The following is a 212,834-nucleotide window of genomic DNA, read 5'->3' as shown; positions in this document are numbered from 1 at the left end:
AACAGAGGCTGTAATATTTCGGCTCGGGGAAAAATAACATTTAATTATGATTGTGAGCAAACAATTTACCTGTGCAGGTACAGGCACAAGCACACCGCGCACGAGCACACTACTCCCGGCTGTAATTGGCTGAAAGGCGAGAAGGCGGGCGACTCGATCACAGCTCTGAAAGACGATCCTGAGAAAAGAGTGAATGTCTAGGGATGGACTTAGTTTGCTGCAGGCGTCTGAACAAGTCTGGGCTGCAGTACTTTCACCTCTGCTAACAGCACAGTCACAGAGATGTGAATTTATTCCTTTGCTCGCAGTCCATGAGAGGAGTTTTGCAGGGTTTTAAGGAGGGAAAGTCCACTGACAGGCTGGCGGATGTTGCCGCATCACGCAGGAGCAGTTTGACTACACTAAAAAACTAAACTTCAGTCTTTCTTCAAATTCAGGCTCGTTGGAGGGGATTTGTTAGATCATGAGAGACTAGTAAAACGTCGCTGACTGATTTACCTCAGTATTAAATGGTAAGTAAACCTCCATTTGTATTTAATTGATGATAAGCGATAGAGAACGCTCTGGGATCAGTGATGGAACGCGCAGTAATACTATGATGCTGGAGCCTCACTGATTGAGGAGCTGATTTAGGGTCAGCTAGAGGCTGGATGCTTAAAGGTAAGTTATTTATGAGATCGGTAATAGACGCTTTAGGGCAGATTCTCAACCTTTTGACCTCAATTGTCCCCTGTTGTCCAACGCCATATTTCATCATATAGAGTAAAACAGGGTTCCTAGCCTACTGTATGGCGAATATGCTTGTACTTTTCATTAATAGGAATCAATGGACTAGGTAGTAGAAAACATGAATAAATTCAATTGGGTTGATGAAGTCTGAAGAAATGCATTCTCTTTCATCAGTAGTTGCTGAGGGAGTGATAAATGTGTATAGGCTAATGATGATATTATACACAGTGCTCAGCATAATTGAGTACACCCCATTTTGAAAATTTGTATCCATTTCTCAGTGAATAAAGGCAATGTATTTTGGTGCATTTAAACAAAACAGATTTATTAAACAGAAATATTTATTAAAATAATATTTTAGTCACCAAACATATTTAGAAATTGAAAGATAATGCAGTTAAATTCAAGCAAAATATTACAAAAAATAAATAAATAAAATACAACCTACAAAATTTCAGCTACATTTTTCAATTTTTTTAACTTTTCTTGATTTTTCCTCTTTTTAAATTTTTATTTAATATTTTTCTAGAACATATACATTTGGGTGTACTAGTTTAGGACCATTATTTTAAGTTATTTTGTTAGATTAGCTCAAGATTTGACTTCAGTACTGACTAATGTATATGCACAAATATAATATTGTATAGCTACCTATTAAAATTATTAATTTAAAAGATTTGTGAGGGGTGTACTCATATATGTAGAGCACTGTAAATGTATTGTCTGTTTACATCTTGATTGTTAGCATTTTGAACAATTAGCTACATTTTATATTAAATTAAAAAGGGGCATCAAGATAAATGATAGAATGATAAATAGAATGACTTTCGGATAGCTTAAATTATCTTTGCAGTTTTTCTTACTCTCAGGCCATCCAAAATGTTGGTAATTAAAAAACAAAACAAAACACTAAATGATTTTTAGCTGAGCTTTTAGACCCTAGATTTTTGTGAAGGGTTTGGATAAAGGTCATAATGTTGAATTTCTTGCACAGACTGATCATTTGGCCTAACAAGGCTAGTCTAGTTTTGACCTATTCTTAGACGGATATTAGACTTTCACTGACAGCCCAAATTTAGCCTTGTTTTAGCCAAGACAACTATGTTTAGACATCTATTAGACATCTATTAGATTTTCACTGACAGCCCAAATTTAGCCGTGTTTTAGCAAAGACAACTATGTTTAGACATCTATTAGAGATCTATTAGATTTTCACTGACAGCCCAAATTTAGCCTTGTTTTAGCCAAGACGACTATGTTTAGACATCTATTAGACATATATTAGATTTTCACTGACAGCCCAAATTTAGCCTTGTTTTAGCCAAGACGACTATGTTTAGACGTCTATTAGAAATCCATTAGACATCTTTTAAAAACAAAAAAGGCTTGCTGTGTAATCTTGCATCTCCTTAAGCATATAACAAAAACACATCTTTCTGTTTTTGCCAAGCTTTCAAATATTTTTGGAGCAAAAAAATCTAGAACCATTGATGATGTGCTCCAGTCATTGATAAAATGCTGTAGGGTCAGTAATTCAGTAAGGTCAGTAAAAGTCCCTGAAGTCAGTCACTACTGTTCTCTAGGTCAGCAATAATGTGCTCTAGGCTTGGGTAGAGAGATCGAGATAGAGTGGTGACTCTTTTGAGTTGAAGCAATAATGATTTATGGAAGTAATTCTGAGAGTTGTGGAATGTCAATCTGCCTTATATCACAGTTCAGAGTTATTACAGCTTAAAGGTGCAAAATTACAACCATGCGGGTCCAATGAACATAACAGATCGCTGCCTGAATCAAAACTGTTGTAAAAGTTGTATCCAAATAGCAATTTTTAATACTAAAATGTAATTATTTGATAGAACGGATGTGCTTCAAATACCTCTGATTTATTCATGTAGCTCACGTTAGATGTGTTAAAACACATCATTACTGCATAATTAGACTTTATTTGTATAATACTGCTTGAAGTGTCCTTGGCTTTGACTTCATTATCATTTAGGCTGATTCACATTATACTTTATGTTAGCCTATAATGCAGGTCACACTGACCTTAAGTTCAGCCGGAGCTCAGATCAGAAATGAGATGAAAGAAATCACAGCACAAATATGCTTTATGGTTATGTGCACATGTTTGCATTTATACAGAGAGCTGCTGCAAGAAATAAGGAACTGATAGACTGATGTTCTGATGAAAGTGTAAAAGAGAGCTTTCCACATCAGCATAAAAAACATTTCCAAATTGCCTGTTCAGACAGAGGGGGCGGGGCATGACCTCAGTTGAACTTACATGATTCGTCACTTTTGATATGTCACACTCAGTGGGCAGGGCTGCTGGAGTGTCCAGGTTACCCTGGACACCTGCTGAGCATGCACACTTGGCCAGTTGGCTGCTCCTGTTGAGTGACTACTGACAGTTTGTGAATATTAGTGTGTGGCCTTTTTTCCTGTATAAAAGAGTAAGCATGACATTATTGAGAACAGCTGGAATGCTCAGTAGTCTTTCTCACTCAAAATTTTCTTAAGTCAGAGCCAAGAGTTAAATAATCACTTCAAGAACAATTCCAAATCGGCTTGTGTTTGCTGATTATTTGCTCAGCTCTTTTGATGTCAGCTCACCAATTTAGGATACAGTAGAAAACTTTTGTTGCAAAGGTTTTTTTCACGTGTGTGAAAAACATTTGGGGCTTGTAACCAGTAACATCTGTGTATCAGTCTCCATGTGTGTCAGCTTCCCGATCAGACTGTTGCACAGACATAGCAAAGCATGTGTATAGAAATGCCTTGTATGTCTGGATACTTATAGAGTATTTTATAAAGAGACATTTTATTAAGTGGATGTTGTTTAGGCTTTTTAATATCGTAGAATTGCTTTCACGTTACTGATTTTAGGATGAAATTGGATCGATTATATTAGGGCTGGGCGATATTGCAAAAAAACTATCACAATGTTTCATATCATTTGGTATTAATAATTATTGAATATTTTGTAACAATCCATTTAGGAATATTCAGATTTTTTACATTTATTTAAATTTACCAGCATCACTCAGGCACATAAGTTTAATAGTCAAAAACAAAAATATTTAAACAAAATATCTGATCTCTTCATAATAAAATAAACACAGGTGTTAAGGAGACTCTTTTACTTGATAAATAAAATGTTACAAAAAGTGTGTAATGTTAAAGCGTAAATACTGAACAATCAAAGTAAACTTTAAATTGTGAATAATAATGATACAGTAAACCTCAAACTCTGTCAACAACACACATTATGATAATCAAATCTGAACTTTCAAGCAAAGGAACCAACCATCATTATTCTAATACATATTGCAACATTACAAATTGTGAAGTTGAATTGCTACATTACTCACTATGCTAAAAACTCTTTCAGATGGAGTGCTTGTGGCTGGGATGCACAAGAAAAGAAACCAAAAAGGCACTCTGGCGACATCCTTACATCCTTTTTAATTTACAATCGCCTCACTGCTGCTATACGACACTCATTTTTGCTTGTGTTGTTATTCTGATCTGAGGTGACAAGCACATGCTGAATCATGTATCCGTCTGCGCTGCTTTAGCGGTGTTGTTCGCTGCAGAAGTTGGGAATTTTGTAACTTTTCAAGCACCAACGGAAGCGTCAGCCAATCAGATCGTCAATATCGATAAAAAAAAGATATGGTATTTAGTTTCGCTATGAAGCGATACACCCCAAGCTTATTGTCACTGCTTCCAAGGCCCGCGCTCAGCAGCCACATTATAATGAAACTATAGCGCTTTATACCCAAACTACATATCAAATCTTTTTTTTATTGATTTTGACAATGGTGTTCGGTCAATATATATCGATACCTATTTTATTGCCCAGCCCTAGATTATATACATTTATACATCTAATGATTGCTAAAAAGTAATTCACACAAACGCACTTCCCCAATAATTGTCATTTTATAAATTATCTCTGTTAATTTGTAATTATGTGTTTGTGTGTACATAATGTGAGTTGAATAAAGCATTAAGTACGTTTACATGGACACCAATAATCAGATTTTAATACGATTAAGACAATACTCTGATTAAGAGTCGACCATGTAAACCGCGATTTTTTTTTTCGGATTAAGACATGTGGAGTATGCCGAATTTAGTCGCATTATTGAAGTGCAGTACAGACATGTAAACACGGCAATCAAACTATTACAGTCATGAAAGGAACATTCAAAAAGCAACTCATGTAAACACCTTAATCATATTACTGTCTTATTCAGATTAATGCCAATAATTTGATTACTAATGTCCATGTAAACATAGCCATTGACAGACTCAACTACTCACTCTCTCAAATACCCCAATAAATATTTAGTCTGTATTTTGGTCAGTCAGCTTGTTTTCTTTTACTTTTTTTAGGATTAGTTTGTTTTTATTTCCATGTGATATCTATCATTTCCTTGTACTTTGCCCTCTCTTTGTTTTTTTTCTAGTGTGTGGTAGACTGTCTGTAATGAAATAGTTGGCAGAATGACCAGAAGCAGCCTAGACACACACACACACACACACACACACACACACGCTTTGAAAGAATGACCTCTCATACTTTAATATTTTGATAATAAACTCTAATGACATTGTGAGGAGGAGGGATGTTTCTAATTTCATTCCTGTCCCTTTTGGAACATCGTCTCCTGGCTGTCAGCTTTTTCTTATTTTAAAACTCTGTTTGAAGCTTGAACACTTTGGCTCAAAAACACTTGATCACATCATTTTGGAGGGAGAAATTAATATCACACAATCAATAAATCAATTGTTAAAATATAAACAAATTATCTGCAGTGTTGGCCAACATGAATGTCTATGTCAAAATGGCTGCCATTTATACACACAACTTTTTTGTGTGTGATATTTTGTTCCGAATCTGTATTTTAAAAAGATTGAGCTTTAAGTAAATGTGTGTGTGATGTAGGGCTGCACAATATATCGTTTCAGCATTGATATTGCAATGTGCCAATGTGCAATTGTCACATTGCAGGTTCTCAAGTGACTTTAAACCATTTGGATAGGAGAAATGATAAAGTGTGTGACTTTTAACAAATATTAATTGTGTTTGATTATTTGAAGACTACAATAAAGACTATACCGTGTTATTTTACATTTGATCATATACATTAGACACCACTGAAAACCATAAAGTGCTGTTTATTTCATTTTTTTGTTCTATTTGCAACGTTAGGGTCTGAAACAACAGAGTTGAGGATCCACATGCAGTTTATTAATAAGAGTAGTCAAGCAGGCAGTGGTTAAACAGGAGCATAAAGGTAATCCAAGATCGTAGTCAAAATACAGGTGAACGGTAGGGATGACTGACGTGAATCTGACGTTTCAACACAGTATTGAGATCCTGAAACGCAAGTGTTTCGAAACACTGCACCGAAGCATGATCCGAAACAGCCAGGTCATGTGACTAAAATGTTTCGAACCACCAGGTCATGTGACTGAAGTGATTAAAGGCAGCCTTCATTTCATAAGCGTTTTGAGACCTGGCGAATCTGCGTTTGACTGACAGGGTTGGAAAAAACGGTCTCATGTGGCCTAGTGGACCTTGCATGTGCCCAGAGTAACTGTGCTGCAAATGGCCCCAGTTTGAATCCTGCCTTGTGTAAATATTCTGTAATTATGACTTGATGTATTTTATTACTGCTACTTTTTTATGACCAAAACATGACAAATTTATTCACAAAGTGTTCATTTGGATGTCAGACCAGTGTTAAAACAAAACACGTTTCAAGACGTTACAATTAAAATCTAATATCTATAACTGCATTACCCTGGATTCGAACCCATTATCTCTGCATGCTAGTCAGGAACTCTCATCTCTTCACTAAATCACTTGAAGTCTAAACTCTTCAGCATGGGGTTTAATACCTCAGTTTGCTGAAAGGTGCAGTTGGTGATTGTCTTCAGAAACGTTTTGTTGTGCTGGTTGAAAGTCTCTTCACAATCCAATAAAGATTAAAGTAAATGATCTAAATGTATTTATATGAATTTTTAGATTCTGGGTAAGGCATAAAACTAAAAAAATTTTCATCCAATTAAATATTGTCGGGCTGACATTTCCCATAATTCTGATAAGAAGCCCAAACTGTCTGTCAGCAAATGCAGATTTGTACAATGGCGCATCTCTGTTCACGCATATCTGCCATTAGCACGTGCACGCCTGCATGCGCGCCGTGTGTTCACGTGCACACGAGACAATCACAGCCGCGGTAAAATCAAATGCTGAATTTTTTTTTTTTTTACTTTTTAAAAATCCTAAAACAGTATTGGAGTTAGTTTTGCACGCTGGAGGAAGGATGACACCATGGCTAAAGTATTTCTTTTAGACAGGTAATGTTCTGTTTTAAAACTATTGTAGTCCCCCAAAGCTGATGTAGATTGTGTTGTTATGAATGGGTTATATGCACTGAAGTGTTGTTCAGCCACTGAAATCTCCTGGTGAAAGATTGTGACTATTTTCAATTTCATAAGGGACCTTTTACAGCATCTATAATGTAAATTTATATTTAGTTTAACAATAAAACATCAGTAAATAGCGCACATTGGTCACATTTTTGAACAATGACAGCCTCCCTGTACTGTTTACCATGCTACTCTGAATATTCGCATTTAAGTGTGGCTTAGTAATGAGTGTAATTCCTGTACGCCGCCGGCCAACCACTAACTACATTACTAACTGGTGAATGACATGAACTAGTGGGTTGTCTGCTGTCATGTCATGGTGCGCGCATTTTTGGGATTTCAGGGGGCGTGGCTATTAAACACAGTCCCTCCCCTGCCGTTCGAAGATAATATGCTAACTGGTTAGCATTTTGGCAGATCACCTACTGCACCTTTAACTGTTTCTTTGCTGAAGCTGTTCCAGAGCAATACATAAAAAAATGACCACTAGGTGTCACTGTAGAGATGGGTTTCAAAACGTTTTGACGCTTCACTGAATTTGCCTCAACTGTTTCAGTGTTTCATGAAGCCTCGCTTTGCCCACCACTAGGGAATGGTCAGTACAGGCGATGAAGAATCAGTAATGGGAAAACAAGGCAAGATCAAAACACCAAAAACTAGACAGGATTAACGCTTTGTGATACTACAGGATAACAGTGAACAAGCCTCAGCAAAGTATGAGAATGTGAGGTGTATAAATAGTGTGGTGTGTGTGTGTGTCAGTGTCTGAATGATTGTCAGCTGTGGCGGGAGTGATGAGTGCAAAGTCTTCTGGGAGTTGTAGTTCAAATCAGTGGCACATGTGTAGTTCTCCAGCGATTTGCACAGGCTAGATTTTCTGCGCATGTTGTATATATACAATTTTAATTGTTTTTTAACATTTTATGCACTCTCCTAAAAACTAATCGGGATCAATGTGAAAATTATGATCTTGTGAAATTATGTTCACACATCACATTGCGATGTCATGATTTTTCCAATATTGTGAAGCGCTAGTGTGATCATAATCAAAATAGCATATGCTAGTCATTTATAAAAGACAATGTTGCATTAGTTATGAAAAAGGGTATTGACTTTACTATATATCATAAATATGTTGTTCAGTGATCTGTGTTCCAAGCAGCTAATACAGTACACTGGTAATGCTGACAGCTTTTTACAGTACTGGATGGACTTCTGTAACCCTTTAAGTTTGTTTTTTTGCTAAAACTGTGTTTAATATTGAGAAAATAGTTATTCGTGATAAATAAACAATATGAGACTAAACCCACCAGTGTTTGCCATCAAGTCCCTGTCATAAAACTGTGGTCAATCAGTTATATTCTGAGTATTTATTGTGTTTATGAGGTGAACTATAATATGCATTTATGCTTTTCTTTTAAAAGTTACTTTCAATGTTACTTCTCATTTAAAATAGTTAATGACATTCATGAGTATTCATCCAAAACATTTCAGTCTAGTTTGACTGTGTTTCACAACAATGAACACTGACATTTTAGTTGGTGTATTTGGTATTTGTTGTGTACTGTAGTGGCCTCTTGTTGTTTCTTCTCCCAGCATCCATTTTATAGGGCTCAAGAATGCATTTGTAATTCCCCAGTCTTTTATGTTAAGCCACACACTAAATAGCCATTTTTATTTGTTTGAAAAAGTCAGGGCTGACTTTTAACTACTGGGCTCACTTTCAAAAAAATGTCCTATTTTGCAAGTAGCGCACTGAACAATAGGGGTCTCCATAGCCATGCTCTCTTGACCTCAGATGTGCAATGATAGCGGCACAATAAATTCTGTGAAACCACAGGTGTTAAGCGAGAGCGATGGATGAAGGAAGGGAGAGGCTGCTGGAGACAATCTGGCAGATCAAACTTAAATGCGGTTCAGTCAGGATACTTATAAATGCTATAATTACCTTTCCATGAGCCACATGATGACGGGATCCTTATAATTAATGCAAACAGTGTTGAGAGGAACAGACATATTGATAGAAAGGGAGAGAGTTTAATAGGAAATGGGTAGAACAACTAAAACAGGATTTCCACATAAAAATCCACATAAAAAGTGTTAAGGGATAAAGTGTATTGACAATAATCACAATAGTCTGCATTCTACTCCTCATGTTTTATTGCCAATGAGTTAATCAAACTAGTAGGACCTGACATCATGTGGTTTAATTAATGGCCCAATAAAAGGATGATTTGGACAAGTGCACTCAACAAAAAATAAAGGACAAAAAGTGTCTCGCATGTGTGTATGTGGGAGGTTTGATTGTTTAGAGGAGTGTTTAGTCTGCATTTCTGTCTATTTGCGTGGGTTTCCGATAGAACTGTTTGGGATTTATGTATTTTGGGTGTCTGGTTATTTTTAAAAGTAGTGGCTAAAAACTTTTGGAGAGTTATAAAAATGGATAATATCCAACTAAGATTTAAAAAAAATAAAATATAGGTAAAATATAGGTAAATAAAAAACTTCCTGTTTCCCAGTAAGAGACACCACAAAAATAATCCAATACATACTCAATTATGCTTTCCCGACTCTGTTCTTTGAAGGTTTAACAATGTCCATATGTGTGTTTTATGTGTGTGTCTGTTTGTCAGTGAGTTTTTCAACCTCGTTTTTAGGCGGGCCATTTTTCCAGTGCAGACATTGTTGAGTGCAAACCAGTGTGACTTCAAATGCGGACCACAGTTTCCTCCGTTTATAAATCAAAACAGACGCATCTTCTGGAAATGTATTTTTTAAAAATGGCATCTTTGCAAATAGTGACACTCAGCACAAGCAAAACGCAACAATTGATGTTTAGACCACTTCAGTTAAAAAGGAACGGCACAAGCCTGCATATTTTTACTCATAAATAGTAACAAAAAAGTAATAAGTGTGTGTGTAATGTGCAGTATAAGGAAGAGATCTGCTTAATGAAAGTGTGCTCTTAGTTTCAGCAACGGTGCAAGCAGAAGCATGCTAATAAATAGGCACATGCCTTCAACTCTGTTATGGATATTAAACCACACAATAGCGTATTATTTTGAGCACTTCTGTTATCAGGATAACAATAATAGGAATGTTTTTTTCAAGCAAATCTTCTCTCCTCATTGTGTTGCATCAAACACAAACACATCTTGAAAGAATTTAATAGATTTTTTATATTTTGCAAAAACATCCCGTCCTCTTCATTTGTGTTGTGGTTATGGTGCAAACCTTTTTTTCTGCTTTTGTCAGATTCATTTCACCTGAAGGAGGATCATTATGTTACTTCTGCTGAAACTGGAAACAGTGCACTTTGCTAATGGCATAATCGGTGGTTTTAGATGACCTCTTTCATTTGTGTGTGTCATTATGTGTAGGAATTAAATATGGGGTGTTTGCTGCAATGGACTCTGCGGCTTGCTGTGTTGCTGGTTCTCCCATCGCTGTCTAAAGCTCAAGGTAAAGATTCATGTACTCTTTTAGGAAGTGAAATGTGCATAGCAAAGCATGATGTTCTGATATTGCATACAGCATGCAATATCAGTTTGCTTAATTTAGTCCTATGTGATGAAAATGAGACATATGTATCTATAAATGTTGAAATTACATACATTTCATACAAGAAATACTGTTAAATTAGCAGTTTGCCATTTCAGATTCATTCATTCATTCATTCATTTTCCTTCAGCTTAGTCCCTTTATTCATCCAGGGTCGCCACAGCGGAATGAACCGCCAACTTATCCAGCATATGTTTTACACAGTGGATGACCTTCCAGCTGGGAAATACACTCTCACATTCACACACATACACTACTTATTCTATTCACCTGTACAGCGTGTTTTTGGACTGTGGGGGAAACTGGAGCACCCGGTGGAAAACCACTCCAACATGGAGAGAACATGCAAACTCCACACAGAAATGCCAACTGACCCAGCCGGGACTCAAACCAGCGACATTCTTGCTGTGGGGCAACAGCAACATTTTATTTATGTATTTTTCTATGTATTTATAGATCCACACATTATTATCATTCATTATACTAGTGTTGCTGTTTATTAACATAAAATATTGTTAAATTATAGCTGAGAAGAAAAATAGCAGATATTAAAAATTTGTAAAATTGAAAAAAAAGTGTGATTTATCAGGGATCACCACGGTGGAATGAACTCCCTATTTATGAATAAATATTTGTAATATTTACATTTTGTAAATTTATTAGTGGGCTGCACAGTGATGCACTGTCGCCTTACAGCAAAAAGGTTGCTGGTTTGAGTCCCTGCTGGGCCAGTTGGCATTTCTGTGTGGAGTTTGCATGTTCTCTCTGTGTTGGTGTGGGTTTCCTCTGGGTGCTCCGGTTTCCCCACAGTCAAAAGACATGCGCTATAGGTGAATAGAAAAACTACAGTACTGGGTTTCAGCTTGAAAAGCATCCGTTGTGTAAAACATATACTGGAATAGTTGGTGGTTTTTTTATGCTGTGGTGACCCCTTAAATCTACGGAAAATAGAATGAGACTAAGGAAAATGATTAAGGTAAATGAATGAATGAAATATATTAGTTATATTTACATTTCATGTATTATTTAATGCATTTTTAAACACACAATACAACATACAGCAACCACCTACACACCGCAAGACTGTAAAATATGCCTGATATATATCTAATATCAATCAATACAGAATACTTTGTAAAATCACTATTATCCCTAGGTAACTAAGATGGTCCCAGCATATTGTGCATCCTTAATTTTAAATGCTGCATGTACATTGAACACAGATCCCATCATGCCCTAAATCAAGATAGCAGTGACTCATTGATCAAATAATACACAACAGGTTAATTAGTTTCCTACCTTGAGGGCATTTATTCACCCGAACAGACGGTGAGTCACACAAACCCATATATATAATGACTGGTGACATACTGAGCTGCACATCACTTGCTGAATAAATGGGCCCAGATGCTTTGTTTGATTCAAATGGCTTAGCAGACTGGGTGGTGGTGGTCATTTCCTGTGTGTCTTCTCACCCTGATCCTTCCATAATCCTTCACTCAATACATGATCTGAATAGGCCACAGATGTGGATCTTTACGGAAATACTGAAGTTCAAGTTGTGTCACATACACAATGGCATACAGCAAAATGTTTGTCTACCTCTTGTAGCTGTGCATTTTAGATATAGTTAGAATTATTAGCCCTCCTGAATTATTAGCCCTCCTGAATTATTAGCCTTACTGTATATATTTTTTCTCAATTTCTGTTTAACAGAAAGATTTTTTAAAGACATTTTTAAACATAATAGTTTTAATAACTAATAACACAATATATAGTTTCAGCATTGATATGGTAATGTGTATATCTGCAATAGTCACATCACAGGATATGCAATATTGAGTTGGGATTATAGTTGATTACAATCAGTGCAGAGTTTAATCATAATGGAGAAAAAGTTTATCATCTACATTCATTTTTAAAATAATAGTTTACCCCAAAATAAAGTTACTCAGTGATTTCATTTCACCCTTCACTTGTTTTAACGTTTATGAGTTTCTTTTTTATGTTGAACACAAAATGAAGCTATTTTAATAACTCATAAATGTTTGAAACAAGTGAAGGGTGAGTAAATATTTATTTTTGAGTGAACTATCCCTTTAAGGTCTGTGACTGTAAACATTTCAGAGTGTAAAACATCCGGCCACCAGATATTATAATGCTTGTAACTTTAATCAGGATTACATTATACACAATAAAGACTATGCAGTGTTGATTATTCAATATCTGAACCTGAGTACTGTTAGACTCTCCAAGAAAAGTATAATTCACATTTACCTTTGATGTAGTGCAATTATCCATGCTTGTAAGGTATTTTTTAAATAATATTCGAGATTCGCTCACCTACAAAATCAGCCTAAATCAGTCCAAAATGAAGTATTCTTTCCAAATAAAGCTGTATTCCCATCGCAATGTATATAACAGAAAAGCTAAACATTGCAATGTCAGATTTTTCCAATACTGTGTGTGCAGCCATACTAATAACTGATTTCTTTTATCTTTGCCATGATGACAATACATCATATTTTCCTAGATGTTTTTCAAGTCAATAGTAGCTTATTTATATTTAAAGGCTTAACTAGTATAATTAGGTAAGTTAAGGTAATTAGGCAAATCATTGTATAACAATGGTTTGTTCTGTAGAAAATTGTAAATAAAATATTGATTAAGGGGCTAATAATTTTGACCTTCAAATGGTTTTTAAAATATTAAAAACTGCTTTTATTCTAGCCGAAATAAAATAAATAAAGCTTTCTCCAGAAAAAAAAATATTTTAGGAAATACTGTGAGAAAACTTTTGCTCTGTTAAACATAATTTGGGAAATATTTGAAAAAGAAAAAAGTATTCACAGGAGGGCTAATCATTCATACTTCAACTGTAAAAATTAGCTGTATATTGAGTGGATCAGGAATTAGCACTGTATTTCTGTCCCTTAATGTATATGTGACAGTGGTTGACCCATTTTGGTCACACTAATCTAATGTTGGCTGCGCTAATGAAAACATTCTGTATTTGTGTTAATGATGTCCCACATATCCAGAGTTCAAAGCCATTTGCTATAAATATTTATCTTTTTTTTTTTTTTTTTCAGTGGAACGGCAACAGTTGTGTTCATTGTGTTGGTATTAATTGTTTTTTCCCCTTCTCTGTTTACAGGCCAGTGCAATGATGTTGTTGCAGCAGACATTGTTTTCCTAGTGGATGGGTCATCCAGTATTGGCCGGGCCAATTTTATGTTGGTCAAGAGTTTCATGGCAGGCATTGTCAAACCCTTTGCCAGAGCAGTAGGACCCAATGGCATCCGCTTTGGAGCCGTACAGTACAGCGATACCGCCAGGTCTGTGTGTCCTTGTGTACTGTGTACTTAAAGGCATATTATTATGTTCTTTTTATAAAAATTTCAATTAGTCTCATGTGCCCCCATAATGTTTCTGTGAAGATTCAGCTCATAATATGAAATTTGTGTTTTTCCTTATTAAAGGGATTGTCAATCAAACAATAAAAAATGTCATCATTTACTCTCCCTTCGTTCGTTCAGAAAATTATTTGTGTATCTTTCGTCTGTTGAGCACAAATTAAGATATTTTGATGAATGTTGGTTGCTGATACCACTGACGTCTATAGTATTTACTATGGAGGTCAATGGGTGCCAGCAACCAGCTTTCTTTAAAATTTTTCTTTGTGTTTAACATAAAAAAAGAAACCCATAAAGGCTTAAAACCACATGAGGGAGAATAAATGAAGATGTCAATTAGATTTTTTGGGTAAACTATCACTTTAAATGTAAATGAGCTGCTGCTTCCCACCCCCATTTTAGAAGTGGGTTGTGTATTACTAGCTTTATGCTTTGGATGCTTCCTCAACAACGAATAAAGCATCTGCAATTATTTTAAAGCCTTTTTAGTTTAAACTAGTATCATTTTCTAAGAGTGCTTACACAGAAAGCTGACTGTCTGAGCAAATCATTTCTCTTTTGCGTTTTCTATTAAATATTTCAACTGTTTAGCTTATGCCCAAAGCACACACAAACACAAGTTCACATTATGCTGGTTTTGTCTGTGAATGTAAACACTTGGGGAGGAAATTGCATGTGCATCAGTACACTAGCTGTTGTCGATCCCAGTTGTAAAAGTAACAAATATTAACTTGATTTCTAGTTGATCATTTGGAAATATGGCTGAAGGTAGATTTTTCAAAGAATCATCTGTTGAACTGCATCCCAATCCTCACAAATACTACAGAAGACCTATTGGAACCTGCATGGACCCAAGATCCTCATAGAAATCAGTCAAGTTTGGTGAGGGAAAAATCATGGTTTGGGGTTACAAATTCCTGAAAGCAGCCCAGAAGATGAATCCAAATAATCTTGATGAACTCTGGGAGTCCTGTGAGAATGCTTTCTTTGCCATTTCAGATGACTTTATTAATAAATTATCTGAGTCATTGCAGAGATGTATGGATGAAATCCTCCAAGCTCATTGGAATCATACACGATATTAATTATTTTTCCACTGCACCATGACTTTATATTCTATACTGTACATTATTTCTGTTAAGTGAAAAGACTTTTGTCTAAGCAAAGTCAGACCTTACTGTCCTAATTAAATAATCAAAAATCAAGACATAATCACATTACATTTTGGTAAAATAAGCGTAGTCTAGAAGTCTTTGCCTTTTTTATATAAGCCACTTCTGATACCAAAGGATCAACTAGAAGTCAAGTTATTATTGTTGTTTCTAAAACTTGGATATGTGACAACTTTTGTCAGGTAGAGTGTATTAGATCCATGAGTGTATTAGATCCATGAACCTCGGACAACACACTACTACTAACATAACTCAGACAGGCCTTGAGTCTTTGTGGAGAAGTTATTTTATTTAAAGTTAAAAGTTGAAAATGTAAAATATCATATTTATTAGAGATGTTTTATTTGACAGTATGTACAATTTTTTAATATATTCGATTTGTATTTAGTTTTATCTTAAGAAACAGTTCAGATGGGGGTTGTTTAATGGACTACATTTGTTACAGTATGAACAGTAAAGGTGGATGTGTGTGTGTGATAGATTGTTGGGATGTTTGTTGATTATAGTTGTGAATTTTCTGACAATCAGGGTGGAGTTTACATTCACTGCATACCTGAATGGCACTGAGCTCATTACTGCTGTAGAGAATATCAATTATAAAGGGGGAAACACGCGCACTGGAGCTGGTCTCAAATACATCGCAGACAACTTCTTCAGCCCGGCCTCTATCCGAGATGTACCAAAGGTGAACTGGGAATTATGACATGTTGATTGGTTTGACATTTTGACATGGACTGTAAGTGTGTAAATAACTGTCTGGGTTTGAAGGACGTATTTGTACATAACGTACACTATTGATCAAAGCTGTAAGATCATAATCAGTGAGAGGTTTTATAAAATCAGGGTTTCCAAGTGAGCTTCTCACAGAAATCACAGCTGGGTCTTAATAAGTCTTAATATATCTTAAATCCCAAAATCCAAATTTTAGCCTTAACTTTACTGAAATATTGTGTTGTAGGTCTTAAATCTTTTTTAAACAAGTCTTAATTTTTCTTTATTTATGTATAGCTACCCAATCTGAACAAAACTCATACAATCACCAACATTCCATCTCAATAAAACGTTAAACTTTCTATTTAAAAAGGTAAATTTTAACTCTATTTGTAATAGGGGTTTAATTATTTTCCTTACAAAAACATTTGTTTAAAAGTGCTCCATGTATTTACTGCTGAGGACACTGGCCTGGACAGATTGTTGTTCATAGATTTAGTTTCTTATTGTTTTTAAAAAATGTAAAACATTTATTTTTTATTTTATTTTAAAGAAAGTTTATGTTGGAAAAAAAGTGCATGGATACAAGTAGAGTTTGCTTGTTTTTATACAATATTTAAAATATTTGGCTAAGAAATATCTCAAATATTTACATTTTTTAATATTAATTTATTATTGTATTATTATTATTTTGATATGTCAAATAAAAATTTCTTCCATCTGGGCTGTTTGAAAAATTCCTTAGAGTTCAGCCCTTTATGAGTCTAAAATTTCATTCATAATGGTCTTAAAATTTCTTTAAAAGTCTTAAATTTAACTTGAACTTGGTGAAATCTGCAGAAACCCTGAAAATTATTAAATACTTTTATTCAGCATAGATTAAGATTAAACTGATGAAGTGACAGTGTTAAAATAGATTATTTCAATTTTGTTTTAAAAGTTTTTTTTTCAAAAATCATAATTGTAAAATATTTCTTGTGCACCAAAATCAGCGTATATTAAAAGATTTATTATGAACAATGAGATTTGCCATCACAGGAAAAATATTAAATATACTTATTAAGTAATATAAATTAAAATATATATAATAATAATAAATAAAAAAAATAATCTAAATAATTTTTAATATATATAATTTATATATTTTTATACCAAAAATATCTAAAAAAAAAACCTGTAGTGTACTGTAGGTTAATTTTGAAGTCTTTTAAGGAGTTGTTTTTAAGGATGTCTATGCTTTTAGAATAATCATCAGTAAAAAATTTAAATAAATATATATATATATATATATATATATATATATATATATATATATATATATATATATATATATATATATATATATATATATGTATGTACACATAATGTAGACTGATCATATTGTCTTTTTCTTTCAGATCTCTATTCTCATTACTGATGGTAAATCTCAGGACAATGTGCTGGAACCTTCTCAAAAGCTGCGTGGTCTTGGAGTCAAAATATTTGCAGTGGGTAAGAGCTGTGTGGTTTTCCCTGTAAACGTAAGTGCATGTGCAGATTCACTGTGGGCAGATTAAAAATACATTACGCTTGTTTCTCTCTCTGCATTTCTCAGGTATAAAGAGTGCAGATCCAGCTGAGCTGAAGCTCATCGCCTCTCCTCCTCAAAGTGAGTTCACCTCTCAGATTGGGAACTTCAGGGCTCTCAGCTCTTTACTGCCCCTAGTGTCTCGACGCGTGTGTACGGCAAGTGGAGGCTCTTACTCTAGTGATGGTAAGCTTGAGTTAGACATACACAGTGCAAATAAATTATGCTTTTATAAATTGATTTGTGCAATTGGAATTTTGTGAGATACTTTATTTGATTCTCCTAAAAGAAAGTCATCAATTTGTATGATTCGACCATGTTTCTTCATCAGAAGCCTACACTGGTCCATCAGACTTGCAGGTATTGGGTGAGACCCCTGATTCACTGAGATTTCGATGGACATCTGCAGGAGGGCCTGTAAGTGGCTATGTGGTTCAGTACAGACCGTTATCTGCCCTGGGTCAGCCAGTCACTGCAGAGCTCCGCCAGGTGAGAGGAATGCTTGTCCTAAATAAGTGTTGGATTTTGGGGTATTAAAATACCTGAGAGTTTTATTGTTTTATAAGCAATGCTTTGGCTTGTCTCCTAACCTTGTTTCCATTTTGAGCCAACCTGAGATTGTATACTATTGATACTGTTGGATGTGTGAAAAATTACATATTAGTGTCTGCTTTTGATTAGCAAGTTGATTTGGATAAAACTGTATACAATATATAAATGCATGTGCATTCATTCAGTAAATCCAAATATTGGCAGAAGCTGACACATTTCTCCATTAATTTAATTTGCTTTAATGCAAAAAAATATTGCACCTCACAATTTGTCTCTCTGTGTGTTTATATATTATGAATATAAATTTCCCTTTATAATACTATTTATATACTTTTAATATGTATATGCTATTGTAGTATTTGTCTATATTTCAAATTAATTTTATTTTTATTACTTGTAATTTTTTATTAATTTAGTTATGTATTTTAGTATTTTTTAATATACAGTTGATTTATTAGCTGCTAAATTTGAATGCTTTTCCCCCCCAAATTTCTGATTAACAGAGAAAGGTGTTTTTTCAACACATTTCTAAGGATAATAGTTTGTTCTGTCACCAATTGAATAAAATATTGCTTAAGGGGGCTAATAATATTGACTTTAAAATGGTTTAAAAAAATTAAAAACTGCTTTTGTTATAGTCAAACATAAATAAGACTTTCCAGAAGAAAAAATATTATAGGAAATACTGTAAAAAGTCTTGCTCCGTTAAACATCATTTGGGTAATATTTAAAATAGAAAATAAATCACTAACAATTAGTGAATAATTATACATTTTATTTTTATTTTACCATTATTTAACTAGGAAGCCTGAGATTTAAAATTTTTTACAAGAGAGACCTGGCCAAGGTAACAGGCATACAGTAAAGCTATTTTAAAATACATAAACACCACATAACATCAGTCCTCTCAACAAAAACAATCACATGCTTCCAATACTGCTCTCTTTATAATGCCTTTAAATTCATAGAAAGACACAATTTTATTTAGTTTTAAGTCTTACAATAAGAAATAAGAAACAATAAGAAAATGCAGTTTTGTGAAAATGTACCAGTGCTGTTTTCTGCGTACAACCAGTGATGTCCAGCCCACCATCTCATATAAAATGCAATGATGAGTATGGGATTTTGCATTTGTAATAAAATGTAATCAAGCTTGATATACAAACTCTTGTTAGAATAAAAGATGCCGCATACATGTGTAATATATCACCACAACCAAGCTCAAATAAAAAAGGAGCTTCCACAAGTTTTTTTTGCATTAAAAGTAAAATTTGGGAGCCAAGCTTCAGTTTCAGCTCCCTAGTTAGATTAGCAATGTGTACATTAAATAAAAGCTTCTCATATAGCGTGCAGATTAGAACTGTATATACAGTATATATCACTTGTTTTTTAATTAGTTGCCAAGGCAAAGTTATTAATTATTTTTTTTTGATGGCATCTGTTTTTTTCTGTTATATGTGTCAAATTACTTTCAGCCATTATATTACTTAAAACAAGTCATTTTAGTTTTAGTTTATACCCAGCAAAGAATTTTGTGTTTCATAGACGTCTTAGGGGGCGATCACACCAAACGCGCTTTATGCGTTGAGAGGCGCCTTTTTGAATGTTTTTTTAATTTCATTCAGTTTTCATTCTCCAACCAAAGGAAAGCAGAGGTGGGGTTTCCGTTGAAGTGCCGGCAGGGTGTGTATTGTCAAGACAACAACGGAGACTTTTGGAGATGAAGGAGAGACTTGTGGTTGCTATTTTGAGTTATCCAATGCAGTATGACTTCTCAAATCTTGAATATCACAATATTATAATTTATTAAAGGTATATTAATATCAACAGCAACACTCTCACACAATACCCATCTGATCCAGTCATTGCCTAGCAACATAAAAAAGTGTTTTTTCTTGTCAGCAAAAAAGGCAGTGTGGTGCGCCTCATATTTTTGAAACGTAAATGCGCGTTCGGTGTGATCAGCCCCTTAAGTCACATTCACACTATGAGTGACTTGCAGTGGCAAAGCGTAAATCCACCGTTCATTTCAACAGAGAGTGAGCGACTGAGGTGGGCATGTCGAGCAACTTGACAATGTTGAGAATCCTTCAGCTTTATGCAAATGAAGAGCAACTTTCTTGAGCGACAGCCAATAGGAGCACTAGTAGAGCTCATGTGATCCTCTCTCAGCTTGCTCAGAGGCCAGTTGTATTCTCCGTGCTGTAGACCTACACCCAGAACGACAGGCAGCTGCAAAGTCGCTGCTAGTGTGAATGAGGCATAATAGACATCTAAACATAGACAGCTTGGTTAAAACAAGGCTAAACTTGGGCTGTCAGTGAAAATCCAATAGATGTCTAAGAATAGCCCAAATCTAGACAAGTCATCAAAAAGACAGATTAGACAGAGTTTATATGTATAGTTATTCATTTCTGTTTATTTGATGACTAGTCTAGTTTTGGCCTATTCTTAGACATCTATTAGATTTTGACTGACAGCCCAAATTTAGCCTTGTTTTAGCCAAGACGACTATGTTTAGACATCTATTAGACATCTATTAGACATCTTTTTAAAACAAAAAATGCGTGCTGGGTAATGGCAGTGCTGTTATAGAAATGTACAGTATAGTGTTCTCCGGTGAGCCTTTATGTTTTGCCCTGCAGGAAACAATACCAAACAATCAGCAGAGCTACAATGCACGCGAGCTGCGTTCAGGCACAGATTACCTGATCACCGTTATTGCTCAGTATCCAAACAGCTTAGGAGAGTCAGTGTCTGCCAAGGCTCGAACAAGTGAGAACTGCACACAACACAAATATTGGCTCGTCTAATTCAACATCCAGTATCTCCTAAAACAACTCGTTCTCTCTCAACCCCAATCCACCCTCTAGAGCCTCTTCTGGGCGTGACAACACTGCGACTGGTGCAGGCTGGGTTTTTTTCTCTGGCATTGGCCTGGGATGCTCCAGCTGAGCAAGTGCAGGGATACAGAATCACCTATGGACCTACAGGTGAGATAAGATCCATATGAATGCTATTCAGGGTTCCCTAGCTTCTTGAAAATGCTTGTTTTTTAGACATGAATTTAAAACCTGGAAAGTCCTTAAAAACAAACATAGGTCCTTGAAAGGGCTTGAATTTAACATTTCTGGTGTTATATCAACAATTGTTCTCTGCTACTTTCAAAAAGTTCTTGAACATGACTTTAAAACGGTTGTTTAAAAAGGTCAACATTTTTAAAAATGACATTAAAAACATCATTATTATGACATTTTAATGTAAATATTAAGTATAAGTTAAATGTTAAGTACAGGAGAGGCTTTCATGGTCCTATACAGTATATGCTGGTGATATGAGTTACAAAGCTGCTCGATTTAAAATACTAGTGATTTAAAAAGTCTTTGAATTTGGTGTCAATGAAAGAGTGGGGACCCTGACTATTTCTTGGTTCCATATCATTTCACAGTAATATTTTAACTCTTTTAATAGCAAACCCACATATAAATCTGATATACAGTATGGCAATATATGCAAATTACATACTGTATATGACATACAAGTTAATTTGTATTTCACATTTTCTAAAATATGTCATATATGCAACATTTACTTTAAAATATTGGAAAAATTGCCGCTTTTATGTTTATTTTTTCTAATATTGGAATTACATACATATATATATATATATATACACACATATATATATATATATATACATATACACACACACATATATATATATATATATATATATATATATATATATATATATATATATATATATATATATATATATATATATATATATATATATATATATATATATAGGTACCCTTGTTAGTGGAAACGCAAGCCTGATAAAGGTGACCCGTACCAAACCGAACCGTACCGTACCAGTCAGTGGAAACGAGCCATTTGACGCCAGTGAAAATCGCTTGGGTTTGAATGTGGAAAAACGTCGCCGACAATAAACACAAACGAAAAGCATCCCGGTGTGTACGAGCCAGCCTTTAGGTTAGTTTGAAATTAATTTTGTTTAATTAGCCTATTTTACCTCGAGATTTTGTACCACCATAATCCCTATATACAGGTAAATGCAGTTAATGTAATTTAAATCACAAAACCCCTATTTTTCAAATTAAAGTTACACGTTTTTTTCACATTTAATTGCAAACTTGCCATACATTTCCTGTGTACAGTGTGTTGTCCAGTATCTGTTTGCTAAAACAAAAATATTACATTTAAAAACAACACAAGCTCATCTCCTCAAAAATGCACATTACTTTATATTCATGTGTGCTGCAGAAACGAGTTACACACCAAATGCAATGCTTAGGGAGAGGATTTTAAATAAATCCCTTATTCTTTGCTTGAGCAGCAGTAACAGTGATTATCCCCTTAGCAAGTGCTGCTAACTAATGATTTTAGCAGTCTGATGAAAAGGAGATGGCAGGGTTGAGAATGTGATTTTTGTTTCCCAAAGGCATTTTTTTTATTATTGCTATTGCTTAAAGGTGTGCCAGCTTTCTTTTACCTGGTTGGCATCCAGGTATGAGCTGGCATTCAGGGAACAGATCTGTCAGGTTAGGTGTGGCCTTGTCTTTAATAAGGTTAGTTTTTGAAAGCAGAGGAATATGTTTCAACATGTCTGTCTAAGCTCAGCGTTTAATGCAAATGAACAGATGCTGAAACACTGATTTCATTTAAAATGATACTGTCCACTTTACTGCCTCATATACACTCTTTTACCATTATTGGGGTTTTTAGAATAGAAAGTCATCATTTGTGCATTTTTATTGGCTTTAACAGGAACAGTACAAAAGTCAATGGCAGCATTACTATGACTAGAACAGTGGAATAAAATATTGCAAGATTGCTTATACTGAAAAAAAATGCTGGGTTCCACACAATACATTTATGTTGTCCCAACACAAATCGATTAAGTTAACTTAACACTTTTATGTGGATTGAACATAAAACAGTTAAATTGTCCCCCCAAAAATCTGAAGAATTGTGTTGTTTCAACTCATTTCAAATAAGTAGTTTGAACAAGCAGCAAATAATTTTCAGTCTACAATAGAACAAAGAAGATTTTTTTGCTGTCAATTTTGTGTATTGGGAATAGGGATGGGTATCGTTAAGGTTTTAAGGGTATTACTACTTTTATCGATACCACTTATCAGTTCGATACTTTACCGGTTCTCTTATCTGTACTTTTTGTAGTGTTTTTTTAATGAAAAAACAAATTGAACAGAATTAACAACGCTTCATTTTATTATTATGTTTTTAATGTAAAATAAAACAAAACCAATAATTGTAAAACAAATAAATACAAATTTTCCTGTAAAAGAATGTACAATGGTTTAAAGGAAAATCACAATCAGTTTTAACCATTCTTCTGTAGAAAAATCTGCATGTTTGTCTATTCTGGCAGAAGTTTCTGGCAGTTAATGCACTTTTGAAAAATGCTTAGCCAGATTGCTTGCGTTTCCGCTTATACATGAAAACAACTTGTTGCGTTTGTTGCAACAGGCATTGTCGGTGTCCACTCGGGAAATACAGCCCGTTTGATTCTCTCCGCCACTCCACAAGCTTGCAAGCTGTGTGTGCGCGCGAGTCTATGTCACGAGCTATGTATGTGCGCTTAGCACGAGCCTCTGCTCTGCGTTGTACTATTGGGCGAAAACACAAGCATTTCTCATGTGAGATTGCCAACTGTGCAGACGAATATCAAATATTGCAAATTAGAAAAGGTTGGTCAGTTAAATTATGCTACTGTAAGTAATGTTTAGTCAGCAATAATTCTCCAGTACCCTTCCCTAATTGGCTAAACTCCAAGCTTATTTTCATTTAAAGCCACAGGCTACAAAACAGCTACAGTATAATCAGACACCAATTCTGGAGGCTATAATAAATAACCTGATGGGTGTTTTGAGCTGAAACTTTACAGACACATTCTGGAGACACCAAAGGCTTATCTTACATCTTGTAAAGGGGGTAAAATAGGTGCCAAGGGAGTTGAACACTAAATGTATGGTTATAAATAAACATAATATAAAACTCATGGCATTTTTACTATGACTAGAATAGTGGGTTAAAATATTGAGAGATCGATTATTAGAAATTGTTATTAGAAACACAGCATTAACTGGATTTGTATGATTTGATCCCAAGCTAATCAAGCACAACATCCCTTATTATAAATGTACATAATATTTTCTAAAATAAAAAGGATTTTTTTAGTCTTAAGAATAAGTCATTCAAAAATGTTTTATGTAAGAAAAATGCTTTTGTTTTGCTTAAAAAAAATTAAAAAGAGTGGATGACTATGAAAAGACATCTAATGTTCTCATACAGATTAAAAGATAATGCATCTTTGCTTCTTTGGCAGCAAGTTTATTGACATTGAAGTGTGTGTGTTGATTCAATAGCTACGGATGAGTTCAGTGAGTTCATTCAGTGGAAGATTTCCCAGACAGATTCAAACAAGTAACTCCTGAGTATTCATTTGACTCTATATTATATCATTCAGTTTTTCACACTCTTCTTTGCTAATTTAATTCTGCGCTGCAAACCATAGTTGGAACCACTGTTTGCCGTTTTCTTGTGCATGGCATAATTCATGATTTGTGTTGTCTGATTGGTTTACAGGTGAGCCTGCGGCACGACTGGAGGAGCAGTCTGTGGGGGCGGAGTCTACTTCGCTGAATCTGCTTGGCCTCAAGTCAAACACAGAATATGCAATCAACTTGTTACCTCTATTTCCTCGTAACAGTGGCTCACCAGCTTCCCTGACTGCCCGTACATGTGAGTCTTCATAGGCTGCTGTTCAAAAGATTAAAATTGATGTGATTATTTTATTTTTAAAGTTATTAATAGTTCTGTTTTACAGTAAAGTTATTAAAATCGCTACAAGATTGAGATTTCATATAAATGCTGTTCATCAAAAATAAAAATGCTAAAAATGTATTACAGTTTAAAAAAAATAAACTGCAAATAATAGTAACAAATAAGAGTGTTACAATTTAGATAATTTATTTGCAGAACATAACAATAATTAATAAAAAAATATTGCTTGTTTTCAGCCCTTAAATATAAGCATAAATATCTGAGGGTCTGAAAAGTCATCAATAAACTATATATTTGGACTATTGTAAAAACAACTATTCAGATAAATGATAAATATGATAAAATGCTTAAAAATATAAATTTTTAATTGACATTTCTGTCATATGTTACCAATAATTAAAGAGCCCCTATTATGGGTTTTTAAAAATGACCTTCCAGGCAGTGTGTAACACAGCACTAAGTGAAGTTGAATATCCAGCTTAAATCTGAAAGTGCGCTGTGTTTAAAACTATTGATTCAGCTATAAAAGAGTTGACTCATAGTGGTTCGAATGAATCGCTACTGTAATGAGTCTTTAGCCGTGTCGGTGTGAAGTCGATATGAACCTCAAGCCCCGCCCATTTGTTGCGTGCACAGACCTGGGAAAATTTAAACCTCGGCCCTGCCCACAAACACTGTAGAAAGAAAAAAGGAAGACAAACACTGTAGCAGACCCTGGTTGAGTCCCGCGTAGACACTGTGCTTTGAAGTGTGAGGGAAAGTTAGTGTTATTTTCTCTACCTGAAGATGAGCCTAGTGGTTAAGTGCATCGACACATAGCATTAAGGGTAAAAACCCCCCAAAAAATTTTATAAAAAAAAATAATAATGGGAAATCCAGAAGAACGATATTAAAAAGATATTTACTTGTGTCTGTGCCTTTTCTTTTTAAAAGTTTTGAGAGATACAAATGTATATTTACTTGTTTAAACTAGAGCACTGAAAAAAATTTAACTACTGAGTCTTTCATTCAAAGTAGATTTTTGGATTGGATTAAGTGGAAATGTATAGATTCTGATTTTAATAAGTTTTATAAAATTTTCCTTAAAGTAAAAAAAATACTAGGAAAAATTAAGAGCATTAGTTTTTATCAAAGTACTATTTTTACTTTAAACCATCAGTTTTCATGTCATGTGACTACATGACATCACTTCCTGACCAGATAGTAGGCTTGTTTGAGATGGCCAAAATCTGCACAGAATCGATCACCGATGATCACCGCAAGATGCATGCCGGTTGGAAATGTGTCTGAGGTGCCCTCTCTTCGCTCTGATGTCACGCTGACGTGCGCCAAAAAACTCTCGCGATGGCTAGGCGGGTACCTCGGATTGAGCAGTCGGCAGCAGTTGCTCTCCAAAGACTACACTCATCAAAAGCATGATGGGAAACGACTGGCTGACGACACAGCTTAATGCTCATTGGATGAGACTGACAAATTACACCTTATTCTCTATCTTCTGTTTTTTTACTAAGGTTTATACCTGACTTTGTTAAATACCATTTTTGTATTTTCGTTGATAATTAAAAAAAAGTCATAAAGAGCATTACATATGGTTATTTATTTAGATTTACACGCAAACAAAAACAAAACACATCTTTGTAAAAACATAACGTGATCTAATATAACTAAATGTTACTAATAAGTCATTAGGATGTGCATGTGCAGTATTATATTTCTCTCTTAGTTTAAAGTCCCGTTTGTTGTCATTTTCACTTTTTTGTATGTTTGTGTGAATTTTGTATTGTAATTTTTTATGCAACGTTACTTCATGAAAGTAAATCCAATACATGGATATAGTAAGTTATAGGAATACTATATTGTTTTTGAACCATATTATAAAAATAGCCTATTTAAATTCTATAGTTGCTCTGGTATCACAACAACTATAAACATAAACCAATACTGAAAAACATGTTCAGAAACGCTATAATATTTACTATAAATCACCACAGTATTTTTTTATGAGGTTATTCGTTCGCGATAAAAAATGCGAACGTGATCTCCGCCACTGATGATGTTTCCAGTGAGATTCGGGAAGTGAACAAACGATTCGGGAAGAAACAGCGAGATTCGGGAAGTGTCTGACTTCTGATGTATTTTTGAGCCCTTCTCTAACTGCAGACACCTGCTCTCGTCTACAATGCAGTCAAGGCGAGGCGCACCTCAAATGAGCCTACTGTTTTGCCATCTGCCATTACTTGATTCAAATGTGAAGATGGACTGTGGTCAAAGTAAATATTGATTAGACAAGGTAAACATTCTAAATGTTTTTCATGTAATGTAATCTGGGTTTTTGTCCTAATCATCTGCAACATTTTAGAAACATGTTTCCATTTACGTCACATTGCGGCAACAACAAAAGTACTCTATGAAGTTATTTTAACAAAGATACCCTCAGGTACTGCTTATGTGCTCTTCAGTTTTTGTGTATTTCAAATGTGAGTTTAATTACCATCCGAAAGCATCTCAGATCTTGAAAATAAAATAGCTAGCAATAGCAAAGCCTAACATTACATAAATCTGTTATAGTTTAGTCCAAAGTAAATCTTTACTTTTATTTAAATAGTGTTTACCAAAATCAATATTTAAATTGAACCGAAGGAAATTAAATGAATTAATGGTTTTTATAAACAAATGTTTTACCTTGGAGTAAATGTCTTTTCCCCATTGGGCAGAATAAATATTTTATTAATATTAAATGGTATTTTTCAGTTTCAACCGAGTCAAAACTATAGTTTAATGAATATTTCAAAAGCAAAATTAGACTTTAAGGTAAGGAAAAAGTAGGTTTTCCTAAATTTGTTTTAAAATTGAAAATTTGATCCAAAGCTAAATTAAAGTTTGAGGAAAAACTAAAAATAATCGCTGTAACAAATTACAGTCATTTTTTTAAGTAGGTTCAAAGAATCATTTTTATCATGTGAGGATTTATGCTGAACTGTAGTGTACTTTGGGCTTACATTGTCTCCTCCTCCATCATTAAGGTTTACATGCTTATTTGTCAACTCTTCAATGTTTACAGTGCGATTAGAGGGAGTGCAGCAGCTCTCAGTTGAAACCATCTCAAGCAGCAGCGTTCGAGTTCGCTGGACAGGAGTGACAGGAGCCAGAGCGTATAGAGTCGTGTGGGGCCCTTTCACAGGTCAGCATCCCAATCTAAGCTCATTTTTTTCATAAATTCTTTTTTTACATTCCTAAACAATATATCACTCAATGATAAGGATTTATAGTTCTCTTGTTTTTTTTAGTAGATTTCTACTTCTTTAATAGAGTCTTTTTGCCTGTGTCTCTTTCAGGAAATGATGTGGAGACTGTAGAGCTAAGAGGGGACAGTGAATCTCATACTCTGGGGAATGTGAGACCAGACACAGAGTACATTGTTACGGTCATCGCTCTTTACAATGGAGAAGCTGAAGGACCTGCAGCCACTACACGTTTTAAGATAGGTATACAACACACAAATTGATACACTGATGTGGAAATTATCACTGAAGTATTTCTAAAATAAAGATCTAAATAAAATGAATTGATATAATGTTATTAGAGCTGAGCGATATATATTGTTGAAGCATCGATATCGCAATGTGTGTATCCGCAATAGTCACGTCGCAGGATTATATGACTTATTAAAGAGTAAACGATAAAGATATTGCTATTTTTTTATTATTTATACAACGATGACCATGGTATTTTATACTTGATTGTTCAATTTCTGTACTTGAATACTGTTAGACTCCCCAGAAAACCATAAAGCAGTGTTTATTTATGTATTTATTTATTATAATGTATGCAAATGCACCACATAGAAAAAGACTTGTTCATCCCAATAAATCTAAATGAATTAAATCTTTCGAAATAGAGCAATATATTCATATTGCAAAAATATACAGTTAGGTCCATAAATATTTGGACATCGACACAATTATAACATTTTTGGCTCTGTACACCAACACAATGGGTTTGAAATGAAACAAACAATATTAACTGCAGACTCTCAGCTTTAATTTGATGATATTCACATCCAAATCAGGTAAACACTGTAGGAATTATAACAGTTTGCGTATGTGCCTCCCACTTGTTAAGGGTCCAAAAGTAATTGGACAATTGGCTTCTAAGCTGTTCAATGGCAAGGTGTGTGTTATTCCATCAATCCATCAACAATGAGCAGATTGCATTTGGAATCTGTTACTGTCAACTCTCAAGATTAGATCCAAAGAGCTGTCACTACCAGTGAAGCAAGCCATCATTAGGCTGAAAAAACAAAAGAAACACATCAGAGAGATAGCAAAAATATCAGGCGTGACCAAAACAACTGTTTAGAACATTCTTAAAAAGAAATAACGCACTAGTGAGCTCAGCAACACCAAAAGACCAAGAAGACCACGGAAACAATTGTGGTGGATGACCAAAGAATTCTTTTACAACAGTTGGCTTGATCAAGAACACTCTGCGGGAGGTAGGTGTATGTGTGTCAGAGTCAACAATCAAGAGAAGACAACACCAGAGTGAATACAGAGGGTTCACCACAAGATGTAAACCATTGGTGTGCCTTAAACACAGGAAGGAACAACAACATGTGGACAGATGAGATCAAGATCAGCTTGTACCAGAGTGATGGGAAGAGAAGAGTAAGGAGAAGGAAAGGAACCGCTGATGATCCTAAGCAGTGAAACATGGAAGTAGTAGTGACATGGCGTGGGCATGTATGGCTGTCAATGGAACTGGTTCTCTTGTATTTATTGATGATGTGACTGCTGACAAAAGCAGCAGGATGAATTCTGAAGTGTATTGAGCAATATTATCTGCTCATATTAAGCCAAATGCTTCAGAACTCATTGGACAGCGCTTCACAGTGCAGATGGAGAATAACCCAAAGCATACTGCAAAAGCAACCAAAGAGCTTTTGAAGGGAAAGAAGTGGAATGTTTTGCAATGCCAAGTCAATCACCTAATCTGAATCCGATTGAGCATGCATTTCACTTGCTGAAGACAAAACTGACGGGAAAATGCCCCAAGATCAAGCAGGAACTGAAGACAGTTGCAGTAAAGGCCGGGCAGAGCACTACCAGGAATTAAACCCAGCGTCTGGTAATGTCTGTGCATTTTAGACTTCAGACTGTAAAAGACTGCAAATGATTTGTAACCAAGTATTATAAAGTGAAAGTTTGATTTATGATTATTGTTCTGTCCAATTACTTTTGGACCCTTAACAAGTGGGAGGCACATATGCAAACTGTCGTAATTCCTACAGCGTTCACCTGATTTGGATGTAAATACCCTCAAATTAAAGCTGACAGTCAGCAGTTAAAGCACATCTTGTTCATTTAATTTCAAATCCACTGTTTTGTTGTATAGAGCCAAAATGTTAGAATTGTGTCTATGTCCAAATATTTCTGGACCTGACTACATATCACGGCAAAACAAAATAGCGCAATGTTATGCATAGTTAAGCTAGTGTGTGTTCTTGCATTCAGTAGAAGATATACAGATGGTTTTGTGCAGAGAGAAATTCAAGAGAGCATAACAGGAAACAAGATGCGTGCGAGACGTAAAAAGAACCACACATTTATCATACACAGACAGTGAGATGTTTGCTTTTAATCTTGCCATTGACTCACTGTCTGCTAAATCAGAACAGTTTTTTCCTCCTTATGACTCACGGACTGCACAGCTGAATGTTTTATTTGTATATGTGTGTACATGTTAGAGCGAGAGACTAAAATTAAAGAGGGAGCAACTGTCTATAAATATAACAGGACATCAACTTCAGAACGATGGAAGCCATTGTTTTAATATTTGATAGGACTGGAGGGGAGATAAAGCTGAGTTATGTTTAATGCATTTGGCTTTCAGAGCGCTCAGAGCAACAGGTCCTGAGAGCTACGACTACTGGACCCACCAGCATCACATTGAGCTGGAACCTCATACAGGCTGCCAGAGGCTACCGACTGGAATGGAAAGTGGGAGAGAGTAAGAAATGTTTTTGTAATACATGCAAACACTATGTCAAATTTGCAGTGATTTTACAACATTTAGCGGTGTTTATTTTGTGCCACACTGCATTTAGGTTGTGTTTGTCATAACATTACTGTGGAAAATAACCATATCCATTTTGGTATGATTATGGTAATTTATGCAATTCTATTTTTCAGCAGCTGGTGTAATTTTGATGTGCAACACAAATTACTGCTGTGTAACATGAAAAAAAATCCTGACCAGTCTGACCTGATTTAGTCCAATGCAGATGTCTGATACATGGAAATAGATGCATATACATATATGACAGACAATTTTGTACTTGGATTTTATGTGTATGAAACATGTCATATATGAAACAAAAGTTTTTAATAAAATTGCAACAATGTGTTTACATGAATATATATGTTTTTAGGATTAGAAATACAAATAAACACATTCATATTAAATAACTTCAGTTGAAATAAAAATTATTCGCCCTCCTGCAAATTTTAAAATTCTTTTTAATATATATATTTCCCAAATTGGCGGTTCATTCCACTGTGGCGACCCACAGGAGAAAATAAGCTGAAAAGAAAATGAATGAATGAACAAATGTTTATGTTAGGAATGAATAAATATTTCCCAAATGATGTTTAACAGAGAGAAGATTTGGTTTGTTCTGTAGATAATCAAAAAAATACAATATCTTAAGGGGGCTAAAAATATTGACCTTAAAAATTGAACATCACTTGTGAAATATTTGAAAAAGAATCAAATCTGTCTTTCGAATGAGACGTTAAAGTGAGTTTCTGACTCTCTGTGGTCATTAAAAATCCCATAGCACTTCTCGTAAACACTGAATTGGCTCTATTACATTCTCTCCACTAACCCTATAGTTGTGGTGAGCGCACTGGCCCCGTTGTCCTGTGACTGCCATCGCATCATCCAAGTGGATTCTGCACACTGGTGATGGTGTGGAGAGACCCCCTTCATGATTGTAATGCACTTTGGGTGTATGGCCATACACGATTAATGCGCTACATAAATACACATTACATTACATTACAAATAAAATTAAAAAGAGGGCTAATAATTTTGACATCATATACCTCGAATGTGTATGGCCATATATGAACACATATATAAAATTATAGCTAATATATTTTTGAACGTATATGTACATATTTGTAATTTTAATGGTTGACAAATAAGTTGCAAATATTTTATATATGTGAAATCGAAATATGAACTTGTATTTCATGTAATTTTCATATATTTCCATATATCTGATTTCAATGTGGGGTATTAGGAGATTATAGAAAAATAATGTTTTATGTTTGCAGTGCAGTTGTACCATGGATAAACTAAGCTTTACGCATTACAAAATAAGTTGCTAAAGGTAGTGTAATATAGTGTCATATTTTTTGTGATCTTTCTTATGACAGGAGGCAGAGTTCAGAAGCAAGAATTCCCACAAAGCACCACCAAATACGAGCTCAGAAATCTACAGCCGAACACCGAGTACATTATAACTCTGTTCACACTCTACGATGGGCGAGAGGAAGCAACTTTCTTTTCAACCAAATCAACAGGTAGTGAAAAGTGTTCATTTATAAAACCTAATGAATTTTCTTTCAGTAATTACTATATAAACACAATGTTTTATTTTAATATTCCCAAAGCAGCTACATGAAAATCATCCTGGTGTGTGTTTCCTATGTGATACCTTGCTTTTTAACTACCATCACATGATACATCGTAGGAGAAGTGAACAAGAAACTGTTTACCAAATTGAAAAGAGTATTGAAAGAGTTAGAGCAGTACTATCAAGCAAGTGGTAGAGCGGTAACCATCTAATGATAGTTTGGTTTCAGAATAATGTCAGATTATTGTAAATAACAAGCATGACATCAAAGGACTGCCATGCTGTTGCATCATACTGTAAATGTGCATGCACACTCTTCAGAAATGGTGCTTTAATTCTTGTAACAAATGGATGCATCCACATCATGGATGTATTTTCCATGCATTATTCAACCCTATTTATCATTTTAAGATAAAAACTGTGCCTCTAAACAACATCCAAGAGCTGTTGTATAAATCACACAAGGTTGAGATGCTGTTTGCGATATGTTTAACGATAGAAGCATTTGGAAAGCACAGAATCAACACTGGTAACTATGGAACTTGCTATTATAGTTACATTTGCATTTAGTTATTTAGCACAGGGATTCTCAACCGGTGGTCCGCAGCCCACATGTGGGCCTCAGCAAACCTGCATGTGGGCCGCGTGATAGGTTAAAAGTAACTTAATTATTGTACTATAATTATTTAATTTCATTAATAAATATGTTTTATATAAAAATGATTGGTGTAATGGCATTTCCCATTTTCTGTTATTGATTTCTGTTATTGACTCAATGCAAAAAAAGCCTCACTGTAAAATACAGACTTAACTGTGGCTGCACTTCCAATTGCTGCACATCAACTGGGACCACATGCTCAGCTGTATAAAGCAAACTGTCATGCAAATGTAAAGTTAACGATGATTAGAGTTCTAAGCAGTTTGTGCGTGCTTCACGTCACATCTCTGTTGATTCACAAACTATGAGTGCTCTCTTTGTGTGAACTCTTTAAAATATCAGCATAGTTGTCCAAATTAGTGTTTTATAACGCGAGTGTGAGTGTTTTATAACAAACACGCGCCCATACAGGAGGATCTAGCGAGGCTCGGTGGTGTTTTAGTGAACAGCTGTTCACTACTATCAGTGAACTCCAATAATATGCTAAAAACCCAATCGCCTTCAGTACGATGTGTTTCAACAGACTTAGATTGTTTTTACCGGGTTTCCTTTTTTGTTTATTATGGTGGCTTGAAAAGCCAGCATACTGTTATCTATCTTAAACTTATTCTTCTTCTTCTTCTTCTTCTTCTTCTTCTTCTTCTTCTTCTTCTTCTTCTTCTTCTTATTCTTCTGAGACTAATTTCTAAGTGTATCTCCTCCTAGGCCTTTCAAGCTACATACTTCAAACTTTCGTCAAAGCTTCGAACTGGTCTGACTCGGGTTGCTATATCTTTTCTAACTGATCCGACCTTGGGTTTTCCGAAAAACGACCCAGAAAAATCCCAAAAGTCCCATTGATTTAACATTGGGTCAAACTTTGTGAGCTCATAACTCTGCATCAGACTGTCCTACAGACTTCTAACTGGACTCATTTAACTCAGTCTAGCCAGCAGCCAATAACTGATGACTTTTTAACTTACTAGCCACTCCCTAGCAACCACTTACAGCACCCTAGCAACTGTCCCATAGACTTCCATTGTAAAAGACTCCCATTTACTTAACATTAGATCAACCTTTGTAAGCTCATAACTCTGCATCAGACTGTCCTACAGACTAGAGTCTGGCCTCATTCAACTCAGTCTAGCCAGCAGCCAATCACTGATTACCTTTAAACTTACTAGCCACTCCCTAGCAACCAATTTCAGCACCCTAGCAACTGTCCCAGAGACTGTGACTAGCTATTCTAACACACGCTAACAGTTTTAACATCCTACTGACATGCTAATCTTGCTAGAAAGGTGCTAGCAACACGATAGTGACATGCTAGTCATGCTAGTAACATGCTAATTCATGCTAGAATCATGCTAACAACATGCTAATTCATGCTAGAAACGAGCTGATTCATGCTAGAATCATGCTAGTAACATGCTAGTTACATGCTAATTAATGCTAGAATCATGCTAGTTACATGCTAATTCATGCTAGAAACATGCTAATCCATGCTAGAATCATGCTAGTAACATGCTAATTCATGCTAGAAGCATGCTAGTAACATGCTAGAATCATGCTAGAATCATGCTAGTAACATGCTAATTCATGCTAGAATCATGCTAGTAACATGCTAATTCATGCTAGAAACATGCTAGTAACATGCTAATTCATGCTATAATCATGCTAATAACATGCTAATTCATGCTAGAAACATGCTAATTCATGCTAGAATCATGCTAATAACATGCTAATTCATGCTAGAAACATGCTAGTAACATGCTAATTCATGCTAGAATCATGCTAGTAACATGCTAATTCATGCTAGAAACATGCTAGTAACATGCTAATTCATGCTAGAATCATGCTAGTAACATGCTAATTCATGCTAGAAACATGCTAGTAACATGCTAATTCATGCTAGAATCATGCTAGTTACATGCTTATCCATGCTAGAATCATGCTAGTAACATGCTAATTCATGCTAGAATCATGCTAGTAACATGCTAATTCATGCTAGAATCATGCTAGTAACATGCTAATTCATGCTAGAAACATGCTAGTAACATGCTATTTCATGCTAGAAACATGCTAGTAACATGCTAATTCATGCTAGAATCGTGCTAGTAACATGCTAATTCATGCTAGAATCATGCTAATAACATGCTAATTCATGCTAGAAACATGCTAATTTATGCTAGAATCATGCTAATAACATGCTAAATCATGCTAGAATCATGCTAATAACATGCTAATTCATGCTAGAAACATGCTAATTCATGCTAGAATCATGCTAATAACATGCTAAATCATGCTAGAAACATGCTAGTAACATGCTAATTCATGCTAGAAACATGCTAGTAACATGCTAATTCATGCTAGAATCATGCTAATAACATGCTAATTCATGCTAGAAACATGCTAGTAACATGCTAACTCATGCTAGAAACATGCTAGTAACATGCTAATTCATGCTAGAATTATGCTAATTCATGGTAGAAACATGCTAGTAACATGCTAATTCATGCTAGAATCATGCTAGTTACATGCTAATTTATGTTAGAATCATGCTAGTTACTTGCTAATTCATGCTAGTAACATGCTAATTCAGACTCGGCTTTTCAAGCCACCATAAAGTTTGTCCTCAAACTTTAATATCTAGTTTTAATGGTTATGATCAATAGATGAATAGTAGTCAGTCCAATTAAAAGCAGCAGTTTTTTTCCATCTCCTGTTGTCCTGTACAGGATCATTTATTAAAAAAAGGCCCAAATACTCTGCAGTTGTAAAAAATACCTGAAGAATTCAGGAGCTTTGAATCTGTGTGTGTTTTAAAAAGTAAATAAAATATATATTATTATATATTCTGTATTTAATCTTCTATATATATAATGTTTCGGGTTTTTTTTTATAAAATGCTGTGAAAAAACAAGATAATAATAGTATAAGCAAAAGTAATGTTTTGCTAATAAATAAAGGTTTAAAATGAGCATTTTCTCTAGACAATCAGTTTAAGAAAAAATGTCAGACGTGGCCTTCAAACATTTTTTGGAGAAGGAGGTGGGATCCGAAGTGAAAAAGGTTGAGAATCCTTGATTTAGCAGACACGTTTGTACAAAGCAACTTACAATTGAGTAGGTGTTTAGCAAGAAGTGCTAATTATACAAAGGAACTGTTTGTGCTCAGAGAATTGAGTGCTAGTGTAAGGAGGGGAAGGAATTTTTTATTTATGGAGAGAAGAGTTTTTCTACAGGTGGTTTGTCTGGCCCACTCACATGTATAGTGCATAAAAGCAAGTTGGCTTATGAGGATTTTGAGAAACGCACCCCTGAAAATCATGTTACGCAGTATAAATTGAAAATGATACAGAGAGCATAATAATAATAATAATAATAATAATAATAATAATAATAATAATAATAATAATAATAATATATGATAATAATAATAATTAATAATAATAATAATAAATGCATTGTATTATACTCCTTATGCACAGCTAATATTTTTTTACCCACCGATAAACTTCCTTTGAAGTGTGATTATTTAGAATTTCAGACTTTTTTTTTACAGCATGGATAATGTAATGTAATTAAAATGTAATCAGTTTAATAGACTTAAGGATTTATGGAGTTTACCAAAACCATTTAAAAGCAAGCGTCACCAGGAGCAGCAGGCGAGCACTGAATCTTCAATGAAAATACTGTTGTAAAATAAATGTCTGTATTGCATACACTCACTGGCCACTTTTTTAGGTACACCTTACTAGTACCAGATTAAACCCCCTTTTGCCTTCAGAACTGCCTCAATACTTTGTAGCATAGATTCAACAAGGTACTGGAAATATTTTGTATTTAGGTCCATATTGACATGATAGCATCACGCAGTTGCTGCAGATTTGTTGGCTGCACATCCATGATGCGAATCTCCCATTCCACCACATCCCAAAGGTGCTCTATTGGATTGAGCTTTGTTGACTGTGAAGGCCATTTGAGTACAGTGAACTTATTGTCATGTTCAAGTAACCAGTCTGAGATGATTCACGCTTTATGACATGGTTCGTTACCCTGTTGTAAGTAGCCATCAAATGGGTACACTGTGGTCATAAAGGGATGACCATGGTCAGCAACAATACTCAGGTAGGCTGTGGAGTTGACACAATGCTCAATTGGTACTAATGGGCCCAAAGTATGCCAAGAAAATATCCCCCACACCATTACACCCCCAACTCCACCAGCCTGAACCGTTGACTCAAGGCAGGATCTTCTATTGTCCAATTTTGGTGAGCCCGTGCTCTTCTGCATACCTCAGTTGTAATGAGTGGTTATTTGAGTTACTGTTACCTTTTGTATCAGCTCGAACCAGTCTGGCTATTCTCCTCTGACCTCTGGCATCAACAAGGCATTTGTACCCATAGAACTGCCGCTCACTGGATATTTTCAGACCAGCCTGTGTCTTACCAACAACCACACCACAATTAAAGTCACCTAAATCACCTTTCTTCCCCTTTCTGATGCTCGGTTTGAACTGCATCAAATCGTTGTGACCATGTCTGCATGCCTAAATACATTGAGCTGCTGCCATGTGATTGGCTGATTAGAAATTTACTTTAACAAGCAGTTGGACAGGTATACCTAATAAAGTGGCCGGTGAGTGTATATATGGCATGGAACAATGAAATTTAATGCAGTGCTTCGTGTACAGTCAGAGAGCCAATTTATATTGTTTATCAACCAGACAGTGATGATCAATGATTTTAAAAGAAAACAGACCATAAACACAGCAATTTTGTAATGGCATGACAGTTCACTGGAAGCGATTGAACTGGATTAATAAAAATGAAAAGTCATTGTGAATATACTCCATTAGACACATACAAAATACAAAATGCTTATATAAAGGTGCCTTAGTCAAATTTTTGAAGTAATCCAAAGTTTTGTATATTAAAAGGAAGTGCATTTCATAAATTGGGAGGAATTATTGAATAAAAAAAGCATCTGCTTCTTCAGTGGAAGCAGGACGATGTGTTCAAAATAGTTTACATTATCAGTCTCCTGTATATATAATGTAGATGCAAAAAAAAAACCCAAAACAAAACAGTTTGGGCTTATTTTTCCAGGATGTGACTAAACGATTTGTTTTTGTTTCTGTCTCCCCTGCTTTTCATGTAATATGTTGACATGTGGATTGTGTTGAGTAGAGCAGTCAGTCGGTCCTGTCACGAACCTGAGGGTGGTGGATTCACTCGGAAACATTATACGAATAGGATGGACAGGAGTCACTGGGGCAACGCAGTACGACATCATCATACTTAATACAGAATGTGAGAATATTATGTGTATTTTTGTGCTCATATGCTAATACAATATAAAATTAAAGCGTTACGTTATAATATTTTGATATTCATGAATGTGCCACTCTAATGAAGATTCAATCAGCTGACCCATGTTTTTACAGCGAATACAGAGGTGAACAGAAGAGTTCCTGCCAATCAGACCACCTTTGACCTTCGGGACCTGGAGGATGATGTGCGCTATGCTGTCAGCGTAACACCACTAGTTGGGTCTAAAGAAGGAGAGCAAGCAACAGTGTACATCAAAACAGGTGAAAGCATCACGGTTATTATTTTGGTAAACTAGAAGTAAAAACTAACACTATTGGCCAAAAATATTTTTTTATAACTAAAATAAAATAAACAATTCACAATAAATGAAAAGGTAAAACTAAACAAAACTAGCAACAGTAACTGAAAAAAATAATTATACTAAAATTATACTAAAACTCTAACTATGGTAAAAGAATAATAAGCAAAAGTAAATAATCCTTTTCATAATTTATAAGCACTCGTACTTTGGTTGAAAATCTGGCCTTGTCAGTTCAAAGAAATACCTGTAGGTGCGCTTTTACAGCCAAACACATTAGTGAAGCTCAAGATTATATAAAAAATCTTTTGTATAAACAAAACATGAATTCTATCTTTTTAAACATTTTTCATCTTTTAACTACATAAAATGAAAAAATATCGAGGACCACAATGGAAATAAGCCAATGGCTTTTTTGTGTATTTTATCCTCGACAGTTTTTGAAATGTATGAATCTGTCTTATTGGACTTGTTTGTATATTGTTTTACATTTTGTCAAATAAAACAAAGAAACCAACATATACAGTATAATCTTTAATATAATATATATTCTTTAATTTTGTCTCAATTATTCATCATTTTTAATATTCATTGCTTTTATTGTATGGTTTTGGATTCAGGACAGTTTGCACAAGATTGCACAAGAGTTAGGGCTCTATTTTAATGTTCTAGGCGTAAAGTCTTCAGCACATGGAGCAAAAGCATTAAGGGCATGTCTGAATCCACTTCTGCTATTTTAAGGACAGAAAAAAACGCTCTGCGCATGGTCTAACAGGGTTGTGCTTATTCTCTTATTGAGTTATGGGTGTGTTTTGAGCATAACGTGCATTAAACCAATCAGAGTCTCATCACCCATTCCCTTTAAGAGTCAGTTGTGTCGCGTCATTGTGTAGTTGCTATTTACATGGCGGACTTTGTAAGTGGAAAAATTGAGCGCTTCACTAGCGAGAAAACAGTTAAACAGACAATCTGCAGTGTGAAGAATGAGCCTCCTACATTTAGCCTCTTTACCAAATCTTTAGTTTACTTTAACTTTTTAAATTACTCCTATATTTTCATGGATAAGGAAACGGTGTTGTAAGCACTCCACTAAAGGCATCCATTAGCCTATATATTTAATTTCATTTGTTAAGCGCAAAGATTTGTTTCAAAACTATTTCTATATTCAGTTCTAATTTCCAGCAAACGAATAAATGAACATTAATAATGAAGTGTGGTCAAAAAACCGAGTTACTATATGTTCAAACACACGTCCTATTCCTATGCTCCATATGGTGATGAGTACATCTCCAAAACCCGACAGGTGGACAAATCTAAACTTGTTTTTAATAAAACAAATATAAATATGCATATAATAAATAATACTGCTAATAATAACATTATACAAATGCAAATTAACATGAATAAACTGGAAAAAAAAAACGACATGAGGAAGGCTTGGACGTGGTGTTTTTTATTTATGTAGAAAATGACAAATTTTGTAACATTTTAATCCTTTAATTTTTTTCATATGTACAGATATTTGTGTATTGCTGTACATCCTGTTCGTATTAAGCAATGTGTAAGCGTTTTGGACCTGCATAGGCGCATAACTAACGCGCTCTGCGCTGGACTTTAGACCAGCTTTTAGTTGGTCAGTGGCGCAGTCTATATCAGTTCCTCAATATAGCAACGCGCCAACAATATGCCTTAAGACATCTGCTTTTAGGAGTCTACAAAGTGCACTGAATGTGTTTTTTTAACTCGTATTCCCAAAACTGAAACAGAATATAAAAAACAAAATAGAAATGTGTTAAAAACTAAACTAAAACTAAGAAAATCATTAATTGAGCAAACCAAAATAAACCTAAAATGTACATAACGTTTGGAAATAGTATTGAATTAAAAGCTAATTGAAAACTATAACAACCTAGGAAAGCATGCATAATTTATTTTTAACTATCTACAGATTTTTAAAAAACTGATACTGTGCTACATTATTAATGTCTGACAACATCTGCTTGTAACTGAATGTTAAACAGAAGCGCCATTGCGGGTGACCAACTTGCGGGTAGTTGGGAGCAACAGTCGGAGAGTCAGGATTGCATGGACTGGTGTTTCTGGAGCCACAGGCTACCGGATTACATGGAGGCAAAGCAATAGTAGGTGGACCGACAGTTTTTCAAAATGAGATCTCATCATTTGTATATTGGTTTTAATCCATGAGCTGTTTTCTCCTTGTGTTTTAGCTGCAGATCAGTTTCGTGTTGTAGGTGCCGATATCACAACCTATACTATAGATGGCCTGCAGCCAGATGATACTGTTACTGTGGGTGTTGCCCCAGTGGTTGGCGGGCGGACTGGAGAAGCAGTCTCTGTATCTGCTAGAACTACTGGTACCACTGGATTAGTCACAGGGCTAAGAGTCGCTGAAGTAACATCTGGAAGGATACTAATAACATGGACTCCTGTGAATAGAGCTACAGGCTATAAAATCGTCTGGCGTCGTAGTGACGGTATGAACAGTGTTAATTTTACAGTCCTAAATTTATGCTGATGGAAGTTCAATTTTTATTTTGTTGTTTTATTTGATATATTATAGGAGTGGAAGACTCTGAGAATGTATCCTCTGATGTGGTTTCCTATACCATTGAAAGACTCCAGGAAGGAGCCTCCTACCAAGTGTTAGTCTCAGCTCTTTTTAACTCACGGGAAGGACCTGCTGCCACTGTGACTGCAAGGACAGGTTGGAGTTTACTCATTTGGAAACAACCATACACAAACATTTTATATATGTTCACATGATTTTGTTTAGAATTTCTTTTTACAATATATTAAATTTGAATATTTCTACAGGTTACATAGTATATAACAATCATGTACTATAAACACAGCAAACATTTTACATTTTACAATTTCCCTACCATCACTCCATCCACCACAAAAAAGGGAAAAAGCTGCATTAAAATAAAATAAATAAACTTAAATCAAAAGAATAATACAGTAAATCAAGTACTTAAATAGCACCTATTTTACCTTTTTAAGATTTAATATACGTCTTTTGTGTCTCCAGAATGTGTGTGTAAAATTTCAGCTCAAAATACCCATCAGAATATTTTTATTATTCATTTTAAATCTGGGAAATTTGAGCTGTTATGGCATTGTAGCTGTTTTTGTTGCCTGTGCCTTTAATGCGAATGAGCTGGCTCTCCCTGCCCTTCGTTCCCACGTGTGTCTGAACTGTAGCCTTCACATAGATAAACAGCACAGTGACAGACAAGAATGAATCAGATCTCCCTTACTACAGTAACTTTCCCATGGTTATTTGATATATTTGTTGTGGAGTTAATTCAAGCCTTTTTGCAATGATGAGTCACACACAATATCTTTATAAAGTTTGCTCGCGTGCATGCACACACACACACATGTATAGCTTTGCACTGTTAAAGCTACACATTAATATCCACTGCTGTATGGACATCCGTTTTGTTAATGTACAATATAAACCTGATTTAAGTCCACAAACTGGGATTGAAGCATGTACTGACACTATGCAGCTGTGGTGATGAATTACAGCGATTTTACTGTCCTTATCACAAACGTGCACTGATTTAATAACGTTTTAAACTTGTAAAACTTATTCTTAATCACATTTAATGATGGTTAATGATCACCACAAGCTGAACAGATCTTGTAATCCCAGTTGCTTTGCGCACGTTTTGTGAATATGATTGTACACGTTACTACGGAGACATGTTAATCGCACTCCTACATCACGTTGCGGTGGGCCTTAAAATGGGAGGGTTTTGGATCCTATTTTAACGTCAGGAAGTTTAAAAAAAGATACTTATTGTGTTTCTATCACTGACTGTGGACACACCATAGTTACACACAGTTCTGTCCAAAGAGCTACAAACGTTGATTTTCATCATAGGTGCCCTTTAAATCAATTAAACTGCATTTTCCAGATCTGATCAGGATATTACCCTACTCAGACCTTGTTGTAGCAGGTTACCAACACTGACATTGTACTTTAAAAAATGAATAAAAGGTCTCCAGACATATTCAAAAACATTTAGTTTATTTGACAATATATGTTATATTTTGACAGGTTTGCTGCCATTTATGTAAAATGTTAAAAATTTTACATTTAAAACACCTCAGGCAATATGAAATTATACATATACACATGTATTGTACATTATTTGTTTATATTTTGTAATTTAATTCAAGTGTTCTTGTAATCTTTAAAAATAGCCAAAACAGTGACAGTGTATTATCATCCGCTATCTTACTTTGGTACAAATTGTCAGTACCAACTGTCCCTATAAACGCAGCATGCACGATTGCTAGCAAAAAGTAAAAAAATGTTTAATTTAAAAGTAATTTCAACACGTTTAGCGTCTCCAATTCACTTTTTTCCCTTAAACTGAAAGTGAAGCAGTCAGTCAATTTACATTATTTTGGAAATTGATTTGTAACAAATATATAGGGCTAGGGCACCGCCATCTTGCAAAATCACTGTGTCTGACGTCACGGGGTTGGTTCCGTTCACTGAGGTGAACAGATACAGTGGAATTAATGGACTGACCATTGAGGCTGGAAAACCTAATTTAACCCAATGTGTGACGTTGTAAAAACCTTTAAGAACTTACTGTGTTTGAGATTATGGGAGGCACATTTAGTTTGGGGATATTCTGCTCAAAAAGACAGAAACAAAAAACTCACCAAGCTGTTTTACTAGGATATATATATATATATATATCCCGATAAATAAAAGAAGAGACCATCACAGTTTCTGTTTCATCTCGACTTTAAAGTTTAGTCAATCTCTGAGCTTCCAGCATTAAAAAAAGTCTTTTTTCTCTTCTTCAGATCAGGCTACAGTAGGTCAAGTCACCAATTTACAAGTGCTGGAGGCCCAAGGGGAGGTTGTTCGAGTTAGCTGGGTTGGAGTTCAAAATGCAACATCATACAGAATATTCTGGAGAAGGACAGAAGGTGAGATTTTAGTCATTTTCAGGTCAATTCTCACATTGTTGCGTATTATATGGCATTTCGTAAAATAAAATAAAAAATCAGATCTTTAAGCTTACATTTTCTCATTGACAGCAGTGATACTAAATTATATTTGCTAATACTAACACATTTCTGCTTAATGTCTTAATGAAAATGGTTTCCTTAGGGTTTGTGACCCTCGCAACTCATAATCTATTGATGCTGAAAGTTCAAAATTAAATCTGGACGATGATAGAAGAAACATTAAGAGTGTGTTTGTAGGTGGAGAGGAGAGGAATCAACTGGTTGGTGGAAACGTGACATCAGTGGATCTGAGGCAGCTGGATCAAGGGGCACAGTATGAGGTGAAGGTTCTAGCTCTTGTCCAAAACAGAGAGGGTCCACCGGTTTCTGTCAGAGTCACTACAGGTGAGTGCTGTTTCTCTGAGATGTTTGCTCAATATGGTTATATTTATCTGAAGAGTTCAGATGCAAAAGCTATCTGATTTTTTTTCTGCTAAAATTAGCATTTTTCTCATTGTGATCTCTTTTGTGTAGGTTCAGTGATTCATAGGTTCATTGTTTTATCAGCACTTAGGGAATATTGTTTTTTTTTTTTACTTTTTAAAAATTTTATATAGAAAAAAGGACAGAAGGGTATGAAAAAAAAAAAAACAAGGAACAAAGCGGTTGTCATATGGATTGCAAAATCAAGCCATAATACATTTAAAGCACATTATCACAAATTGTTTTTGATGTTTTTCAATTGTTTTCATTTTTGCCAATACTTGTTGCACTTTTTTGAATCAAGCCTTAGATTAAATGTAAGCCTCTCCATACAGTGTATTTCCTTTTTCAATTTCTATCCATTGAGCCCTTATTGGAGGATCAGCCTGAAACCATTTTCGAGTTGCGGCTTTGGCTTTTCTGCTACTCACCAAAAGTATTTGAATTAAATATTTGTCAATAGTTGGAACAATTTGTGGTATTTTTCCAAGATATAATGTAATAAATGAGTAGTAAAATGTTTCTCCCGTTAACTTTTTTACTTCAGTCGCTATAGGGAATATTTTATTAATGAAAAACTTTAAATTTTACAGGAGAGCTAATGATTTTGACTTCAACTATATTTCCTTATTTCTTTTATTCGTTTAGAATAATAGCATTTTTAATTTTTTTTTAAAATAATTTTTTAAAATAATTTTTTAAATCATTGTCTGCAGAACAAACCACTCATATACAATGATTTGCCTAATTAACCCAATGAAGCCTTTAACTTACACTTTAAGCTAAATACTAGTATCTTGAACAATGTCTAGTATATTGTACTGTCATCATGGCAAAGAAAAAAGAAACCAGTTATTACAAATAAATTATTAAAACTATTATGTTTAAAAATCTGTTAAAAAAATAATTTCTCCGAAAAAATATAGACACTATTAAGATCAGTAAAAATGTAAGAGAGGCCGTTATCTTTTTGAAAATGTCCTTTTTGCTTTCTAGGGGGACAGAGAGTCACAAGAGTAGAGGATTTGCGTGTTTTGGACTCGACTCCTGGAAGGCTGCGTATAACCTGGAGAGCAGTGAGTGGAGCCAGCTCTTATCGAGTGTACTGGAGGTCTTCACAAGGTAGCTATAAAGACACACATGTAACCAGACACAAAAGACAGAGAGCTACATTTATGTTGTTATTTTGCTTTGACTAGGTGAGCCTGAAACAAGTCGTCTGATTAGCAGCGATGCAACTTCATATACTCTCGATGGACTGCGTCCTGGTTTGAGCTACACTGTAAGGTTCTCTGCTCTGCTGAACGGTGTGGAGACTGAAGCTACCAGCATTAGAGTATCTACTGGTATATAGAATACTTTTTATTACTTATTTTGTCTTTCTGTCCATCTCCAGTGTCTTTAAATAATTATTTATGTCTCCATTCCAGATGCTCTGCCACCTGTGACTGGTTTAAGTGTGACAGACAGCACTGAGAACTCAGTCCTTTTAGGCTGGTCACCAGTACCCGGGGCTACAGGTTATATTTTACGCTGGACAGAGGTAGAAGGTGAAACTTCTCAAGATACACAACCTACAGTGATTTATTAAGAATCAAATGCACAAGTATGGTTGTTTTATTTGTTTTGTTGTGTATTAAAAAATGTGCTCTCTCTTTAGACAGAGGTACGACTCAGTCTGAAACACTGCCCGGTTCAGCTACCTCTTACCGTGTGATGGGTCTACGACTGGGCCGTCGGTACCGCTTCACAGTGCAGTCCACCTTCCAAAACCAAGTTGGAGCAGAGACCAGCGTGGAGGAACGGACAGGTTATATATAAGTTCAATATAGATAGATATAAGTTAGATATTAGTTTAAATTGTGTAAAATAATTTGTTTCAGCTTATTTAATGAAAATAAACCTTTGATATTGACATACTGTTTTCATTTTATTTACTGTAACTGAATTAAAATATTCCAACAATGCATTGAGAATTCAATATATTGTACCATTAAAATTAAAGTAGAATTAGCAATTACATATGTTTCTGAAGTTAATAAAATAGTAATGTAAATAATTTTATGGCCAGTGATTTATTTTTTGGTCAATATTTTCTCAAGTCATCAGCCATTGGTACTGTAGGTTTGGCAAAATATTAGTTTAAGGCCCTGCCTGTAACAAAGTAAAGTTTTTACTCTAAAAGGTTATGTTTATAGAAAATACAGATCTGATTCTTACAGTAAAACCTTTGTGTGAATTGATTTTTTCACACGGTACTTTTGACTTTGAAGTGAATGGAAATTATAGCTTGCAGCATGAGTACGGTGAATAACGTACTATTATGCTGGTCAGTCAAGCAGATTTTTCTCTCACTTCATGTTCTCCCTGCTAGTTTTTTCTTCTTGAAATGAAAGAAAGAGATGATCATAGTGTTTTATGTCTTGTTGTACTTTAACACATTATCATTAAATAATTATTTATATAGAAACACTCTGATGTGAGTCAGATTTTTTATAGTCGTCTATGTAGGATGAACAAATGTGTGTAGTGTTTCTGCAAACAGCAGTGGTGATTTTATTGACTGTATGTGAATTACAGCTTTGTTGGCCTTATTATGTTCAATACATCAATGTTTTAGTGTGTGTGGGAGGGCGTCTGGATGTGGTCTTCCTTGTCCCTGCATCTCGTGATCGATCTGGCCTGGTGGGACCTGTCTTGTCTCTGCTGGCCAGTTCTGCTGGCTCTTTCACCTCCATTGGACCTAGAGACTCCCAGGTGCCTTTCATTCTCCTTTTTTTTTGGAAAATACTTTTTTATGGCTCAAAAACTGAACAGACAGAGCGAATGAGGCATTGAGCAGGTCAGTTTAAATGAAGTGCTTGTAATACTTGTTTCCTCCAGATGGGGGTGGTGATGTACAGTGAAGATCCAAAAGTGCGCTTCCTCCTCAATCGTCATAGCAACAGTGAGACCCTTCTGCAGGATATTTTGTCCACCCCGTTCAACAACAGGCCGGGAAATAATATAGGTCTGTTTTGGTGTTTTAATTCAATCTTTGCAACTTTGGGGTTAAACTTCTTGCATGTATTTGTCCCATGATTAAGTAGTAGTATCTGTATGAGTAATCACATCACATTTAACCCAAAATCAACAGTATAAAATATTATAACATTATTTATATATAAAGTCAAGCCTGAAATAATTCATACCCCTGGCAAATTCTGACTTAAAGTTGTTAATTTTTCTACAATGATGCCTCTTGTACGTCGTCTTATCTTTTAGGAGAAGCCTGTGTCATTTCCTGTCTAAAAAAACTTGCTGGTTGAATAAAAGAAACTTTAAGTCAGAATTTGGCAGGTGTATGAATAATTTTGAGCTTGACTGTATATATAAAGTTGAAGTCAGAATTATTAGCCCCCCTTTTAATTTTTTTTCTTTTTTAAATATTTCCCAAATTATGTTTAACAGAGCAAGTAAATTTTCACAGTATGTCTGATAATATTTTTTCTTCTGGAGGAAGTCTTATTTGTTTTATTTCGGCTAGAATAAAAGCAGTTTTTAATTTAGTCTACAAAACAAACCATCATTATACAATAACTTGCCTTATTACCCTAATCTGCCTACTTAACCTAATTAACCTAGTTAAGCCTTTAAATGTCACTTTAAGCTGTATAGAAGTGTCTTGAAAAATATCTAGTCAAATATTATTTACTGTCATCATGACAAAGATAAAATAAATCAGTTATTAGAAACGAGTTATTAAAACTATTATGTTTAGAAATGTGTTGAAAAAATCTTCTCTCCGTTAAACAGAAATTGGGGAAAAAAATAAACAGGGGGGTTAATAATTCTGACTTCAACTGTATATCAAGTCATGTCATGTTAAGTCGAGCTTTATTGTCATTCCATAACTAACATATACTATAAGATACTTAACTATACACATACCACTCAATTATACACATAAGATACTTAACTATACACATAAGACAGGCTATACAAGTACTTTTACATGAGAATGAACAATGTTGTGCAGGATATTGTGCAAGAGAGGTATTTAAGCTGGGTGTCTGCGGGGTCTTAAAAAGTATTAAAAGTTGAGAGATCAATTATGATAAAATCAAGGCCCTTAAAACATATAAAAATTTCTTAATCACGTTTTTACGAGGTCTTAAATTTTGTTCAAGCATTGTCCAAAGTGTTTGACTCCAAAAAAGCACAAATATATTTATTTTTCTGTTAATATTAACAACGGCGTGCTCGATCCGCGTGATTGGTTTAGGCTGGGGTGCGTCTGGCCAAGCTCCTCCATCCGGGTGACTTCACATAATTTGCGACAAACGCAGGAAGGTGATTTGACGCTGTCCACATGTAGCGAAACCATAGAGCAAAATGGCAAAATGTTAGTTTGCGTACTCCTGGTTGGAGAAAGACGAGTTTAAACTGGCTGAAGCCCGTCGCTAAAAACAACTGTGTAATTTATTCTTTCAAGCTTTGTTTCTTCTGAACTTATCTGAGTTCTGCTGCATGGTTGTGCTCCATTGATTTATTTAACTACAACTGTTTATTAACAGCTGTTTATTAAGTTAAAGGTTTGATACTGATTAGAATTTAAAGTGGCGATGAGGTCTTAAAATATTCTGAGAAGGTCTTTAAAAAGTCTTAAAAAGGTATTGAAATTATCTTTAGGATTCCTGCATATACCCTGTTAAGATTGAGACAAGCAGTGCAACATGTTTGTGGTACATTTATAGTAAACATTGTTTTCCTTATTGAGTTCTTGTAAGATGGAATTTACATAAAGTGTCAGATGCATAAGAGGGAAGAGTGTTTCTACAGGTGGTTTGTCAAGCCCACTCACCTGTATGAAGCACAATTTAAAATGCACAATATTTTCAAGAGACATGGAGTGACTAAGAAAGTGTCTATAGTGCAAATTTGAATCCTGGTGCAAGACATATATATACACAAGCATATTTTTCCATACTTTAACATCTTTGCAAAGTTAATTAACTATTTAATAGTAATGTAAGCAATGTAAAGTGTTATGTTTTTATTTTTATTTTATTTTCTCTCAATATATTTAAGATATATTTTTATATTTAATATTCAATATTTAATATATGCAATACTAATCACTGTTCAATAATACCTTTATGTAAATGTTACACGAATGTACACTTTTTAAGATTGTTAATGCTAAAAATAGCCTTGAGTTACTTCATAAAATGTGTGTTTTTCGAATATGTTTAGGCTTGCATAGAACATTTAGTTAATTACGAACATGGGGAGATTTGACATTCACTTGGCATTTTAACATGAAGGCGAGTGCATTGATATTTTCCGCTTTTATGTTTAGGCCAGGCAATGACATACGCACGTCAGTTTTTGTTGAGCGCGCCGGCAGGTCGGAGGTCCGGCGTTCCCGGTGTGGTCGTCATTATCGCCGATGAGAAGTCAACCGATAATCTTAGCCAGCCTGCTGCCGCTGTTCGAGCTGATGGTAAGCCACACACACCCAAAAAAAGCAGCATCCCGACTGCTCTGTCCCAAGTCCATGACAGTAAGTTAGCTTTATAATAACTGTCCCTCAGGTGTGACGGTGTTGGCGGTAGGAGTTGGACGTGCAGACCCCAGTGAACTGCGTTTGGCAGTGACGGATGGCAGCACTCAGAATCTGCTCTATGCTCAAGACGCAAATCAGCTCTACGGTCTCCACCCCGACCTGGCAGACCTCCTCTGTGGCCTCGCACGAGGGACCGGTGTCACGGTCAGATCAAATCCATCCGTCTAGCTGTCATAAATGTCGTATGGTCTTTTTTCTTTATTATGATGCTTGCTTGGACTGTCACATCAGCGAGAGTCATGAAACAACAGAAGCTTTTTTATATTATGTTGGCTTAGATAGTCTCTGTTGATGTAAAAAAAAATTATCTGGTACAGTAAAGACTGATTTTGATCTGCTGTCTCTTTTAGACAGGGCCTTGTACTGTGGAGTGTCCAAAGGTAAACAAATACACAAATATACATATACATAATATGCTGAATAAACACACTAGCAAGTAGGGCTGGGCGATATAACAAAAATCTAATATCCCAATATAAGTTATCTCACTTTCTGATTACAATAAATACCACAATATAGTACTATGTCTTTCAATTCTTTTTTTTTTCCATCGTCATCAAAACAGATGACCTGTTTTCCGGACGTCTTTCGGGGATGTAATTGCAGACCTACCTAGGCTACTGTATATATAACATAATGATATTGTGTGGTTCTATAATGTGACGAAGCCGCTGACAATATGCAAGATTATAAAATTGCTTTAAATGCTTGCATGGCTGTGAAATTTTCACACTCACATTTGCATGTCACGACCACGTGGGCTTTTGTACATTATTAATAAAGCTGCAGGATGAACATTTTTTATTATTCTCTGCAAGTCATCTGTCCTTATGTCTTCGTTAATTCAGTGCTACAGCCTAGCACATCAAATATAATACCTGAAAGTGTCATAAGTTTAGGTGATATTACAAATTTATAAAAATGTATTTTGTAATTAATTAAAACGATTAAAAACAGAAATAAAGCCAAAGGAAAGGGAAAGTGATAAACTTATTAGAGATGTATGAATTTTTTTCAGGGTATAAAGTATATTTGGCAACTCAATTCAACTGGACTTAATATATTTACAGTTCGAATTGTTGACTGACTAGTAGTTTATTTATCCAGTTGGAATAAGAAGCCAAGTAAATTACAGGGAAAGTTGTATTCTGTGGACACAAGAGCACTAACCGAGCTAGTGGCGCCTTCTAGCGGCAGTGTGTGGATCTGTCACAACATTGAGGTACACACAACACAGTATAAACCCATTAAATATTACTTAGGTGACTATTAAACTGCTAAACATTTAAACTGATAAAACAAAAAATGAAACTTAAATTGTGTGACCAATAACCAATATTTGTATGAACAATATTATTTATAATTTTTTCAATTATTGTTTCAATTATTATTTCATAACACACACAAATAAGACTTTGTCTAGAAGAAAAAATATTATCTGACATACGGTGAAAACTTCCTTGCTCTGTTAAACATAATTTGGGAAATATTTAAAAAGAAAAAACAAAAACAAAGTGGGGCTAATAATTCTGACTTAACATAGACTACATTTCTTTTTTACATTTAAAAAAATATACTCATTCAAATATGATCATATTTCTCACATTATTTAAAACTTCAGGGCAAATCTTTAATTAAAATTGTAGAAATATAAAATAAATATTAATAAAATATAAAACACCGTTTAAAACCTAATGATAACAAGTCCAAAATAGTAACAATTAAAATGCAAATATATTTTCAACACTGTAAACAATGCTCGGTTCCACACCATCGATTTGTGTTGGGGAAACATGAAGGAATTAAGTTAACTTCTTCATTTTTAAGTGGATTAAACATTAAAAAAATAAGTTTTCCCCAAAAAAACCTAAATAATTGTGTTGTTTCAGCTCATTTGAAATAAGTAGTTTAACCAATCAGCAAATATAATTTTTTTAAATGAAGATTGCAAATCTCATAATGCTGTTATTCATGTTTTGTCTGCAATATCCCTGTAATAGCGTGTAATACTATGCTTATGAAAAAGTATTACCATAAACAATATATTTTGTGACACCAGAGCATAATATGAAGTTTTTATTTTGTCCATGCAATACATATCATCAAATTGCACAGCCCTACGAGCTAGCTCATTTGTGTTTACATTTGCACATTTACATGCAACTTTATTCATTAAGGAAGTTTGACCTTTGTCTTTGCTGCAGGGTGCTAAAGGGGAACGCGGTGAGAAGGTAATAATTATCGTGATGTCTTTCTTGTTGTTGATGCACATAATATTCACAGTGACTTTTACTCTAGTTTTCTGGTAAAATGTGTATATAGGGTGAGAGAGGCAGAGATGGAGTGGATGGAAGGAAAGGCGAGCCTGTAAGTTAATCTACATACACATTAAGCTGAGTTTGTTCATCATGCATTATGAAGTACATTTCTAATGCCAAGAAACAATGTTTTTCTATATGCTTAAGTAAATGTCTCTTTGAATGTATGTGTATTTTTTAATAGGGTCGTGATGGTTTACCAGGTCGAGAAGGTCCCAGAGGAGCAGAGGGGACACCAGGTCAACCAGGCAGCAGTCTGGGAGTGAAAGGAGAAAAAGGCGAGAGAGTAAGTGGCACTTAAATATGCATAGACATCTACTGACACAGGGTAATATAATCATTTCCTCTATATTTGTTTGCAATTATCCTTTTCAGGGATTCCCCGGATTGGATGGCAGTTCTGGTGTCCCAGGTCGATCTGGTGCAGTTGGATTGCCAGTAAGAATGAAAACATGAATAATTCAGTTAAATAGTTTAGTAGAAGCAACATTTGTAGATATACTGTAGCATGAGCGGTAATAAGTAGTGCCAGACAGAATCTGCTGACATTTTTTGCTATTTCTGCACAAAATTTTGTTAAAAAATGTGTGGATTTATGCGGATGATTTTAAGAGTATCATAACTAATATCTCAATATATGAATTAAACAGTAATACATTTTTAACTTGTATTTAATGTTTACAATGCAAATCCATCTAGGTCCACTTTATTTGGTAAACAAATCAAGTCTTTTATATAATATAATATATATGTTATGAAGCGGACAGGAGACAGAGGTAAGGAAACGTTAGGGTGTTTATTAAATGACAACAAGGAGCACATGAAGGATAGCCAGGAGGATCAGGAATGATGTTGGGGTCTTTTCCTCCGTGGCTGGGTAACAGGAATACACGAGGATGGACAGCACACACCAGATACAGCTGACAGAGGATGACACAGACTTGGAAGGACTGGAAGACAGGACGATTCGGGAGGACCAGGAAGACTAGGAGGAATACAAAGAGAACAGGTAAGTAAATCGTTTGTTTTAGCTGAGGATGACTACGCTGAGTGGTCGCTCAGTTGTCCGCTTTCGTCGAGACGAGCCCGGACAATGAGCGACTGGAGTGCTGTGCTTTTATCTGGTGCTCGTGAATGTGATGCAGCTGTGTGCTCATTAGAAGTCAGGTGATGGTGATCTTCGTGCGTGGGGGTCGTGAGAGCCTGACCAATCCATGACAGTACCCCCCTCCCCAGGGCCCCGCTCCTGAGGGCCGACACCTCCGACGCCGTGGTGGTCTCCCTCTGCCTCTAGGCGCTGGGAACTCAGGGTGGCTCTCATGAAACTCCACCATGAGACTAGGATCGAGAATATCAGCTCTGGGAACCCATGTCCTTTCTTCGGGGCCGTACCCTTCCCAGTCCACCAGGTACTCCAACTGGCCACCACGACGTCGGGAACGCAAGATCTCCTTCACTGCGTAGACGGCTCCTTCTTCTAGGAGCAGTGGAGGAGGGGGTTCCTCTTCGTGGTCAGGCTCTGTGGAGGGAAGAACAGGATCGTGATAGGGTTTCAGGAGTGATACGTGGAATGTAGGGTGAATACGGTAGTGAGAGGGTAATTGTAGTTTGTAGGTGACGGGGTTAACCTGTTCCACGATGGTGAAGGGACCAACAAATCGGGGACTTAACTTGCGAGAGGGCAGTCGCATGCGTATGTCCCGGGTGGATAGCCACACCTTTTGTCCGGGTGTGTATCTGGGTTCTTCAGACCTTCTCCTATCGGCGGTTACCTTGCTTCGACGGACTGCCCTCTGCAGATGTTGATGAGCCTCGTCCCAGACTCTCTCGCTCTCCCGGAACCAGTGATCCACTGCGGGGACATCAGATGGTTCGCCATCCCAGGGAAAGAGCGGTGGTTGGAAGCCCAGGACGCACTGGAATGGCGTGAGTCCGGTGGAGGGTTGCCGCAGTGAATTTTGGGCATATTCTGCCCAGCCCAAATACTGGCTCCAGGAGTTCTGGTGACCACTGCAGAAGGTCCTCAGGAACCGTCCCACCTCCTGAATCTTCCTCTCTGTCTGCCCGTTGGTTTGGGGATGATATCCAGAAGAGAGGCTGACGGCCACACCTAGGAGCTTGAAGAAGGCTTTCCATAGACGTGAGATGAACTGTGGACCTCTGTCCGACACAATATCTTCTGGAATACCAAATGACCTGAAGACTTGATTAAAGATATTGTCGGCAGTTTCAAAGGCTGTGGGAAGACCTTTCAGAGGGATTAGTTTGACAAACTTTGAGAATCTATCTACTATGACTAGAATACAGGTATTACCTTCTGACGAAGGGAGGTCAGTGATAAAGTCCACTCCTAGGTGTGACCAGGGACGGTTCGGAATCGGCAAGGGATGGAGCTTTCCAGCGGGTAGATGACGTGGGCTCTTGGATTGGGCACAGTCCTTACAGCCCTGAACATATTGCCTCACATCCCTTGCCATGTTTGGCCACCAGAATCGTTGGGATACTAGCGAGAGAGTATTGTTGATCCCTGGATGTCCAGTGCCTAGCGAGGTATGTAAGGAGTGGATCAGATCTACCCGGTGTTCAGGTGGTATGAACTGCCGATGAGGAGGGCATCCCGGCGGAGCAGGGGCTTCCGGAGTGGCAACGACTGGAGGAGCGTTCCAGGTGATCGGACAAATGGAGATGTGTTCGGGAAGAATCTTCGTTGGGAGTTCTTCATGATCGTGATGCTCGTGTAAACGAGAGAGAGCGTCTGCTCTTAGATTCTTGGGTCCTGGACGATAGGAAATGGAGAAATCAAAACGTGAGAAGAAAAGTGACCATCTGGCTTGACGTGGACATAGTCTCTTGGCCTCTTTGATGTATTGGAGGTTTTTGTGATCTGTGATCACCTGGAACGGATGTTTGGCTCCCTCCAACCAGTGACGCCACTCCTCCAAGGCTAGCTTGATTGCTAGAAGCTCCCTGTCTCCTATGCTGTAATTCTGCTCCGCCGGGCTCAACTTCCGAGAGAAATAGGCACAGGGATGCAGTCGGGGCGGTGTATCATGATGTTGAGATAATACTGCCCCGACGCCGGTGGTGGATGCGTCCACTTCCACCACGAAAGGAAGATTTGGGTCAGGATGAGTCAGGAGTGGGGCCCTTGTGAACTCCTTCTTAAGGCGGAAGGCTGCGGCTGCTTCTTTGGTCCACTCCAGTCCTTTGGGTTTACCCTTGAGGAGATTAGTGAGAGGTGATGTAATCCTGCTGTAGTCCTTGATAAACCGTCTATAAAAGTTAGCAAACCCAAGAAACCTCTGGAGCTCCTTAATGGAAGTGGGTTCTGACCAGGATAGAACAGCCTCAATTTTCTTCCCATCCATACGTATACCGGTTTGGTCAATGATGTATCCCAAGAAATGAATCGACTTCTGGTGGAATGAGCATTTCTCCGCTTTGAGGTAGAGGTGATGTTCTCTCAATGTGTGTAGGACCTCCGCAACGTGTTGGCGATGTTCGGCCTCACTCCGGGAGTAAATGAGGATGTCATCTATGTACACTATTACACAGTGGTGAAGAAACTCCCGGAGGACTTCATGAATGAAGTTTTGGAATACGGAGGGGGCGTTGACCAGACCGTAAGGCATGACCTCATATTCATAGTGGCCAGTAGGGGTCACGAATGCTGTCTTCCATTGGTCCCCCTCACGTATTCTTATCAGATTATACGCGCTGCGGAGGTCCAATTTAGTGAAGACTTTAGCTTCTCGGAGCTGTTCCAAAGCGGCTGGTACCAGAGGAAGGGGATATCGGTATTTTACTGTACCGTTATTTAGGACCCTGTAGTCGATGCATGGACGCAGCCCTCCGTCCTTCTTGGCCACAAAGAAGAAGCTTGAGGCGGCTGGTGATTTTGAGTGACGTATGTACCCCTGACTCAGAGCTTCCCTTATGTAATCTTCCATTGCCTGATTCTCTGGAAGCGAGAGCGGGTAGATCCTACCTCTTGGCAACTGGGCATCTGGAACTAGGTCGATCGCGCAGTCCCATGGCCGATGCGGCGGTAGCTGGGAAGCTCTCTTGGGGCAGAAGACATCATGAAAGGAGCTGTACTCCTTAGGAATGTGGATAGACTGCTTCTCAGGAGGGCTCTCGACCGATGTTGCAAACAAAGAAATGGGGTTCCGACCTTGAAGAGGGAGATTTGGAAAACAGGCAGGTGTACATCCAGATCCCCATTTCTTTATCTCTCCTGTGCCCCAAGAGATGATGGGATCGTGCTTCACCAGCCACGGGCGCCCTAGAATGATGTCCATATTTGCACCCTCCAGAACCAGAAATTGAATCCTCTCTTGATGTAACAACCCCACTTGAAGAAGGATGTCTTCGCATTGTCGATGGATACGGGTCGAAGATCGAGTGCACTGGGTTATCGGTTGTATCTGGTATATATGCGAGGACGCCTCAGTACGGAGGTGGAGTTGACGACAGAGGGATTGGGAGATGAAGTTCCCTGCTGACCCGGAGTCGATGAGGGCTGTGACAAGGAGAGAAATAGAGGCAGTAGTTATTTGTACGGTGGTAGTAAGTGGTTTACATTGTTCAATATTCGTACTGAATACACTCACTGAAGTCCGAATGGGACGAAGGGGACACTCCATACGGGTGTGTCCACTGACACCGCAGTATAGACACAGACCCCGGGTCAGCCTCCTCTGTCGTTCCGCTGATGTCAGTCTTCCAGACTCTATTATCATGGGTTCTGGTTCTGGAGAGGCTGTTGACTCAGGCGATTGGAGGAGTGCAGACGAGGGGGTGATGGTGTCCTGTTGATAGGAACGGAGACGATCGGAACATCGGAGAGAATGTTGGATGAATCTCTCCAGACCCATTGTATCATCTAATGTGGCCAGTTGGATTCGGAGAGTGGGTTCCAAGCCGAGCCGGTACGTGGTCAACAACGATCTCTCATTCCATCCACTTGCAGCTGCTAGAGTGCGAAACCGGAGAGCATATTCCTGTGTAGATAGAGTACCTTGCTTTAGATGATACAGCTGCTCTCCAGCGGCTACTTCCCCATCAGAACGTCCAAACACCTCTTTGAAATACTCCGTGAAGGTAGTGATGGAATTCATGACCGGCCCGGCTTGGTTCCAGATCGTCTCAGCCCATTTAAGTGCAGGTCCAGAGAGTAGAGATACGATGTAGGCGATCTTCGACTTATCTGTGGGATATAGAGAAGGTTGCATTTCGAATATGAGGGAACATTGTAACAGAAAACCATTGCACTCCCCCGCTCCGCCTGAGTAGGGCGCTGGTCGGGCCATGGGACTGGAAGGAAGGGCCGAAGAAGAAACTGTGGAGGCGGAAGTGCTCGGTGCTGGTGGTGCGTTGGAAAGTGGAGCTGGTGGCTGTAGAATCCGCTTCAACTGGTCCACCAGCTCTTGAAGGTGATCGGGGGTGCTCATGTTGTCGTCGTTATGGGTCCGGGCTTCTGTTATGAAGCGGACAGGAGACAGAGGTAAGGAAACGTTAGGGTGTTTATTAAATGACAACAAGGAGCACATGAAGGATAGCCAGGAGGATCAGGAATGATGTTGGGGTCTTTTCCTCCGTGGCTGGGTAACAGGAATACACGAGGATGGACAGCACACACCAGATACAGCTGACAGAGGATGACACAGACTTGGAAGGACTGGAAGACAGGACGATTCGGGAGGACCAGGAAGACTAGGAGGAATACAAAGAGAACAGGTAAGTAAATCGTTTGTTTTAGCTGAGGATGACTACGCTGAGTGGTCGCTCAGTTGTCCGCTTTCGTCGAGACGAGCCCGGACAATGAGCGACTGGAGTGCTGTGCTTTTATCTGGTGCTCGTGAATGTGATGCAGCTGTGTGCTCATTAGAAGTCAGGTGATGGTGATCTTCGTGCGTGGGGGTCGTGAGAGCCTGACCAATCCATGACAATATATATATATATATATATATATATATATATATATATATATATATATATATATATATATATATATATATATATATATATATATAAATAAAATATTACATTACAAACTGTGTTGTAAATAAATGATATGAACATTTTCATATTAGTCAATAATATTACAGAAATTAATTTAAAAACTGAATAATATAAATTTACACACATTTACACAAGTAAACAGAATCAATGATGGGCTAAAAATCTGCGGAATTCTGTGCGCGCAGATTCCATGTGGGCCTAGTAATAAGCCAGGAGGCATGCTAAAACATTCTAAAGTGGCCAAAATGTTTTCGTGTAAAGGGCCAAAAACTAAATATCGTTATGAGTCTTGGGCCGAAAGTAAATATAGCAAACTATATTACATTAAAGTTGCCATGGGTAAATTCCTAATATATTTAGTAAAATTAAAAAAGAAATAAAAAAAAGTACAGCCGTATAACTTTTAAAATTATAACTTATTGCAATAAAAAATAACAGTGGAGTTCAATGCTGAATACGCTAGTCAAGCAGAATCTGCATTTGCCTTGATCTGCTCACCAAAGTCTCTGCATTCTCTATTTGCAAATAGATGTATAAGAGCAATCCAGAGTTGTAGTCAAATACACAGGCAGATGGTCAGAAGGCAGGCAGCAGACAGGAATAAACAGATAAACAAGGCGAGAATCAAAACACAGCAAAGCAAGACAAAGAAAACACGTTGTAATGTCACCAAACAGTAAACAAGACTCAGCAACAATGTGTGTGTTTGTGCTGTTTTTATTGTCTATGTAATCAGGCTCCAGCTGTGTGTATGCAATCAGCCATGATCAGGAACTGGTTGTGTGTGTGGTGGATGACTGGAACTTGTAATCCATAAATGGTGCATTTGTAGTCCTTTAGTGATCTACAGCCACTAGATCGCTGGTGATCATAACAGTTTTCTAGTTATTTTTAAGGATTATTAAATAAATTAGGCAATTACCCATGGCAACAATATTTACCTTTGGCCCACTAGCCTCAATCAAGTTTCTTTTTGTCCCTTTATAAGAAAATGTTCGGGCAACCCTGTTTTAAACCATCCCCATCATTCTTCCTCTTTTCTCAGGTGGGATGACGCAGGCCCGCAGGCCCTAGTTTGGGCATCTCTGTTCTAAAGGGACAGTTAATTCAAAAATTAAAATTCTTACTCTACTTCTAAATTGTTACTTGTTCCAAATCTGTTTTCTTTTGTTAAGCACAAAGATAACATTTGGAAGAATTTTGTAATCTGCTAGCCATATTAATTATTTTCTACTATGGATGTTAGTGGCTTCCACTTTCCAACATTCTTCAAAGTATCTTTTTTTGTGTTAGAACCACTTTAGAATGAGTAAATTGTGAGTTTACAAGTTTTTCTTCAATCAGTTAATTTATTAACTTCTCTTAATTATAAAAATATTAAAGTAACACTTTCTTTTAAGTCACAATTTACACTATTAACTTCTGGCTTATTACCTGTCTATTATTAAGAAATTAACTGTTTATTAGCAGCTATAATGTATGATCATATTCTACATCCCGATATTTACCCCAAACCAAACTGCTGTATTAATAAGCAGCTAATTAATAGATTGTTGAGCTTATATTCTTAGTTAATTGTTTGTAAATAGTGTGAATTGTGACTTAAAATAAAATGTTACCAATAATAAATGATTCTAAATTCAAATCTGCATTCATTGTCTGATGTCATTCTGTTGTTTTAGGGCAGTCAGGGGTTACCAGGTGTTAGAGGAGACCCTGTGAGTATTCATTAATACACCGTACACACAATATAGTGTAGACACAAAAATAAACCACTTCTTGTTAAATGTTTTTCCTTGCATTTCATAGGGAGAACCAGGTCTAATTGGCCCTCAGGGATCGAAGGGAGAGAAAGGTGAAAGGGTAAGAGCAATAATGCAATAAATCTATCACCGATCTCTTCCACTGTCTGATTTACCACTTGATTTCTATTGTTGGGTACAGGAAATGATGGATTGTTATTATTTACTACAGGGTGAAGCTGGATCTGCTATTGGAGGAGGTTTACCAGGCCGTAAAGGAGAGCCAGGAATTCCAGGGATCCCTGTAAGAAATACAAGAAAATGACTCCCACCTGCACAGTGATACAAAGAAGAACATAGTTTGTCCTTTATGTCATTGCATATTAAATAGGGAGGTTACATAACACATTCTTTCTCTCTGTATTTTTAGGGCACTCCTGGTCGTCAAGGTGTGAATGGGGCAAAGGGAGAGGCAGGTGCACGAGGTCTGCCTGGACAGGACGGTCGACCGGGGTCACAAGGCACACCTGGACTCTCTATTAAAGTTAGAATCCATTTCCTTCTCTGATAAAGGAGTCTCTAAATATGCTGAATGTATGGCCCTGCCCCAAGTATCTTCTTTTTTCCAGTGTTGGCCAAAATTATTAGCATTTATACTAGCTTAAAAAATGGTTTAGTTGTTTATTTCTAAATAAATAAAGTGCCAGTAGGAAATACCAGTTTACATTTCCAATAATTAATTAATTTGCTATTAATTGTAATAATCCACACAGAGCTCTTACCATCATCCAGTCTATCTGGGAAGACATGAAAAAATATAACAAACTGAGACAGACCACATCCAGAAAATCTGTCAAGACACTTCCAGAAAACTGCCTGCACAGCTATAGTTGAAAGCTGAATGAGGATGCAGTCTAAAGGCTGATTTATACTATCGCCTGGCGCCGTGTCGCGGACCTCTGCGCACACGCCTCACGAAATGGACGAGGATTTTATACTTGATGCGTTCGCCTATGAGACATTCTTTAAAACGACAGGGGGCAGTTAAAAGAAGCTCACAGTAAAATCAGTAGGATAAACATAGAAGTAGAAAGTTTACGGAACTATGTCATATCATTAATATCATTCAAGATTTTTAAACAAATTATTTTTAGAAATTGTTTTAAGGATTTTAAAGATTTTTATAACCGTTCAAGATTTTTGATGCAACTTTGATGCATCACTTGCTTTTGTTCATATCTCGGACAGTTCTACCTATTAAAGTTTATTAAAATATTAATGAAAACAGAACATGGGTTGCTCTACAAGAATAAAAGCAAAAAAAAAGTACACTTACTAAAATTACTGACGGTTTTTTAGATTTAGCCCACTCCACAATTGACACATTACTGTCTAGTCCTCTACTTAAATGCTAAAAAGGCAATAATGGTCCAACATTCCTGTCCATTATCACCAGTAAAGCCTAGAAAAAGATGGCATCAGTTAATTGTAAACCGGTAAGTTCAAATATTCTTTTCCAGTTATCAAAGAAATAATATGTTTCTTCATTTTACTTTTGTAGCTATTATATTGTTTTAAATTCAAATTTCTAATATATACACCAGTGTAAAAACTATGAATGGTGGAAAAACATATTCTGGGTCTCCACTTTTGCCATGGCCTCTCTTTTTGGTTTTAACAAACTTATCCCTCAAGTTTTTCTAAAAAATTTTTACAAAAACTTTCCTCTTTTCCCTTTTAGCCAAATTATTGATCATCTGGTTCTCCCTATGATCACGAATAGACGGATTATAAAGATGTCTGTACAGGCATACCTGTTTCAGACAAAATCTCTTCAAAGTGATTCATATTATTAAACTAAAATGAAACGCAGCGCCTCGCGAACAGTTCGCTCAAGTCTCAAAAATTTGTGCGCTTCTCCAGTTGAAATCATGGCTAATAATTTTGACCCTAAAATGATTTAAAAAAAATTAAAAACAGCTTTTATTCTAGCCGGAATAAAACAAATAAGACTTTCTCTAGAAGATAAAAATATTATCAGACAGACTGTGAAAATGTCCTTGCTCCGTTAAACATCATTTGGGAAATATTTAAAAAAGAAAAAAAAAATTCAAAGGGGGCTAATAATTCTGACCTCAACTGTATATAAAACTCAAAAGTAATGTTTGGAAAATGAAACTGATATTTCCTACTGACACATAACAGCAAAGATAAAAGTAAATAATTTAAAACCATTTTAGCTCATGAAAATACTACTGTTCAAATCATTTATTACATAATTTACAACACCTATGAATTTATGAATCTGAATATCCATGTGATACCAGAGCTCACTCATCTTTCTTCAGATTCTGTATAAGGTTAGAGGTCAAAATAAACATCTGTTAACTGAACCAAATGCCTGTTGATATACAAAGATTTTTTTTTCCTTGGTTATGAATGTATGTGGATGCACCACTGGCATTTTATTTTGAATCAATACTTCTATGAAGTATTAATAAATTTATTGTTTTCACCATTTGAAGTTTCAAATGTGCCTTCAGCCAATCTTGTACCTGTCTCTTTTTGTGTTTCCTTTTATGTTCATGCAGGGTGACAAAGGCAGCCCTGGAGAAAGGGTGAGTCAATACTAATAGTTCTTCAAAAGAAGCCAGGGAAGCCTTCTCAAATAAAGATCGACAAATAATTAAGAACACAACAATAAAACAGAATAAATATTATGAAATAGACATCATGCACTGCATAAGTTATACATTTTTTATATTAGCCTGATTATTGTGTTCAATTAGTAAATGTAAAATTAATGTGTTTTACTTGATAACAATCATTTATTTGCAGGTTTTTTTTACATAAAGCTTGCATGTTAATATTCATTCATTCATTCATTTTACTTAATCCCTTTATTCATCAGGGGTCGCCACAGTGGTTTGCACCACCCATGTTAAATAAACATGCAGAAATGTCATTGTATGTATTGCATGTTGACAGTCCAAAATATATGATTTATCTTTTATAAATCTCAAAATCAGTGATTGGAAAATGTATTTCTTTTTAATTTTTTTATTTTAAGCACTGTCTTTATTGATTTTTAGGAGCTTTTAACATGAACTAAAGAAATCAAAACCAAACATGAAAAAAAAATAATATAATAATATAAAGGAAATAATAATATAAAAATAATAATATATAATAAATAATAATATAAAACTAATTTAAAAATCAAATAAAAGATTACAATGAAAAAATCTATATTTATGGATATACAAATAAATAAATTAATTAATGTATGTACTGTTCATACACATACACTATATAGATACATCATATAACAACAACGATATATCACTAGTAGGTGATACAAGTTATACAGAGAAAAGATTTGTATCCGCTTCCTTCAGAAATCCTACAAAGGGATTTCAAATTTCGAAAAACACTTCAGGTTTTCTCTTTACGCTATACGTAAATTTTTCCAAAGTCAATCAATAAGACAATTCTTGCAACTTATGTTGTATTTCTTTTGTTAAAAATATATATTTTAAATGTCCATGACATGGAAATGCTGTGAATTAAATACATTTTACGATGCATTTCCAAGAAATGTAAAACAATAATCAGTTTTTTTTTTTCTTGATGTAGAGAAGCTAGTACTTTTTTTAAAGGATTCAAATAGGGCAAATTAATCTAATGACAGCCAGAACTTTCTGAAAGCATACAACTATATGGGATATTTTCATGACTGTGGATTGTCTGTTTAATTCTGATTTAAAGGGTCTTCCTGGTGTGGGCAGTGGAGTAGCTGCTAAAGGAGATCCTGGTGAACCTGTAGGTGTTTCCATTATTCATGGCAAAGTGGCAGTGTAAATGGATGTTGATTTGTATTTATGAGTTGCTGCTGTAAACTGCTTGTGTTTTCTTCATTGTGTGTATTTGAGGAATTATCGCATACTCTGAATAGTGTTTGTGTGTCTTTTAAGGGAAGTTCTGGACCACAAGGTCCGCAGGGCCCACGAGGACTGACTGGACAAAAAGGAGCAAAAGGAGAACCTGTATGTTACTGTGTGCCATTATTTATTTCACACAAGATAGTGTGACTGCGTGTTGTAAAATACAGTTCTCAGCATAATTGAGTACACCCCATTTTGAAATTGAATGTTTTTCTCCATTTCTCAGTGAATATAGGCAATTATTTTTGGTGCATTTAAACAAAACAGATTTATTAAACAGATATATTTATTAAAGTAATATTTTAGTCACCAAACATATTTAGAAATTGAAAGATACAAATTCAAGTATTGCAAAAACAATTACAACCTACAAATTTTTTTCTTCTCTTGATTTTTCCTCTTTTTTTTATTTGTATTTAATATTTTTAATATTAACATATACATTTGGGTATACTAGTTTTTGGACTGTTATCGTAAGTTATTTTGTTAGATAAACTCCAGATTTGGCTTCAGTACTGACTAATCTAATGTATATGCACAAATATAATATTGTATAGCTACCTATTAAAAATACGAGTTTAAAAGGTGTACTTATATATGCTGAGCACTGTACGTATATGCTTTACTTATCTATCTTAACTTGGCCGGTGTGTGAATGTGTTGCAGGCTGAAAGTGCTGAAGGTCAACCAGGACCCAAAGGAAACACTGGAGATCCTGGTGACCGGGTATGAAATGCTTTCACTAATATATCTCATGCTCACTCTAACGTTTGTTTTCATTCTTCTTTTATTCATGTTTTTCAGGGTCCCCGCGGCCCTCCTGGTGAAAGCGGAAGTAAGGTAAACAGAATTCAGTTTATTATGGCTTGTGTCGTCAAGGAGTGTGCAAAATAAGCAAGGAATAAGCTAATGATGTTATGTCATTTATTCAGGGAGACCGAGGACAAGCTGGAGCTCCTGGTTCAGATGGAGCCAAGGTAAATATCCTTCTCTCAGAGTCCCTTGTGCTATTTAGTGTACATTAAAAGTGATAGTTCATCCAAAAATTAAAATTCCGTCATCATTTACTCATCCTTGACAGGTTTTTGTTCTGCTGGGCACAAAAGGAGATATTTTGAAGAATGTTGGAAACCTGTAAGCATTGACTTCCATAGTGTTTCTTTTACCTACTATGGATGTCAGTGGTTACAGGTTTCCAACATTCTTCAAAATATCTCCTTTTCTGTTCAACAGAACAATCGAAACTTTTAAGGTGCTAAGCCGTAAACCCATTGAATGCTCATTTAAATGAAACAGGTAGATTTTGATGTAATTCTTTTTATGATTTTGATGTTTTTTTAGGGAGACAGAGGCCCTTCAGGTCCAGCAGGAGACAAGGTGTGTCATTAACCTTTTGTGAAAACATGTATATTCTTATTAGCGAGCTGTGGGTAATGCTGTGCTGGTTTGTGTCTTTTTTTGTTTGTATGTTAGGGAGATAAAGGTTCAGCAGGCCCCTCTGGACCTCAAGGACTGAGGGTGAGTGGCTGCACGAGCCATGATAAGTCACAAGCCATGTGAAAATGCATGAGTGTACATGCATGTTGTAAATTATTTATATGTGCCTTCAGGGTTTGCCAGGGAGCAATGGCCTTCCTGGAGAGAAAGTAAGTGAGGAAGTCAGCTCCACAAACATCATTAATCTCAGTTATCTGTGACCAGATATTATATCTTTGTTATTTTGATTTTAAACCATATTTATATGTGCCTCTGTCTGCTGTAAGGGTGCTGAAGGTGCAAAGGGGGAACCAGGAAGCAGTGTAAGCTCACAATGTTCATGTTATTCTTAATTGATATGAAAATTTTATGCAGTTTTAGTGGTTCTCTTGACGTTGTTCGCTGTTTCTTTTTTTTTTTTTTTACAGGATCCTGGTTCATTTGGGAGAAAAGGAGAACGGGTATGACTTTTGAGAACAATGCCTGAGTCTGAGTCTGTCTATGTCAGATAGCGGGCTTTCCATTTTATTCTTATGATAAATCTTTTTTGTACTGACATTCAGATGGTGTGAATCCACAAAACTCAGATTTTTAATGCCAAAGAAAAAATCCATTCAATACTTCACCTATTTTAACCTTCTCCTCTTTTTCTTCTTTTTTAGGGTGAAAGAGGCTTTCCAGGTACTGCTGGAGCTAAAGGTGACAAAGGAGATGCTGCACTTAAAGGAGAAAGGGTGAGTTTTGTGATTGAATTGAAGTGTTCATTCGGGAAAAGGACTAGTTTTATGAGCACTTAAAATTAAAACAGTTTTGAAACTGATTTTGCTTATGGTCATTTAGAGCTTTGTAATAAAAATCCTAATATGATAGTTTCGTAAAGCGAGTTTCATGGTACAATTCAAATTGTGAAACTAAGCATGATTGAGCATTTCTAACTTGTTCCAAAGGGTGCTCCTGGAGCAGGAGAGCCTGGCCAACCTGGACCTAAAGGGGACCAGGGTGATCGGGTAAGCAATCAAGACAGAGAAAAGACTGTGATAATTGAGGCCTTGAGACAAAGAACCATATAAATCCTTATTTTCACATTTTGAGTAATAGGATATTTTTCATTTGGATTGGGAACATTATATTATATATTATATATTTATTACTTGAAGATAGACTATAAAAGCTTCTCAATACTAAGGAGATACATTTTTCAGTGTCCTTATTAAAAATGTTTTTTATTAATTATTATGTTTTATTTTTCTTAAATGTGGAAGAACGATATATGTCCAGTTAGTGTGGATTAACAGAACTCCAATTTATCATATCACTTTTTCTCCGGGTGCTCCAGTCCTCCACAAGTCCAAAGACATGAGCTATTAGTGAATTGTCTAAGCTAAAGTGTATGTGTGTAGATGAGAGTATATGGGTGTTTCCCAGTGATGGGTTGCAGCTGTAAGTGCATCCGCTGCGTAAAACATATGCTGGATAAGTTGGCGATTATTTCCGCTGTGGTGACCCCTGATTAATAAAGGGACTAAGCCGAAAAGAAAATGAATGATTATTATTATTATTATTATTATTATTATTATTAAAATTATTATTAAAATTATTATTATTATTATTATTATTACAGTATGAGCAATGTACAATACATCAACCTTCCTATAGTACAGGCAATAACAATCAATTATTAACAATAAGCAATAAATAAATGAATAAAAACAATAATAAATACATAAAATGCTGACATACATCATAAATATTGTTGTTACTGGCTCAGCACATCTGTGTATGAATTACTTTAAACTGTTCTTGCGCCATCTCACAGTATAAATTAATATATAAACAAATACAATATGCAGGAAATATGCATTGATACAGCTTTATTATATATGGCATGTGGTTTAATTTGATAGGTTAACTGTTTTTGTGCTGTTTAGCGCTCCTCAGCGCATTCAGAGAGAGAGAGATCTCATCACATATATGGTTCTTCCACTCACCTCTTTCAGTGATTTTTCCTGGTTTTTGTTCTCCTCTTTGATTTAAATATGGTTTCCCAGCATCCCTCAAAGCCTTCCTTACTCTGTCCTTCCATTTGTTCATGTCGGCTCTCCTTTTTTGCTGAGGATTTGCCTTTTAATGTCCGAAGTGGAAATGACAGCAAATGGCATCTCCATTCTTCTTAATCGTGTGGTGCTATTTTAATGTTTAAAATATTAAAATGCAGTCTTGGTCGCACAAAAATATCCCCAAACTGTTTCTGTATACAAAGTTCACATACAATTAATGTCACATGATTATCTCATGTTTAAACTTTTTTTTAATTTATATTTTGTTTGTTGCACTCACTCAATTAGCTTTTGTTCTTCTTTTGTAAGTCACTCTGGATAAAAGCATCTGCGAAATGCATTAGTTAAAAAAATATCAATGTAACTTTTGCTTTTTTGTCTGTTGTGCGTCAATAAATAATTAATAAAAGAAAATTGCAGTTTGGATAATAACATCACAATCAGGGATTTTCAGACTCATACAATTCTTTGAAAAGTATGAAATAGATTGCACATCTACAGTTTTGCCATCCTAACAATAATTTCAACATAAATTAATCAATAGCTGTTGATTTAAACAGGGTCCCGGTGGATTGTCTGGAAAACCTGGCGCAAAGGTAAAGTGAAACCTTAATCTCTCTTTCTCACTCCAGAACACATTCATGCAAACGACTCTGCATTAGCCTAAGTAAGTAGTCATGAATCGCGCCGTGTCTTTTTTATATTTGACTATAGGGCAGTCAAGGTGATGCAGGGGAGAGAGGAGAAGCAGGCAGCCCTGGTTCACAAGGGCCTATGGGCCCCAGAGGGAAAGATGTGAGAGTTTGCACCTATTTATACATGAACACAGGGCTCTATAATCTACAGCTGCTTTTAACAACTTTTTTTAAATCTTTCTTGAGGTTAACTGGTCTAACACTTATTAACCCTAAACATACAGTATTGCATGTTCTGAAAGTTGCTGCTTTTTCGACATTAGCTTTAAAACTAATCTACCTCGATGATGATATTTTACACTACTAACAATTTCATATTTTCATCTAACCTCTTTCTTTCTTACAGAGGTAGCAAGTAGTCAAGATAATAGGTGACTTCTTTTCTTTGTCTTCTGATGCAATTCTCTCTTTTTTATTTTCTTAAATACTGCTATTTGCACTTGTGGCTTCTGAAATACAGAAATGTATTACTATTCATCAAAGGGAACCAAATGAAGTGAAAACGCTGTAGAAAAGTAGTAGGAATGTAGGAAGTCTAATCTCTTCTTTTGTTTCTTTAGGGGCTTAAAGGAGATAAGGGAGAGGATGGCATTGCAGTAAGTTTTTTTTTGTCATAATTACTCATAATTCATGTGCTTTTTATTTATTGTTGATTTGTCCCTTATTTCTAAGGGAGAACCTGGGTTGCCGGGTAAAGCAGGGGAAAGAGGTCTAAGAGTAAGTACACAGATTTGGTAATGTATGTGATGCTAAATTGTTGTACCATCTAGTCCAGCCACATCCTAACAGTGGTCTATTAATATCTTAGGGACTACCGGGGCAATCAGGTCAACCTGGGACAAAAGGAGACACAGGCGATCCAGGGGAAGATGGACGAAATGTAAGACATAATATATGGCTGCCTGAATGTATTACATGGGTCGACGACTATGGTATCTGCATCATATTAAATAAAAAATAAAATGAAAGCATATTAAATTCCGTAATACTAAATGGCATTTGTCAGTCCTTGTTCAGTGTAATAGTGATATTTTTGTAAAATCAAACAACATACTTATTCTGTTTTTATTAAAATATACAAAACAATATGCAATAATATGCACAAAAATAATAATATAATCTGAGATCCAAAAATAAATTATATATTTAAATTATATATATATATATATATATATATATATATATATATATATATATATATATATATATATATATATATATATATATATATATACACAGATTATTCTTGTTCTAAATATGCCTGGCAAAATTTTTAGAGGGTGTTTTCTGTAAATCATAGAAAAAATTATAGCCATTTTTTTGGAAAAAATAAGAATATTTATCAACAAGACACGCGTATTGGGAACAATACTTACTTGCATTTATTTTTTAATTGCTTACTTTTTTGGATGATTTTAAAAATCTGCTCTTTGGTCTAACTAATGTTAATAAAAATACAATTACTCTGCAGAATGTTAATATTATTAATGCTATTAGTTATTATTGATAACTAAAGCTAATATCTTGCTTGGTTTTCTCAAGCGTTTAAATAAAAGATAAATAAAACAACAACAGGTGGCTGCAAAGACTATTGAATTAGTTATTTGTGTGGTCATGTGATCAGTGTTTTTTTTTTTTTAATAGGGTACCCCAGGCACAATGGGACAAAGAGGGCCAAAGGGAGATCAGGTGAAAAATCAAACTCAAATTCCAAACGCCATGTTTAGACCAACATAAACACTGAAATAATCATTTAAATATCTTCATCATTGGTTATTATAGGGTATACAAGGTCCCCCAGGACCTCCTGGAGATGTGGTATGTTTCTAAATCATTTCATTTCTTCACTTTTTTATCTACATCCTAGTTATACAACATAAATAACTTGAATTTGTTCATTATGTTAGACAACAGGAGAGAAACAGCTAAGAGGTGAAAAAGGAGAAAAGGTACAAAAAAATCCTCATATTTTTAAACATTGGCTATCATGCTGATTTTGTCATTATAATTATGACCCATATTGTATCACCAGGGAGAAGCAGGTGACCCAGGAGAGCATGGGGCTAAAGGCCTAAAGGGTGAAGCAGGAGCTCAAGGCACTGCAGGATCAAGCGTAAGTCAGCGTGGAGATCAGACAGTATGTGTGCTTCAGAGTAATAGGATTTATATCTGGAACTGTTTGTTTTTTAGGGTCCCGAGGGGCAGCGTGGGCTACCAGGAGCCAGAGTAAGAACCTCCTGTAGTTTAATATCTTTTAGCTATTTATGCATCACTATTTATGTATCTTTTTCACCCAAAACATGAATATTCCACAATCATTTACTCACCCTACACTTGGTTTAAAAGTGTATGAGGTTATTAATGGTTTACATTAATGGTGATATTTTAAAAGATGTTGGTAAACCCATTGACTCATTAATGGAAGTTAATAGATACCATCAACTGTCTGGTAACAAGTATCCTTCAAAACACCTTCTTTTGTTTGAAACACTGATTTGAATTTTTTGGTGAACTATTGCTTTAATCTCATTCATACATACTGGATTGTTATTTAGGGAAGTGTAGTATAATGTTATATAACTGAAATACTAAATTACTGAATTATCTGATTTATAAACCACATAACTCAACTATTTGTTATTTTTAATAGCAGTCTGTATATCTCATTCTTCTTTCTATTTGTTCTAGGGTGACCCAGGCGACAGGGGCAGTCCAGGAGAAAAAGTAAGAGAGCTGGTTTTCTCAGTTTATTATGGGATGTCATGCTTCAAGCTTCTTTCATTTTCCAGAGTAAAGAAATGTTTCACCCTCATGGCCATGAACACACCAAGCATTTTTTTGAGAACGTTAATATGACCACAAGTCATGTATACAAAATATATTTGGTAAAAAAGATGTGTTTGAACTAAAAGATTTCTGGCAGGAAGTGGTAATAATGGTTAAAGGTGGCTTAATGTTAAAACATCTGCATGTCTTAATGCAAAGACTGCAGGTTCATTGATGGGCTGTAATCATTTGGCACCTCAAAATTAGATTAAAGTTTTATTCAGCGAATCATGATATGATTACAAAACAATATTCAATGCATCAATTTTTCAGCAATGTCTTTCAGCCACAAATCTATTTAAATAAATCATGCAGTAGCTTTGAGTGGTTTGCTTTATTTTTCTAAAAGATGTGGAAGTTTATGGTTTGCTTAAAGGTTTGGTATTTTCAATGTGGCAAATATTTAAAGAACTCGTCTATAATGTTTTGCAGTTTACATATGTTGTTTAAAAATATAATTAAATTTAATTATGATTGTTATTCGTTATTATAAATTCTTTATTGAAAATATACACTCACCGGCCACTTTATTAGGTACACCTTACTAGTATCGGGTTGGACCTCCTTTTGCCTTCAGAACTGCCTTAATCCTTCGTGGCAGAGATTCAACAAGGTACTGGAAATATCCTCAGAGATTTTTGTCCATATTGACATGATAGCATCACGCAGTTGCTGCAGATTTGTCTGCTGCACATCCATGATGCGAATCTCTCGTTCCACCACATCCCAAAGTTGCTCTATTGGATTGAGAGCTGGTGATTGTGGAGGCCATTTGAGTACAGTGAACTCATTGTCATGTTCAAGTAACCAGTATGAGATGATTCACGCTTTATGACATGGCGTGTTATCCTGCTGGAAGTAGCCATCAGAAGATGTGTGTGGTCATAAAGGCATGACCATGGTCAGCAACAATACACAGGTAGACTGTGGCGTTGACACGATGCTCAATTGGTACTAATGGGCCCAAAGTGTGCCAAGAAAATATCCCCCACATCATTACACCACCACAACCAGCCTGAACTGTTGATACAAAGCAGGATGGATCCATTCTTTTATGGTGTTGATGCGGAATTCTGACCCTACCATCTGAATGTCGCTGCAGAAATCGAGACTCGTCAGACCAGGCAACGTTTTTGCAATTTTCTATTGTCCAATTTTGGTGAGCCTGTGTGAATTGTAGCCTCAGTTTCCTGTTCTTGGCTGACAGGAGTGGCACCCGGTGTGGTCTTCTGCTGCTGCAGCCCATCCCCCTCAAGGTTTGACGTGTTGTGTGTTCAGAGATCAGCGCTCAAATCAGTCTGGCCATTCTCCTCTGACCTCTGGCTTCAACAAGGCATTTGCGCCCACAGAACTGCCACTCACTGGATAGTTTCTCCTTTTTCAGACCATTCTCTGTAAACCCTAGAGATGGTTGTGCTTGAAAATCCCAGTAGACCAGCAGTTTCTGAAATACTCAGACCAGCCCATCTGGCACCATCAATCATGCCACGTTCACATTCACTTATATCACCTTTCTTCCCCATTCTGATGTTCGGTTTAAACTGCAGCAGTTGACCATGTCTACATGCCTAAATGCATAAAATTAAATGCCTGAAGCTGCTTCCATGTGATTAGCTAATTTAAAATTTGAGTTAACGAGCAGTTGGACAGGTGTACCCTAATAAAGTGGCCAGTGAGTGTATATATAATTTATGTTTTTGGAGGTGAAACTGTCATTCTTTTTTTTTTTTTGAAAATGCATCTTGGCTGGATCAAAGTATTACAAAAGGGACACTTGTATTAAGTGCTCTACCAAGTGGCAGTTAATTTAACAGATTTTTAGAAGAAAACAGTACAATTAATTTGATTCAAAATGGATTGTGATGTCTGATCAAATTCCCTTATTATAATTTCCCCTGAGCAGGTAATTGAACACCTTGTTCATCTGTTCAAATTAATTTTGCAATGAATAATATTGGGCTGCATAATATTGGAAAAAAAATTTTTAGATTTTCTGCAATGTATATTGTAATATTTCACAAGACAACTTGAATAAGTCGATTTGGTAAAAAAAAAAGATAATTTGAGATGATTTTGTAGGGGAGTGCTGTTATGAAGCGGACAGGAGACAGAGGTAAGGAAACGTTAGGGTGTTTATTGAATGACAACAAGGAGCACATGAAGGATAGCCAGGAGGATCAGGAATGATGTTGGGGTCTTTTCCTCCGTGGCTGGGTAACAGGAATACACGAGGATGGACAGCACACACCAGATACAGCTGACAGAGGATGACACAGACTTGGAAGGACTGGAAGACAGGACGATTCGGGAGGACCAGGAAGACTAGGAGGAATACAAAGAGAACAGGTAAGTAAATCGTTTGTTTAGCTGAGGATGACTACGCTGAGTGGTCGCTCAGTTGTCCGCTTTCGTCGAGACGAGCCCGGACAATGAGCGACTGGAGTGCTGTGCTTTTATCTGGTGCTCGTGAATGTGATGCAGCTGTGTGCTCATTAGAAGTCAGGTGATGGTGATCTTCGTGAGTGGGGGTCGTGAGAGCCTGACCAATCCATGACAGTACCCCCCTCCCCAGGGCCCGCTCCTGAGGGCCGACACCTCCGACGCCGTGGTGGTCTCCCTCTGCCTCTAGGCGCTGGGAACTCAGGGTGGCTCTCATGAAACTCCACCATGAGACTAGGATCGAGAATATCAGCTCTGGGAACCCATGTCCTTTCTTCGGGGCCGTACCCTTCCCAGTCCACCAGGTACTCCAACTGGCCACCACGACGTCGGGAACGCAAGATCTCCTTCACTGCGTAGACGGCTCCTTCTTCTAGGAGCAGTGGAGGAGGGGGTTCCTCTTCGTGGTCAGGCTCTGTGGAGGGAAGAACAGGATCGTGATAGGGTTTCAGGAGTGATACGTGGAATGTAGGGTGAATACGGTAGTGAGAGGGTAATTGTAGTTTGTAGGTGACGGGGTTAACCTGTTCCACGATGGTGAAGGGACCAACAAATCGGGGACTTAACTTGCGAGAGGGCAGTCGCATGCGTATGTCCCGGGTGGATAGCCACACCTTTTGTCCGGGTGTGTATCTGGGTTCTTCAGACCTTCTTCTATCGGCGGTTACCTTGCTTCGACGGACTGCCCTCTGCAGATGTTGATGAGCCTCGTCCCAGACTCTCTCGCTCTCCCGGAACCAGTGATCCACCGCGGGGACATCAGATGGTTCGCCATCCCAGGGAAAGAGCGGTGGTTGGAAGCCCAGGACGCACTGGAATGGCGTGAGTCCGGTGGAGGGTTGCCGCAGTGAATTTTGGGCATATTCTGCCCAGCCCAAATACTGGCTCCAGGAGCTCTGGTGACCACTGCAGAAGGTCCTCAGGAACCGTCCCACCTCCTGAATCTTCCTCTCTGTCTGCCCGTTGGTTTGGGGATGATATCCAGAAGAGAGGCTGACGGCCACACCTAGGAGCTTGAAGAAGGCTTTCCATAGACGTGAGATGAACTGTGGACCTCTGTCCGACACAATATCTTCTGGAATACCAAATGACCTGAAGACTTGATTAAAGATATTGTCGGCAGTTTCAAAGGCTGTGGGAAGACCTTTCAGAGGGATTAGTTTGACAAACTTTGAGAATCTATCTACTATGACTAGAATACAGGTATTACCTTCTGATGAAGGGAGATCAGTGATAAAGTCCACTCCTAGGTGTGACCAGGGACGGTTCGGAATCGGCAAGGGATGGAGCTTTCCAGCGGGTAGATGACGTGGGCTCTTGGATTGGGCACAGTCCTTACAGCCCTGAACATATTGCCTCACATCCCTTGCCATGTTTGGCCACCAGAATCGTTGGGATACTAGCGAGAGAGTATTGTTGATCCCTGGATGTCCAGTGCCTAGCGAGGTATGTAAGGAGTGGATCAGATCTACCCGGTGTTCAGGTGGTATGAACTGCCGATGAGGAGGGCATCCCGGCGGAGCAGGGGCTTCCGGAGTGGCAACGACTGGAGGAGCGTTCCAGGTGATCGGACAAATGGAGATGTGTTCGGGAAGAATCTTCGTTGGGAGTTCTTCATGATCGTGATGCTCGTGTAAACGAGAGAGAGCGTCTGCTCTTAGATTCTTGGGTCCTGGACGATAGGAAATGGAGAAATCAAAACGTGAGAAGAAAAGTGACCATCTGGCTTGACGTGGACATAGTCTCTTGGCCTCCTTGATATATTGGAGGTTTTTGTGATCTGTGATCACCTGGAACGGATGTTTGGCTCCCTCCAACCAGTGACGCCACTCCTCCAAGGCTAGCTTGATTGCTAGCAGCTCCCTGTCTCCTATGCTGTAATTCTGCTCCGCCGGGCTCAACTTCCGAGAGAAATAGGCACAGGGATGCAGTCGGGGCGGTGTATCATGATGTTGAGATAATACTGCCCCGACGCCGGTGGTGGATGCGTCCACTTCCACCACGAAAGGAAGATTTGGGTCAGGATGAGTCAGGAGTGGGGCCCTTGTGAACTCCTTCTTAAGAAGGCGGAAGGCTGCGGCTGCTTCTTTGGTCCACTCCAGTCCTTTGGGTTTACCCTTGAGGAGATTAGTGAGAGGTGATGTAATCCTGCTGTAGTCCTTGATAAACCGTCTATAAAAGTTAGCAAACCCAAGAAACCTCTGGAGCTCCTTAGTGGAAGTGGGTTCTGACCAGGATAGAACAGCCTCAATTTTCTTCCCATCCATACGTATACCGGTTTGATCAATGATGTATCCCAAGAAATGAATCGACTTCTGGTGGAATGAGCATTTCTCCGCTTTGAGGTAGAGGTGATGTTCTCTCAATGTGTGTAGGACCTCCGCAACGTGTTGGCGATGTTCGGCCTCACTCCGGGAGTAAATGAGGATGTCATCTATGTACACTATTACAAAGTGGTGAAGAAACTCCCGGAGGACTTCATGAATGAAGTTTTGGAATACGGAGGGGGCGTTGACCAGACCGTAAGGCATGACCTCATATTCATAGTGGCCAGTAGGGGTCACGAATGCTGTCTTCCATTGGTCCCCCTCACGTATTCTTATCAGATTATACGCGCTGCGGAGGTCCAATTTAGTGAAGACTTTAGCTTCTCGGAGCTGTTCCAAAGCGGCTGGTACCAGAGGAAGGGGATATCGGTATTTTACTGTACCGTTATTTAGGACCCTGTAGTCGATGCATGGACGCAGCCCTCCGTCCTTCTTGGCCACAAAGAAGAAGCTTGAGGCGGCTGGTGATTTTGAGTGACGTATGTACCCCTGACTCAGAGCCTCCCTTATGTAATCTTCCATTGCCTGATTCTCTGGAAGCGAGAGCGGGTAGATCCTACCTCTTGGCAACTGGGCATCTGGAACTAGGTCGATCGCGCAGTCCCATGGCCGATGCGGCGGTAGCTGGGAAGCTCTCTTGGGGCAGAAGACATCATGAAAGGAGCTGTACTCCTTAGGAATGTGGATAGACTGCTTCTCAGGAGGGCTCTCGACCGATGTTGCAAACAAAGAAATGGGGTTCCGACCTTGAAGAGGGAGATTTGGAAAACAGGTAGGTGTACATCCAGATCCCCATTTCTTTATCTCTCCTGTGCCCCAAGAGATGATGGGATCGTGCTTCACCAGCCACGGGCGCCCTAGAATGATGTCCATATTTGCACCCTCCAGAACCAGAAATTGAATCCTCTCTTGATGTAACAGCCCCACTTGAAGAAGGATGTCTTCGCATTGTCGATGGATACGGGTCGAAGATCGAGTGCACTGGGTTATCGGTTGTATCTGGTATATATGCGAGGACGCCTCAGTACGGAGGTGGAGTTGACGACAGAGGGATTGGGAGATGAAGTTCCCTGCTGACCCGGAGTCGATGAGGGCTGTGACAAGGAGAGAAATAGAGGCAGTAGTTATTTGTACGGTGGTAGTAAGTGGTTTACATTGTTCAATATTCGTACTGAATACACTCACTGAAGTCCGAATGGGACGAAGGGGACACTCCATACGGGTGTGTCCACTGACACCGGCAGTATAGACACAGACCCCGGGTCAGCCTCCTCTGTCGTTCCGCTGATGTCAGTCTTCCAGACTCTATTATCATGGGTTCTGGTTCTGGAGAGGCTGTTGATTCAGGCGATTGGAGGAGTGCAGACGAGGGGGTGATGGTGTCCTGTTGATAGGAACGGAGACGATCGGAACATCGGAGAGAATGTTGGATGAATCTCTCCAGACCCATTGTATCATCTAATGTGGCCAGCTGGATTCGGAGAGTGGGTTCCAAGCCGAGCCGGTACGTGGTCAACAACGATCTCTCATTCCATCCACTTGCAGCTGCTAGAGTGCGAAACCGGAGAGCATATTCCTGTGTAGATAGAGTACCTTGCTTTAGATGATACAGCTGCTCTCCAGCGGCTACTTCCCCATCAGAACGTCCAAACACCTCTTTGAAATACTCCGTGAAGGTAGTGATGGAATTCATGACCGGCCCGGCTTGGTTCCAGATCGTCTCAGCCCATTTAAGTGCAGGTCCAGAGAGTAGTGATACGATGTAGGCGATCTTTGACTTATCTGTGGGATATAGAGAAGGTTGCATTTCGAATATGAGGGAACATTGTAACAGAAAACCATTGCACTCCCCCGCTCCGCCTGAGTAGGGCGCTGGTCGGGCCATGGGACTGGAAGGAAGGGCCGAAGAAGAAACTGTGGAGGCGGAAGTGCTCGGTGCTGGTGGTGCGTTGGAAAGTGGAGCTGGTGGCTGTAGAATCCGCTTCAACTGGTCCACCAGCTCTTGAAAGTGATCGAGGGTGCTCATGTTGTCGTCGTTATGGGTCCGGGCTTCTGTTATGAAGCGGACAGGAGACAGAGGTAAGGAAACGTTAGGGTGTTTATTGAATGACAACAAGGAGCACATGAAGGATAGCCAGGAGGATCAGGAATGATGTTGGGGTCTTTTCCTCCGTGGCTGGGTAACAGGAATACACGAGGATGGACAGCACACACCAGATACAGCTGACAGAGGATGACACAGACTTGGAAGGACTGGAAGACAGGACGATTCGGGAGGACCAGGAAGACTAGGAGGAATACAAAGAGAACAGGTAAGTAAATCGTTTGTTTAGCTGAGGATGACTACGCTGAGTGGTCGCTCAGTTGTCCGCTTTCGTCGAGACGAGCCCGGACAATGAGCGACTGGAGTGCTGTGCTTTTATCTGGTGCTCGTGAATGTGATGCAGCTGTGTGCTCATTAGAAGTCAGGTGATGGTGATCTTCGTGAGTGGGGGTCGTGAGAGCCTGACCAATCCATGACAAGTGCATCTGCATAAAATATAATAAATCACAAGTACAGATAATTATAATAGAACCAAGTCTAATCAGATTCAATTACTGAAAATAAAATAATCAAATGTACAATAAAGCTGTATAGACTTCATTGTATAATTAATGACATACAATTAATCTTTGTTAAAGCTACAAACATAAAGCCCAAATGCTTTAAACTTGCTTAAAAGGTTTACACAAGCCTTAAAAACACACACAACTGATAAACTTTCACTTTATTATGGTTAAACTGAAATGACTCCAAAATTCTCTTGTGTTGTGAACTGTTGTACCTGGTCAGCAATAATCCTGACGACATTCAGCAATGTGACAAAATAAGCAGCTTCCTTAAATATTCCGTCAAAGGCAGGTGTAACGCCTCTGCAAAAAAAACATTCTATTTTAGAGCGCATCAGTGACAGTATTTTGAAAGTAAGTGTCACACAGTGGATGACAGCTGAGAAATGGCTGAGTTTATAACACCGGCTGCGGTAATCAGTGTAAAGTATAAATATAACTGCTTAGTCATGGATCTCTCTATACCGCAGTGGCTGTGACACTTTTCATTACGTCAGGGTTTACCTCCCGGGTTTTAAATAACAGGTCTCACTAGCACTGCAATTATTTGTTATTGGCTGTCGGCAAGACTGTTTAATCTTTGTTTAACATTTGTGCTACAGAATTGAAACAAGGCTTTGTTGGTTTCCATCGAGAGGAAATGAAATCTTACTGACGTCTCGTTGCTTTTTGCTTTCTGTCAGAGAGACATATAGCCAATTAGTTTGCGTCTGACCCTCGTGTCTGACGTATACCAGTCTGTCCGTAATTTATCCGTCTGCGGGTTTTTAGACCAGCCTCATTGATTATTACATTGATAAAGATGATGCTTCTGCTTTTGGCATGCATTGGTACAGTGATGTGAGAATTGTTAGCGACGAAGATTGGATCTGTCAGTGAGCCATTTCTCATTATTATTCATTCAAGTTGGCGATGGCTGAATGCTGCTAAAAATTGAAATCGATTTTGACAGTTATGATGAGGGTTTTGGGCATATCTGCAGTATGTGTGTGTCACAGTGAATATTGATTCATGCATATGTGTGCAGGGAGAACGAGGAGCGGCTGGTTTGGATGGACGCCCCGGTCAAGATGGGAAACCTGGGCCGCCTGGATCTCCTGGATTACGGGTCAGATCACTTTAATTCTTGTATTAACTTCATAGTCAAATGATCCCCAATCAGTCTGAGTCATTTTGTGAATCGTTTTGGTTTTGTAGGGTGACCCGGGAAAACAAGGGGATCCTGGAAGAGATGTGAGTGCTTCAGCTTGTTGAATAAAAATCAATCCAGGTTTCAATCAGAAATTTTAATTGTATGCTTTAAAGAAACGTTATTATGGATAGATAACGTTGTTATGGATAAATAAACATTCAATTTTGGTTGCACCATACTGTAACTTTGCAAACACGTCAACTAATTTGCATTAGAATATTAATAGAATGAGAGGTAATGATTAGTGCAACACAGGCTCATTGTGAAAACGTACCCCCGAATACATTTCTGGAGAGTGCAAATTATGTTGCCAGAGCTAGGGCTCAGATCAGGCCCAAAAACAAAACCCGACCCTACCCGAATACATGCACCTTGTGTCCAAGCCCAACCTGGTCCGATACATTAAAGGTTCAAGACAGCCTGGAGTACAGATTTGTGTGTGTTCAGCATCAGTTAAGACAACATTAGCACCTGTTAGCTTTAATTGTGGGGAAAACTGGGTAATTTTGAGCTTTTGTCAGGTAATTTCATCTTCTGGGTTTAACATTTTTGGGGTGGGATCAAAATTAATGATAGGTTTCCTCTAGGCATAGGTTTCTCATTAATATTTATAGATTTGTTATCCTATGAGAAGAGCCTGCTTCTTAATTAATCATGAGAGCATGTGCTTTCCAAAGGCAAGGCAGACCTGCCAAATTGTGAGACCAAATCACTGGGTGAGACCGCGTCTGTGGATGTCGTATGTGTTTGTTTCCATGATCCATGGGGTGGATCCCGCGATGCTGTCAGGGCTGATACAGCAAAGCTGTTGGTTTGTCTTTTACCAGTTGAGTTCGTTACCATTCAGACACATCTCCTATATCTGTGCTGCTGTGTTAGCACATGTGTAAAATTGTGGTTAATATGTACATGAAATTACGAATAACAAATGTAGCAGGGCATTAAATTACTGTTTATTTCTTTGCATTTTAACTTTGTAAACTATAAAATCATGGGTCTTCTCATGGTGTGTGCCTCATTTTGTGAGCCAATAGACAACAGTTGATCGCTCCCCTCTTTTCCCCTACTCTGCTGGCCACACCTACTCCACCCTCTGCTCTCAGCGCTCCACATCCATCATGAAGCATTTTTTTAATTCTGAGGTAGACTTGTACCGAAAGAGGGGGGGTCCATAGACCTTTAATTGTAATTATGAGCCTGAGCCTGATTTAAACCCGACTATTTTTTAATACATACGTTTATAACAGACATTGTTAACTACAATTCTGAGTTGTTGAACTACAGACATTATTTTAGATTTATCTTAATGTATAATGCTACATGGACAAATCATGTAAACTGCATTGTTTGTTTATTCAGAATGGATTGTAACAAAAAAGAGGACATTGAAGGCTGACTATTATCCTTTTTTTCTTCCATGGCAAGCCTGCTTCATGACATGTGTCTGTTCATCGTGGAGGTCACCGTTTTTATGCCACTTTCACACTTTGAACAGAGCGTGAGCAGCACTTTTTTTGGGCGTCCATGTTAACAGATAAATATTAGAGCTGTCATACCGTACGCAGTAGCAGTGCGGAGTGTGAGCAGAGCTGAAGCATAAGTGCCGTGATCATTTCTACATTTGAACATTCTATTGAACATTTCTATTGGGTCTAATTTTGCCACTGCTCACACTCAATTAAAGTGTCATTAAAATGACCAAAAACACATTGAATGACAGGAAAAAATTAGCAATTTTACCCAATAAACGCATTGATAAGATCCACTGATTTTTATGCACTGTTTCTGCTCCACAAACACACTGCGGATGTGCTGCCTCAACTCTGCTTGTTTGTGTGCTGTGAATGTGTGCCAGTGGAGGAGACGCTGTTGCAGGAGTTAGAGTGTTGCTGCGCATGACACACGTTGCGAGTTGTGCAACTTTGTAGAACCATACATGTTCCTTAGGCCGACTTTGCTAAAATATTCGTATCATATTTCTAATTAGGACATAGCTTTCCAACCAAATAGGCTAACTAAGTAATCACTGAAAAAACCCCACAAATGCTTGATTACAGCCTGGCCCGAAGATAATGGCAGGAAATATTGGCCCGACATGGCCGAATCTAAACTCTAGCTAGAGCTACGTATGGCTGCATTTAATCTTTTAAATGAATGCTACAGGGCGGTATGATGCCACAGCTTCTGTTTTTTTCCGCACTACTGGCTGACCACTTACCTCGGTGAGGACAGCTTTTCCAATGTTAGCAGTTTGCAGAGTAGCTCACCATGTACGCTGGCGTACTTAAGACACAGAGAGGAGTTGACAACAATGACGGGGTTCGAGTCTGGCGAAGAACGGTTTCAAAAAGCAGGTAAAACCAAACCAAAAGGCAAAAAATAAAATAAACAAGTAAATAACAGGGAGAGAATGTGTTGGTCAGTCGGTCAGTCAGTCAGTAGGTCGACAGCGGCCTTTGGTGGATTTACACGAAAACAGCAGGCGTAAATGGCATTCGCAGAAGAAATTTAAGATTTTAAAAAAGCGTCCTCAGCGGCCTCTGGTGGATTTGCGAATACAAAAACTGCAAAAAAAACATACCTCCTGGGATGTATTTCGCGATCTCCAGAAATGTATATAGGGGTACAGTACTTATCGATAATGAGCCTGGGTTGAGTTAGGGTTAGCAAAAAAGGTTGACTAAGAATAAGATGTAACTGTAAAGTTGCTTGCACTGTAGTGGAAGTAGGAAATCTGTTGCATGACCATCTAAATAAGGGATATTTCACTCTGAAACTGAAAAATCTCATCATTTACTCCACATTTCATGTCTACAGTATTTGAGCTTCTTTCATTTGTTAAAGACAAAAGAAGATATACATATTTTTAAATAATTATGTTAATTGTATTTACACAATAATACACACATGACAATACATCTTCAAAAAATAAATAATGAAAAGCTCAAAACAACACAAGGGAGAACAATGGATGAAAAAAGGAAAAAAAAATCAGATCATATACAGTATAAAACATGACTTGACAACATTGCTTATTTTCCAGATAATAATAAAGTTACCTTCCTTTCAGTATGATAAGGCAAAGACTAGGTTCCAAATAATACCAAATATTGTCCAAACTTTAAAAAAATGTTCTGTCTATTTGTAATACAAGGGTAAGATGCTCCAGGGGAATTAACTCAAAAAAGAAAAAAATATCTTGTTCCAGCCTTTAAGAGATGAAGATTTATCATTAATCCAATTAAGTAAAATATTTTTTCTGGCTGCAAAGGTCAATATATTATACAATTTCTTATTAGCAGATGAAAAAAATGTGTCCATTATTTAATGTATACCCAAAATCAATAAAACTGTGTCAAAATCCAGTTGCACCTTAAAGATCTTTTCCATTTCCCCAGCACCATTACCTTTGTAGTCTATTACATGACCACATACAATGTGTTAGTTCCTACATCAGTTTTACATTTTAAACACATTACAAGTGTTAAAAAGATGTCTGTGGTTAAAAGTCATTTGGAGTCTATGTATTATTTTATATTGTATTTCTCTTCTACATGTTCAAACAGATATTTTCTTAGCATTAGACCAAATATCACCCCATGTTTCATCGTCACTATCAGTATCTAACTCTTCTTCCCTTAGTTTTATCTCTCTGTATAACAGGAGAGGGGATTTAATATACAGACCCATAAAATCGACCCACAGAAATTTTTCCTAATGATAAAAATAATAACCTCTCAATATAAGAGATCTCACAATTCCTAACAAGTGTTTTGTTGTTACAAGTGTAATGTCTCATTTGGAGAAAATGGAAAAAAATCATGTTTAAAGAAAATAATTTACTTTATTTTTTTTACATTGATACATTGCTACTTGTTACCAACATTCTTGAGAATCTCATCTGAATCTCATAAATTTTTGGATTCACTTGAGAGTGCGTAAACAATGAGCACATTTTTATTTTTGGGTGAACTATCCCTTTAAGCCAGGATTAGACTGTGTGGATTTTTAAACTTGGTTGTAGATCGAGTACAAAAGAAGAATCATCACAAAATTCTTCCCTCAAACCTCAGAAATGCACACACTACATGCTTTGAAAAATGTGGCAGATCACACACTGCAAAATGTTATTGGATTATTATGCAAGAGCGAGCAGCACATGTGATCTCACAAATCAGATTGTCATTGACGATTTATCAGGCAAAAATCTACAGCAGTTTGCAGCTTTTTACACACAAGAGGTATGTTTCAAACAGTAGGGCATTCTGCCCAGTGCTTCGCTTTGATCTTACGGTTGTTGTACATTTTCCAAGTCTACAAGCTGTCTAGTCTAGTGGACCAATACAGCAGCTTGTTTTGTGGTTGCAAATAGGCTATTGTATAAATACTGAGATAATTATACAGTTATAATCCTACAGACTTAAAATCATTAATTTCAAACATCAAAACCGATCAACATAGTCTCCCAGATAGCATGCGAATGTGGGCCACTTTAGGCAGTTATGCGGCTCTGGTGGTATTCCTTCAACCCAGACAAAATGAATGTGAGCCTGTAGTGGCCCACCTGTACCGTGGCAAAGGGGGGCCAAAGATTCAATTTCATATATGGGACATTTAAGACAAAGATTTGGCACTTATAGCAAAATGTAATCTGAATGTGAGCCTAATGTGACCCATGTGGAAAATGACAAATATGGCCCAAATGATGGAGGACAAATGTGGGCCACAGTTGGCAAAAAGTGGCATAGTCATTTAAGGGTAATCTGGGTCTAAACCTAAAGTGGCTCACACGTGTAAGTGCAAATGTGGCCCAGTTATCTTAAGACATATGTGGGCCACTTTTGGCAAATATTTGGCACAGTAAGCTCTGCCTATTGCGACTTTGAACCTAATGTGGCCCAGAGAGAATATGGCAATTGTGGCCCAGTTATCTTAAGACATATGTGGGCCACAGAGACATCAATATATATATGGGTATGCTTTCAGAATGAGTCTGGGTTAGAAATGATGAAGGAGTTTTTTTTTTTTTTTTAATAATTCAGCCTAAAACTCTAGTAATAGCAGATCATAAGCATATGATCTGTTAATACTCTAATTTTTGATCCTTGACGCATCTACAAATCTATTTGGCTAATTAATTTCTGTTTCCTAGGGATTGGCAGGATTAAGAGGGCCTCAGGGTCCCCCAGGGCTAACTGGGCCCCCAGGAGCTGATGGCACGCCTGTGAGTTTGTGTTGGGAAAATCACGTCTAGACAAATTCCTTTGCTGAGTCATAAGCATGTGCTTTATCACATCAAAATAATATTTTGCTTTATTTCAGGGTAAAGCGGGGGAGGACGGGAAACCAGGACTGCCTGGAAAGGCTGTAAGTGAAGCTATAATTATATATTCTTTCAAAAATATTTGCATCTACAGTATACGCAGAATATATTACTCTAGACTTGTTCAACAACTCCATTGTAATATTGATGGCAGTTTTTAAAATTAATATTATCATTCTTTTACATCCGCGTTCGATGAACCAGTGGAAAATCTTCTCTCGCCCTGCACATTTCGTACTGCTCATTGTGTGTGCGCGCGAGAACTGTCAACAACAGTTCCTCAGACAGTCTCAAGTACTCTGCAGAGACTCACATAGATGCGACTCTTTTAGGCTTAAAAATGCGGCCGGCGACTTCAGCCGGTGTTTTTAAATCTGAAATGTCTGGGTGTCGACTTTGGCTTTTGCTTTCTAAAGTTGTTTTGTTTTTGCATTACTCTTTTATTAAAGACTACTTTCCGCTTCAAAGCTGACAGCGAGCACATAGCCGCGAGACCGAGAGAAAAAGTAAATAATAAATTCTTTAATCTAAAAGACTCAAAAAAACTTCACTAAATACTCAGAAAATATATAATAATACAAAATATATGTACTATATTAGAAATGTGCAATCAACATATTTGCCTTATTTAAATAATCTACACTTTTTTTTTTTACACTTTTTATTCTAATTATTAATTAATTGTTAATAAATATCCATTTTAGAGATATTGTCTGTTTTTATTCAATTTTCCTGTTATTTATCTCTCATTTGCTGTATGCTGTATGTTATTAATATGATGATGTTTATATATTACATATTTTATACATATCTAATATGCTTTGGCAATACTGTACTAAATGTCATGCCAATAAAGCAACCTGAACTTTTTGTGTCACATGTAGTTAACCATTTATGTGCCATGGGTAAAGGATTTGTTTCAATCCGGCTACGACCGCAAGTATATTTCAAATCTGTGGGATGCACTGCACATGTATGAATTTCCAATCAATTTGTTTTTGTCAGATCAGCTCCATCTAGAATGCAGACACTCATTCCAGTTTAGTAGCCACACCAGAGCCCTTGTCCTCCATAAACGAGACGATTAAACCATCCTGCTGATTATAAATCACCCTCTTAGCAGCCGTTCAGTGGGAGGCAACGCAGCCTAATAAATGCTTTATAGTTCAAATATATGAGGAGTTTCAGTCAGCCGTGTACTAATGTTCGGTTAACCTGACTCAGATAGAGTACACCGCTGGCGTTGAGCTTACGCAAATCCCGCTCGTCCTGCGGTTTCTACTGATTTACTGATCACAGCCCCGAACCAGCTGTGGTAATTGCAGGAGCTATATCGGGCTGGATGGCACCCGTCATATATCTGTAATATGAGGCTGCGCGTCGCATGAAGCGTTTAGAAGAGAAATTACTGCTTGAATGAGCTGCACAAAATTACAAGAGTTCTCATACCAAAACAGGAAGAGCTGATTACAGGAAGTCTTGATTACAGAAATTATGAAATCGCGCCTTGCACTCCTCCAGATGTCTGTGTTTAGCACTTCGTTTTATATCAAACTTTTTTTCAGGGCGAAGATGGCGTGCCAGGAGAGGATGGTCGAAAGGTAATAAAACACCTATTGTTGAGCGCTTGTGTGTGATTAAATTGTCATTTTTGATAATTAGTGTCTGACAAATCCTGCATTTACAGGGAGATAAAGGAGAGCAGGGGCCTGCTGGAAGAGACGTGAGTTTCTCAAACTTATCTTGCTGATCATCCTGTTCTCACACTCTTATCCTGCTTTCACAACATAAGACAAGTCCATCACAGCTTATCAGAAGCAGCACTACATAACGTTTTCCAAGTGTACATTTTAGGACGTCTCTGAGAGATATGTTATTTGACCAATTTGTGGATTTCATTTGCCATGTTGCATCAAAGGTAAGCATATAACAGGTTTGTAAAAGGCTGCTGTCCTTGACCCCTAAGTGCTGCCTAATAATGTTTCATTTTGTACTCTACGTCTGTACCCGCTGTTTTCCTCCAGCGATTTGTGGCCACATTTTACTCTAAATGTACTCAGATTTGGTTGTTTTCTGTTATTCAGTCCATGTCATTATGTCTAGCTGCCCTTTTTGCTATTTGTCTGCCTCACACAGCTAATTTTCCCATCAGCACAAATCAGATTTGTTGTTAAATGGATGTTTTCAATCCGAAACACGCACGCACACACATTCTAAATGTGTGGATGCTCTTCTTCCTGTGCTTGATGCTGAGTGCAGTCAGTAATTATGAGTCAGCAGCCTTATGGGAGAAACTCTTCACTGATGAGTTTATTTGATGTGCAAATTTATGCCCATTAATTAAAGAATTAATTTGTATCATGGTTATTTCTCTCATCTCCTTCTCTCTCTCTTTTTCGCTCTTTCCTCAGGGTCGAGATGGGATAAAAGGTGATCGGGGCATTGTAGGACCTAGTGGCCCACAAGGTCCTGTTGGACCTCCTGGGGTCCCTGGAAATGTTGGACCACCAGGATCTGTGCGTTTGTGCATGTGTTTGAATATAAATAGACTACTCTGCTCCTCTATTAATCCCACAAGAGTTTTGAAGGATGCTACATTTATGCAAAGAGCTGTATATCTCTATCTTGCTCTGTTTTTTACCAGGTGGTCTATGTTAAAGGGGAGCCGGCAACACCGGGACCTCCAGGGCCTCAGGGCCCTCCAGGAACCCCTGTAAGTAACATCTGCCAATGCTGGATCTTTAGTTCATTTAGAGACTATGGGCCCTATGATACACCTGGCGCAATAAGGTGCAAGACATGTTTGGCACGATTTGTTGCTGTTTTTAGACCAGCGCAACACTTATTTTCATATTTTGCACCACATTGTTTAAATAGCAAATACTTTGCACCACTTTGTGGACTTATGGGTGTGCTGGTCCAAAAAGGAGGTGTGTTAAGGCGCATTGTTGGCGCTTTGCTATTTTGAGGAACTGAAATAGACTTCACCGTTGACCAACTAAATGCTGGTCTAAAGTCCAGCGCAGAGGTGTTAGTTATGCGCCTATGCAGGTCTAAACGCTTACACATTGCTTAATACACACAGGATGTACAGCAATACACAAATATCTTTATAAATGAAAAAAATTTAAAGATTAAAATGTTACAAAATTATTATTTTCTACATAAAATAAAAACCACTGCCTACATGTCGGCGAGCTTTTCTCAGTTTATTCATGACAATTTGCATTTGTATAATATTATTATTAGCAGTATTAGTTATTATATGCATATTTATATTTGTTTTAATAAAAACAAGTTTAGATTTGTCTACCTGTCGAGATTTGGAGACGTATGCGTCACCACATGGGGCATAAGAATAGGACGTGTGTTTGGATATAACTCAGTTTTTTGACCACACTTGTTTATTATTGTTCATTTATTAATTTGCTGGAAATTAGAACTGAGTATAGAAATAGTTTTGAAACAGTCTTTGCGCTTAACAAATGAAGTTAAATATGTAGACTAATGGATGTCTTCAGTGGAGTGCTTACAACACCTTTTCCTTATTCATTTAAAGTAAAGGAGTAAAGTAAAGAGTAAAAGTAAAATAGAGAGAAAGTAAAGAGGCTGAATGTAGGAGGCTCATTCTTTCTCCTCGCACTGCAGATGGTCTGTTTAACTGTTTTCTCGCTAGTTAAGCCTTCAGTTTTTCCACTTACAATGTCGTCATGTAAATAGCAAATGTGCCATGGCGCAACGCAACTGACTCTTAAAGCGAATGGGAGAGGAGACTCTGATTGGTTTAATGCATGTCATTCTCAAAACACACACATAACTCATTAAGAGAATAAGCACAACCATGTTAGACCATGCGCCACAGCGCAGAGCGTATTTTTCCATCCTTAAAATAGCAAAAGTGGATTCGGACACGTTCTTAATGCTTTTGTACCATGTGCTAGATCATTAAAATAGAGCTTGTCTTTTTGTCTTTGTAAAATGTTTTTTGCCACGTATTATTTACTTTTTTAAAAAGCATCACTTAATTTAAATTGAAAAACTACAATATAAATGCAGTATGTTGTATTTGATTGTGTTCTGTCAATTAGGGAATACCTGGAGTTCCAGGAGCTGCTGGAGCAAGAGTAAGTTTATCTTGTGTGTGCAAATCAGTGTGTGCTTTTTATATATCCTGACGCAAGTTGTCGTAATGTGATTATTGTAGGGTGAGCGAGGTCTACCAGGCTTGAAAGGAGATGTGGTGAGTGTATTTTTTATGTGTATTTAAGTGCTTGTGGCTCTTAGAGCAGACTATAATAACTGAACTCCTTTGATTGTCAGGGTGATCCAGGAGAGGATGGAAAACCAGGAACTTCAGGGGTTAGCAAAATGCTCACACATGCAGAGTAGCACATGCATTGACTGGCAGGATGACTAATGTTGTTTTCCCCATGTTTTGTTACAGGATGTGAAAAGAGCTCTGTCAGATTTTGGCATTGAGGTACTGAGAAATTTATCAAGATTGACATAGTTTGCTTGCATATATATATATATATATAAGTCTCTCTCCTATACTTCACTTGGATTTTTCATTTTACTGTAGGTCAGAGAACTGAAACTATTAGTTGATGAAAAAAGCACTTTGATGTCAAAGTTGAGCGAACTGTCAGGAAAGAAGGGCGAAAAAGGAGAAGCCGGACCTAGAGGCCCTTCAGGAGCAGATGTGAGTTCATTTTATGTTCATGTGTGACTGAGTGGTGTCTGGTATTCAGTAGCTGGATGGGTAGTGTGTTACAGGGCTTTTTGCTGCTGTCCGTGGTGCTGAATCAACCAACAACTCAGTTTTTTTCCCAATGAGTTAATGTCATTTAAATGTTTTATCCTCAGCTATTTTTGAACTTTATACTTTTTTCTTTTGGCTTTCAGGGTGCAAGGGGTCTTCCAGGTGAACGAGGTGTGAAAGGAGAGCAGGGTGAGAAAGGGCCTATTGGTCCACAAGGTCCTACAGGCAGGGCAATTGGTGAGAGGGGTCCTGAGGGTCCACCAGGACAAGCAGGTGAACCTGGAAAACCTGGAATACCAGGAGTACCAGGACGAGCTGGTGAACTTGGAGAAGCTGGCAGACCTGGGGATAAGGTAACAAATAGAAATGCATTGGTGATTTGTCACTAGATCCTTTTTTATACATGTTTTAGAAGAAAAATGGCTGATTGAAGAAAGCATGATATGAATTTAATATAGAAATGAGATTATAATTTGTCTTTGTTGCAGGGAGATAAAGGGGAGAGGGGCGACAAAGGGCCAGCTGTAAGTATCATTGCTGTCATTCATGCAAAGTGAATACATGCGAATGAAAGTAATCTAGCCTAATGAATAAATAAACTACCTTTTTTTAATTTTCAATTTTTTAAGGGTCCGGCAGGATTACCCGGCTTAGGGGGGCCTCCAGGGCCAAAGGTAATTCACAGTGTATCTTATATTTTTCATACACAATAGTATAAGATTTGTAGTTTTCAATGTTGTGTATTAAAAATAAGTATGTATGAGAGTTGGCAAGGCCTTGAGAATATACAAGCATGCTCAATTAACGTAAGACATCATTTAATTCAATTTAAAACTCTGCACAGGTTATACTTATCTAAGGAGAAACTGATATTTCCTCAGGTATCTCCACTCTGTAACAAGTGTAAAACAAGTGCAGAAGGATCGCTAACCCAATTGATATGGTTCTGTCCTAAATTATGAGAATTTGGGGAAAATATATTTGAAAATTTTTCTAAAGCCCTCCAAAAAAATCTCAAACCATGTCCATTTATAGCTGTTCTTGGGATATTTAGCAACTTAGAGATGTTTAATAAATATGAAAGACAAGCCATGTTATTTGGTGTGGTAATTGCCAAAAGGGTCATTTTGGGAGTGTGGAAAACTGAATTTGTACCTAAATTTGGTTATGTGGGGTAGAGATCTCGTAAAAATGCTTGCTTTGGAGAGGTTGAGATATATCAATAATAATAAAATGGAGATAACTGATAAAACATGGGGACAGATATTTGAACACCTTAATGCATTGGTAGAAATGCAAGCATAACCAATGACCCCTGTCAATATCATAGTAATTCAAGATTGAGTGTAATTGATATTCACTATTCATAATATATCTATAATGTTTTTAATAATGTGCCCAAACTATTATTTGACAATAAAACTATAGTTAGGATAATGCATTTTTTCTGGTGATATAAGAACAATGTCACTTTATAATTACCTTTATGCATTACATGACCAGCTAAATTATATTTTGCTTTCATGTGCATTTGTCCCTCTGTGTTCTAATGTTCTGTCATAGGTTAGTGTTTTTATTTATTGTATTTTAGTTGTGTTAATATTGTATTGTATTGTTTTTTTCTTCTATATTTTGTTGTAGTTTTATAAAATGCAAAAAGCTTGTAAATAAACATTTAAAAAATGAAAATTAGTAAGTATGTTTTTTATTTTTTTTCCCCCTTAGGGAGATTCTGCTTCTGTTCAGAGTGGTTTGCCTGGTCCAAGGGGTCTGCCAGGCCCCGCAGGTGTCCGAGGAGAGCCAGGTGCAGTAGGACCTCAAGGATCTCCTGGAGAGCGGGTGAGGCTGGAGTTTCTGAAACATTTATATGTATAGCAGCATGTTATCTAGGTTCTTGACCTTAGTTGACAGTTTGATTTGTGATATGCCCCCCTCTCAGGGCTACACAGGTGCTCGTGGGGAGAAAGGAGACAAAGGAGCAAGTGGAGAAAGTGGAAAAGATGGCTCCCCAGTGAGTATACCCTTAACTGACAATAGAACTTAGTCTCTATTATTTAATTTGCAATTACACTGTTGTTTTCTAATCTTAGGGAAGTCAAGGAGAGTCAGGAAAACCAGGGCAAGATGGGAAGCCGGTGAGAAACAAATTCCTTTTAGCTATTATCTTCCTGTGTCAATTTACATTTTTTAATTACTTTATATCTAATTAACACTGTATTTGATGTTGTTCTGAGATATCTACCAAGGTAAGCATCATTAGCGTTGCTCATACAAACAGCATTATTATTCTAAGTAGGTAAACTGTGAGTTTTTCTTTTTCCACACCATTTGTAGATAGTTTGACTTGCTGTGGAGAATGTTTTTGTTATTTTCATAATAATTAAAGTGCAATGATTATATTTGGCTAATACACAATGACACTAAAGGAAGGACACCGTGAACCAGCATATCACATTATTATGGATTGTTTTTTTTTTTTACTTAGGCCAGTAAGTAGCCATCAAATTCACTGATTAGAACACCCTTTTAACCACCCCATCATAGCACGTGCACAGGAACATCATTAGCACAGGCACTTCCACTTTCAGATGGTGCTTGATGTGTTAACAGCCTTGTTTAACGTTAAGGTAAATTTAAGGTTCAAGTTTAGGTAAGATGACCAGAGAATGGTGAGTTCTGCAATTCTTCTGCTCTTATTTGAGGATTTTATTGTTTTGTGGTAAGTTTGCTTTTAGTAGCCATACAGTATGAAAACGTTCTACCTCTTATGAAATGGAAAAGCGGAGAAGAGAGTTAGTGGGGAAGAGGAGAGCTTTAGCTCTCACTCACACCTTTATTTATTCTCCTCTGGAGCAGGGTTTGAAGGGACCGGCCGGTCCGCCAGGCCTATCTGTGAGTAACAGAATCCCAACGTGGCAGCCTCTCTTGGGCTTGCCTTTGTAGGAAAATCCTGGGGATTTGCTGCGAGTACTAGGCCTTGCTGTGAGCACTAGCTGACTTTCTTTGCCTGAGGCTACATAGATGAACCACACAGAAGTAACAAATGCAGCAGCGCTTCTATCCGCTAACCACTCTGTCTCCTCTCTTCCTCCACCACTCCTTTTTATAATCCCACTTTCTTCATTTTCTAATTCCACTCCACTCCACTCCAATTTGGACCATCACACCTCTGCTCTCTCTACACTTCCTGTCCCTCCATTTCTTCCTTCCTCTCTCTTTAGGGCTTGCCTGGGTTCCCAGGAGTGCTGGGCAGACCGGTAGGTTCTCTGTGGCTGAGATAGGCTGCTTTGCTTATAATGGGAAGGGGGGCGTCTTTGTCTGTCTAGTTTGTTTGTGTGTGCTTCTGTGTGTCATACTTGTGTGAATGTAAATTTACATTGTCTAATATACATGTCTTATGTGTCTTTGAGCAGTGTGAATGTTTGTGTTTTTATTTACTACCATTCAAAAGTTTGTAAGATTTTTTAAAAGTGTTATTGGGATTTACTTTGTAACTTTACTTCATAAAATCTCAAATCAAATTGTCAAAAATGAGAAATAGTTTAACTATCACACAAATAAATGTCATTTAAAACACATTATATATAAAGTAGCAATTTTATATTGTAATGCTTATAATATCACAGTTTTTATTGTTGAACATATTAATTAAATATTAATTAACTAATTAAACGTTGTCTTGGTTATAGAACTTTAAAGAGACCTTTAAAAAAATCTTATAGTACCCTAAACTTTTGAAAAGTAATTTACGGCCATATACACACTGCAAGTTTAGGCAATGACAACCCTATTTAAATACAGGCGATACTTACCCCCAGGGCCGTTTTATATTGAAGTTGATATTTAGCTGCACCATGTTGGTGTTTTGTAACATATAATTTTGTACGAGGTGGATCGTACACCAATGCTCAATCCCCAACCTGGAGGACGAGGACATACACACATACACTACAGACAATTTATTAATTCATTTATTAATTATTTATTTCGGCTTACTCCCTTTATTAATCTGGGGTCGCCACAGCGAAATGAACCGCCAGATGTACCGCATGTCTTTGGACTGTGGGGGAAATCGGAGCACCCATAGGAAACCCACGCGAACGCAGGGAGAACATGCAAACTCCACACAGAAACACCAACTGACCCAGCCGAGGCTCGAACCAGCAACCTTCTTGCTGTGAGGCGACAGCACTACCTACTGCGCCACCGCGTCACCCACAGACAATTTAGCTTACCCAATTCACCTATAGCGCATGTCTTTGGACTGTGGGGGAAATCGGAGCACCCATAGGAAACCCACGCGAACGCAGGGAGAACATGCAAACTCCACACAGAAACGCCAACTGATCCAGCCAGGGTTCGAACCACAACCTTCTTGCTGTGAGGCGACAGCGATACTCACTGCGCCACCATGCCACCTCAAATACAGGAGATAATACCCTAAATTAATATGTGAGCAATCCAGTTTAGAAGTTAATAATGTAGGCAGTTGAAAATCACAGTTTTTTTTATGTGTTATTTTGTATCATTAACACTAGTTGTTCATTTCAGTTTTGTGCACTGTTTAGAGTTTTTGTTAGCTAGCTGCGTTTTTAAGGTGAGTTTGTTTGGTTGTTAATTCAGTAAATTTCTAAATTATGTATACAGAACAGGGTTAGGAACATAAGGTGACTTAAAAGGCACAACCAAACATTTGCTATGTGTATATGGCTGATGCGTGTCCTGTGTTTGTGCAGTCAAAAGTAGGCATGAGTTGGTATATGATTCTGACGCTGTGATAACCTTGGTTTCACGGTATTGTGATTACTCTACTAAAATATATTCTTTTTAAATGTCTGGGTAAAAAACACATATATTTAAAAACAATATAGTTTATTTTGAGCAACATTTTAAATATTTTAAAACAATAAACATGTCGGTCTAAACAATTTAATGAATCATTACTAATGAAGACTTCTGCTGTCTTCATTAGTTTCAAAAACACTGATTTCTTTACAATTTAAAACAGTCTCTTTGGATAGCTTTTCTGCTGGAGATACTGTTGTTCTGAAAAACAAACAAAAAATTAAAAAAAATCGAACATATACCGTAGCAGAAAATTTTAGGAGTTCTAAAACCTTGACTTTTCCAAACCATGGTATACCTTGAAAACGGTTAGCGTCCCATGCCTAATCAAAAGCATACAGTGCAGTATGTCTGTCCATTTAGAGCTTGTGTGTGCTGTTTATGTGTGCATGGGTGTATATACAGTATGTGTGCGTGTGAGTTTGTTCTCCATATTTGTATCAGCACCATGTTCATACCAAATATGTATTCTGCACAGGGGATTCCAGGAGAACCAGGAATAAGAGGACCAACTGTATGTATATATGCACATTCATGTACAAACACAAATTAAATACAGTATTTCTAACCTTTGTTTTGATTTTTTTCAGGGTCCGATGGGTGGAAATGGACCCCCGGGGCCTCCTGGCGTGAAGGTTAAAGCTGCATAATTTGATTTGATTGTTGTGAACTTTGTAATTATAAATAACAATGGATGTATATGTACACATTTTCATGTTTAGGGTGACCATGGAGAACCAGGCATTGGAGTTCAAGTAAGTTTTTTAACTGAGTAGCGATAGAATGCTTTCCTTCAGGCGATTTGATACGCAGCAATGTATTTTTGGAGTTACATAACTCCAGTTTACTCACTCTTCAATCTTTTCTCTTCGTTTTTCAAGGGCCCTCCTGGACCTCAGGGCAACAGAGGTTTACCTGGACCTGCAGGCACTCCAGGAGCCATAGTAAGATCAAAACGCAATATTGGACTCATTCCAACAGCTCAGATGCTTTTGACCTCTGTCTCTCCATAGAGGTCATTAGACAATATCTGCAGCTTCAGCTTAGAGCCTCTTCACTTGCTCAGTTCATCTGTCTGTGTTTTATTTATCATTGCCGCTTGTAGTCCTTAGTTTGCCCTTGTATTTCAGAAAGCAAAATTACAGTGTTTTTCTTCTTTGAGTACAGTAGGCCTGTTTAAGCAGATAGCACATAAGTATTAGTATACCGTTGTTGTTCTGGTGGGTTTAACATAGACATCTTGTTTTCATAGATACTGATGATTTATATTTATCTGGGTAGGCATGAAGTGCAGTGTTTTTAATGTTTGCAGGGACCACAAGGACCTCAAGGGCTTCCAGGACAAGTGGTGAGTAAATAAACATACCAGACAAACTAATGTATTACAGAGAATTTGCGAAATGACAATTTTACCTCTTCAAGTAATTGGCATAATGGCGAAAGTGAGGCAAAGCTTGATTGCAGGTCCATGCAACAAATGACAAGTGTTCACTGTGAGAGAGCACTTGACTTTAGATTTGAACAACAATATAGCTGTTCAGTCACTAATGCTTCTGTGAGGTTGAACTCGCAGTTCACTCTCTAAAACGAGCACATTTGCTCTCGGTCAAGCCGTTTAAGGCTCAATCCAGTTATGAGATTGTGGCGTATATATTGCATGGATATGTGGTGTATTGAGGTGGTTGGCAATACTCAGACCTAGTTTTATAAACAATCACCTGCCACTTTATTAGGTATACCTGTCTAACTACTCGTTAATGCAAGTTTCTAATCAGCCAATCACATGGCAGCAACTCTATGCATGAAGACATGGTCAAGACGATCTGCTGCAGTACAAACCGAGCATCAGAATGGGGAAGAAAGGTGATTTAAGTGACTTTGAACGTGGCATGATTGATGGTGCCAGACGGGCTGGTCTGAGTATTTTAGAAACTGCTGATCAACTGGGATTTTCACAAAAACCATCTCTAGGGTTTACAGAGAATGGTCAGAAAAAGAGAAAATATCCAGTGAGTGGCAGTTCTGTGAGTGCAAATGCCTTGTTGATGTCAGAGGAGAATGGCCAGACTGGTTCGAGCTGATAGAAAGGCAACAGTAACTCAAATAACCCCTCGTTCCATCTGAGGTATGCAGAAGAGCATCTCTAAATGCACAACATGTCAAACCATAAGGCGGATGAGCTACAGCAGCAGAAGACCACACCGGGTACCACTCTGGTCAGCCAAGAATACAACTTCCAGCAGGATAACGTGCCATGTCATTAGGCGTGAATCATCTCAGACTGGTTTCTTGAACATGACAATGTGTTCACTGTACTCGAATGGCCTCCACAGTCACCAGCTCTCAATCCAATAGAGCACCTTTGGAATGTGGTGGAACAGGAGATTCGTATCATGCAGCACCTGCGTGATGCTATCATGTCAGTATGGACCAGAATCTCTGAGGACTATTTCCAGTACCTTTTTGAATCTTTGCCGCAAAGGATTAAGGCAGTTCTAAAGGAAAAAAGGGGTCCAAGCCGGTACTAGTACGGTGTACCTAATAAAGTGGCCTGTGGGTGTATAGCCTCTGTTCTGCCAACATACAGTACATACACATTTTTAAAAACAGGGCATATCATAAACCTCTGTCAATTATCTACCGGTAGTTACTAAAAAGCCTAAATACTAAAAGCAATCCTAACCAATTCCCTAACAATGAAAGATCTGTTACTTCATATGCAAGTTTTATGCATTAAAGGGATAGTTCACCCAAAAATGGTAATTTACTCACTATTTACTCTTAAGTGGTTCCAAACCTATAAGAGTTTGTTTATTCTGTTGAACACTGTAGAAGCTACATTGAAAGAAGCTGTAAACTTATAACCACTGACTTCTTTACGATAAAAATCAGTGGTTACAAGTTTCCAGCTTCTTTCAGTATGTCTTCTTTAGTGTTTAATGGAAGGTTTGATCAAGTGAAGGGTAAGGTAAATAATGACAGAATTTTCTGTTTTGGGTGAACTATGCCTTTAACATACAGTACACGAAAATCTATTTTATACACTGCATTTTATTGAATTAATTTGAATAATTTGTTGTTTGTGACCAGTAATAATGAATTTGTTTGCTTATGTAATGTGACTGTGAGGCCTGGCTCTTGTTACAGTAATAAGGTTATCTCTTTAACATGATCCAATAAACAGGGAGAGGGGGGCAAGCCTGGGGTCCCAGGGAGAGACGGTGCTCCGGGTAAGGATGGCCTGCCAGGCTTAAATGGTAAACAGGTGAGTGCTTAGATGCCCTTGATGTTTACAAAGACATACGTGCATTCATTTAATAATCTTCTCCACCAGTTTTTCATGTTTTCTTTGCTCCTTTCTTATCTTCCCTACTTAACCGACCTTTCGATGTCATTATTATTTTTCTGTCTCTTTATTCAGGGTATTGCAGGACCGGTCGGCCCCCAAGGACTTAAAGGAGAGCAAGGAGACAGCGGTCCTCCAGGAAAGGTGCATCTGCATGTTTGAATTTGAACGTAATATGCAGTTTGATTGAGGCTTTGTCTTTAATTTCCAACCTGTTCAATTTATCTCCATTTATTTTTCTACTGTGGTGTGCAGTCTGTCACCGGACCCCCTGGAATGAAGGGTGAGATGGTGAGTTGTTGCCATGGTTACATCATAGCGAACACTGTGTGCAGATCAACCTGTCTCACCTGCCTGACAGATAATCTCATTTGAGGCAAACATAATGTTAGAGCGCATGTAGGTGAGCGCTTCAGCAGATCTTCTCTCAGTGTTGTCACACTCAAATGCCAACCGAGCAGCAGCACAAACTATTAAAGTAAACCTCGGACAAGTGATGACTTTTATTTGTTCAATCCAAGCAAAAAGGCTAAGTTTTGTCTGACTTTAAGCTAATGTTTTATGACTGCCATGGAAAAAATGCTTTTCTTGATCCTCAGGGTTGTTTTTTTTATAGTAAAAAATACTTAGTTTTTTTGTGTTCACTTTTGAAAACAAATCAACAGAAGCTAGAAGCTAAACTCAAAATGCAAGTCATAAATGCACAAATCCAATTCGTTTAATTCAAAACGCAATTCATAAATGCACAAATCCAATTCGTAAATTCAAAGCGTGATTCATAAATACACAAATCCAATTCATGAATTCAAAGCGTGATTCATAAATGCACAAATCCAATTCGTTTAATTAAAAACGCGATTCATAAATGCTCAAATCCAATTCGTTTAATTCAAAACGCGATTCATAAATGCACAAATCCAATTCGTTTAATTCAAAACGCGATTCATAAATTCAAAAATCCAATTCGTTTAATTCAAAACGCGATTCATAAATGCTCAAATCCAATTCGTTTAATTCAAAACGCGATTCATAAATGCACAAATCCAATTCGTTTAATTCAAAACGCGATTCATAAATTCAAAAATCCAATTCGTTTAATTCAAAACGCGATTCATAAATGCTCAAATCCAATTCGTTTAATTCAAAACGCGATTCATAAATGCACAAATCCAATTCGTAAATTCAAAGAGTGATTCATAAATACACAAATCCAATTCGTTTAATTCAAAACGCGATTCATAAATGCACAAATCCAATTCTTAAATTCAAAGTGTGATTCATAAATACACAAATCCAATTCATGAATTCAAAGCGTGATTCATAAATACACAAATCCAATTCATGAATTCAAAGCGTGATTCATAAATACACAAATCCAATTCATGAATTCAAAATGCGATTCATAAATGCACAAATCCAATTCGTAAATTCAAAGCGTGATTCATAAATACACAAATCCAATTCATGAATTCAAAGCGTGATTCATAAATGCACAAATCCAATTCGTTTAATTCAAAACGCGATTCATAAATTCAAAAATCCAATTAGTTTAATTCAAAACGCGATTCATAAATACACAAATCCAATTCGTGTAATTCAAAACGTGATTCATAAATACACAAATCCAATTCGTTAAATTCAAAACGCGATTCATAAATACACAAATCCAATTCGTAAATTCAAAGCATGATTCATAAATACACAAATGTAATTCATGAATTCAAAGCGTGATTCATAAATGCACAAATCAAAATTTTAAATTCAAAACGCAATTCACAAATACACAAATCCAGTTTGTAAATTCAAATTGCGATTCAGAAATACACAAATCCAATTCGTAATTTTAAAACATGATTTATAAATACACAAATCCAGTTCGTAAATTCAAAACACAAATTATAAATACACAAATCAAATTCGTAAAACTCAAAACGTGATTCATAAATACACAAATCCATTTCATTTGGCAAAAATATTTATGATTTTTACTTTGTGTATTTTGTATTTTGAATTGTATGTTGTATTTATGAATTGTGTTTTAAATTTACAAATTGGGGGCAGCGCAGTAGGTAGTGCTGTCGCCTCACAGCAAGAGGGTCGCTGGTTCGAGCCTCGGCTGGGTCAGTTGGCATTTCTGTGTGGAGTTTTCATGTTGCATGTTCTCCCTGCGTTCGCGTGGGTTTCCTCCGGGTGCTCCAAAGACATGCAGTACAGGTAAATTGGGTAGGCTAAATTGTCCATAGTGAATGAGTGTGTGTGGATGTTTCCCAGAGATGGGTTGCGGCTGGAAGGGCATCCACTGCGTAAAACATATGCTGGATAAGTTGGCCGTTCATTCTGCTGTGGCGACCCCGGATTAATGAAGGGACTAAGCCGAAAAGAAAATGAATGAATTTACAAATTGGATTTTGTAAATGTGAATTGTCCTGCGCATGTATGAATTTTATTTTGTAAATATATTATTTTTGAGACTGATCTGGCTCCATAAAGCTGATTGACTGCATTTCAAAACAGCACATCAGATTACATATTTATATATTGTGTACATAGCTGCTATGCAAGTCGATCTTCTGACCATATTCTGTTTCTTAAAGGCGTTTTATCAAAATCTGTTTGATTGAATAATTTTGTTAAATTACAGTAAATCACATTCTCAGGCATTGCTAGATTAATAAAACAAGTTATTGACGATATTTCATTTATTTGTTAATCCAATTATCCCATTATTATTATTTTTTTGCATTTGCCTTAGGTAGGTACAGTAGGTATAGTTTAAATCTCAAAAACATCAGATGTAGTGAGTAAACTTTAAGTACAAACTTTATGACCCTCTTTTTTAGCATCCTGCCATCTCTGACACAAATACTCTATGATTGTGTCTTATTGTGTGTGAGTTTATTTAGGTATCGGCACCGTTGTGCTCTATATATATTTATATATTTACCACATTTATTGACGGAATTATGACAGGACAGGAACAGGGAGGTAAATTACTGTGGCCCGTTGCACATTAAATGCCATGGGCAAAATCCATCACCTGCCTTCACTGTACAGCCAAACACTTCCAGGAGTAACTAATCTGTCAGAAGATGCCATCCACAGTTTCACCTGTGATGAATCTTTATAGTATATGAAAAATATGTACAAGGTGTGCAGAATGACCTGAAAAAAACATAAACAGAAGCACACATACAGTCAGCGCACTTATCCATCTGGTACTTTAGCAGTTCTTTTGAGGGAAGTGTTTGGCTTATCTACACGTTGGCAGAATATAAATGATAGATAATGGCCTAAAGATTTGTTATTTCTGACATGAATATACCACATTATTAACTAATGTAATGGCTGATTGTTTAAGGGTCCACCTGGTCAGACATTGCCAGGGACTGCTGGAGAAAGTGGCCTTCCTGGATTACAGGTGAGTTTCACTTATTCATCAGTTCTTTTAGATTCTAAGTTATAATATTTTTATGACCGCTACAATTTTTTTTTTATGTTACAGCCTTATTCCAAAATTTAAATTCATTTATTTCCTCAAAATTCTACACACAATACCCCATGACACAAAATGTGTAAAAATATTTTTCGAAATTGTTGCAAATTTATTAAAAATAAAAAACCTGAAAAATTACCCATACAAAAGTATTCACAGCCTTTGCTCAATACTTTGTTGATGCACCTTTGGCAGCAAGTACATCCTCAAGTGTTTTTGAATATGATGCCAAAGCTTGGCACACCTGTTTTTTTGCCCATTCCTTTTTGCAGTACCTCTCAAGCTCTATCAGTTTGGATGGGAAGCGACGGTGTACAGCCATTTTCAGATCTCTCCAGTGTTCAATAGGATTTAGGTCTGGGCTCTGGCTGGGCCACTCAAGGACATTTGACCGTCGCCCCAGTCTGAGGTCAAGAGCACTCTGAAGCAGCTTTTCATTCAGAATGTCTCTGTACATTGCTGCATTCATCTTTCCCTCTATCATGACTAGTCTTCCAGTTCCTGCTGCTGAAAAACACACACAGCATGATACTGTTATGATCACTCAGCTTAGATGGCCGGCCAGCTCTCGGAAGAGTCCTAGTGGTTCCAAACTTCTTCCACTTATAGATGATAGAGGCCACAGTGCTCATTGAAACTTTCAGAGCAGCAGAAATTTTTCTGTAACCTTCCCCAGCCTTGTGCCTCGAGACAATCCCGTCTTTTAGGTCTACAGACAATTCTTTTGTCATCATGCTTGATTTGTGCTTTGACATGCACTGACAACCCTGGGACCTTATATAGACAAGTGTATGTTTTTTCAAATTATGTCCAATCAACTGAATTTTCCACAGGTGAACTCCAATTAAGCTGCCTAAACATCTTAGGAATGATCAATGGAAACAGAATGTACCTGAGCTCAATTTAGAGCTTCACGGCAAAGGCTGTGAATACTTATGTACATGTGATTTTCAGGTTTTTTATTTTTAATACATTTGTAACAATTTAAAAAAATCTTTTTTAACATTGTCATTATGGGGTATTGTGTGTAGAATTTTGAGGAAATAAATTTTTGAATCCATTTTGGAATAAGACTGTAATATAAAACAATGTGAAAAAAGTGAAGCGCTATGAATACTTTCCAGATGCACTGTATGTGTTAATCTGCATATTTATTCCAAACCTCAAGTCATCCCTCAAGTAATTCCAAATGTTTCTGAGTTTCTTTCTTCTGCTGAACACAAAAGAAGATATTCTGAAGAATGCTGGAAACCGGTAGCTGCAGCCTATTGTAGGAAAAAAGTATTATGGCTGCCGGTTTCCAACATTCTTCAAAATATCTTCATTTTTTGTTCAACAGAAGAATGAAATTCAAGTAGGTTTGGAAAAGTGGAGGGACGGTAAATGATGATGACAGAATTGTAATTTTTAGGTGAATCACCCTTAAAGGTCATTTGTAAAAGTGATTCTGAATTAACATTTAATACACATACTAATGCGTCTGCTTTGCTTTTTAGGGCCCAAAAGGAGACAAGGGGCCAGCAGGGATCAAAGGAGAAAGAGTGAGTGGTGATAATATAAGAAAGTGCCAATGTAGACTGTGAAGAAATGGAATTTAAAGTGTTATTTACTCACAGGGTGCTGCGGGAGATCCTGGAGATCCTGGGGAGAATGTGAGTACCTGCATTGACTTCAGAGGCAGAACTGCCAGCACCACAATCCCTTTCATCTCCTCTATAATACATGCATCATTAAAAGACACTTTATTGTTCAGGGAGTGAGAGGACCCCCGGGGCCCAAAGGAGTCAAAGGAGAGGCAGGAGTGGGGATGACTGGTCCTCCAGGACAGCCGGGACCCATTGGCTTAAAGGTTATTGATTAATTTTATTTTAGAGATGTTTTTAAAACTGTTGCCAAGAAACCTTTTAAGCCAATTAACTCATCCCACATTGTTTCGGTGATAAGCTAAAGAATAACTACAGTATAGTCAAACAGAAAATGTGAAAAATTGAGCCTGTTTATTAAAATAAACGTTTTTAATTGGCTCCAGGGTGACCCTGGCTTACCAGGTCCTCCGGGCCCTCCTGGGCCACGTGGATTAGATGGGACGCCAGGACTGGCAGGACAAAGAGGTGAAGCAGGTCAGCCAGGACCCCCTGGATCACCAGGAGAAAGGGTTAGTAGACTCACTGCATACACAGAAACAAATCTTGACTAAAATTACATATGTTTAAATAGACTATTACTACATGTATTCAATACCATTTAACACATTTCCTGAATTTTTTGTGTCCCTCTGCTGCATCAAATGATTGATTGATGATGAGTAATTCTGGTGGTGCTTCTTATGCTGTTTAAGGGTCTAAACGGAATTATAGGCAAAACAGGAAATCCAGGAACACCAGGAGATGCTGGACCACTTGGACCCACTGTAAGTCACTGACAGGTTCAAATTAAATAGTGTGTGTAAGCATTTAAATACAGTTTTTTCTTAGAGCAAGTATAACAGCGATGTCCTTATCTTCATATTAGGGTGCTGCAGGCCTTCCAGGACTTAAGGGTGATAAGGTATGTCATGTGTGGCTTGCAGAGCTTCTAGCCTACAATTTTTCTTTTTAATTTAAAAAATTCAGAAGCACAGTCAAAAATTTAGCAGCTGAGGTCATGCAGAAGAAATGTCAAAAAAATGTGTGATGCATGATAAACCGATGATAAACCAAATTAGTTAATTTGACAATTGATGAAATGAATTAGATGAAATTAAACATGCTCATCTTCATTTCTTGGTTTTGAACCATTGAACTAGAACTCTTATGAACTGCAGGGTAATCTTAAACATCTTGTTTACTGGCAACATAAAGAGTTCTCATTAACAGATGGTTGGCACATGTAATGTTGCATTTTTAAATGCACGTCATACAGTAAGTGACCCAAATTCACAACTCTTTCAGAGATGGAGTTTGTGTGAAGCAGCATTTACTGCAAACTGAACCACTTTGAGCTGCCAAAAATACAGAATCATGAGCTGTTGTTAATTTATATGTAAATTAACAAAACGACACTATTGAATTGGAAACACATATTTTGGGTTATAAATGAGCAGAATTTCAGTATTTGCAATTTTTACTCACATTTAGCTTTGACGAGCGTTCATTTATTGATGACCTTCACTTGGTTCTGTCTAATCGGGTCATAATAGTTGTTTCTCTCATTTGGTGCATGATGGTTTTTTCCCACTGATTCTGGTAACAATTTATGTAGTGTATCTCAGCCCAAATACATATTATCACTAGAGCAAAATATGGATTTGCAGAGACAATATGAAATTCAGTTCACTTGCCTTTTTCTCAATTTTTATGATTATTACATTTAGGGCTCTATTCTAACGATCTAGGCACAAAGTCTAAAGCGCATGGCACTTAAGCATTAAGGGCGTGTCCAAATAAACTTTTGCTGTTTTGAGGGCGGAAAAATAAACTTTGCGCCACAGCTTATGGTTTAACAGGGTTGTGCTTATTTTTTATTGAGTTATGGGTGTGTTTTGAGCATAACATGCATTAAACCAAGTCTCATCTTCCATTCCTTTTAAGAGTCAGTTGTGTTGCGGCATGGCACATTTGCTATTAACATAGTGGACTTTGTTAGTGGAAAAACTGAATGCTTCACTAGCAAGAAAACTGTTTTTACAGACCATCTGAAGTGCGGGGATAAAGAACAAGCCTCCTCCTTTCGGCCTCTTTACTTTCTCTTTACTTTACTTTTACTCTTTACTCCTGTACTTTCATGGATAAAGAAACAGTGTTGTACGCACTCCACTGAAAACATCTATTAGCCTACATATTTAATTTAGTTTGTTAAGCACAAAAATTTGTTTCAAAACTAAATTCAGTTCTAATTTTCAGCAAATGAATAAATGAACAATAATAACAAAGTGTACAACACGTGTGTATTAAGCTATGTGCAAGCGTTTGGACCATAACTAACACCCTCTGCACTGGACTTTAGACCAGCTTTTAGTTGGTCAGTGATGCAGTCTATTTCAGTTCCTCAAAATAGCAACACGCCAACAATGCGCCTTAACACACCTCTTTTTTAAACCAGCACCCCATGGGCTCTATTTTAACGATTTAGGTGCAAAGTCTAAAGCGCAGGGCGCGAAAGCATTAAGGGCATGTCCGAATCCACTTTTGCTATTTTGAGGACAGAAAAATATGCTCTGTGCAGCAGCGCATGGTCTAACAGGGTTGAGCTTATTCTTTTAATAAGTTATAGGTGAGGTTATTGGTTATTGAGAATAAACCAATCAGAGTCTCATCTCCCATTTCCTTTACGAGTCAGTTGCATCGCACCATGGCGCATTTTGCTATTTAAATGGCGACTTTGTAAGTGTAAAAACTGAATGCTTCACTAGCGAGAAAACAGTCAAACAAAACAGTTAAAGCGTGAAGATAAAGAATGAACCTCGGCCTTTACTTTCAATTTCTCTTTCTCTCTTTCATGGATAAGGAAACGGTGTTGTAGGCTACACAGAGACATGTGATCAAAATGATCAAAGTGATTCAAAATGTGATCAAACAGTTATATCCAAACACACATCCTATATGCCCCATATGGTCCAAAACTTGACAGGTGGACAAATCTAAGCTTGTTTTTAATAAAACAAATATAAATATGCATATAATAAATAATACTACGTCTAATAATAACTTTATACAAAAGCAAGTTGTCATGAATAAACAAAAAAAAACTGAGATGAAGAAGGCATGGAGTTTTTGTAATATTTTATTCCTTTAATTCTTTTTCATTTGTAAAGATATTTGTGTATTGCTGTACATCCTGCGTGTCGTGTTTTTAGCAATGTGTAAATGAGGCGCACACTAACACGCTCTGCGCTGGACTTTTGAGCTGGTCTATTGCACAGTCTATTTTAGTTCCTCAAAATAGCAACGTGCCAACAATGTGCCTTAACACACCTCTTTTCTAGACAAAAACACCTATGAGTCCACAAAGTGGCGCAAATGGATTTGCTATTTAAACAACGTGGCAGAAAACGTGAAAATTAAGGTTGCGTTGGTCTGAAAATAGCAACACGTTGGTGCAAACACGTCTTGTGCCTTATTGCGCCGGGTGTATGATAGGCCCCATGAATCCACAAAGTGGTGCAAATGGTTTGCTGTTTAAAAAATCTGGCGCAAAACGTGAAAATTAGGGTTGAAATGAAAAATTCTAGAATTTTTAAAAGTGCGTTCAGACTCTTAGGCCGAATTGGATGTGAGCTGTTTATTTTAGAAAAAAAGAAAGCAGGTCATCCCAAAAGCTAAAACTCCATAACCAGCTTGTCTCTGTCAGTCAGAGCCACTTTTATGAGATTCTATTGGACAAAAATGAAGTCATTATCCTTCTTCTTTCTCATTTTCCTCCACATTCAGGGTGAAATTGGTGTTGGAGTGCCAGGTCAAAGAGGGGAGCGGGGAGACCCAGGACCTCGTGTAATGCCCACCTCTTCTCTAACTTATGTTAATTCGCTTGTATGCATGTCAGACTGTGATGATGTTTTGTTTGTGTCTGATTTTGGTAGGGAGAAGAAGGTCGGGCTGGAGCAGATGGAGAGAGAGGCACTACTGTAAATATACTCTGCCTTCCTGTTTGCAACATTCTGCATTCAGTCATTATTTTTTACCCCACCACATCCTGTTTGCTGTACATATTTATGCCAGTCAGGCAGAAAGAGTCAGTCTCTCTTGATGGGTGTCATTGATCTGAGCCCTCATCTAGATCTAGGCTGATGCAGGGAGAGCTGTACGAACACACTGTATTCGTCACATTTTATATTCAGGGCTATGATGCGTTCGTCTCCCACTCGCTGCAATTTCAAAAGCATTATGAGTCAAGGCCTCTTGCAGCGCTGCACGTCTGCCATCAACAAATGCATACAAATGTTCAGGCAAATAAGATTTCTCCTCCACTCATCTGTCTGTCCCATTGACAGGGTCCTCCTGGAAGTAAAGGGAACAGAGGAGATAAGGTGTGTAAAACCTCTCATCTGCTGCTGCAATATGTCTTCCTTACACACACATTCTGTATCTATCTTTATCTATCCATTCATCCATCTATCCATCCTTTCGTATGTCCGTCCATCCATCCATCCATCCATCCATCCTTTTATCTATCTATCTATCTATCTATCCATCCATCCATCCATCCATCCATCCATCCATCCATCCATCCATCCATCCATATTTATATATCCATCCATTTATCTATCTATCTAAAAATCTATCTATCTGTCTGTCTGTCTGTCCATCCGTCCGTCCGTTCGTATTTATATATCCATCTAAAAATCTGTCTATCTGTCTATCTATCTATCTATCTATCTATCTATCTATCTATCTATCTATCTATCTATCTATCTATCTATCTATCTATCTATCTATCTATCTATCTATCTATCTATCCATCCATCCATCCATCTGTCCATCCATCCATCCATCCATCCATCCATATTTATATATCCATCCATTTATCTATCTATCTAAAAATCTATCTGTCTGTCCGTCCATCCATATGTCCGTCCGTATTTATATATCCATCTAAAAATCTGTCTATCTATCTATCTATCTATCTATCTATCTATCTATCTATCCATCCATCCATCCATCCATCCATCCATCCATCCATCCATCCATCCATCCATCCATCCATCCATCCATCCATCCATCCATCCATCCATCCATCCATCCATCCATCCATATTTATATATCCATCCATTTATCTATCTATCTAAAAATCTATCTGTCTGTCTGTCTGTCTGTCCATCCATCCGTATTTATATATCCATCTAAAAATCTGTCTATCTATCTATCTATCTATCTATCTATCTATCTATCTATCTATCTATCTATCTATCTATCTATCTATCTATCTATCTATCTATCTATCTATCTATCTATCTATCTATCTATCTATCTATCTATCTATCTATCTATCTAATCCATCCATCCATCCATCCATCCATCTGTCCATCCATTCATCCATCCACCCACCCATTCACCCATCCATCCATCTTATAATATATTTATTATATATATATATATATATATATATATATATATATATATATATATATATATATATATATATATATATATATATATATATATATATATATAATGTTATGTTAGAGAAAATAAGATATAATATTCATATCGAATACCAATTCTTCACAGGGTGAGCAAGGTCCTTCGGGAATTAAAGGAGAAAAGGTAATTTTAGTGCACAATTAATATGCACAAATCTGATTGTTTATTACTGAATGTTTTTGTGTAACATGTGCTACACTTGTGCATCTGTTTACGTGTAGCTGTATGATAAGCAGGCAGTTATATGGCCATTATCACAAAATAAACCACATCAATGGCGATTATGACATTAATGCAATGCAAAGAGGTCTTACATCATCCTGAGGGGTTTATTTTGCATATTGGATATATATTCTGATCTTATTTGTACATAATTGATGGGTTTTATCTTTCTGTATTTGATTTTGAATCTTCAAGGGAGAAACGCAGCTGGTGGGAGGGCCTCCAGGAGAGAAAGGAGTGAAAGGAGAAACCGTGAGTCTGATTTTTTGATGGAGCTGTCTCAGGTGTTTAACCACTTTAGGTCACTTTATGAAAGATTAAAGTCCAATAATGAAGGTTAGGTTCCTGAAGGGACTCCTGCCTATGAGAAGTGGTCATAAAAAATTCATGTGTGCCTACCTCAGGATCTATAGACTGTTAACAAATCAGTAACCAACAGGATAAAGGCAGATCTATTGGGTCGATCTGCACTAATCAGTTATATTGATTGCTTCTCTGCTTCTCAGGGTGAGCGAGGACCTAAAGGCGGACAAGGTGAAAAGGGTGCAAAGGGGCAGGAAGGACCACCGGGAGAACAGGTAAGATTGTTTATCATCTATTCATAATGTACTTTAAAATGTTAAAAATAAATGTTTCAATGTTCATTTTAGTTTTTAGTTGTTTTTTCCATTCAGACGGAACAGTTGTGGCAGGGTCGACAAGAAAGAGGAGATAAGAAAATATATGCAGCATATTTTTGTTTATTAACAACAAGATTAAGGGTGTAATCATGTATTCATCCCAGATTTGCATCAGATGTCTAGATATGCATCACTGAAGTAAGACAGAAAAAGATCACAACAGTGCAACAACTTAGCAGCCATTCACAAAGTTCAAAGTTTAATATGCAGTCTAATTATGAATTATTATTTTTCATTATTCTGTTTAATTTGTACTTTTGCATCATAAGTATCTTTTCAGTTCTGTAGCTGATTGTGACAAAACACTTCTTCTTGTTCAAATTAAACAGAAAAACCAAGAACTGGGGATTTGTTATTATTACTGTTGTACTATACCCATACTGAACCATGACCCTAAAACCGAGATGTGTACTGAACCGTGACTTTACTGTACTGTTACAGCCCCAATGTAGATATACAAAAGATTCAGCCAATGATGTCAGGACACAGAGATTTGTATACTGTATATGCAAGATTAGGACTGCAACAAACGATTATTTTAATAATCGATTAATCTGTTGATTTTTTTTTTTTTGATTAATCAATGAATCAGATAAAAAACTAGAAAAGCTTTCATTTTAAACCCTTTATTCAAAAAAGCTCATCCCTGAGCTGTTATAATATTAATAAAATGAAAAACTAACTAAGTAGTTTTGTCCTGTTTTCAATTCAAATATCTAAAAGAAAATTTGACACATGAAATAGCATAAGAAATGATGTCTTGTTTTCTGAAAAAACACCTCAAAATTAAATGATTGCTTGCTTAAAACAAGCTGAATTATTTGCCAATGGTGTAAGAAAAATAATGTTAATGAGATATAATCTCAAACTGAAGTTTTAAGCATCACTTAATTTTCTCATCCCATTTTTCTTGTCTAATCTTGATTTAACATTTTTTTAGATATTTGGGCTGGAAACGAGACAAAATTACTAGGTCAGAAAAGTTTTTTTGTAATGCAGCTATACATGAGAACAGATGGGAAAAGGAATGATGCAAAAAAGGCGAGTGAATAAAAATGTGTCTTTGGTCTTGCAATGCCAAGTAACTATACCACCGCTGCTTTACTACTGTTATTAACACCTTCACTGCGGAGTTTAAAATATTCTGGAACCAGGAGTCAGTTTTTTTTCGACAATCATTATTTTAGAATGTACACCCTTAATGTTTCCATGGCGACACGTTATATTTGTTACGTGACACACTGGTGCCACAAGAGAGCTGTATGACAGATGTATCCCTTTTATTTAGTTTTTTCAGTTTTAATTCAACATATTCACACGCTTGCTCATCATGTCATCAACTACCTGATATTCCAATTCACATAAACGTGTGAGTGCATTGTGTTTTTAAAGGCGGTATAAATGATCTTGATCAAGATCTATAAAGTGAGATGGGCGTTGCCATGTTTACTTGTGGCCGCGCATTTGCCTCATTCATAAAAACGGAATACGCATTCAGCACGTAAATTTATCAGTTACTCCCAAAACACTTGCAAGTACGTGGCTGGTGAACATAAGGAAGAAAAGATTTAACTTTAGTTACTTTCACTGTGTGTATCTGATATGAATAAAACACATTGGCAAATTATATTTGAATGGATTGTTAGACTGCCATAGACTTTCTTGTGTGTTTTATAAACTCTCCATGTGTTGTTTTACTAGTACTTGTGTGTACATGTCTAAAATACGCATTAGGTGGTTAAACCACTGCATAATTCCCATACAAAACAAATCTTGCAGTTTTTAAAGGAATACTACAGTTTTGGTTAACTTCTGAAAAGTGCAGTTTTTTGGACACAAAAAACTTTTAAGTATTTTGCAGTATTACTGCAATACAACTAAAGTACTACAATACAACCAACTGCAGTACAACTACTGCAGTACAACTGAAGTACTACTACAGTACTAATGCAGTACAACTACTGCAATTCAACTGAATTACTACTACAGTAAAGCTGCAGTACAACTACTGCAATAGTACTGAAGTGATACTACTACTATAATGCAGTACTGCTACTGCAATGGTACTGAAGTACTACAACTACTATAATGCAGTGCTGCTACTGCAATACATGTTAAATAATTTATTGCACTTAGGTACATAAGTATTAAAAGTGCACTTTAGTTTTATTACGTATTGCAGTATTGTAGATGTATTTCTGTAGTTAGTTATACTTCTGAAAAGTGCAATACAATATGTTGTGGTAATACTTCAGCAATACAACTGAAGTACTGAAACCTCATTTGGAAACCATTGTCCACCGAGCAGGAAAAGTAGTAGCTGTACTGCAATTGTATTGTAGAAGTACTTCAGTTGTATTGCAATAGCGGTATGGCAGTTGTACTGTTGTAATACTTCAGTTGTTTTGCTGTAGTTGCACTGCATTACAGTAGTAGTATCTCTTCAGTACTATTGCAGTAGTTGTACTGCAGCTTTACTGTAGTAGTCATTTAGTTGAACTGCAGTAGATGTTCTGCAGTTGGTTGTATTGTAGTACTTCAGTTGTATTACTGTAATCCTGCAATATACTTAAATAACTCTTAAAAAATGCACTTTTCAGAAGTTAACTAAAAGTGCAGTATTCTTTTAAAAAACTGCGGTATTCTTTTTTTTTCTTTTTTTTTTAACTGCAGTAATTTTTTTAAGGGCCCTCTCTGTTTATTTAATCTTACTTCAGTTGTTCTGCACATTCTACTGCTGTTTAGACAACTTTAGTGTGTTATAGTTGCTGTTGTACTGTTCAGTCCACTGCAGTTATTTTTTATTATTCGTTTTTGCAAATAAACTAGAAACTACTAGAACTAGAAACTAGACTAGAAAATTACTTGAATCCAAAAAACATCCCTGAAAAAAGGACAAAATATTTTTGGACGATATTAAAAAACAAACCCCTTGGAACACAAGTGCAGTACAGTTCTTACCACATTATTGGCATATTAGACTACAGCAGCACAAAGGAAGTATAGACACAGTTTACTTGTTTTTACTTCAGTGTACTGCGACATATACTGCTGTTGAACTTTATTGTACTGTATTTGAGCTGTTTATACTTCATTGTATTGCAAATTTGCAATTGTACTTATATTAATTGTACTTATAAGTTGTACTGTAGCTTTACTTCAGTTTACTGCAGTTATTTTTTGTAAGGGTTGTGATAATATGACACGTCTTTCTCTGGCTCCTTTCTTTTGAGGCGCTGAACTCTGTATCAGTGCGCGAGAGAGACTGTGTTCACTCCACCCCACGCTGAGCTAAAGTGTTTTTGTTTAATAGTTAAACGTCCCCGTGTCACGATTGATTCGTTGTTGCAGCCCTATGCAAGATAATAAGCAACCAAACAAGGCACAGGTGAACACAATCTGAAATCATGCAAACATTTCCTTTTAGTGCTCTAGTAGTAGACCAGTGTAGGGAATAGTGAATGAGGTTATAGGGGCAATTGAACACAGCTTAATACTCAGGAAAATACAGATTAAAGTTCTTGGAAACAAACACTTAATCTAAACCAATTGTTACAATTTTATAGAATTAGCTTAGTGGTATCTGCCATAATTTTAACATGTGTTTTAACACCAATTTTTTTAACACTTGTTTCTATAGTCTGTCTAATAAAATCCCATAAATACAGACACTACAGTACAATCGTAAAACTGTATCATTTTTTTTTTTATAAATTTGGCCTTGGAAGAATCTGATGACAAATATTTGAGTATGTTGAATCTGAAGGATGAATACCAACATTAAATTTCTTCAGATACAAATTTTCATGTCAGATTGATCAAATTAAATCAAATCAATCAAATTTTCAGTCAGAAACATCTAAAAAGCAGACGACTTAATTTATTCTTTATTTTGTCTACTTGCTGTTAGGCAGAACGTAGATAAACCACAGCTAATAAACAGATCTCATTTGTGAATCTTCTGTCATGTTTGTAGGGTCTAAGAGGAGAGCCAGGAGAAAGAGGTTCAACCGGCTTCCAAGGAGCACGCGGTCCTGGTGGCCAGAAGGTGAAATAATAAACTCTCCTCGACACATGCACATACATGAATACATTAGAGCATGCCTGCGTCTGAATTTCACACTAATCTGATGTTTGCTTATCATTTACAGGGAGAAGCAGGGCAGCCAGGTGTCCCAGGAGAAGCAGTGCGTATTCATATTCAGCAGCCTATAACGTCAGCGCATGACTGGCACATGCAGTCCCCAGACTCAGCTGTTTCCCCATGACTGAATCTTATTTTTTTTTTATCTGTCCTCTACAGGGAACACCTGGTAAAGATGGCCTGCCTGGCATGAGAGGAGAGAAGGGAGAGGTTGGGCTCTTAGGATTGCGAGGCCTCAAGGTGTGTGTATGTGTGTGTTAAGGGTTGTCTCTTTGATTAAAACTCAAACTGACTCTTGCAAGCTTTATCTGTAACCTTGATGAGCCCTTCAGACCAGATGATCACACTGCTTATAATTCCGCCACAGTCTGGATTCCAGGCCATTGTGTCTGACATTCATCTGCATATGTACCTTAGAGTCACTGAATTAAAGTTTTTGTGTGTGCAAGTGTGTGTGTGTGTGTGTGTCAGCGTATGTGTAGAGAAATTGATTTGTCGAGTGCAACGAGGCACATGAAAGACTCCCGCGTATGAATCATTCCTCTCAGGGATTCATGGGCCGCTGAAGACAGTACTAGCTGCCCTTCTGCCAGAGGCAACATGAACGCACTTACATAGCAGATAAGAACTTTTATCTGGGTTCAACATCCCTGACAGACCTCTATCCGTTGTCAGTAATGAGAAAGACAGTAATTGAAGGGTTTGTGCGCTCGTGTGTATGACTGACACATGAATGGTGCTTTATTCTTCCTAAATAGTCCCTCCCAGAGAGCGTTTCTTTTTCTGGCATTGTTACTCACTGTCACATTGAGTGATTGACAGTTTGACTGAGCTTTAATGGCTTACAGGGGGAACGAGGCTCCAAGGGGGTTTGTGGACCAAGCGGACAAAAGGGAGACAAGGTGAGTAACATGGAGAGCTTGAGGAAAGTTTGTGTTGTGTCTGCTTGTTTTTGCTGGGAGTGATGAAACACGTCTGTTCGTAGGGGGATTCTGGGATTAATGGAAGACCGGGATTGCCGGGAAGGAAAGGAGAGCAGGTATGAATGCATGCATTCATGTCTGATGCACTGTAAAAAATGATTTGTTCACTCAACTTAACTTAGTCAAGTCACCTTGTTGCATTGACTCAGTTAAGTTATGTTGATTTAATTCTCTAAGTTTTCTCAACTTAAAATGTTTACTTGACACAGTTAAATAATTGACTTATTTCAAGTTAACTGGACTTACAATGTTTAGGTTTAATAGGTTAACTTACATTATCAAGTTAGCAAAACTTGCCAAGTTTAGTTTAAATACATTAACTTACATTTTCAAGTTCACTGAACTTAATTTAGCAGATTTTCTCAATTATAAACAGAACAAACAACAAAAAACATTACACATTTTATTAAAGGTCTACTCCCAATTAAGCAATTACGCATACTATTTTTACACACATATTGAGATATTGCAAATTCAAACCTAAAACCAACTTTTCTGAGCTTTTTAAATGTGGCTAAACTCCACATATAACAAAGGTCTGATTTGCTCTAGAAACATTTATACTGGGAACAATACATTGACAATCAGTTCACATGTGTCATTTTACAAGTTCGAACACAAGTTTGAAGAAGCATTACTTACCATATGTGATGATGGAACAATTAAAAAATCTGGTGAAAAGTATCCCATGTGTCTGACTTCTTCTGGTATTTAATGGGCATTTGGCAAACTGACTTAATGGTGTATGTTCCACCACCTGCTGGATTGGAAGTATGGAAGTATGGGACGCAACTTAAAGGGTGCTGGTTCAGCATATGTTTTTAAGCTGAGTTGACAAACACTCTATTACAGACGAGTTGAGTCAGTGAAAACTTACCAGGTTAAGTTGAATTACCAACTTTGTTGTTTCAACTTACAAAATCATGTTGAGAAAACTAAAAGTCAGAATCATTTTTACAGTGTGGAGGCATGTGATTTTTTTATTTTTGTTATCACGTTTTGATGGCGAGATTTATTTCAGGGTGAAGTGGGGTTTCAAGGACCCATAGGAAGTCCAGGGAAGGAGGGACTCATTGGAGCCAAGGTTGGAGCATAATGCCAGTTTGATATTTACTATGCAGTTGTTGATGTCATTTTATAAACAGTTGAACAAACTTAAGTTTTTAAGTTTTTTTAAGTAATATAGAGGTCAAAGACAAACAAGTGTATAATAGAGTTTAATAGTTTTCAATTTTTGTCTGTATTTGGAATGTGTGTTGTTTAAATTGAAACCTTTCTTAGCAAAATATTTGATAACTATCGTACATTTTAATAATGATTTACAGAAACCACTCACTAAATATTTGATTATTCATTAAGTATTAAATACATTTCAGTAGTTCAGTACATTCTCCTTGTGTTATTCCATTGTTATTACGCATAATCTTTTCAGATTTCTTTTGTTTTCTTATATTTTTATGTTTGTATTGTTTGTTTGTTTGTTTTTTACTAAAATCTGGTTCAATTCTTCGTCAACAGCTCCTTTTAGAGTATTTTTTCCAGAAAAAAAATGATCCCCCCAAAATGATTCCCCCCCAAAGTATCTGTTATACTGAACAACGATGAAACATGCCCTTTTATTCCTGTTATTTTGAAACATTAAAGCACTTGTGTTTAATATAGTTTCTATGTAAATGAAATATCTTTCATACATTTAATTTGATGCACAGACCAAATGAAACCAGCAAATGTATTTTATCTTTATTTTAAGATGATTGGCACAAACATACCAGTTCTTTTAATAATCCAGCAGACAACAAAATGAACACAGCTACACTCTACTTTCCACTCTACAGTCCTTGTAATTCAAAGCATAAAGTGGAAAAAATGTGCACTGAAACATTAAACAAACTGTGTAACATTTCCTTTGATGCCCAGGGTGACAGAGGTTTTGATGGCGTTATAGGGCCAAAGGGAGCACAAGGAGAGAAGGGTGAACGGGTGAGTACGCCAGCCATTTAGCTCCCCTGCTGTTTAAGCCTAACACTGCTGATCTCAGTCAAGAAGAGACTTATCAAATGTTCCACCTTCATCTCGCTTTCTTTAGGGTCCACCTGGCATCCCTGGCGCTCCTGGTCCGAGAGGTGTGGATGGACCGGCTGGTCTAACAGGCCCTCAAGGACCTGCTGGAGGTAAAGGTCCTGAAGGCCTGCAAGGACAAAAGGTAAAGAACTCTGTATGGGCAAAGAAACTATTGGATAATGATTGAACTGGATTTTATATGTTGAATTTGTTGAAACTCAAACTCCAAGACACTTGACAAAACAGTGATTTTTTTTAATTAGAGTAAAACTTTAAATTAGAGTAAACTGATGACTATAGCTATGTATATCTTTTAAAGAATGCCGTCATATGCACTAGTTCAAACTAACCTTTCGAAAGTGCAGTTCTACATTACCAAAAAATACACATGTTCTGGCTTCATTTTGTGTCTGATATAACCTGTGGTTCAGCGAACAAGTGAGTAATCAGAGCCGATTCAGGAAGGATGTGAGTTTTCGTACCAATTTAGCGGATGATTCAGACCATTCACTCTGTTCATTTCTTCATGACTAATTTGCCCATTGATTTCACACGTTTACAGGAGTGTGTCTCTCTCTAAACATACAGTACATTCAAAAGCTGTTGTGTTTTTTCTGTTTTATTGTAAATCTTTAGTACAATTGGCAATATTATTTTCATTTATTTAATTATATAGTACAACTTACATGCTATTTTTTTATTTCCTTGTTTTATGGTTGTTATTATTATTTATTTATTCCTGTGACTTGTGTATGTATTGATGTTGATGCAGTTCTGCTCCTGAATAGCCCCGCAGGAAACATTCATTCATATGCACAAGAAGCCATGGCTAGTTCATCATATGTGAGCTATTGAATATTTATTATAGGGAGAAAGAGGTCCTCCAGGCCCTGGTATGGTCGGGCCACGTGGCACCCCAGGAATCCCAGGAGAAAGAGGAGAACAGGTTACTTTAAGCACACACTTTGCCCTCTGCAATTGTTCTCTTCATGTCTGTCATCACTAAATGTGTTTCTTTGTGTTGTGTCATCAGGGTGAAATAGGCCCTGAAGGATCTAAAGGAGACAGAGGAGAAGCAGGAATGACGGTCAGAATAAATGTTTTTTTTATTTATTCTGCAACTTGAGCCTCTCAATGAACACTCGAGATAAGTGACAATGACACAAGGACTGGTTGCTTCTCTCTTTACTGTTCAAGGAGGATGAGATTCGGACTTATGTTCGATCTGAGATGAACCAGCACTGTGGTGAGTAGATCTTTCAGAATCGTTATTTATCTACAACAGTTTTCCATGTTAATTAATGATTGTTTGAATTTCCATGTCATCAAATCTTCTATATTGACAAGACATGTTCGTGTGATTTGTTGCTATTTTCAGACTACAGCAACACTAATTTTCACGTTTTGCACCACATTGTTTAAATAGCAAATACATTTGCATCACTTTGTGGGCTCTTGTGTGTGCTGGTGTAAAAAGAAGGTGTATGAAGGTGCATTGTTAACGCGTTGATATTTTGAGGAACTGAAATGGACTGCGCCATTGACCAACTAAATGCTGGTCTAAAGTCCAGCGAAGAGCGTGTTAGTTATGTTCCTATGCAGGTCTAAGGGCTTACACATTGCTTAATATACACAGGATGTACAGCAATACACAAATATCTTTACATATAAAAAATTAAAGGATTAAAAAGTTACAAAAAATATATATTTTTTTACATAAATATAAAAACCACTGCCTCAAAAGTAAAATAAGAGAAAGTAAAGAGGCTGAATGGAGGAGGCTCATTCTTTATCCTTGCACAGATCTTCTGTTTAATTGTTTTCTCGCTAGTGGAGCGTTCAGTTTTTCCGCTAACAAAGTCCGCCAAGTAAATAGCAAATGCGCCAAGGTGCGACGCAACTGACTCTTAAAGGGAATGGGAGATAAGACTGGGAAATAATGGGAAATAAGATTTAATGCACGTTATGCTCAAAACACACCCATAACTCGTTAAGAGAATAAGCACAACCATGTTAGGCCATGCACCAGGGCGCAGGTAGTATTTTTCCATCCCTAAAATAGCAAAAGTGGATTCAGATGCGCCCTTAATGCTTTTGCGCCATGCGCTTTAGACTTTGCGCCTAGATCATTAAAATAGAGCCCAGAATGTTAAAGGCATAGTTCACCCAAAAATTTTAATTCTTCATGTACTCAGCCTCAACTTGTCAGCGAATAATTTTTTTGTTGAACATAAAAAAGTATTTTGATGAATATTGGAAAGCTGTAACCATTGACTTTTATTTGTTTTTCCTACTATGGATGTCAATGGTTACACGTTTACAAAGTTGCTTAAAATATCTTCCTTTGTGTTCAACTGAACAAAAATAAAACTGAAACTTGTTTCTGACTAGTCAAGGGTAAGTAAATGATGACATAATTAAAATTTTTGGGTGATCTGTCCCTTTAACAAGTAGCAATGCTATTTCTCCAAATCAACTGCAAACTTGATTAATGGTCTATCTAAAATACAGGGTGGGCCATTTGTATGGATACACCTTAATAAACTTATTGGTAATTTCACAAGAAAAAACAATGGTGTGCTTGGTTTTAACATAACTTTATTCTTTCATGAGTTATTTACAAGCCCCCTCACACATACTAATGTGCCACAAACAGGACTTTAATATCACCAAGCATTCTCATTTTATTAAGATGTATCCATATAAATGGCCCACCCTGTAGATTGCAAATGCTGATTTTTATATTATTCTTGCGTTGTTCTCTTGATTCAATTCTCTCTTTTTCTCTTTTTGTCTCAAAGCTTGTGGAGGTAAGTTGAATGAAATATCCTCATTTTAACGAGTAGACATTTTCCTATCATTGCATCAGCAACTCATGTGCACACAGTACTCTAACTGTAAATGTGTTTATGGCTGTCTTCTGTGGGTCTCAGGGTGTGTATAAAGCTTGTTGTTGAGTATGTTCGTGAGCGTTTGTGTCCACATGGCTGAACTTTGGATTTTGTGCATGCTAAATTGTTGATGTAGAGCATGAACTTGGAGTACGTCTTCCCATGCATGGATGCTTGAGTGTGAGTGTGGGTTCAGCGTTGGGGTTTGCTCTCATGCGTTTGTGTGTGATTGGTTGTGCTGGGCTTGTTCTCAGGTGTTCAGGAACTTCAGATACCTGTGCCAGTGCAGACTTACCGAAGTCGCTCCTCCACGTCCCCTGAGCGCTCGCTAACCCGAGGGGACGAGGAGGGTGAGTCCTATCCTTTATTCATCAGTCTATCTCTCTTCATCTGCTTCTCCTCTTAGCTGAAACTCTTCAAAAAGACAAGTTTAAAGAAACAGTCCATACAAAAATAAAAATTCTGTCATAACTTGCTCACACATTTCTTATTAGGTTTAAACACTAAATGACAGATTTAGGCAAGGCAAGGCAAGTTTATTTATTTAGCACATTTCACACACAGTGGCAATTCAAAATGCTTTACATAAACAGGAATAAAAGAAAGTAAAGAGAGAAGTATTAGAGAAATAAAAACAAATAATAAAAATGGTAAAAAAAAATTTATAAACAAATAAGCATCAAGACAGATAAAATGTGTTATAAAAGAATGAAAAAGAAGAGAAAAACATAATAGTGTGATCTGTCAGACGTAGCACAGTACTCATTCAGTAAAGGCACAGCTAAACAGATGTGTTTTCAGTCTTGATTTGAATGTGTTTAATGTTGGAGCACATCTGATCATTTCTGGAAGCTGATTCCAGCAGCAAGGGGCGTAGTCGCTGAAAACCGATTCACCCTGCTTTGCTGTGACAATTCTGCGACAGCTCTTACAAATAACCAGTTTTTGTTCGGTGTCTGTAACTTTGAAACCAAGACATTCCCATATTACCGACATGCTGTTTTTCTTTGATATTAATTCATCTATAATGCTTCTGAAGCGGCAGACATCATCATCTCACTTGTCCTCGCTTTCCTGTTTGTTTTTATTGTGGGCATTCCGCATAGTTCAGTGCGCAATTCTGATTAGGCAGAATGAAAGTGTGCTCACTCAATTGGCTAGTAAGATGGCAGTCAGGCATTTGCTCTGGGTGAAGGAAGTTATATAGTACATATAAATTGTATATCGCAGCCTCTTGCGATTAGCCAATGTTTCAAATTGCGATTCGATTTCGATGAACCGCACAGCCCTAATTAACATACTAAAGCAATTGTAAAATTCTTATGGTTTTAAGTAGTATGTTATTACATAATTCAGTTAAATTTTATTTTTAAGGTATTTAACTGCAACTTCACCTTTCATATGTATCTGTTTCATATATATTTCTAAATGTATTCTGACAGACAATTGAAAGTATTATGAAATATATAACTATAGACATATTTAGAGGCATAATGTGCAATTTTTGCAGTTGAAGCAAAACAAGAACGTTGCACGAAAGCAGCAAAGCTTTTATTATGCCAGGGTCCACTGCTTTCGGTTCTTCAACAACACTGTTTTATTATACTAGATACATTTTAGGCTTCTGTTATAAAGCTGATCTGTGCAGTCTAATAAAACGCACCACATATTAAAGAGGACCTATTATGCAAAAATCACTTCATTAAGTGGTTTCAACACAGTTGTGTGGCAACAGTGTGTGTATATAGCCAGCCTCTAATAGTAAAAAGGAATTAATTAAACTATTTATAATCACACATCAAAAAAACAGTCTGCAGAAACACTTTGACATTCTCCCTTTGTGTATGTCATCTGTGAGGGAAAGTCCCACCCATTGGTAATGATCTCTCTCTCATTAGCATAAACAGTGAGAAGCAAGTGTCTGCCATAAAGTTATATATCGTACCTGCCAAAGATCATATCAGTGACCAAGAGGCATTATAGATGTTGAGTGTTAGGATGCGCAAATGAACACTGTTTCTATAGACTGTCTTCTTCTGAACCGCTGCTTTTGCCCTTTTTAATTTTTCACAATTATAACGTTAGTCCAACGGTCACCAAAATGGCACAATTTGAATTAAAGCCTAAAAGGAGCAGATATAACAGTTATAAAAAATACTTTGTGGTGTATTTTGAGCTAAAACTTTACAAACCCCACATACACACTAGAAACATCAGAGACAGTACTGTAAAAAGGGGCATATTAGACCGCCTTTAAAGCATCTGTGGTGTTTCCATGTTTTCTATTAAAACCAAACTGGAAATTGAGGGCGTGTGGGATGTTTAGCATGACCACACAGCACGTGGTCCATGTCTCTAACTAAAATTGTTTATTTCTCAGAATTTGAACAGTCTACTAAATATTTGGGATCTGGTTCTAGTGGTTTTCCCAGTGATGGGTTGTGGCTGGAAGGGCATCCGCTGCGTAAAACATATGCTGGATAAGTTGGCGGTTCATTCTGCTGTGGCAACCCCAGATTAATAAAGGGACTAAGTCAAAAAGAAAATGAATGAATGGTTCTAGTGGTTTGTGGATATTTTAATGAGAAAAAAATCATGTTGTGCAGTCAGAAACGCTCTAGAGTTAAGCTAAGTGCATTTAATATAACTGTAAACCAGGGGTGCCCAAACTTTTTTTTATAAAAGGGCAAAAAACTAAACTTGATTGAGGGTGGTGGGCCGAAGCTAAATATACCAAACTGTATTACATTAAAATTGCCATGGTAACTTCTTAATTTAATCATATTTAAAATATATTAAAAAAATACTCTAAGCGTATTAATAATTATATATATTTTTGTACATTTTATAATGTTGTACTTACAATAAAACCATACACAATCTCATTTATAACACAATGGAGTTGTTGTTTTATTTACAAAAATAATACAATTTCACTCGATAGTGAAATACGTGTATTAATAATAATTCCTTACATTTATATAGCGCTTTTCTGGACATTCCAAGCATTTTACACATTTTTGGGGGAATCTCTTCATCCACCACCAGTATGCAGCATCCACCTGGATGACACCACAGCAGCCGTATTGCGTCAGACCGCACAGCACACACCAGCTAATTGGTTTAGAGGAGACAGTGATTAAGCCAATTATGATATGGAGATGGTTAGGCGGGCATGATATGAAGGCCAGTGGGCAAATTTGGCCAAGATGCCGGGGTTAAACCCCTACTTGTTTTCGAAGGACATCCTGGGATTTTTAATGACTAAAGAGAGTCAGGACCTCAGTTTAATGTCTCATCCGAAAGATTAAATATGTGTCCTATAAGCGTTTTTAGCAACATGCCACACATATATATATCTGTCAACACCTAAAAATATGTTTTACGGTTTCATTGCCCTTGAAAAAATCTGAATAATTAAAACATTTAATTTTAGTTTTGCTCAGCAATTAAACAAACTAACAAACATACATAAGGTTATGTTAAAATAGAAATAACAATCTCTGTTTGAGGGATTTGCCCTAACTTTCCCCATCATTTGTTCATGTCTTGGTTGGCATGCCAAATCAAAGCTTACCATGGGCCAACTTTGGCCCGCGGGCCCTAGTTTGGGCATCTCTACTGTAAACTATATTACTTTTTAAGTGATTGCCTTTGACATGCATTTACGTGTCTAGAAACAACACATTTAGTTATCATAACGTGTATTTCTGTACTTTTTTCCACAATGACAGTCACGATGTATTATTCAAAACATTCTTTAAAACATCTCATTGTCATCTTCCATGGAAGAAAGTCAGATGAGTAAAACATGAGGGTGAGAAATGATGACAGAATGTATTTTTCTCTTTAAACTACCTCTTTAAACAGAAACCATGTTTCTGCAAAGTGGGATATGTTAAATATCTGTTTGTATTTAACAGTATCCAGTTGCACATGTACATCCATTGCTTTCAAACTATTGACAGCATCAAAACCTCTGATTTCCAAAAAGCCATCACCTCCTATGCACGTGTTTAATTTTGATGCAGGTCAAAAGCTACGTGTTGTGATGAACACAAATGATCCAGACTATGAGCACATTTATTCTATAGAGACCTACGATGATGACGCTCCAATGGTGGAGATTGCTGACTACGACAGCACTGTCAATAAAAGCCAGGGTACACTAGTCTCTTCTTTAAAAATTGTGTCTAGTATCTATGTGTATCTGACGTGGTGTAATGTATTGATATTTCAGCAGGTCGAACAAACTCTGTTGATTCATCAAAAGCCGAAAGGACAAAAAGAGAGGTGAAAGTTGAAGGTAAGCCATCAGTTGTGATTCATCATGGAGATTAAAGGCTTGATTCGGTCATGTTTGCACAGGAGTATGTTGGAGAGCCGACTGTGGAAATTTACCGTGTCGATGCTGCATATTTTTTATACATTTTACTGCTTTGTTGGGGACAAAATACGGCAGACTGCTGTGTGTGGGAATGTATTAAGCTCTTTGTTTGGTGTCACTGCCTTGAAACACCTAACAAAAATTCTGCGATGATTGATTATCATAATTTGGTAGTCTGTAATTGCTGCTCACTGTTGTTCTTTGCTCTTCACTTCCTGTTGTTTGTCTGTGTATCTGCTGCATGCTGTCAACCCGCTGACTCATCTGTATGACAGCTCTTAGTATGAGATTGCACACAGCTGTCCTGCCACAGAAAAAAACTGGACATTTCCACAGATCTCTTGCGGTGCTCTGAACTATAGAGAGATGCAGGGATGACAAGTTTAAAAGTTGAATCTGCCTCGTGTGCATTTGATGAGGTGTTGTTCCTGTAGTGTTCAGTTTGCTGTTGTGCACTGTGTTGACTTTCAGATGTGTCTGCAAACATGACTGTTTAATAGAGAAATAGCCAAACCTTTATTTTATTTTGTTATTAGCAATTAGGATGTATGCACATACTATACAAATCTGTAGGTAATTAGTTTGGGGTTTGGAGTTAATACAGATTTGGGGTTGGTACAGATTTTAAATGTTTTTGAAAGTCTTCCAATGTTATATTTATTTGATCAAAATACTGTAAAAACAGTAATGCTGAGAATTTTTATTACAAATAAAATAGCTTTTATTTAAAAAATGGTAATTTGAAACAGTGATTATTATCATTATCTCTATATTATTTTAGTATCTGGCCACATTTGTGTTTGGTTCTATCTTCATCTCAAACTGAGCTTACGGGTGTTTTTTCAAAACCTTTAAAAAAATATTACTAAATTCCTAATTCACTGTCTGATTTATTTGGTAAAAACATTACTATTATTTAGTTATTTGTTTGTTTCTTTGTTGATTTTTTTAATCTAGTAAACTAGAAGTTATTATTGAGTGGCTTAAAAGTTAAGTAAATCAAAATAAAAGTTAGGTAAATCAGTTTTACGCACAAAGTGACACTAAAAGTCTAAAATTTTATTATAATACTTAATAATAATGTAATACTTAAATTAACATAGAATTGAAGATATATGTTAATATATCCATAGCAGAATTGTATGTTTTTAAGCAACTAAATCAGTTAACCAAATGATTTATCCTGTCACCCTTATTGGTGGATTTAGTTTCATATTTAAAAGTAATAATAATAATAATAATAACGATAATGATAATAATAATAATAATAATGCCTTAACACCTTACAATATGTCACAGGCACATCATAAAATACAAGACAGAAGAATAATAAACATAATATTAAACCAGAAAATCATTAAAAGCAATCCTGAACAGAAAAGTTTTTACCTGGGATTTAAAATTAAGAATAGAGTCCACCTGATGGATATATCTAACGGCAGGGAATTCCATTTCTGTGGTGCCATGCAGCTAAAAGCCCTGCCACCAAATGACTTCATCTTAAAATTTGGAACTGATAACAGTTCAGCCGTAGAAGACTTCAGTGAGCACCGAGGAGTGTACCTGTGAAGAACAGAGGTTATCGGGTGCCAGGTTGTGAAGAGCTTTGTAAGTTAAGAGTATCATTTTGTAAATGTAATGTGTATTTATTGTGTAAGGCCATACATCCAAAGCGCTTCACAATCATGTGGCACATCACCACCAGTGTGCAGCAATCACTTGGACAACAGTGCCAGTGCGCTCACCACACTCTAGCTATTGGCAGAGTGGAGAGGCAGTGATAGAGCCATTTTGGTGGATAGGGATGATTGGGAGGCTATGATCGGTAAAGGCCAATGGAAAGAATTTGGCCAGTTACACCCCTACTTTTTACGAAAAGTGCCATGGGATTTTTAATGACCACAGAGAGTCAGGACCTCGATTTAACATCTCATCCGAAACACGCACCCACTGACAGTATAGTGTCCCCTTCACTTTACTGAGGCATTAACACTGCCGGTTGAGCGACTACTGCCTGCCTCACTAACACCACTTCCAACAGCAGCTTAGTTTTCCCATGTGGGTCTCCCATCCAGGTTCTACCAGGCTCAGCCCTGCTTACCTTCAGTGAGTAACCGGTCTTGGGCTGCAGGGGAATATGGCTGGATATGGATCATATTTTTCTGAATCCTGTATTGAGAATTTATATCTGAAAAATTCATTTCTATTATTTGGGTAATTGTTATCACAAATTCAGATTCCATATCTGCCATGCAGAGGTAAATTCTGTTGTTAGTGAAGTGATTTGATTGGAACAGCTCTTAATAGCATCTTGTTATATAATTGCATTTATTGACTGAATCAAAGACATGAGGCAGTTAATGTGAATCTTAAGGATGAATTTAAGGAGTGCTGGTCTGGTCTTGGTCAGAATTCTCTTGACTTATTCTTAGATTAAGTGTTTCAAACTAGTACACTTAAGATTTTTTTGCTGAATAGAAAGTGTTGTTAACCTTTTATCTGAAAAAGGCATCTTTTGTGATATTATTAACCCATTTACTGTCAGTTTTGATCAATGTAATGCACCCATGGTGAATAAAAGTGTTAATTTCTTTTTTTTTTTTCAATTCAGCAAATTATTATTATTATTATTTTTGTAACAAGTACAGCAGTCTTTGTTAGACATTCTAACAAATGTATACACATGCATCAAAGCAAAGAGAAAATTAAAAGGAGATTATACAGTAAAACAAATTTAGAAAGACATAGTCACTGAGTACCCTCAAGAACAATCCAGAAGGAGGACCAAATGCGCCAGAACACCTCAAATTTTTGATGTAAATCATAGGTTAATTTTTTTCCAGTGGTAGAAGTCTGGTTGCCTGAAGGTATCTGAGCAGTTGTCCATAATAATAATATACAGTTTTTGGCCAAGTATATACAAAAATTCAATACACATTCTTTGTCATGACCAAGACACAGTTCCAATGTACAATTCAGAAGGTAAACCTTTGGGGACAAAACAAAATCTTTCCAATTATTTTTTGAATCATTTTGTGAATCTCAAGTGTTCATTTCTTTACAAGACAAAAATCCTCATGCCCGCAAACTTTTGAATGTAGCTATGTAATTATTCCCTCATATGTGTTTTTAGATCCGTGCATCTTGCCTATGGAAGAGGGTGATTGTTCCCGCTATACCCTGCGCTGGTACTTTAACTCTCAGGTGGGCGCCTGTAGACCTTTTATCTACAGCGGCTGTGGAGGAAACGCCAACCGTTATTTACAGAAGGAAGAGTGTGAGAAACTCTGTCTACAGCAGTAAGAAGGTACATTACCACTCAGCTCCGAAGATGAAAAACATACGCATTAATGCATGTGTTTGGTGAATTATTAATTGGACGGGATAGAGATAAGATATTTCACACTGTATCTATATATTCTGTATTCTAGAATCGTGAAGGCAAGAGGATTTCCAACTCATTAATGATATAAAACACCTAAACCTCAGTGTTGACCACTGCCATCGTGCACAGGAGATAGAGGTAAAGATTGATGGCAACACCTTTTCCTCGACAGGATGAGGAAATTTTAATTATTGATCCCATTTTATTTTATTTATTTGTTTGTCTGTTGAGCTGTTAAACATCTGTCAATCTTGCCACCAGACTAAATCTGCCTACATTTGCAACAAATACAAAAAGCCAAACAGGAATTTTCCTCATAGACTTTTTGTACATTAGTCCAGCCAGTAACAGCACACCACATTATCTTTCATTTCTCACTTAATCCTTGATGTCGCATATTTACACCCACTGACATTTTCTCAGGTGCTAAAAACAGACACCAGAACACACAATGTAATATTCCAGTTCTTTAATACTTGTTCTTAGAATAAGCCTACGCTGTACAGAATTGTACTGTAAATGTAGATCTGTATTTTTATCAGCCTTAAAATGAGAATGAATGTTCTTGTATTATCAGATGTTGCATGTCGTGTACAGTACATGGACAAACGGTGCTATTTTTTAAAGATATTTTTATATTGTTGATTGGATTTGTATTTCTTTTTGGTTATATTCCGTGTTTGTTTCAATACAGTTTACATTTTCTTTGCACAAGATGCAGTTTTGATAGCACATGTAGTCATTTTCCATACGTTGTAATGTGATCGGTCTCGTTTTCACGTCTTCAGTATTTACTTGGAATAAACATCGGAATTTAAAGGGAAAATAAACATTTAAAAAAGACAAACAGTCTGAATTGTCTCATTTTAACTATGAATACTAACAAGTACAGATCTACATTTGACTGGTCTCACGTCAACCAAAAAGGACCATTTATAGTTTACCATCAGAACTAAAGTCACTCCGTTCTCATTATCAATTTGCAGTCGCTCTGCGTTGTTGTCTTTTGGAGGGGATTTGTGTTGTGCATCAATCCTAGTCACACATCTGATGATTCAGTAATGGTTCTGGAGCGTCTTGTTAAGATGCCAACGTACACTCATTACTACTCTTCCAGAACTGTCACTCAAGCGCTGTTTTCATATTCATTTCTACTCATATTTATTCATTGAGTGCATTTTGGCCAGTCCATCTGTTGGGGTATTTTGTTTTATATTCTTACGCCTGCTTAATAGCGCATTGTTTGAGTGCCAGCGTGTATTTTTATTCTGTTCACTCTTGAGATCAATCCGCCATTGTGCCTTTTAATGAGTTTGTTGCATTGTCGGTATCTGAATACTGTGCATCAATTTTGCTGCGGTGCTCCAGATGTCAAACAGTGTCTTAATCTATATCAGATGGTGCATTGAATATTAAGATAAATGGATGCTTTCTTCATTCTCTTGGATTGTTGCGTATGCTTTTAAAATGTCTCTTTCCATACCTACTAACTATCTTTAGGAAGGAGTGTGTGGAAACCATAAACAAAAAATGTTATTTTTCGCACCCTCAGATCTTTTTTTTTCATCTTTTTTCCTTTAGAAGAACATTGAATGTACATAAAATCATGTCTTGTCATCGATCCCAGCTATAAGAGCAACTAATAATAACTTGACTTCTAGTTGATCATTTGGAAAATTAGCAGAAGGTCGATTTTTCAGATGAATCATCTGTTGAACTGCATTCCAATCATCACAAATACTGCAGAAGACCTATTGGAATCGCATGGACCCAAGATTCTCACCGAAGTCAATTAAGTTTGGTGATGGAAAAATCATGGTTTGGGGTTACATTCAGTATAGGGGCGTGCGAGAGATCTGCAGAGGGGATGGCAACATCAACAGCCTGAGGTATCAAGACATTTGTGTTGTGTTGATGTTTGGGAAATTGTTTAGCAGGATAGCGCTCCTTCTCATACTTCAGTCTCCACATAAAAGTTTCTGAAAGCAAAGAAGGTCAAGGTGGTTCAGGATTGGCCAGCCCAGTAACCAAAATAACCATTATTGAGCATGTCTGGGGTAAGATGGAGGCATTGAAGATGAATCCAAAGAATCTTGATGAACTCTGGGAGTCCTGCAAGAATGCTTTCTTTGCCATTCCAGATGATTTTATTAATAAGTTATTTGAGTCATTGCAGAGATGTATATCCAAGTTCATGGGAGTCGTACACAATCATACTCAATTTCATATAAGGCAAATGATCAACTAGTCAAGTTATTATTTGTTGTTCCTAAAACTTGGATAGGCGACAAGACTTTTGTCATGTAGTGTGTGTGTGTGTGTGTGCGTGTGCGTGTGTGTATATGTATATATATATATATACATACACACACACACACACACACACACACACACTACTTGACAAAAGTCTTGTCGCCTATTCTATATATATATATATATATATATATATATATATATATATATATATATATATATATATATATATATATTGATTTCTATATATATTGATTTCTATATATAAAAAATGACTTCTAACAGGTTTGTAGTGTTTGATATTTACCAGGAAGCTCGTACTACAGACTCAAGCTCAAGTGCCATCTGCCGAGTGCAGATTAAAGGTAATAATGTTTAAATAAAAAATCATGTTCAGTTTTATGCACAGAATAGCAGTCTTTCACTTCTTTAATATATAAACAAGAGTCACAGGTACCAATTTTGTTTTGCCTGTATATATGCATTTTCTATTTGACACTAACAGTGCCTGTCACCAAATCATTTTTGATATTCACCTATATCTTGAATAGCACGCGGTTGAATTAAATCATTTTTTATTAATTATTTTTGAACTACCTCTTTAATTGCATTTGGAAAGAACAAATGACTTTGAATTTGACATTGAAAAGCAATTTCTGTGCCCTTTCATAACGTGTCAGAATAAACGTGTAAGCTTGCATCTATAGGAGTATAAATGTTTACAGCTTAATTAGATAAAATAATAAATTTAAAAAAGTAAAGCTATAAAATAATAGGTCGTAGTAACCCAACAGTATCTGTACATTTGTTGTTATGAATCGCGCTGACTGCAGACAGTAGCTCGTGCGTTTCCACGATGAAGCCTGCAGTTTTGGTGTGTGCGTGCGTGAGTGAGTGTGTATGCGCGCTCGCGCAGAAGGAGCGGGTTCTTTCAGTCCGTCTAGTACACAGGATAGCGGCACTCATGGGTACTCACAGAAGCACAGTAGCGATTTCTACCACCGTTTAGCACCACAGAAGGTGCGACATTTATTCCGGGCACGTACCTGCCAGCGGACAGTCCTGAAGCCCCCAGGAATCTCGCGCTCTAGTAGAGTGAGAGCGGAGCGCGCGCGCGGCACGGACCGCAGTGGAATGTAGCGGGGATTCCCGGCGCGCGGGGCAAGGTGAGTAAAAAACCTCCTTGATGCATCTTCACACTCCTCACCAGCATATTGATCTTGTCACTTAATTGGAATTCGCTGTCATTTTACCGAAGATCTTCATTCCTTTTCGTTAGTTTAAGTGGAAAATCTTACAAGCGCGCGCCTGGGAATAAAAACGATAAGAGACAATCAGCTGTGTCGTTTGATCTAGACCTCGACTCCTAATATTTTACTCTGCAAAAAAGGTAGCCAGCGATGTCTTATGCAGGGTATATGTCGCCACTATATGGACGATTTGTTTACCGAGAAAAAAAATCCATGTGTTGCCTATAATCTGCAGTCATTCTATCCTATCTGTGAATGTGAATTTAAAGATGTAATTTGAGTACGAAATTAACGTATGTGTGTGTTTTTTCTCTCGTTTGAATAGCTTGTTGTCAGTCTATGGGCTTGTGAGTTTTATTGTAATTCGGATCGGGACATCATCCTCACGCCGATGCTCTCAAACACAACCGGACACATGCACATGCTCAGAGACACGTGACTCCAGCAAATTATTGAGGGGAAAAAAAGTTAAATACGCCTGCGTCAATCATTTGACATTCATCACACCCATCATCATCATCATCATTTTTGTGCTCTTGCTCTCACAGTCAGTCAGTCTGATTACAGCCAACTGGATTTTCAGATGCACTTCAGATCAGGCGACATGAAGCCAGTTGGGGAAAAAAAAGGGAAAAGATGATGTATGAGATGGAGTGTGCATATTTCTAATTGGATTGAAGGCTACAGTATGCTTTAAAGACAAGAAGTAACCATAAGGGACAATGTAGTAGAGCAGGTATATAAATGGCCCTGAATGTGTATGAAAGGAAAGAGGAATCTAGATCATCAGCTATTTTGGCTCCTTCTGGATGTGGAGTTATTTTGGTTCCTCTCTGCGTAGTGAATGTAGTTTCACATGTTGTCACGCTCTTTCATTTCCAAAGAGTGTGTAAACAAATCTAAAATGCATTTGCGCGCTCATTTCACCGTTGAGAAATCTATTTTGATTTGGTGTGCACGGCAGGGCTTCAAAGAAAAAAATTATCACATGCAATTTGTTGCATAAATGTGTGGTGCATCTGCTATTGTGGAATGAGCAATAGGAACATTTCGTGATTGTTTACTCACCCTCATGTCTATTCAAACCTGTGTGGTGTTATTCAGTGGAACACAAAGGAGAAATTTTGGTGCAATCTATATGTCAGTTTGAGTATGTGGAATGAAGACGATTATTTATTGACTTTTTTGTTCAGTTGAACACTGAAGCGGATTTTTAGCTGTAACTGACTGTTGGTGAATCATAACATGCAAGCCAATGCCTACTTCGAAAGGCACATTGAAAGTCAAAAAACATCAAAGCAAAATGAATAAACATGGCTCCTGATGTCGGTGAAAAACCACACTGGCTATGTTTACATGGACATCAGTAATCAATTTATTTTCCTTAATCTGAATAAGACAATAATATGATTAAGCTGTTTACATGAGTTTTTTTGAATGTTACTATCATGATCCTGTTGTACATGTTATAGCACAATCCGATTAACGTCATTGCGTCACCGCGCTATCCACATTTCCTCTGGAGCTTTATGTAATTTCGGTTGTTTCATTTTTAATTTGTTGACTTAAACTGCAGTTTGGCACTCTCACTTCAATTTAGGAACATTTCATGCATGCCCCCAATGACAAACAAGTTATTGGATGCAACTATGAACTGCTGGAAGTGTCGTTTTAACGGAAATTGATACCACAAACCGTATGGAGAAAAAACTCAGCCTTTCATGATACAGGTGTCTGTGGTCCTTTACCGACCCGGTAGGTGCAGAGAATAGTGTCAAACAGCTGTGTGTGTATGGAATATCCTGTCGCAAAATGCGTTAAAAATCCTACACGGCGGTAATAGTTTAAGGTGTTTACATGTCTGTACTGCATTTTAATAATGTTACTAAAATTGGCATATTCCACATGTCTTAATCCGATTTCTGTTTAATTTGATTATGACTTTAGTCGGATTAAGGTGATCAAAACTCACTGTTTACATGGTCGACTCTTAATGAGACTATTGTCTTAATCTTATTAAAATCGGATTATTGGTGTCCATGTAAATGCACTCATTGTCTCTGCACAGTCTGGATGAGGAGTTACCTGTAGCAATTGACTTGCATTTTATAAATCACTAAGCACTGAGGTTTCAACTAAAGAATATTCTTTACAGTACTCTAAAAGAAATGTCATCTACATTTTGGATGGCGTGAGGGTGAGTAAGTTAACAGCAAAGTTGTTTTTGGGGGAATGAAAAAAAACAGTAGCTGATTAAATTAATCACAAAATAAAATAATAAAATGTTTAATTGACATGAAAATGTGAAGTACAAAACGAAAAACTTCAAAATAGTAAACAAAGTTTTCCTTTATGTTTTGGGGGGAAAACTCCATGTCCACACAGATCCCCAAAAAATGTGTTTAGCCTTTACACATACAGTATAATCACAAACTCCATTGTTCAGATAATCACAAAGTCTGCCATTGTTCTGCCTATAGATTTAGCAGATTATACACATGCACAGCACCACTGTTTTCAAAATATCACATATTTGTAGTTTATATGGAGATGATAATGATAACTTGCGTTTTCATTCATTCATTTTCCTTCAGCTTAGTCTAGGGCTGGGCGATTTGGCCTAAAATCTAAATCTCGGTTAATTGAACATTTTAAATTGATTATGATTAATGAACAATTATTTTATTTATTTATCAAAAATTTTGCCCTTATAATTCCCAGACAGGATTTGTACAGTAGATATGCTCGCATCTTACAAGCGAGAGATTTTTAAATGTAGCGTGCATTACTTCATTCTAAAATAATTGATAGAAACACACACTTTCTACTATCTATGATTATTTAATGAGCATCAAATTTAAACAACTAAAATGAAAACATACATTGCCTAAAACCAACAGACAATGTTTTTCATATAAAAAAGTCAACATAAATAACTCACACTTTTGGAAACAAAATTAATTATTTTTAATGTTTTCAAAAGTAGAAAATAAGCAGTATCTCTTCTAAATAAAATAAGTCTTGAATATCCTGTATATAATATTTTAAAGAGTGCATTTCTTGAATCTTCTTTAAACAAATATTTTCACGTAAATGATAATTTTATTGTAATAGATAACATGCCCCTTAAAGGCATCTCTTGTGCAGCTTCCAATCATCGTCAGTGTAGTGCAAGCGTGTGATGTGTTGTTACATTTTTAAAGAGGTGTGCGAGTATGTGACCGCGCGAAGGCTGCACTGGACCATAGCCGTGCGTTTGACGCAGACATATAAATCAGCCTTAACAGAGCAGGGTCACGTGACCACATGTGGTTGGGAAAGTAATTGAAAAAATTGACCTGAAAAATTTGATCGATTATAGGTTCTGAATGTCGATTTCAATTACTTTTCGATTAATCGCCTAGCTCTAGCTTAGTCCCTTATTTATCAGGGGTCGCCACAGTGGAATAAACCAGCAATTATTCCAGCATATGTTTTACGCAGCAAATGCCCTTCCAGTACTGGGAAACACCCATACACTCTCACATTCACACATACACTTAGGCCAATTTTGTCTACCCAATTCACCCAAAGCGCATGTCTTTGGACTGTGTGGGAAACCAGAGCACCCAGAGGAAACCCACGCGGACACGGGGAGAACATGCAAACTCCATGCAGAAATGCCACTTGGCTCAGCTGAGAGTGGAACCAGTGGCCTTCTTGCTATGAGGGGACAATGCTAATCACTGAGCCACCATGCCGCCCCACATTTTAAGATCTGTTTTGAAATTTTTTTAGGTCCACAATATGTAATTATCATTTAATGGGCATCCAAAATACATGAACATTTAGGCTTGATTTTCTGTTTGCTTATATTGAAAATATCATTTAACATCAAAACAAACAGAGCACATTTATGCGTTTCCCCATCCTTTCAGAGCCTGGCAGATCTTTTGTGGAAAAGCTCCAAACACATTAGGTGTACATTCTGTTTTGTAACAACACGAGTCCTCATTTTCGGCTGAACTATTTCTTTAACAGGCTGACAACAAACCAGCGTGGACAGACCAAATTGGCTTGGAAAACAACGATAATGAAATAGAGTCTGATAAATGGCAGAAACAGCTGAGACAGCGTGGTTAGTCTAAAGAAAGATGGATGGATCTCAAGCATTGCACATTGATGGATAGAGGGTAGGAGGTACAAACAAACTCCTCCGGCGATTTCACAACACACTGTGCACCTGCACCGCCCACTCATCCCTCATTCTCTCACTATTCCTTAGTTTTTTGGGGGATTTTTTGTTTGTTTTTTTACATGCAACGCTCTGACAAAGTCAGTCCCCACTTATTTTTACCACAGTCTCACTTCTGTGGGCATAAGATGTCAGGCTTCAATGATCTGAGCCCTAAATCTATGTCTCCTACTGTCATTCAGAAGTTCCACTGCAGTGACCTCTTTTCATTACCAGCATGGCATGGGGCGCATCGGCATGCCAAGCGTATTGCCCCCCCCCCCCCCCCCCCCATCCGCAGTCTCATTGTGTTAAGCATCAAAACTTTCCTCCTGCGGTCATTATCACAGATGTGTTCAAGAGGCAAGGTCTCTGTAACCGACGCAGAAACTCTTACAATTTGTATTTTGACCACTCTTAAACTGTAGACCAGTTGCCATAGTAACAACCATCCTCAAAACGGGATCAGTCTCAAGTCGAACTCATTTATTTATTTATATATTTATAATTTTTTTGTGTGTGTGTGTGTGTGTGTGTTTGTTGAATGACAAGCTGCTGTGTTTCTTTCTGTAATTTGAGAGTTGCTTGTTTTGAAGGTTTAGAGTTCATTAGAATCACTATTCCTTTAATACATTAAATTGCTGGTACAGGCATGGAGCAGTTTTCGATTCATAAATGTTTCAGCAATGTTTTTTTTTTGTCCTTGGTCATGTGTGAGAGATCGCTTTGTGCTGTAATTCATCTGTTGGAATAGTTCTCCTGTTGGCCACAAACTCTTGGCTGTGTGGGACTGCAGGATCGCACACAAACAATCACTCACATGCACATCAGGCTCATCTTTATTGTCCTGTCTCGCTCGATCAATACCTTATTACATTTCAGAAGGACAAGTCATACCCTCTTTTTCACCAAAATTTTGCCAGCGCTCGATTGGTTGCATCTGTGAATCTCTCTTAGGCCCTGTCTGCGTTTGTACTGACTTCAGTAAATGATGATGATGAGTGGTGATGATGATGTAACTCACTGTGATACTATAAGAAGTGCACTGTTCACGATATTATGATAGATAGATTATTTTTAAAAGTTACATCATTTTAAATTATTTTATACGTTTAGATAGATGGATGGGTGGATGGATGGATAGATAAAGATAGATGGACGGACGGACGGACAGACAGATAGATATACAAATATAGATGGATGGATGGATGGATAGATAGATGGATATAAAAAGGCAGACGTATGGATGGATGGATATACAAATATAGATAGATGGATATAAAAGACGGACGGATAGATAGATAGATAGATAGATAGATAGATAGATAGATAGATAGATAGATAGATAGATAGATAGATAGATAGATAGATAGATAGATAGATAGATAGATAGATAGATAGATAGATAGATAGATAGATAGATTAATACAAACGGACAGACGGATGGATGGATGGATGGATGGATAGATAAATAAATATGGATAGATGGATACATATTTAGATATATAAATATAGATAGAGAGATAGATAGATAAATGTATAGATATATAACTATAGATAGATGGATGGATGGATGGACGGATAGATAGATATATAGATATACAAAGATGGATGGATGGATGGATAGATAGATAGATAGATAGATAGATAGATAGATAGATAGATAGATAGATAGATAGATAGATAGATAGATAGATAGATAGATAGATAGATAGATAGATAGATAGATAGATAGATAGATAGATCTGTCAATTTGCGTGTGGAAAAGCAGTCATCGTTTCATTCTGTTTTTGTCTCCTCACCACAGAGCTGTCAGTCATTCATCAACGCCACAAGAAAACACCCGAGTAGGTGGAGCATGCCCAGTGGGAGCGGTTGGCATTACTATGCCTGAAGGCACGTGGCGATGGTGTCCATGGAGACAGATGGCAGCTTCACCGGGGGCCACGGTCTGTCCCTATTACAGGCTGAAGATGGCGTGGGGGCCGGGCTCGCACAGCAAGAGGGCTCGTGGCTCGGCTTCCGGGCGACTGTAAGTGCTGTGCTGCTGCTGGAGCTGCTCCTCGGGGTGGGCGGCAATCTGACCGTGCTGGTGTTATACTGTGGTCACTGTAGCCTGCTGGAGTCTGTCAGCCATGCGGTCACTCTCAGCCTGCACACTCTTGACCTGCTGCTCTGTCTCCTCTGCCTACCCATCACTGCCACGCTCCTCATACTGGGTGGAGCCTCGGTTCCACACCACGCCCTCCTCTGCTGTCTCCACGAATCAGCAGCCAGCTTCGCCAGCGTGGGCACCGCACTCAACCTGCTGCTTATCAGTTTAGATCGCTATGACATCAGCGTCCGACCAGCCAATCGCCTGCTGACGCCTCGAAGGGCAGCTGTTTTACTTGTGGCAGTGTGGGCGCTTTCTCTAGCTGTGCCACTTCTTCCATTCGTGGAGGCAGGGTTTGTGTCAGGGCAAGGCGAGGGGGTGTTTGTGCACACAAATGGCACTGTGCTTTGTTCGGAGTGGGGGGGAACTCTACAGGCTCATCTGTTACTGCAGGTTCCTGTGTTCCTGTGCTCTCTTGCTGTGATGCTATTTACATACTCACGAATTCTTCAGACACTGCGCATCCGCATTGGACGCACACCCAGGCCACATCGAGACAGCAAACGGCCTGCACATCGCCTCTGGTTGCGTCGTAAAAGGTCAACAAGGTCACCCGATCACATGACAAGGAATACGCCCACATCGCCACCACCACTCTCAACTGGGCCACTTATCATCGCAGATACAGTTACCACTGTAACAATCAACACTGAGACCAACACTCCTTCGCTCACCACGCCACTTAGCCCCACCCCTACGGTGTCTGTCATAACCTCACCTTTAAGCCCCACCCCCACTGCATCAATGACCCCTTTGAGTCCCACCACATCACTGTCTGTAATAACTAGCCCGAATATCGCTACTCCTGCGTCCACGCCTTTGAGTCCCATGCCCACTGTGTCTACAGTAACCACTCAAGTAAGTCCTGCCCCCGTCCAGGGTCCATCCAGCATGGGAGTGGGTGCGTCAGTGTCAGCCATTTTAGCTCTGCGCCGAGCAGTTCGGCGCCACCGGGATCGACGGGAACGTCAAAGGCGAGTCTTTCGCATGTCTGTCATCATCATTCTCTCGTTTCTCCTATGCTGGGCGCCACTCTCTATAATGCCCATTCTCATGCTGGCAATCGGGCCGTCTGATTGGCTGGAACGCCTGAGACTTTGCTTCCTAGTGCTCGCTTATTGGACGGTAGTGCTACATCCGCTGCTGTACGCGTTTACGAGGCAAAAACTGCGCAAAGTTCTGCATACCCGTCTGCGCAGGCTGAGGCCGCAAAACGTACAGACTCGTATTCGCACGAATACCAGGATCCATCGCAAGCACGGGGCAAATTGCAGCGATGCTACTGAGCGCTGCCTGACGGAGGCTGTTAGAGAGTGAGTGTTTGTGTGTCTGGGACTTATAACTAGGCTCAGACAGAATCTGAGTGTGCGTTCCCTTGGGTGAACCCTCTGTGCATTTATTAAATGTTTTGGGGGATTTAATTATGGTTTCAGATGCTAGTATGATTGATTTCTGCTCCATTTAGCATATTTTACTATATTTAAATCAAGGCTGTAGCCATTTTTTGAACACTAGATAGGACCAAAGGAGTTTTTTGGGGGGAGGGATTAAGTAATTAAGGCAATTAAGTGGAATAAAGAAAAATTAAGAAAAACAGAAGGGTCCAGATATGTTGGTAACAATCAGTTTGCACATATGCACACATTCACTGTTAGTTGTCCATCTAATATGCTGAATAGTGCTTCGTTAATGTTTTTGTCTTGTAACATTTAGCTTTGACTTACATGATTCATGTAAATGATTGTAAAAATCCATAGATGAGCCTTTATTTTCAATTCAAAGACAATTAAAAAGGGGTAGGGATGGGACAAGAGTTATGGATTATATTGCCAAACAATTCTTGAAATGTAAATGTTTAGCTACTTATTTACCATTAAAGCCAAAAGCTGCGGTCACACTGCACTTTTCTCCCCATAGACTTCTATTCATACGCACGCGAATGCGTCAGACCAGGAACGCAAGGTCATGCAACAAGTTTCACAGTTCGTTGTGAAATCGCATCACTTGACTGCGTGAGACCAACTGATGATCAAAACATGCCCTGTATGAACAGAAATTTAAAATATGGACCAATCGCTCGCTTTTTTTTAATGTCTAATGTCTTGTTTAATCCCGCCCCTTTTTGCAGTGCCGTACTACAGAATTTAGCAAGCTCAAACTTTAGTGTGACCGCGGCAAAAGCATCACAGCTACATTTAAACCACCTGTGGAATCCTGTATAGCCTGCATTCTTCACTTTATATGGCCGTCTTAATTTTTTTATCAAACCACCAACCAATGTGTTAGCGGTGTGTATTAAAGTGCACTAGAGCAGTGTTTCTCAACCACGTTCCTGGAGGACCTCCAACTCTGCAGGTTTTGGATGTCTCCTTTGTCTGTGTTACCCATTTCAGGTGTTTCAGTCTCTGCTTAGGAGCTGATGATCTAAATCAGGTGTGCTTGGTTAAGGAGACATGGAAGATGTGCAGAGCTGGTGGGCCTCCAGGAATGTGGTTGAGAAACACTGCACTAGAGCAACATCAAGAATATCAAATATTGGGTGAGAGGGTCAATTTAAACATATCTAATTATTGGGTGAGGGGGGCTGTCGATAAAATCAATTTAAAGTATTTGCAGAAAATGTCAAAGTCAGCAGATTCCGCCTGGGCCTATTTATGACTGTACGTACAAGGTAAAGTATGTGCAGGAACCCATTTAAAGTGTTAGATGTATTAGATGATATGTGTGACTTGCTCACCTCTATAAAGGAAATTAAAAGATGTTGGTAGGCCTCTCTTTTGTCCATGAGTGTGTATTATCATTGGCAAACTAATCAGCACAGGGTTTCTAAAGCACACTGAACTCTGAGGTCAATAGGCCGCTGTCTAATTAACCAGTAGAGCACAAATATTCTCATGGTGCTAGAGGATTAAAGAGCGAGACCCAGAGAGCGAATCTACATGTGTGAGTCTGCAAGAGGTCATGTGCAATAAACTCCAAATCCAGGTTATGCATCGCATGATTTCCATCACAATTAATACCAATCTATCGGCTTTCATCGTGTGGTGTAAAAGTAACCATCCACCAGTACACATACATTTGCACATATTTTCCAGTGTCCTTCTCACTGATAGTCTAGAGGGCAATAGATTTATCATAGTGTTTATTAATGTATATGATCAGGGATGTAAATAGTCAGTGATATTTCTGTGGTTTGAAACTGCAGCTGATTTCAATTCTGCTCTACCAAGGGCATGCGTACTGGTTCGATCAGTTTCTGAAGATATTGACACTGAAACCACTTTTTCAAAGCTGAAATTAATTTATTTTGTGTCCCATATATGTATATATCTTGTCAGTGTTGTACATTATTTCACTTTGAGGTGGTAATTGTATTCTTTTACAATAGAGGAGCAATAAGTCTGAATTACAGTAATAAAAATGTTCAGCCTCTTTGCTTGTTTGGTTTGTTTCCAACTTCAGCATAGTTATTATGCTGATAGCATAGTTATATGTTTGCACAGAGTAGGTGCATTTAAAAACTATGAAATAGCTCCAGAGTTATTATCGGTCCTCTGGTATACCAATTGTAGGTAAGTGTTTTGAGTAAAATGTTAATTTGTGTTTTATTGTATGCATTAACGAAGAGCACTGTATAATCAATGTTCTGTTAAACATTTTCATTCACTCTGCCATCTAGCTGTAAAAGTATGGAGCCAGATCAGTCTCAAAAATAATATTTGTACAAAATAAAATTCATACATGCACAGCACAATTCATCTTTACAAAATACAATTTGTAAATTCAAAACACAATTTATAAATACAACACAATTTGTGAATTCTCAAGTAAAAATCATAAATATTTTTGCCAAATGAATTGGATTTGTGTATTAATGAATCGCATTTTGAATTTACGAATTGGCTTTGTGTATTAATAACTTGCATTTTTATTTAACAAATTGGATTTGTGTATTTATGACTTCCGTTTTGAATTAACGAATTGGATTTGTGTATTTATGACTTCCGTTTTGAATTAACGAGTTATATTGGTGTATTTATGAATCATGTTTTGAATTTACTAATTGGATTTGTGTATTTACGAATTGTTTTGAACGTACAAGTAGTTTTTTGTAAATGTGAATTGTGCTGTGCATGTATGAATTTTATTTTGTAAATGTATTCTTTTTTGAGACTGATCTCCATATAAACGACATCAAAATCCTGCTGTCAAAAACCTTATCCAAACCATGACCCTTCCTTTTTTTACTTTCACCGACTTCTCTACACAATTTGGGATTAGTATTTCTCAATTTTGGTGATGCTTACCATTAAAGCCCCAAAAGCCAAAATTAAACTTTCTTTCATCAATAAACTTTAGACCACCTTTCAGTCTACACAGCATGATCCCCAGAAAAGGTTAGTCGTACCTTTTGATTCTTTCTGATGATGAAGGTTTGAAAGTCCCTTTGACCTTCATCTGGAAAAGCTGCAGATGGAGAGTTTCAGCCACTGTAGAAGAGCTCACCAATTTGCAACGTCAGTGAAAAAGTCAGGATGCCAGTTAAAAGATTAGTTCACCCAAAATAAAAATTATGTTATTAATTACTCTTATGTTGCCTTCTTGTTAATTAGCCTACAACTCCATCTAAATTACGCATGTTTATGTGTCGCACCTCTGACACCGTGTCCCAACAACACATGATGCGACAAAATTCTAGCGACGAGCAATTTGGTTGTCTGCACCGTCCAAAGGCGACACGACAGAAACATTTAAATACCAGCCATTCATTTAAATATCAGCCACTGCACTGATTAATACATATTTATCCTGTTTAGTTATTAAAGTAGCCTTGGGCTGAGTAACTGATGTTGCTTTGCACCGAGTCACTGACTTTGATTTTCAAACAGTTTGCTAGATATTTACTTTTTAAGATCTGATGTGAACAATCTGCTGCTTTTTAGTAGTACAGCTATAAATGTCACCTTAAATGATGATCAAACTCACATTGGTATAATTAAACTGAATAAAGCACATAATTTGTACCTGAGGAGGTAATTGTCATAGTAGATTATGGTGTTGTTTTGCCGCAATGTTGCATAAATATAATTTGTGCTCACAAAATTATTCTCAACGCTTAATAATATTCATTTTATTTATTAAGAACCTCTGAAGGCATGTGATCTGTCTTGAGGATGTTTCTTGATACCTTTCTAGACTTTGAAGGAGTCACAACCTTGCTGCCTATGGAGGATGAGAGAGCTCTTGCATTTCACCTAAAATAGCTTTATTTGTGTTACAAAGAAGAACAAAGGTCTCCGGGGTTTGGATCGACATGAGAGTGAGTAATTAGTAACATGATTTTCATTTTTAGGATGAACTAACACCTTAAACTGTGTTTGTCGGATAATTGAGGAATTCACCTAGTGCCAAATTAACCTGGAGGAATCTGAATGTTTTTAGTACTGCACTTTAAAATATGTTAATGTTTAAGTAGGTCCAAAGCACCTTGAACCTGTAGACTGTATGTTCATATAAGTTGGTGTTTGTTGAAGGTGTTCAGTCTAATCTGCATAGGTTTCCTGATTAGGAAAGTTTGCTGTTCTGAATAATGATAACATTCCGAGCTGCTTGTACTGAAAGTTAATTGGTGTACGGTGGCGTCTTCTCATTACCTGAGTTTATTAAGAAGTGCAGACTGCTTTAATATATACAATTAGTCCTTGCCGAGAAAGGTTGACTGACTTCATCCCAGCTGATAAAAGTCAAACTGGCAATTAAGAACCTCCTGTGTCTTTGTCAGCATTTCCAATCTCACCCAGAAGATCAAATGCCATTCGAGGGATACTCAATAAAGTAGCTACCTGTTCAATCAGTCAAATGGTAGCTTTTCAAAATCCCCCCTTCTCTCTCTTCCTGATTCAGAGACCTTAAAATGTTATTCATCTTTAAAGATGTGGTTGTGGTTCAGCCAACATGTGTGTGTAGAGAATGAGAGACATCCATTCCTCATTATCGCTGATAGAAGCTGCACTCCACTTGTGAAGTCTGATCGTATTAACACTTATTAATGTTTGATGACACACACTGACATTTGCAGGAGCCCAATAATTGGAGGGCCGATAATGGGGACGGGGTCTTGCACACAGACGCGGATGCCTTAATGGAGAGGTGAAGAACTCTGATTCTGGGGATAATACGGGTCAGTAAGGACAGGTCTACCTTTATTTTCTTGATTAAATTTTAATTCACTTCATGAACACAAATATGAAATTGAAATGTGGACATTTAGTGAGGGATGATTTTCGTCTTGCCAGGTTTTTTAACACAAAGGAGTGTTGTATCACCCTCAATAGGTTTATTTTCTGATAACAACTTGTTTGGATTTCCGAGTGATGAGTTACAACTGGAAGGGCATCCGCTGTGTAAAATACATTCATTCCACTGTTTAATAAAGGAACTGAGCTGAAAAGAAACTGAATATATGTATTAACTTGTTTGGATACAAGTAATATGTGGCTACTTAAATAATTTCACCATTATTTCTCCATAGAGATTTGTTCAACAACTACCCAGCAGGCACAGGATGTTAGATTGAAGTTGTACCCCAACATTGTAGGGACATTGCATGGAGATGAAAATCGGGTTGATGTCAGAATCCAACGTTGGACAGAAAAACAACCAAATATCAACATCAAATGATGTTACAGCTTGACGTTGTGTGGACGTTACCAGTATAACGCCTATCATATGTTGGATTTTGGTTGCCATACCTGACGAATAAATGTCAGTATTTGACGTCAATATGACAATGGTTTGAAATGTTGGCTCAGCGTTGGATTTTGGTCACTTTACAACACAACCTAAAATCAACCAAATATCAACATCATTTGACATTGTTATTGGACATCAAAATACCGTTGTCCTTGGACGCTGGCTAGACATTGAATTTTGGTCACCTGACATCATAACCTAAAGTTGTGTGCCTGCTGGGTACATTTGCTTTGAAAAAATATATAAAAATTATGATTAATTTTATTTATAAAGAGTTTTATTTAAATTTAATTAAAAGCATGCTCACTAAAGTAGTATGCGTTTATTTAAATATACTAAAATTTTAATTTTATGAAATATTTACAGTAGCTGAGAGAACTTACTGCTGCAATTTAGGAAAACACATGCAATTAAAAAAAAAGGCAGCAAATTAAGAAAAGATCTTCATCTGTTTGACAGCACATATGCTGCAAATCCTCACAACACAAACAAATTCAGAAATAAAGCACTGCATTTCCTCACAACGCAAACAAATAAATAAAAAGTGCTGCATTTTCTTGCAATGCAAACAATTTACAAAAACGCGCTGCATTTTTTCACAATACTTTCAAATACCACTATACACAATGGAAATGTTTCAAGAGGACCCCATAACCTGACAGACCCGGCTATTTATGTTATGATTATTTAGACTATTAAAATACAAAAGACAAGGGAATCAGGATGTTAAATAAACAAACAAAAAGCTCAGCTTTCAAAGATCACCTACAACTTCACTGAGCAATAGTCACGGCACAGCGGCGTCCGTCACGTTTTTGGATCCACTTGAAACAATTGTGTTACAATGTTTTTGCAAGTGTTGTAAGACAATGTAGCTCATTTTCGTGAATTGTTTGTGTTGTGAGAATATGCAGCACGTTTTTTTAACTTGTCCGAGTTGTGTGAAAATGCAGCACGTTCATTTAAATGCGCTGTGAGGATTTGCAGCATGTGTGCTGTAAATGGATGAAGAACTTTTTTTAATTCGCTGCCGTTTTTTTGTAATTGCACGTGTTTTCCTAAATTGCTGCACGCTCTCTCGGCCACCGTAAATGTTACCTTTTAAAACGATCAGTTAATATTTTATTATACAAAATGAATGTATTATCTTTTTTAACTGTGCTGGCAGTCTTCAGTTTGCTTTGCCACTATGAGAGACTATGCTAAATTGATAGTATAGTCACGGCTATTTCATTTATTAAGCGAATTCATTATTATTCAGTCACTGAGAAACAATTATGATCATGCACATGGCTATGTACACACATGGAATGCAGGTTATTACGGGTGCATTCAAATTACCCATTAGTAATTGTTCATTTATTTCATGATTAGGAAATCTAATGCACTTAATTAAATTTACATATTACATTTTAAATGGTATAATCAGCATCTATTTGACACTCTTCTCTTTTTATTATGAAAACTCAAGTGTGCTGATTAGTATGGGTGCCCTCTGTTTGTGTGCCTTCATGAGCAAAGAGAGAAGAAAAAGGAGAGAGTGGATAGGTGGGTGGGTAATATTTTCTCTTACTGTATGAAAATGAAAATGCTGCCATGTATTCATTAAAATCTCTCCTCTCACACTATTCTCTCTCTTCTCACACGCATGCATCTTTTTAATCTCATCTGTTCCAGTCACTGTCATCATTTCTTCTTTTATCACTGGCTGTGTCTTGCTATTTGCTTTGTCTCCCTTCGTTCTGTCCTCACTCATCTCTTCTCCAGACTTGCATAAGAACAAAGATCTGCCTATGTGCCTGTGCAAGGAGAAAGTCACCTTGGAGGACAGGAAAAGAGAGAGGGGGGAGAGAGAGAAAGAGAGAGATTCGTGTGGGTGGAATAACTAGCAGAAGGATGAATCCCATGTTGACTGAATCAACCCTCACGTGCATTACTAGATATTACTGTGTATTTACCCACATAACGTTAAATTTTTTTATCCTTGTCATTTATTCACTTACTTACTTTTCTGCAGGGTTTCCTTGATCATAAACTCGAATTTAATTGATTTAACAATTTCGAAAATGTCTGCACTGTTATTGTGCGAATGAAAAATAAGCACAATTACAGTCGTTTATATCTGAAAAACCCGGTAACTGGGAGTTGAGTTCCAGGACAAAATGTATACGAATGAAGTTATCAAATTAATCTTGTAAAATAACTGGTATAAATATGAAGTACTGAAATAAAATCTATAATCCGAAGTAATTTGAGGTACGATCCAAGTAGGCTATGCAGTCCATAGTTCTTCATCAGCCGAAATAGCTCAGTTGGGAGAGCGTTAGACTGAAGATCTAAAGGTCCCTGGTTCGATCCCGGGTTTCGGCAGTTTTTATTTTCGCACGTTACATTAGAATGAAATTATACATTTAAAGAATTTCAACATTAGAAAAACAATATGCTAAAAAGAAAAGTTATAGAATATAAAAAGCAAAGAAGATGACAAATACTTAACGTCAGCTGCGTTGTAATGTCTGCTTGTCTCACTGCCAATGTGGTTATGTATCGTGTAGTACAAACCACGGCCTGAGGATGTCGCTGTAGTTTACTTTAGTATTTATTGGCCGCAGCGGTTATTCGCCGTAGCTGCGCCAGGAGGCGATGTTGTTCATCAAATCTGGCGTCTCACCTCGTGGAAAACGCAAGAGAAGCCAAGTCATTTGTGCTGACTTTTGTGACATATGTGGACTCCAGGATAGTATTACGGTACAGTACCTGTAACAGCTTGAACCCAATGTAACGTTACATGTCTTTATATTACTTATATTACAGCTCAACTCACTGTATATCTGTTGTTGCCTCTAAGTATGCTGCCAAAATAAGTGGTCTGTCACATAGGCTACCCTACCACATGCTATAACAGGTTAAACGTTTCTAAAATGTTCCGTATTGGCACAGATAGGCGTATATATATTTGTTTATTTAAATATGAATTATATATTTCATCATTTATTTAATCGTATTAAATATCATAAGAAATGTTCTATAAGCAACATTCCATAAAACAGAAATCCCATATACTTTCTTTAGAATGCAAGTGCAGAAAAATTACCCATGTTATATATTATATTAAAAGGTCAGCAACCGTGTTGTTTTGGTGAATTGATTATCATTTGTATAGCCATCGTTTTACTTCAGATGTCGTTGTTAAACTATTGTTAATTCGAAGTTACCATTGTTTAACAAAAATAACTTTTTTTTAAGCTAATTTTTGTGAGGGTATGTATGTATTCATTATATCTTGTTATATGTTAATCTACAGTTCTGTGAAAAGGCATTAGTTGTAGTGCTTGTATGTGTTTGTCTTTTATACAGACATGTAAAATAGGAAGTATTGCACATTTGAATGCTGTTCAGATGACAACATGTTGGATATGAATAATATGTGGCTACTTAAATAATTTGACCGTTGTTTCTTCATAGAGATTTTTTTCACTTGTTCAGCAACACATTAAATTACATTTAATTAGAAAAATTATAGGCCCATTAATGAGGATTTGTGAGGGTATGTATTCATTACCTCATGTTAATGTACAGTACTCTGAAAAGGTCTTAGTTTTAGTGCTTGGATGTATTTGTCTTTTATACAGACATGTAGAAATAGGAAGTATTGCAAATTTGATAGCTGTGTAGTCCAGTCTTCTTTTAGCACTTCCTCCAATTTGACTTTAAATTTAGCTATCATCCATTAATTGACTTCATTTGTTTGTTTATTATCTGGCTTTATATTATTGACAGTAGTTCTAGATGTTGTGGAGTGCAGTTCATGACTGTTGGTGTTCTATGAAGTGCTTTTCGTTCAGGTGGATTATTATTATTATTTCACAGTTATTTACACATTTAATTATGGTCTAAAAATTGAACTTTAATTAGGTCAATTAGGTCTGAGATTGCATCATTCTAGTTTATCAGAAAGGTTTTAGATTTCAAACGCATGATTAGTAGCATGGCAGAGTGGTTTTACTTTTAATAGAACTGACCCACCTTTGCAAATTGTGCAAGCATGTCTTTACTAGAGGCATAGATGACATACAGTATATCACACACAGACAGAAACACATATGGGAACCGGTATTACATAACTAAAGGCCGGCGTGCAGCCAAATCCTCAATATCCTGCTTCATCTCTTCAGATTCTCCCACACACATACCAGATACACAGAAACGTCCTCTGTTGTTCACACCAAATCCCTCATCACATTCTGGTCATTCAGGTTCTTGTATTTGACATTCTGTACTATACGAAGCTGCTCCCTAATTTATTTGTACTCGTAATCTGGAGGACGCTGAACCCCATGAACCATAAATTAAACACGTGAGTTTAGTATTTCCGTTCGCATTCCTTCCAGGTTTTAGATATGGTCTACGATCTCTGCATCAAAAACAGTGTTGGTTATTATAACTAAGGCTGGACTGTATGTTCCAGCAGAACTGTCTTCATAAAATGTCTCCAGTTTCATTGTCCAGTTCTCAGGTGGCTTCTCTTTACACGCTTTATGGTTCTAAATAACCCTTGGTTATCTTGCAGTGGTATAAATGTGGTTGTAATGAGCATGTCAGGCAAATAGTTCCCACATATGTGGCACTATCAGTCACACTTGTTTTATAGTGTATACCATTGTGGGATGTACTGACGCAGTAGTTAAAGCTTGTTGGAAAAACAACATCATCATCATCATTCCCTGTTATCTCAACTTTATATGAGTGGAATACTATATAGCCGACTCTACATAGTTTGCTATTTAAAGTGACAGCTCTTGTGTGGTGATATGTGTAAGTTTATTACAAGTTCAAGGTCTTATTATGCTATTATTTTTATACATTATTATGGCATTAGCTATATAATTGAGATGTAGATTTTTAGTTTTCATTTTATTACCTTTTTAAGTGATAGCAGTGCTTTCCACACAGACTTTACTTGGTTGGGCTGCCCATGTATATTAACGGCCACCCAAGTAAATTTCAACCCATTGATCATTCGCAATCAATTAACCAGTGCACAATCTTCTCTTGCCCTACACATTTTGTACTGCTTGTTTTTTTGTGCATGAGACTTGTCAACACTCCAACCACATGCAATCTTATTAAAATGCGTCCGGCTGTAGTTTTTAGATATCCTAATATGTCTGGGATTTTGCTTGCGCTTTTCTAAAGTTTTGTTAATCTTATGCTATTTTATGCTTTTGTTAATCTTTGATGGGTAAAAGGTGTGTTTTAACCCCTGCAAGTATATTTCAAACCTGTGGGAAGCACAGGATAGTACGTGGTCTTATTAATTTTTATCTTACTTTTTGTAATTCACATTTTGTTTCAGCGAGTGTTCCAGACAACATCATTTTTGTTTTCTAACAATGTAATAATTTTATTTTATTTTCAGTTGTAATGCAATGATTGCGTTTTAAATGTTTTAATCGACACTGGCTGGAGCTTTCAGGTTTCTTGTCAGTCCACATTTTATATTATCGCCTGAGATTTTTTAAATTATGAATCCGTAAGTATAATCCGAAAATAGTGTGATTTCCAGCCTGATCTCATGAGAAAAAGTTTCTATTTAATGTATTGACAAAAAAGTGGCTAATTTTACAAATTCATAGAGATTAGATTCGATTCAACCTTATTGTCATTACACATGTACAAGTACAAGGCAATGAAATGCAGTAGAGATTCATTGGCTTGAACCAGAGACCTTGCTGTGAGGCGACAGCGCTACCTACTGCGCCACTGTGTCATCCCAGTAAAGATTCATTCGTATGAAAACTTTTGATCTTTTAAAAGCGGTGTCCCCCCATAGCCCATCCCTAAACTCAACCATAATTCGTAATAAAAATGTATGGATGAGATTGTACGAATTAGCTATTAAATCAAAAATGTATGAATTGCCATGAGATTGTGTTGAAGATTTGACATATTTTCTGTCTCCTCTTTTCTCCTGCTTGTTTTATTTTTTGTTTCTGACTGACAGTACTTTTATTGTCACAGTCTTACTTTAAGGATAAGCCATTGTTTTCTTGGCATTCTTCTTTTATCTGATAATATTATATGCTGTTAGACTAATTAAAGCACAACATCAAACTATAGGAAAACATTCCCCTTCTTTGACTAGAAAGGCTGCTTTATTGCACTCAGAAGTCATTTTTATGGTTTATTTGTTATCTGAAAATATCATTAAACTGGTAATTGTAAATGAAACTCACTGCCTGTCGTGCCTGGCAATCTGGCCTTTCTTGATCTTAATGTCTTCCTGGAATACAAACTCTAGGAAGTTTCTGTTTTTTTTTTTTTAATGAACAACAATGCTCAGATGTCAGAGAGTCAGGGAGGAGCTGGAAATTGGGCAAAGTTCAAGATTATTTCCCTTAGTCTTAGTTTTTGTATTGGTTGTAAGTGTTGAGAATTGACTTGAGACCTTTCTAGAGCACATAAACATGGCCTTGGACTGGATTTGGTTTTGAAGGGATAGTTCACCTAAAATTAAAGTGTACTCACTGTTTACTTGAGTTTGCTTACTGTTTACTCACTTGTTTACTAAGAGTTTCTAATTAAACACAAAAGAAAATATTTTGAAGAATGCATAAAACCTGTAACCATTGACTTCATAGTAAAAACAAATACAGTGGAAGTCAGCTGTCTTCAAAATATCTTTATTGTGTTCAACAGAAGAAAGAAAATTGAACTAGTTGAACAAGTAAAGACAAGTAAATGATGACAGAGTTTTCAGTTTTGAGTGAAATATTACTTAAGTTTCACTTTCTTTTTCTTAGGGTTTATTGTCCACATTTGTTGTTTGATTCACTGGATTTATTACATTTTTTTAAGATAAGAGGTTGCAAATGGTTTATGTGGTCTAAATTGTAACAAACAAATAAAATTCAGCCCAAATAAATTGTTTGCAACCACTTACCTTAAAAAAATTGTAAATCCAATGAATCATTTTTGTAGAGAAACTGATATACAGTAGTTTGTCTTGGTTTGCTTGGCATTCACACTGTAATTTCTAGAACTGATCTTAAATGGCTTTTATGAAATATATATTTTTGAAAGGTTGTTTGCTGGGCTAAACATCCTAGTTGAGTGCAAACGTGATTTTATGTTCGTTTGGGAAGTTGTGAAGATCGTATATAAAGGAGTCAAAACAGCAGCAGGATTATCTCTTTTTCTGATGGCTGTACTGTAATGCAACATTGTAACTGCAAAGGGAAAAACTGAGTGTGCTTAATCACTCTGTCCTTTTTAGGTTCAAATCTTGTGACGTCTTGGTTCATTTACTGTAGATGTCTCTGGTCAGTACTGTGTTCACATTTCAGTAAAACCCACACCAGAGTTTGTTTTAAAACAAACTGTCACTTCATCCTCTTGTTTGGTTTGCAACAGGGGTTTGATGGCAATGTTTACACTTATTAAAATCTACCACTTTAACCAAGAAATCATTTTAAACATAAAATCTGTTACACTGCATCTGAAGATTCACATATAAGCTGTGGACGGCTGTTTTGCTGCATTTTTAATTACTGCTAGTTTAATTTTCCAGCTTACAACTAAACTGTTCTTCAGTAGCCAGTGCTGTCATTTTAGAGGCAAACCAGCATTTTGTTGACCAGTCAGACTTGCTGGGTTGAAAGCATGACAGAGATGCACTCAAACAGGACACGGATAATAACACGTGAGGAAGATGCTGACAGAGATAAAGACTGTCCTTTAGCCACACAGAAGCATCTTCTAATGACAGGCCTGTCCTGTGGCAAGATTAGCCATTAGTCCCAGTGCAACTGCCATGTGAATCACAGAAAGAAAAAGCATGTTGTATTTTATGCCAAAATAAAAAAAATCTATTTATAATTTTCATGGTAATTAACCCCATCCTTTTCCCAAAATTTGTCAATTTAGATATAAAATATAAATATAAAAATGATATAATTATAGAAATTGTATAAATTGATTACCATGAATTAAATTAATTATAAAAACAGGTGTACGTTTGAGTCAAATATTAATATTTGTTTTTTTTTCTATAATGGTTTGATAACATTTGTTCCAGGTTTCAAACAAACATTTTGTGTTTTAAGCATTTGTCCAGAACATTTTCATTTGTTGTTACTGAAAGTTATTCCACCAAATATTGGTTTCTTAACTCTTCTAAAGTTAAAAGGCACCCCTTTTACCCCCTTTTCAAGATTTAAGAAAAGTCTTTTGTGTTTCCAGAATGTGTCTGTGAAGTTTCGGCTCAAAACACCCATCAGATTATTTATTATACCTTTCAGAATATTGAAATTTTCTGCTCTGAGTACACTGTAGCTGTTTTTGTAACCTGCCTTTAATGCAAATGAGCTAGTTCTTCCCGCCCACTGTTCCTACATGCCTGACAGAGTGTGTCTCTGTCTCCTGCTGCATCAGATAAATGGCACAGTGACAGAGACATGAAGGAAGCAGATCTCACATAATGTTTGTGAGAAATACTACAGTAAGAACTTTCCCAATGATTATTTGATGTGGAGTTAATTCAAGCCTTTCTGCAACGATGAGTCCCACACAATGTTGTTACAAAGTTCACGCACACACACGGACATACACATGCGTGCATTTAACTTTGCACTGTTTTTGCATGGCAAATGTGACAGGATACAAATAATATCTACTGCTGTATTGATATCCGTTATGTTAATGTAAAAAAATAAACCTGATTTAATGCCCACAAATCGGGATTGAAACATCTTTTATAATTGTAGTCATGCGGCTGTGGTGATGAATCACAACGATTTTACCGTCTTTACTTTATCACAAATATGCACTGTTTTAAAAACATTCTTGATCACATTTGATGATAATTGATGATCACAGCGAGCTGAACAGATCTTTTAATTCCAGTTGCTTTGCGCACATCCTGTCTTGTTGGTTACAAATGCTGCTACGGAGACATGTGGCTGCCAATCAATTCGGTGGGCAAGGAAAACTGCAATCCAATGTTATGTTGTGGTGGGCCTCAAAATGGGAGGGATTTGAATCCTATTTTAACATCCGGAAATTTAAATCTATCACCCTAATATGACTGAGTTCACACTATACATTCACACAGTTCTGTCCAAACAGCTTTCAAAAGATTATTTTCATTATGGATGCCCTTTAAAACATTGGTACTGTGTGAATTTGTATGTATACTCACAATGAATATAAACATGAAAGCATGGGATTTATTTATTTTGTTAATTTGACCAATTGTTTTATTTCAATTAAAAAAAAAACCTTGCAGAAAAAAATGTAAACTTAAAACCGTGCATTGTAAATCCAGAGAAACTGAGAATTTCCAAGTGGTCTCTTACATTTTTGTGCAGCTGTCTGTGCATCATATTTATGATGATACATTGTAAAAATATTCTTGCTGCCTTAAATGTTTTTGTCGAATCAAATGAACCTTTCAAGTAATCCTAGTAATCTCAATTTACACTAGTCAGATTGACTAAATATTCCACTGTTAAAATGCAGGGTTCCACAGTTTATTCATGTTGGTCCCAACACAAATTGATTAATTTAACTTAACAAATTTTAGTTTGAACATAAAACAAAGAGGTTGTCCCCAAAAAATCTTAAGAATTGTGTTTCTGCTAATTTTAAATTAGTTTGAACAAGTAGCAAAACAATTTCTTTGAGTGCAAGTTAAACTTTGTATAACTATTATGTTTAAAATATGTTCAAACCTTCTCTCCATTAAACAGCACTGAGAAAGTTCTCTCTTGTGTGATTGAATGTTGTCAAGTTCCCCTGCCACTAGTCTGTTTTTGTATTTGATGTTATGTGATCTTCTCTTTTATTTGATGTCCCGTCTGAAGTATAATGACTCCATTGGCAGTGATCCAGATTGACTGTAGGGGCCATCTGTCTCTAAACATGCTCTACATACAACCAGACAAATGTTTTCAGCTCTGATAACTGACCCAGGAATAGCCAGATTTGGCAAATAACCATAGCAACTGTCATAGATGAGGACCCTGGTTCATATCAGCACCTTTGTGGACAGATTCTTGATGTTTTCTTTGCAGAGATGCAGCCTCAGGACGAGTGTTTGTTTTCATCGCTCATCCTGTTCTTTCCTTCTGGCTCTTTCGTTCTTTCTGTTTGATCGCCTTTCAAGGAATTGTGAAAAGCAGCTCACGTGTTTGGCACTGAAAGGCAGAGATTCGCTGCAAGACTTGGACCCTTTTAGAGATCACATAAAGTAAATCTCCCCGGGCTGTTTCTCTCACACAAAGATATAGATGGATAAACATTTGCACAACTTACAAATATAGAGTATATGTCAGTGGAATGGAGCAGCCATAAAAACATTACAAGTATTAAAAACTATATTGTTTACCCAATCTCATGTCTTTCAATAGAAAACTTGCATTAGAGCAATTCCAGTCTTATGGATGTAACAATTGTAACAATTAAATACAACAGAGCAAATATACAAATAAAATAAACAATTATGTACAATTAATTGTACAAACATTTAATTAATTGTGCCCAAATGGCTTAAATTAGGTTGAAATGCAGACAGAGTCTCAGATCTTAAAACAAATGTGCATAATAAACTTTCACTCCAAGGTTAAAATTATTGACATCACAGATGTGATGTGACTATTACAGATTTGCACATTGTGATATCAATGCTGGAACCATATGTTGTGCGGCCCTAATATGCAGCCCTATAGTAAAACAAAGTTATATGTGTCAGAAAGTTCAGGAACAAGCTACTCATTTTCATCATCACAATGAAAACATTATGGAAAAAAAGAATTCAATGCTTGCTAAGCACAAGATTTTTGTTTGTTTTGTAGTGTTATCAGCTTCATAAAAAGAGACGACACCAAATGTACCTGTTATTATAGAGTCACCAAGATAAATTAATGAAAAATCTGACATAAAGTAAACTAATGATTGTTTCCAAACTTTATTTCAGGTTTCCTTCCACTGCTTAGTCCGAACAGTCTCTCTCCAACCTGTAATGGCCTGCATACAGTTTTGTCTGCTTATTAAACTTGCATTTAGCAAAGATCCAGTCATCAAAAAGGTAAGAAATCTTCTATGTTGCATTTATGCTTTTATTACATTGTGTCAAATAATTGTCAAAATACATTTTAAACACTTTAAACGGTTTTGTGAGAAATCTTTTCTGCATTCAGCTCTCCCTGAAGGCAGCCAAACTCGATTTATTGTAACGCTGCGCTGAGCTGCATGCATAAAACCACAGGGAGGTGGCAAGAGCTCAGCATCCCTTTTTTTTATGCCGGTAATAATGAGTAAACCACTGGATGCCAGGCAGGGTTGTTGACTCAAGAAAAGAGCTGGCATGAATATTTAAACTGCCAAAAAGCAGATGGTAGTTTCCGGTAGTTCTCACATTGAAGACTTTTTAATCCCTCTTCCTGACAGTGTTGTTGAATGAGTCAGCTATTACTGCAAAACATTGAACTCGGTGACAGCCCGATTCATCCTATTAGAGACACTTTTTGATTTCAGACAAGCTAAAGCCTCTGGACAAATGTCACAGTCTTTACACAAGCGCAGACATTACGGAAAATGACGGTGTAGGTTTGTTCACGGTTTGTTTGTATAAGATGTTTACTTGATGGATCATCAAGCACTTCTTTCCAGTCATAAAGCAGGCCAAGTATTCTGACTATGGTTAATAAGTTTACTCTGAATCTGTAGCTTTTTGAGCTGCAAACTTCTCTAGATTGATTTACGTCAAATTGCTATTATAAAGGTTTATCTGCATTACAAGCTACTAATGTATATTACTGCATTAAACACCAAACACATTTTTTGAGATGTTGACAGTCATATATATATATATATATATATATATATATATATATATATATATATATATATATAATATATATATATATATATATATATATATATATATATATATATATATCATATATATACATATATACATATACATATATACATATATACATATATACATATAGATATATATATATATATATATTATATATACATACATATATTATATAGATATATATATATATAATATATATATATACTATATCTATATATACATATATATATATACATATATATATATATATCTCATATATATATACATTATATATATATATATATATACATATATACATATATATATATATATATACATATATATATATATATATATCTATATATATATATGTATATATATGTATATGTATATGTATGTGTGTGTACTATATATATATATATATATGTATATAGATATTATGTATGTGTGTGTTCCATCTTGCTAAAAAAAAACACTATTAGCACACATAATATTTCACAAAAAAGTGAAAAGTGGTGTTTTTGTCCGTTCTTTCCGGTTCGAAAAGAAAATTTGAAGCTACGTCACAGCCATGAGATCCTTGTGTAAATTCCAGCATGGAGACTGGATGTCTGGACCTGCTGGTATAACGTGATGTCTTTGAGTTTTCAGCATTAAGTCATGAGCGACTTTGTTTGAACCAATCAGCGCGCTCTATTGTGAATGAGGTGCAACTTTATTAATATGCAGGATATAGCTTCGAAGACTGTTTTACCTGTTACAGTGTTCAGACGGCAGAGAGAAGCCACGTTGTGTTGCCAACCGTAATTAAAACAGTGGAATAAGAAGAATTGTTTGGACACATGGGTCGTCACTGTTGTTGTTTATAAATGTGCCGCAACGAACGGTTTTGTTTCTATTTCCCTGCGATATGAGCATGGCTTGTTGTGTAGACCTTACAGTGGTCTGCTAACATGTGACAAAAATATATTTGTAAGGAACATTTTCCACCCGAGAGCTTTGGCTTCTGGAAATGGTGAAATCTGCATTTGCCACTCGTCTCCTTTTAAAAAAGATGCGGTCTCCAGTTCGTGTGTGATTGTCCTGTCTCTACAGATTCGGTAAGTGTGGCGATCAGTCTTCTTTGTTTATGTTATTTCAGGATGGCAAAGTTAGTTTAGTATCGTCAGCAATACTCTTTCAATTTTTAAACACATACCTTAGTCAAAATGATTGTTACTGTACAGTAATATCACTACAATATTATGAACTGAAAGGTCCGCTGTAATGCTTCTCTCCGAAATAAACATGTTAAACATCTGAAACAAACTATTACCGTTTGTGTACGGATTTCACCGCAATTTGGGACAGCATAGGTCTATAACACACAGCTGTTTGACACTATTCTCTGCACCTACCGAGTCACCGAAAGTACTGAGAAATACGGAGGTTTTTTTTCTCCCATAAGGTGTGGGGTATCAAAAATTCCCATAAAACGACCAGCTTAGTTCGCATCCAATATCTTGTTTGTCACAAGTGTTCCTGAATGAAAGTGAAAGTGCCAAACTGCAGTTAAAGTCGACAAATCAGTGAATAAAACACCTGAAATTACATGAAACTCCAGAGGAAATGTGGATAGTGTGGTAACGCAATGAGGTTATCGAATTATGTGCTATAACTTGTAAAATGGGATCATGAAAGGACACATACAAAGAGCAACTCATGAAATTTTCTTAATCATACTATTGTCTTATTCAGATTAAGGCCAATAATTTGATCCCTGATGTCCATGTAAACGTAGTCAGTGTCTATCTCCCCTGCGTCTGTGTTTGTGTTGGCCGCTGCAAATATCAGCGCGTGCACGTAACTGAAATCCCCTTTTCGTGCAAACCCTTCCCTCTTTCACCACGCAACACTCCTGCCTAAACAAGGCTGGACTCACCCACTTTCCTGACTTTTTTTAAACTAGAGGTGGAGAAAACACCCTGAGACAGGGGGGTTTCATGGCCCTTTAACACTATTTTTGTGAGGCATCATCATGTATGCTTTATTAAAGTGCTATTTTTAGATGTTTCAGGTCAGAAATCTATTGAAAGAAATGCATGTTTATTCACCAACACAATACATTGATGAAAAGTGATAGTAAAACCATAATGTTATGAACAATTTATATTTTCATTAACTGCTTTCTACAATGAAAACTAAAAATCTTTCACTTAAAATGTATCTGTTTTAACCAAAATATTAGCAGCTCATCGGTTTTCAACATTGATAACACTAAATGTTTATAATACAATGATTAGTGTAGGGTCATGAAATTGAAGACTGCAACTGAATTATAATCTTTTAAATGTAACTAATGTACATATTTTTATACCAGACAGTGTATTGTGAAAGTTTATAATCATTTAACTAAATATAAAAACGTATATATATATTGATTTACTATTTTAAGGTTGAAAAGCTTGTTTGTTTAGTAACAATGTTAACTTAAAAGTCTATAAAGTTCCAGGCACAATGCTGCGTAAAAGAGTCAAGAAGTGAAATCTTTTTCTTTTGGTTTCATTCACTTCCATTGATTTTTAGATGTTAAAAACAGCTTGTTATGCTGCTTGATGTTGCAAACTGACATTTTTATATTATATTCTTCTACTTTTTGTGTATTGTCACCCTTGTAGAGCAAGTCTTTTGACTGTTTTCTGCTGTTATTATGCCTAGTCATTCTCATAGACAACTGAATCGAACGTTTTTAAACAATTAACTACTTCAATACTTCTGCCACTGTTTATAATATACATTTGGTTGCTGTTTATTAAAAAACATGCTGGGTGTTTTAGCTCAACATTGAAAGAATCCACTGCTGAATTAGAACTTTTCAGTAATTTGTTTTAAACTAATGCTTGTGTTTGTCCAAATTTATCCAGATTTGGGCTGAAATCAATTTCTTAGAGAGTAGAAGATCAGGCGTCCTCTCTCACTCTTTTTCTATTTCCACACACACTGTATTGTCTGTCTATAGATTTTTCACTTGAGTGCCATTGCTGTGTTCTGTTCTGTCTGGTCTTGTTGGTTTGTACTCCAGTAATGTGAGTCTCTTGGTAGGATTAATGTGCTTGTGAAGGAGATGATATAGAGACTGTCAGTAGTCTGAATTGAACCATGAATGAGTTGGCCAGAAGCAACTGAAGGTCTGACTCTGCACTTGTCTCACAAAAACAAAGTAAGTTTGTTTGCGCATAACGTAACTGCTCTCCTCAGTCTGTTAGGCTACGTTCACCACTGCAGGCAAATGTAGGCCCGAATCAGATTTTTTTGCCCACATGTGACTCAGATCTGTTTTTTGTCATGACAGTGTGAACCGCCCAAACCGCATGGAAGCTGATCTTTTCAATTCAGATTTGTGGCCACTTTCATATGTAGTATTAAATCAGACACAGATTTGATTGTTTTGCAATGCGACCTGCAGTGTGAAGGGGTATGTAGGATTTCATGTGACTTTATATAATCTTTGATCGGCATGCGCCATCATTCTGTTCTGAAAACATTATCTACTCAGCAGCGTAGTAGAATGGCACACAGGGCCACAGAAAGTTGGTTGTTCATTTTGAAAAAATTTTGAAGGCCAAGCTTGGATGTTAACAATTGAGGCACGGTTTGATCGTGAAGCTACAAAGCTTCGGGGAGTGTTGCGAATAGGTGATCTGTGCGCAAAGAGGGGGCACTTTCAATTTAAGGTGTGAACTTTTTCCGAGAGACTTAAAAAAGGACAGGTGCTCAAGCACCCAAACCCCCCTCCTGCACGTGCCTGTTGTTTATAACGGAGTAAAATGAAATAACCCAAGCAGAGATAAACCAACTCCACCTTACAGTTCAGTCTGTTGCCGCTCTTTAACCCTTAATGAGTTCACTACACCGGTGAACAGAAAGACGCGCACCGCGTTGTCATGAATCACAAATGATCAGTTTTTTTAATCACAAGAGTCTTTTATTTTATTTATTTTAGGTTTTCTAATGGCGAAATACACATTAGTAGCAGAGCAATCCTTTACAGTTCATGGATACACCACAGTTGTCTGTGAAAGGGGCAATAATCATATTAAACCTAATCTGACAATGTGTTTACTTCAGCATAGACGTTTTGTGCTGTCTGTAATTGAACTCTAGTGCATGCGGGTCAGTTTAGGACCATGATCTGTTCACACCGCAAATCTTATATTGGCCACAATGTGAACAATGTGAATTGCTATGCAAAAAAAATCAAATCTGAGAAAAAAAATCTGATTTGAGCACTAAGCCTTGCAGTGTGAACGTAGCCTTAGAGGTTGTGTACATTACTTTTAAATATGGTCCAAATTAGAGATTGTTGTAAACTGAAGACACTTATAAATGGACATCTTGAGTGGTGTTGAATATATTTCTTCATATTCAGAAGAAAATGCATATTATACAGTTGAAGTCAGAATTATTAGCCCCCCATTTATTTATTTTTTACCCCAATTTCTGTTTAACAGAGAGATTTTTTTCAACAAATTTCTAATCATAATAGTTTTAATAACTCATTTCTAATAACTGATTTATTTTATCTTTGTCATGATGACAGTAAATAATATTTGACTATTTCAAGACACTTCTATACAGCTTAAAGTGACATGTCAAATGCCTTAACTAGGTTAATTAGGTTAACTAGGCAGGTTAGGGTAATTAGGCAAGTTATTGTAAAACGTTGGTTTTTTCTGTAGACTACTGAAAAAAATATATAGCTTAAAGGGGCTAATAAATTTGACCTTAAATGGGTTTTAAAAAATTTAAAACTGCTTTTATTCTAGTTGAAATAAGACTTTCTACAAAAGAAAAAATATGATCACTGGGAAAATTTCCTTGCTCTGTTAAACATCATTTGGGAAATATTTTAAAAGGGAAAAAAAATTCAAATGTGGGCTAATAATTCTGACTTCAACTGTATGTTTTGTGGGTCAAAGATACAATTTTTGGTGTTTTGTATCAAATTTAATTCGCAAGAAGATAATTGCGATATTTTACATATGTATTATTATTGTTGTTGTTGTTGTTGTGTTGTTGTTGTTGTTGTTGTTGTTGTTGTTGTTATTATTATTATTATTATTATTATTATTATTATTATTGCCATCATAGTGGCGCAGTGGGTAGCATGATCGCCTCACAGCAAGAAGGTTGCTGTTTCGAGCCTTGGCTTGGCCAGTTGGCTTTTCTGTGTGAAGTTTGTACATTCTCCCCATGTTCGCATGGGTTTCCCCCGGGTGTTCCGATTTCCCCCACAGTCCAATGACATTGGGTAGGCTGCGTAAAACATGCTGAATAAGTTAGCGGTTCATTCTGCTGTGGCGACCCCTGATCAATAAGGGACTAAGCCAAAAAGAAAATGAATTTATTATTATTATTATTATTATTATTATATTATTATAGAGCAAGCCAAAAATTAATTAAGGCCTAATGAATAAATAAAAAATATACTGTATAACTACAGTAATTTCAGCGGTAAAATATATTTTTAATGGGTTTCTTTTGTTAATGCACAATATACTTTTTTTTTTATTTTAGTTAAAAAAAGGAAACTTATAATGTATTATATTTTATGAACTCGTAAATATTGGCTATCATATAATTACATTTAGACATGAAAGTAGCAAATCTGTCATTAAAAAAATTGTTTAACATGATTGTTGATGTTCAAACAGTCTAAAAAAACAACCCTGCATGTGCCACGTAAGGCAAAAAAATGGGCCACCTTCATCTGTGTTGTAAACAGCATTTGAGTCTTGTGTTTACCTAGAGACCGGCCATCTGAAAGTGTTTGACCTATTATTCTTCATAGATTATGTTACTGGAATGCAACATGGAGACGGTGGATTCACTACGGTAAATGGGGTGTCAGGTAGTTTCCCTTTAGCTGTGTGTAATGTGTAAAGAATGTTTGTGGGTATTTGAGTCTGTGCTGTTGTGGAGTTTCCACAGGACCCGTCTGCTTGACAGACTCTTTCCCTGCTTTATTTTAGGTTATCTACAGTGCTCTGCTCTCTGTTATTTTAGTCTCTCAGAGTGGATCAGTTCACAGTAAATCCTCATAAGTCTCATCATTATATACGCTCTGAGTTTAACATTCATTTTGGGAATCCACCGTACAATTAATGAACATTTGCTATATGTATTTTAGGTTTTAGCAAATGCAATGAAAGGTAAAATGCTGAATTACTTTTAGATTTGGTATACATTATATGCAGGGCTTGACATTAACTTTTTGATCACCAGCCACTGTGGCTAGTAGTTTTCCAACATTACTAGCCACTCGCCATTTTCACTAGCCACAATTTTATGTTGAAAAAATATGTTTTATATGGATGAATTTCACTTTGACATGCTTAATTTCACTTTTTGTGTGTTGTGTATGAGTTTACTCAATGAGAATGAGCAAATGGATTATGGTTTTACAGTGTCGTATTACAATTAGTTTTTATTTCACATAACTTTTTAGAGCTCAAAATTAAGGATTTACCAAATTTATCTCTAACCACACTAAAAATAATAATTATTTCTTAGCCACATACTTCAAATGTCAAAACAAGCTAAATATAGCTGTATACTATACTTTTTATTTAACAAAACATTTCTTAAAAAAAAAAATTGTTGACATAAAAAAAAAAAAAAATTGTCATGTATCTTAAATATGTACAGCAATCTGGCCTGGCTAAAGGTCCCAGATCACCAGTTAACTACATAAATGGGAATGAGATCCTATTAAAGCAATGTTATTGTAAAAAAATATAATTTAATTATAATATATAATTATAATTAAACCACATTAACAAAATTAACTGTAAGCAAAAGAAAGCAGGTGACAAACATACTGTGTACAATGAATGATGGATGATCACACGGTTAATGTTAGGCCTATTAATAATTTGATCAAATAATGGTTAAAGCGAAAGCAACCGTGCTGCTTACAAAAAGACATCTGGAGCTGTTGAAAACAAAAAGTAAGCATGAGCTTTTTGTCTTTTCTATTTGAAAGAGAACCAATCACACCAGTTGCGTTTCTAGGCACTGTTGCTTCAAGCAAGGAAACGGGAGCACGCACGCGTTTTAAACAGTCGTGCGCATCACATCAGCTGTTGGCGTGAGTGATCATTCTCTCATTCGGTATTCACCTGCTATCTTTTGCTTGCGCAAACACAGTTATTTTTGTCAGTCTTGCTGCTTCTCGATTCTAAGATCACATTTGCATGCATGTTGGGCCATCTTTATTGTCGATTCCTGCTTTTAAGAAAACTAGAATTTAAAAATCATTTTCAACCAGCCAAAGTGGCTAGTGGGAGCGGCTGTCTAACCCGCCACTGCTGAAATCTACCCGGGTTGGCAGGTGTTAATGTAAAGCTCTGATTATATGAGAAAGTTATTCCAGTATGCATATTTTAATTATTATTTTTTGCCATTGAGTTTGACCAAAAAAAATAGTTTGTAATATCTTTCGGTCACCTTGGCAGTCATATCACTTTTTGTACCCAAATGTCATTTTAGACTTATTGATCCTTCAGATTGAGAGTCAAAGTCTTTCTTAAAGCTGAAGTTTTACTTTATCAGGTGGTGAATGTGTATATGACAGGATCATATTTTATATTTGTTTGCAATAAATTAGAAGGGTCGAATTAAATAATATATTCAGCAGAGCGTCAGTGTTTTTTGTTTGAAAGAGTTTATTTTTGTAAGGGTGCTTTCACATTTTTTTTTAAATTGCCTGGTTCATACAGGATTCAATTGACACCCCCCACCTCCCCCTGCTTGACTGGACACGGTGGTGTTTGGTTCTGAAACCCAGTATGTTTGCGACATCTCACTGGCAGCTATTTCCTGTTGAAGTTGAGCTGAAATTAGATTTACATTCTTTCTGCTTGCAGTGCATCATTATTCATGTCAGAAAAGCAAGTGATTAAATACAAAAATACAAGGTTTGAGTAATTCATGTGATTGATAGTGGCTCACTTCCTTGATTTGGTGCGACTGCATTCACATCATAAATGAACCGTACTCCGAGGCTCTTCCTTCCAACTAGCACACATCTCTTATATGACATAAATTATCTGGCGCTAAGAAATAATGAGATGTAAGCATTTCGTAATTAAAATGGCACATATTTTCAAAATAATACATTAAAAATGCAATTTAAAAGTAGAATTCCAGAAAGCTTAAAAAAAGCCATTAAAACCAAAATACATACTAACTTTTATCAGTTTTAGTCCCTCACCACAGCTGCATGCACTGCCCATTACTCAGGCATATGTTTTATGCAGTAAATGCCCTACCAGCCACCATCCAGCACTGAGAAAACACTAACTTTGATCCCCCAGCACTAGGAAACACCCATACACTCTCTTATTCCAGTACTCGCATTCATTGAGACCAATTTAGTTTACCCAATTCACTTATACCACATGTTTTTGGATTATTCGAACCAGCAACCTTCATGCTGTGAGATGAAAATACATTAACATACGCAGACCACTTATAGTAGTGCACCATAGCACAACAAAGTTGTTGTATATAAATTCTCTATTTGAAATGAACGGATAGGTGAGGTGCTTCAGCAGCCTGGTGAGCACTGGAATTAGCATGCATGCTACCAAATCTCTCATTATGTGATCATTCACAACAGCCATACTGTGTTTCCAGTACATTGATTTATTTGAGTTTTCATATGAATGTATCTTTGAAGGTAACCGACTGTCTACTGAAAGTTTTTTTTTGTCATTTTAAATTTCAAGTAATGATTGTGTTTGTGAGCACAGGGCTTCTTTAATTACAATTATTGGTAGGAAACTGCTTCTGCAGCTCCAAACGTGCCTCTTGTGGCACAGAATGAATCTACTTATCGACAGACTTTTATTTAAAAAATGGTAATTTGAAACAGTGATTATTATCATTATCTCTATATTATTTTAGTATCTGGCCACATTTGTTTGGTTCTATCTTCATCTCAAACTGAGCTTACGGGTGTTTTTTCAAAACCTTTAAAAAATATTACTAAATTCCTAATTCACTGTCTGATTTATTTGGTAAAAACATTACTATTATTTAGTTATTTGTTTGTTTCTTTGTTGATTTTTTTAATCTAGTAAACTAGAAGTTATTATTGAGTGGCTTAAAAGTTAAGTAATCAAAATAAAAGTTAGGTAAATCAGTTTTACGCACAAAGTGACACTAAAAGTCTAAAATTTTATTATAATACTTAATAATAATGTAATACTTAAATTAACATAGAATTGAAGATATATGTTAATATATCCATAGCAGAATGTATGTTTTTAAGCAACTAAATCAGTTAACCAAATGATTTATCCTGTCACCCTTATTGGTGGATTTAGTTTCATATTTAAAAGTAATAATAATATAACGATAATTAATAATAATAATAATAATGCCTTAACACCTTACAATATGTCACAGGCACATCATAAAATACAAGACAGAAGAATAATAACATAATATTAAACCAGAAAATCATTAAAAGCAATCCTGAACAGAAAAGTTTTTACCTGGGATTTAAAATTAAGAATAGAGTCCACCTGATGGATATCTAACGGCAGGGAATTCCATTTCTGTGGTGCCATGCAGCTAAAAGCCCTGCCACCAAATGACTTCATCTTAAAATTTGGAACTGATAACAGTTCAGCCGTAGAAGACTTCAGTGAGCACCGAGGAGTGTACCTGTGAAGAACAGAGGTTTCGGGTGCCAGGTTGTGAAGAGCTTTGTAAGTTAAGAGTATCATTTTGTAAATGTAATGTGTATTTATTGTGTAAGGCCATACATCCAAAGCGCTTCACAATCATGTGGCACATCACCACCATGTGCAGCAATCACTTGGACAACAGTGCCAGTGCGCTCACCACACTCTAGCTATTGGCAGAGTGGAGAGGCAGTGATAGAGCCATTTTGGTGGATAGGGATGATTGGGAGGCTATGATCGGTAAAGGCCAATGGAAATTTGGCCAGTTACACCCCTACTTTTTACGAAAAGTGCCATGGGATTTTTAATGACCACAGAGAGTCAGGACCTCGATTTAACATCTCATCCGAAACACGCACCCACTGACAGTATAGTGTCCCCTTCACTTTACTGAGGCATTAACACTGCCGGTTGAGCGACTACTGCCTGCCTCACTAACACCACTTCCAACAGCAGCTTAGTTTTCCCATGTGGGTCTCCCATCCAGGTTCTACCAGGCTCAGCCCTGCTTACCTTCAGTGAGTAACCGGTCTTGGGCTGCAGGGGAATATGGCTGGATATGGATCATATTTTTCTGAATCCTGTATTGAGAATTTATATCTGAAAATTCATTTCTATTATTTGGGTAATTGTTATCACAAATTCAGATTCCATATCTGCCATGCAGAGGTAAATTCTGTTGTTAGTGAAGTGATTTGATTGGAACAGCTCTTAATAGCATCTTGTTATATAATTGCATTTATTGACTGAATCAAAGACATGAGGCAGTTAATGTGAATCTTAAGGATGAATTTAAGGAGTGCTGGTCTGGTCTTGGTCAGAATTCTCTTGACTTATTCTTAGATTAAGTGTTTCAAACTAGTACACTTAAGATTTTTTTGCTGAATAGAAAGTGTTGTTAACCTTTTATCTGAAAAAGGCATCTTTTGTGATATTATTAACCCATTTACTGTCAGTTTTGATCAATGTAATGCACCCATGGTGAATAAAAGTGTTAATTTCTTTTTTTTTTTTTCAATTCAGCAAATTATTATTATTATTATTTTTGTAACAAGTACAGCAGTCTTTGTTAGACATTCTAACAAATGTATACACATGCATCAAAGCAAAGAGAAAATTAAAAGGAGATTATACAGTAAAACAAATTTAGAAAGACATAGTCACTGAGTACCCTCAAGAACAATCCAGAAGGAGGACCAAATGCGCCAGAACACCTCAAATTTTTGATGTAATCATAGGTTAATTTTTTTCCAGTGGTAGAAGTCTGGTTGCCTGAAGGTATCTGAGCAGTTGTCCATAATAATATAGTTTTTGGCCAAGTATATACAAAAATTCAATACACATTCTTTGTCATGACCAAGACACAGTTCCAATGTACAATTCAGAAGGTAAACCTTTGGGGACAAAACAAAATCTTTCCAATTATTTTTTGAATCATTTTGTGAATCTCAAGTGTTCATTTCTTTACAAGACAAAAATCCTCATGCCCGCAAACTTTTGAATGTAGCTATGTAATTATTCCCTCATATGTGTTTTTAGATCCGTGCATCTTGCCTATGGAAGAGGGTGATTGTTCCCGCTATACCCTGCGCTGGTACTTTAACTCTCAGGTGGGCGCCTGTAGACCTTTTATCTACAGCGGCTGTGGAGGAAACGCCAACCGTTATTTACAGAGGAAGAGGTGAGAAACTCTGTCTACAGCAGTAAGAAGGTACATTACCACTCAGCTCCGAAGATGAAAAACATACGCATTAATGCATGTGTTTGGTGAATTATTAATTGGACGGGATAGAGATATATTTCACACTGTATCTATATATTCTGTATTCTAGAATCGTGAAGGCAAGAGGATTTCCAACTCATTAATGATATAAAACACCTAAAACCTTGTTGACCACTGCCATCGTGCACAGGAGATAGAGGTAAAGATTGATGGCAACACCTTTTCCTCGACAGGATGAGGAAATTTTAATTATTGATCCCATTTTATTTTATTTATTTGTTTGTCTGTTGAGCTGTTAAACATCTGTCAATCTTGCCACCAGACTAAATCTGCCTACATTTGCAACAAATACAAAAAGCCAAACAGGAATTTTCCTCATAGACTTTTTGTACATTAGTCCAGCCAGTAACAGCACACCACCACATTATCTTTCATTTCTCACTTAATCCTTGATGTCGCATATTTACACCCACTGACATTTTCTCAGGTGCTAAAAACAGACACCAGAACACACAATGTAATATTCCAGTTCTTTAATACTTGTTCTTAGAATAAGCCTACGCTGTACAGAATTGTACTGTAAATGTAGATCTGTATTTTTATCAGCCTTAAAATGAGAATGAATGTTCTTGTATTATCAGATGTTGCATGTCGTGTACAGTACATGGACAAACGGTGCTATTTTTTAAAGATATTTTTATATTGTTGATTGGATTTGTATTTCTTTTTGGTTATATTCCGTGTTTGTTTCAATACAGTTTACATTTTCTTTGCACAAGATGCAGTTTTGATAGCACATGTAGTCATTTTCCATACGTTGTAATGTGATCGGTCTCGTTTTCACGTCTTCAGTATTTACTTGGAATAAACATCGGAATTTAAAGGGAAAATAAACATTTAAAAAAGACAAACAGTCTGAATTGTCTCATTTTAACTATGAATACTAACAAGTACAGATCTACATTTGACTGGTCTCACGTCAACCAAAAAGGACCATTTATAGTTTACCATCAGAACTAAAGTCACTCCGTTCTCATTATCAATTTGCAGTCGCTCTGCGTTGTTGTCTTTGGAGGGAGTTGTGTGTGCATCAATCCTAGCACACATCTGATGATCAGTAAATGGGTCTGGAGCGTCATTGTTAAAGATGCCAACGTACACTCATTAATACTTTCCAGAACTGTCACTCAGCGCTGTTTCATATTCATTTCTACTCATATTTATTCATTGATGCATTTTGGCCAGTCCATCTGTTGGGTATTTTGTTTTATATTCTTACGCCTGCTTAATAGCGCATTGTTTGAGTGCCAGCGTGTATTTTTATTCTGTTCACTCTTGAGATCAATCCGCCATTGTGCCTTTTAATGAGTTTGTTGCATTGTCGGTATCTGAATACTGTGCATCAATTTTGCTGCTGTGCTCCAGATGTCAAACAGTGTCTTAATCTATATCAGATGGTGCATTGAATATTAAGATAAATGGATGCTTTCTTCATTCTCTTGGATTGTTGCGTATGCTTTTAAAATGTCTCTTTCCATACCTACTATCTTTAGGAAGGAGTGTGTGGAAACCATAAACAAAAAAAATGTTATTTTCGCACCCTCAGATCTTTTTTTTTTCATCTTTTTCCTTTAGAAAGAACATTGAATGTTATAAAATCATGTCTTGTCATCGATCCCAGTTATAAGAGCAACAGATAATAACTTGACTCTAGTTGATCATTAGAAATTAGCAGAAGGTAGATTTTTCAGATGAATCTGTTGAACTGCATTCTAATCATCACAATACTGCAGAAGACCTATTGGAATCGCATGGACCCAAGATTCTCACAGAAGTCAATTAAGTTTGGTGATGGAAAAATCATGGTTTGGGGTTACATTCAGTATAGGGGTGTGCGAGAGATCTGCAGAGGGGATGGCAACATCAACAGCCTGAGGTATCAAGACATTTGTGTTGTGTTGATTTGTGGCAAATTGTTTAGCAGGATAGCGCTCCTTCTCATACTTCAGTCTCCACATAAAAGTTTCTGAAAGCAAAGAAGGTCAAGGTGGTTCAGGATTGGCCAGCCCAGTAACCACAAATAACCATTATTGAGCATGTCTGGGGTAAGATGGAGGCATTGAAGATGAATCCAAAGAATCTTGATGAACTCTGGTGAGTCCTGCAAAGAATGCTTTCTTTGCCATTCCAGATGATTTTATTAATGAGTTATTTGAGTCATTGCAGAGATGTATATCCAAGCTCATGGAGTCCGTAACCAATCATACTCATTTCAATAAGGCAATGATCAACTAGTCAAGTTATTATTGTTGTGTCCGAAAACTTGGATAGGCGACAAGACTTTTGTCAGTAGTGGTGTGTGTGTGTGTGTGCGTGTGCGTGTGGTGTATATAATATATATTATATATATATATATATATATATATATTATATCTATATAATATATATATATATATATATATATATATAATATACACACACCACACACACACTAACTTGACAAAAGTCTTGTCGCCTATTCCTATATATATAATCTATATATATATATATATATATATATATATATATATATATATTGATTTCTATATATATTGATTTCTATATAAAAAAAATGACTTCTAACAGGTTTTTAGTGTTTGATTTGTAACAGGAAGCTCGTACTACAGACTCAAGCTCAAGTGCCATCTGCCGAGTGCAGATTAAGGTAATAATGTGTTAAATAAAAAATCATGTTCAGTTTTATGCACAGAATAGCAGTCTTTCACTTCTTTAATATATAAACAAGAGTCACAGGTACCAATTTGTTTTGCCTGTATATATGCATTTTCTATTTGACACTAACAGTGCCTGTCACCAATCATTTTTGATATTCACCTATATCTTGAATAGCACGCGGTTGAATTAAATAATTTTTTATGAATTATTTTTGAACTACCTCTTTAATTGCATTTGGAAAGAACAAATGACTTTGAATTTGACATTGAAAAGCAATTTCTGTGCCCTTTCATAACGTGTCAGAATAAACGTGTAAGCTTGCATCTATAGGAGTATAAATGTTTACAGCTTAATTAGATAAAATAATAAATTTAAAAAAGTAAAGCTATAAAATAATAGGTCGTAATAACCCAACAGTATCTGTACATTTGTTGTTATGAATCGCGCTGACTGCAGACAGTAGCTCGTGCGTTTCCACGATGAAGCCTGCAGTTTTGGTGTGTGCGTGCGTGAGTGAGTGTGTATGCGCGCTCGCGCAGAAGGAGCGGGTTCTTTCAGTCCGTCTAGTACACAGGATAGCGGCACTCATGGGTACTCACAGAAGCACAGTAGCGATTTCTACCACCGTTTAGCACCACAGAAGGTGCGACATTTATTCCGGGCACGTACCTGCCAGCGGACAGTCCTGAAGCCCCCAGGAATCTCGCGCTCTAGTAGAGTGAGAGCGGAGCGCGCGCGCGGCACGGACCGCAGTGGAATGTAGCGGGGATTCCCGGCGCGCGGGGCAAGGTGAGTAAAAAACCTCCTTGATGCATCTTCACACTCCTCACCAGCATATTGATCTTGTCACTTAATTGGAATTCGCTGTCATTTTACCGAAGATCTTCATTCCTTTTCGTTAGTTTAAGTGGAAAATCTACAAGCGCGCGCCTGGGAATAAAAACGATAAGAGACAATCAGCTGTGTCGTTTGATCTAGACCTCGACTCCTAATATTTTACTCTGCAAAAAAGGTAGCCAGCGATGTCTTATGCAGGGTATATGTCGCCACTATATGGGACGATTTGTTTACCGAGAAAAAAAATCCATGTGTTGCCTATAATCTGCAGTCATTCTATCCTATCTGTGAATGTGAATTTAAAGATGTAATTTGAGTACGAAATTAACGTATGTGTGTGTTTTTTCTCTCGTTTGAATAGCTTGTTGTCAGTCTATGGGCTTGTGAGTTTTATTGTAATTCGGATCGGGACATCATCCTCACGCGATGCTCTCAAACACAACCGGACACATGCACATGCTCAGAGACACGTGACTCCAGCAAATTATGGAGGGGAAAAAAAGTTAAATACGCCTGCGTCAATCATTTGACATTCATCACACCCATCATCATCATCATCATTTTGTGCTCTTGCTCTCACAGTCAGTCAGTCTGATTACAGCCAACTGGATTTTCAGATGCACTTCAGATCAGGCGACATGAAGCCAGTTGGGGAAAAAAAGGGAAAGATGATGTATGAGATGGAGTGTGCATATTTCTAATTGGATTGAAGGCTACAGTATGCTTTAAGACAAGAAGTAACCATAAGGGGCATTGTAGTAGAGCAGGTATATAAATGGCCCTGAATGTGTATGAAAGGAAAGAGGAATCTAGGATCATCAGCTATTTTGGCTCCTTCTGGATGTGGAGTTATTTTGGTTCCTCTCTGCGTAGTGATGTAGTTTCACATGTTGTAACGCTCTTTCCATTTCCAAAGAGTGTGTAAACAATCTAAAATGCATTTGCGCGCTCATTTCACCGTTGAGAAATCTATTTTGATTTGGTGTGCACGGCAGGGCTTCAAAGAAAAAAATTATCACATGCAATTTGTTGCATAAATGTGTGGTGCATCTGCTATTGTGGAATGAGCAATAGGAACATTTCGTGATTGTTTACTCACCCTCATGTCTATTCAAACCTGTGTGGTGTTATTCAGTGGAACACAAAGGAGAAATTTTGGTGCAATCTATATGTCAGTTTGAGTATGTGGAATGAAGACGATTATTTATTGACTTTTTGTTCAGTTGAACACTGAAGTGGATTTTTAGCTGTAACTGACTGTTGGTGAATCATAACATGCAAGCCAATGCCTACTTTGAAAGGCACATTGAAAGTCAAAAAACATCAAAGCAAAATGAATAAACATGGCTCCTGATGTCGGTGAAAAACCACACTGACTACATTTACATGGACAGCAGTAATCAATTTATTTTCCTTAATCTGAATAAGACAATAATATGATTAAGCTGTTTACATGAATTTTTTTTGAATGTTACTATCATGATCCTGTTGTACATGTTATAGCACAATCCGATTAACCTCATTGCGTCACCGCGCTATCCACATTTCCTCTGGAGTTTTATGTAATTTCGGTTGTTCATTTTTAATTTGTTGACTTAAACTGCAGTTTGGCACTTTCACTTCAATTTAGGAACATTTCATGCATGCCCCCAATGACAAACAAGTTATTGGATGCAACTATGAACTGCTGGAAGTGTCGTTTTAATGGAAATTGATACCACAAACCGTATGGAGAAAAAACTCAGCATTTCACGATACAGGTGTCTGTGTGTCCTTTACCGACCCGGTAGGTGCAGGAGGATAGTGTCAAACAGCTGTGGTATGAAATATCCTGTCGCAAAATGCGTTGAAAATCCTACACGGTAAAATTGGCATATTCCACATGTCTTAATCCGATTTCTGTTTATTGATTATGACTTTAGTCGGATTAAGGTGATCAAAACTCGCTGTTTACATGGTCGACTCTTAATCAGACTATTGTCTTAATCTTATTAAAATCGGATTATTGGTGTCCATGTAAATGCACTCATTGTCTCTGCACAGTCTGGATGAGGAGTTACCTGTAGCAATTGACTTGCATTTTATAAATCACCTAGCACTGAGGTTTCAACTAAAGAATATTCTTTACAGTACTCCCAAAGAAATGTCATCTACATTTTGGATGGCGTGAGGGTGAGTAAATTAACAGCAAAGTTGTTTTGGGGGAATGAAAAAAAAACAGTAGCTAATTAAATTAATTACAAAATAAAATAATAAATTGTTCAATTGACATGAAAATGTGAAGTACAAAACGAAAAATCTCAAAATACTAAACAAAGTTTTCCTTTATGTTTTGGAGGAAAAACTCCATGTCACACAGATCCCAAAAATGTGTTTAGCCTTTACACATAATCACAACTCCATTGTTCAGATAATCACAAAGTCTGCCATTGTTCTGCCTATAGATTTAGCCGATTATACACATGCACAGCACCACTGTTTTCAAAATATCACATATTTGTAGTTTATATGGAGATGATAATGATAACTTGCATTTTCATTCATTCATTTTCCTTCAGCTTAGTCTAGGGCTGGGCGATTTGGCCTAAAATCTAAATCTCGGTTAATTGAACATTTTAAATTGATTATGATTAATGAACAATTATTTTATTTATTTATCAAAAATTTTGCCCTCATAATTCACTGACAGGATTTGTACAGTAGATATGCTCACATATTACAAGCGAGAGATTTTTAAATGTAGCGTGCATTACTTCTTTCTAAAATAACTGATAGAAACACACACTGTCTACTATCTATGATTATTTAATGAGCATCAAATTTAAACAACTAAAATGAAAACATACATTGCCTAAAACCAACAGACAATGTTTTTCATATAAAAAAAGTCAACATAAATAATTCACACTTTTGGAAACAAAATTAATTCTTTTTAATGTTTCAAAAGTAGAAAATCTCTTCTAAATAAGCAGATTAGCAGAATCTCTTCTAAATAAATAAGTCTTGGATATCCTGTATATAATATTTTAAAGAGTGCATTTCTTGAATCTTCTTTAAACAAATATTTTCACGTAAATGATCATTTTATTGTAATAGATAACTTGCCCCTTAAAAGCATCTCTGGTGCAGCTTCCAATCATCGTCAGTGTAGTGCAAGCGTGCGATGTGTTGTTACATTTTTAAAGAGGTGTGCGAGTATGTGACCGCGCGAAGGCTGCACTGGACCATAGCCGTGCGTTTGACGCAGACATATAAATCAGCCTTAACAGAGCAGGGTCACGTGACCACATGTGGTAGGGAAAGTAATTGAAAAAATTGACCTGAAAAATTTGATCGATTATAGGTTCTGATTGTCGATTTCAATTATTTTTCGATTAATCGCCTAGCTCTAGCTTAGTCCCTTATTTATCAGGGGTCGCCACAGTGGAATAAACCAGCAATTATTCCAGCATATGTTTTACGCAGCAAATTCCCTTCCAGTACTGGGAAACACCCATACACTCTCACAATCACACATACACTTAGGCCAATTTAGTCTACCCAATTCACCTAAAGCGCATGCCTTTGGACTGTGGGGGAAACCAGAGCACCTGGAGGAAACCCACGCGGACACGGGGAGAACATGCAAACTCCATGCAGAAATGCCACTTGGCTCAGCTGAGAGTGGAACCAGTGGCCTTCTTGCTATGAGGGGACAGTGCTAACCACTGAGCCACCATGCTGCCCCACATTTTAAGATCTGTTTTGAAATTATTTTTTTTCAGGTCCCTATTATGTAATTATCATTTAATGGGCATCCAAAATACATGAAAATTTAGCTTGATTTCAGTTTGCTTATATTGAAATATAATTTAACATCAAAACAAACAGAGCACATTTATGCGTTTCCCCATCCTTTCGGAGCCTGGCAGATCTTTTGTGGAAAAGCTCCAAACACATTATGTGTACATTTTGTTTTGTAACAACACGAGTCCTCATTTTCGGCTGAACTATTTCTTTAACAGGCTGACAACAAACCAGCGTGGACGGACCAAATTGGCTTGGAAAACAACGATAATGAAATAGAGTCTGATAAATGGCAGAAACAGCTGAGACAGCGTGGTTAGTCTAAAGAAAGATGGATGGATCTCAAGCATTGCACATTGATGGATAGAGGGTAGGAGGTACAAACAAACTCCTCCGGCGATTTCACAACACACTGTGCACCTGCACCGCCCACTCATCCCTCATTCTCTCACTATTCCTTAGTTTTTTGGGGGGGGGTTTTGTTTGTTTTTTTTACATGCAACGCTCTGACAAAGTCAGTCCCCACTTATTTTTACCACAGTCTCACTTCTGTGGGCATAAGATGTCAGGCTTCAATGATCTGAGCCCTAAATCTATGTCTCCTACTGTCATTCAGAAGTTCCACTGCAGTGACCTCTTTTCATTACCAGCATGGCATGGGGCGCATCGGCATGCCAAGCGTATTGCCCCCCCCCCCATCCGCAGTCTCATTGTGTTAAGCATCAAAACTTTCCTCCTGCGGTCATTATCACAGATGTGTTCAAGAGGCAAGGTCTCTGGAACCGACGCAGAAACTCTTACAATTTGTATTTTGACCACTCTTAAACTGTAGACCAGTTGCCATAGTAACAACCATCCTCAAAACGGGATCAGTCTCAAGTCGAACTCATTTATTTATTTATATATTTATGATTTTTTTTATGTGTGTGTGTGTGTGTGTGTTTGTTGAATGACAAGCTGCTGCGTTTCTTTCTGTAATTTGAGAGTTGCTTGTTTTGAAGGTTTAGAGTTAATTAGAATCACTATTCCTTTAATACATTAAATTGCTGGTACAGGCATGGAGCAGTTTTCGATTCATAAATGTTTCAGCGATGGTTTTTTGTCCTTGGTCATGTGTGAGAGATCGCTTTGTGCTGTAATTCATCTGTTGGAATAGTTCTCCTGTTGGCCACAAACTCTTGGCTGTGTGGGACTGCAGGATCGCACACAAACAATCACTCACATGCACATCAGGCTCATCTTTATTGTCCTGTCTCGCTCGATCAATACCTTATTACATTTCAGAAGGACAAGTCATACCCTCTTTTCACCAAAATTTGCCAGCGCTCGGTTGGTTGCATCTGTGAATCTCTCTTAGGCCCTGTCTGTGTTTGTACTGACTTCAGTAAATGATGATGATGAGTGGGTGATATGATGTAACTCACTGTGATACTATAAGAAGTGCACTGTTCACGATATTATGATAGATAGATTATTTTTAAAAGTTACATCCTTTTAAATTATTTTATACGTTTAGATAGATGGATGGGTGGATGGATGGATAGATAAAGATAGATGGACGGACGGACGGACAGACAGATAGATATACAAATATAGATGGATGGATGGATGGATAGATAGATGGATATAAAAAGACAGACGTATGGATGGATGGATATACAAATATAGATGGATGGATGGATAGATAGATGGATATAAAAAGACGGACGGATGGACAGACAGGTAGATAGATAAATACAAACGGACAGACGAATGGATGGATGGATGGATAAATAAATAGAGATAAAAAATATGGATAGATGGATACATATTTAGATAAATATATATAGATAGAGAGATAGATAGATAAATATATAGATATATAACTATAGATAGATGGATGGATGGATGGACGGATAGATAGATATATAGATATACAAAGATGGATGGATGGATGGATGGATGGATGGATGGATGGATGGATAAATAGATAGATAGATAGATAGATAGATAGATAGATAGATAGATAGATAGATAGATAGATAGATAGATAGATAGATAGATAGATAGATAGATAGATAGATAGATAGATAGATAGATAGATAGATCTGTCAATTTGCGTGTGGAAAAGCAGTCATTGTTTCATTCTGTTTTTGTCTCCTCACCACAGAGCTGTCAGTCATTCATCAACGCCACAAGAAAACACCCGAGTAGGTGGAGCATGCCCAGTGGGAGCGGTTGGCATTACTATGCCTGAAGGCACGTGGCGATGGTGTCCATGGAGACAGATGGCAGCTTCACCGGGGGCCACGGTCTGTCCCTATTACAGGCTGAAGATGGCGTGGGGGCCGGGCTCGCACAGCAAGAGGGCTCGTGGCTCGGCTTCCGGGCGACTGTAAGTGCTGTGCTGCTGCTGGAGCTGCTCCTTGGGGTGGGCGGCAATCTGACCGTGCTGGTGTTATACTGTGGTCACTGTAGCCTGCTGGAGTCTGTCAGCCATGCGGTCACTCTCAGCCTGCACACTCTTGACCTGCTGCTCTGTCTCCTCTGCCTACCCATCACTGCCACGCTCCTCATACTGGGTGGAGCCTCGGTTCCACACCATGCCCTCCTCTGCTGTCTCCACGAATCAGCAGCCAGCTTCGCCAGCGTGGGCACCGCACTCAACCTGCTGCTTATCAGTTTAGATCGCTATGACATCAGCGTCCGACCAGCCAATCGCCTGCTGACGCCTCGAAGGGCAGCTGTTTTACTTGTGGCAGTGTGGGCGCTTTCTCTAGCTGTGCCACTTCTTCCATTCGTGGAGGCAGGGTTTGTGTCAGGGCAAGGCGAGGGGGTGTTTGTGCACACAAATGGTACTGTGCTTTGTTCGGAGTGGGGGGGAACTCTACAGGCTCATCTGTTACTGCAGGTTCCTGTGTTCCTGTGCTCTCTTGCTGTGATGCTATTTACATACTCACGAATTCTTCAGACACTGCGCATTCCGCATTGGACGCACACCCAGGCCACATCGAGACAGCAAACGGCCTGCACATCGCCTCTGGTTGCGTCGTAAAGGTCAACAAGGTCACCCGATCACATGACAAGGAATACGCCCACATCGCCACCACCACTCTCAACTGGGCCACTTATCATCGCAGATACAGTTACCACTGTAACAATCAACACTGAGACCAACACTCCTTCGCTCACCACAGCCACTTAGCCCCACCCCTACGGTGTCTGTCATAACCTCACCTTTAAGCCCCCACCCCACTGCATCAATGACCCCTTTGAGTCCCACCACATCACTGTCTGTAATAACTAGCCCGAATATCGCTACTCCTGCGTCCACGCCTTTGAGTCCCATGCCCACTGTGTCTACAGTAACCACTCAAGTAAGTCCTGCCCCCGTCCAGGGTCCATCCAGCATGGGCGTGGGTGCGTCAGTGTCAGCCATTTTAGCTCTGCGCCGAGCAGTTCGGCGCCACCGGGATCGACGGGAACGTCAAAGGCGAGTCTTTCGCATGTCTGTCATCATCATTCTCTCGTTTCTCCTATGCTGGGCACCACTCTCTATAATGCCCATTCTCATGCTGGCAATCGGGCCGTCTGATTGGCTGGAACGCCTGAGACTTTGCTTCCTAGTGCTCGCATATTGGACGGTAGTGCTACATCCGCTGCTGTACGCGTTTACGAGGCAAAAACTGCGCAAAGTTCTGCATACCCGTCTGCGCAGGCTGAGGCCGCAAAACGTACAGACTCGTATTCGCACGAATACCAGGATCCGTCGCAAGCACGGGGCAAATTGCAGCGATGCTACTGAGCGCTGCCTGACGGAGGCTGTTAGAGAGTGAGTGTTTGTGTGTCTGGGACTTATAACTAGGCTCAGACAGAATCTGAGTGTGCGTTCCCTTGGGTGAACCCTCTGTGCATTTATTAAATGTTTTGGGGGATTTAATTATTGTTCAGATGCTAGTATGATTGATTTTCTGCTCATTTAGCATATTTTACTATATTTAAATCAAGGCTGTAGCCTTTTTTGAACACTAGATAGGACCAAAGGAGTTTTTTGGGGGGAGAGATTAAGTAATTAAGGCAATTAAGTGGAATAAAGAAAAATTAAGAAAAACAGAAGGGTCCAGATATGTTGGTAACAATCAGTTTGCACATATGCACACATTCACTGTTAGTTGTCCATCTAATATGCTGAATAGTGCTTCGTTAATGTTTTTGTCTTGTAACATTTAGCTTTGACTTACATGATTCATGTAAATGATTGTAAAAATCCATAGATGAGCCTTTATTTTCATTCAAAGACAATTAAAAAGGGGTAGGGATGGGACAAGAGTTATGGATTATATGCCAAACAATTCTTGAAATGTAAATGTTTAGCTACTCATTTACCATTAAAGCCAAAAGCTGCGGTCACACTGCACTTTTCTCCCCATAGACTTCTATTCATACGCACGCGAATGCGTCAGACCAGGAACGCAAGCTCATGCAACAAGTTTCACAGTTCGTTGAGTTGCAAAGTTCAAGCTTGGTGAACTCTGACCTGCGAAATCACATCACTTGACTGCGTGAGACCAACTGATGATCAAAACATGCCCTCTATGAACAAGAAATTTAAAATATGGACCAATCGCTCGCTTTTTTTAATGTCTAATGTCTTGTTTAATCCCGCCCCTTTTTGCAGCGCTGTACTACAGAATTTGGCAAGCTCAAACTTTAGTGTGACTGCGACAAAAGCATCACAGCTACATTTAAACCACCTGTGGAATCCTGTATAGCCTGCCTTCTTCACTTTGATTGGCCGTCTTAATTTTTTTATCAAACCAGCAACCAATGTGTTAGCGATGTGTATTAAAGTGCACTAGAGCAGTGTTTCTCAACCACGTTCCTGGAGGGCCTCCAACTCTGCAGGTTTTGGATGTCTCCTTTGTCTGTGTTACCCATTTCAGGTGTTTCAGTCTCTGCTTAGGAGCTGATGATCTAAATCAGGTGTGCTTGGTTAAGGAGACATGGAAGATGTGCAGAGCTGGTGGGCCTCCAGGAATGTGGTTGAGAAACACTGCACTAGAGCAGCATCAAGAATATCAAATATTGGGTGAGAGGGTCAATTTAAACATATCTAATTATTGGGTGAGGGGCCTGTCGATAAAATCAATTTAAAGTATTTGCAGAAAATGTCAAAGTCAGCAGATTCCGCCTGGGCCTATTTATGACTGTACGTACAAGGTAAAGTATGTGCAGGAACCCATTTAAAGTGTTAGATGTATTAGATGATATGTGTGACTTGCTCACCTCTATAAAGGAAATTAAAAGATGTTGGTAGGCCTCTCTTTTGTCCATGAGTGTGTATTATCATTGGCAAACTAATCAGCACAGGGTTTCTAAAGCACACTGAACTCTGAGGTCAATAGGCCGCTGTCTAATTAACCAGTAGAGCACAAATATTCTCATGGTGCTAGAGGATTAAAGAGCGAGACCCAGAGAGCGAATCTACACGTGTGAGTCTGCAAGAGGTCATGTGCAATAAACTCCAAATCCAGGTTATGCATCGCATGATTTCCATCACAATTAATACCAATCTATTGGCTTTCATCGTGTGGTGTAAAAGTAACCATCCACCAGTACACATACATTTGCACATATTTTCCAGTGTCCTTCTCACTGATAGTCTAGAGGGCAATAGATTTATCATAGTGTTTATTAATGTATATGATCAGGGATGTAAATAGTCAGTGATATTTCTGTGGTTTGAAACTGCAGCTGATTTCAATTCTGCTCTACCAAGGGCATGCGTACTGGTTCGATCAGTTTCTGAAGATATTGACACTGAAACCACTTTTCAAAGCTGAAATTAATTTATTTTGTGTCCCATATATGTATATATCTGTCAGTGTTGTACATTATTTCACTTTGAGGTGGTAATTGTATTCTTTACAATAGAGGAGCAATAAGTCTGAATTACAGTAATAAAAATGTTCAGCCTCTTTGCTTGTTTGGTTTGTTTCCAACTTCAGCATAGTTATTATGCTGATAGCATAGTTCTATGTTTGCACAGAGTAGGTGCATTTAAAAACTATGAAATAGCTCCACAGTTATTATCGGTCCTCTGGTATACCAATTGTAGGTAAGTGTTTTGAGTAAATGTTAATTTGTGTTTTATTGTATGCATTAACGAAGAGCACTGTATAATCAATGTTCTGTTAAACATTTTCATTCACTCTGCCATCTAGCTGTAAAAGTATGGAGCCAGATCAGTCTTAAAAATAATATTTGTACAAAATAAAATTCATACATGCACAGCACAATTCATCTTTACAAAATACAATTTGTAAATTCAAAACACAATTTATAAATACAACACAATTTGTGAATTCTCAAGTAAAAATCATAAATATTTTTGCCAAATGAATTGGATTTGTGTATTAATGAATCGCATTTTGAATTTACGAATTGGCTTTGTGTATTAATAACATGCATTTTTATTTAACAAATTGGATTTGTGTATTTATGACTTCCGTTTTGAATTAACGAATTGGATTTGTGTATTTATGAATCGTGTTTTGAATTTACTAATTGGATTTGTGTATTTACGAATTGTTTTGAACGTACAAGTAGTTTTTTGTAAATGTGAATTGTGCTGTGCATGTATGAGTTTTATTTTGTAAATGTATTCTTTTTTGAGACTGATCTCCATATAAACGACATCAAAATCCTGCTGTCAAAAACCTTATCCAAACCATGACACTTCCTTTTTCACTTTCACCGACTTCTCTACACAATTTGGGATTAGTATTTCTCAATTTTGATGATGAATATGATGCTTACCATTAAAGCCCCAAAAGCCAAAATTAAACTTTCTTTCATCAATAAACTTTAGACCACCTTTCAGTCCACACAGCATGCTCCCCAGAAAAGGTTAGTCGTACCTTTTGATTCTTTCTGATGATGAAGGTTTGAAAGTCCCTTTGACCTTCATCTGGAAAAGCTGCAGTTGGAGGGTTTCAGCCACTGTAGAAGAGCTCACCAATTTGCAACGTCAGTGAAAAAGTCAGGATGCCAGTTAAAGGATTAGTTCACCCAAAAATAAAAATTATGTTATTAATTACTTACCCTTATGTTGCCTTCTTGTTAATTAGCCTTCAACTCCGTCTAAATTACGCATGTTTATGTGTCGCACCTCTGACACCGTGTCCCAACAACACATGATGCGACAAAATTCTAGCAACAAGCAATTTGGCTGTCTGCACCGACACGACAGAAACATTTAAATACCAGTCATTCATTTAAATATCAGCCACTGCACTGATTAATACATATTTATCCTGTTTAGTTATTAAAAGTAGCCTTGGGCTGAGTGACTGATGTTGGTTTGCACCGAGTCACTGACTTTGATTTTCAAACAGTTTGCTAGATATTTAATTTTCAAGATCTGATGTGAACAATCTGCTGCTTTTTAGTAGTACAGCTATAAATGTCACCTTAAATGATGATCAAACTCACATTGGTATATTTTTACACTGAATAAAGCACATAATCTGTACCTGAGGAGGTAATTGTCATAGTAGATTATGGTGTTGTTTTGCCGCAATGTTGCATAAATTGAATTTGTGCTCACAAAATTAATTAATATTATTCTCATAGCTTAATAATATTCATTTTATTTATTAAAAACCTCTGAAGGCATGTGGTCTGTCTTTGAGGATGTTTCTTGATACCTTTCTAGACTTTGAAGGAGTCACAACCTTGCTGCCTATGGAGGATGAGAGAGCTCTCGGATTTCACCTAAAATAGCTTTATTTGTGTTACAAAGAAGAACAAAGGTCTCCGGGTTTGGATCAACATGAGAGTAATTAGTAACATGATTTTGATTTTTAGGCTGAACTAATACCTTAAACTGTGTTTGTCGGATAATTGAGGAATTCACCTAGTGCCAAATTAACCTGGAGGAATCTGAATGTTTTTAGTACTGCACTTTAAAATATGTTAATGTTTAAGTAGGTCCAAAGCACCTTGAAACTGTAGACTGTATGTTCATATAAGTTGGTGTTTGTTGAAGGTGTACAGTCTAATCTGCATAGGTTTCCTGATTAGGAAAGTTTGCTGTTCTGAATAATGATAACATTCCGAGCTGCTTGTGCTGAAAGTTAATTGGTGTACGGTGGCGTCTTCTCATTACCTGAGTTTATTAAGAAGTGCAGACTGCTTTAATATATACAATTAGTCCTTGCCGAGAAAGGTTGACTGACTTCATCCCAGCTGATAAAAGTCAAACTGGCAATTAAGAACCTCCTGTGTCTTTGTCAGCATTTCCAATCTCACCCAGAAGATCAAATGCCATTCGAGGGATACTCAATAAAGTAGCTACCTGTTCAATCAGTCAAATGGTAGCTTTTCAAAATCCCCCCTTCTCTCTCTTCCTGATTCAGAGACCTTAAAATGTTATTCATCTTTAAAGATGTGGTTGTGGTTCAGCCAACATGTGTGTGTAGAGAATGAGAGACATCCATTCCTCATTATCGCTGATAGAAGCTGCACTCCACTTGTGAAGTCTGATCGTATTAACACTTATTAATGTTTGATGACACACACTGACATTTGCAGGAGCCCAATAATTGGAGGGCCGATAATGGGGACGGGGTCTTGCACACAGACGCGGATGCCTTAATGGAGAGGTGAAGAACTCTGATTCTGGGGATAATACGGGTCAGTAAGGACAGGTCTACCTTTAGTTTCTTGGTTAAATTTTAATTCACTTCATGAACACAAATATAAAATTGAAATGTGGACATTTAGTGAGGGATGATTTTCGTCTTGCCAGGTTTTTTAACACAAAGGAGTGTCGGATCACCCTCAATAGGTTTATTTTCTGATAACAACTTGTTTGGAATTCCCAGTGATTAGTTACAACTGGAAGGGCATCCGCTGTGTAAAATACATGCTGGATAAGTTGGCGGTTCATTCCACTGTGGCAAACCCCTGATTAATAAAGGAACTGAGCTGAAAAGAAACTGAGTGAATGAATTAACTTGTTTGGATACAAGTAATATGTGGCTACTTAAATAAATTCACCATTTATTCTCCATAGAGATTTGTTCAACAACTACCCAGCAGGCACAGGATGTTAGATTGAAGTTGTACCCCAACATTGTAGGGACATTGCATGGAGATGAAAATCTGGTTGATGTCAGAATCCAACGTCGGACAGAAAAACAACCAAGTATCAACATCAAATGATGTTACAGCTTGACATTGTGTACCAGTATACCAGTATAACGTCTGTACCAGTATAATATCATATGTTGGATTTTGGTTGCTATACCTGACGAATAAATGTCAGTATTTGACGTCAATATGACAATGATTTGAATAAGTTGGCTTGGCGTTGGATTTTGGTCACTTTACAACACAACCTAAAATCAACCAAATATCAACATCATTTGACATTGTTATTGGACATCAAAATTGTCCTTGGACGCTGGCTAGACATTGAATTTTGGTCACCTGACATCATAACTTATCTTAACATCTTATTATCTTAACATTTTATGACTTTGTGTGCCTGCTGGGTACATTTACTTTGAAAAAATATATAAAAATTATGATTAATTTTATTTATTAAGAGTTTTATTTAAATTTAATTAAAAGTATGTTCACCAAGGTAGTATGCGTTTATTTAAATATACTAAAATTGTAATATTATGACATATTTACAGTAGCTGAGAGAACTTACTGCTGCAATTTAATAAAACACATGCAATTAAAAAAAACGGCAGCAAATTAAGAAAAGATCTTCATCTGTTTGACAGCACATATGCTGCAAATCCTCACAACACAAACAAATTCAGAAATAAAGCACTGCATTTTCTCACAACGCAAACAAATGAATAAAAAGTGCTGCATTTTCTTGCAATGCAAACAATCTACGAAAACGCGCTGCATTTTTTCGGAACACTTTCAAATACCACTATACACAATGGAAATGTTTCAAGAGGACCCCAAAACCTGACAGACCCGGCTATTTATGTTATGATTATTTAGATTATTAAAATACAAAAGACATGGGAATCAGGATGTTAAATAAACAAACAAAAAGCTCACCTTTCAAAGATCACCTACAACTTCACTGAGCAATAGTCACGGCACAGCGGCGTCCGTCACGTTTTTGGATCCACTTGAAACAATTGTGTTACAATGTTTTTGCAAGTGTTGTAAGACAATGTAGCTCATTTTCGTAAATTGTTTGTGTTGTGAGAAAATGCAGCACGTTTGATTAATTTGTCCGCGTTGTGTGAAAATGCAGCACGTTCATTTAATGCGCATGCGTTGTGAGGATTTGCAGCATGTGTGCTGTAAATGGATGAAGAACTTTTTTTAATTCGCTGCTGTTTTTTTGTAATTGCACGTGTTTTCCTAAATTGCTGCACGCTCTCTCGGCCACCGTAAATGTTACCTTTTAAAACGATCAGTTAATATTTTATTATACAAAATGAATGTATTATCTTTTTTAACTGTGCTGGCAGTCTTCAGTTTGCTTTGCCACTATGAGAGACTATGCTAAATTGATAGTATAGTCACGGCTATTTCATTTATTAAGCGAATTCATTATTATTCAGTCACTGAGAAACAATTATGATCATGCACATGGCTATGTACACACATGGAATGCAGGTTATCACGGGTGCATTCAAATTACCCATTAGTAATTGTTCATTTATTTCATGATTAGGAAATCTAATGCACTTAATTAAATTTACATATTACATTTTAAATGGTATAATCAGCATCTATTTGACACTCTTCTCTTTTTATTATGAAAACTCAAGTGTGCTGATTAGTATGGGTGCCCTCTGTTTGTGTGCCTTCATGAGCAAAGAGAGAAGAAAAAGGAGAGAGTGGATAGGTGGGTGGGTAATATTTTCTCTTACTGTATGAAAATGAAAATGCTGCCATGTATTCATTAAAATCTCTCCTCTCACACCATTCTCTCTCTTCTCACACGCATGCATCTTTTTAATCTCATCTGTTCCAGTCACTGTCATCATTTCTTCTTTTATCACTGGCTGTGTCTTGCTATTTGCTTTTTCTCCCTTCGTTCTGTCCTCACTCATCTCTTCTCCAGACTTGCATAAGAACAAAGATCTGCCTATGTGCCTGTGCAAGGAGAAAGTCACCTTGGAGGACAGGAAAAGAGAGAGAGGGGGAGAGAGAGAAAGAGAGAGATTCGTGTGGGTGGAATAACTAGCAGAAGGATGAATCCCATGTTGACTGAATCAACCCTCACGTGCATTACTAGATATTACTGTGTATTTACCCACATAACGTTAGATTTTTTGTATCCTTGTCATTTATTCACTTACTTACTTTTCTGTAGGGTTTCCTTGATCATAAACTCGAATTTAATTGATTTAACAATTTCGAAAATGTCTGCACTGTTATTGTGCGAATGAAAAATAAGCACAATTACAGTCGTTTATATCTGAAATACGCGGAAACTGGGCGTTGAGTTCCAGGACAAAATGTATACGAATGAAGTTATCAAATTAATCTTGTAAAATAACTGGTATAAATATGAAGTACTTAAATAAAATCTATAATCCGAAGTGATTTGAGGTACGATCCAAGTAGGCTATGCAGTCCATGATTCTTCATCAGCCGAAATAGCTCAGTTGGGAGAGCGTTAGACTGAAGATCTAAAGGTCCCTGGTTCGATCCCGGGTTTCGGCAGTTTTATTTTCGCACGTTACATTAGAATGAAATTATACATTTAAAGAATTTCAACATTAGAAAAACAATATGCTAAAAAGAAAAGTTATAGAATATAAAAAGCAAAGAAGATGACAAATACTTAACGTCATCTGCGCTGTAATGTCTGCTTGTCTGACTGCCAATGTGGTTATGTATCGTGTAGTACAGACCACGGCCTGAGGATGTCGCTGTAGTTTACTTTAGTATTTATTCGCCGCAGCGGTTATTCGCTGTAGCTGCGCCAGGAGGCGATGTTGTTCATCAAATCTGGCGTCTCACCTCGTGGTAAACGCAAGAGAAGCCAAGTCATTTGTGCTGACTTTTGTGACATATGTGGACTCCAGGATTGTATTACGGTACAGTACCTGTAACAGCTTGAACCCAATGTAACGTTACATGTCTTTATATTACTTATATTACAGCTCAACTCACTGTATATCTGTTGTTGCCTCTAAGTATACTGCCAAAACAAGTGGTCTGTCACATAGGCTAACCTACCACATGCTATAACAGGTTAAACGTTCCTAAAATGTTCCGTATTGGCACAGATAGGCGTATATATATTTGTTTATTTAAATATGAATTATATATTTCATCATTTATTTAATCATATTAAATATCATAAGAAATGTTCTATAAGCAACATTCCATAAAACAGAAATCCCATATACTTTCTTTAGAATGCAAGTGCAGAAAAATTACCCATGCTTTCATCATATTAAAAGGTCAGCAACCGTGTTGTTTTGGTGAATTGATTATCATTTGTATAGCCATCGTTTTACTTCAGATGTCGTGGTTAAACTATTATTAATTCGAAGTTACCATTGTTTAACAAAAATAACTTTATATTAATTATAGCTTTAATATTTTAAGCTAATTTATGTGAGGGTATGTATTCATTACATCTTGTTATATGTTAATCTACAGTTCTGTGAAAAGGCATTAGTTGTAGTGCTTGTATGTGTTTGTCTTTTATACATGTAAAATAGGAAGTATTGCACATTTGAATGCTGTTCAGATGACAACATGTTGGATATGAATAATATGTGGCTACTTAAATAATTTGACCGTTGTTTCTTCATAGAGATTTTTTTCACTTGTTCAGCAACACATTAAATTACATTTAATTAGAAAAATTATAGGCCCATTAATGAGGATTTGTGAGGGTATGTATTCATTACCTCATGTTAGTGTACAGTACTCTGAAAAGGTCTTAGTTTTAGTGCTTGGACATGTAGAAATAGAAAGTATTGCAAATTTGAATGCTGTGTAGTCCAGTCTTCTTTTAGCATTTCCTCCAATTTGACTTTAAATTTAGCTATCATCCATTAATTGACTTCATTTGTTTGTTTATTATCTGGCTTTATATTATTGACAGTAGTTCTAGATGTTGTGGAGTGCAGTTCATGACTGTCGGTGTTCTATGAAGTGCTTTTCGTTCAGGTGGAGACAAGAGCTAATTATTTCACAGTTATTTACACATTTAATGATGGTCTAAAAATTGAACTTTAATTAGGTCATTGTCTGAGATTGCATCATTCTAGTCTATCAGAAAGGTTTTAGATTTCAAACGCATGATTAGTAGCATGGCAGAGTGGTTTTACTTTTAATAGAACTGACCCACCTTTGCAAATTGTGCAAGCATGTCTTTACTAGAGGCATAGATGACATACAGTATATCACACACAGACAGAAACACATATGGGAACCGGTATTACATAACTAAAGGCCGGCGTGCAGCCAAATCCTCAATATCCTGCTTCATCTCTTCAGATTCTCCCACACACATACCAGATACACAGAAACGTCCTCTGTTGTTCACACCAAATCCCTCATCACATTCTGGTCAGTCAGGTTCTTGTATTTGACATTCTGTACTATACGAAGCTGCTCCCTAATTTATTTGTACTCGTAATCTGGAGGACGCTGAACCCCATGAACCATAAATTAAACACGTGAGTTTAGTATTTCCGTTCGCATTCCTTCCAGGTTTTAGATATGGTCTACGATCTCTGCATCAAAAACAGTGTTGGTTATTATAACTAAGGCTGGACTGTATGTTCCAGCAGAACTGTCTTCATAAAATGTCTCCAGTTTCATTGTCCAGTTCTCAGGTGGCTTCTCTTTACACGCTTTATGGTTCTAAATAACCCTTGGTTATCTTGCAGTGGTATAAATGTGGTTGTAATGAGCATGTCAGGCAAATAGTTCCCACATATGTGGCACTATCAGTCACACTTGTTTTATGGTGTATACCATTGTGGGATGTACTGACGCAGTAGTTAAAGCTTGTTGGAAAAACAACATCATCATCATCATCATTCCCTGTTATCTCAACTTTATATGAGTGGAATACTATATAGCCGACTCTACATAGTTTGCTATTTAAAGTGACAGCTCTTGTGTGGTGATATGTGTAAGTTTATTACAAGTTCAAGGTCTTATTATGCTATTATTTTTATACATTATTATGGCATTAGCTATATAATTGAGATGTCGGTTTTTAGTTTTCATTTTATTACCTTTTTAAGTGATAGCAGTGCTTTCCACACAGACTTTACTTGGTTGGGCTGCCCATGTATATTAACGGCCACCCAAGTATTTCAACCCATTGATCATTCGCAATCAATTAACCAGTGCACAATCTTCTCTTGCCCTACACATTTTGTACTGCTTGTTTTTTTGTGCATGAGACTTGTCAACACTCCAATCACACACAATCTTATTAAATTCGTCCGGCTGTAGTTTTTAGATATCCTAATATGTCTGGGATTTTTGCTTGCGCTTTCTAAATTTTGTTAATCCTGTGCGTTTTGGATGACCTTCTTATTTAAGCCTATTTTTGCTTGGCTTCACAACTGACTGTTGCACAACCTCGAGAGCGAGAGAAATATTAAATACTTAATTCTTTAATAAAAAAAGTCAGAAAAACATAACTATATACTCAGAGATGATGAGATTATTCTTGTAATATTAATTTTTAGCACAGTTTTTTGTCATTTGTTTATCAATTTCTGTATATTTTATTAATTTGATCATGTAAATATATTACATGTTTCATATCTAAAATGCTTTGGCAACACTGTACAAAATGTCATGCCAATAAAGCAACTTGAACTTGAGAGAAAGCAAGAGATCAGCTTTTATCTGTCAATGGGTGCACATGACTCTTAAATAGCACAAAAGTAAGAAATAGTGGATTTTTTAAATTTTATTTCAACAGCCTTTAAAAATGAAACCTTCAAAAAGAGACGGTATATAACACTGTCATAATGAATGAAAATCGAGTTAAATCAGGTGTTTCAACCCCTGCAAGTATATTTCAAACCTGTGGGAAGCACTGGATAGTATGTGGTCTTATTAATTTTTATCTTACTTTTTGTAATTCACATTTTGTTTCAGCGAGTGTTCCAGACAACATTCATTTTTGTTTTCTAACAATGTAATAATTTTATTTTATTTTCAGTTGTAATGCAATGATTGAGTTTTAAATGTTTTAATCGACACTGGCTGGAGCTTTCAGGTTTCTTGTCATGTCCACATTTTATATTATCGCCTGAGATTTTTTAAATTATGAATCCGTAAGTATAATCCGAAAATAGTGTGATTTCCAGCCTGATCTCATGAGAAAAAGTTTCTATTTAATGTATTGACAAAAAAAGTGGCTAATTTGACAAATTCATAGAGATTAGATTCGATTCAACCTTATTGTCATTACACATGTACAAGTACAAGGCAATGAAATGCAGTAGAGATTCATTGGCTTGAACCAGAGACCTTGCTGTGAGGCGACAGCGCTACCTACTGCGCCACTGTGTCATCCCAGTAAAGATTCATTCGTATGAAAACTTTTGATCTTTTAAAAGCGGTGTCCCCCCATAGCCCATCCCTAAACTCAACCATAATTCTTAATTAAAATGTATGGATGAGATTGTACGAATTAGCTATTAAATCAAAAATGTATGAATTGCCATGAGATTGTGTTGGAAGATTTGACATATTTTCTGTCTCATCTTTTCTCCTGCTTGTTTTATTTTTTTTATTTCTGACTGACAGTACTTTTATTGTCACAGTCTTACTTTAAGGATATGCCATTGTTTTCTTGGCATTCTTCTTTTATCTGATAATATTGTATGCTGTTAGACTAATTAAAGCACAACATCAAACTATAGGAAAACATTCCCCTTCTTTGACTAGAAAGGCTGCTTTATTGCACTCAGGAAGTCATTTTTATGGTTTATTTGTTATCTGAAAATATCATTAAACTGTTAATTGTAAATGAAACTCACTGCCTGTCAGTGCCTGGCAATCTGGCCTTTCTTGATCTTAATGTCTTCCTGGAATACAAACTCTAGGAAGTTTCTGTTTTTTTTTTTAATGAACAACAATAGCTCAGATGCTCAGAGAGTCAGGGAGGAGCTGGAAATTGGGCAAAGTTCAAGATTATTTCCCTTAGTCTTAGTTTTTGTATTGGTTGTAAGTGTTGAGAATTGACTTGAGACCTTTCTAGAGCACATAAACATGGCCTTGGTACTGGATTTGGTTTTGAAGGGATAGTTCACCTAAAATTAAAGTGTACTCACTGTTTACTTGAGTTTGCTTACTGTTTACTCACTTGTTTACTAAGAGTTTCTAATTAAACACAAAAGAAAATATTTTGAAGAATGCATAAAACCTGTAACCATTGACTTCATAGTAAAAACAAATACAGTGGAAGTCAGCTGTCTTCAAAATATCTTTATTGTGTTCAACAGAAGAAAGAAAATTGAACTAGTTGAACAAGTAAAGACAAGTAAATGATGACAGAGTTTTCAGTTTTGAGTGAACTATACTTAAGTTTCACTTTCTTTTTCTTAGGGTTTATTGTTCCACATTTGTTGTTTGATTCACTGGATTTATTACATTTTTTTAAAGATAAGAGGTTGCAAACTGGTTTGTGTGGTCTAAATTGTAACAAACAAATAAAATTCAGCCCAAATAAATTGTTTGCAACCACTTACCTTAAAAAAATTGTAAATCCAATGAATCATTTTGTAGAGAAACTGATATACAGTAGTTTGTCTTGGTTTGCTTGGCATTCACACTGTAATTTTAGAACTGATCTTAAATGGCTTTTATGAAATATATATTTTTGAAAGGTTGTTTGCTGGGCTAAACATCCTAGTTGAGTGCAAACGTGATTGTATGTTCGTTAGGGAAGTTGTGAAGATCGTATATAAAGGAGTCAAAACAGCAGCAGGATTATCTCTTTTTCTGATGCGGACTGTACTGTAATGCAACATTGTGAACTGCAAAGGGAAAAACTGAGTGTGCTTAATCACTCTGTCCTTTTTAGGTTCAAATCTTGTGACGTCTTGGTTCATTTACTGTAGATGTCTCTGGTCAGTACCGTGTTCACATTTCAGTAAAACCCACACCAGAGTTTGTTTTGAAAACAAACTGTCACTTCATCCTCTTGTTTGGTTTGCAAGCAGGGGTTTGATGGCAATGTTTACACTTATTAAAATCTACCACTTTAACAAAGAAATCATTTTAAACAATAAAATCTGTTACACTGCATCTGAAGATTCACATATAAGCTGTGGACGGCTGTTTTGCTGCATTTTTAATTACTGCTAGTTTAATTTTCCAGCTTACAACTAAACTGTTCTTCAGTAGCCAGTGCTGTCATTTTAGAGGCAAACCAGCATTTTGTTGACCAGTCAGACTTGCTGGGTTGAAAGCATGACAGAGATGCACTCAAACAGGACACGGATAATAACACGTGAGGAAGATGCTGACAGAGATAAAGACTGTCCTTTAGCCACACAGAAGCATCTTCTAATGACAGGCCTGTCCTGTGGCAAGATTAGCCATTAGTCCCAGTGCAACTGCCATGTGAATCACAGAAAGAAAAAGCATGTTGTATTTTATGCCAAAATAAAAAAAATCTATTTATAATTTTCATGGTAATTAACCCCATCCTTTTCCCAAAATTTGTCAATTTAGATATAAAATATAAATATAAATAATGATATAATTATAGAAATTGTATAAATTGATTACCATGAATTAAATTAATTATAAAAACAGGTGTACGTTTGAGTCAAATATTAATATTATGTTTTTTTTCTATAATGGTTTGATAACATTTGTTCCAGGTTTCAAACAAACATTTTGTGTTTTAAGCATTTGTCCAGAACATTTTCATTTGTTGTTACTGAAAGTTATTCCACCAAATATTGGTTTCTTAACTCTTCTAAAGTTAAAAGGCACCCCTTTTACCCCCTTTTCAAGATTTAAGAAAAGTCTTTTGTGTTTCCAGAATGTGTCTGTGAAGTTTCGGCTCAAAACACCCATCAGATTATTTATTATACCTTTCAGAATATTGAAATTTTCTGCTCTGAGTACACTGTAGCTGTTTTTGTAACCTGCCTTTAATGCAAATGAGCTAGTTCTTCCCGCCCACTGTTCCTACATGCCTGACAGAGTGTGTCTCTGTCTCCTGCTGCATCAGATAAATAGCACAGTGGCAGAGACATGAAGGAAGCAGATCTCACATAATGTTTGTGAGAAATACTACAGTAAGAACTTTCCCAATGATTATTTGATGTGGAGTTAATTCAAGCCTTTCTGCAACGATGAGTCCCACACAATGTTGTTACAAAGTTCACGCACACACACAGGACATACACATGCGTGCATTTAACTTTGCACTGTTTTTGCATGGCAAATGTGACAGGATACAAATAATATCTACTGCTGTATTGATATCCGTTATGTTAATGTAAAAAAATAAACCTGATTTAATGCCCACAAATCGGGATTGAAACATCTTTTATAATTGTAGTCATGCGGCTGTGGTGATGAATCACAACGATTTTACCGTCTTTACTTTATCACAAATATGCACTGTTTTAAAAACATTCTTGATCACATTTGATGATAATTGATGATCACAGCGAGCTGAACAGATCTTTAATTCCAGTTGCTTTGCGCACATCCTGTCTTGTTGGTTACAAATGCTGCTACGGAGACATGTGGCTGCCAATCAATTCGGTGGGCAAGGAAAACTGCAATCCAATGTTATGTTGTGGTGGGCCTCAAAATGGGAGGGATTTGAATCCTATTTTAACATCCGGAAATTTAAATCTATCACCCTAATATGACTGAGTTCACACTATACATTCACACAGTTCTGTCCAAACAGCTTTCAAAAGATTATTTTCATTATGGATGCCCTTTAAAACATTGGTACTGTGTGAATTTGTATGTATACTCACAATGAATATAAAACATGAAAGCATGGCATTTATTTATTTTGTTAATTTGACCAATTGTTTTATTTCAATTAAAAAAAAAACCTTGCAGAAAAAAATGTAAACTTAAAACCGTGCATTGTAAATCCAGAGAAACTGAGAATTTCCAAGTGGTCTCTTACATTTTTGTGCAGCTGTCTGTGCATCATATTTATGATGATACATTGTAAAAATATTCTTGCTGCCTTAAATGTTTTTGTCGAATCAAATGAACCTTTCAAGTAATCCTAGTAATCTCAATTACACTAGTCAGATTGACTAAATATTCCACTGTTAAAATGCAGGGTTCCACAGTTTATTCATGTTGGTCCCAACACAAATTGATTAATTTAACTTAACAAATTTTAGTTTGAACATAAAACAAAGAGGTTGTCCCCAAAAAATCTTAAGAATTGTGTTTCTGCTAATTTTAAATTAGTTTGAACAAGTAGCAAAACAATTTCTTTGAGTGCAAGTTAAACTTTGTATAACTATTATGTTTAAAATATGTTCAAACCTTCTCTCCATTAAACAGCACTGAGAAAGTTCTCTCTTGTGTGATTGAATGTTGTCAAGTTCCCCTGCCACTAGTCTGTTTTTGTATTTGATGTTATGTGATCTTCTCTTTTATTTGATGTCCCGTCTGAAGTATAATGACTCCATTGGCAGTGATCCAGATTGACTGTAGGGGCCATCTGTCTCTAAACATGCTCTACATACAACCAGACAAATGTTTTCAGCTCTGATAACTGACCCAGGAATAGCCAGATTTGGCAAATAACCATAGCAACTGTCATAGATGAGGACCCTGGTTCATATCAGCACCTTTGTGGACAGATTCTTGATGTTTTCCTTGCAGAGATGCAGCCTCAGGACGAGTGTTTGTTTTCATCTGCTCATCCTGTTCTTTCCTTCTGGCTCTTTCGTTCTTTCTGTTTGATCGCCTTTCAAGGAATTGTGAAAAGCAGCTCACGTGTTTGGCACTGAAAGGCAGAGATTCGCTGCAAGACTTGGACCCTTTTAGAGATCACATAAAGTAAATCTCCCCGGGCTGTTTCTCTCACACAAAGATATAGATGGATAAACATTTGCACAACTTACAAATATAGAGTATATGTCAGTGGAATGGAGCAGCCATAAAAACATTACAAGTATTAAAAACTATATTGTTTACCCAATCTCATGTCTTTCAATAGAAAACTTGCATTAGAGCAATTCCAGTCTATGGATGTAACAATTGTAACAATTAAATACAACAGAGCAAATATACAAATAAAATAAACAATTATGTACAATTAATTGTACAAACATTTAATTAATTGTGCCCAAATGGCTTAAATTAGGTTGAAATGCAGACAGAGTCTCAGATCTTAAAACAAATGTGCATAATAAACTTTCACTCCAAGGTTAAAATTATTGACATCACAGATGTGATGTGACTATTACAGATTTGCACATTGTGATATCAATGCTGGAACCATATGTTGTGCGGCCCTAATATGCAGCCCTATATGTAAAACAAAGTTATATGTGTCAGAAAGTTCAGGAACAAGCTACTCATTTTCATCATCACAATGAAAACATTATGGAAAAAAAGAATTCAATGCTTGCTAAGCACAAGATTTTTGTTTGTTTTGTAGTGTTATCAGCTTCATAAAAAGAGACGACACCAAATGTACCTGTTATTATAGAGTCACCAAGATAAATTAATGAAAAATCTGACATAAAGTAAACTAACTGATTGTTTCCAAACTTTATTTCAGGTTTCCTTCCACTGCTTAGTCGAACAGTCTCTCTCAACCTGTAAATGGCCTGCATACAGTTTTGTCTGCTTATTAAACTTGCATTTAGCAAAGATCCAGTCATCAAAAAGGTAAGAAATCTTCTATGTTGCATTTATGCTTTTATTACATTGTGTCAAATAATTGTCAAAATACATTTTAAACACTTTAAACGGTTTTGTGAGAAATCTTTTCTGCATTCAGCTCTCCCTGAAGGCAGCCAAACTCGATTTATTGTAACGCTGCGCTGAGCTGCATGCATAAAACCACAGGGAGGTGGCAAGAGCTCAGCATCCCTTTTTTTTATGCCGGTAATAATGAGTAAACCACTGGATGCCAGGCAGGGTTGTTGACTCAAGAAAAGAGCTGGCATGAATATTTAAACTGCCAAAAAGCAGATGGTAGTTTCCGGTAGTTCTCACATTGAAGACTTTTTAATCCCTCTTCCTGACAGTGTTGTTGAATGAGTCAGCTATTACTGCAAAACATTGAACTCGGTGACAGCCCGATTCATCCTATTAGAGACACTTTTGATTTCAGACAAGCTAAAGCCTCTGGACAAATGTCACAGTCTTTACACAAGCGCAGACATTACGGAAAATGACGGTGTAGGTTTGTTCACGGTTTGTTTGTATAAGATGTTTACTTGATGGATCATCAAGCACTTCTTTCCAGTCATAAAGCAGGCCAAGTATTCTGACTATGGTTAATAAGTTTACTCTGAATCTGTAGCTTTTTGAGCTGCAAACTTCTCTAGATTGATTTACGTCAAATTGCTATTATAAAGGTTTATCTGCATTACAAGCTACTAATGTATATTACTGCATTAAACACCAAACACATTTTTTGAGATGTTGACAGTCATATATATATATATATATATATATATATATATATATATATAATATATATATATATATATATATATATATATATATATATATATATATATATATATATACATATATATACATATATACATATACATATATACATATATACATATATACATATACATATATGTATATATGTATATGTATATATATATATATATATATATATATATATATATATATATATATATATATATATATATATATATATATACATATATATATATACATATATATATATATATATATATATATACATATATATATATATATATATACATATATACATATATATATATATATATACATATATATATATATATATATATATATATATATATATGTATATATATGTATATGTATATGTATGTGTGTGTATATATATATATATATATATATGTATATATATATATGTATGTGTGTGTTCCATCTTGCTAAAAAAAACACTATTAGCACACATATATTTCACAAAAAAGTGAAAATTGGTTGTTTTTCCGTTCTTCCGGTTCGAAAAGAAATTTTGAAGCTACGTCACAGCCATGAGATCCTTGTGTAAATTCCAGCATGGAGACTGGATGTCTGGACCTGCTGGTATAACGTGATGTCTTTGAGTTTTCAGCATTAAGTCATGAGCGACTTTGTTTGAACCAATCAGCGCGCTCTATTGTGAATGAGGTGCAACTTTATTAATATGCAGGATATAGCTTCGAAGACTGTTTTTACCTGTTACAGTGTTCAGACGGCAGAGAGAAGCCACGTTGTGTTGCCAACCGTAATTAAAACAGGTGGAATAAGAAGAATTGTTTGGACACATGGGTCGTCACTGTTGTGTTTATAAATGTGCCGCAACGAAGGTTTTGTTTCTATTTCCCTGCGATATGAGCATGGCTTGTGTGTAGACCTTACAGTGGTCTGCTAACATGTGACAAAAATATATTTGTAAGGAACATTTTCCACCCGAGAGCTTTTGGCTTCTGGAAATGGTGAAATCTGCATTTGCCACTCGTCTCCTTTTAAAAAAGATGCGGTTCCAGTTCGTGTTGATTGTCCTGTCTCTACAGATTCGGTAAGTGTGCGATCAGTCTTCTTTGTTTATGTTTATTCAGATGGCAAAGTTAGTTAGTATCGTCAGCAATACTCTTTCAATTTTTAAACACATACCTTAGTCAAAATGATTGTTACTGTACAGTAATATCACTACAATATTATGAACTGAAAGGTCCGCTGTAAATGCTTCTCTCCGAAAATAAACATGTAAACATCTGAAACAAACTATTACCGTTGTGTAGGATTTTCACCGCAATTTGGGACAGCATAGTCTATACACACACAGCTGTTTGACACTATTCTCTGCACCTACCGAGTCACCGAAAGTACTGAGAAATACGGAGGTTTTTTTTCTCCCATAAGGTGTGGGGTATCAAAAATTCCATAAAACGACCAGCTTAGTTCGCATCCAATATCTTGTTTGTCACAAGTGTTCCTGAATGAAAGTGAAAGTGCCAAACTGCAGTTAAAGTCGACAAATCAGGAATAAAACACCTGAAATTACATGAAACTCCAGAGGAAATGTGGATAGTGTGGTAACGCAATGAGGTTAATCGAATTATGTGCTATAACTTGTAAAATGGGATCATGAAAGGAACATACAAAGAGCAACTCATGAAATTTTCTTAATCATACTATTGTCTTATTCAGATTAAGGCCAATAATTTGATCCCTGATGTCCATGTAAACGTAGTCAGTGTCTATCTCCCCTGCGTCTGTGTTTGTGTTGCCGCTGCAAATATCAGCGCGTGCACGTACTGAAATTCCCCTTTTCGTGCAAACCCTTCCCTCTTTCACCACGCAACACTCCTGCCTAAACAAGGCTGGACTCACCCACTTTCCTGACTTTTTTTTAAACTAGAGGTGAGAAAACACCCTGAGACAGGGGGGTTTCATGGCCCTTTAACACTATTTTTGTGAGGCATCATCATGTATGCTTTATTTAAAGTGCTATTTTTAGATGTTTCAGGTCAGAAATCTATTGAAAGAAATGCATGTTTATTCACAAACACAATACATTGATGAAAAGTGATAGTAAAACCATAATGTTATGAACAATTTATATTTTCATTAAATGCTTTCTACAATGAAAACTAAAAATCTTTCACTTAAAAATGTATCTGTTTTAACCAAAATATTTAGCAGCTCATCGGTTTTCAACATTGATAACACTAAATGTTTATAATACAATGATTAGTGTAGGGTCATGAAATTGAAGACTGCAACTGAATTATTAATCTTTTAAATGTAACTAATGTACATATTTTATACCAGACAGTGTATTGTGAAAGTTATAATCATTTAACTAAATATAAAACGTATATATATATTGATTTACTATTTTAAGGTTTGAAAAGCTTGTTTGTTTAGTAACACTGTTAACTTAAAAGTCTATAAAGTTCCAGGCACAATGCTGCGTAAAAGAGTCAAGAAGTGAAATCTTTTTCTTTTGGTTTCATTCACTTCCATTGATTTTTAGATGTTAAAAACAGCTTGTTATGCTGCTTGATGTTGCAAACTGACATTTTTATATTATATTCTTCTACTTTTTGTGTATTGTCACACTTTGTAGAGCAAGTCTTTTGACTGTTTTCTGCTGTTTATTATGCCTAGTCATTTCTCATAGACAACTGAATCGAACGTTTTAAAACAATTAATACTTCAATACTTCTGCCACTGTTTATAATATACATTTGGTTGCTGTTTATAAAAAACATGCTGGGTTGTTTTAGCTCAACATTGAAAGAATCCCACTGCTGAATTAGACTTTTCAGTAATTTGTTTTAAACTAATGCTTGTGTTTGTCCAAATTTTATCCAGATTTGGGCTGAAATCAAATTTCTTAGAGAGTAGAAGATCAGGCGTCTCTCTCACTCTTTTTCTATCTTCCACACACAACTGTATGTCTGTCTATAGATTTTCACTTGAGTGCCATTGCTGTGTTCTGTTCTGTCTGGTCTTGTTGGTTGTACTCCAGTAATGTGAGTCTCTTGGTAGGATTTAATGTGCTTGTGAAGGAGATGATATAGATGACTGTCAGTAGTCTGAATTGAACCATGAATGAGTTGGCCAGAAGCAACTGAATGTCTGACTCTGCACGTGGTCTCACAAAAACAAAGTAAGGTTTGTTTGCGCATAACGTAACTGCTCTCCTCAGTCTGTTAGGCTACGTTCACACTGCAGGCAAATGTAGCCCGAATCAGATTTTTTTGCCCACATGTGACTCAGATCTGTTTTTGTCATGACAGTGTGAACCGCCCAAACCGCATGGAAGCTGATCTTTTCAATTCAGATTTGTGCCACTTTCATATGTAGTATTAAATCAGACACAGATTTGATGTTTTGCAATGCGACTGCAGTGTGAATGGGTATGTAGGATTTCATGTGACTTTATATAATCTTTGATCGGCATGCGCCATCATTCTGTTCTGAAAACATTATCTACTCAGCAGCGTAGTAGAATGGCACACAGGGCCACAGAAAGTTGGTTGTTCATTTTGAAAAAAATTTTGAAGGCCAAGCTTGGATGTTAACAATTGAGGCACGGTTTGATCGTGAAGCTACAAAGCTTCGGGGAGTGTTGCGAATAGGTGATCTGTGCGCAAAGAAGGGGGCACTTTCAATTTAAGGGTGAACTTTTTCCGAGAGACTTAAAAAGGACAGGTGCTCAAGCACCCAAACCCCCCTCCTGCACGTGCCTGTTGTTTATAACGGAGTAAAATGAAATAACCCAAGCAGAGATAAACCAACTCCACCTTTACAGTTCAGTCTGTTGCCGCTCTTTAACCCTTAATGAGTTCACTACACCGGTGAACAGAAAGACGCGCACCGCGGTTGTCATGAATCACAAATGATCAGTGTTTTTAATCACAAGAGTCTTTTATTTTATTTATTTTAGGTTTCTAATGGCGAAATACACATTAGTAGCAGAGCAATCCTTTACAGTTCATGGAATACACCACAGTTGTCTGTGAAAGGGGCAATAATCATATTAAACCTAATCTGACAATGTGTTTACTTCAGCATAGACGTTTTGTGCTGTCTGTAATTGAACTCTAGTGCATGCGGGTCAGTTTAGGACCATGATCTGTTCACACCGCAAATCTTATATTGGCCACAATGTGAACAATGTGAATTGCTATGCAAAAAAAATCAAATCTGAGAAAAAAAATCTGATTTGAGCACTAAGCCTTGCAGTGTGAACGTAGCCTTAGAGGTTGTGTACATTACTTTTAAAATATGGTCCAAATTAGAGATTGTTGTAAACTGAAGACACTTATAAATGGACATCTTGAGTGGTGTTGAATATATTTCTTCATATTCAGAAGAAAATGCATATTATACAGTTGAAGTCAGAATTATTAGCCCCCTTATTTTTTTACCCCAATTTCTGTTTAACAGAGAGATTTTTTTTTTCAACATATTTCTAAACATAATAGTTTTAATAACTCATTTCTAATAACTGATTTATTTTATCTTTGTCATGATGACAGTAAATAATATTTGACTATTTTCAAGACACTTCTATACAGCTTAAAGTGACATGTCAAATGCTTAACTAGGTTAATTAGGTTAACTAGGCAGGTTAGGGTAATTAGGCAAGTTATTGTAAAACGTTGGTTTTTTCTGTAGACTACTGAAAAAAATATATAGCTTAAAGGGGCTAATAAATTTGACCTTAAATGGGTTTTAAAAAATTTAAAACTGCTTTTATTCTAGTTGAAATAAGACTTTCTACAAAAGAAAAAATATGATCACTGGGAAAATTTCCTTGCTCTGTTAAACATCATTTGGGAAATATTTTAAAAAGGGAAAAAAAAATTCAAATGTGGGCTAATAATTCTGACTTCAACTGTATGTTTTGTGGGTCAAAGATACAATTTTTGGTGTTTGTATCAAATTTAATTCGCAAGAAGATAATTGCGATATTTTTACATATGTATTATTATTGTTGTTGTTGTTGTTGTTGTTGTTGTTGTTGTTGTTGTTGTTGTTGTTATTATTATTATTATTATTATTATTATTATTATTATTGCCATCATAGTGGCGCAGTGGGTAGCATGATCGCCTCACAGCAAGAAGGTTGCTGTTTCGAGCCTTGGCTTGGCCAGTTGGCTTTTCTGTGTGAAGTTTGTACATTCTCCCCATGTTCGCATGGGTTTCCCCCGGGTGTTCCGATTTCCCCCACAGTCCAATGACATTGGGTAGGCTGCGTAAAACATGCTGAATAAGTTAGCGGTTCATTCTGCTGTGGCGACCCCTGATCAATAAGGGACTAAGCCAAAAAGAAAATGAATTTATTATTATTATTATTATTATTATTATTATTATTATATAGAGCAAGCCAAAAAATTAATTAAGGCCTAATTGAATAAATAAAAAATATACTGTATAACTACAGTAATTTCAGCGGTAAAATATATTTTTAATGGGTTTCTTTTGTTAAATGCACAATATACTTTTTTTTTTATTTTAGTTAAAAAAAGGAAACTTATAATGTATTATTATTTTTATGAACTCGTAAAATATTGGCTATCATATAATTACATTTAGACATGAAAGTAGCAAATCTGTCATTAAAAAAATTGTTTAACATGATTGTTGATGTTCAAACAGTCTAAAAAAACAACCCTGCATGTGCCACGTAAGGCAAAAAAATGGGCCACCTTCATCTGTGTTGTAAACAGCATTTGAGTCTTGTGTTTACCTAGAGACCGGCCATCTGAAAGTGTTTGACCTATTATTCTTCATAGATTATGTTACTGGAATGCAACATGGAGACGGTGGATTCACTACGGTAAATGGGGTGTCAGGTAGTTTCCCTTTAGCTGTGTGTAATGTGTAAAGAATGTTTGTGGGTATTTGAGTCTGTGCTGTTGTGGAGTTTCCACAGGACCCGTCTGCTTGACAGACTCTTTCCCTGCTTTATTTTAGGTTATCTACAGTGCTCTGCTCTCTGTTATTTTAGTCTCTCAGAGTGGATCAGTTCACAGTAAATCCTCATAAGTCTCATCATTATATACGCTCTGAGTTTAACATTCATTTTGGGAATCCACCGTACAATTAATGAACATTTGCTGTATATGTATTTTAGGTTTTAGCAAATGCAATGAAAGGTAAAATGCTGAATTACTTTTAGATTTGGTATACATTATATGCAGGGCTTGACATTAACTTTTTGATCACCAGCCACTGTGGCTAGTAGTTTTCCAACATTACTAGCCACTCGCCATTTTCACTAGCCACAATTTTATGTTGAAAAAATATGTTTTATATGGATGAATTTCACTTTGACATGCTTAATTTCACTTTTTGTGTGTTGTGTATGAGTTTACTCAATGAGAATGAGCAAATGGATTATGGTTTTACAGTGTCGTATTACAATTAGTTTTTATTTCACATAACTTTTTAGAGCTCAAAATTAAGGATTTACCAAATTTATCTCTAACCACACTAAAAATAAATAATTATTTCTTAGCCACATACTTCAAATGTCAAAACAAGCTAAATATAGCTGTATACTATACTTTTTATTTAACAAAACATTTCTTAAAAAAAAAAATTGTTGACATAAAAAAAAAAAAAAAATTGTCATGTATCTTAAATATGTACAGCAATCTGGCCTGGCTAAAGGTCCCAGATCACCAGTTAACTACACATAAATGGGAATGAGATCCTATTAAAGCAATGTTATTGTAAAAAAAATATAATTTAATTATAATATAATATAATTATAATTAAACCACATTAACAAAATTAACTGTAAGCAAAAGAAAGCAGGTGACAAACATACTGTGTGACAATGAATGATGGATGATCACACGGTTAATGTTAGGCCTATTAATAATTTGATCAAATAATGGTTAAAGCGAAAGCAACCGGTGCTGCTTACAAAAAGACATCTGGAGCTGTTGAAAAACAAAAAGTAAGCATGAGCTTTTTGTCTTTTCTATTTGAAAGAGAACCAATCACACCAGTTGCGTTTCTAGGCACTGTTGCTTCAAGCAAGGAAACGGGAGCACGCACGCGTTTTAAACAGTCGTGCGCATCACATCAGCTGTTGGCGTGAGTGATCATTCTCTCATTCGGTATTCACCTGCTATCTTTTGCTTGCGCAAACACAGTTATTTTTGTCAGTCTTGCTGCTTCTCGATTCTAAGATCACATTTGCATGCATGTTGGGCCATCTTTATTGTCGATTCCTGCTTTTAAGAAAACTAGAATTTAAAAATCATTTTCAACCAGCCAAAGTGGCTAGTGGGAGCGGCTGTCTAACCCGCCACTGCTGAAATCTACCCGGGTTGGCAGGTGTTAATGTAAAGCTCTGATTATATGAGAAAGTTATTCCAGTATGCATATTTTAATTATTATTTTTTGCCATTGAGTTTGACCAAAAAAAAATAGTTTGTAATATCTTTCGGTCACCTTGGCAGTCATATCACTTTTTGTACCCAAATGTCATTTTAGACTTATTGATCTCTTCAGATTGAGAGTCAAAGTCTTTCTTAAAGCTGAAGTTTTACTTTATCAGGTGGTGAATGTGTATATGACAGGATCATATTTTATATTTTGTTTGCAATAAATTAGAAGGGTCGAATTAAATAATATATTCAGCAGAGCGTCAGTGTTTTTTGTTTGAAAGAGTTTATTTTTGTAAGGGTGCTTTCACATTTTTTTTTAAATTGCCTGGTTCATACAGGATTCAATTGACACCCCCCACCTCCCCCTGCTTGACTGGACACGGTGGTGTTTGGTTCTGAAACCCAGTATGTTTGCGACATCTCACTGGCAGCTATTTCCTGTTGAAGTTGAGCTGAAATTAGATTTACATTCTTTCTGCTTGCAGTGCATCATTATTCATGTCAGAAAAGCAAGTGATTAAATACAAAAATACAAGGTTTGAGTAATTCATGTGTGATTGATAGTGGCTCACTTCCTTGATTTGGTGCGACTGCATTCACATCATAAATGAACCGTACTCCGAGGCTCTTCCTTCCAACTAGCACACATCATCCTTATATGACATAAATTATCTGGCGCTAAGAAAATAATGAGATGTAAGCATTTCGTAATTAAAAATGGCACATATTTTCAAAATAATACATTAAAAATGCAATTTAAAAGTAGAATTCCAGAAAGCTTAAAAAAAGCCATTAAAACCAAAATACATACTAACTTTTATCAGTTTTAGTCCCTCATCACCACAGCTGCATGCACTGCCCATTACTCAGGCATATGTTTTATGCAGTAAATGCCCTACCAGCCACCATCCAGCACTGAGAAAACACTAACTTTTGATCCCCCAGCACTAGGAAACACCCATACACTCTCTTATTCCAGTACTCGCATTCATTGAGACCAATTTAGTTTACCCAATTCACTTATACCACATGTTTTTGGATTATTCGAACCAGCAACCTTCATGCTGTGAGATGAAAATACATTAACATACGCAGACCACTTATATTAGTGCACCATAGCACAACAAAGTTGTTGTATATAAATTCTCTATTTGAAATGAACGGATAGGTGAGGTGCTTCAGCAGCCTGGTGAGCACTGGAATTAGCATGCATGCTACCAAATCTCTCATTATGTGATCATTCACAACAGCCATACTGTGTTTCCAGTACATTGATTTATTTGAGTTTTCATATGAATGTATCTTTGAAGGTAACCGACTGTCTACTGAAAGTTTTTTTTTTGTCATTTTAAATTTCAAGTAATGATTGTGTTTGTGAGCACAGGGCTTCTTTAATTACAATTATTGGTAGGAAACTGCTTCTGCAGCTCCAAACGTGCCTCTTGTGGCACAGAATGAATCTACTTATCGACAGATTTTGTTTAGGAAACACACACACACACACACACGCAGTATATGAGGAAACTGTTGTCTTTGGGAAATAGACATTTTAAGATTTGGATGTGCTAGATTTGTAATTTATGCAACTTTTTTTTTTATGCAACAGCGTGCAGGTCATATTCATCACACGATGATTGGTTGCAAATCAACATGTAGTCTGGCATATTTGGTACCAATATTTAGTACTCATCAAGAGTTTATCTAGACAATATTGCACAATCTGACGCATCAAATTGTATAGTCTCAAAGGGGCTTTGTGGATGCTGCGCCGGTCTGTCACTGTCATTGCAAACCTGTCACTGCCTTCATTCCAAGAAAAAAATGGTCAGCCCTTGAGGGGCCCCTTCTGACCAGGGGCCCCAAGCCTTTGTGTGCCTTGACTGTTGACAAGTGACATTGTTGACCATACTGTAGATCGCATTAACTACACAAGTGCACCCTTTTCCGGCAGACTCTGGTACAGTTCACGAGTGTGCCCCCAAGTAAATAAGACCGCATTTACATTTGCTGCATCCAGTATCACATACTTTCATACTATATAGTACGTTAAAAACAGTATGCAAGCCCAGTAAAATGTGCAAAACAGTATGCGAGAAGAACCCGAATGACCTCTGTGAAATTTGCATCTGATGGATATTACTCCATACCATGATGCCACATGAGCCAATTCCTGAATGGAGTGAAGTGTGGTACGTGCGAGCTCTATTCATACAATATAGAACACACTTTTCTTAAGGTCATGAAGTAAATCCAAATTCAAATGTAATACCTACCCAAGTTGTAGGAGATTTTTGGACGCAGCCATTATTCATACTCGGACATCAAAAAAATCTAGGTGTGAACAAAAAGTGCTTATTTAAAAGTATATTATTATCGATGATGGATCCAGACCCACAGGACATTATGTCGTGTATCATCTGATCTCTCTACACTGTGAACCTATAATGTAGAGAGAGGAGACCCATTAGCTAGAGGTTCCCTGACCTGAGTGCGTGCTATTGAATGAGTGTTTGCATGTGTGGTTATATAAGAGAGCTGCTGTGTCTCTCGGCAGATGAAGAATGGCAGCTGCATTACACACACAGCACACCACATCTCCATACATCTTACTTTATTGCTGTGTGTGTTCATGCAAATGTCCTGCCTCTCATTTGGTTTTTGATTCTCATGCAGGAATTAGATCTATTAACCTTTGCAGACCGTCATCCAATTTCAGCTCCCATTCCCAGTTCCTCCAACACACACGCACAGACATTTACACACATGCAGTACACACAGATAGTCTATGAGGAGAGTTGAATGATGCCAGACAGAATAGTGAGGACTATTAAACCCCTGACCTCACACATGCACTTACCTCTGCCAGTTACCCAATCTGCCCCCTGAGCTGTAATAGCTAATCTAATCATTATTTTTGTTGATGATATTTTTAGAAGAGCTTTTAATGGTGTCCAAAGAGCTGATCTGCTTTTATTAAAGAAAGTGCAAGCAAGTATTTATTTATTTTTGTCGCCCTGCATTAACTACATGGGAATCACTAGTGGGATTGTGCCTAATGAACCCCAGTGAAAACTGCTGTAATTTGTTACTGTACAAGAAGTTAATGATTAATGGATTCGCTTTCAGGTTAATGTCGTTGCCGAGCTCTAACCACAATGGGACTCTCATATAGACAGAGACTTTCCTGTGTGTGTGTTTTGTGTGTGTGTTTTGTGTGTGTGTGTGTGTGCACGCCGGTGAACAGATGCTTTTTTGGATTTGGCCATTGGCTCTTATGACTAGTAAAAATTGTGTTCCCAGTTGCTGATAACATAACAGCAGTTGTTATACTGGGCGTCATCTGCTGCTCTGAGATGACACGTGCACTTTTTCAGAGCTGATCTACAGAAAAGATTCTTTGTATTGAAAACTTCCGTGTGAGTTGCTCTTTAGACTTTATTTTATTGAATGCTATTGAAAATAACATTTTACTGAATTTATTTAATGTAACATTTCGGGCTGCATGATTCTGGATCATAATTTTTTTTGCCTAAAATCAAGATCTCAATTTTCTCACGATTCTGTAGATGTAAAATAAAGGTTAATATGAGTAGGCTATTATTATTGTTATTTCTCAAACATATGGTAAAACAACAATAATAATATTAGGCTTATGTGTAGGTCTTCTGTTGGTTAAAATGCTAACTTTTGTATAGACTTTGAATGGTGGACTTAAACAGACTTTAAATTTGTCCTGGTTGTTAATGCACAGTAAAGTGATGACATCAGAATACAACTATTCATAATTCTGAAGTTGAATTATTATGTTTGAGACATATGCTTGTCATTTGTATCCTTTTTTTTTTGTTTTGTTTTTTACTGGTAAAAAAAACATTTGTCATTATTAGATTCCCTCTTGCGTTATATTCAACATTATATAGGCTAGAGTAGTTATACCGACCCAGTAAACATTTACTCTCATGCACTTTAAAAGAAAAAAACATATCAAATGGTTAATGGTTACCTTGAAAATATAATTGGCTGAATCGTAGAAAAGCTGAATTAAGATCGTGTGTAGGGTCGAATCGAGATCGCAATCTTTTTTCGATTAATCGTGCAACCCTAGTAACCAGACCTTAATGACAAATCCACAGCTATAAAAAATGAAAAATAGATTTGAATTAGGGCTGCACGATATTGGATATCTGATATTGCGATACACACGCAAATAATAAACCTTCACTCTATTTTGGTAATTGGCAGTGACTCTACAAATGTTCTGTAGCTCCTGGTCAACTATAATTCAGACTCAACATTGCATTTCCTGCGATGTGACTATTTCTTATCTCAACTTCAGTTTTTTTTATCTTGTCAATCTTAATAAATACTGATGCTTGCTGACAACTAATAACTACATTATTTAAGGACATTCGTTATGACATGGATAGGATCAAATTTAAAAAAATATCTTTTTGAAACGAATTTCTTTTGCTATAATTTATTTAATTTTAATGTTTTTTTGTCGGTCAAATATCTATAAACAAGAATAACGAATAATGTTCGAGGTGAAGCGCTTAAAAACAAGTCCGCTATATGCGCCAAAACACTAATTGCTATGAGATTGTGTTGGTTTGTTAAATAAGATAATAATCTAGCCTAAATAAAATTAAAGTGAAATATTCACAGTTTCAGAGAAACCCATTTTAAACTGTTTTTGCTGTTAATATCAAATTTGAATAAGCAGGAAATGCTTTTGCAATGTATTTACAGCACTAAACATGTTCCCAGATTACTTTGGAAGAACAAACTCTGTTGGAAGGATGAGAGAACTCAGAAACTCGTTGTGAATGAAGACGTTTGCAAATTTGTGCCAGTCTGTCAGATAAATTTTTTTAAAACATCTTTATATTTTAGAAAAGGTAGTTAAAGTTTGAATAACCAATGATTGATCTTATCCACCTGTGACCCACTCATTAGTAAATTTGCAGCCTATTTTTTGATTACCTGACCGGCACATTAACGGCAGCACCCGCTGAGATTACCGGAAAATTATGTGCTCCTATTGCACTGTCACACACGTGCTATAACTCGTTGTGAAGAAAAAATTAAACATGCTAGAGCTTCTGCGACGGTGGCATGGTATCGGTTGTCATGAACTATGCCACATTAGATGAGAAGAAACAGTTAAATCTTGTGTCACGATGCCCATTTGTAATTTATGAATCCCCACGACACCCTATATCAAGGCAATCATGCCGAAATCATGACAAATCTTGTGATCACAAGATCACATGTGATCTGACCGGGGCTTTACTGGCAGGAGTTCAAAAATCAATAACAGCAAAAATACTGTATTTACATTTTCAGCACCATCAAGATCATTTATCTTGCTGTGTATATATTTACAGAATTATTTGTATATACTTACTGTAAAAATATACAGTAATTTCTAAAATGCGATTTTAAAATACAGTAACATACTGCAATCCGTGTCCTACAGTAAAATACAATTTATATTACAGTTAAATACTGTCATTTACAAAAATCCTTAACAGTCTATATTAAGACTGGGCATTTTCAAGTGGTTTCTTCAAACTTCTCCTGAATACATGTTTTTTAGTATTTAAAAATCTCACTTGTCATACTTTTATTCTCAGCCTTGCACGGTATGTGCCTTGTGCCCTTCTTTTGATGTTGTTTTTCTCTTTAATCTCTGGTATTAGTGGGTCACCACCACTGAAAGTTATGCAACTGATTGTGATCCATGTTAAAGGCCAACAGCGTGCACTCTGTAAAGCATGAAGCCTGAAGCAAGTGTGCCTGAAATACTCGACCTGGTTTGGCTGCTGTTATTTTCATGTTTTAGAGGATTGACCAAACAAGTGATGAAACAAAATTATGTGCAGACATAGTAGAGTAATGATAAAAAGGATTTGGGCAGGAATGAAAATCCTGTAGTAACCGAGCTTGTTATCATTGCTCACCCAGCTGTCATTTTTATAACAGGCAGATTGTTCAGGTAATGGAAACAGATAACACATGAACATGTGTCTATGTGGGAGATCGGGCTTTATCTGTTGGACTGCAGCTCGGTGTTGTCGCATTGCTGTCTAAGATTCCCATTCTCCTCGTTCCTCTTCTAGAAAGCCTGCAGTCTGAATCATGGCTCTCCACTAGAACTGCGTCACTTCTCACATTTGCACGGACGTCACAAACCCCAGTCACCTAGAAGGTGCAATGACAGTCCAATCACAGACACACCCACACAATTACACAGTGTAGGCTGAGCAATAAAGCAGCAAATGGCTGTGTCAGCACTGCGTGACACTGCACCGGTGCACATACTTTAGGATAATGTTGTCAGGAGACCACTGAATGGTTTGCTGAATATGACTCGTTCATTTTGGGACAGTTAAAAAATGCTGAGTCAAAACCTTTTAAAGGAATGACTTTTTAGACACTTTAATGAAGTTTTCCTGTGTATATAGCTTGTTTTATTAGGCTCTCAATAATAAAAGTCCAAAAGCAGTCACTAAGGAAGTACTAATAATTAGATGTACCTTTATTTAGTTTACTGCATTTAAAGGAGTAGTTCACCTAAATATGAAAAATTCAAATTTTGCAGAAAACAAAATGTATTTGGAATGTTAAGAAATTGTCCCACAGAATGTCGTCAATTCCAGTATTAAGACCAACAAATAATAACTTGATTTATAGTTGATCATTTGGAAAAGTGGCAGAATGTAGATTTTATTTTATTTTTTCTGTTAAACTGATTCCCAATCATCACAAATAGAGAAGAAGACCTATAGGAACCCACATGGACCCAAGATTCCCCTAGAAATCAGTCAAGTTTGGTGAAGGAAAAATCATGGTTTGGAGTTACATTCAGTATGGGGGCTTGGAGAGTTCTGTTGAGTGGATGACAACATTAACAGCCTGAGGTATCAAGACATTTGTGCTGCCCATTACATTACAAACTACAGGAGAGGGGAAATTCTTCAACAGGATAGTGCTCCTTCTCATACTTCAACCTCCACATAAAAGTTCCTGAAAGTAAGGAAGGTCAAGGTGCTCCAGGATTGGCCAGCCCGGTCACCAGACATGAACATTATTTAGCATGTCTGAGGTAAGATGGTGGAGGAGCCTTTGAAGATGAATCCAAAGAATCTTGATGAACTCTTGAAATTTTTCACAGTATTTCCTATAATGTTTTTTCTTTTAGGGAAAGTCTTTGTTTTATTTCTGCTAGAATAAAGCATTTTGTTTTTACCATCAATATTATTAGCTCGCCCAAGCAATATTTATTTTTGATTTGTCTACAGAACAAACCATCGTAATACACTGATTTGCCTAATTAACCTAGTTAAGCCTTTAAATGTCACTTTAATCGAAATACTAGTATCAAGAAAAATAAAACATTATTTACTGTCATCATGGCGAAAATAAATCAGTTATTAGATATTAATTATTAGAACTATTGTGTTTAGAAATGTGTTAAAATCTTCTTTTCGCTAGACAGAAATGGGGAAACAAATATATAATGAGCTAATAATTCAGGAGGGCTAATAATTCTGAATTCAACTGTAACTATTTGGTGATATAACACACATTCATACTGAACCTTTTAAACATGAGACTTAAGGTTTGGCACACATGGTGGGTCTGCAGTAGACAACAGACAGGAGAGCACATGGCACAGAGAAAATCAAAACAAAGCCATGTGCTCACATCAAACAGGACAAGAACACACGACCAACTCTAACCATGTGTTTACACAAAACAAAACCTGAAAGCAGTAGTTACACAAACAACAGCATAAGATGCAGTGTGGATGTCCAGTTCTTGCCACCAAACCGAACTAGATAGAAGTGAAGAGAGATCGAACACTGTCACACACAAACAACAAAAACGCATGGACGAAAGCACAGGACTCGAACTTGGTTGAAACCACATGCTCACTACAAAAGACAAAGACACAAGAGTGCAACAGATAATCCAACAGAGACATGACAGAAGCAGTGTCAGAGCTTTGTCACTAAAACAGGAATAAACAAGACTGACAGAACCCTGACAATGGTTATTATTACTAGTTATAGCACAAAATAAACACATTTGAACATCTTGTCATGTAATTGCACAGTGTTTTGAGTGTGAAATACATAAAACAAACTGGTTGTAAAAAACCTGCGAGTCATGTCTTAATCCATTTATATATATATATATATATATATATATATATATATATATATATATATATATATATTTTTTTTTTTTTTTTTTTTTAATTGTGATCATTGTGTAAATTAACATTTCAACTACAAATTGCAATATAAACATAGCTGCAAAATTTGATTTAGATATGAATGAAAAAAGCTTATTTGCAGTTTGCATGTTTTTTTTTATTTGAGTGTTGATAATTATACCTAAATAATAAATTACAGTCTTAATTGTAATTGGTTTTAATATTAGAGTTATAGGGATCCATGTATAGTTTGCAGCATTTAATGAGTGGATTGAAGATGACGATTCCTAATTATATTTTAATTTATCATCCTCTCAATGAGCTGTCTTTTTGCTTATCATTGCATCATCACTCATAAATTGATGTGTATATATAAGTAAAATACCTGCTCGTTCAAATGGTCTGTGGCCTCTAAATATTTTTGCACACTCACAGATGCTGACAGACTCGTGGTTCTTACTGCTTCTCCAAAAATAGCAGACCGGGAGCATGTGGAACGTGAGGAGAATCTAGATGCTCTGCTGATAACACTGCAAAAAGTATTGTCAGTAAAGCTTGCATGAAAGTGCATTTAAAGTTTAAGGGTCTAATAAAAAAAAGTTCAACAAGTTAACAGTTTAGTTACTTTTGAATGTAAAACTGGCATAGGAAAAGTTTTTTAGCATGGTAACGGTACAATTAGGTTGTATTAGTTCATGCTAATTAATGCATTCACTAACACGAATAAACAATGAACAATACATTTATTACAGTATTTGTTCATGTTAATAATGTCATTCATTATTATTTCATGTTAACTCATGGTGTATTAACAACCCAGGCTCATTCTAAATACGTACCCCTATATGCATTTCTGGAGAGCACCAACTACGTCCCAGGAGCTACTTTTTTTGCAGTTTTGTTTTCGCGAATCTACTAGAGGCCGTTGTGTATGCTTTTTCAGATCCCAAATTTGTCTCTAAAGTGCCGT

The 212,834-nt window shown here is 36.8% G+C and overlaps 2 protein-coding genes, 2 non-coding genes and 1 pseudogene across 7 annotated transcripts; all 5 read left to right on the top strand.

Annotated features, from left to right (window-relative positions):
• The first annotated feature begins 211 nt into the window (after positions 1–211).
• On the top strand, positions 212–128,127 carry col7a1 (collagen, type VII, alpha 1). Of its 4 annotated transcripts, none has more exons than XM_056460236.1 (119): positions 212–512; positions 10,557–10,638; positions 13,895–14,075; positions 15,854–16,010; positions 17,434–17,527; positions 17,631–17,789; positions 17,935–18,092; positions 20,801–20,930; positions 21,029–21,148; positions 24,789–24,944; positions 28,048–28,167; positions 28,322–28,471; positions 30,879–30,995; positions 32,429–32,575; positions 38,457–38,579; positions 38,714–38,860; positions 40,920–41,039; positions 41,127–41,393; positions 41,480–41,623; positions 43,753–43,878; positions 44,158–44,304; positions 45,379–45,504; positions 45,582–45,728; positions 45,813–45,932; positions 46,043–46,192; positions 47,003–47,139; positions 47,266–47,392; positions 49,724–49,867; positions 49,959–50,134; positions 50,341–50,370; positions 52,195–52,221; positions 52,313–52,357; positions 52,493–52,594; positions 52,684–52,746; positions 60,015–60,050; positions 60,142–60,195; positions 60,307–60,378; positions 60,505–60,618; positions 62,666–62,692; positions 63,843–63,896; positions 64,049–64,120; positions 64,685–64,744; positions 64,823–64,858; positions 64,951–64,995; positions 65,360–65,395; positions 65,492–65,536; positions 65,629–65,664; positions 65,782–65,817; positions 65,923–65,955; positions 66,157–66,228; positions 66,442–66,501; positions 68,112–68,147; positions 68,266–68,346; positions 68,807–68,842; positions 68,919–68,963; positions 69,055–69,126; positions 69,891–69,935; positions 70,029–70,064; positions 70,154–70,195; positions 70,279–70,359; positions 70,437–70,472; positions 70,935–70,970; positions 79,476–79,556; positions 79,646–79,681; positions 84,793–84,864; positions 84,963–85,007; positions 86,529–86,564; positions 86,651–86,686; positions 87,375–87,479; positions 87,608–87,676; positions 89,052–89,087; positions 89,168–89,203; positions 89,284–89,322; positions 89,408–89,443; positions 89,546–89,665; positions 89,869–90,078; positions 90,214–90,249; positions 90,355–90,399; positions 91,451–91,564; positions 91,665–91,736; positions 91,816–91,860; positions 92,947–92,982; positions 95,049–95,084; positions 95,161–95,205; positions 95,293–95,325; positions 95,452–95,514; positions 95,883–95,918; positions 97,755–97,835; positions 97,992–98,060; positions 98,172–98,207; positions 101,275–101,334; positions 102,906–102,950; positions 103,026–103,061; positions 103,163–103,258; positions 103,439–103,564; positions 103,748–103,819; positions 103,921–103,956; positions 106,818–106,877; positions 106,967–107,011; positions 107,378–107,413; positions 108,615–108,650; positions 108,945–109,001; positions 109,256–109,327; positions 113,406–113,477; positions 113,581–113,616; positions 113,733–113,813; positions 114,422–114,475; positions 114,559–114,612; positions 115,578–115,640; positions 116,474–116,536; positions 116,643–116,759; positions 117,486–117,563; positions 117,651–117,704; positions 117,815–117,863; positions 119,419–119,858; positions 123,540–123,671; positions 123,749–123,814; positions 127,029–127,202; positions 127,327–128,127. In XM_056460236.1, exons 1-115 carry the CDS (start codon positions 510–512, stop codon positions 119,454–119,456), a joined length of 8,916 nt encoding a protein of 2,971 aa, XP_056316211.1. In that variant the 5' UTR covers positions 212–509; the 3' UTR covers positions 119,457–119,858; positions 123,540–123,671; positions 123,749–123,814; positions 127,029–127,202; positions 127,327–128,127. The 4 variants fall into 4 exon arrangements, with proteins under 4 accessions (XP_056316211.1, XP_056316213.1, XP_056316212.1 ...); XM_056460238.1 differs by lacking the exon at positions 92,947–92,982 and adding an exon at positions 92,582–92,617 and having other exon boundaries at positions 123,752–123,814; XM_056460237.1 differs by lacking the exon at positions 92,947–92,982 and adding an exon at positions 92,582–92,617.
• Positions 128,128–130,461: 2,334 nt separating this feature from the next.
• LOC130230920 (G-protein coupled receptor 22-like) lies at positions 130,462–140,535 on the top strand. The gene is made up of 2 exons (XM_056460240.1): positions 130,462–130,699; positions 136,804–140,535. The coding sequence occupies exon 2, from the start codon at positions 136,903–136,905 to the stop codon at positions 138,466–138,468; it is 1,566 nt and encodes a 521-aa protein (XP_056316215.1). The 5' UTR covers positions 130,462–130,699; positions 136,804–136,902; the 3' UTR covers positions 138,469–140,535.
• A 5,666-nt stretch (positions 140,536–146,201) lies between these two features.
• On the top strand, positions 146,202–146,274 carry trnaf-gaa (transfer RNA phenylalanine (anticodon GAA)). Its single transcript has one exon. It is a non-coding gene; the product is annotated as a tRNA-Phe (tRNA).
• A 24,216-nt stretch (positions 146,275–170,490) lies between these two features.
• On the top strand, positions 170,491–178,443 carry LOC130230170 (G-protein coupled receptor 22-like; annotated as a pseudogene).
• A 7,743-nt stretch (positions 178,444–186,186) lies between these two features.
• Positions 186,187–186,259, top strand: trnaf-gaa (transfer RNA phenylalanine (anticodon GAA)). Its single transcript has one exon. It is a non-coding gene; the product is annotated as a tRNA-Phe (tRNA).
• Positions 186,260–212,834: the final 26,575 nt, after the last annotated feature.

The sequence above is a fragment of the Danio aesculapii genome, chromosome 6 (assembly GCF_903798145.1).
Source record: "Danio aesculapii chromosome 6, fDanAes4.1, whole genome shotgun sequence".
Taxonomy (NCBI): Eukaryota; Metazoa; Chordata; class Actinopteri; order Cypriniformes; family Danionidae; genus Danio; species Danio aesculapii.
This window is presented reverse-complemented; position numbering and strand designations above follow the sequence as displayed.

What these genes read in the sequence shown, in the direction of transcription:
- LOC130230920 (XM_056460240.1), top strand. Translation starts at nt 136,903, where the DNA reads ATGGTGTCCATGGAGACAGATGGCAGCTTCACCGGGGGCCACGGTCTG.
- col7a1 (XM_056460236.1), top strand. An exon ending in TCACTGCAGAGCTCCGCCAG is followed by an intron (nt 18,093 to 20,800) that starts GTGAGAGGAATG and finishes TTTGCCCTGCAG; the next exon opens with GAAACAATACCAAACAATCA. An exon ending in CACTGTGACTGCAAGGACAG is followed by an intron (nt 41,624 to 43,752) that starts GTTGGAGTTTAC and finishes TCTCTTCTTCAG; the next exon opens with ATCAGGCTACAGTAGGTCAA.